This window comes from Pelobates fuscus, chromosome 5 (assembly GCF_036172605.1).
Source record: "Pelobates fuscus isolate aPelFus1 chromosome 5, aPelFus1.pri, whole genome shotgun sequence".
In the NCBI taxonomy this organism is placed as follows: domain Eukaryota; kingdom Metazoa; phylum Chordata; class Amphibia; order Anura; family Pelobatidae; genus Pelobates; species Pelobates fuscus.
The window spans coordinates 287,800,229-288,088,586 of record NC_086321.1 but is presented as its reverse complement, the minus strand read 5'-3'; the positions used below and the strand labels follow the sequence as shown (position 1 = coordinate 288,088,586).

The window sequence follows — 288,358 nt, the reverse complement described above, 5'->3', positions numbered from 1 at the left end:
CCTCTCTCCTCTGGGAGGTCCGGCAGCAGGGGCATAAAGATGGCCATGAGGACCGCCGGTAGCGTACCCTCTCTCTCGCCCTCCGGTAGGCCGCGTAGGCGGAGGTTGTTTCTCCGTGATCTGTTGGCCATGTCCTCTATTGCGAGTTCGGCCTCTGCCACGCGGGCCGCCAGCCTGTTGATGTTAGTGACTGCTGCGTTGTGGGCCTTGGTAGTAATCTCCAGCCGTTCTTCAAGGCGAGCTGTTCGTGTGCCCAGTACGGCAATTTCACTTCGGAGGACCGTCGTGGAGTTTTCTCTCTCTCCCGCTAGGTAAGTTCGCACCTCGGCCAGGCGCTCCAATATTTGTGCCGTCTCCCCTTTGTGGCGCTCTCCCCCTTGGGCCCCGTGTGGTGAGGGTGGATGTGATGAGGGGCTCCATCCGGCGCCATCTTGGGGCTCCGCAGGCCCGATCTTGTGGGCCGTCATCAAGTCCAGGACCGATGTGCCCCCCTCGGTCACCCTCCTGGGTTGCTTCTTGGGGTACCTCTTCTCCATGGTCGGAGTTTAAGTGATGTTTGACTCAGATAATATCAAATTTAGTGCTATAGTAGGCTATTTTTAGCGCGTTGGGGCCGGATCTCTACACAGGCACGTCCAGCTCTGTCTCCGGTCAGGCCACGTCCCAAAACTTGTCCTTTTAGGTTGGTAATTTGGTTGAAATTTGGCTTATTTAAATAATCCCTTCTGATTTTACATTAACATCTCAAAATTTCTTTAGGTGCCATTGTCAGACCAGACTGTGGCATTTATAAAGTTTCTTCCATTTATGGCAGCTTTTGCCAAATTCACTCCTCGTATCTAGAATTTGGGTATATTACTCTATCATTACTCAGGCCCACACATGGTCCCGCGATGCCAACACCCATCCTCATACTCAGAGGTATACGCCCATCGGTCCAAAGTATAGTTATTCGCCTCGCATGGTTGCATAAAGAGAGCCTCACATGTCACTCCCATACTATCTTCTGCTTTAATTATCACCGAGAGGCCAACACCCGGCCACAACGTTTCGGTGGCCTGAAATCCCCTCGGGCCAACGCATAGTCTCTCACGCCGCTTAGTGACTAGCAGAGCCTCATCTGTCAGTTTGTGGTAGTGTAATTTTTTTCGCCGCTTGTCATTAGCTAGCCAGCCAGTACCAGGCTACGCTGTCTCACTTATGGTAATTACATATATATATATTTCAGTTTGTCTTAAGTTCCTGAAGTACCAGAAGAACTGTCCCTTCCTAGCACCCCCGCTAGGTCCTGTACCTCTGCCCACGGAGCTGATGTGACTAGTCCATCTTCTCTCAGATCATGGACTATTCTACGTCTCAAAGGAGAGCTCTGTAAAAGAAGTATTCCTTTCCCAGCTACTGCCAGGAAAGCGGAGTTATGCAGACTGCTCAATACCAACACCAACAACACGGATGCAGGGGAAGGGCCTAGTGGGACCCAGATGCCGGCTCTTCATGCTATGATGACCTCGTTGATGTCTTCTATTGGGCTAATAAGTGATGGACTGGAGAAATTCCTGATTCTGCTATTCCTGATTCTGCAGGCTCAGCTGTCATGCCTGGTAACTCTCTTGCCCCATTTAAGGTCCCCGAAAGTATCAACCTATCGCATATGGTCCCAGCTAATCTCAAAAAGGACATCCTGGAGGGCAAGGATGTTAACCTAGTCTCGCTCCTCATTGCCTCCCAGGATGTCCTTGAGAACAGGACCTTTGCGTATGGGGGCATTTCAGTGGTGCTGAGGGCAAGAGATCCTAGGCTGAATAAAAAACTGTCTATACCTGAATTTGTGTTTTGGGATTTATAGAGATGTGTATTGCTCTGTATGTTGTGAGAAAAGGGAAGAATTGGATTTATACATGCACAAGCTGGTGGATCTGGGGCAAAAATACGGTGGTACAGCCTTCTATGACTACCACAGTTCCTTTTCTGCAAAAGTGACTGCAGCACATGGGTATCATACACTTGCCATCAGGTACTCTGGAATGCAATAATCTACAAACAACGATGACAGATCCAGAGTTAGTGAGTGATCTTATCAAAATTGAATTGGAACAGGGTTTTGTGTTAGGGCCATTTTTTTCCCCACCTTTCACTTCATGGAGAACTAATCCTAGTAAGGTTGTCACGGGTAAAACTTCTCATAAACACAGACTGATCATCGACTTATCAGCACCCCATTCCTCCACTATCCCCAGTCTTAATTCCCTCTTACCCTCTGATGAACTCTCTCTGCAACATGCCACTATTGACAATGCCATCTAGGCCATTTTGGCTGCTGGGACAGGAGCATGGCTCAGTAATAGACATTGTCAATGCTTTCAAGTTACTTCCCATTCACCCCTCACTTTGGCATCCGCACGGCCTTAAGTGGCAAGGTTTATATTATTTCTTCTCTCGGCTCCAAGAGCAACCCCAAAACATTTGATATCTTTGCTGAGACCATGTGTTGGTTGCTACTTAATGTGTGCAGATGTCCAACTGTAATTTACTATTTAGATGACTTTCTCACAATGGAAAACAACTTTCTACTCCCTAGCAGCCTCAAACACATGATGGCTCATTTTGAATCCCTGGGTTTACGGGTCATCCTTAAAAAAAACAGTAGGTCTGGATACTTATGCATTTTCTGGGGATTCAACTAGACTCAGTTCACATGCAGGTAAGTCTTCCCCAGGATAAGATTGAGCGCACCCTATCGAGCATTGAGCTGTACTTACAGCCAGGTTCTTCAATCTCTGCTTGGGTCGCTCAATTTTGCCATGAGGATCATTCCCCAGAGTAGATCTTTCATTTCCCGCCTACTTTCTTTGTTCCCGGACATTACTATAGGGCCATGGACCCCGCAGGTTTAGGACAACAGATGGCCACTCATGAGGCTAGATTTGCAGAACAGGATCACCGTATGGATCAAATGCCTCAAGCCATCCAGACACTTTTATCCAGAACAGCTCCGGTACCTGTACCTGTGCCACCTGTAACCCATGTACCAGACACCGCTAATATGCCTAATGCTTCAGCACATCTAACCCCTCCACCTAGGTATGGAGGGGATGCTAAGACATGCAGGGGATTCCTTAATCAAGTGGAATTCCACTTTGAAATGTATCCACGTTAATTTCCCATTGATAGATCTAAGGTGGGTTTTCTTATGCACCAGCTTACTGATAAAGCACTTGAGTGGGCAAATCCTACTTGGGAGGCTAATGGACCTATGGTACATGATTTCAATAGCTTCCTCACGGCTTTTCGTAGAACATTTGACACGACTAAAAGGTCAAAGAATGCCGCCAGGGCGATTATGCTATTCAGTTCCGTACCCTTGCTTCACAGGTAGATTGGACTAACAATGGGCTTACTACTGCGTTCATGGAAGGCCTATCTGAAACTATATTGGATGAGGTAGCAGCTAAGGATCTTCCTGTACCCTTAGAGGACCTTATCGACTATCTCATCGATATAGATAACAGGATTCGTGACAGGCTATATACCAAGTCTAGAAATAGACGCTTTGTTTCCTTTAATTCACCTAGAGCTGAAACTCCCGAGGGATCTAAAGGGTCAGAGGAGGAACCCATGCAGTTAGGGGTTGCTAAACTTACTGATGCCGAAAAACTTTATAGGAGAAAAGAGGGACTTTGCCTTTATTGTGGTAGGAGGGGCCATATGAGACAAGAATGTCCCGTGCGTCCGGAAAACTATCGCACCTAAGACCGTATAGAGGACAGGCCTTGGGTGTGACATCAGAGTCCTCACATTTGCCTCTTAATAAATTACTTCTCCCTGTTTCCCTGCACCTTGGAAGAAACTGCATAGCAGGGAATATACTAGCCCTGGTTGATTCCGGTGCGGCCGAAAACTTCATAGATTCCGGTTTTGTTAAGGAAAATAAAATACCCACTAGAGAGAAGAAGACACCTTTGTCAGGGCTCCGCGGGCAGCGGTGAGGGGAGGCTGCAATCCGCTCGCACTCACCCTCAGTCCGTCGCTGCCCGCGGTCCCCCCTCCTCTTACCGGGCGGCGAGCGGCGTCCTCTCCTCTTGACACGCCGCTCGCGTCCTCTCCTCCTCCTCCCCCCAGCGGCAGCATGTCTAACGCTGCACGCTGGGAGCCGGCACCCATATCAGTACGCCGGGGACACTCACGTGACCCGGCGTTAAAGCGACAGTACAACAATCACAGTGGGGGTATAGATACCCCCCACGTGTGTTTGTTAATTCTGATTGGAAGTTATCCAATCAGAATTAAGGCAAGGATATTTATACTTACCTTTCCTGTCTCTCAGTGCCCTGTTGTGGTCTTTGCTGTAGAGTATTGATACTGAACGTGTGCTTTCTGGTTACGTACTCCCTGGCTTGTTATACTGACTTTGTGACTTTCTCCTACCCTTTGACCTCGGCTTGTTTCTCGTTATTCGGTTTTCTGGTTCCCCTTACTCGGCTTATCTCCTGACTATTCTGTGTGTGCTTAGCCCGGCCACTCTAAGGTCCGGTACTGCACACTTTCTGTGTGTGTGTGTCTGTGTGTGGGTTAGCGTGTTGGGTTTCCCGAATTGTGACACCCTTGGCCGTTGAGGCTACAGATGGTAGACCATTATGCTCTCCAGTTATCACACATGAAACTGTACCATTGCATATGTCTACAGGGGTGTTACACTCTGAAACCATTCGGTTTCAGATCATTACTTCTCCTTCCTCTCACCTCGTGTTAGGGTACCCTTGATTGCGTACTCATAATCCCACTATTGACTGGGAGTCAGGAAAAATAGTATCTTGGAGTGATGCTTGCCAAGAGTCTTGTATTGTTAAAATCACCTCTTTGAATTCTAATAATATCCCTCCTGTGTCTACTGTTATACCTCCTCAGTACTTGTCTCTTAAATCTCGTTTTGATAAAAAGGGAGGCTGAAAAGTTGCCACCTCACAGACCTTACGACTGTGCTATTAATTTACTACCTGGTGCTATGCCTCCCAAAGGGAGAGTATATCCTTTGTCTCCTCAAGAGAATCTTGTTATGGAGGAATATATTAAAGAATCGTTACAAAAGGGATTTATAAGAAGATCCTCTTCCCCGGCAGGGGCTGGTTTCTTCTTTGTATCCAAGAAAGATGGCGATTTAAGGCCTTGTATCGACTATAGGGGCCTTAATAAAATCATTTGAATGTTCATTTGATCAATCAGAAGTCCAATTCTTGGGTTATATAATCTCTGCAAAGGGTTTTCGTATGGATCCCAAGAAACTTTCTGCTATCATGGAATGGCCTCTACCTCAGGGTTTGAAAGCCATTCAGCGTTTTCTGGGTTTTTCAAATTATTATAGGCGCTTTATTAAAGGATTTTCTGCCATTGTAGCACCTATAACCAGAATGAGCAAAAAGGATGGTAATACTCATGTCTGGAAACCGGAAGCGCTTGAGGCCTTTGAATTCCTGAAAGCTTCATTCACTTCTGCCCCTATTTTACAGCATCCTGTCCCTTCTTTACCCTTTATTCTTGAAGTTGATGCTTCTGATATAGGGGTAGGTGCTGTCTTGTCTCAAAGAGATTCACCTGAAAAGCCATTGCATCCTTGTGGCTTCTTTTCCAGACAGATGTCCAAAGCAGAAAAGAATTATGATGTAGGCAATCGCAAACTCCTTGCTATCATTTTAGCACTCAAGGAATGGAGACATCTACTAGAAGGTACTAAGGATCCCATCCTCATTTTTACGGATCACAAAAACCTTTCCTACCTTAGTGAAGCAAAAAGATTGTCTTCTAGGCAGGCCAGGTGGTCTCTGTTTTTATCTCGTTTCAATTACATAATCACATACAGAGCAGGTGATCGTAACACTAAAGCAGACGCTCTGTCCAGACAATTCGAAACTGCTGACAAACTAGAAATTGATGTTACCCCTGTCATTCCCCCCGACAGAATAATAGCTACTACTGTTCTATCTATTTCTTCTTCCCTCTTACAAGCTATACAGGCTAAACAAAACATGGCACCTGGAGAGAGGCCTGCTGATAAACTGTTCGTTGATGTTCCCGAGAGACCGGACATTATGTCATTGTATCATGACACAAAAACTGCTGGACACCCTGGTATTTCTAAAACATTATCAGCAGTTTCTAGATATTTCTGGTGGGCTTCCTTACGCAAGGACGTCATCGATTACGTACATGCTTGTACTACTTGTGCCAGTATGACGTCCTCCCACAGAGTTCCTTGTGGGTTGTTGCATCCGTTGCCCATACCCGAGAGGTCTTGGTCCAATCTATCCATGGATTTTATTGTTGAATAGCCCCCTTAGAATGGTAAAACTGTCATCCTGATGATAGTGGATCCTTTTTCTAAGATGGCTCATTTTGTGTCTCTTGTCAAGTTGCCCTCATCCAAGGAACTTGCCTCTGTCTTCGCCAGGGAGGTGTTTCGGTTGCATGGTATTCCCACTTCGATCGTGTCCGATAGGGGTAGCCAGTTTATTTCCAGATTCTGGAAAGCCTTTTGTTCAGAGATGGGTATTTCTCTCTCGTTTTCTTCCGCTTACCACCCCCAGTCTAATGGAGCTGCTGAACGGGCCAACCAAACACTAGAGCAGTATCTTCGTTGTTTCGTATCCCACCATCAGAACAATTGGGCTGACCTTCTTCCTTGGGCTGAGTTTGCTCGTAATAACGCTGCTCATGAATCCTCCGGTAAGAGCTTTTTACGTTATTTATGGCCGGCATCCCGTTGTTCTTCCAGCTGCATTCTCCTTACAGGGCATGCCAGTTCTGGATGAACATTTGGCTGGTTTACGTACTACTTGGGAGCAGGTTCAGCATTCTTTGGTGGATTCCACTGCTCGCCAGAAGGTTCAAGCAGACAAGCATCGCAGGGCGGCTCCATCCTATGCCGTGGGGGACCGGGTTTGGCTTTCCACTCGCAATATTCGCCTTCGTGTGCCTTCTATGAAGTTGGCTCCTCGTTTTATTGGTCCTTTTTCGTATTGGTCGTCTTTCATACCTCCTTGTTAAAACCCCTCCTGTGCAACCGCTATACCCGGCATGTTTCTCCTCCCCCTCCAGTTTCTGTGGAGGGTCATGAGGAATTTGAAGTTGCTGCTATACTCGACTCTCGTTTTCTTCGGGGTCGCCTCCAATATCTGGTACATTGGAAGGGCTATGGGCCTGAGGAACGCAGTTGGATTTCCGCTGACGCTGTTCACGCTCCTCGCCTTGTGCGTTCTTTCCATTCTCGCTTTCCTGCCAGGCCTGGTCCTCCCTGCCCAGTGGGCGTGTCTTCACGGGGTGTACTGTAGCAGTACTTACCCTCTCCAGGGGCCGGCCGGGGTCCTCTCTTCTCGCCGCGCGGCTCATCCGACGGCGAAATCAGGAAGGCGGGCAGTGACCGCGAGAAGCGGTCACGTGTCCCGCCTGACTCTAAGAGCGCGCCGCGTGTCTCGGGCAGTGGGAGCCGAAATTTTAAACTGTCTCCAATTGGCCCCTGTCGTGCCACATTCCCCATACACTCACATTTTGGGGGCGTGGATATGACAGGATATGACAGGGGCCAATCAAAGTGAACTCTAGGGTATTTATACTCACCTGTTCCTTAGTACCTTGCCCTATCGTGGTTTCTGTTCAGTTCCCTTTAGTACTTGTATCGTTCAGTTGGTTTTTTTTTTGGTGCTTGACCTTGGCTTTGTTCCTGACTCCGCTTTCTCTTTATCCTTGCCTGTCTAGTCCGCCGGTTTGCTCTCCTGTGTACCAGTCCTTGGCTTGTTCTACTTTAAGCTGTCTCTCTGTTCCCTTGACCCCAGCTTGTTCTGGACTCTGTCTTTTCTTGTACTCGTCTAAGTCCGGCCATTCTAAGGTCCAGTAAGACGTATCTTGTTTTCTTGCCTCTAGACTATCTGAACTATTCTTGCGTGTTGGGGTATATTACCGTGACAACATTAAATAAGTGCTGTAAGTGTCTATGAAATATCATGCAAATTAATAAAAGGCCATACTGCCCTCAATTGAATAAAGTGCCAGTGGCTAAAATAAAAAAAACTGTAAAAGGGATATAAGTGCCAGTGAATCATCTAGTGAGAGGAAAGACTAACTGCCCAAAGGTAGCTAAAGTGCCTGTGCTTTAATTGATATTCAATATCCATAGTAAGACCCATAATGAAACCTTGTGGTTTATACCGTGTGTTACATAATTGGTGCTTGTGGCATAAAATTGTAAAATAGCCAGCCCGAGCCTCCAAACAATTGTGCATATATAGACAATTAAGAAAAGAAAACATAAGTCTTTCAAAAAGAAAAACACATAATATGAACAAAAAAATATTAATCTTCCATATTGATAACCAATCCATTATTATAACCTATGTCTCTAGAGTATAGTCCCTGTCATTGTATGAAGTCTTAGCCTATATGAAAACAATGAATCAGATAAAGGCTATGTAGGCCAACTTTTCATGCAAGTCCATTAGGGGCAAGTGTGCCCAGTTTCTAGATCCACCATGTTTCCCTTTGTAGAAGTAGTTCCTGTCTATCTCATCTCTTCAGGTAAGTGATCAATCGCCACACACTTTAATGACGTAAGGGGATGGCTTTTTTCCAAAAAGTGCCGTGCAACAGGTTTATCCAACTTGTTATCCCTTTATGCCAGCCGGATACTCAACTGATGTCCCATTATTCTTTTGCATAGTGCTGTTTCTGTCTTTACAACATAATTAAGCCCGCGTGGACATGACTATTTGTAAATCACGAAATCCATGCACAACTAATTCTATGTTGGATTTTGAACAATTGCCCTGTATGGGGATGATTAAAACTTTTACAAGGGATCAGATGTCCACATGTGACACAACCCAAGCATCTTACACACCCAAGATTCACTACACTCTTATTTCCCGGCATATCATTTTAAACCGGGTCAGTGTGGACCACTTGGTCTCGCAGATGTTTGTTTCTTTTGAAGCAAATCATGGATCTGTTGTGGAGAATGTCTGGAAGGCTTCTATCACTCTCCATAATGTGCAAATTCTTTTTGATTGTTTTAAACAGTTTGGTACTGGCTGTATTGAATTCCATTGGGAATAGCATCCTTTTTTAGGTTTTTGGTTGTATCGGTCCCTCAGTATTGTATACTTTGTTTCTTGCAATTCGGAGGGATTTGTCCAGTACTTTACGTGTGTATCCCCTTCTCAGGAATTTGTTATGCATTTCTAGCAGTTGTATTTCACATTGCGCCTCTCTCAAATTGTTTCTCCTAAGGAATTGGGAATGGGGTAGTGAGTCCTTCAAGTGTTTGGGATGCGCAGTCTCAAAATGAAGCAACGTGTTGCGGTGTGTGGGTTTTGAATACAGCTGATATTCAATCTTGTTTAAGTATTATTTTCAAGTCCGAGAATTGTATTACTTGTGTATTGACGTGGGTGGTAACCCTGATAGGGTTAAAGGTTGTTTATATAGTCCAATTATATAGTCCACAAAGTGCTGTGCTTCTATGTTTCCTCTCCACATGACCAGGATATCATCGATGTATCTAAAGTATTTTAAGATACACCCAGCAAATCTCAGCAAAATACTTTTTTTTCAAAGTGGTACATATATGCATTGGCGTACATGGGGACCATCAATGTACTCGCTTTCTGTAGGTACCATTTTGTTTCGAAACTAAAATTATTGTTTCGTAGTGCAAGCAAGAGGAGTACCAGGACATTCAATTGGCGGCCATTGGTAATGTATAGTGAAATAGATCCAATCATTTCTGATTCCCTCATTGTAATAATCGCCTCCTCATGTTGGATAACTGTGTATTAGCTGCATACATCCAGTGTCGTTAAAATAACATTCTCCTCCACTCTTTCCAGTTTCTTTAATTCTTCCAGAAGTTGGCCTGTATCTTTGATGCAGGTTGGAATGCTGTTTACTGGTTGTTTGAACAAAATTTTATATATTTTGCTATAGGTTCCAGTACCACCTATAGCTGAAACTATTGGACGCCCAGGTGGTGTGGTTGAACTTTTGTGGATCTTTGGGAGAGTGTAGATCACTTGAGTTTGAGGGTTTTTCTTGCAAAGAAATTGGGATACTTCTATATCACTCTATCCTGCCCTTAATCCAAATTAAAGGATCTCCTCAATCTTATGTGTTATTTCCATGATGTGATCTCCTTTTAACAATTCATACATGTTTTCATCACAAAGTTGTATCTATATTTCTGATGCGTACTATTCATAATCGTGTGTGTGTGTGTATATGTATGTATGTATGTATGTATATATATGTGTGTGTATATATATATATATATATATATATATATATATATATATAGATAGTTGGTTGGTTATATCGTGGTATCGTTAGTTATATAGCGGTAAAAGTTTAACTTAAGGGGACAATGTAGCGGTTATAGTCAGTGGTGGGATTCAGCCGGATCACATCTGTTTGCGCAACCAGTTTCTAACATTTAACTAATTAAGTTTGTTGAACCTTTGGTAAAGCCGGACCCATGTTGCGGGTGCAACAATCAGTTGTAAGACTGACAAGTGATTATTGCTGTCCTCTCAACCTGCAACCCAGGTAGCGTGTGGCTCCATGAGGGAAACGCACACAGACTAAGCTAGCTGGTGAGCATCCCCCTCGCACACTGCATTTCAAAGATAAAATGTCAATAAAACCGGTGTTGGAATTTGTTATTTCAGTTATTTCAGATCTCCTGGCAAAAATAAATAAATAAAAATATCCATTATCACAGAACTTGCAAGAGCTTCGTTTCATCACTTTACATTTATATGTAAACAAATATTAGTACAATGATAGCATTGATTATGAAAAGAAGAGTATCAAGAGTGACCCAAACAGCCACTTGTGGATATTCTTACAATCTGCAGGTGCCAATGAATTTTTTTTTTATATTGTGACAAATGCTCCTTCCCACAAACATTTTCCACAAACTCTTGGAGGAGTGTAGAAGCTGGCTTCCTGCCAACTATGGTCCAGGTCTGAGACACAGTTTGGAAGTTACCCTGCCCAGCCACCATTAGCAGCTTACCCTGGGTACCCCTGGTTTGGCACTTTACCTTCATTTCAATGGAACCCAATGCTAGCTCTGTGGCGGCTGTTCGCATGAACCAAAACCTCAGCGGTACCTAGCTGCGACTCTGGGACTCATTTTGTCATGAGGACTTTGTGGGTTCCCTGGTCACTTCAGCTGTACTTAGCCACGAATGTTGTGGAATGGTTTTCGGCATGAGGTGACATGCGGTTCCCAGACAACTTGGTCCAGGGTTTTGAACCACTTTGCAACCCGCCAGGAGAGCGCTTTTTGAAGGGAAGGGGCCTGAAACTAAGATGAACAAACACTACCTGAGAGCCAGACAGAGCACCCCGAATTTGGGACGTAGGAGCTCCCGAAAGTTGACTGGCAAAAGCACCAAACACCCTGGAACTATTTTGGGCATAGGACCACATGTGCACCCGGTCAGAACTTTAACACAGTGGCATTTACCCTACACTGCTCAGCGCTATTTGGAGAACCTGGACACTCAGGTCAGGGTTATTTTGGGATGTATTATTTCTTGGGTACTGTATATTGTTATGATGTTTTGGGGTATTTTTATATTTTATGTTTTTGTGTTTGCTAGGAGATAATTAGCTTACCGGTCTTTAACGTAATTATCTCCCATGCCTAAAGATTCCTGGGAGGGGCTTTTGTTGAATACAATGCTTTTTACTTTTTCGTATATTCACTGGAGATTAATTTGCATTTGGGCACGATACTCTGTATTGTTTTCACAAGCAGGGGAAGTGACACTAATGCTATATATATTGTGGGCTTGTTTCTTACCTTTTGGACTTTTTAGCTTTGGACTTCCTATTTAAAATTGCACTAATATTGCAGTCTCTTTTGTTTCTACTATATTTATGTGAGGTTTATTAGCTCCTGGTTATTTCCATTTTAGTATTCTTGTGATATTGGTTCATGTGTGGTGAGACACTGCTGGTATTGACTCTGCCTGTAGCCCCTATAACAGGAATAGTGTAGGAACTTCTAAGAGCTGTGTGATAGACTCTTTTTCAGGCAGAAATCCTTGGAAATCCCACTTATACGAAATGGTGTCCTCAAAGTAGTTGAGTAACCCACCAAGATGAATGTCTCCATGGTCTGCATGGATAAATCTCGGTAGACGTTGAGCAGGCATCCTTCAAAGCAAAGGGAAGAAGATCTCCTTGCTGCCCCCATGCTGATCCCTTGTCAGAGTCCTGCACAATATGAAACAGGACGTCTCTGTGTGCCTCTTGTGGAGCTTTAATCGCCCTAGGAAGGCGAAAATAGCCAATCATTATTATTTTAGCCTGTTTAGGTGACAGCAAGGTGAAAATGAGCCTGCAAACATAATGAGGGGGTGTTCTTTATATGTAATGGCCTCAGGGACCTAACTGTCACGTATTCATCCGCTTATAAAAATGTGGTTAATGACATTTACTGTCCATACAGGAAAAGTTGTGCCGAGCAGCAACCTAATCCACAGAAGGGTTAATGCTGAGCAGCAATTATGCAAATGGAAACCTGGTAACTGCCTTTGGGGTCAAAGGCTGGTTGCAGCCTATCAGATCTAGAGGAGGGGTATTTAGGCCCAGTTCTCATCCTGCTCAGTGCCCTGTCGTGGTTTCCCTTGTGGTTGTCTGAGAGCACGTTCCTGTTTATAGTTTTCTACCTGGTTTTTGACTTTGGCTTTGTTTATTGACTTCTCTATATTCTGGTAGCCTGACTCCTGGCTTTCCTCATCGCTGCGTCCCTTTCTGTGTTCCCTGACCTCGGCTAGTATTTTGACTATTCTATGTACGTTAAAACCGACCATTCTAAGGACCGGTAATACGTTACTTATTTGTCATCCGTGCTATACAGTTCTACGTGCTGGATCATACAGTATTCCTGACATTACAACAGGGCTATAGATCCTGTAGAACTGTGTCAGCACATAGCTGCTTGCAAGAGGAAACTAGAGGAGAATGATCACCGCATGGATCAATCTTTCAGTACGCTTCTCGCTAGAACGGCGCATCTGCAGCCTGCAGCGTCTCCTCCTAAAGCACCTCTACCCTGTGTACCTCCACCCACTGTTAATAGGACTCCTAGCATCTCCTTATCACAATACCTACAGTTTGATGGCAATATTCAGGAATGCAGGGGTTTTCTTAATCAGGTGGAGTACCATTTTGAGGCCTCACCAGGGTCGTTCCCCACGGACAGAGCAAAAATTGGTTATCTAATGAATCAATTAAAGGGCAAGGCCCTTGCCTGGGCTAATCCATTGTGGGAGAGTAATCGGAGCATTGCTCATAATTACCAGGAATTCCTTGCCGAATTCAAGCTCACGTTTGAGCCATTGGGTAGAGAGGATGACGCCTCCACTGCCCTAATGCACATCAGACAAGGTAACCGGTCTATCTCGGATTATGCTATTGAATTCCGTACCTTAGCTTCCTAGGTAGACTGGACTAACAATGGGTTAATCTCAGCATTTAAAAAGGGTCTCTCAGAGACTATACTAGATGAGATAGCCGCTAAAGAATTACCAAAGCGTCTTAACGAATTTATTACGTTTGTCATGCATATTGATAATAGGTTAAGACTCAGAGAAGTCACCAGAAGCAAGACCAGACATACGGCTATGTCCCTAGCACCTCGATTCTCTAAACCTGTTTTGTCTAACCTCCCTGTACAGTCCGAACCCGAGCCTATGCAGTTGGGGGTCACTAGACTGTCGGAGGCCGAAAAACTGTATAGGAGAAGGGAGGGGTTATGCCTATATTGCGGTAGAAAGGGACATATGATAACTAATTGCCCAGTGCGTCCGGAAAACTTCCACACCTAAGAACCTTAAGGGGACAGATCTTAGGTGTGATGGAGTTGTCCTCTAACAAAGACAAAAGTAGATTCCTCCTTGAGGTATCTATTTCCCTTGATAACAAGAAGTTTTCTTGCAGTGCCCTAATGGACTCAGGTGCTGCTGGAAATTTTATTGATGTCCAGTTTATGAGGGGTAATGAGATACCGGTCAGGGAGAGACCTACGCCGCTAGCTGTAGAGGCTATTGATGGTAGACCACTCACACAACCGCTTATAACCCACAAAACTGTCCCTATTATGATCTCTATTGGGGCCTCCCATAGGGAGGAGATGACGTTTCAGGTTATTACTTCTCATCATGTCCTATCATATTAGGATTCCCGTGGCTGAGTAAGCACAATCCCTATATTGACTGGGCTAATGGGGAGATATTAGAATGGGGTAAAGAGTGTATGGGGAGATGTATAAAACCAGTACTAAAGAGATTGGGTACTATTGACCTTCCCACTACCACTCCCCAAACTCCTGGAGTTTCCATACAATACCGAGAACTTCAGGAGGTGTTTAACAAGGCTCAATCTGATGTATTGCCTCCCTACAGAGCATATGACTGTGCCATTAACCTTTTTCCAGGCGCTATGCCACCTAAGGGGGCAGTTTATGCCTTATCTCCCCAGGAGAGTAAAAAAATGGAGGAATGCATCAAAGAATCCTTGAGCAAAGGGCACATAAGAAAGTCATCCTCACCAGCTGGTGCAGGATTCTTTTTTGTTGAGAAAAAGGGTGGTGAGTTACGCCCTTGCATAGACTACAGGGCACTTAATAAAATCACTGTAAAAATGCATACCCTATCCCACTCATTTCCGAATTGTTCGATAGACTTCAGGGAGCTAAAGTATTTACTAAGCTTGACCTTAGGAGCGCTTACAATTTGGTTAGAATTAAAGAGAATCATGAGTGGAAGACGGCATTTAATACCCATAATGGACACTATGAATATCTTGTAATGCCAAGGAAAAACAAATTAGCTAATGTGACTTAAAAAAGAAACATGAGCTAAAAAAGTGGGATAGCACATACAATATACAGCAGCGTTTCCCAAACCAGTCCTCAAGACCCACCAACAGTCCAGGTTTTGTCAGTATCTCCATTGGAATAAAACAGGGAAATACATAAATCCTGGACTGTTGGTGGGCCATGAGGTCTGGTTTGGGAACCTCTGATATAGAGGATACAATGTAAAAGATACAACCTGTATAACAGGACGTGATCTCTGACAAATCTTGTTACGATTGCCTCCGGGCTAGCAGGAGGTTGGATCGTTTGGATGTCCTGGTTCCCGAACACAAAGAGTCGAACGGAGCTGCAATTGGTAGAGACCTGTAAGTGTAGAATCTCCCACTAGCTATAGCTCAGCTAGGATACCCTTTCCCCACAAAATGAGTCGAGGCTGCGATTTGAGGGTCAAAATAAGAACTGGCTTTACTGACACAGTACAGCGTTATCTATGCAAACATTCTCGGTCCAGGGACAACCCCCTCTGGACCGAGTGGCATGTCGGGACAAAACATACAATCAGCCAATGACAATATACTGTATCCTTTGAAATAAATCCCTGCCCTTCTTGGGGATAATGAATCCAACGGCTGGAATGCCTCGATTATCCCCAAGGGCCCAAAATCCCACGTGGAATAGCTATAAGAGAAGACAGTATAAAATGTACAATTTTAATATTTTACTAGGCATCCCTCACATTCCACCCATCATTAGGTAGCTCGGTTCAGAGCGCATCATCCATGCGAATAGCGCTCAGACCTCACGAATGGCACGTCCAGTCTCTGGCATACAAAGTCTTTCGTATGTTTTTAGTCCCGAACACGAGGTGGCGGACATGTTTTAAGCGATGACAATAGGCGTGATCTTATGGAACTCTCCACGGCCAGACTGATATACGAACCCCTGCTCTCTGCCTGGAAGTTATTACCGTTCGAGGTACGAATCGGGGACCGCCCGGGAGGGGCACTTAGCCTGCGGTTAACCACAGCATTCCATCTCAATTAGCTTGTGGTTAACCGCAAACTGCAACTCCCTGGGTGATCAAGTGGCGGCACACGTCTCCAGCTGGGTGGTCGGCCGTTCGGTACTTCCAGAGGTGACCGGGGTTAAGTGGCGGCACACGCCGAGAACTGGGGGGTCCGTCGTTCGTTTGCCGAACTTCGGTATAAGTCCTTTCGTGTGTTTTGTAGTTTTCCAGCAAAATGTCAGTAGTAGCAGCGATGAAACAGTAACAATGTAATAGTAATGTAACAAATCTAAATGATAATAAATAATATATAGTGAAGTACGTATAGAAAACTAAATCTACATCCAGGAGGTAGAGAACTTACAAGAGGTATTGATGATCTGCACTTATCTCCCCTTGGGGGTATCTGCATGCAGAAATAGAATTCTCCTCAAATATTTGAAGAACAATCAAATAGAGCTTGAAAGCAGCTTCTAAGAGTCTGCTTTTTAGGGAAAAGGTTTTCTGTTATGTTTGATAATATCTGGCTTAGATTCCCCCAGCACACCGTATACAGATACTCGGCACTCTCCTATAGACCCACAGCTGGAGGAGTATTAAATTAGGGAAGAGACACACACAGTCCAGGTATCTATATTTGGGTTATGCAACGGCCCGGCCGTATTCCAAGACTTTATAAATGATGTACTCAGGGAATTCATTTACTCATTTGTCTTGGTTTATTTGGACAATATTTTGGTGTATTCCCCTGATCTTTAAACTCACCACTCCCATGTGAAACAGGTTCTGCAGATGTTGTTGAAAAACAAACTTTATTGTAAATTAGAAAAGTGCATATTTGACCAGGCTGAAGTCCACTTTTTGGGTTACAACATCTCTGCATCGGGATTTCAAATGGATCGTAAAAAACTAGAGGCTGTACTACACTGGCCATTACCCTCTCGTTTAAAAGCCATTCAAAGGTTTAATGGTTTTGACATCTATTACAGAAGATTCATCAAGGGATTTTCTTCTGTAATAGCCCCCATCACTAATATGACTTGCAAAGGGGTTAGTACCACGGTATGATCCAAAGAGGCTGTGAATGCTTTTGAGACTCTTAAACAAAGATTTGCCTCTGCGGACATACTAAAACATCCTGACACCAGTAAACCTTTTATATTGGAGGTTGATGCATCCGAGACAGGGGTAGGGGCTGTTCTCTCTTAGAGAGAAAGCCAGGGAACACCATTGCATCCTTGTGGCTACTTCTCCAGAAAGATGTCTCCTGCTGAGCGCAACTACGATATTGGCAATAGAGAACTGTTGGCCATTATTCTTGGCCTCAAGGAGTGGCGACATCTTTTGGAGGGTTCCAAGGACCCCCTGTTGATCATAACCGACCACAAAAACCTGGCATATATAGGGGATGCCAAACCTTTGTCTTCCAGACAGGCTAGATGTTCACTGTTCCTTTCACATTTTAACTTCCTCATTACTTATAGACCTGGTTCTAAAAATACCAAGACTGATGCCTTGTCCAGGCAATTTGATAATGAGTCAGCTCCGGAACAGGTGACATCTCCTATTATTCCACCAGAGTGTATTATTGCCACTACTGTCCTCTCACTGTCTTCTCCACTGCTTGGCACCATACTGAAGGCCCAGCGGTAAACCGTGTGATAAACTGTTCGTTCCCCTATGTGAAAGGGTTAATATCATGAAAGTGTTCCATGACAATATAACTGCTGGATACCCGGGCATCAATAAGTCCACTGCCATGATCACTAGATCATTTTAGTGGGATTCATTCAGGAAAGATGTAAAGGAGTATGCGCAGGCATGTTCTGTGTGTGCAGTTTCTTTGTGGCCTGTTGCATCCTCTTCCTGTTCCTGAGATTCCATGGTCCCACTTATCCATGGACTTTATTGTTGAGCTTCCTAGCTCTGCTGGATTCACTACTATTCTCATGGTTGTAGACCGATTTTCTAAGATGGCTCACTTCATTCCTCTCAAGAAGTTGCCATCTTTGCAAGAATTGGTCCTAATTTTCATACGTGAAATTGTCCGTTTGCATGGCATCCCTCACAATATTGTGTCTGATAGGGGCTTTCAGTTTGTGTGCAGGTTCTGGAGGGTGTTCAGTAAACAATTGGGGATTGATCGCTCCTTCTCCTCCTCCTACCATCCACAGACCAATGGTACAGCTGAGAGGGCTAACCAGTCATTAGAAGTTTATTTGCGTTGTTTTATTAATAGCACACAGGACAATTGGTCCGAACTACTCCTGTGGGCCGAGTTCGCTAGAAACAATGCTGTTCATGACTCCTCTGGGCACAGTCCATTTTTTGTCAATAATGGTAGGCATCCTACGGTTCTCCCTGCAGTATTTTCTGATACTGCCATTCCCGGCATCTGTATTCTACAGGAGCTTCTGGTGTTTTGCTGATTGGCAGGATTACTTTTGCAGCATCAAGGTTCTGTCTATTCCCCTGTACGAATACATTCTTGTCTACAGACCCAGCTGCTTACCTTGATTAATTGTAGAGTTCACAGTTAGAGCAGGCTTCACTGCTCTCCTTTTGTGAGTTGTACATTTGGATATTTCACACTTATACTATATATTATTTGTTTCTGTTTTTATTCTTATATATTTCTGAAACTGTTATGAAGATTTTCCATTTTATCCAGTATCACTGTGTGTACTATATATATAGTGATTTTTCTATGTAGCTGGCACCATTTGCATATTTGCACATATCTTCAGCTGGCACTATTTTGCAAGTTTGCACATATTTTAATACAGTTTGGCACTATTAGCAAGTTTGCAGAAGTGCATACAAGTTACATATCTTATGTTTTTTCACTGAAATTGATTTTTGTTTTAAATTGCCGGTCTTAAAGACACATCACACCTTTGATATATGTTCATGTTGTATTAGAAGTGTTTTAGAGCTTGCACTATAAAGGTGCAGCTTTTTGGAATTATTTTAATTCTAATTCTGTATAGTAAATTGACAAAATAATAGATGTACAGTGAGAAAAAAGTGTGTGGTAGCTAAACAGCTACAGACCACCTAAGTGGAAACCCCTTCTACCACTTACATAGAAATACAAATAATACATACAATAGGTGGAGCACACATCTGTAGGTTTCTAAAAGAGAGAACAAAGCATCATAGTGTAAAATTTAAAAACAAGATGCAATAAACAGCAGCAGAGCAATACTACTCACAAGCCTAGAGCCAATATGACATATGGCTCTTATGTGCAGCGCGGTGGGACTCTTAATAGGATGTCCCCATCCTTCTTGGTATTCCTCCTTGAATGGTAGGCAGGCAGCAGTAGGAAATAGCAATACTCCAATATGTTGATCCAATAAGGAGACTTTATTGTAAATAAGTCTCCTTATTGGATCAACATATTGGAGTATTGCTATATTGTAAATAAGTCTCCTTATTGGTCAACATATTGGAGTATTGCTATATTGTAAATAAGTCTCCTTATTGGTCAACATATTGGAGTATTGCTATTTCCTACTGCTGCCTGCCTACCATTCAAGGAGGAATACCAAGAAGGATGGGGACATCCTATTAAGAGTCCCACCGCGCTGCACATAAGAGCCATATGTCATATTGGCTCTAGGCTTGTGAGTAGTATTGCTCTGCTGCTGTTTATTGCATCTTGTTTTTACATTTTACACTATGATGCTTTGTTCCCTGTATAGTAAATTGCCTGAAGCGCTCTCTCTTCACTTGCCTTGAATTTTCATATAAAGATAAGTCAGTGCTAGATAATATTTATACATAATAAATCATATATAAATAACCAAAATTAATAAATCACACTAATTGGCTTGAAATTTAGCTGCAGGAGTGTGGCTTCCCTGTGGTGCAGTGTAGACCCGGGCTGGCCATGAACAGGTGCTTTGGCAGGCCACTCACCTCCCACATACAGGGAGTGCAGAATTATTAGGCAAATTAGTATTTTGACCACATCATCCTCTTTATGCATGTTGTCTTACTCCAAGCTGTATAGGCTCGAAAGCCTACTACCAAATAAGCATATTAGGTGATGTGCATCTCTGTAATGAGAAGGGGTGTGGTCTAATGACATCAACACCCTATATCAGGTGTGCATAATTATTAGGCAACTTCCTTTCCTTTGGCAAAATGGGTCAAAAGAAGGACTTGACAGGCTCAGAAAAGTCAAAAATAGTGAGATATCTTGCAGAGGGATGCAGCACTCTTAAAATTGCAAAGCTTCTGAAGCGTGATCATCGAACAATCAAGCGTTTCATTCAAAATAGTCAACAGGGTCGCAAGAAGCGTGTGGAGAAACCAAGGCGCAAAATAACTGCCCATGAACTGAGAAAAGTCAAGCGTGCAGCTACCAAGATGCCACTTGCCACCAGTTTGGCCATATTTCAGAGCTGCAACATCACTGGAGTGCCCAAAAGCACAAGGTGTGCAATACTCAGAGACATGGCCAAGGTAAGAAAGGCTGAAAGACGACCACCACTGAACAAGACACACAAGCTGAAACGTCAAGACTAGGCCAAGAAATATCTCAAGACTGATTTTTTCTAAGGTTTTATGGACTGATGAAATGAGAGTGAGTCTTGATGGGCCAGATGGATGGATTGGTAAAGGGCAGAGAGCTCCAGTCCGACTCAGACGCCAGCAAGGTGGAGGTGGAGTACTGGTTTGGGCTGGTATCATCAAAGATGAGCTTGTGGGGCCTTTTCGGGTTGAGGATGGAGTCAAGCTCAACTCCCAGTCCTACTACCAGTTTCTGGAAGACACCTTCTTCAAGCAGTGGTACAGAAAGACGTCTGCATCCTTCAAGAAAAACATGATTTTCATGCAGGACAATGCTCCATCACACGCGTCCAAGTACTCCACAGCGTGGCTGGCAAGAAAGGGTATAAAAGAAGAAAATCTAATGACATGGCCTCCTTGTTCACCTGATCTGAACCCCATTGAGAACCTGTGGTCCATCATCAAATGTGAGATTTACAAGGAGGGAAAACAGTACACCTCTCTGAACAGTGTCTGGGAGGCTGTGGTTGCTGCTGCACGCAATGTTGATGGTGAACAGATCAAAACACTGACAGAATCCATGGATGGCAGGCTTTTGAGTGTCCTTGCAAAGAAAGGTGGCTATATTGGTCACTGATTTGTTTTTGTTATGTTTTTGAATGTCAGAAATGTATATTTGTGAATGTTGAGATGTTATATTGGTTTCACTGGTAAAAATAAATAATTGAAATGGGTATATATTTGTTTTTTGTTAAGTTGCCTAATAATTATGCACAGTAATGGTCACCTGCACACACAGATATCCCCCTAAAATAGCTAAAACTAAAAACAAACTAAAAACTACTTCCAAAAATATTCAGCTTTGATATTAATGAGTTTTTTGGGTTCATTGAGAACATGGTTGTTGTTCAATAATAAAATTAATCCTCAAAAATACAACTTGCCTAATAATTCTGCACTCCCTGTAGTATCTCCTTTTCAAGAGTTGGGATGGCATCATCTGAGATCATTTCTAGAGTTGAGCGGACAACTGGATGTTCGGCCAAACTTTGGAAAACAAAAAGTCCGGGTTCGGGTTCGAACTTGACCCCGAACCCCATTGAAGTCAATGGGGACCCGAACATTTGGCCACAAAAATCCCTCTAAAAAAACTCCTTGAAAGAGCTAGAGAGCTGCAAAAGCAAGTAAAATGGGGTAAGAGTAGGACATGTGCCCTGCAAACAAATGTGGATAGGGAAGTCACTTAAAATAACATACAAATAAAAAAATACAGCTGAGCCATAAAACTAGATGGAATCTTTGATTTTAGCTTTGGAAGAACATGAAGCAAAATCTAAAGCATGGCTGTCAGGAGGATCACCAGAATTATCCATTTGAGAGAGGGTTGGAGTGCAGGGTATTCTCTTTCATTGTTCAAACTGAGCTCAACTCCTGATGCATGGAGAAAAGGCCTTCACAAGCCTCTGCTAATGTGTACCTAGTTTATAGTAAGTGACCCATAGGTTGAGGAGGTGGTGGAGGAGGTAGCCAACACTGTTATTTATGTGTTTTTTTTTTGTTTGTTTTTTAATTGTGGTAGCCCACAAAATATTGGGACATACAAATAAAGAAACATTTGCAGCCTGCGGTGCATTTCTTGCAGTCCTAATGCATGGAGAAAAGGCATTCACAAGCATCTGCTAATGTGTAACTTAGTTTATACTAAGTGACCCATAGGTTGAGAAGGAGGTGACCGTGGCGGTGGAGGAGGAAGCAGCGGTGGAGGAGGATAAGGAGGATGAGGTAGCCAACACTGTTTTTATATAATTGGGGTAGCCCCCCAAATATTGGGACATATAAAAAAAAAAAAACTCTGTTCAGCAGAGTAGCTGTTGACATTATAGTTGCGCCTGAACTTTGTTGACTCTAGAGAACCTCGGGCAAATCGCACATCCCCGTGGCGGCGACTTTGCATGCAGATGTCATCCATATCAACTTTCGTTGCCAGTTTCTGCGCCTACCATGGTGACCACAGGTAACGTGGAATCAGGGTTCCATTCCGTACAGGGACCCTGAGAAACGGCTACCACATGCAAGGAAGGCAGCAGGCGCGCAAATGACACACTCCCGACATGGGAAGGTAGTGACGACAAATAACAATACAGGACTCTTTAGAGGCCTGTATTTGTAATGAGTCCACTTGAAATCCTTTAACTCTTATCAATTGGAGGGAAGTCTGGTGCATAGCCACTGACCCGTGCGTGCTGCAGCTGAAACTCCACTATTACCTGCTGCTCGCATAGTCTCATGAGGCGGTGAGCGGAAAGGCCGAAGTTACGCTGCAGCGCGCGCACAGCCGCTATAGTGAATGTCACATCCTGACAGTGTCTGGGTCCTGGTCACCGAACTGCCCACCTCACTGTGAAACTACGAATGGATCGTTAAATCTGGTACGAACCCGAACTTTGCAGTTCGGGTTCGCTCAAGTCTATTATGGATCCTTTGATCGCTGCATGTATTACTTGGATAACTGTTAATTCTCGAGCTAATACATGCCGACGTGCGCTAGGGGACAGCCCTCCGCTTTTGCACCCTGCTCCCTCTTATGCTGTGCTGGTGCCTCTGTGCGACCAGCGCCTCTTCCTCCAAACTGCATACGTCACTCGCATGACCTTGATTCCATGTGGGGTCTAGGACCTCATCATCCTCCACATCATCTTCCACCCACTCCTCAACCCTGCCCTCCTTGCCGGTATGCACACTGCAGAAAGCCACATCAGTTGGCACCTGTGTTTTTCCAGCATGCAAAGTCTGCAAAGGACATATGGAAATTGTTTTAGAATTGTATCCAGGCAACAGTTTTACCTATAAACTGACCTCTCAGTTTGACTTGTGAGGGTATGCCCCAGAATTACAATATTGTTTTAGTACCTCTTAGCAGGGCCGGACTGGCCCACCGGGATACCGGGAAATTTCCCGGTGGGCCGCGGCACCTGGGGGTCTGGAGAGTGAGAGGGAGCCCTGCTGTCTAATAAAATCGCGGCCGCCGGCCGCATGTCAGTGCCGCCGGGTGGCCGGTCCGGCGGCACACTCTGAGGTGATTACTCACCTTGCGGCCGGCAGCCCCATCTCCTGTGCTGACAGCTATGCTGCTGTCAGTATCAGTGAGTGTGCCGGGCGGCCGCCTAAGCGATGCAGCAGCACACTCACTGATACTGACAGCAGCATAGCTGTCAGCACAGGAGGACTGAGGGAGGGGGCGGAGCTAACTACCAAGCTCCCTCGCGGTTCCCATAATTCCCAGCATCTACAGATCATAGAGTAGGGATTACTCTATGATCTGTAGATGCTGGGAATTATGGGAACCGGGAGGGAGCATGGTAGTTAGCTCCGCCCCCTCCCTCAGTCCTCCTGTAGCAGCAGCAGGTACAGAGAAAAATAGGGGAAGGGGAAGGGGACAAAAAGAGGGGAAGGGGGGACAAATAGAGGGGAAGGGGGGACAAATAGAGGGGAAGTGGAGGACAAAAAGAGGGGAAGGGGGACAAATAGAGGGGTAATAGAAACACTGGGGAAGGGGGGACACAGAGACTGAGGGGTTATAGAGAGACAGGGGATGGGGGGGACAAAGAGAGGGGTAATAGAGAGACACCAGGGAAGGGGGGGGGCAAAGAGACAGAAGGGTAATAGAGAGACAGGGGATGGGGGGACAAAGAGAGGGGTAATAGAGAGACACCAGGGAAGGGGGGGGGACAAAGAGACAGAGGGGTAATAGAGAGACAGGGGATGGGGAAATAAAGAGAGGGGTAATAGAGAGACACCAGGGAAGGGGGGGGACAAAGAGACAGAGGGGTAATAGAGAGACGTAGGGGTTGGGGGGACAAAGAGATGGGTAATAGAGAGACACATGAGAAGGGGGGACACAGAGACAGAGGGGTAATAGAGAGACACCAGGGAAGGGGGACAAAGAGGCAGAGGGGTAATAGAGAGACACATGGGATGGGGGTACAAAGAGACAGAGGGGTAAGAGAGAGACACAGGGAGGAGATGGGGAAGAGAGACTCAGGGAGGAGAGGGGGAAGAGAGACAGGGAGGAGAGGGAAGAAAGAGACACAGAAGGTTTGTTGGCTGGGGCTAAGAACAACACAAAAGGGGCTAGGGAAAGAGAAATACAGAGGCTGGAGAAGGGTAAAAAGAAACACAGGGACTGGGATGAAGTAAAAGAAACACAAGGGTCGCTGTAAGAGAAAAAAAGGAGACAATTGGAGACAAGATACACTAAACGAGTTAAAGGTAATAGACGTAAATTGATGTGATCCTGACAGTAATACACACACACACACACACATATATATTTATATATATATATATATATATATGTGTGTGTGTGTGTGTAATGAGCACGTATTGGCCCAGTCTTGTTGCTAGTTGCATACTCATGCACCATAACATATTTAAAGTGAAGAGCGCACCCATAGAACTTCAAAATAAACAAGCTAACATTTTTGTTTAGTTGTGCAATTGCAGACATTCAGCATTTCAGTCCCATTACTAAAATGTCCTTAATAGGCCAAAGTAGTTGTACTGGAACATTGATTACATGCAAATGTACGTCTACTTAAAATATAGGCACTCTTTTGTTTATTTTGAAGCCCTATTTCTTTCGTTGGAGTAAGAGTTTTCAATTTCAAGTTATTTTTTCACCCTCTATATCAGCACACTATGCTGGCGCGACGCATTATTGGGCTGGTATAGAATTTTTTTCCAGGGCTGCTTTTAGTTTCCAGTCCGGCCCTGCCTCTTAGCTATTGATAACTGGTTTAAATATAGCAGCTTGGAAGAAGAAGGTCGCATGGCCGCGAGGCTCCCGACATTAACTGCCCTAAAAGACTACTACCCGCGCTCACACACGAGCCAGCCTCACCTCAGGATAATCTTTACTTACCCAAGGGCACGATGGGCCGAAAATTAAAAAAGCAGAGAGCGGACAAGCCCCGGCTGGGCATGAACATAGGGGAGCTCTGGCGGCAGGCCCACGATGCCACAGACGCCAAGATGGCGTCCCTGCACGGAGGCTGCACGGATTTCTCAGATGAGAACTCCGACGACGCTGGTGAAGTCCTGATACCGGCCCCGGCGCTACCACCGTCGATGCGGGCACAGACCCAGCCGGTAGGATCAAACCCCACCCCAGTGACCATGGAGGCCTTGAGCACGCTCATGGCGGAACACCACGGCAAGATAGCTGCGGATGTGGCCCTGATCCGGGGAGACCTCAAAACCATTGCAACACGGCTGGGAGTAGTGGAGGAGACAACCACCAAACATACTTGCCAAATAACGGAGCTCCAGACAGCCGTGCATAATCTGCAACAACAATACCTGCAGCACGAACATCAACTCTCCACGATGGAAGATAAACGGCGCCAAACTCATCTGAAGGTCAGAGGTGTAGCAGACACAGTACCCGAGGCAGAGCTCCCACACCTCATCAGGAGAATGCTCGCCGCACTGCTAAACCCGAAGACAGCCAAAGCCATCCTTATCGATGGGATCTTTCGGGTGCCTCGACCAGTAAATGCACCACCTAACTCCACCAGAGATGTGGTGATCCGTTTCCAAACCCTCAAAGACAAAGCTGCAGTACTGGAAGCCACCAGGGGCCACATCACTTACTCTTTCGAGGACATGACCCTGTCCTTCTACGCGGATCTCTCCAGTGGGACACTAGCATGGAGAAGGTCCTTGCGTCAATTTACCACTGAACTGCGACAGCACCAAATTAAATACCGGTGGGGACCAGGCCGGACTTTACAAGTCACCGCCGGGCAAACTTCACATGTCATTCGAGACCCACGCGAGGCCGCGGAGGCCTTGCACAAACTCACTCTCCTGGGGAACTCACCTACAGAACAGGGGACAACGTCCGGACAAGGGCATTCCTTTAGCAGAGATGCAGCCGTAGCCCCAGAGTTCGTGCCACTTCGCCCACCAGCGGCATCCTACGCGACAATCACGACCTGAACCCAAACACAGGGACACTACTATCCTGGCACACATCACTGCCCCTTGGTCCCCTGGACACAGCCTGATAGTGGTGACTTCTTTCACTCAATTTTGCCGCAGAATCCAGATTGATGGCCGGACTCTCCACACATATCTTCAGTACCCTGCTCAACACATTAAGGGACTGTCTGTTGACAAATTGGGGGGGTGCCCCGGAGTCCATCGGCCCCATAGCATCACCTACTAACCTGAGTATACCATAGCTTTAATACCCCCTGTAAGGTACCACTGCCCAACACTACCCAGGGCTCACAGTGCCTGGATCACACCTGTTGGAGCAACATAGCTAAGTATCGCTCATTGTACAGGCATTAACCACCAAACATTGCCTCTAGGACACTGTGGTTAGCAGTTATTACCCCGATAGGGGAAATTGTTCATCCTATGTTCTTGGTTTCCATAACTATAATTTCTTCAACCGTATGATGTTCTAATCCGATAGTCTATGGCATGACCCTTTCATGTTACGCTTGCATGTTAACTACTTAAACAAAACAAAGTGCAAAAACTGCATGTAATACTGTGCTCTAACACTCGAATCCACAATACACAGCGTGCCGCATGTCCGACAAGTTAGAATTTTTCTTTTCTGTGGTGTCCTTATATTTTGACTGTCCTGCCTAGCCTGACTTCTTTTGTATTGAAAATGTGCTGACGTTGATTGTCGTAGTATTGATTATACCGTCTCTAGCCTCTCATAGCTGTTTCTGTCGTAGGTATTACTTGGCTAACGCTCTGACAACATTTGTCAAGGGAGACCGCTAAACGCAAAAAGGAAATGTCGGCTCCACTTATCTTCTATGTAAACTATGATATAGGATGTCCACAAAACAACCAGAATATTAAGCGACCTCTAGCCGCCCCATAAGGCATGCCAGGCATAGCAGACACAATACTGGTATGCCAGTATGCAAACACATATTGCCAATGCTTGCTTATAGAGGTTAAGACACTAGACACACAAGGTCAGCCTACTAGAGATCCTTATCACATGCCATATTCAAATGAAGTACGGAAAACCCTAGTAACATCTCATGCCTACTCATAACATCTCATGCCTACTCATCACACAGCTAGTATGATCTCTGACCTTCAGATGTACCATATTTCCTTTCTTCAACTGTTAATGTAATTCTGTTAAGTCTTTACTCATAAAATAGAAAATGCGCAAATGTTTCTGCCACTGTATAACTTGTTACTACCTACGTGTACGCTGTTGTGGCGTTTAATTGATATGTTTGTACTCACCTGCGCAAAAAAATAAAGAATTAAATATAGCAGCTTGTTATATGGTAGTTTCTATCACTTAGCTCTGTGTAACAAGTGTTGTAGGTGTGAAACAATATTACAAGTGATCGATGTAGTAAATTCGAATCAAAGTTACGCTTCGATTTGACTCTCAGATATGAAGTGAACACCAAATATACTATTTAGCGCCACATTTTTTTTTACTTTTTAAAACTCCAATGTAAGCAGCAGATTAGCAGCAAAACAATTAGAATGTTTACAAGTGCGCATTAAGTGCACTATCTGACTCTCAGATATGAAGAACAGGCCCCAAAATGTACTATTTAGCAGATTAGCAGCAAAACAATTAGAATGTTTACAAGTGCGCAGTAAGCGCACTATTAGACGCTTCTATTCGACTCTCAGATATGAAGTGCACCCCACTAATGTACTTAACACCCAAAAAAATTTAAATTTTAAAACTGCAATGTGACAGCGGTATTTGAAGCTTCTATTTGACTCTCAGATATGAGGTGCACCCCACCAGTGTACTAGTTTGCAGAATTCTTTCCTAAGCTGTCCCGATCAGCGGCAGCATCCTCTCCCTACACTAATAAGACCGCATGTGCGTGCGGCGCTACGCTACTCCAGCTTATATATAGATGCTGGGTCACATGCTGCACTGGCCCATCACAGCCATGCCATTAGTAGGCATGGCTGTGATGGCTTCTAAGGGCACACGAGTCAAACGCTTGTTGATTGGCTGCCCTGCAGCCTTTGAAAACGCGCCATTAGATCGCCGAACACCGAACTCAAACCCGAACATACAGTAATATGTCCGTGTTCGGGTCCGGGGTCCAAAAAACCTAATGTTCGGTACGAACCTGAACTTTTCAGTTTGGTTTTCGCTCAACTCTAATCATTTCCTTTCAGCACTACCAGGAGTGAATTAAGCGCGATCTCTCACTGCCCGCTGCAATTGGGCACGAACAGATGACTCAAGAAGTTCTACTGGAACCTCTGTCAGGCCAGCTTCAGGTGAGATCCTCAGATCTCCCCATCTTGTTAGGGTCTGGCAGGCTCAGGTGCAGTTTTAAGTCAACATATGCGCCATAGGTTGCTAACCCCTAGTCAAAATTCGAGAAAGAATGAGCAGGGGAACCCATTCATAAAGGATAGCTGCGAGCCATTTAATACAAACTGCACACTGTCAAGGGTGCCACATAACTATAGTAATCGTCAGAAAGAAGCTTGTAACACCAAATGCATTTAAAAGGATTTACTAAATTGCATTAATGCAAAAATATGCTGCAAGGGTAAAAAAAATTATACTCCAATACCAAGTATTAAATGTTTTTATATAAGCAATTCTGTAACCAAAAATAATTATGACATTTTAATCTTTTCCAACAACAAAATAAGGAATTGCATGGCATACAACACCCCTTCTGGCACTTGCTGGGTTCAGGGATCTGCTGTGAGAAATTGAAGCAAGCCTCGGACACACAGGGGTCGGATTCCAATGCTCTCTGATACTGTTGTTATGGGAAAAGCATCTCAAAGCTGTCAGAATGGGTAATGAAGATGTTTAGTGGAAATTTCCAGGAGTTGTATTAGCCTCTCACCAGACAGTGGAAATTTCCAGTGCTGATTATAGCCAAACAGCATCTTCTCTTATCCTCTGGTATTAGCAGAGTAATGCGTAGGTGGATACAAATTCATAATCCTTTATCAATACCAGGCAACATTCCACACAAGACTCTTAGAATTCTATGAGACAATGTCTGACTAAACCCCAAGCCCAACATTCTGTGCATGTTTAAAAAAAATAAAAAAAATTAAAAATTAATTCTGCACACTCTGTGGGAAAGAATCAATAGTAAAGTGAGCCTATCATCCAAATCGTGCAAATTAACATTTCACAATATCACTAGACCTAATATCTGTAAGATCACCCCATGCATACTTTCACCACTCCAAGCACAGGACTCTGGACTAGATGGAGCAGTGCCCTTAGATGGGGTCTTTACTGCTATGCTGCGAGTGTAGCAATAAAGCTCTAGAACAGGGGTTGGCAATCTTTGGCACTCCAGATGTTGTGGACTACATCCCCGACAATGATCTTACACCCATAATGCTGGTAAAGCATCATGGGAGGTGTAGTCCAAAGCATCTGGAGTGCCGAAGGTTGCCTATGCCTGTTCTAGAGCTTTATTGCTACACTCCGCATAAGAGTAAAGACTCCAGCTAAGGGCACTGTTCCAACTAGTCCAGAGTTCTGTGCTATGTGTGGGGAAAGTCTGCATGGGGCTATCTTACAGATAGTAAGTCTAGTGATATCGCCAGCACAGTGTATAGATTATATCAACCAACCACCAGGCTACGGTCCTAAAATGGTCGCCCCCCCTTCGCCAGCCCCTCCACTAGCCCATCCACATGTCTCATTCCATCCCCGCCAGCCCCCCCCCCCCCTCCATGTCTCATTCTTCCCATAGTCCTTCATGTGTCTCATCTCCCCACACCTAGCCCCTGCATGTGTCTCTCCAACCCCTCCATGGTTCTCTCCCACCTATGTGTGTGACAGACAGACAGACAGACACACACAAATTAATTTTACTTTTATGAGGCCCATCCAGCCTCCCTACTTTTGGGAGAGATGGTCTGGGTCCTCTCCCTGGAGTCCAGTGTAGGTCTGTGCTTTCACTCTCTCCTTCTGTGTGCTATTTAGTATGCCAGGGCTGAAATGATGTCATATTCTGGCTCCCGGCATAACAGTTGGCGCTTTAGGGAGGTTTTGCAGTAGTGGTTATTTAAAATGTTTAAAAAAAAATTATATGAATTTAAGATCATGTCTGACTAAAACCCATGCCCAACTTGCGGTTGATTTTAATTTTAAAGATTTAAAAAAAATTCTATGATTTCTTTTTTTTTTTTATCTTTAAAATTAAAATCAACCGCAAGTTGGGCATGGGTTTTAGTAAGACATGATCTTAAATTCATAGAATGTTGCCTGGTATTGATAAGGGAATAGGAATTTTTAACCTCCTACACATTACTCTGCTAATACCAGAGGATAAGAGAAGATGCTGTTTGACTATTATCAGCACTGGAAATTTCCACTGTCTAGTGAGAGGCTAATACAACTCCTGGAAATTTCCACTAAGCATCTTACATATAGCTTTTTTTTTATTATTAACAGAGCATAATGTTCTCTTTTTTGTCAAATTTCTACAGATCGTAAAGTGATTGTAGTACTAAGGAGCAACTGTGCTTCTTTTTGTATATAATTTTAGCATTTTAATACAGAGGTGTGTTTATATGTTATGCTTGCATTTACGTGCAGTGGTGTGTTTTGATGTAGTGTTGGATTTTAAATGCAGATGTACATTTGTGTGTCGTATTAGTGTTTGAATGAAGGGTGTGTTTTATTGTTGGTATATAATTTTAGAGTTGGAGTTCAGGTGTGTTTTTATGTCATGTTTGTGTTTGCAGGGGTGTTGCGCATACTGTGTTGGTGTTTTGATTGTGTGCACATACACATCAACAAACAGAAACACACATAAAAACTCTGGCACACACAGTCATATACATACTGACATACACACTGGCAGATATGCACACTGGCACACAGATACACTCACAGATACACTGACACACACTTGCCCAAAACTACACATACATAGATACACACACAGACAAACACATTTACACCTATACACAGATACACTGGCACATACAAACACACACTGACAGATACACTGACACATAGATTCACACGAACATACACTCAGATACACGCACTGACACACAGGTCCACACTAGCACAGACATACACACTTATATGCACACACTGGCAGATACACACATTGACATTCAGGCTCACACCCTGTCACATGCACACAGATACACACACAAACACACAGGTCATATATAGTTGCCAACTATCCAGTTTTTCCCGGGACAATCCCGGCAAGTTGTAGACTGTCCCAGGTAATTCACTTACCTGTGACAGTCCCGGCATGTGCGCTTGCCAGTCAGGCCTGTGTATCCATAAGGTGGCGCACCGGCCTGGGGGCGCAAGATTAGAGTGACCGGCAGGAAGGAATCGCACAGCACTCCTGCCAGTCACTCCGTGTAGCGCGGCCGAGCAGAGGGAGCCGCGGTACAGGAGCTTCAGTTTCCTATACCCAACCGGACTGACAGGAAGTGTTCATGGAGAGAGCACTTCCTGTCAGTCTGGCATGGTACAGGAAAAATAATTTTCCGTGCCACGGTCTGCTCCACTCTGCCATGCTACACAGGGAGGTAGGAGGTACACCAGGGCGGGGAGATAGCACTAAGGGGGGAGATGAAAACTAATGAGGGAGGGAGATGAATACTAATGGGGGAGGGAGAGAAACACTAAGGAGGGGGGAAAAGGAACACTAAGGGGGTTGTGGGAGAGAGGACCACTGAGGGGTCCCCCCTTAGTGTTCCTTTTAGTGTCGTCCCCCTTAGTGATCCTTTTCCCTTCCCTCCTTTTTCTCTTTTCGTTCCCCTCCCTCCTTTGCATGCCTCCTACCTATCGTAGTGTAGCCTGGCGGAGCGGGGGGTGGAGAGGAACACTAAGGGGGGTGGAACACTAAGGGGGGGAGAAATACTAATGGGGTGGAGAGGAATAATGGGGGGAGAGGAACACTAATTGGGGGGAAGAGGACAACTAAGAGGTCCCCCCTTAGTGTTCCATTCAGTGCCCCCTCCACTTAGTTTTCCTTTTCCCTTCCCTCCTTTTTCTCCTGGTGTGTGTCCCTCCCAGTCCCTTAGTGTTCCTCTCTCGCCACCACCCCCTTCTCCCCTTAGTGGTCCACTTCCCTTTGCATGCTTTCTACCTATCTTGTAGCATAGCCTGCCAGATCGGGGGGGGGGAGGGGAAGGGTGGAGAGGAACACTAAGGGTGGGGGGGAGAGGAACACTAAGGAGGGGTAGAGGAACACTAAGGGGGGTTAGGGGGAGAACACCCTTAGTGTTCCTTGTAGTGCCCCCCCCCCCCCCCTTCGTTTTCCTTTTCCCTTCCCTCCTTTTTCTCTTAGTGTGTGTCTCCCTCCCTCTCCCCACCCCCCTTCTCTCCTTAGTGGTCGTCTCCCCTCCCTCCTTTGCATGCCTCCTACCTATCTCATAGTGTAACCTGGCTAAGATTCCTTCTAATATAGAAATTGATATGTTCCTCCTTAAAATTAGATTTTTCTAAAATATATTGGACTGCTTCGATTCATTTCTCATGTGGAATAATGCTATATAAAAAGGTAACATCACATGTTAAAATCATATAACCTTCCTTCCATTGAGCCTGTTCTAAAGTTTGTAACATATGAATTGTGTAGATAATACCACAAACTACTCATGAACATGTACAATATAAAATTCACACAAATACAACCTTATTGTCAGGGCTTACCTTTGTTGGGAGTCCGGTAGGCAGAGATTTGTGCTCACCCTTGTAGATTTGCACAGTCCAAGGTGATAAGGTTAGAAACCACCAGGACTCATAGGTGTGCGCAACGGGTGTGCCGGGTATGCCTAGGCACACCCTAATCCCCGCGGCCCACGCTGTGTGCCTCCATGGTCCAGTGAGGGAGATCACAGGCGGGGGGGGATGCAGGAGAGGACCTGGGGAGCTCTAGCCAGCAGCTCCGCCAGGTTCCTCTCGTGAGGTCGGAGCATTGCCATGGCAACGCTCAGATCTCACGAGAGTGAACTCTAGCCCTGCTAGAAGGTAAGAAGCACGGTCCCCTCCCTACAAAAGGTAAGAAGGGAGGGGGGCTATTAACCAGACGGTCCCCCAACCCCCACACAATACACGCCAGCACCCTCACACACATTCACACAAGCACCCTCACACATACTCACACACACACAGTACCCTCACACACACACACACACACTAACACCACTCTCAAAAACACACCACCCTTATTACACAAACACCACCCTCACAGCGCCCAAACACAGCACCCTCACACACATAGTGCCCACACACACACATACACACACCAGTGTGTGTGTGAATGTATGTATATGTATATAAAGCACAAACACAAGCGCCCTAAAGCACAAATATATATATATATATATATATATATGTATATGTAACGGATCACCTGGCACCCCGACTGGGTACCTCCGTTGAAGGATGCTCCTAGCGCTTCCTGAGGACTCCAAGCACTGCAGCAGACACCACAACCACCGAACCGGAGAAGCATACGAATGCTCTCAAGCATATGAATGCTGGAAACAGCTGAACAGGAAAAGCATACAATCAGCTTACACTCCTAGCAATCAACATACAATCCAATTCCCCCAATAAGGGCAAATCCAGAAGAGTAGTCAGACACGGTTCCAAAAGTCAGGGCAGGCAGCGAACAGGCAATAACCAATAATCCGAGAAGAAAGCGTCACAAACCAAGTCAGTGTTAGGAAACAGGATACAGGATACAGGATACAACGAACTGACACTGCCCTCAGGGTATATGTTGGATAATGATCCATCTGCCTCAGGTGGTCTTTGATAGACAGATGCAGCCACAGGTAAAGTCCAGCCCCCTAGTGCTGGAAACAAGGCAAGGTTTAACATCAAGCTGAAACATGAGCTGAAGTGTGGCAAGACCTCTGTGGGTCAGAGGCAGGATACATGAGGGCCACAGTTCAAATCCCAGTACAAATCCCCTGTTGGGCACTTCTGGGGCGACCGCATCTGGATGTCACGGTGAGCACTGTGAAATTTATAAAGCAACTGCAGCACCCATAAATAAGCACTATGGAATCTGTTGGGGCTATATAAATTGCAATAAAAATAATAATCACAAGCACAATACAGCAACTTACACACCTGAATAAAAAAAAAAATGGAACCAACTCTCCAAGGGGCTTCCAAGATCTTGTTTTGGCATAGTCAGGGTGTTGCTATCTTAAGGCGAATAAGGCATTTGCCTGGGAAACCGGCCTGGTGGGGGTGCCAACAGGGAAGTTTCCTAGTGGGTTGCTCGTGTCCCCCGCTTTTGTTGGTCTGCCCCAGGGGGCCTGGACCCGCACGGTACACCAGTGATTGAGCTTGGGTGGGGAGGTGAGCGGGAGGGGTGCCTAATAACCCAAAAAAAAAAAAAAAAACAGCGTACGCCCCGAGCCCTGGGCTATTATGGCCTAACGTCCTGCTCCTCAGTCTGTCCTCACTCTTAACTGAAGAGGACTGAATATTCTGGAACGGAAAGTCCATCTGCTACGGGAATTGAAGAAAAGACGCACTTCGGTTGCGATGCTCCAAGAAACGTATTTCCGAACGGGTGCTGCCCCCAAGCTCCAAAACAAATCCTACCCGACAAACCATTTCTGCAACCATCCATTGGCCAGGAAAGCCAGAGTAGAAATTTTACTAGCGGCGGATCTGGACTTCCAAAAGCTAGATAGCATTGATGACCCCCCTGAAGGGGGTAATTGCGGGCAAGATCTATACTTTTGCCAACGTCTACGTCACCAATAAGCAGCAAGCCCAGTTCCTGGGGGGAACCCTGACCAAACTGAATGACTTCTCTGAGGGCAAACTAATTTTATAGGGGGGACTTCAACGCTCCGCTGGACCCCATTATGGACTCCTCAACAGGACACAGTAGCATTGCCCAACTCAATATACACTCTATTTGGAGAGTGATGGACAACATAGGCCTTGTAGACTGCTGGAGGACACTCAACCCCACTGTAAAGGACTTACTTACCACCTACTATGCACTTCATGACCGATACTCTTGCATCGATTATCTCTTTATTAGGGAAACGGGGCTCTCGCGATTGCGGTCTGCCAAAATCGAGCCTGCTACATGGTCTGACCACGGCCCAGTTATGGTAGAGCTTGAATCCCCACTCTTTCGACCCTCCACCTGGACGTGGAGACTCAATGAAGCTCTCCTCCTAGATGCTAGAGTGCGGGAACAGGTCTCCCGGGCTTTGGATCTCTACTTTCAGGACAATGCTACGCCGGACATATCCCCGGTCTCAGTCTGGGAGGCCCACAAGAGTGTCCTTCGAGGCACGTTAATCCAGATAGCAGCACACAAAAAGAAGGTGGCAATGCGGGAGATGGCGGACCTCTATAAGTTAATATCAGATTTAGAAACTCAACATAAAAGGTCCCAACTCATGGAGACATATAGGGACTTGATACAGGCCAGACGACAGCTGAAGGAACTTCTAACAAAACGTTATATATGCTCGTTACAACATTCTAAGGGCTTCTTCTATACCCATGCTAACAAAGGGGGTAGATTTATTGCTTGCCTTTTTAGGGATCAAACTTCGCGCACCCAGGTTCGCAAGCTGCGCCTCTCATCAGGCGTCACATCCACTCTCCCACATGATATTGCGGAAGAGTTTAAAACATTCTATCAATCCCTATACAACCTAGCTACGACCAATGACCGAGTAACAACGGAAACGGAAAAAGCTCATGCACGAGAATACCTCCACAATACCATCGGGACTACAATATCATTGGTCACGGCAGACACAATAGATGCCCAGATTACTGAGGATGAGCTTGCGGTGGCCCGGGAAAGGTGCCATGCCCCGACTGTTTTTCCACGGGTTATTACAAGGCCTTTTCAACGATACTCTTGCCATGGTTAACAAAAGCCATCAATGCTGTCGCAGAAGGGGGGAATTTTGGGGCGAAATCCCTAGCGGCCACCATAACATAGAAACATAGAATGTGACGGCAAATAAGAACCATTCGGCCCATCTAGTCCGCCCAATTTTCTAAAATACTTTTTAAAAATTAGTCTCTTATATCTAAGATAGCCTTATGTCAATCCCATGCATGCTTAAACTCCTTCCCTGTATTAACCTCTACCACTTCAGCTGGAAGGCTATTCCATGCATCCACTACCCTCTCAGTAAAGTAATACTTCCTGATATCCTCTTGTTGTGGTAGTTTTTCTTCTTTTAAATATAGTCTCCTCCTTTACTGTGTTGATTCCCTTTATGTATTTAAATGTTTCTATCATATCCCCCCTGTCACGTCTTTCCTCCAAGCTATACATGTTAAGATCCTTTAATCTTTCCTGGTAAGTTGTATCCTGCAATCCATGGACCAGTTTAGTATCCCTTCTCTGAACTCTCTCTAAGGTATCAATATCCTTCTGCAGATAGGGTCTCCAGCATTGCGTACAATACTCCAAGTGAGGTCTCACCGTTCTGTACAATGGCATGACAACTTCCCTCTTTCTACTGCTAATACCCCTCCCTATACAACCAAGCATTCTGCTAGCATTTCCTGCTGCTCTATTACATTGTCTGCCTACCTTTAAGTCATCAGAAATAATCACCCCTAAATCCCTTTCCTCAGATGTTGGGGTTAGGACTCTATCAAATATTCTGTACTCTGCCCTTGGGTTTTTACGTCCAAGATGCATTATCTTGCACTTATCCACATTAAATGTCAGTTGCCACAACTCTGACCATTTTTCTAGTTTACCTAAATCATTTGCCATTTGGCTTATCCCTGCTGGAACATCAACCCTGTTACATATCTTAGTATCATCAGCAAAAATACATACTTTACCATCAAGACCTTCTGCAATATCACTAATAAAAATATTAAAGAGAATAGGTCTAAGTACAGATCCCTGAGGTACCCCCACTGGTGACAAGCCCAAGCTTTGAATATACTCCATTGAATACAACCCTCTGTTGCCTGTCACTCAGCCACTGCCTTACCCATTCAACAATATTGGAATCCAAACTTAAAGATTGCAATTTATTGATAAGCCTTCTATGTGCAACAGTGTCAAAAGCCTTACTGAAATCTAGGTAAGCAATGTCTACTGCACCACCCTGATCTATTATTTTAGTTACCCAATCAAAAAAATCAATACAATTTCCGTATATACTCGAGTATAAGCCTACCCGAATATAAGTAGAGGCCCCTTAATTTTACCCCAAAAACTGGGAAAACGTATTGACTCGAGTATAAGACTAGGGTGGGAAATGCAGCAGCTACTGGTAAATTTCTAAATAAAATTAGATCCTAAAAATTTTTTTTTTAATTGAATATTTATTTACAGTGTGTGTATATAATGAATGCAGTGTGTGTGTATGAATGCAGTGTGATGCAGAGCCTTGGTGGGGGGGGGTGAGCTTTTTTAATATTATTTTAATATTATTATTTTAATATTATTTTTTTGTTTTCTTAGTAATATTTTTTATTATTATTAATATTTTTTTTATTGTAATATTTATTTTATTTTTTTATTTGATTTTCGTCCCCCCTCCCTGCTTGATACATGGCAGGGAGGGGGGCTCTCATTCCCTGGCGGTCCAGTGGATGGGCTGTGTAGGAGGGGGCTGGCAGGAAGCGTTTACTTACCTTTCCTGCAGCTCCTGTCAGCTCCCTTCTCCTCCGTGCCGGTCCAGTCAGCTCCCATCTCCTCCAGTGTAAGTCTTACACTGGGAGGTGACAGGGGAGCTGACCGGAACGGCGCGGAGGAGAAGGGAGCTGACAGGAGCTGCAGGAAAGGTAAGTAAACGCTTCCTGACAGCCCTTTGTCTGTATTATGGCAATGTAAGTTGCCATAATACAGACATTGACTCGAGTATAAGTCGAGTTGGGGTTTTTCAGCACAAAAAATGTGCTAAAAAACTCGACTTATACTCGAGTATATACGGTAGTTTGGCATGATCTCCCTGAAGTAAACCCATGTTGTCTCTGATCTTGAAATCCATGTATTTTTAGATGTTCAACAATCCTATCCTTTAACATGGTTTCCATTACTTTCCCCACTACTGAAGTAAGGCTTACTGGCCTATAGTTGCCCGATTCCTCCCTACAACCTTTCTTGTGAATGGGCACAACATTCGCTAACTTCCAATCTTCTGGGACTACTCCTGTTATCAATGATTGGTTAAATAAATCTGTTAATGGTTTTGCTAGTACACCACTAAGCTCTTTTAATAACTTTGGGTGTATTCCATTAGGTTCCATTGACTTATTTGTCTTTACTTTTGACAGTTGAAATAGAACCTCCTCCTCTGTAAACACACATGTAATAAATTACTTATTTGTCCTTTTTCCTAACTGAGGTCCCTTTCCTTCATTTTCCTCTGTAAATACTGAACAAAAATATTTATTGAGGCAGTCAGCTATACTTGTATCCTCATCTACATACCTTCCTTCTTTTGTTTTTAATCTAACTAATCCTTGTTTTACTTTCCTTTTCTCATTTGTGTGTCTAAAAAATGGTTTGTCCCCTTTTTTTTTACTGACTGTGCTATTTTCTCTTCTGTGTGAGATTTGGAAGCTCTTATAACTTGCTTAGACTCCTTCTGCCTAATCTTATAGGTCATTCTGTCTTCCTCACTCTTTTTTTATAATTACTAAATGCTAACTTTTTGTTTTTTACTATTTTGGCCACATCTGCAGAGTACCACAGTGGTTTCTTTAATTTTTTGCTCTTACTAACAAGCCTAATGCAATTTTCAGTTGCCTTCAGCAGTGCAACTTTTAAATAATCCCATTTCTCTTGGACTCCATTTAAATTGCTCCAATCTGATAATGACTCCTTTACACATTCTAATTTTAGAAAAGTGTTTTTTAAAAGTCTAAAACTTTTGTTTTTGTGACTCAGTCACTGTTCTTATATTAAACCACACTGACTGATGATCACTGGAACCTAAACTTTCACCTACAGTAATATCTGAAACCAAATCTCCATTTGTTAACACTAAATCTAGTATGGCCTCTTTACGAGTTGGCTCCTCAACGACTTGTTTTAGAGACAATCCCAGTAGGGAGTTTAGAATATGTGTGCTCCTGGCACAAGCAGCTAATTTTGTTTTCCAATTCACATCAGGAAGATTAAAGTCACCCATAATGATAACTTCCCCCTTCATTGTCATTTTAGATATTTCCTCAACTAGTAGATTATCTAACTATTCTATTTGTCCTGGGGGCCTATAAATCACACCTACACAAGTTACTGTGTGATTACCAAATTCTAACGTAACCCAAACGGACTCTATGTTCGCCTCACTAATAACGGTCCTTCCGAAACCCAGGAAAGACCAGACAATCTGCGGCAGCTATCGCCCGATCTCGCTGCTGAACGTGGACACAAAATTGTTCACAAAGGCGCTCGCGACAAGGCTCCAATCTGTCCTTCCATCTTTGATACACGTGGACCAAACAGGATTCATACCTGGATGGGAGGCACGAGACCGCACCCTACGGCTGTTCGCGATACAACATCGGGCAAGGAAAGCACAGCAACATCTCCTCCTGTTTTCCACAGATGCTGAGAAAGCGTTCAATTGGGTGAAATGGCCTTACATGTTCGCTACCCTGAGTAAACTGGGAGTAGGGCAAAGACTCCTTATGTGGATTCGAGCATTGTATAAAAAAAAACCGGGTGCGGTGCAATGGAGCCCTCACTGACTACTTCGAGATCTCAAACGGAACAAGGCAGGGATGTCCCCATTATTTTTCGCTATATCGTTGGAATCCTTACTCCAGGTGATCCGCCAACACCCGGACATCAAGGGCTTCCCTTGGCAGGGGACAGACCATAAGGTCGCCGCTTATGCAGACGATCTCCTCTTCTTCATAACGAGCCCTCGGATCACAATGCCTTGCCTGTTGTCGGAGTTTGAGCGATTTGGCAAGGTCTCCGGCTTTAAACTAAGCCTATCTAAATGCGAGGTGCTAAACGTTACTACGCCCGAAGAGGAATATATGGCTCTGGACTCACTGTTCCCGTTCCGGTGGTGCTTGCAAAAAATGAAATACCTCAGGATCTGGGTAACCCCGAACCCGAAGGACTTATATCATCATAATTTCGCCCCCCCCTGCTGAAGACGTTATTGGTGGACCTAGAAAAATTGGCATACCCACATGTATCATGGCACTGGTGGATAGCGGTACTAGAAATGAATATTTTACCAAGACTCCTATATTCATTCCAGACGGTACCATTGGCCCTACCGACAACTTTCCTCTCCACGTTAAAATCAGCTGTCATCCAATATGTATGGCGGGGGGAAAGATCGAGGCTTAGACATGACATACTATGTTTACCCAGACACCGCGGAGGCCTAGCATTGCCTGATTTTAAGAAATACCATCAAGCTACGGTCCTACAGCGCATAGCGCAGTGGAATGGCACGCAAGCCCGCAGCAAAAACAAGAGAGCCCGGGATACCCCCGCAACCTGTCATCTGGGGGGGATCGAGGTGTGGCGCTGGGGAGGGACTGGTGCAGCAGACACTATACAGTTGGAGTCTCCTGAGGGAGCAACCTAAGGTCTCGCCCACGCCCACGCCTAGCCCGCTGCTCCCCACAACCACGCAGTGGGGGGAGGACTCACCGACAGAGTGGCCCTTTACAGAAGGACACGAATATGTTCCCATACACACGATCATACAAGATGGGGCGTTACAAACTCTGGATTCCTTACTGGAGGGAAAGCCACGGACCCCCCTGGCTGTATTTTGCTATATGCAATTGAAGCATTACTATGATACCATGCACCTACACAGGAACTGAACTTGGTTTGAGGGTGCTGTGAAAGGGGCTCCCTGATTGAGAAAGCAATTTCAACACTCTACCAATACCTCCTGATAGGACACTTAACATCGAACACCACCTTTCGCAGGCAATGGGAGGAACTCCTAGACACATCTTTCACACCCAAACAATGGGACAATGCACTACTCTGGCAACATAAAAGCTCTATCAGTTCACAATACAAGGAAACGAATTATAAATTGATTATACTCTGGTATAGGACACCAGTCCTTCACTGAATCTTCCCGACGACTCCCCCAACATGTTGGAGATGCCAAGCGGAGAGGGGAACAATAATACATATTTGGTGGGAATACCGCGATATCCTCCCATACTGGAAACTGATTAGACAAAAAATAACAGATTTTGGGAGATGTGACTGTTACCGTTGCCTCCAGGCTGGCTGGAAGTTGGACCGCAGAAAAGGATTCTCCTAGCGCTCACCGAAAGACCATCAGCAACGTTGACACCATAACTACTGCATAGCCACCATAAGTACTGCAGACTCCACGAACCGCCGCTGCTGGGCTAGGATCTCGCCGTCTGCTCTGCGCCCTGGACCTATGACCAGGCTCCAGGTTCCAGTAGGTGAACCTCTTCCTTCTGTAGAGCGAAGCAGGATCAGGAACAAGAGCTCTTACAAGAGCTCAGTAGCTAAGGGAGTATGAAGAGCATAGCAATCCCTGTAGTGATTATAGCTGTCCCTTACAAACATGAGTCAAGGCTGCAAGTTAGAGGGTCAAGTCATTCTGTTTTATTGGCACCAAAATAACCTTATTTTATGCAGGTTTCCCTTAGATAGGACCACCCACAGGGTTTTACAAAACAACCAATCATACACGTACATTACCGAAAACACTCCCAGCAATTACACACAAAATCCTCCCCTCTGCCTGTGATATAATTATATTACACAAGGGGTTAAGATAATTATCACAGACAGTAAAAATACAGTTTTTACACATACACTGTAACTTTAAAACCATACATCCAATCTCCATAAAAATATAAACATAACCAAAAATCACACAAATCCCTCCAGTGTATAAAAAGTTAGACGGAAGTCCTTTATGACCGACCGCAAGCACATTTTCCTGCCCAAAACAGTTCCATAGATTTGGGCTGTGTGGTCGGTCAATTTCATGCAGAAAAACGTGCGTTCGAATCTTCGAACGGGACTTAGTCTCTGCAGCTGAAAGTTCAGTGCAGGAGAAGGTAAGGGTTAGCGGTGTTCACGGAAATGTGTAGCCGATTTTAGTTCCATGAATTTGGCTACACATAACGCTGACCTCATAAGAATGAACAAAGGTGGCCGCCGCCACGTGTTCGTTTGCACCCAGCACTCAGCAATTAACCTGCAATAACCTCACAGCCTGGGAGCCAAATTGCCTGCACACTTCCACTTCTGGGTGGTCCGCCTGTGTAATACTTGGTTCAGTAAGCCCCATTTACTGAACCAAGTGGGAGAAAGCCAGGAACACAGTGTATTAAAGGTTTGGGGACACCGTCTTAAAGGGGCATTGTTCAACAAAGTCACAATATGTCCCCAGACGGTTCTTAAAGGGCCATACACACCCAATAAAAGTCCATAAGTTTTCAAGGGCACAATCTCCCAGGGGCTATAGTCATGAGGAAGGAGGCTGGCAAATAGGCTTCTCCACAACCCAGGGAAGCAGGGCAATTTGTCATTTAAAGGGCCAGTTACAAATGGCAGTTTGTAACAGTGACTGACTGGACGGTGGCATTGGCCCTCCTACATATATCGACAATGTCGGTGTCCTCATACAAAAAATCCATATTACGACACCTGCTAAATGCAGCCAAGGCTTTAATCCCACTATACTGGAAACAGGCGGAGACAACCCGCGAGGAAGAATGGATACGCAGAGTCGATGCAGGCATCCCTGCTGGGAAGGGGGGACAGGCACGCTGAGATATGGCAACCTTGGTTTGTGTTTATATCACGAGTGTACAGAGATGAGAGCGATCATCGCGGGGGTTACTGGCTCCGCGGGGCGAGGACAATGCATACCTCCTAACTACTCCTTTACTTTACCCTTCCTCGCACCTATACACCTTTTTCTTCCCATGACACAGGACTTCTTGTACCTACCACATGTGTACCCAGACAACGGTAGCTACCACCTCCCGTGCGCACACAAGTTGAACCTGACCCGCACGCCACTTTCACACATATGCTGGGTATTGTTATGCCATATGAGACAGAAGGAATAAATGCTCATGAGAGGAAGGTGGTGGAAGGTGAACCCATAAAGGGGCGTAAATAGACACAATGTGTTATGCAGAGATTAATGTTTCACCACGATTGGGATATTCTGGTATTGAGAATTTACATCTAAGAAATACATGTCGATAATTACATGACTGTTACCATGCATGACTGATATTCTATAACTGTGCCTTTAATGCAGAAGGGACCTGCGTGTCCTGACAATTGCTTATTGATGTGTTGGAGTAGTTTGACCTCCGCAGTTCTATAACGACAATAAAAAAAAAAATATTAAAAAAAAAAAAAGGCATACAACTCAGGGACAGGGGGAAGACCCTCTTGTATTAACTACCTTCTCTTTTTCTTTCCATTCCCAAACACACTTAACAACTCCCCTTCAAAAGCCTTCCTAATACAGGAACTATCAACCTCATACTTGGACGAGGGAAACAGCCATATGCTTACATGGTGACATTCACCAAGTAAAGGACGAAAATTATCTATATGTCAGTATGTAGAACAAAGTTTAACTGATTAGACAAAGCCCTCGTGGCATACTTGTATATAAAATGCAATTATACTATTCATGTGAAGTTACAATGTAATTGTCAGGGTACCTGTAGTCTCTACCTCAGAGGAGGTGAGAGACTTAGACGTTTATCCTCCCAGAGGGGTTGTTTCTTCCGTTCCTCGCGGTCCTCTCGGCCATTTACAAGCCGACCGCGAGGGATCCACTTCCTTATATGACGCGACGCTCAGTAGTCGACGTCATGACGCCAACCCGGGTCGACCTGTCAGTCAAGTTCCGAGCACTAATCAGGACTCGTCGGGGGCGTGATTACCCTCTAGAATCTAGGTATAAAGTAAGGCTTTCGGCATCTGCTCATTGCCCTGTCGTGGTTCTAGCCTGTCTAGTCACTCAGCGCTCTTGTATTCTAGTTGTCTCTTTGGTTTTGACCCGGCTTGTTTGTACTACCCTGTTTATCTCTGTTACCCTTTGACTCGGCTTGCCTCTCTCTTACCTGTCCTCTCGTTCCCTCGACCTCGGCTTGTCCCTGACTATTCTCTGCTTACTCCTTACGTTAAGTCCGGCCATTCTAAGGTCCGGTATACGTACCTACCACCTGTTTGTACTCTGCGTGTTGGATCCCTGTCCCGATCCTGACATTACGACAGGGCCAATGGATCCTGCAGGTACAAACACTCAGGTTGGTCCTTCTGACTCTAGGTTCGACGCCATGGATCACAGAATGGACCAGATGGCTCTAGCACTACAGGCGTTACTATCTTGTGCTAGTAATCAACCAGAGGAGATGCATAATACTTCTCTCTCTCCTGGGAGCTCGGGTCTAGAGATTGCCACTGTAGGTGCTTCTTCCCGTATCACCCCACCTGTACGTTATGGTGGTTCTCCAGAGAAGTGTCGTGGTTTCTTAAACCAAATAGGTATCCATTTCGAATTACAACCCCGCTCCTATCCTACAGATAGGGCGAAGGTTGGATTTATTATCACATTACTTGTCGAGAAAGCTTTGAGATGGGCTAATCCATTGTGGGAAAATGATAATCCGTTAGTATACAATTATAATGCCTTTGTAGCTGCTTTCAGAAGAACTTTTGACCCTCCAGGTAGAAAGGTCAATGCAGCTAGATTACTGTTGCGCCTTAGACAAGAAAACCGAACACTTGTGGATTATGCACTAGAGTTCAGGTCCTTGGCGGCAGAAGTTAAGTGGAATGAACAGGCTTATATAGATGTATTTTTAAACGGGTTATCAGACATAATCCTTGACGAGGTTGCTACTAGAGAGCTTCCTGAAAATTTGGAGGATTTAATTTCTTTTATTTCTCGCATTGATGAACGTTTAAGAGAGAGGCAGAACACTCGAGAGAGAGACCGTAGACCTTCCTTTAAACTAGCTTCTTCATTTCAAAGTGCTGAATCCACAACCTCACTTCTTCCAGAACCTATGCAGATAGGCAATACTCGCCTCTCAGAAGAGGAGAGACAGTACAGGAGAAGGGAGGGGTTGTGTATGTACTGTGGAGTCAGAGGTAATTTACGCCTAAATTGTCCTAGTCGCTCGGGAAACGCTCGCACCTAAGTTTCTCTAGAGGACAGGTCTTGGGTGTTTCTATTTTGTCCTCTAATCATAATTATAAAGATCACAGGCTTCTGCTACCCGTTTCTTTAACTTGGGAGAGGGGAGTACTAGAAACTATGGCATTGATAGACTCCGGAGCTGCTGAGAACTTTATCGACCAAGTTTTTGTTACTAAACACACTATCCCATCCCAGTTAAGGGAGACACCCTTGGCCGTTGAGGCCATAGATGGTAGACCTTTAGTTGAGCCTGTGATTTTTCGTGAAACCATACCCGTTAAATTAACTGTTGGTATCTTACACGAGGAAGACATATCTTTATTGCTTATTTCGTCTCCATCTGTTCCCATAGTCCTGGGGTATCCTTGGTTAAAGAGACATAACCCTATTATTGATTGGGAATTAGGGGAGATAGTCTCATGGGGTCAGGGTTGTCAGGACAGGTGCTTACGGACAGTGTCACCGCTTTGCGCAGTTAACACACAGAGTAATTCTACCTACTCTACAGAGGTACAAATACCGCCTCTGTACCTGGATTTAAAGGCAGTATTTGACAAAAAGAATGCTGATACTTTACCTCCACACAGGTCTTTTGATTGTAAAATTAATCTACTACCTGGTACTATGCCCCCCAGGGGTAATGTATATCCTTTGTCTACTAAAGAGAACTTAGTCTTAGAGGAGTATATTCGTGAGAACCTTGAAAAAGGATTCATTAGGAGATCCTCCTCCCCTGCCGGGGCTGGGTTTTTTTTTGTTAAGAAGAAGGATGGTACACTAAGACCTTGCATTGATTATCGAGGTTTGAACAAAATAACCATTAGAAATGCCTACCCAATTCCTTTGATTACCGAGCTCTTTGATCGTCTAAAAGGCTCCAAGATTTTCACCAAGTTAGATCTCAGAGGGGCGTATAACTTGGTGAGAATTCAGCAGGGACACGAGTGGATGACAGCGTTCAATACCCGTTATGGGCACTATGAATACACAGTAATGCCTTTTGGTCTCTGTAATGCACCGGCAGTATTTCAGGACCTGATCAATGAAGTTCTTATGGAATTTCAACATGACTGCGTTATTGTATATCTGGATGATATACTTATACACTCTAGAGAGATTGAGACTCACCACAGACAAGTCAGAAGGGTATTGCGCAAGCTTCTCCAACATGGCTTGTACTGCAAATTGGAGAAATGCAGCTTTGACCAATCCCAGATAAACTTTCTTGGGTATGTGATTTCTGGGGAAGGGTTTAAGATGGACCCGGATAAGCTCCAGTCCATTTTGGATTGGCCTTTACCTAGGGGCCTCAAGGCCATTCAGAGGTTTATTGGATTCTCCAACTATTATAGGCGCTTCATTAAGGGATACTCTTCAATTATAGCTCCTATTACCAATATGACCAGACAGGGGGCTGACACTAAGAACTGGTCTACTGAAGCCCTTCTTGCCTTCAAAACACTCAAGGAACTGTTTGCTTCTGCACCAATTTTGGTTCACCCTGATACGACTCTGCCTTTCCTACTCGAGGTAGACGCCTCAGAGACAGGTGTAGGTGCTATCCTGTCCCAAAGGTTAGGTGTGGATAAGCCCTTACATCCATGTGGTTTTTTTCCCAAGAAACTATCAGGCCCTGAGAGCAGATATGACATTGGTGACAGGGAACTACTAGCAGTTATCATGGCTTTAAAGGAGTGGAGACATTTATTGGAGGGTACTTTACATCCTGTTACTATTTTAACAGACCACAAGAACTTGTCTTATATTGGGGAGGCCAAGCTCGTTGGTCTTTATTCCTCACTCATTTCAATTACGTGCTCACTTATAGACCTGGTTCTAAGAACTCTAAGGCCGATGCTTTGTCTCACCAGCATGAGCCTTCTACTATATCTGAGACGGTTTTGTCTTCTATAGTTCCCAAGTGTAATATTATCGCCAACACGAGTCTCAGGATTCATTCTCCGTTGCTTGCCGAGATCATGAAGTTACAACATCTGGCCCCTAGACAGGGACCCTGGGCACGGTACTTTGTTCCTCCTGAGCTGCAACGGGAACTATTAGAATGCTTTCACAACAGTAAGGTGGCTGGGCATCCTGGCATTCGCAAGACGTGTTCCCTAATATCTAAAGATTTCTGGTGGCCTTCATTACGTAAAGATATTGGGGATTTTGTTGAAGCATGTGAGGTCTGTATGAAGACTAAACGACCTCAGACACTTCCATGTGGGTTTTTGCATCCCTTGGAGATCCCCGAGAAACCATGGACCTGTTTGGCCATGGACTTCATTGTCGATTTACCTGCTTCTAAAAAACAGACTGTGATTCTCACGGTAGTTGACAGGTTTACTAAGATGGCACATTTCGTGCCCTTACCTAAACTTCCATCTTCTCCTGAATTGGCTGAGATATTCGCAAACGAGATTTTTCGTTTACATGGGATACCTTCCGAAATTGTTTCCGATAGAGGTTCCCAATTTGTTTCCCGTTTTTGGAAATCATTCTGTTCCCAAATGGGTATCAAATTGAATTTCTCTTCTGCCTATCATCCTCAGTCTAACGGAGCTGCTGAACGCACCAACCAAAAGATTGAACAATATTTGCGTTGTTTTGTTTCCGAACACCAGGACGATTGGGTTGGCCTGATTCCTTGGGCAGAGTTTGCACACAACAATCTCGTTTGTGATTCTACTCGTTCTAGCCCCTTTTTCATGAATTATGGCTTTCATCCTTCCATTCTTCCCTCGGTTTCTCCTTCCCAAGGGGTACCGTCGGTTGATGTTCATGTTGCCAATTTGAGGAAGTTGTGGGATCAGACTCGACAAATTCTCCTTCATAATTCCATGTTGTTCAAGAAACACGCTGATAAGCACAGAAGGGCGGCTCCGGTTTTTGTTCCAGGTGATAGGGTATGGCTGAGTACAAGAAACATTTGTTTAAAGGTTCCTTCTATGAAATTCGCTCCTCGTTACATTGGTCCTTACAGGGTTCTGACTCGAATTAACCCAGTTGCGTATCGCCTAGCTCTTCCAGCTGCCTTACGCATTCCTAACTCCTTTCACGTTTCTTTACTGAAACCGTTAGTCTGTAACAGATTTTCCTCCACTATATCCTCTCCTCGCTCTGTTCAGGTTGAGGGTCAGGAGGAGTATGAAATAAACTCCATCATCGATTCTCGAATCTCCCGGGGGAAGTTACAATATCTTATTGACTGGAAGGGATATGGTCCTGAGGAGAGGACTTGGGTACCTCAGGAGGATGTACATGCTCCTCGCCTCCGCAGGGCTTTTCACTCCCGTTTTCCATCTTGTCCCGGTTCCTTCCGCCCGGTGGGCGTTTCTGAGAGGGGGGGTACTGTCAGGGTACCTGTAGTCTCTACCTCAGAGGAGGTGAGAGACTTAGACGTTTATCCTCCCAGAGGGGTTGTTTCTTCCGTTCCTCGCGGTCCTCTCGGCCATTTACAAGCCGACCGCGAGGGATCCACTTCCTTATATGACGCGACGCTCAGTAGTCGACATCATGACGCCAACCCGGGTCGACCTGTCAGTCAAGTTCCGAGCACTAATCAGGACTCGTCGGGGGCGTGATTACCCTCTAGAATCTAGGTATAAAGTAAGGCTTTCGGCATCTGCTCATTGCCCTGTCGTGGTTCTAGCCTGTCTAGTCACTCAGCGCTCTTGTATTCTAGTTGTCTCTTTGGTTTTGACCCGGCTTGTTTGTACTACCCTGTTTATCTCTGTTACCCTTTGACTCGGCTTGCCTCTCGCTTACCTGTCCTCTCGTTCCCTCGACCTCGGCTTGTCCCTGACTATTCTCTACTTACTCCTTACGTTAAGTCCGGCCATTCTAAGGTCCGGTATACGTCCGGTATACGTTTGTATTCTGCGTGTTGGATCCCTGTCCCGATCCTGACAGTAATCAAGCACGATTCCAAAGAATGTTATTTTGCATTTAAAAAGATTGACATTGGATCTGTATTATGTCTTCACAAATGTTTCTCATGTAGGCCTGCGAGCCTAGCTTTCTTGTTAACACCTCTTCTCAATAAAAAAGATTCACAAAAAAAGTCTTCCGATTGGCTGGAATTGGTCTTTGACCCCAAAACGTGCGCGCGTCAATCACATAAGCGGGCGTGGGGGTATATTTGGCTGTGGATCCGCAGCGCTCGGAGTCCATTAACATGCCGCAAGTGTCATTCATGCAAACGCACAGCCGCTGGGTGCAGAGACCGCAAGGTGAGGAAGAATATGTTACACGTACTCCTTCGGGCCCCATTCTCATTTCTTATGTTGGACCGCACAAACTGGTCTCCTCTCCCACAATTGCACGTTGGATCAGATGGTTACTTTTTCAAACTGGGATTGACCCGTCCTTTGGTGCTCACTCAGTCAGCGGATTGGTCTAGGTCAGCGTTTCCCAATTGGTGTTCCGCAGAGCCCTATGGTTCCACGAGAACAAAATTGGGGTTCAGCTGCAATTTTTCCCATCAGGTGGCCCATGCACTTAGGGCCACCCAATCGGTATCGCTGAACAAAAGCCCGGTCAGGCGCCACGGCAGTTGAAGATCGCGACTGGGTCCCTTGCAGTGTTGGATGCTGAGAGGAACTGACAGAGTGTCATTTCCTCCTAAACACAGAGCCCACCGAGCGAGATGGGAGATAAGGCAGGAGAAGGGAGAGAGCAGTAGCATGCTCCAGCAGCAGCACTTCAAGCAAGTCACCCTCCTGCAGATAAAAGGTAACCTTACAGGATGGTGACTGCAAATATAAACATTATGGTCTGTGTGTGTGTGTATGTTTATGTTTCTGTGTATCAGGGTGTGAGCCTGAGTGTGTGTATCTGTATGTGCCAGTGTGTGTATCGGAGTGTGTATGTATGTGTCAGTGTGTGTACCTGTGTGTCAGTGTGTATGTGCCAATGTGTGTATAGCTGTGTGTCAGTGTATGTATATATATATATATATATATATATATATATATATACAAATATATATATACAAACAAATACCGGCACTCCAGGAATTTTTCAATCTCAGTTTTCTTTATTCAATACAGGACGTCAACGTTTCAGCTCCTCATGGAGCTTTCATCAGGACCGATGACGTTGACGTCCTGTATTGAATAAAGAAAACTATTGAGATTGAAAAATTCCTGGAGTGCCGGTATTTGTTTGGATATATAACTTTTGCTGCCAGAGCACCAGGTACCAATTACTTATTTTGGTTGGAGTGCAAGAATCTTTTCTTATTTTTGTGTGTATATATATATATATATATATATATATGTGTGTGTGTGTGTGTGTCAGTGTGTGTATCTGAGTGTGTATGTGTCATTGTGTACATGTCAGTGTGTGCATCTGTGTCTCAGTGTGTATGTGCCAGTCTGTGTACCTGTGTGTGTATAGCGGTGTCAATGTGTGAATCTGTGCGTACGTGCCAGTGTGTATCTGTATGTCAGTGTATCTGTCAGTGTGTGTATGTATGTGCCAGTGTGTGTACCTGTGTGTGTATAGCTGTGTGTCAATATGTATATCTGAGTGTCACTGTGTGTATATGTGTGTCAGTATCCGAGTGTGTATGTTCACACATATACACACAGTGACACACCGATATCGGTGTATGTGCCAGAGTGTGTAACTGTTTGTCAAGATGTGTATCTGAGTGTCAATGTGTGAATCTGTGCATATGTGCCAGTGTGTATCTGTATGTCAGTGCATCTGTCAGTGTGTGTATTTGAGTGTGTATGTATGAGCCAGTGTGCATCTGTGTGTGTATTTGGCAGTGTGTTTATCTGTGTGTGTGGATATGACTGTGTGAATGCATCAGTGTGTTTCTATGTGTATTTCTTTTCATTAATGTGTATGTATATATGTGTAAGTGTCTATGGGCAGACATCCCAGCAATCAAACACCAACACAACATGCAATCACAACCCTGCAAACACAAAACTCCAACTCTAAAATGATATACTAACACTCAAACACCAATACTACACACAAATGTGTATCCGGATTTAAAATTCAACATTACATCATAACACGCCACTGCACATATATGCAAGCATAACATACAAGCACACCCCTGTATCAAAATACTAAAATAATATACAAACACCAACTCTACACACAAAAGCACACCTGCTACTAAGCACTGCAATCTGTTTACTATCTGTAGAAAATTGCCAAAAATGAAAACATTACGCTCAGTTAATTAAAATGTTTGTGCTGTGACGCTAATTTTTTTTCGAGGGTTCCACAATGTTTGTACACTCTGTCAAAGGGCTATGCCACAAACTGCTTTCTCTATCATAGAGGGCGTTAAAATAGGAAATATGAAGCTTTCGGTCATAAAATTGGGGATTATTCGAGCGTAAGTGAAATAATCATCTAAATTTTATTAAAGACAGGAGGCAAATATTTTCCATCCCTTATACCACTCTTTAACCCCTTAAGGACCAAACTTCTGGAATAAAAGGGAATCATGACGTGTCACACACGTCATGTGTCCTTAAGGGGTTAAGGTAATTTTCTAAGGGATTTTTTGACACATTATTTATTGTTAAACATATTCTGTAGTGGAAGATTTTTAATATAATGCGCAGTAGCTCAGAGTTCTCTCTCTAACATTTTACATATGTTATCATACTAATTGCTTGTAAGAATGCCTATTCTCTGGTCCTAGAGACGATACTTTCACGGAATTCTCTCTGTTTTCTCCCAGTGTGAATAATTTTCAATGTTGCTACAAGGAGCTTTCCATTGTTCAGTAACCGTTTGTTTACCTGGTTGATCCCATTATGACCTTCATGTTGGTCTACTGTTCTTCGCATCCTATCGTTGACATGGTTGACTATACGACTGTTCGACTACAGCAAGAAAGAGAAATTGGGAAGAGTCGGATGACACTATATGATATTGTTATGCACTCTGATTGGTTAAAAAAAATTACGCTCATTGTTAGCTGTTTATTTGCTGCTTGGAGCTTCAGTAAAGAAAGATAAAGCAATTATTTGCCTCCTGTCTTTAATAACATTTAGATTATTTGTTCACTTATGCTAGATTAATCCCCAATTGTTCTGGAATTTTGCTTTGTGTTGTGTTGTCTTTGTATGTGACAGTCTGCAACAGTGTTTGTACAACTAACTGTATGTGTACGAGTGTCTGCCTGTGACTGTCTTTACATGTATTTGTATAACTGACTGCCTATAACTTTGTGTGTGTGTCTGTGTGGCAACTGTAACTGTGTGTGGCTGCCTGCATCTGTGTCTGCCTGTACATGTGTGTGACTATATGCCTATATCCCAACAGTCCCGGCAAGTTGGAGACTGTCCTGGGGAAATTACCCTCCTGGGACAGTCCTGGCATGTGCAGGGAGAAGGAAACACTAAGTAGGAGAGGTGGGGTGAGAGGACCACTAAGGAAGGGAAGGTGGGGGAGGGTGGGGGGAAAGGACCACTAAGGAGGGAAGTGGGGTGGAAAGGACCACTAAGGAGGGGGGTGGGGGGGGAAGGCCGCTGTGGCGAACAGAACCTCTCCACGGGCTCCTGGATAAAGGGAAAGGGGAGGGCAGAGGCCAACCGCTCTCTGCCCTGGTGCTAGCTCTTTCACTGGGATGGGGCTAGTGCAGACTGCCGTCCCATCCACTATCTCCAGAGCTGGGTTGGGCATCTGTCGTGGGGAAAAGGGGCCGGTTGTCTCCATCATCAGGGGCTCTCCCTGTAGTGGGGTAAAGGGACCATCTGTCTCCTCTTCCGGTACCTCAGGCTGCCGCTGGTGAGGGGGACCAATTATCCTCTCTCCCTGTACGGTATGCTGCCGCTGAGGAGTAAGACCGACTGTTCTCCCTCCTGGTACTTCGAGCTGGGGGTGACGAGGGGGACCAGATGTCCTCCCCTCCGGTAATGTCAGCTGTAGTTGGGGATCTGGGCCGGCTGCCCAGCATCCCTGTATGGCCGGTGGAGAGACCTCGGTCCGACCTCCACCTGCCTGTTGGGGTCTTACTAGGCCCAGTCTATAAGGTCTCTTATTTCTGGGGCTGATTGGGAAGTAGGTAGTACAGTGCCCGGGTCTCCTGACGACAGAGCACCAAGAGGGACGAAACTGAACTCTCCCGATGTGATACAGTTCATAAGCCCCATCATGTCGGAGACAGGTGATGTTACACTTTGGAGCAAACGGGCATAGTCCTGTTTGAGCTTGCACTCCAGGTTAACCAGGCAAGACAAATCCTGCTGCAATTCTGCTACCTCGGTAAGCCCGAAGCTGTCTTCCCGCTTGTCACGGATGCACCCGTAGTGGGTACTGTCAAAGTTTCCAAACCCCAGGGGATTCTCAAAAGCCTCCCACAACAGCCCAGGCCCAACGTAGTCCTTTCCCTCATGGAGTTGGTAGGGGAGTAACTCTGGGTAGAGCTGGGCTGCATGCCACTACAAGGCCCGGTAGAATTTGTCCAACCATACCTCAATTTCGACCAGCCACTCTAGTTCTTACTTATCCACTCATCCAGAAATGGCATTCGCAGGTCGAATTGGTCCCATCGGCATTGGTTGGAGTTTGGGAAGATCTCGCCGAGGTCTGGAGCGTCACTCTCCATTCTGTCTCTCTTTCCGCTGAGATAGGGTAATCCAAATTGCGCAGAACCTCCTGTAACTGCTGCTGAGGCTTGGTTTCGATGCAGGATACTGCCCGACAGAACTTGCCTTCCATCTCTGGAAGTAGTACTGGTTTACCCATGGCTAGGAAGCCATCCCACTGCTGGCACCCCGACTAGGTGCCTCTGCCAATCGCTGCTTCCTAGTAATTACGAGCACCATAAGCACCGCACCGGAACACCAAAACCACCGCAGAGACTGGAGTACAAAAGTGCACTGGGCAAGGTATATTGCAGAGTCCATAGTCCTGGGGCAGGAGGCTGGCAAGCAGGCTCCTGCAGGAGCCCGTGGCGAGGTTCTGTTCACCAAGCCACTAAGGAGGGGGGTGGGGTGGAAAGGACCACTAAAGAGGGAGGTGGGGGGGGATGACCATTAAGGAGGGTGGGGGGAGAGAAGAACACTAAGTAGGGGGTGGGGTGGTGTAACGGATCGACGGGCACCCCGACTGGGTACCTCCGTTGAAGGATGCTCCTAGCGCTTCCAAAAGTGCGTAAGAATCTGAGCCATCCTCCTGGAAGGCCTATTGTGTCTGGGATAGGTTCGATTTCATGTAATCTGTCTAAATATGTAGATTTATGGCTACAGAATATAGTAAAAAAATATGCCGTCATATCTAAAAGATACTACAGATATGATAAAGGCTCTTAAAAAAAATGTACATTGGACAGATGGGTATTTTTTGGTTACCTCGAATGTATCTGCTCTTTATACATCTATCCCTCATAGATTAGGTTGCAATACAGTACGAAAATGTTTACTAAAATCTAAAACATTGACAAGTGAACCTATTGATTTCATTATAGATAGTATTAAATGGATTTTAGAGAATAATTATTTTATGTTTAATTCCAAATTTTATCTACAACAAGGTAACGCTATGGGGACCAGTTTTGCCCCCAGCTATGCAAATTTATTCATGTCAGGTTGGGAAGAAGAAACAATTTATTGTCATAGAGCGTGGGGGACGAACCTGGTCTCCTATAGAAGGTACATCGATGATTTGTTCTTCATATGGAGAGGCTCCCAAAAAGATTTGGAAACCTTTTTAAAAGATATAAATAATAATACCTGGGGAATACAGTTAACTAGTAATTTTAGTGTGTCTAATATTAATTTTTTAGACCTGGAAATTTATATTGAGGATGGCTTTTTAAAAACAAAAAACTTTTTAAAAAAGGTAGATGCAAATAGCTACGTACTGTATAATAGCGGGCATTACACCCCGTGGCTTAATAATATTCCCAAAGGACAACTACAACGGATAAGAAGGAATTGTACAGATAGGGATAAATTTGAGGAACAAGCAAAAATTGTAATGGAGAAGTTCTCTCAAAAAGAATGCCCTAATGAATTGCTGCTAAAAGCAGGGGAGGGAGTAAACAAATTAGACCAAGAAGCTTTATTTTTAAAAATAGCAACGCAAAAGGCAAAGATAATACACTTCAACCTTTGGTCTTAGATTTTAATAGGGACTCACAAAAAATTAAATCTATTATAAATAAGCATTGGCACCTATTAAAAAAAGATATAGAACTGAAGAATATTATTACACAAAAAACGTATATTACTTTCAGAGGTGCCACTAACTTAAAACAAATCCTTACGTTCAATCATCCTAAAAGGGAAATACCAGATACATTTTTAAATATTAATAAAAAAGGTTTTTATTCATGTGGGACATGTGTAGGATGTAAGTGCAGTACAAATAGGACCCTCAAAGGTATTAATAAATTCAAAAGTAAACATTCTGACTATGAATTCAGAGTTAAGGATTTTATCACCTGTTTTAGCAAGAACATTATCTACTTATTAATATGTCCATGCGGACTTCAATATGTAGGAAGAACGATATGTCCACTACATAAGAGGATCCATGAGCATGTCAACAATATACGCAAAGGATTTGAATTACACAGTGTTTTTGCTAATTTTAAAAAGTATCACAATAAAGATCCGAGTGGACTAACCTTTGTAGGGATACAAGAGGTTAAAAAATCCTGGCGAGGTGGAGACCATATACAGCATATAGGTAGGGAGGAGATGAAATGGGTCCATAAGCTGGGAACTTTGGAACCAAAGTGTCTTCACATTGAATTTGACCTTTTTAATTTTCTATAGAAGTCTGTATAAATATGTTTTATGTTTTTTATTACGGTACTATTGCACTAACTGTTTTGTTTTGGTAGGTAGGATGTGGGTTTTTCATATTGCTGTTATTTCAGCTGGTAAGAGGATGTCTAGTAAATTTTTATTTAAAATTATTAATATTTTTATAATTATATATTTGAGTATTTTTTATGATAAAGGTTTATATGAGATGTTTTTAATGTAAATAGTGCTTATACTTAAAGTATGTCATGTATAGCATGTCATATTGTTTCCCTCTATTTGATAATGATGTTTAGGTGATATACCCTTATACAATGATCGGACTCTGAACTAATTGATTCATTAGAATGTTTAAAATGATGTCCAATAAACGTCGACTTTTAATGGAACACGCCCAGAGAGGCTGTCATAAAAACGATAGGGCAGCAGGATCCAGTACGTGATCTGAGGAAGCCGATTGGGCGAAACGCGTCATCACGCACGACGTTACCACGTGATCGCTCCGAAACCCGGAAGTGTCTGCCTGCGGTGGCTCAGTTTGAAAACCGGCAAGTTTCAGCTGTATTCCTTGTGACCGCTTTGTTTTGGGGATATCTCCTGCACGGGCAACAAGAGCTGTATCACTCTGAATTACTTTTTATATGTATATTTACTAATAAACTACTTTTGAAGGATTAAGCTGCTGTCCTGGATCTAAAAGGTCTCTAAGTCCTGAGAAAAGAGGACTTATGTCAACACAGTTAGAGCAGACTTTCACTGCTCTACCATTGTGAGTGTTACTCTTCCTTATTTTATTTTATACACTGTGTGCAGAATTATTAGGCAAATGAGTATTTTGACCACATCATCCTCTTTATGCATGTTGTCTTACTCCAAGCTGTATAGGCTCGAAAGCCTACTACCAATTAAGCATATTAGGTGATGTGCATCTCTGTAATGAGAAGGGGTGTGGTCTAATGACATCAACACCCTATATCAGGTGTGCATAATTATTAGGCAACTTCCTTTCCTTTGGCAAAATGGGTCAAAAGAAGGACTTGACAGGCTCAGAAAAGTCAAAAATAGTGAGATATCTTGCAGAGGGATGCAGCACTCTTAAAATTGCAAAGCTTCTGAAGCGTGATCATCGAACAATCAAGCGTTTCATTCAAAATAGTCAACAGGGTCGCAAGAAGCGTGTGGAGAAACCAAGGCGCAAAATAACTGCCCATGAACTGAGAAAAGTCAAGCGTGCAGCTACCAAGATGCCACTTGCCACCAGTTTGGCCATATTTCAGAGCTGCAACATCACTGGAGTGCCCAAAAGCACAAGGTGTGCAATACTCAGAGACATGGCCAAGGTAAGAAAGGCTGAAAGACGACCACCACTGAACAAGACACACAAGCTGAAACGTCAAGACTAGGCCAAGAAATATCTCAAGACTGATTTTTTCTAAGGTTTTATGGACTGATGAAATGAGAGTGAGTCTTGATGGGCCAGATGGATGGATTGGTAAAGGGCAGAGAGCTCCAGTCCGACTCAGACGCCAGCAAGGTGGAGGTGGAGTACTGGTTTGGGCTGGTATCATCAAAGATGAGCTTGTGGGGCCTTTTCGGGTTGAGGATGGAGTCAAGCTCAACTCCCAGTTTCTGGAAGACACCTTCTTCAAGCAGTGGTACAGGAAGAAGTCTGCATCCTTCAAGAAAAACATGATTTTCATGCAGGACAATGCTCCATCACACGCATCCAAGTACTCCACAGCGTGGCTGGCAAGAAAGGGTATAAAAGAAGAAAATCTAATGACATGGCCTCCTTGTTCACCTGATCTGAACCCCATTGAGAACCTGTGGTCCATCATCAAATGTGAGATTTACAAGGAGGGAAAACAGTACACCTCTCTGAACAGTGTCTGGGAGGCTGTGGTTGCTGCTGCACACAATGTTGATGGTGAACAGATCAAAACACTGACAGAATCCATGGATGGCAGGCTTTTGAGTGTCCTTGCAAAGAAAGGTGGCTATATTGGTCACTGATTTGTTTTTTTTTATGTTTTTGAATGTCAGAAATGTATATTTGTGAATGTTGAGATGTTATATTGGTTTCACTGGTAAAAATAAATAATTGAAATGGGTATATATTTGTTTTTTGTTAAGTTGCCTAATAATTATGCACAGTAATAGTCACCTGCACACACAGATATCCCCCTAAAATAGCTATAACTAAAAACAAACTAAAAACTACTTCCAAAAATATTCAGCTTTGATATTAATGAGTTTTTTGGGTTCATTGAGAACATGGTTGTTGTTCAATAATAAAATTAATCCTCAAAAATACAACTTGCCTAATAATTCTGCACTCCCTGTATATTTCATTACATACTACCCTATGATTTTTTTTCTTGTGTTTGCTTTATATATCACCCCGAGGGTTAAACAGCGCCACTCATTGAGTATTCCAGCCACTATTTGTAAGTGTGCATCTCCTCTTTTGGACTGATATTCTCACGTGTTGCACATTGCACATGCACTTTATGATATTGATATATTATATAAAGTAATATTTTATATTTTACACATATTAAGTGTTTTAAATGTATAGCGCACCTTATTTTTTGTATTGTAATTTTAGTGGTGTATTGAGCTATTTCTCACTCTAAGGTGCAGCTTTATAGCTATTAATATTGCTTCACTTGTTAAAGGAAAATATTTGTTTTATTATCACTATAATCACATAGCGCCTTTTTTTGCTTGTATATATTTTTCGTGTGGTATGGAAGAATACCAAGGGACAGGGTGGTATGGAAGAGCACCAAGGGACGGGGGGATGGGAGAGCACCAAAGGACGTGGGGGATGGGAGAGCACCAAGGGACGTGGGGTATGGGAGAGCACCAAGGGACGGGGGGTATGGGAGAGCACCAAGGGACGGGGGGGATGGGAGAGCACCAAGGGACGGGGGGGATGGGAGAGCACCAAGGGACGGGGGGAGCGGAGAGCACCAAGGGACGGGGGGGAGCGGAGAGCACCAAGGGACGGGGGGGAGCGGAGAGCACCAAGGGACGGGGGGGAGCGGAGAGCACCAAGGGACGGGGGGGAGCGGAGAGCACCAAGGGACAGGGGGGTAGCGGAGAGCACCAAGGGACAGGGGGTAGCGGAGAGCACCAAGGGACAGGGGGTAGCGGAGAGCACCAAGGGACAGGGGGGGAGTGGAGAGCACCAAGGGACGGGGGGAGGGGCAGAGAGCACCAAGGGACGGGGGGAGGGGGCGGAGAGCACCAAGGGACGAGGAGATGCTGGGGGAGAGGAGGAGGCGATGCTGTGGGGAGAGAAGAGGAGGGGATGCTGTGGGGAGAGAAGAGGAGGAGATGCTAGGGGAGAGAAGAGGAGGAGATGCTAGGGGAGAGAAGAGGAGGAGATGCTGGGGGAGAGAAGAGGAGGAGATGCTGGGGGAGAGAAGAGGAGGAGATGCTGGGGGAGAGAAGAGGAGGAGGAGATGCTGGGGAGAGAGGAGGAGGAGGAGATGCTGGGGAGAGGAGGAGGAGGAGATGCTGGGGAGAGGAGGAGGAGGAGATGCTGGGGAGAGGAGGAGGAGGAGGAGGAGATGCTGGGGAGAGGAGGAGGAGGAGGAGGAGATGCTGGGGAGAGGAGGAGGAGGAGGAGGAGATGCTGGGGAGAGGAGGAGGAGGAGATGCTGGGGGAGAGGAGGAGGAGGAGGAGATGCTGGGGGAGAGGAAGAGGAGGAGGAGATGCTGGGGGAGAGGAGGAGGAGATGCTGGGGGGAGGAGGAGGAGGAGGAGGAGATGCCGGGGGAGAGGAGGAGGAGGAGGAGGAGATGCCGGGGGAGAGGAGGAGGAGATGCCGGGGGAGAGGAGGAGGAGATGCCGGGGGAGAGGAGGAGGAGATGCCGGGGGAGAGGAGGAGGAGATGCCGGGGGAGAGGAGGAGGAGGAGGAGATGCCGGGGGAGAGGAGGAGGAGGAGGAGATGCCGGGGGAGAGGAGGAGGAGGAGGAGGAGGAGGAGATGCCGGGGGAGAGGAGAGGAGGAGGAGGAGATGCTGGGGGAGATGAGGAGGAGGAGGAGATGCTGGGGGAGAGGAAGAGGAGGAGGAGGAGGAGATGCTGGGGGAGAGGAAGAGGAGGAGGAGATGCTGGGGGAGAGGAAGAGGAGGAGGAGATGCTGGGGGAGAGGAAGAGGAGGAGGAGATGCCGGGGGAGAGGAGGAGGAGGAGGAGGAGATGCCGGGGGAGAGGAGGAGGAGATGCCGGGGGAGAGGAGGAGGAGGAGATGCCGGGGGAGAGGAGGAGGAGGAGATGCCGGGGGAGAGAAGAGGAGGAGATGCTGGGGGAGAGGAGGAGGAGGAGATGCTGGGGGAGAGAAGAGGAGGAGATGCTGGGGGAGAGAAGAGGAGGAGATGCCGGGGGAGAGGAGGAGGAGGAGATGCTGGGGGAGAGAAGAGGAGGAGATGCTGGGGGAGAGGAGGAGGAGGAGGAGGAGGAGATGCTGGGGGAGAGGAGGAGGAGGAGGAGGAGGAGATGCTGGGGGAGAGGAGGAGGAGATGCTGGGGGGGAGGAGGAGGAGATGCTGGGGGGGAGGAAGAGATGCCGGGGGAGAGGAGGAGGAGGAGGAAGAGGAGATGCCGGGGGAGAGGAGGAGGAGGAGGAGGAGGAGGAGATGCCGGGGGAGAGGAGGAGGAGGAGGAGGAGGAGGAGATGCCGGGGGAGAGGAGGAGGAGGAGGAGGAGGAGGAGATGCCGGGGGAGAGGAGGAGGAGATGCCGGGGGAGAGGAGGAGGAGGAGGAGGAGGAGGAGGAGATGCCGGGGGAGAGGAGGAGGAGGAGGAGGAGAGGAGATGCCGGGGGAGAGGAGGAGGAGGAGGAGGAGGAGATGCCGGGGGAGAGGAGGAGGAGGAGGAGGAGGAGATGCCGGGGGAGAGGAGGAGGGGGGAGAGGAGGAGATGCCGGGGGAGAGGAGGAGGAGATGCCGGGGGAGAGGAGGAGGAGATGCCGGGGGAGAGGAGGAGGAGGAGGAGGAGGAGGAGGAGGAGGAGATGCCGGGGGAGAGGAGGAGGAGGAGGAGGAGGAGGAGGAGGAGGAGATGCCGGGGGAGAGGAGGAGGAGGAGATGCCGGGGGAGAGGAGGAGGAGATGCCGGGGGAGAGGAGGAGGAGGAGGAGGAGGAGGAGGAGGAGGAGGAGGAGATGCCGGGGGAGAGGAGGAGGAGGAGGAGATGCCGGGGGAGAGGAGGAGGAGGAGGAGATGCCGGGGGAGAGGAGGAGGAGGAGATGCCGGGGGAGAGGAGGAGGAGGAGGAGGAGGAGGAGATGCCGGGGGAGAGGAGGAGGAGGAGGAGATGCCGGGGGAGAGGAGGAGGAGGAGGAGATGCCGGGGGAGAGGAGGAGGAGGAGGAGATGCCGGGGGAGAGGAGGAGGAGGAGATGCCGGGGGAGAGGAGGAGGAGATGCTGGGGGAGAGGAAGAGGAGGAGGAGATGCTGGGGGAGAGGAAGAGGAGGAGGAGATGCTGGGGGAGAGGAGGAGGAGGAGGAGGAGATGCCGGGGGAGAGGAGGAGGAGGAGGAGATGCCGGGGGAGAGGAGGAGGAGGAGATGCCGGGGGAGAGGAGGAGGAGGAGATGCCGGGGGAGAGAAGAGGAGGAGATGCTGGGGGAGAGGAGGAGGAGGAGATGCTGGGGGAGAGAAGAGGAGGAGATGCTGGGGGAGAGAAGAGGAGGAGATGCCGGGGGAGAGGAGGAGGAGGAGATGCTGGGGGAGAGAAGAGGAGGAGATGCCGGGGGAGAGGAGGAGGAGGAGATGCTGGGGGAGAGAAGAGGAGGAGATGCTGGGGGAGAGGAGGAGGAGGAGGAGGAGGAGATGCTGGGGGAGAGGAGGAGGAGGAGGAGGAGGAGATGCTGGGGGAGAGGAGGAGGAGATGCTGGGGGGGAGGAGGAGGAGATGCTGGGGGGGAGGAGGAGATGCCGGGGGAGAGGAGGAGGAGGAGGAAGAGGAGATGCCGGGGGAGAGGAGGAGGAGGAGGAGGAGGAGGAGATGCCGGGGGAGAGGAGGAGGAGGAGGAGGAGGAGGAGATGCCGGGGGAGAGGAGGAGGAGGAGGAGGAGATGCCGGGGGAGAGGAGGAGGAGGAGGAGGAGGAGGAGGAGATGCCGGGGGAGAGGAGGAGGAGGAGGAGGAGGAGATGCCGGGGGAGAGGAGGAGATGCCGGGGGAGAGGAGGAGATGCCGGGGGAGAGGAGGAGGAGATGCCGGGGGAGAGGAGGAGGAGATGCCGGGGGAGAGGAGGAGGAGATGCCGGGGGAGAGGAGGAGGAGGAGGAGGAGGAGGAGGAGGAGGAGATGCCGGGGGAGAGGAGGAGGAGGAGGAGGAGGAGGAGGAGGAGGAGATGCCGGGGGAGAGGAGGAGGAGGAGATGCCGGGGGAGAGGAGGAGGAGATGCCGGGGGAGAGGAGGAGGAGGAGATGCCGGGGGAGAGGAGGAGGAGGAGGAGGAGGAGGAGGAGGAGGAGGAGGAGATGCCGGGGGAGAGGAGGAGGAGGAGGAGATGCCGGGGGAGAGGAGGAGGAGGAGGAGATGCCGGGGGAGAGGAGGAGGAGGAGGAGATGCCGGGGGAGAGGAGGAGGAGGAGGAGGAGATGCCGGGGGAGAGGAGGAGGAGGAGGAGATGCCGGGGGAGAGGAGGAGGAGGAGGAGATGCCGGGGGAGAGGAGGAGGAGGAGGAGGAGATGCCGGGGGAGAGGAGGAGGAGGAGGAGGAGATGCCGGGGGAGAGGAGGAGGAGGAGGAGGAGATGCCGGGGGAGAGGAGGAGGAGGAGGAGGAGATGCCGGGGGAGAGGAGGAGGAGGAGGAGGAGATGCCGGGGGAGAGGAGGAGGAGGAGGAGGAGATGCCGGGGGAGAGGAGGAGGAGGAGGAGATGCCGGGGGAGAGGAGGAGGAGGAGGAGATGCCGGGGGAGAGGAGGAGGAGGAGGAGATGCCGGGGGAGAGGAGGAGGAGGAGGAGGAGATGCCGGGGGAGAGGAGGAGGAGGAGGAGGAGATGCCGGGGGAGAGGAGGAGGAGGAGGAGGAGATGCCGGGGGAGAGGAGGAGGAGGAGGAGGAGATGCCGGGGGAGAGGAGGAGGAGGAGGAGGAGATGCCGGGGGAGAGGAGGAGGAGGAGGAGGAGGAGATGCCGGGGGAGAGGAGGAGGAGGAGGAGGAGATGCCGGGGGAGAGGAGGAGGAGGAGGAGGAGATGCCGGGGGAGAGGAGGAGGAGGAGGAGGAGATGCCGGGGGAGAGGAGGAGGAGATGCCGGGGGAGAGGAGGAGGAGATGCCGGGGGAGAGGAGGAGGAGGAGGAGGAGATGCCGGGGGAGAGGAGGAGGAGGAGGAGGAGATGCCGGGGGAGAGGAGGAGGAGGAGATGCCGGGGGAGAGGAGGAGGAGGAGGAGATGCCGGGGGAGAGGAGGAGGAGGAGGAGATGCCGGGGGAGAGGAGGAGGTGTATACACCACTGTATACAAGGATTAAAAAGGGGGAAAGGTGTTTGGAAAACTCACAATCTGTAGAGCCTATAATCAACAATCTGCGTACAAAAATAGGGAAATATAAACACTTAACACTCTTGTGAGAATTCCCCTTAAACCTCACTTAAAACAGAAATACACAAAAACACACAGTGAGTGGAACTTTATATATACCTGAAATGTGGTAACATATATTGAGTGGGAATCTATAAGAAGACCGTAGAAATACACTAACAGTGCAGATGATTTCTTATTATAAATAGAATAGTGCCCAGAATAGGTCATTTACACTCACAAGGATGAAGCCATAGAATTCCACTTGGCTCTAGTGAGTGACTTTTTTGGATCTTTAGGGAGATCCACAACCCTCTTCTGTATCTTTAAATGGGTAGCGAAGGCTGGAAAAATCAGAAAATCTTCTATAGTGTAATACTGTATTGTAAAAACAATATAGTAATATAGATTGCACTGTACGTTAAGCAAAGTCTTGTGAAATGCCTGCAAGCAGAAACGAGACAGGTGATCAGCAGACAATTTAGTGACCCCCTGGATATGAATACAAGTGAGCAAAAACTAGTTAGTAGTTGCTACCCAAGTAAGTCTTAAGAACCGCCGATGACGATGGCCGGCCTTTATTTATAATGTGGCAGGTAGCTTGGTTATCAGAAAAGCATCTAACCGAGTGAGCTGCCCAGCAAGGACCACACGCAATTGCTGCTGCCACTATTGGAACTATTGGAACCCTAGAGCCACTAATTGCCACAGATGGCTGCGAAACCAGAATTAGCAGCAGTATATGTCCAGAGGGTCAGAACTGTCAGAAATTGGAGGGATAAACATGAATTTCCCATTCCATGTAGTAAGAAAAGTGCGTCACATCAGCAAGTCAGTAGTCACATTTGGGCCTAGGGTTATGCGGCTATTGTCTGAAGGAAGGTCAGGGAAGTGGGGAAATGAAAGTTCTACCCTGTGGGATGATCTTCATGGCAAAACTGAGCTAACCAAGCAGAGACTAATTAATTTGCGGTTTTGAGAACCCAATCATAAGTATAAGTAAATACTCGACAGGATGAGCTTAAATCTTGTCATGAGGAAGACAGGACTGCATAGCTACAGAGTCTTATTGAATATCCAGAAAATATTTGAACATGTGTGGTCCTTCTGTCTTTTTTGGGGAGACCGGTATACCCAGGGATTCAAAAAGACGGATTGTCTTTGTGAGACTGTGAGGGGAGTGAGAGTTGTCTTCAATGGTGAGAAAATAATCTAGATAATGATTAACATTCGGGCATCTGCACTCATTAAGTAGTAACCAACATAGGGTTTCCGCAAATATATCAAATATCTTGGGACTACTTTTTGGAACATAACGTGAGAAACGTGGAACAGAACGGGAGAAAAAAATATAAACCTCGCCACTTAATGCTGTGCAGATGCCAAACTATCTGTTTTACTGAGCCAAGCTCCTACCCCAGCCATAAGAATGGCCCAGATTGCATGGTCAATGGTAGAGTATTGCAGGGAGAATTCTTCTGAGGGTATAAGAGCATTAAGACCGTGGATGAATGTGGCGCTGATAGGTCAATGATTAATCTGTGCTTATGAGAAGATTTACCAGTGACTATCCCAATAGGATTCATCCTCCAAGAAGTAAATGGAGGGGACCTATGTTGCATTCCAAAATACAGATGGCAAGTGGATAATACTGGTGTGAAATCCCTGTGATAACCAATGAGAAAATTTACCAAGTGCTGTGACGGGTGATACTGTAACAGTTCAGCCAAACACATAACATTAATACATGTGAGGTAGGGTTTAGGGAACATTTTATTTGGGCACATGGACTTGACATGAGCCCTGAAACAATAAGAGCAAACATGCAATAACCTATAAGAGCTAAAACCACATATGCCAGCATGGAAATTATTACATATTTGGGACTTGCCAAGAAAAGCTATGTCCCGTCCTAGTGGGTCCTTAAAGGAACACTATAGTCACCTAAATTACTTTAGCTAAATAAAGCAGTTTTAGTGTATAGATCATTCCCCTGCAATTTCACTGCTCAATTCACTGTCATTTAGGAGTTAAATCACTTTGTTTCTGTTTATGCAGCCCTAGCCACACCTCCCCTGGCTATGATTGACAGAGCCTGCATATAAAAAAACAACTGGTTTCACTTTCAAACAGATGTAATTTACATTAAATAATTGTATCTCAATCTAAATTGAACTTTAATCCCATACAGGATGCTCTTGCAGGGTCTAGCAAGCTATTAAGATAGACATAAGAAAATCTTAATTAAACAGAACTTGCAATAAGGAAAGCCTAAATAGGGCTCTCTTTACAGGAAGTGTTTATGGAAGGCTGTGCAAGTCACATGCAGGGAGGTGTGACTAGGGTTCATAAACAAAGGGATTTAACTCCTAAATGGCAGAGGATTGAGCAGTGAGGCTGCAGGGGCATGTTCTATACACCAAAACTGCTTCATTAAGCTAAAGTTGTTCAGGTGACTAGAGTGTCCCTTTAATGACCTTATCCAATCTAGTAGTAGGGTAAGGAACAGAATCACCCTGAGAAACTTCAACTGTGCTAGGGCATAAGTTAGTTGAGTGCAAAGTGGACGATTATGTATATATATACACACATACATACATACATACATAAACACACACACACATACATACTCGTCCACTTTGCGCTCAACTAACTTTTCCCCTAGCCATTTGTGCCATTTCTCCATGTACTAACATTTAAATCCTAAAACACTCTAAAATGAACATGAGTTTGGAAACCACTGTCATGTTTAGAAAGACCCCTGTGTGGGGTATTGCAGTGTGCTGTAACTATGAAACTCTGGTCACGTTTTTAAGACATTGATTACTTCAATATTATTTTTATTTATAAACTTAAATCAAAATATATAATGTTAAAAGGAAATTAAGATTAGCCTCATGTTCTTAAAGTGGGTGTTTGAGTATACCTTTTTAAATGAAAGGAATACTGATACATTCTAAATCTTTAATAGATATCATGGTAAAACCATGCTGTTAACTGGCTTGTGTAAAGATATACAGACTATGGATTGTAATGAGGACTTTGTTCTACAGCAAAAGTGTCACATTTCCCTATGGGATTTTGGAGATTTGACTTCACTTTATTGATTTAGTTTACTGATCTAACTGTGTACCCTATTTTTCCCTCCTGCTCCCTCCCCTGCATTGCCCCCCTTAGACTACCTTGATGTAATATTTTCTTCAGTTTCCTGGCTGCCCAGAGCCTACTGGGCCCTGGCCCTTCTTGCCTTTCACTCCCCATCCCACTCACTCGCGCGTTGTGGCTTTTTGACACAATCACAATGTTTTTTTGCAATTGCAACACTTTCCTGATCTTCTATACTGGTTCTGGGGCTAGACTGGGGGTACTGCAGACAGCGGGAGTGTGAGGCGAACTTTTTGCTCGCCAGCGAACTGCGAAATCTGGGCGTGCAGGCGAATTTCCACACGAAAGTCGCCCATCTTAAAATCTCGCGAGACCGAGAGATTCACGTCGGCCATCTTACTTTACCCAGAACGGGATTCACACAATCTGGGCTGTTACAGGGCTAAATATTTAGACAAATATATTATTGATTTTAGATATGTTTAAATTCATGCCTTTTATTATCCTGTTAATCTGATAGTTGTACTGTATAACCAGTGCCATACATCTAATCAGCAAGTTTTGCTTTTCCTGCATAATAGCAGTGTTCTCAGGCTGTGGAACCCCCACGTGTGTGTGTGTGTGTGAGATATATATATATATACACACACACACACACATCCCAAATAACAGGGCATATGGTATGTTGCCTGGGGTGAACCCCCAGACGGACTGCACATCGACTGAGGCATTACTAAGTGGGGTGACCCCCCACTAACTTATGTGCATTTACCAACTAATTGCTACACACTCCATTAAAGGGGTGGCCCTCTACCTCTGGGATGAACCCCAAGCGATACATTTATCTGCCCAGTAGTGGCAAACAGATCTCTAGGTGTGACCCCCCCTTTAAGCTGGGGTGTGTTCTGAACCAGCGGAGGCACTGTAATAGTGGTGACCCCCCTTATTGGTACCATATATAGACTACATGTCGGAAAACAATACAGTGCTGACAGCACCTCCATGATTCAACACATACTTTAGAGGGTAACCCCCTCTTCTGGCTGCCTGCCAACACTGCCTCACTGAACAGTGGGCTTTGATTGCCTAATACCCTGGGTGGACCCCAGTTGTGCGCGGAGGCTTGCGGTGTGTTATTGTACTTCTGTGCCTCAACCGAGTCTATCTTCCGAATACTGGAAGGTTCGAATAACACACATCATGAGTGTCTCGCCTCCGCCTCGGTAGTAAAAGCCATCTCTGAGATGCTAGTATAGAGTCCGCCAGAAATTACTGGCCTTGACGTCCCACTCGCCACTGAATTTATGGATTCTGAGACCTCTAAAGACCAAACACCCGTGTCCAAACAACAATAGTAGGGACCCTTGGAAAAACTAAGGCTAGTTTGGATCCAGGCTAAGGCTAGAATGGATCCAGCAAGTGGAAACTCGTGAACTGGTTCCCCCTCCACTACTGTCTTCAGATGAGGAAGACTCCGTCCCTCCTTCCTCCCTAGCGATAGTTGACGAATGCAGAGCAGAGGATTTACTCTCAGAGGAGGAAGAGTGGCAGAATATACTACATGTGGTTCCCCTGTATCTTTGAGAAATTATTTGAGGTGACCCCTTTCACAAGGGAGACTACCACAAATCCTCGGTCAAGGAGGAGGACGGCACATTTCACAACACCCACAGTGTACCTATATTTGACCCCCCGCACGATCAGATGCCCGAGATAATCTGGCAGTCCCCATTCAGACTACTTGGCACACTTCATACATTCCTAGTTACAAAAACCTATAGAAAAAGAGGTGCATACTTGTCTCCAGACCAAATGCCCTCGTCCACTTCTTCCCAACAGGATAACACACATCCCAGAATTCAACATCACTGGGGTGATCTTTATATCCAGCTCAGGTCGGGAACCCTGGAAGGACATTGGAAAAGGGCTTAAAGCAGCCCAGGATAAACTACTCAACATACTCAACTCGCGGGCTAAGATCCTGTTTTATACATACTTGACACTCTCCCAAGGTACTCCACTGTTTGCCAAGGATAAATGAGTAGGCGCAACAAGCTAGATGCATGATGGGTAATACAAATGTGGCCGTATGTGCCGAATGCCACAAGGCGAACCTACTCAAGATGGACAACAAGCTCTTGAAGCTGGGGAGAAAGGAACTGGGTCCATTGGCTAATGGTCTCCCGTTCGGGGAACCAACCATTCATAGCGGAACTGAAAAACACGTTAACTTATACATCACCCTTAACAAGGTGCAATCATCAGTGTAACAAGTCTGCTGCAATCCTACACCATAAGGCAGAGGTGTTTTTGGCAGGGCTGGTCGGCTGAGGGGCTAAGCCACCGGCCGTTTATGGTCCACAGGTCCCAGAACACAGACCACACAGTGGTATCATCACTTAAAGATGGAGGATATCCGTATGGCGCGGAATCTCCTCCTCACAAATGATTGGTCCACTCCTCTGGACTTGAAGAACGCATACCTGTTGGTTCCAATCGGAGAGTCGTCCATTCATTCGTTTCATTTGGCGGGACCGGCCAATGCAATTCACTTGTTTACCATTCGGACTCAGCTCAGCCTCATGGTGCTTCACCTTCGATCCAAGGGAGTCCGTTACCCTATCTATCTAGACGACACGCAATCGGACTACGCTTTTTAAAACGAGAATTATAGTTCTGTTTCTAGAATCATTAGGTTTTATAGTGCACTGAGAGAAAATTGGCTCAGTCTTCAACCCAATTCCTTGGGTTCGATATAGCTTCAAAGAAATGTGTCTTCCCACTGCGAAAATGCCCTCAATTCACAAGGAGATTCATCGTACACTCTACAAGACTCGATTCCCCCTTGGCTCCTCGCCCGAGTAGTGGGACTCCTTTCCTCTCCTATACAGGGGATTTTCCTGTGGAAAGGACACACCTACGACCAGACGTAACTAGAAACCACGGGGCCCCCCCCATACGTTCCCCCTCCCCCCCACACATGCAAACAGATACACACGCAGACACACACACAAACACATACACACACACCCACAGACATACACACATACCTTTCCCTGGTGTCCAGTGGCTCAGCCTTATGGGAGTCGGAGTTACCACTCTGACTCCCTCTCCTTCCTCCCGCGCGGCTCCCTGTGGTTGCTGGGAGGAAGTTACCGGGGCAGTCGCTGACTGGGCCCCCTGGAAATACACAGCATCGGGTGGCCCTAACAGCATGGGCTACCCGTTGGGCCCCTTCAATGCAGCCCCACTTGCTAAACCGCGTGGACCGGAGCCGAATTACTTAGTTGGCAGGACCAGCGGTAGCAGGGGTTCCGCAGGGCGGACGTGCCCACTGGAGTGACGGGCCCGGTTGCACCTGCAACCCCTGCGACCGCGGTGGTTCCGCCACTGCCTACGACCACTGGGTGCCGATATAACAGGAGGTACGACCAGGACTTCATTAGTGACTCCTACATATGCAAGACTGGAACGGCAGAGAGATCTTCGACCCCACACCGGATTTCATAATGGTGTCAGATGACAACCTCTGGGCTGGGGGACTCAATGCACACACGTTTTCACACGGGGCCTATGGTCAGGGGAAGAGTCTACTTTTCTCATAAATTGCTTGGAACGGATAGCTGAATCTTTTGCGATCCGCAGCCTAACCTAGGACATGTCCGTTTGATTTATCCTCCAAATCCGCATGGACAATATCTCAGTGGTTCAATACATTAACCACCTGGACGGAACCCGATCTTGTGCATTGACTGAGGCAGTGAGGTACATTTACATATTTTGCCTTCTCCGCAACATCACTCTCTGAGTGGAGTTTCTTCCAGGGATCACCAATCTTACAGCAAACTGTTTTTCTCGCCACTGACAGGACAGCAGAAATTGGCGACTGGATACCTCGGTATTTGCCAAGCTGAGAATGGTCAGGACTGTTCCATGTAGATCTCTTCGCCTCACAGACGAACACACAAACTATGAGGTACTAGAGCTGACTTCTGGACCCACAATGCAAAGCAGTGGATACATTTCTCCAACCTTGCCTTCCCACTTTCTAGAGGTTGGCTAGAATCTTTCATCGTCTTCACATCACAGGGATTGCCATGATACTCATCACGCTACTTGGAAGAGTCAGCATGGTTTTAGGACTTACTGGCTCTCTCTCAAGACCATCCACTGTTCCTTTCATGGTCTCCCCTCCTCCTAATTGTCACGGCTTACCTTAGTGGGAGTCCAGTATGCAGAGATATGCTCACCCTTGCAATTAAACACAGGCAAAGGAGTCTGTGCAGGTTAATGCTCCAAGTCGCAGTACAGATGCGGACATAAACAGGAGAATCATTGTGGGTAAGCCAAAGGTCAGAGGATGCCAGAAATCAAGATAAACGAGTACAAAGCCGAGGTCAGAGGATGCCAGAAATCAGGATACACTAAATAACAAGCCAAGGTCAGGAGTAAACTGGAGAACACTGGAACACAAAACAGCAATACAGGAACCAGAGTCAATGAACTGACACTGCCCGCTGGGAGAGGAGGTGTCTTATACCTGGCTAATCAGTGATCATACCGTTCCATCAATGTGATACTATCAGCTATCTCGGCGGCTCACTCTCCACTTCACTAACCAATCAGAGAGTTATGAGTCAAATTACACAGCGTGGGAAAATTCCAAAGAACTTTCCCACGCTGTGTAAAATGACACAAAGCACCAATCAGAGTGCTCTGAGCCTAATTGCAGGGCGGGGCAAGGCTTTAAAAGCCTTCCCCCGCCCTGCAGAGCTCAGTCTGCGCGGAGCCCTCCATGGGTGAAGAAGGATTATTTTTTTTGTGCTTTTTTATAATTGCGTCGTTTATTATGGTTTTTTATTTGCCCTTTTTTGGGGCTGAAAAAAAGATTTTAGAAGAAAGAAAACATCGAATGGTAAGTTTTATTTTATTTTTTACAGGTACTTAGTCAAAGCCCCCCCCCCCCTCATTAGTTTTTAGGGTGAGGGAGGTAGGTAGGGGGATACTTTTTATTGAGGGGAGGGGGTGACTAGGGGTTGGGGACCCCTAGTCACCTGGGGGGGGGACACATTTTTTAGGGCCCCCACCCGCCACTCAGGGGTGGGGGCCAGGGGGGAGGACACTAGGGCCCCCCTTATTAGTATTTAGGGCCCCCACCCGCCGCTCAGGTGTGGGGGTCAGGGGGGAGGACATTAGGCCCCTTCCCTTATTAGTATTTAGGGCCCCCACCTGCTGCTCATGGGTGGGGGTGGACATTAGGTCCCCCCCTTATTAGTATTTAGGGCCCCCTCCCGCCGCTCAGGGGTGGGGGCCAGGGGGGAGGACAATAGGTCCCCCCCCCCATCAATTTACTTTAGGGACCCCACCCGCCGCTCAGGGGTGGGGGCACAATTTTTTTTTATTTTTTAAACAGTGAGCAGTCACAGGCTGCTCACTGTTTACTAGACATGCCCCTACTCGCGGTAGAGCGAGTAGAGGCAAAATGTACTAATACCAAGTAATTTTTACTTAGTATTCGTAAATTTGGCTGAGAGACCAATTTAGGTATTTCAGCCTTTTGGTAGATAACTCCCTAATACCGTGGGAATTAGGGAGTTATCTACCAAGCAGGTGTAAGAGAAGTCCCGAGGTGCCGAAGTCCCGAAATTCCGAAACTCTGAAGTTGCCGAAGTTCCCGAATTGAGAAAATCCCGAATTTCGGAATGCCGAACCGAACCGAAAATTTTCCCCATGCACATGCCTACTTGACGCGGTGGATATATATTGATGTACCGTATTTGTAGACTGATAAACATAATCCTTGTGCTTCTTCATCTAAGAATTTATTCATTGATTCAATGTATCTCTATGAAGAGATGCTGACTAATAAGGGCGGTGTTTGGCTTGTGCTGGCTCTGCCCCTGATCTGCCTTCTTGACAAGCTCAGCCAATCCAATGCTTTCCTATGGGAAAATATTGTGATTGGCTCAGATCATCACTTCTGATTAGGTCAGCCAAGGAGGCAGATTAAGAGCAGAGCCAGCAACATCAGACTGGAAAAGAAAAAGGTACGATTTTACTATATTTCAGACTTACACAGACCAGAGGGTACCTGGGACTAGATTATCAAAATCTTATTCCATACTTAACAGTAAAAAAAATTTCCTGCCATCCGCCATCCGCCATCCGACTCCCACGGCACTCTCGGCGGGCTTCACTCCCTCCACCCCCTTACGTAGCGCTCGCGCATCGCGCATGGAGGAGCTTTAACTGGCATATGAGACCTATGGGAGAGGGAAGGAAAAGAAAGGTTGTCGTAGAGGATAAGCACGGTTGGGGCGTGGCCTGGGCTCGGAACGAGATGGCAGCACAGTGAGTGAGCTCCGACCCGCCGACGTAAAACACAGCCTTTAATCCGACCCCATCAGCATACATGGGGCGCAACCGACGAACCGACACCCCCCAGACCCCGAGGGGCTCCCAATCCGGGCAAACTCACGGCCCGATGGATGGATTTCTCCAAAACTCGGCCGACATGTGCGAGGAGGCGAGCGGATCCAAGATGGCGCCGACGGAGCCGTCCTCCAGGGAACCTCGTGGCACTACTACACTGGAGCAGATCGGTGAGGAAATCAGATCCATGGCTGCTGCTATGGTCACGAAGGCTGACCTCCTAGTGCACACCACGTCCATCCAGGATGCACTACGGGCTGAAATAGCAGGTGTCCGGGCAGAGGTAAACGCACACGCAGGCCAAATACAAAGCCTAGAGCAATCCCGAGACACACAGGCCACGAGACTGCAGGCGACTGATATGGCCCTAGCACGCCAAGGGGAGCTGTTATTACACATGAGGCGGACAATGGAGGACCTAGACAATAGGGGAAGGAGATGTAATATTAGGGTCCGCGGGGTCCCTGAACCGGAAGGTGAGGAAAACCCTGAAACTACCCTTAACGACCTCTTTCACATGATCCTGGGAGAGGGCGCTCCGCTCACATTCAGATACGAACGAGCGCACAGAGCAATACGTCCCAAGTTAGCGGACGGCACCCCAAGAGACATTATCTGCTGCCTCAGCTCCTTTCGGGACAAAGACGCCATCATGCAGGCGGCCAGATCCCACCGTGCCTGGGACTTCAAGGGCGCGCAAGTTTCCCTTTTTAATGACCTCTCGCCCATCACCTTAGAGGCCAGGCGAGCACTGAGGCCTATCACAGCAGCCCTACAGGAACGCAACATCCAATACAAATGGGGCTACCCCTTTGCCCTACTGGCCCGACACCGGAATGGCTGGGCCTCAATCCGTTGGCCCGAAGAGATCCCGAGATTCCTGGAGGAAATGAACTTGCCGCATATCCCCACCCCTGACTGGGTCCTGGGCCCGCTAGGAGGGAGGCCTCAACAACTCAGAGCTCATAGGAGACGAGACAGAGAACCACCGCAAGGCCCAGCACAACGCAGGCGCAACAACCCGGAGGCGCCGGAGTAAGAGGTATACACACTACCCCCTGGATCTACCCCCCTGACTCTCGCCCCTACCTGGGGACCCTTCACGTGCCTTAACCTTCACGACACCTACCTAGACCGCTTGCACCTTTCTACTGCTGAACCTGGGGACTTATCTGACCTGGCAACGAGGAGGTACCAATTGGGGTTTTTTCTTCTCTTTGTGATCCGGGCCCTGAACACCCGCTTGCCTAACGTTAAGTATCAGTCAAGAACTTGGGAGGGGGGATAATGGGGGGCACACACTCTACGACACGGACAACGTCCAGCGGGTTCATTTGTCCACTACGATACAACGAGACACTTGAACTGGCCTCATGGGGAACACAATTACCCTAGGGTATGTCAATGCCTGCACACTGCGACCCACCCTTTTTGTTTGGGACACATACGATCTCCCTGACTGCAGCCCTGGTCTCTCCACTCCACAACATCACCTATTCAGATGCTCAACGTGGACATACGGTACGGGGCAATGCCCCTACATACAGGACGCTGGATATAATTGGTCCCGTTTACGTACTTATTTGATACCCCACCTATATGGCCACAGGGCCCGTATGACACTCAGGGACCAGACTACACCCGTAGCCCTACACATTGCCCCTCCATACGTTACAACAGACATTCACAATACTCCACCACACGTTATTCTCATTTTACCACATAGGGGTAGGGGGGGGGATGGTACACGTCATGCCCCACGCTGGCTAGTGGACAACCAATCTACCACACACAGGGATGGGAGGGTCACGCTCTGCCACCTCCACTGGCATAGTTATGAGTACATGTCGTGGATAACCATACAGGTAACTGAGGCTGAGACGTAGAATGAACACACTCGAGCCATGATTCGGGGACACATGCTGCCCCCCAGCAACTTAGAAAGGGTTAGTCGAGTAGCATATTGATGTTATTATATCGGTTAACGCTAAGTCTGAACGCACACCATTGCAATACTCACATCACCCCTTGCATATATGTCTACTAAATGTGGTGCAAATGCTTAACCATTGTTTTCCTTTGTTCAGTTGCCGTGGGAACTACCCCCGAGTTGGGAGGGGCGGGGGGATGGGCCCCACCTGGGGCAGGTTGGGTGGGCTCTGGCCATGGTCCCCTGGGCTTTCAGGTTACCCTATTTATGCGCAGCTATGCTGCCATGTGTGACGTCTCATGTATAGTTCCCGAACCACGCTCTATCATTTCCACTGAAGTAGACAGGAATGCATGTACTAGATAGCTGTATAGAATGATGTAGCCGGGAGGTGGATGAGACGCACCCTACCCATGCCTTAGAGGCTCATGCCACCCCCCAGTCACCTAGAGTGGACTAGCTGGGAATTATGTTGATATTGATCTACGTGTCCCCACCATAGATATGTGTATATAATTGTACCGATCGCATTATTCCCTGCATATATATATGTTAAATGTGCCGTAAATGCCTAACCATTATTCCCTTCTGTTTAGCTGCCGTGAGGGCTCACCCCGGGTTGGGGGAGGCGGGGGGACGGGACCCCTTCCTTTCATGGGTTATTCGGTTACCCTATTTATATGTATTTATGTTTCCATGTTTAGTATTCCATGTATAGATTAAAGCACCAGGCTGTGTGGCCGGCGGAGAGGAGTTGTTTGAAATAACACAGTTACCACACACTTTTGATTCTGGTCCATTACGGGCCGAGGTAAGACCACTGACCCCCACTACGAGCCGTGCATAGCTCTGGACGAGGGAGCCTCCCGCTGACTCACCCCCTGGTCTGGTACCTGGGTGATCCCGGGCATCCCCTCTCGTCGCACGGTTACTCCCTCCTACTCTCGGAGGAGGACTGAGGTGAACACCTCTCTTACCCCACCTCTCGGGGTCACCTCTACTTGGGGACCTACTTAACTCCCCCCATTTTTTTAACTTACTCACACTCTACTTTCTATACTCTGTATTTTCACTTTGGCGTCTCTGTGTCGCCTTCTCCTTGGCTCTAGGGGCGCATCCCCCGCACTGGGCGGCTCGCTTTACTCGTTGTCTTACCCACCCTGACCTCATCAGACGCAGACGACGTATATCGCCCCACATCCCTACTCGCATACCGACCCAGAACACCATTTCCCACGGTCCGAGTTCCCTACATAACCGAGACTTACACGCCGTTTAACCTACTACCCCCACAATAGCCTGGCCGCCAGGGACCAGCTAGATAGTGTACAGAGAACTCCGGTTAGCTGGTATGGGAGCTAGGGCGGAAGCCTCCACGTGCCTTGGCCCAAACAACGACAGGACAAGGGCGTACCTTGGTGCTCCGCTTCGTGTGGTGACCCTCAACTGTCGAGGCCTTAACGTACCTGAACGCCGCACTCACCTACTTCGGGAATTGAGGAAACAACGGATCTCCATAGCAATGCTCCAGGAAACTCACTTCCTTGAAGGATCTGCACCTAAACTTCGAAATCGGCAATACCCCGACAATTTCTTCAACAACCACCCCACAGCCCGTAAAGCGGGAGTTGCCATTATTCTTGCAGCCGACCTAGACTTTCAAGAACTAGACAATGTAACCGACAAACTGGGGAGGTTTATCTTCCTAAAAGGCACGATAGCAGACAGAATTTACACTCTGGCCTCTATATACGTGCCCAACAGGAATCAAGCGCGTTTTCTACGCAGAACACTGAGCAAACTGAGCGCATTCTCGGAAGGCACGCTGGTTGTGGGGGGCGATCTTAACACCCCACTGGACCCTCAACTGGACACGTCGACGGGACATAGTTCCTTACCGACATCTAGCATTCGTGCGATCCATAAGTCAATGAGTGACTTGGGACTGGTAGACTGTTGGAGGGCACTCAACCCAGATGTCAAGGACTACACCCACTACTCTGCGCTCCACAGTCGCTATGCGCGGATAGATTACATCCTGCTTCAGCAGGAAGGGCTACCACGACTGAGGTCGGCCGAGATAGGCCCCGCCACATGGTCAGACCACGGCCCGGTTACGGTGGAGCTGGACTCCCCGCTATTCAAGCCGGCACGGTGGACCTGGCGTCTGAATGACACCTTACTTCAGGACCCAGCGGTGGAAAATGAGATCAAACAAGCCCTCGACCTTTATTTCCAGGAAAATGACGTGACAGATACCTCTCCGATCACACTTTGGGAGGCACATAAGAGTACCATACGTGGCATCCTTATAAAAATAGCTTCCCGTCGACGCAAGGCGACCATGCAGGAAATGACAAATGTATATAAAACCATCTCGAAGCTGGAACTTCAACATAAGCAAACCCCGCTAGCCTCGATCCAACAGGACCTGACGGATGCCCGACGCCACCTGAAAGAACTCCTTACAAAAAGATACCACCGCTCGCTACAACATTCCAAGAATTTCTTCTATATTCACGCAAACAAAGGCGGCAAATACCTCGCCCGCATCCTGAAAGGAGACACCCCCCGCACACGGATACATAAAATCCGCTTACAATCCGGAAAACTGTCCCAATTCCCCGAAGACATAGCCAACGAATTCCGACGTTACTATGGCGCCCTCTACAACATCCCGGGCCCTGACAACACAATACTGGGACACCAATCCTCCACGCTCATTCAAGACTACCTACTCGATAACGTAGACAAACGAGTGTCCCCAGAAGCGGCGGATATACTAGACGTGCCAATTAGCGCCGAAGAAATGGCCGCAGCCCTGAAGTCCACCAAAACAGGCAAAGCACCAGGCCCCGACGGATTCTCTGTGGGGTATTACAAGCTCTTCTCCTCAATCCTCCTACCCCGGCTGACTGCTGCTGTTAACACCGTTACGGATGGGAGACGCTTTGGAGCGGAATCTCTGGCTGCCACTATCACGGTCCTCCTCAAACCGGGAAAAGACCCAGAGCAATGTGGCAGCTATCGACCCATTTCCCTGCTGAATGTGGACACAAAACTGCTTACAAAGATCCTGGCCACTAGACTGCAACGGGTACTACCGAGCCTGGTCCACGCAGACCAGACGGGATTTATACCGGGGAGGGAGGCACGAGATAGTACGCTGCGCCTATTCTCCATCCAGCACAGGGCTCGGGAGACGCGGGATAAAATCCTACTTCTTTCCACGGACGCCGAAAAGGCGTTCGACCGTGTCAACTGGTCATACATGATGGAAACCCTGCGGGCCTTGGGACTGGGACACAATATGCTGGCGTGGATCACAGCCATATACGATAAACCACATGCTGCCGTCCGAGTAAACGGGGCCCTAACTCCCAGCTTCGAAATTCGGAACGGGACTAGACAGGGATGCCCTTTGTCACCACTTTTATTTGCACTGACCCTGGAACCACTGCTACATGCGATCCGACACCACCCGGACATCTCGGGATACACCTGGATGGGGACAGAACATAAGGTGGCCGCATATGCGGATGACCTCCTTTTTTTCATCTCCCACCCACGAGTCACGCTGCCCTGCCTACTCCTGGAGTTCGAAAAATTTGGAAAGATTTCGGGTTTCAAACTTAACCTCTCCAAATGTGAAGTGCTCAACCTCACTTTTCAACCGGAAGAATACGAGGAACTGGGAACTACCTTCCCATTTCGTTGGTGCACGGAGAGGATGAAATATCTTGGTATATGGATCACCACGAACCCCCAGGAGCTTTATCGCCACAATCTTGCCACTATCCTGCGAAGAGTTATCTCAGATTTAGATAAATGGACGTACCCGCACATCACCTGGCACGGAAGAGTCGCAGTGCTAAAAATGAATGTTCTCCCGCGACTTCTCTACTTGTTCCAGACAATACCCCTGACGCCACCGAATAATTTCTTTTCCACCTTAAAATCCGCAATTATCCGGTACGTCTGGAGGGGGGAGAGATCTAGAATACGGTACGACACTCTCTGCCTACCTAGACTTAGAGGTGGCCTGGCACTCCCGGATTTCAAACGCTATCATCAAGCCGCCACCCTACAACGAATTCTGGAGTGGCATGTAGCTGACTCCCCGAAGCAATGGGTTACCCTGAACAATGGGGACTCATCTGCCGCACTTAAAGCAGCAGTATGGCAAGGGGGAACAAGCTGTCGCACGGGAGAAGGACTAGAGAACCCGACGACACAAACCTTGAAGGCGTGGGACTCGATGCGCAAAACTACGCACGTATCCCCGATTCCTAGCCCCCTTCTCCCAATTGTTCCCAACCCAAACCTTGCTGGTGGCATCCCAGCCAAGGCCTGGATATTCCTGGAAGAACAAGACTACATCCCAATTAGAACGGTCCTCCATGGGGGCACCGTTCGGCCCCTCCGCTCATTACTGGCCGATAGACCTAATTCACCAATGGTATCTCTCCGCTATTTACAACTGACACACTATTATAGGTCTCTCCCGCACAAGGAACGCCTTCACAGAGATCTTACGTGGTTTGAAGAACTATGCCACCGGGGAGACACGCTTAACAAGGCGGTATCACTACTCTACCAACACCTGCTGGCAGGAAGCACCACGACGAACACCACGTTCAGGAGACTATGGGAACAACAACTGGAGAACCCGATCTCGCAACCACAGTGGGACACGGCACTCCTCTGGCAGTACAAGAGCTCCTCCAGCTCCCGTTATCAGGAAGTCAACTATAAGTTAATATCCATGTGGTATAGGACACCAGTAGCATTACACAGGATATTTCCGACGACATCCCCCACATGTTGGAGATGTCAAGAGGAGAGGGGCACGATCGTGCACATCTGGTGGGACTGCCAACTCATCACTCCATATTGGAACAGTATCAAATCTGAAATCAAAACAATGCTGGGAGACGACACGGAATGGTCCAGGGAACTGGCCCTCCTACATATCACCACTCGGTCTATTTCTGGCTACAAGAAGTCCATCCTACGTCACCTACTGAACGCAGCCAAAGCCCTCATACCTGCGTACTGGAAGCGGACCGAGGTCCCCACGGTTGAGGATTGGTTAAACAGGGTCGGAGACATACAATTGGCGGAAGCACTACAGGCATCCCTTACAGGTAGGGGAACCAGGCACGTGGAACGGTGGCAGCCGTGGTTCGCATACCAAGCTACTAGTCGATAGTCCTCCAGTAATAGGGGGAAGACTGCGACCCAAACGACAATTACTACTCCACGCCACTGACTTACTGGATGGCAGGACACTCACAGCAATAAGGGCAACGCACTGGACTGACAGAACCGACACTGTCCCGACGACCTGATAGACACGCACACACCTCACAGGGCTTGAAACACGACACCCACTTAAAAAGTCCCTCACTTCTACCGAGTCTGCGACGCCGGCGGGGGCGCGGGCTGCGCTCCATGGAGCTGGGGGGGGGCCCACTACGATGGCCACCCTATTTCACCCTATCTCTGCCTTTCTACTTTCCTATCGTATGATACACAACCGTACTGAAATAATTGACAACAAAGTACTGTAACAGGAACACTGGATAGCAACATCACTTTAGACACCTTGAGCCGAGAGACACGGGTACTCGCTCAAAGGCTGACCGGCTATAATAACTCGACCAAGAATGTAGACGTGCACACCCATCTACCCATTTAATACTCCCTCTGACACACTTACAACGTCACATCATTATCTCCGACCTGCCGCCCAGCCTGGTTTTGACATGGCGCACAGTGTTGCTTTGTACCTGATAAAATATATGTAGGTCCAGGTGCTTGACACCCCCTGATTAGTATACTCAGTAACCTAATTAAACCTTACCAGACTTTTGCCTACAGTTATATGTAAACCTGAACAGTTATATTGTACGTCAACTCATATAAATGCAATGTTACTTCTGATATAAACAATCTTGAACTACACTTACTCGGCCACACCGAAGTGTAATTATGTTTTTTATGGGCCTGCGAGCCGATCCTTTATGTACTCTTTCTCTTTTCCTATCATAAATAAACAGATTTACAAAAAAAAAAAAAAAAGCACGGTTGTGCCCCCCGACCCGAGTGGATTTTCGAGCCGCGGGTGAACTGGAGGTGCTCCGTTGTCATTTTTTGCGGTGGTGGAGGCAGGGGAATTGAGAGCACTAAACTTCCTACTTTTACTTACAAGTTTAAGGAGTTTAAGGTGGCGGCTGCAACTCAACTCAAGGTTGACTGCTGTGTGCAGTTCAAGGAAGACGGGTGAGAATTATCCATTATTGGCACTCTGCACTTTATAAATGAAAACAATACGCTGAAAATTTGGACGGTGTATTGGAAGGGAAGGAGGGTGATAACCCCTGATCTCTCATGATCTGTGTTAATTACATCTGTGTTAAACCTGAACAGTGTTAAACATCATAGTTGGGAAAAAAAAATAAAAAATCATTGTATATGTATATAAAGCACCTCCTTCTATGAAGGCATACTCTTTACAAAGAGATTACTTATGAAGTAAGGGGAAAGAAGAAAAAACTAAATCTAATGAGTTAATTATCTAAGGGTGGAACGTGACACACAAACCAAACCTCATTGAAGCTGCAGAAACACGTTTATACTGACTAATGGACTCAGACAAGGAGACAAGCTGACACATTTTTGGTGATTCTTTTTCCTTTTTTTTTTTTTTCTCTCCTTGTTTTTTCTTGTTTATGTTGCACGATACTATCAAAATTATGTCAACCAGAAGAAATCAAGAAAACAAAGCGATCCTTGGCAAAGACAAAGAAAAGGAACATAAAGAGAAGGTTGAAAGAAAAGATATAAAACGGAGAAAAGACTCTCTAATTTCTTCACCCCCCAAATAGATAGATCATTGCCAGAGAGCTCTTTAAAAGAAACTAACCTGACAACAGGTGAGAAAAAAATATTACAATTGGAAACATCACAAATGGAAAATCCGATGGTTACGCCAGAATTCTTAAAAAACTGTCTAGACCAGCAACTTCTAGCAATAAAACAAGAAATTCTCAGTAATAATGAGGAGTTAAAAAAGGAAATTAAAGAGATAGGCCTGAGGATTAACCAAGTCGAAAGAAAAACGGATCTAATTGACTCACTAATTAAAGATCAACAGCAGCAACAGGGAGAAATAAACCAGAAAATCCAACAGCTACAATTAAAGATAAATTATCTTGAAGACAGATCAAGACAAAATAACTTGAGATTAAGGAACATCCCGGAAAGTATCACACAAGAAAAAATAAAAGCATTCTTGGATTCATATTTTTTGGAGTTAGGTATCCAGAAGGATGATAATTATAAATTTCTAGAGAGATACCACAGAATTCCAAAACCTAAAAATCTCAAAATGGAAGCTCCCAGAGATATTATGGTCTGCTGTAACTCATTCCTATTTAGAGAAGAAATAAGAAAAGCCTCAAAGCAAGGCAGTAAAAAAGAAGAATATGCGAGTATAAAAGTTCTTCCAGATTTATCATACGAAACGAGGAAGAAAAGGCGATTATTCGCTTCGGTTCTGGAGACATTAAGGAAAAATAATGTTAAACACTTTTGGGCTTTTCCAGCAAAACTAATCATCATATATGAAGCAAAATCTCTGGTGTTTGCCAACTCAGATCTAGCCAGGAAATGGCTACAGGAGGTCCATATGTAAATTTAACTGATAAGACTGGCCATTCCAGCGGGCCGATTAAGGGTTGAATATATTTTTTTTTTTTCTTCTTTTTTTTTTTTTTTTTTGTGTTTGTTTCTCCTGATGTAACTAGAATAATTAAATATACTATACTGTAAATGGCTGGCACGGCATTGGCCGGCTTAACTCACAGCTTATAAAGATGCTCTTATAATAGGTGGTACATAGGAAATTGCAATATCTATACTATAAACTTCTCATGTTATAGGGGAACAGGTTAATGCATATATAAATGACACTTTTTTTTTTTTTTTATGTTAATGGTAAAGCCAGGTGTATGGATTTTGTGATGCTGTTTGGGGGGAAGGGGAGAAACTTTGGATCATCCCGGCTGACTTTGTTGGCATGGGGATGGCACGTGTGAGATTGAGGTGATTACACTTGGTGGTGTCTCCTCCCAGAGGAGAATGAGATCACGTATAGATAATGACACTTTTTGGTGTAATATGAATGGTTAAACTGATAAGAATGGTTCGCATGATAGAACACTGGTTTAAAATAATCTATAAAGTATAAGTAAAAACAGTATAAGTATTGAAATCACTAATATAAAGTTATTATGAGAGCAATGGAATTAATTACACTATAAATTGTCTTCATTAGTGGAGATTAGGAGAATGTATATATAAGTGTGTTTTTTTTTGTTTTTTTTATTGTTCTTAGTGTATTTTTTGGGTGTAAATCTAATGGTTAAATTAGCTATATGGTTCACACGATATGGTATAGACAACATTTTGGATTGCAAAGATAGATTCTAGTAATATAAAACTGTTATATAAGAAATTGAAATAACCACATTTAAAGGTACCTTTGGCTAGAGGGGATTAGGATAATACATATATAATGACACTTCTTGGTGTAATTTGAATAGCAAAATGGATTATAATGGTTTACATGATATGTTATTGGTATAGAATAATTTTTAGATTATAAGGATTGGTAGAAGTAACACAAGGTGTAACATAAGAAATTGAAATAGTTATATTGGAAGTAGCTTTCACAGTGGGGACTATGATATGTATATAAAAAAGTGATTTTTTTTTCTTTCTTATACTGGGGATATTTAATAGCTAAATTGTTTATAATGATTCGCACGTTAAGATATGGCCTATTGATTATAGGGATTGACTTTATTAATGTAAAGCTGATATACAAGAAATTGAAATAATTACATAAGTTAGTGAGATTCAAGAAAATGTAAATATGAAATTTTCTTTTTTTTTCCCCTTTTTGTATTTTTTTATTTTTTTCCCCTTTCTTCCCTTCTTCTTCCTGTTGGGTTTATATGGACTCCCGCAGCACTCTCGGGGAGGGCTTTCCTCATGCTCCCCCAATTAACTCCATATTTTTGTGGAGTTTTGGATGTATTCCCAGGGTTTTGGGACGCATTTTCTATCTTCCACTAAGTGGGAGTGGAGACGGAACTTTTTACCAAGAATGTGGGTATGTTTGGACTCATGTTTGATTTACATGAGGTCATATGAATGTAATTGTTATGTGTTTTCTTCCCCTTCCTTTTTTTTTTCTTTTCTTGCCCCGCCGGGGGGTATGGTCCCGAGTCTTAAATGCTTAGACTATGGTTAAGTTTTTGACGGTGAATGTACAGGGTCTGAATAACCCAACTAAAAGAGCCATGGTGTTCCAATATATTAAAAAGTAAGGTGCAAAAGTTATATTACTCCAAGAAACTCACTGGTTAAAGAAAGATATAAAACGTTTTATCCCAAAAAAAAATAAAATCCAACTCTGCTCTTCATTGGAGGATAAAAAGAAATGTGGAGTAGCTCTATTAGCAACAGATGATTTAGATATTCAAGTTATATACCAGGATATAGATAAAAATGGCAGATTCATCTTAGCTATATGTAAAATACAAGATGAAGAATTCACTATTGTAAACATCTATGCTCCTAATACTAACCCAGTTCAGTTTATACAAATGGTTTTGAGTAAATTAGAAAAAATTAAAAAGGGTAAGATTATTATAGGAGGAGATTTTAATTGCATTTTGGACGGAACGTTGGATAGGAACTCATTGATAGGGGTAATGCAAGATAAAAGGGGAAAGAAATTCTCAATGCAATTCTCAACTTTGATAAATAAGTATGAATTATTAGATCTTTGGAGGATAAATCACCCATCAGAAAAAGATTATACATGCTTTTCGAGAGCACATTGCACCTACTCTAGATTGGATTTATTTCTGGGTTCTTTAGAGGTTTCATATAAGATTAAAAAGGTTTTGATTCAAGAAGTAACCTGGTCAGATCATAACCCAGTAATACTTGATTTCACTATTTCACCAGATATTAAGACTAGGAATAGTTGGAGACTTAATGAATCCCTCCTGAGGGAGGCCCAAGATATAGATACCATAAAAGAATTAACAAACCGTTTTTTCGAGGAGAATAAAAATAAAGGAACTTCAGACGCCATAGTTTGGTGTACATATAAGGCTGTGTTGAGGGGACATTTTATTAAATTAGGTACAATTAAGAAAAAACAAAAAGAAGCTTCCCTGACAGAATTATATGTGTCTCTTTATAAATTAACAAATCTTAACAAAAATAATCCAAATACAGAGATAAGTGAAAAAATAGGAATAATAAAAAATAAAATCAATAAAATTCTACTTTTACAAACCTCAAAAAAACTCGAATATTTAAAAATAAAATGGTACTATAAAGGAAACCGAGCAAATAAAATGCTCACAAACCGAGTTAAAGGTGCGAAATTAAATAAGTTAATACAAAAAATTATTACAGATGATGGCATCCAATTAACTCCTGAAAATATAGGTAAAGCATTTAATTCATTTTACCAAAAATTGTATAACTTACCTGATTACCCCTATAATCCAGAAACATATTTTCAAAATAAAACCCTAAAAAAATTATCAAGGGAACAATTGAATTCTATTAATGAACCCTTTTCAAAAATTGAAATAACAAATGCAATTGAGTCTTTAAAAAAAAAAAAAAACTCCGGGGCCGGATGGCTTTCCAAATATATTTTACCAACAGTTTAAGGACGTACTGGTAATACACCTTGAAGATCTTTTTAATAGTATAGTTCTAGAAAAAGATTTGCCTAACGAATTATTATATGCTAATATAATTCCCATACAAAAGCCAGATAAATCGACGGAATTGGTAGGGAATTACCGTCCTATATCCTTATTAAATTCTGATATAAAAATATATGCAAGTATTTTGGCAAAGAGACTACAAAGAGTCCTCCCGTCCATAATTCATGGAGACCAGGTTGGATTTATGAAGGATAGACAATCAAAAAATAGTGTAAGGACAGTGATTGACATTTTGGAACACGTTCATGAATCAGGCACTCCATTGCTGGCCCTGTCATTGGACGCGGAGAAGGCCTTTGACAGGGTCAGATGGGACTTCCTTTGGGAGGCATTGAAGGCTTTTGGTTTTGAAGGCTGGATTCTGAGCGCTATTATGGCCTTGTATAGCTCCCCAATGGCAAGAACAATTGGCAGGGGTATAACTTCTGAGTGGTTTAACATAAGAAATGGGACAAGACAGGGGTGTCCCCTGTCCCCATTGCTATATTTGATATATATAGAACCCTTGATTTGTGACATCAGGTCTAATGAGAAAATAAAGGGAATTATAATAGGCCAAGAGGAACTTAAAACTTTACTTTATGCAGACGATGTGCTAATCACTGTATCAGACCCTATAACATCAACAGATGAACTGTTAAGGGTGATTTATGAATTTGGGCACTATTCCAACTTTAAGTTAAACGTAGATAAGACAACTATTCTTGCCAAAAATATAAAGAAGGAAGATAAAATACATATTAAAGCGAAATATGGTTTTGAATGGGCAAAAAATGTATTATCTATCTAGGCATTAAGATTTCCAGTAATCCTTTTAGGATTTTGGAATACAATGTTTTACCTCTAATGATGCAAATTAATAAACAACTGAAGGACTTGAGAATAGCAGAGATATCATGGTCAGGTAGAATTAACATTGTAAAGTCTTATTTGATCCCCAGATGGAGTTATATATTCCGTATGTTACCATTGAAAATGCCTAAACCATGGCTTATGATGATTCAATCTGCTTTAGATAAATATATATGGCTGGGGAAAAAACCCAGGGTTAATAAAAAAAATTTGAATTTAAAGCCTAAGTTGGGAGGGATGGGAGTCTCTGATATTACGGACATATATGAAGCTTGCTCATTGGCGCATGTTATTTCCTCTATGAAAGAGAGCTCTAGGGGTGAATCATGGGAAAAAATTGAGGCTAGGAAAGCGGCAGTTCCGGATTTGACGACTTTATTTTGGAGGATAGTTAAGTATGAGAGAGATGATATGGGTTTAATTTTAGCTAATTTACTGGGTCAATGGAAAATTTGGAAAAAAAGACTCAAAATTGAAGATAAAATTATTATGGATTTACCCCTGCATGTATTGTCCAATAATATTGAGGATTTAAATCTAGATCCATGGTTAAGTAAAGGTATTAATAGAATAGACCAGCTATTCCAACAGCAACAAATTAGACCCTTTGAGGAGATTAAACAAGTTTTTTCGCTTTCCTATAGAGAAAGTTTTGCGTATTTTAAGGAAAAAACATTTTCTAATGAGACATAGAATAACTGAGATTCCTGAGGAATTACAAACTTTCCTAAATTTGATCAACACCAGACATAACAAAAATTTAGTTTCCAAAAGCTTAAAAATTTCTAGTAAATATAAGTCAATCCCTGAATTCCCAGCCCGAAAAACATGGGAAAGAGACTTACAAATTACAATTACGAGAGAAGAATGGCTTAAGGCCAATAAAGCAGTAATGAAAGCCTCGCACTGCCTAAATTTAACGGAAAGTCATTATAAAGTTATCAATAGATGGCATTACGTCCCAGCTAAATTAACAAAAATATATCCAGGATCTCAATATTCCTGCTGGCGATGTGCCTCATTGAGAGCAGATTATGTTCATATATGGTGGTCATGCCCGATTATATCTCCATTATGGCTAAAGGTAGCGAAATTCTGCAGGGAAGCAATAGAGGTAGACCTTGATTATACCTGTAGTTCTATGATATTACATCTGGGCTGGCCTACAATTCCAAAGGATAAAAAAGAATTAATAATCCATATTCTCATAGAAACTAAAGCTACTCTTGCAAGATTCTGGAAAACTCCAGACTCCCCGATTTGGGAGCCGATAAAACAGCAGGTCTTGAATAATTGTAAAATGGAAATAGGGATATTAAGGCAGGAACACTACTTTAATCCGTGCATTGAACAATGGCAGAAATTGATTATAAAACTAGATAGAAGAAATGAGTCTTAAATTACATTAGGATGTTTATGCTATGGAACTGTGGTCGAGGGGTGAACCCTGGACATTCACTTTCAGGATATCCGTGGTTATATGGAACCTGATTAGTAGATAGAATGACTGATGAGTGTTGCCTTTCGGGTTCTTAAGATTGACTCGGGACCAACCCTCGGCGAATGTGTGTCCTTTTTTTTTTTTTTTTTTCTCTGTCTAGGTTTCGTCAATATAAGACTAGGGTAGATGGGAGTTTCAGGGCAATGCAGAAATATATAAGGAAGGGATTTAAAACTAAGAGGAATGAGTAAAGGGGAACTGAGGGAAAAAGGGAGAAGAGGAAGTAGGAAGGAAAGAGAAAAGAAAAGGAAAGGGCCCTTAGAATTTATTACATATATTTAACTTCATCCTCTTCGGAATGAAAATTGCCAAACTATGACTGAACTGTAACAATATTTATACATACCCTATGTCATTTTATTCTTAATGTGTAAATGTTGAATGTTTAATTTATGTTTTCGTATCTGTTTGTAATAATGCATGTAAAAAAAAAAAAAGAAAATTCCTGGCTACTTATCATGGCATCATCATCATCATCATCATCAGTTAGCTCCAACCGCTTTCGGATCAGGACAGGAAACAATTGTAGGCATAAAAGGTCCCTCCTCATTCCATATCTCAGTCCAATTGAAAAGCTTGGATAACACCCAGGGCTGGAACCTAATGCTGCCAGGAAATTTTTATACCTGGCAAGTATGAAATACAATTTCAGTATTCCTGGCTAATCATGGCAACATTACTTAAGGGTAATAAAGCTACATAAAATAAAAAGGGGGGGGGAGGGGGGAAATCACAAGAACTCAAGAATACTGCAAATAACCACATTTATTACAATGAGAACAAAACGCTTCTTAAAAATTTAGTGGTAGAGGAGGCCGCATCCAATTTGTTATGCTTAACAAAGGTCATAGGAGAAGACCGAGTGCCTGCCCTACAGATATCCTCTGAAGAAACCTCTGCCCAGTTAGCCCAAGAAACCACCAATGATCTAGTAGAATGAGAAAATCTTCTCCAGACGAGTTTTATACATTAAAGCAGTAAAATCCAAGTTTTCAAGTGGAGAGAAGGAAGTTTCAGACAACACATCCAGGACCAGTATAAGCGTATAATTGCGTGTAGGAGGTCTGATATGCAAAGTAGCTTTAAAGAATCTCACAATCAAGAGATTAGATGCCGAAGAAACATTACAAAGGGCAGAATGTGCAGAACACTGAACTTTCAGAGTATTCAGACTCAACCCGTTATCCAAACCTACATTTAGAAATTCCAGGATATGGTTCTGTGATGGATACAAAAAATCCACTTCATGATGTTGCCCAAGATTTGAATTTCACCAAATAGGATGATAGCAATTCGAAGTAGAATTTTTGTGTGACTTTAGAAGAGTATTAATAACCGCCTCTGATAATCCTAATTGTAAGAGCCAGGCCCCCAATCTTAGCTGGTCGGGATTGGGATGAAGTACAGGTCCCTGGTTTAACAGGTCTATCCTGTTCGGTAACAGCCATTGTGTTTCTAAACACATCTTGCACAGGAGGGAACCATGGTCATCTTGGCCACACATGGATGACCTTTTCACCAATTTCCCTTCCTTCCAAATGTTCTTCAATACGTGGTGGATTATTGGATAGGGGAGGGGAAACATATCCCAGCGCATACTGTCCCACTGACCGATAGTCTGGGTGAAGACCGAACTTGTGCACTCTAGGGTACGCCCCACCGAAGAGTTTGATCCTTGAATACTTCTGGATGATGTTTCCACTCTCCTGGCAGAACTACCGATCTTCTTAGATAATCTGCCAGAAGATTTTGAGGCCCAGGTAGATAAACTGCCTTCAGACCCTAGAGTTATTTCTGAGCAAACATTAGTGGAGCCAATTCGCTTAGGTACCTCGTTGATGGTTGACATAGGAAACCACAGACCTGTTGTCTGTTTGAGCCATAATTAATGAATTCCTCACATAAGGAATAAACCCTAGAAGGGCCATGGAATCACGATCTCACTACTCTAAGGTTGGAATGTGTTTTTATTTCCCTATTGGACCAGATTCCTTGCTTCCATCTTCACCTCATCCTTGTAAACTTGCATTTGTTGTGACGATGAACCAGTTGGGATCCTCTAAAGGGAAACCATGACAAAGGTTCTTCTGCTTGGTCCTCCACATCAGATGATTCTTTGTACTTTCAGAAGGAGAATAGATTAATCCCAGTTGGATTCGACCTTGTCGAACTGCCTCAGGAATTCCATCTGAATAGGCCATATCTTCCAATTTGCCCATCTTACTAGGCCTATTGTATATGTAAGGGAACTCAGAAGACTCTTGCAGAAAGGAACTTCTATACCTGATATTTTCAGATTTGTTCCTGAATCTTGACAATTTTCTCTGGAGAGAGAGTGACTGTCGCAAAGGTATCAGAACTCAAGATTAAAAAAAAATCATGCTCCTGAAGAGCATGAGGATGTCATCCAGATAATGGAATATCTCGATCTTTTTTATTGTTAGTAAAGCCACCAGAGTGATAAGGACTTTTGGTAAGGTTCTTGGAGTGAGACAATCCAAATTTAAGACCTCTGAATTGAAAGTGTTTTCCCCAAATCCAAAAGCGCAGAAACTTTACGTGGTGTTCATGTATGGAAATCTGATAATAGGCATCTTTCAGATCTATGGAAGTCATCCATTCTTCTCTCTTTATGTTTGATTCCAGGACGACATGCTCTCCTGTCCCGAAATGAACGATCGCTAACCTTCTTGTCACACCATTGGTTAGATATGGGTCTTTTGTCTTGGGGAAGAAATGCGCTCTTACCATCTGTCACGTTTTGCATTGTTTCATCCAGAACTTTACCAAAATAGCAAGTCTCCTTGAAATGGAAGATAACAAAGAAAATACTTTGATGCATAGTCAGCACCCCAAGACTATATTTGGGAGTCTAGCCAACTCCTTGGTTCTGCACCCCTCCCTGTCACAGGTGCCTCATCCCAGGGCCATATTTAGCCTTGTACTGCAGAGAGCCCCAGATGGATTTTTTTCAGAAAGTAAGTGGGTTAATCTCATAAGAGCAGACATTAGGCTGTTACAGTAGGACCTGCCAAAGACGGGGTACATTGATGTTGTGGCAGGCTTATGCAATGTATGATCATATAATGTAACTGAACCCCCATTATTTTTGTCTAGATTAGGTGTTTTTTTTTTCCTTTAAACTAATAAAATCTTGCAACGTTGAAGTTGCTGTGTAGTGGATAGGTGAGTGCGCTGGATATTGTGTATTTTATATAAATGTATATATATATATATTATATATATATGTGGTCGGAACTTAATTCGTAAATGAAAATTGAGAAGAGGGGGAAAGTTGGTACTGGTGCGCCGAAACCAACATACAGGTAGGCCTGTAATAAAGAGGGCCCACCAGAGGTAATGTAATGAAGATAGTAAATTATTAGAGGGAGTGGTGGGAGGGGTCGCTCTAACAGGAACCACCATAGGTAAGCAGGGGTGTAGAGCTTTTATAGGGAAAACTCCTCCCACAAACTCAGGCCTATGGCCTTTTACTTGTGGTCAGAACTTAATTCATATATGAAAATAGAGAAGAGGGGGAAAGTTGCTAGTGGTGTGCTAAAACCAACGTACGGGTAGACCTGTAATTAAGAGATCAAAAGATATTGCAGAACACACACTTTATTTCAGAATTTTTACAATGCTAGACATTTAAAGGCTTTCCTGAGTTCTCTCTCAGGATGTGGAATATAAGTGCTGTAAACAGAGGATTTCCAAGTGCCCAGTCTTTTGATGATATGGACTGGTGTGTCCATACTGGATGCTGAGGTGGCTGCCCCAATTCTGAAGGAATGACCGGAAAATGTGGCGGGGTTATGTCCCAATCTTAGCAGTAGTGTTCCAACGTGGAACATGAATTTTGAAGTGGTAAGTGGGTGTCCGTAAAGAAGTAGTAGGTGGGAGACTGAAGCTTGTGGATAGAAATAAGTTGAGTAATTTAACCAGACACCGGAGGTTCTCTGTAGGAAACAGAGGGATTGTAGTTGGTTAGTTTGTGTGGTTGGTTTTAGATGAGTGAAAGACAATGTAATGATCACAGTGTTTGGTTATGTCCGATAGTTTTAAACAGGAGCTGACATCAGTTTGACGGACCACAGTGAACTCTCTGGGTCTGAGGAAGCCGTAGAAGGCGATATAAATGGCTACTTTGATGACAGTTAGTCTGGGTATTAAAGGGATTTGTGCCCAATACGTCCGACATGTTCCTGAATATGATTCAGTCTATGGGTAATCTATTGGTAGTTGGAGGTTGATCTATTTTGTTAATGCCTTTTAAAATAGATTTGATGGGATACGTGGAAAGAAAAGGTGGATGATTGGGAAAGATCATGAGGATATGGTGCTGTATACCTGTAAGATATAATTTTATAGTGTTGTGTGCTAATTTTAGGTGTAGGTGGCAAAAAAACACGATGGTCTCGATAGAATAATTATCTGAAACGTGAAACTCCACACCAAATTTGTGGAACACAGTCAAAGTCCTGTCGTAGGCTGATCCACATGATTAAATTGGCTACGGCTGGTGGGTTGAGGACTAGTGTGCCATCGTCAGGCATGCCGGGTAGGAGGCAGAGTAGCCTGGAGATGAAGGATCTCCCTTGTGGAATGATACGCATCGCAAAATTGAGGTATCCCAGTAGAGACTGGAGATCCCTCCGAGTACCAGTACTTTTTGGGAGGAATTGGTCCAGTTCTTGTCTGATGCGTACCAATTTCACATCGGCGAGTCTTGCCTGCATAGACACTGAGTCGAGTGAGATACCCAGGAATACCAACTGTGTTGTGGGGCCTATTGTTTTGTCAAGGACAATGGGAGACCTAGTGCCAAAAACAATAGGGTTTATGCGCCATGTAGAAAAAGGAGGATGCGGAAAAGGACCGATCATAAAGCCTACGGCAGATGGGTCTTTTGTAGCTGAGAGTAAATTAGGACTTTCCAGTGTGCCTGTTGGAGTGCTACTAACCCTGTGTGGAAAAACTGGTAAGCTAAGGTGTCGATGTTTACCTCCATCAGTCATTTTCTAGGTGCCCTGAAGCAGATGGAGCAAATATGCAACAACCTGCAGGCATTGTAGTTACATGCTCCAGCATTAAAGTTGTTGCATATCTGCGCCTTGCCCAGGAATACGACTGTTCTGCCCAGCTTATCTCTCTGTCCCCTATCCTGACTGACGGAAGGGTTGGGGGATGGGTAGGAAGTGGAGGGCTCAGATGTAGAGTGTTCTGTTCAGCAGGCACAAAAGTTGGAGGAATGTCAAGTAGAGAAGCAAACCGCACAAGATGGGGATCTCAAGCTGGCAAAATGCCTGCAGAACAGCTCTGTGTCCAACTGACTCAAATCGATGCAAGTGTTGGACTGGGCCAGAGCCGCTGCTGCTTTAGATTAAACCAACCTGTTATAATCATAGAAGGCGAAACCCGTACACGTACACGTACTTGTGCCCCAGATCCACCACCTTGTGTAGATAGAGGCTGAATTCCTCTTGCCTCTGAGGGTATACAGAGCAGATGACGTCTCTGTAGTCCGAAGCAGAGAACGAATTCGGGGATGGAGAGCTTTTTATTAAAATGTGGGTCCTTTGTTTTGCGGATCACTGACATGTCTCCAAAACTAAAAGCTCTATTCTATAGAATATCCTGCAAAGCTATAAGGAGAGAGACTAGACTGACATCCTTGCCATCCAGAATGTCTTTCCTAATGGAAGTTGGAACAGAATTTACAGGGTTGATGCCGTGTAAAGTGGAGGGAGTGATAGTAATTTCCCTACCTTGCATGTTTGAGGGTGCAGGTGCTGGGCCTGGAGTGTGAGGTGCGCTGGTAACCATAGGGATTATCGTTTCTATCTTGGTCATTCTCTCATTAAGTGACTGAAGGGTGGACAAGATGGATGATAAAGAGCCTTGAAATTGATCTCAGAGACCAGGGGTAGCAGTTATGAGAGATACAGCTGGTGAAATAGGTTTAATGGGTGTACTGGGCCCGGGTGGGGGGAGAGCCCTGGAGAGAAAAGGTGTCTTTATGGAGTGACTCTTGCTACATCCTATGAAGAGATTAGTAAATACAAAACTTTGAGTCAATGGTGAAATACTGTATATAGAACTGGCTTAACTACCCTTCATAGGTGAATCCCTGCTAATTGCCAAGTGGCGCAGAGAGGCTCTACCTATGATTTGAACAATGGGGAAATGTGGCCACCGAATTATGTGGCGGGATGTTGGCCTCTCGGTGACAGTATAGAGATAAACGTTTGGCCGTGGCATGTGACATTCTAAAACATTCCCTGTAGAAGGGGATATGAGGCAAATAATCTAACGTGGGGCCGTGTGGGCGATACCTCCATGTGAGGTGGGGGGGGGAAGAGGGAGGAGTGGGGAGGCCTCGTGGGAACTAGAACTTAACAGTATTAGGGGCAGCTCCTGTCCCTTGCAGCCAGTTCTCTATTCCTGGCTGGTGCTTGTCTTATGGAAAAGCAGCGTAAAAGTAACCGTATGTACCCAATAACAGGATGAGAGAACTTGAGTAGAAAGCTGGAGGGATGATGCAGGTTTAGAGATGCCTATTTGAAAAAGGATATTGTTAACTAATAATATGTAGAGTAATAGTTATATCCTAGTGCAGGGGTAGGCAACCTTTTAGCAGCACTGTGCCAAAATATGATTGTGATGTCCCGTAGCGTGTCGGTCCTATTTCTTTAAAATTGAGGTGTGCATGTTGCCATATTCTACTTGTGTTATTTATACTGCATTTGCTTTGTATCGTTGTATTTGTGCGTATATGAGCTATTATATTGCATATTTTCATTAATAGTTTGTGGTATCGTGTATAATACCTATGAATGTGGGCTGTGTATGGGGGCTGCTTGTGGAATTGTGTGTGGATGGATATGTCACATTGTGTATTTGGTAGTGTGTGTATGTGTGGGGCTGTTTGGGGTATTGCATGTGAGAGGCTGCATGTGGGGTTGTGTGCATGTATGTGGATTGTTGGTGGTGTTGTGTTTGTGCGGACTGAGTGTGTGTTTGTATTATTTGTATGAGGGGAGGGTTATTCTGCAGCTCTTAGGCTTCCCTGGGTTCCAGTGAGGATCAGGCTGGCCAGGTACAGCTCAAGGACAGAAGCTGCAACAGGAGGCTGTGGGCTGCTCTACTCCAGTGTGGATTGCCATTTACAAGTGCTGGGAGGAAGTGATCTGAGATCACTTCCTCTACGTGCTGCAATGTATAAATTGAGGATTGTCCTTTACCACCTTTTCGTATTAGCAGATATCTGAAGTTTCACTGGGACTCCTGATAGGCCAGAGCCTGTTTGGCTCTTGTAGCCTTGAGTGCCGTGCAAAGGCACCTCGAGTGCCGTGCATGGCACCAGTGCCGTAGGTTGCCTACCCCTGTCCTAGTGTATATATGTATATATAAATGTACCCTTAATTGAGCCTAAGAGAGAGAACTCTTACGGGATAGGAGTCTCTTATGTGCACCTGAAAGAAAAATTGGGGATATGTGTAATAAGTAGTAATGTATAAATGTAATAACGGAGCGAAAAAATATTTTTTATTTTTTTATTACCTGATAGGTGTTGTAGTAACTATGTGTCTTAAGTTTGTCAAAGGTATTACTTGCCAAAGCTGGAAACAGATAGCACAACAGAAGATTTGTAAGATATTGTATAAAGGTTCCCGAATGTGGGATGTAATAAGACAAGCCCCTTAACTGAGCGTAACGTGTAAACGTAAAAGGCATTATGAGGCCTTGATGTACCAGTTATGATTGAAAATGAGCGTAAGAAAATGGAAATACCTGAAACAAGAGTGCCGGAAGAACAAAGCTGTCCCAGGGTTTACCAGGAACTTGCTAAGCATTGATATGGGCACCTAAGATACACGTGTGATATAAGGACAATATAAGTAGATTGGTGCGCATAAAAACAATAAATATTATAAAACCCACTGATGATACTTATGTGAAATACTCAGACCCCACACACGTGTGACACTGGGTGTTGAATATTACATACAGCGATACTAAAGAAGTAGTGAGACAAACTTATGTGCCAAATTAAAACAATTTGTGGCAAAATAGTGCTGGGAAATTCACAACAAATATACATGCACAAACAGCTTCACAGTCATCGAATCTACAAATGGACAAAAAAAAAAAATTGTGTAATTTGTAAAGTAAAATCACAATTGATAAAAAAAAAAAAAAATTAAAAAAAAAAAGGAATGCTCAAAACTGAAGACTCACAAGACTGGAGTGGTTAAAGTACCACACTCTCCACTACAGGGCTCTGGGGGGAATCAGATTCTGATGAGCGTGGGATCCGATGGATACACTTGCAGCCAGACACAAGGTAACAAAATTTATTATGTATTCTTTAAAAACAATGTAGCACAAATTTGTTGGGTAGCCAAATAGCTCACCAGCATGCAGTCATTAAACAGTCCGACCGCGGTAACAGCTTTATATGAAGAATCCTCAGTCTGCTTGACTGCTTGCTTCGGTATACACGGACACACCACTTCCTTGTTCTGACCACTTGACTAGTTTCGCCCCTCCCCTTGGGGCTTTCTCAAACACGGAATGTATCCTCCAATACTCTGTTCACATTATATAGCATGGTTCATCCCCCCCGAACCAACTCCATTATGCACAGCTGTCCTAATTAGTCCAACCTAGTTCCACTTTACAGAGAAAACAAAAAAAAGAAAGATAGAAGATAGAAATAACCCCCAAAATAACTTTGTGTATATATATTACACATATAAAAGACAGGATTCTTTTAAAAAGCAAGCCACAGATGGTAACATTTATCCAACTTTAAAAGACATTTGCATTCAGCAAAAAACAAGTAATATATTGAATTCAATGAACCAGCAACCCACAAAAAAAAAAAACCTCTAAACACAAATAGCCGTAAAAAAAGGTAAAACACAATAAGGAATGAGGAGGTATTAAACATATACAACTCAAAAACATTGAAAAAAAAACTCCTTTAAAAAAAAAAGAAAAAAAAAAGAAAACTCTGGTAAAATAGAAAAAAAAACAGAAGAAAATTACAAAAGATAAAATGTTCTCAAAAACATTAAAAAACAATTTTTTAAAAAGGGAGGGTAATTTCTTAAAGTACATAGAGGGATGGAATATATCTGAATACCTAAAAATACCTCTAAATCCCAAATAATATAAAGACATCTATATTAAATAAATAGTTAAAAAATATTTCATAAAAAATTTAATAAATCAAAATCAATATTCAGACCGGGTGGAGCTAACGTTTCTAGGTGGAAAATCCACTTCATCTCCTCCTTTCCAATCTTTCTAATACAATCCCCTCCTCTCCATTACCTGAATACTTTCTTCATGCCTAAAAACTCCAGACCACTTGGATCGTGATAATGTACTTTTTTAAAAATGATCTGCAACCCTATGACTTTCCACCCCTCTACGGATGTTATAAATATGCTCCCTTCTTTTAAATTGCAGGGACACTTCAATAACTCGATCACATTATTACTGTGGCAGGTGATTTGTCCCCTAATTTCAAACTCCTTAGTTCTCCCCCCGATTTAAAATGTATTTCTAAATTTTTCCTGATAGACATATACTTGCAACCCAGGCACGTCCTGCATCTATAGAAACCCTTAGACATCCCTACTTGTAAATTTGTTTTCCCTTTGAGATGGCTATGGACCAAGGCTGATTTTACACTTGGGTCCCCTCTAAACGTCATCCTTGGTTTGGAGGGTAAACTATTTCCAAAATCCCTATCTGCCTTAAGAATTGGCCAATACTTGTTAATAGTTCTTTGTCGGTGTCGGTTGTTATAATTAAATACTAGCACATCTTTAGAAATTTCTTGATTAGTCTCCCTTTTATTTTTTCCATTGACTAATCCACGCTTTGTAATGTCACTCACTTCCTTTAGTCCTTTCTCCAAAATATCCTCAGGGTATTCTCTCTCTCTAAACTTAGTGAACAACTCCTGGGTTTGATGCTGAAATGCAGTCTCCTAAGTACAGTACGCTTCAACCTCATGAGTTGTCCCTTAGGTATATTGTTGAGCCATGGGGAGTAATGGCTGCTACTATATGAAACATAGCCATTAACATCTACTTTCTTGAAATGGGTCTGTGTGTTTAACTGGTTATCCTCCACATAAATTATCAGATCCAAGAATTCATTGATTAAAGTGCTCATACTGCTCGTTAACTGTATACCCCAGTTATTATTAAGGAAAGACACAAAGTTCTTAAAACTGGTCTAAGGCCCCTCCCAAATGAAGAATATGTCATCTATATAACAGCGATAGACACGCACCTGTGCACTCCAGTTATGCTGACCGAATATAAAGGTATTTTCCCAATATTACATAAAAATATTAGTATAGCTGGGTGCATAAGTGCTGCCCATCGCCGTACCAGTCTTCTGAAGAAAAAAAGTTGAATCAAACCAAAAATAATTATTGTGCAAAGTTCACTCAATGCACTCTATTAAAATCTCAGTTTGGATAGAAGAAAGTGTCTGATCCTGTTCCAAAAAGTACCTGACAGCTGCACACCCCTGTTCGTGTGGGATACAGGTATAGAGAGGTCACATCACAGGTTGCTAACAAGTATTCTTCCTTCCAAGCAAAGTCTCCCAACATCCTCAGGGCATTCCCATTGTCCTTCAAAAAGGATCTGGTTTTCGTTACTATAGGTTGAAGAAAAGAGTCAATATATTTATATAAATGTGAGATTGATTCAATCCCAGAGTCGATCGGTCTCCCCTGTGGGTTCTGGAAGTCCTTGTGGATCATTGGGAGAACATAAAACACTGGGGTCCTGGGAAACTTAACACTTAAAAAAAACTGAAAAAAATAATCATATTCCTTACCGGTCAGGATTCCTGTCATTGTACCTTTATCTAAAAGATGACTGATTTTTTCACACTACTAACAGGGTCTCCCATAAGCTTTGTGTAAACCTCAGCGTCTCCCAATTGCCATGTGCACTCTCCCAAATACCTACTTGTGTCCATAATCACCAAACTACCACCTTTATCTGCGGGTTTGATGACTATCTGATCATTTTCTCTTAGACCCTTTAGTGCTATTCTTTCTCCAAATTCCAAGTTACACCTTCTGGAGTTTCCACCAAATATCTTAAAATCGTTAAAAACCGCCCTCTCAAAAAGCATCTACAGTGCCTTGCAAAAGTATTCACCCCTCTTGGCATTTTTCGTGTTTTGTTGCCTCACAACCTGGAATTAACATGGATTGTTTGAGTATTTGCATCATTGCATTTATAGAATATGCCCACAACGTTGAAGATTGTATTTATTTATTTTTTACTGTGAAGCAAACAACAAAGAGGACAAAATAACAGAAAAGGTCAATGCGCATAACTATTCACCCTCCTAAAATCAATACTTTGTAGAGCCACCTTTTGTGGCAATCACACCTCCAAGTAGCTTTGGATATGTCTTTATGAGCTTGCCACATCTTACCACTGTTTCCCATTCCTCTTTGCAAGCTGCAGAGTCCCACAGCAGAGACTGGAGTATCTGTACACAGGACGACAATAAGCCATACGCTCCATAGAGTTAGGCTTTATGGCAGAGTGGCCAGAAGAAAGCCATTACTTTCAGCAAAAAAACAAAATGGTACGTTTTGAGTTTGCGAAAAGACGTGTGGGGAAACGCCCAAAATGTATGGAGGAAGGTGCTCTGGTCTGATAAGACTAAAATTGAACTTTTCAGCCATCAGCGTGATTTGAGGCTAGGACGGAGGTTCACCTTCCAGCAGGACAATGACCCCAAACACACTGCTAAAGCAACACTTGAGTGGTTTAACCCCTTAAGGACCAAACTTCTGGAATAAAAGGGAATCATGACAGGTCACGTGTCCTTAAGGGGTTAAGGGGAAACGTGTAAATATGTTGGAATTTCCTAGTCAAAGCCCAGACCTCAATCCAATAGAAAATCTCTGGTCAGACGTAAAGATTGCTGTTCACAAGCGCAAACCATCCAACTTGAAGGAGTTGGGGCAGTTTTGCAAAGAGGAATGGGAAACAGTGGTAAGATGTGGCAAGCTCATAAAGACATATCCAAAGCTACTTGGAGCTGTGATTGCCACAAAAGGTGGCGCTACAAAGTATTGATTTTAGGAGGGTGAATAGCACATTGACCTTTTCTGTTATTTTGTCCTATTTGTTGTTTGCTTCACAATAAAAAAATAAATAAATACAATCTTCAAAGTTGTAGGCATGTTCTGTAAATGCAATGATGCAAATACTCAAACCTTAGGTCTCTCTGCTGCCTCTCTGATTAATGCCCTCCTTGCCCGGTCTGTAAGTTTTGGTGGGCAGCCGTCTCTTGGCAGGTTTGTTGTTGTGCCATGTTCTTTCCATTTGGTTATGATAGATTTGATGGTGCTCCTGGGGATCATCAAAGATTTGGATATTTTTTTTATAACCTAACCCTGACTTGTACTTCTCAAGAACATTGTCCCTTACTTGTTTGGAGAGGTCCTTGGTCTTCATGGCAGTGTTTGGTTAGAGGTGCCTCTTGCTTAGGTTTTGCATCCTCTGGGGCCTTTCAAAAAAAGGCAGGGCCGGACTGGGGATACAAAGCAGCCCTGGGAAAAAAAATCTATGCCAGCCCCATAAGTCATTGCGCCATATATTGTCGCATGTAATATGTAAGGCTATGTCTTGCCACCCCAGATGATTGAGTAATTATATATATATATACATATATATGTGTGTGTATATATCTATATATATATATATATATATATATATATATATATATATTGCTTTTTCTAATATAATATATTGGTCCTTTCAGAGTAAAACATTTAATTATACAGTAAGCATACTCACATGCAGACACAGACAATCTCACTGACACACACAAGCTCATTGATACACAGCCTCATAGACAAACAATTTCACTAATATACATAAGCTCGTTGACATAAAAACACAAGCTCACTCACTAGCAGACACACACACACATGCAAGCAAGCAAACTCACTAGCAGGCGCACACACACACACAGTTTAATGTAGTGGTTCTGGTGTCTATAGCCTGTCCCTGCAGGCTTTTGAATGTAAACACTGACTTTTCTGAGAAAAGGCAGTGTTTACATTGCTTCCTAGTGACACCTCTAGTGACAGACACTCAGACGGTCACTAGAGGCGCTTCCTGTGTCAGTGCGGATTGGCTGAGATCATCAAGCTTGATGATCTCAGTCATAGAGGCAGAGACCAGCATGACGTTGGAAAAAAAAAAGTGAGTAAAACACTATTTTTACAAACACACACAGACACTACGACTGACACACACACACCATGACAGACATACACACACCATGACACAGACAGACACACACACACCATGATACAGACACACAGTGACACAGAGACACACACACGACACAGACACACACACACACCATGACACAGACAGACACACACACACACAGCATGACACACACACCATGACACAGAAACACACACACAGCATGACACAGACAGACACACTCCCACTGACATACATACTTGTTGCTACCTGTGTGGGTGGGTGGGCAGACTGATAGGTGCCCCTCCCCTTCTGTGCCCTCTTTTGCCCCCTGTCCTCCTGTGTGCTTTTTAGCCCCTTCCCCTCCTGTGCCCTTATGTAGCACCCTCCCTTCCTGTGCCCTCTTTAGCCCCCTCCCGTGCCCTCTTTAGCCACCTCCCTTCCTGTGCCCTCTTTAGCCCCATCCCGTGCCCTCTTTAGTCCCCCTTCCGACTTGTACCCTCTTCAGCCCCTTTTGTGCTCATATTTTGGCCCCTCTCCCCTTCCTGTGACCTCTTAGCCCCCTCCCCTCCTGTGCCCTTTGTTACCCCCCCTTCCTGTGACCTCTTAGCCCCCTCCCCTCCTGTGCCATTTGTTACCCCCCCTCCCCTTCCTGTGACCTCTTAGCCCCCTCCCCTCCTGTGCCCTTTGTTACCCCCCAGCCTCCCCTTCCTGTGACCTTTGTTACCCCCCACCCTCCCCTTCCTGTGACCTTTGTTACTCCCCCCACCCCACCCCCTCCCCTCCTGTGCTCACCTTCCAGCCCAGCCAGCCTTCCTGAAGCTCTTCTTGCGGTCGCAGGGGAAGCTCTTCTGGCGGCCGCTGGGGGAGCAGGCTGTTCTGTCTCTGCTCCCCCTCCCTCCCTCTCTTTCTAGCGCGCGAGGGAGGGGGAGCAGAGACAGAACAGCCTGCTCCCCCAGCGGCCGCCAGAAGAGCTTCCCCTGCGGCCGCAAGGAGAGCTTCCCCTGCGGCCGCAAGGAGAGCTTCCCCTGCGGCCGCAAGGAGAGCTTCCCCTGCGGCCGCAAGGAGAGCTTCCCCTGCGGCCGCAAGGAGAGCTTCCCCTGCGGCCGCAAGGAGAGCTTCCCCTGCGGCCGCAAGGAGAGCTTCCCCTGCGGCCGCAAGGAGAGCTTCCCCTGCGGCCGCAAGGAGAGCTTCCCCTGCGGCCGCAAGGAGAGCTTCCCCTGCGGCCGCAAGGAGAGCTTCCCCTGTGGCCGCCATCCAAGCTCTCCATGCGGCCGCAGGACATCCACATGTCTCCCCGGCCCCAGGTGCCGACGGCCCACCGGGAAATTTCCCGGTATCCCGGTGGGCCAGTCCGGCCCTGAAAAAAGGTGTGTATATGTAATGACAGATCATGTGACACTTAGTGAAATGATGTCCACCTGTGTGCAATCTAATTATGTGACTTATGAAGGTTATTGGTTGCACCAGAGTTTTACAGGCTTCATAACAAAGGGAGTGAATACATACACACATGCCAATTTTCTGTTTTCTATTTCTAAAAAATAGTTTTATGTATATATTTTTCTCATTTCACTTCACCAATTTAGACTATTGTGTTCTGATCCATCACATAAGATTTAACAAAATAGGTAAAAAGTCAAGGAGGTGAATACTTTTGCAAGGCACTGTATGTGCAAATTGTGGGCCACAAGGGCTTTTCAATAAATATATTATATGCACCGAGTGACAGGTTATTAATTATTTTATATGGAATTCGTCATTTGTGGAGTTTCTACATTTAGTAATATGTCTCTTTTTATTATTTGTGCCCCTGCACACCAAGCATGTATCGCATCCATAAAAACCTCAACCTTTATCCAGGAAAGTTGGGGTTCCTTCTTTTTTTCATGTGGTTCTTCACTAATAGGCTACTTGAATTGGGGACACCTCTAAAGATTACAGAGAGGGGTCCTGCTTCAGAATGGGCCAATGTTTGTTAAACATTATTGTGAGTGCCACATTATTATAGCTATAATTGGGACTTGGGTATGCTATTTAACCATGGTGAAAAGTGGCAGCATGAAGTGTGAATAAAACTATTGACGTCTACATCTTTAAAATGAGTAAGTTTTTACTTATTTAAACAACAATCCAGATAAAGAAAAAATATATGCAAGACAAAAATGACTATAGACACATTTGGCAGAAATAAAAACAATAGATACACTGAGCAAAAAAAAATCATGAATTCAGAAACGCTCGCCCACCATATGCAAACCACAGGCATATGGAGACCCCCCCCAGAAACATCTACAAGAGGAAAGAAAGTGAAAGAATGGAAAATAAAAATATTTCCAGACCTCTTACCCACAACACAATGACTTCAAGCCAAATGAACAAAAGGGCAAAATCAGATGCCTTGGTCCTCACGGACCAAAGAAGATTTAGACAGAACACAAGAAGAATATCCTAGGACTCCACAACAAATAGATATGGGCAGGGCTGCCATCAGAAATTGTGGGGCCCCTAACACAGCTCAAGGTCTGGGCCCCCGTGTGCCCGCCTCCAAGCCCCGCCTCCAAATCCCGCCCACAGGAATACACACACAGACACAAAAGGACACAGACACAGAAAGATACACACATACTAACAGACACATACACAGATACACACTGATATACAGACACACACACTGACAGACACACATACATACATACTGACAGACACACATACATGCATACTGACAAACAGACATACATACATAATGGCATACATACACATACATACTGATATACATATATACATACAGACATACACACACACACAGATACCGACAGACATACTACCGACAGACATACTACCGACAGACATACTACCGACATATTTATACGTACATACACACAGACATACACATACACACACACAGAGACACAGACAGACAGACACACAGACACAGACAGACACACAGACAGACACACAGACAGACAGACACACACACACACCCAGACAGACACAGACACACACACACACAGACACACAGACAGACACAGACACACAGACACAGACAGACAGACACACAGACACACACACACAGACAGACACACAGACAGTCACACACACAGACAGACACACATACACAGACAGACACACAGACACAGACAGACACACAGACACACACACAGACAGGCAGACACAGACAGAGACAGACAGACAGACAGACACACAGACACACACAGACAGACAGACACACACACACACACACACAGACACACACAGACAGACACACAGACAGACACACACACACAGACAGACACAGACAGAGACAGACACACACACAGACAGACACACACACACAGACAGACACACACAGACACATACACAGACACACAGACAGACACACACACAGACAGACACACACACACAGACAGACACACACAGACACACAGACAGACACACACAGACAGACACACACACACACACACAGACACACATACAGACAGACACACATACACACACACAGACAGACACACATACAGACAGACACACACACAGACACACACACACAGGCATACATACACACACACTGACATATATACACAGACATACATACACACATACAGACAGACAGACAGACACACATACACACACACATACATACACACACACACACAGACATACATACATACACAGACATACATACATACACACACAGACACACACACAGACACACATACACACAGGCATACATACACACACATACTGACATACACACACAGACATACACACAGAGATACATACTGACATACACACAGAGATACATACTGACATACACACAGAGATACATATTGACACACACAGAGATACATACTGACATACACACAGACATACAAACTGACACACATACAGACATACATACACACGCATACTGACATACATACACAGAGATACAGACATACACACAGACATACATACACACATATTGACATACACACACAGACATACATACTGACATACACACAGACATACACCTCATTTATCAGCCACCCTCCTCTTACCTTTAAGTTGCAGGAGGGTGGCTGGGGATGATGGGAGTGAGCAGATGCCTCTCCTCTCTCTCCTGTCCTTTTTCCTCTCCCTCCGGTCTCCTCCCGCGCGCAGTAAGCTGGGAGGAAGTGACCGGCCGTCACTTCCTCCCAGCAGCCCTTGCGGTGTAGCCGCATTTTTTATTTATTTTTTTTAAAGGGGCCCCGGCCGCGCAATTACCCGGCCGCAGCGCTGACCGGGCCCCTGAAGATATGGGGCCCATCGGGTGGCCCTAAATGCTTGGGCCACCTGATGGGCCCAGTTTTGCTGCTCCACGTGGGGCCCGGACGGTGTGTGGATAGGGTGGATAGGTAGTATTTTTTTTTTGATAATTGAGATTTATTGAGTTTTATATAGGTCAAGATTAGGGTACAGAATAAAAAGAAGGGGAGGGGGTTATACGAGATAACATGCATACATGAGTATAGTCTTGCGTCTTCCAACATTACATTTACAGGTTCAGTTACATTGTCAAAACATTTCGGTGTACGCCCGTTCTGTGTCTAGGCATGGCTATGACTTTACGTAAGGTCTTAACCCTAGTTAACTAGTCTGTCCATCGTTTAATAGGTCTATTGCTCCCACCCTTTACTCCTAGCCTTCTCCCAGTTCGGGCTATAGTAAAAAAGAATCCCAATGGTATCTAATGAAGAACCCTGCACTTAAGTACAGGTCATCTGTCCTATTTCCCTAACATGGCCATAAATGTTATTGAGGTGGGCTGCTAGGTCTCAAAAGTCTTGAGGCCTGTAAACTTGCATTCCAGCCTTGCTGCCGTATCCATTCGCCTCTTTCTAGACCATATGAGCTACTGGGGGCAAGCCGTATTTATGTAAACGAGTCATACTTATTTTATACATTCGAATATCCCTGCCTGCATGTCAAGCCGTGGTTCAATTACGTCTACATTGTATTACATCTCGTAGCGGAAAGGAAAACAAACTATATCCTCAAGGAAAGAAAAGGAATAAAAAGAAAAAAGTAAAGAACATGGAAAAATGGCAGTCACATACTAACTTTTTCTAGTGTATACTTGGCAACTCAGTCTGTCGAAGGAGTTCTAAGCCCTGCATCTTTTTACCTCTAGAGCATAATGAAATTCCGCCATTAGTTGTCCCTATATCTCCTTTTTTGAGGCCCTTGCCCCTTTCCCTCGTTCACGGTGGGAATTTGACTTGCCAACTTTCCCATATCTGTGCAACTTTTTGTTCCTGTGTCGGGGAAGTTATAGATAGTCGCTCATATGTAAAGCTAAGCCTTATTTTGTCAATCAGCATCTGTCTAGTCGGGCATATTCCCGTCTTCCAATTTAAAGTTATTAAGGCTCTGGCTGCCATTGCTATCTGGGACAGCAGTGCCCTATTATGAAAGGAAAGTTGTGTGGGGAATTCCAACCATAGGAAAGCCCTGTGTGTCAAGGGTGTTTCAAGCCCTAATTCCTTAATCAATGCATGTACCGTTTCCCACATCGGTTTAATATGACCGCACTGCCACCATATGTGAAACATGGTGCCCTTGCCTACTCCGCACCTCCAACACGTTTCAGGCGCAGTTTTGAAGATGTGTCTAAGCCTGTCTGGGGTAAGGTACCACCTGTAAATTAATTTTCTATGGGCCTCGAAATGAGAGTAGCAATTGGACATCCCCTTAAGAGCATTTAATCTCTTGATCCATTCGTCTAGCGGGGTTATTTCTCCTGTCTCCCTCTCCCATTGTAGGACAAACAAGGATTGATGTCTGTCAGTGTTGGCAAAGTATGTTTTGTAGCATGCTGAGAGGAGTTTGGGTTTCAAGGGTCTGTTCCAACTAGTCGCAATTAAAAGATTTGCCCCTAAGTCTGTCTGAATGTCCTCTTGTCTTTTAAAGTCTACATGGTCTATAATGGCACTTTTAATTTGCAAGTATAGGAATGTGAAATTAGGGGGTAAGCCATATAACTTCTGCATTTCTGGGAATGGCACTATCGTACTCCCGGATAGGAATTGAGATGTCTTAGTGATTTTGTGGGTCTCCCATCTCTTCAAGGATAGCAGGGAGAGACCGCAGCCAACGCCTCCAAAGGGCATAATCTGTGGAACTTGGAGGCACCATTTTGGGACCTTAGCAAATCATCCCATGCTGCCATCGAAGCTGTTGTTGTCTTGAATAGTGTTGGTTTGTTACACCTCAGCGATGGAGGAGTCCACATGTATGACAGCAATCTTTCTCCTGCTAGCTGCTGTCTTTCCATGTCAACCCACCCTATTGTTCCCCTTGGAGCATGTAAATTAATAGCTTGAGTTAGCAATGCTGCTTTGTGGTAGGCCCATACTTGCGGTACGCCCATCCCCCCCTTCTCGACTGGTTTCTGTATACATCTCCCCGCTATTCGGGCTCTTTTTTTTGCCCAAATAAATTCCGTAAAAACTCGCTGCATTTTGTGGCAATAGTTTTTTGGGACTGGGATAGGAAGCATCCTAAACACATAGAGTAGCTTCGCTGACGATATCATCTTGATGACATTTATTCGCCCTGCCCAAGACAGCTTCACATCTCTCCATGTATCTAGTTCTTGTTTTATCGAGTTAAATATTCTTGTGTAATTTTGGTTAAACAGTGTTTGGGCAGATTTAGTGATCCTAACCCCTAAATATGTCACATAATCCTCCCTCCAATCTAATTTAAAACGCTGCTGAAGGCACTCCGTCCTCTGTGTGGGAACATTAATAGGGAGCGCTTGAGATTTACTGGTGTTGAGCTTGTAATATGAAATAGTTCAAAATTTCTCCAAGAGATCCAGCAGGGCTGGCAGTGAGCTTTCGGGTTCCGTAAGTGTCAATATGACATCGTCGGCGAATAAGGAGAGTTTATGTTGGTGGTCGCCTATCACTACTCCATTAATGTTAGCATCCTCCCTTATGCGTTGAGCTAAAGGTTCGAGGCATAGGATGAAGATCAAGGGAGACAGAGGGCAGCCCTGTCGGGTGCCATTGGTTATGGCAAAGGGTGTTGAAATAAATCCCGCGTTCGAGACACAGGCCGTGGGCCGGGCATAAAGTGCCATAATAGCACCAATTAGGGCCTCCGGGAACCCGAATCTTTTTAGTACTTCCCTCATATATGTCCAATTTAATCTATCGAAGGCCTTCTCCGCATCTAATGCAAGCAGAAGGCCTTCCGTGTGTGCCTCATCCATATGTTGAAGAGTATTTAATAGAAGTCTAGAATTATCTGATCCCTGACGGCCTCTAATGAACCCCGATTGATTGTGATGTATCAGAGAAGGTAGAAGAGGGGCCATCCTGTCCGCTAAAATCTTTGCATATAATTTTGTGTCTATGTCTAGGAGGGATATAGGCCTGAAATTGGCACACATAATAGTTTTTTTGCCCGGTTTGGGCAGAGTAACAATATGAGCACGTAGCATTTCAGGTGGAAGGGAACCTTGTAACAAAGCATCATTGAAGAGCGTAGCGAGGTAGGGTACTAGTTGAGTTCGATATGTCTTGTAATATACGGCTGATAAGCCATCTGGGCTTGGGCTCTTAGCTGCCGGCAAAGCCTGAATATGTTTAAAAACTTCCTCGTCCGTGATTGGCTCCAAGAGGCCTATGCTGTCGGTTTCTGATATAAAGGGGAGTTGGACCTGATCTAAGAAGGCGGTAATCTGTTGTTTGGTTGGGGCCTTCAAGAGGTTATTTTGATCTAAGTTATACAACGAGCCATAATATGTCGCAAATTCCGCTACAATGCTTTCGGGGGTTCATAACTTTATGTCCCTGTGCTGAGTGTATGAATGCTATTTTTGCGGCTGCTGCTCTTTTCCGCAGTTGGGAGGCCAATACCGCCCCAGCCCTATTACCGCGTGCGAAATACCTCTGTTTTAATCTACGTAACATAAAATTAGTCTTTGCTAGTTCCATCTCCATTAGTTGAGCATTAATGTCTTTAATGTCTTGTAAATGTTCCAAAGAAGGGGAAGATTTATTCTTCAAAGAAGCTTCGGTAAGCCTTTTGGTAAGTTCCAAGTATGTGTTTAATCTACGGGCCTTAGCCCTGCTCGCATGTTTGATGAACACCCCTCTAATATAGGCCTTGTGTGCTAACCACACTGACGCTATGCCTGATTCTTGTACCTTATTATTGTAGAAGTAATTCTGCAGTTCCTGCTCAATGTCACTGCGTATCTGAGGGTCAGTTAGGAGGTGTTCATTCAATCTCCACGAGCCCTTGCCCTTAGTTGGGTATTGGTCGCCCAACGTCAAGGTGATCGGGGCGTGGTCTGACCACGTGATCAGCCCAATAGTGCTATTCACCACTTTAGCGATGAGAGACCCATGTATCAGAAAACGATCTATCCGGGAGTACGAGTTGTGTGCCCCTGAGTGAAAGGAATAATCTCGCTCCAGAGGATGGGTAACCCTCCAAGGATCAACGTATCCATATGCCAGTAAAGTTTGGTTCAATTGCTTAGTAATGTGGTGTCGGTGCTGGAGAGTGGAGTTCGCTACTGTCTGGTTAGTAGACGTGTCTAAGTTGTGGTCTAGAATAAGGTTAGTGTCTCCCCCGATGATTACCTCTCCCAGCCCCCACTTATCCAGCTTTTGAAAGATCCGATCTAGAAAACCAGGTTGGTCCGAGTGTGGGCCATATAGGTTCACCAGGGTATAAGGGGAATTATTAATATGACATTGCAGTACTAAAAACCTACCATTGCTGTCAACATGTTTGGATATTAGCGAGAAGGCAACATCCCTGCCTATAAGAATAGAGACACCTCTCTTTTTTTTTGAGAAACAGGAGTGAAACTTACTGGAAATGCGGGAGAGTGGAATGCCGGTCTGCCTATTTTTGCAAAATGAGTTTCTTGCAGAAACACTATCTGGGCTTGGGCCTGTTCAGCCTCTTTAAAGGCCAATCTCCGTTTATTTGGAGAGTTGAGGCCCTTAACATTTAAAGACAAAATTTTTAGGACCATCCTCTGGGATATAATGGGCTTGCGTTAGATAAAGCGTATGTTGCTTTGTTACTGTAGAACCTCCCCGTATTTCTGCTCTGACTTTTCGAACCTGGATGAGGGCCAGGTCCAGTCCAGCTCTGAGCGTTGGCAATCTCACTTCGTTCTACCTGTAGTATGTTAGTATTGTGTTGTCGTGTTACGTGCCAATAATTCCCCAAAAACAAAACATGCCAGATAAAACATAACAAAACAGTAACTATATACAATTGCCGTAAAACCCGGACATCTAAAAACTGTCTGGGTATGGCCAATAAATGGACATATGGTGTAACAGAATACACCATATCGGCTCTAAAGGAGCCATTGGGGACGGGTACCATAATACTGTTAATACTAATGCCTCCGTGAGGCACTCGGCGAGCCCGCCGGCAGCTTCCCGCTTAGTACGGGTTCAAGATACACCTTTTAAGGCTGATCAGAGTGAAAATAAGTGTTTCGTGTGGAGTTTTTTTTTTTTGGTTTGTTTTTTATTTATTATTTTTTTTTTATTTTTTTTTAGTATTTGTTTGTTGCATTATTAAAAAAAAATTTTTTTATTTATTTTTTCTTTCATATTAATTGGTCTATGTAGGGAGCCGTCTACTTGGTTACCAAAGGCTATACCAGGCGCCCCTGGGAGCCTGACCCAGTGGCACCCCCATGACTAAAAAATAAACAGAAAATACAGGTTTTATCCATGCATTAGTGTCCATACGATACCTCTCCGGAAACAACCCTGGTATGTATAGGGCCGCCGAACAGGGGTGTCAGTCCTCTGCCCTCTCGCGGCAGTATGTAGTAATTAAGGCAAGTTCAAAGCTATTATTTCCCGGCCTTAGCTTTTTGCCAGTCCCCAGCTAGGCGTTGTGGTGATCCCTCTGGAACTCCTGGAGTAAATTCTGCTGGGTCTAGGTGCATGTTCCATTGCTCAAGCATCTTGTAGCCATCCTCCGGCGTAAGCGCTATCCTATCTGCGCCATTTTTATGAACCACCAGGCGGGTTGGGAATCCCCACTTGTAGGGAATTTGAGCTTCCCGCAGGGCACGTGTTATCTTGCCGAAGGCTCTCCTTTTCGCCAATGTAGCTGGTGACAGATCAGTAAATAGTTGTATTCCTGCGAACTTGCCCGTCAGACGATTAGGGTCTCGGGCCACCTGCATGATCCTTTCCTTTATACCGTAGAAATGTACTCTCACTATGGCATCTCGTGGTACATCAGCCGGTAAATTCTTCGGCTTCGCCATTCTATGAGCTCTGTCCAGTATAATCTCTTGTTCTGGCAGTAGAGACTGAAACAGCTGGATAATGAATGCCCCCAGATCTTGATTTTTAACCTCCTCCGAGATGCCCCTTAGCCGGATATTGTTCCTGCGGGCTCTGTCCTCTAGATCTATAACTTTAGTGTCTAGGTGCTGCAGCTTTGTTTTTATCTCTGTATAGGCATCTGCCAAAGTATTGTGGGCCTCAATAATTTCCTCTGCCTTTTCCTCCAGGTGCGCAGTACGCTCTCCTATAGCCTGTACGTCTCTCTTAATTTCACTGGCTAATTTTTGGAAGTCACCTCTGAGTGTTGTTTTAAGATCTTCCATTAGCCATTTAATATTCACCTCTGATGCTGTAGCCCCTGCGTGCACTGAGATAGAGGTGATGTCGCTCTGTTCCGAGCTTGACGCTGGGGAGAGGGCTGCCACGTCGCCATCTTGCTTCCTCTTGGTCGGTGTAGACAGGGCTGAGACCTGAATATTGGTCGCTTTTTGCCGCATTTTTCGCGGCGTTTTGCTTGCCATAGCCTTGTTGCTTGTGGTCTGAGGTCGGGTAAGTGTGTCCCGTACAATTCCGCTGTGGATTCACGCTGTTTGTTGCTGCCGTCGACGGAGCTCTCCTAGCTTGCGACCGGCGCCATTCACCTCGTAGCCACGCCCCGGATAGGTAGTATTTTAAAGGCATTTGTAATGTCTGTCTTACTTAGCCACGCTCCGATCCCTGCTTGCATGATGGCTGTGATGGCATGATCTATAGTGGCATATTGTAGGGAAAACTCTTCGGAGGGAATAAGGGAGTTAAGACTCGGGGTAGACGAGGTATGAGGGGCTGACGGATCTATGATGAGTCTCTGCTTGAGGGAAGATTTCCTTGTGACTATCCCAATGGGATTTGAGCACCATGCCGTAAAAGGTGGGGTTTTAAAAGGCCCAAACAAAAACCCCTCTGTCAGTTCTTGGGCTAAGAGTGTATCTACGGCTGTTGGGTTTTGTTGTGCTGATTGTAAATTTGGACATTCAAGATGGCCTGTGAGCATATGTATAATGCCTGTATGGAACCCCTCTGAGAAACCAGAGATGAGAAAATCTACCCTATGTCTGGAGGGGTGATTGGTGAGTAGGGCTGAGAAGACATGAATGTTAACAGACGTTAGGTATGGTTTAGGGTACATTTTATTTGGACACATGGTTTTCGCATGTGCCCTGAAACAATGAGAACAAATATGCAATAACATGCATGCACTAAAGCTACATGTGCCCACATTGAAATTATTGCACACCTGTGATTTACCAAAGAAAATGATGGGACGACCCAGTTTGTCTCTGGTGGTTCTCTCAGTTCTACCAGCGTAGCTGGTGCTAAGTGACTGATTACAGTCGTCTGCCATGTGAGAACAAAAATTGGTAGTGTGAGTAGTAGAAGAGCAGGATGCACAAGCCGGTGTTTTGAGACCTGCGAAGTGTCTACAGAATAGTTCCGTATCTAGTCTGCTCCAGTTGATACGGGTACCATACTGAGAGAGCGCCAGACACCTTGGTGGAAAAAGACCTATGGTAGTCGTAAAAAGCCGACCCACCATATTTGTTGCCCAGGTCCACCAGCTTGTGCATGTAGCGATCAAACTCTTCCCTTCTATTAGGGTACACTTCACAAATTACATCTCTAAATATACCAAAAGCTAACACAAATTCAGGAATGGTCAGTTTCCGGTTTAACCTGGCGTCTTTGGATCGGACCACCGCAGATACTTCATCATACATGTAAGTCTTATTTTCAACCACATCCTGGGAGGCAATTAGTAGGTTGACATCTTCCTTCCAGGATGTCTCTATTAATGTGGGCTGTGATTGTGTGTGCTGGATCAACGTCCTGATAATCTGAAGAGGTAATAATACCCGTAGCCCGTGGTTCGGTTGGTGCCTGTTGAGCGGTATCAGGAAGGCCAGCCTTGGTGAGGGCTGGTGACCGCCTCGAGGTTAGCCAGTCTGTCGTTAACCTTGACCAGAGAGTTCATGAGCGAGGCCAGCATAGCCTGGATGTCACCTGAGTTGGTGTTGCTGGAGCCTTCCCATGCTTCTGTATTGTCGGTTGTAGTGCTTAGGAGTTTAAATAGCTCTGCTTTCCTTGCTGTGGCAGGGTAGTGGATTTGTTGCCTCCTTAGCTCGGTGGTGATGCGTGGGATTGTCCAGGATCTGATCGATGCTGAAATGGCAACTTCTCCCCTACGAGAAGGTGTCTCGACCCTAGCTGGGGTGCCATGAAGAGATAGCTCTTTGTCACCTTCATGAGGCATCCTTAAATAAATAAAAGATAAAATGTATTATTTGAACTGAGTAGTTTAGTACTGGCTTGCTAGCTATGCCGTGAGGCGAAACCATTATGCTTATTGTTTTGGGGACAGGTGAGGCCCTGCTAGTTGCCAAGTGGCTTGAGAGGCTCTATCTATGCTTGGCGCGTGGGGATTTTTATGGCCACCGAACATTGTGGCAGGATGTTGGCATCTCGGTGACTGTAAACAGAAAATAGTAAGGGGAGTGACAGGTGAGGCCCTCTCTATGCTACGTGCGAGGTGGCTAGCTCACGTGTGGCCCGAGGGGTGTATGCCTCCGTGTGTGAGGCGGGGTGTTGGCCTCGCGGGACCACTAATCCTAAGCATAGTGCAGAGAAGGAGGAAAAATTCCTATTGACCCCTATGGCCCTAATTGCCAGTACTTAGGTCTATTCTGTGGCAGATCTAGCATGGGTATACTGAAAACAGGTGTACGTACCTGGTAGTATAAGTTATTGAAACCTGGTAATCTGTATAGGTAACAGTGGTACCTGTAACTAAATAGCTGAAACCGTATAAAATATATAAACAATTGGCACAACCATGTTAACTTTAATTATGATTGTTTTGACCTGTAGAGGTTAGGAGATGGTGTTTGTAAGATCTCCGTAAGTACGTATTTGCCAACCTGTAGTTGGCAGTGTCTAAATTGTAGCATGGTGAATGTAGTATGTATGATACCCAATTTTTTTATATGGTATTCATGTGTAATAACTGCTACTTATTATATATGTATCCGTATATTTCGTATATAGGGTTCTGTATTTTTAAAAACCCCTGGTGAAAATATATGAAGTGGTCTGTAAGTGGTAGTGTAGGTAGAGATTATGTATAGAGATTAGTGGAGAGTAATGTGATATCTCAGTAATAGCAATAGCCTTGCTGACCTGTAGGTGGCAGTGTGGAACCTGTTAACATGTGTATAGAAATATGTATAATTTAGAACATATAATTAACCATGCCATGCTCGTACAGAGTGCTTTTAGGCTAAAGATTGTTGCCTGATGTATGTAATATGGTATGATCCTGAGTTTGGGATTAGTGTGTGACAGCCCAAATATGTAAATGCAGAAAATAAGGCACCCGTTGTACCCTGAAAGTATTTGAAAATTAAAATTAATTTTAACCCAAAACTGTCCGTTTGTGCGTATAACCGCACGAACTGGACAAAAGTATGTATGTGACAAGTGTATCATGTGTGACCATACGGCAGTATACCCGGTCGGCTGTAGAGAAATTAAATTAGTTATGATGTAACCAGTTCGTGCAATATGAACCGTACGACCCGGCAATGACTGGGATACTAATTAGAAAGGAACATGTGCATATTGTCTGTTTGTGCGTTGAAGTGCACAAACAGAGATCTATGCGAATGCTCTGTTGGTAAGGTGCACGAGCGGGAAAATACACAGAAATACAATCGTAAAATCCGAACGGGAAAATACAAAAGTACTCCAAAATGGCAACTGGATGTACCGGAAGTGCATTCAGACGCTGACCTTGATCGGTGTGGAGTCAGGCAAGGGGTGTACCTTATATAGGGGAGTGATTTAATTTAAGCCCCTCCCACAAATACAGGCCAAACTGCCTTAATACATATATATATATATATATATATATATATATATATATATATATAATATTAAAAAAACTTCAAGGACCACTATAGGCACCCAGACCACTTCAGCTTAATGAAGTGGTCTGGGTGCCAGGTCCATCTAGGATTAACCCTTTCTGCTGTAAACAAAGCAGTTTCAGAGAAAACAAATGGGTTAATCCAGCCTCTAGTGGCCGTCTCATTGACAGCCGCTAGAGGTGCTTCTGCGCTTCTCACTGATTTTCACAGTGAGAAGACACCAGCGTCCATTGAGAATGCTTTCCTATGGACTGGCTGAATGCGCGCGCAGCTCTTGCCGCGCATGACGGCGATATGGAGGAGGAGAGATCTCCGCCCGGCGCTGGAAAAAGAGGTAAATTTAACCCCTTTCACCCCCTAGAGCCCGGCGGGAGGGGGGCCCTGAGGGTGGGGGGGGACCTAGAGACCCTATATTGCCAGGAAAAAGAGTATGTTTTCCTGGCACTATAGTGGTCCTTTAATGTGTTATTTTGCCTTGACTATTGCTAGTGTTTATAAAAGAGAGAGATAGGGAGTGAATTCGTTTTATTAAAAATGGAAAATTTTATTTAAAGCAATAGTCAAGTGTACAATAAAAGGGGAAATAAAGGGGAAAAACATTGGTTAAAAAGAAATCTCTTCCCGCCGGAGGAAGTGGTAGATGCAGACCATGATGCTGCGCGATAGGTGATGAGTGAAGCTTGCGGTCATTCATTACGTCACTTCTCCCAACCACGACGGGCAGGTCACGCATTTTCGCCATCCTACACTGACCACCGATGACAACAAGAGGTAAAAAGGGCACTAAAGATTTGGCGTATTACATACTAAATTGCCCCATTTGTACCCAATAAGAAAATTAGAGAGATCTCTAAAGGCTTTAACATTGGACAAATACCCACCCATGTGACCCAAGGGAAAGGACTACAAGGCATTTAAAATGAAGGATTCACAGGACTACACACACAGTTGACTGGAGAAGCTCTACAAGAGTGAACGCGTTTTGGCCATATTCAGGACTTTTACATTGCTATATAGTTTATAACTTTTTTTTTTTTGCATGTTATATGTGTCACGTCCTGCTCCTGCTGCGGATCATTTCTGGCGATGGCTTTTGGTATCCAGTACTCTTTTTACAATTCTTGTTTAGTTTTTCTTGGTTTTTCTATTCTATGTCTGGTTTTCTTTATGCTGGGTTAATTTCTGTATTCCGTTACTGGAATTCCCAGTCTCTTGGATTCCTTAAAATGTTTGTTTTTTGTTTGCCACACCCATTCCTTTGCCATTAATTATTTTTGTTTCAGTCTGGCCCTGCAGGCAGTGGTTTCATTTCCTCTGCTCATTCCTTTGCAGGTAAGTGCTGTGTGTGTTTTATTATACAGGGAGTGAAGAATTATTAAGCAAGTTGTATTTCTGAGGATTAATTTTATTATTGAACAACAACCATGTTCTCAATGAACCCAAAAAACTCATTAATATCAAAGCTGAATATTTTTGGAAGTAGTTTTTAGTTTGTTTTTAGTTATAGCTATTTTAGGGGGATATCCGTGTGTGCAGGTGACTATTACTGTGCAAAATTATTAGGCAACTTAACAAAAAACAAATATATACCCATTTCAATTATTTATTTTTACCAGTGAAACCAATATAACATCTCAACATTCACAAATATACATTTCTGACATTCAAAAACATAACAAAAACAAATCAGTGACCAATATAGCCACCTTCCTTTGCAAGGACACTCAAAAGCCTGCCATCCATGGATTCTGTCAGTGTTTTGATCTGTTCACCATCAACATTGCGTGCAGAAGCAACCACAGCCTCCCAGACACTGTTCAGAGAGGTGTACTGTTTTCCCTCCTTGTAAATCTCACATTTGATGATGGACCACAGGTTCTCAACGGGGTTCAGATCAGGTGAACAAGGATGCCATGTCATTAGTTTTCTTCTTTTATACCCTTTCTTGCCAGCCACGCTGTGGAGTACTTGGACGCGTGTGATGGAGCATTGTCCTGCATGAAAATCATGTTTTTCTTGAAGGATGCAGACTTCTTCCTGTACCACTGCTTGAAGAAGGTGTCTTCCAGAAACTGGCAGTAGGACTGGGAGTTGAGCTTGACTCCATCCTCAACCACCCGAAAAGGCCCCACAAGCTCATCTTTGATGATACCAGCCCAAACCAGTACTCCACATTGCTGGCGTCTGAGTCGGACTGGAGCTCTCTGCCCTTTACCAATCCAGCCATGGGCCCATCCATCTGGCCCATCAAGACTCACTCTCATTTCATCAGTCCATAAAACCTTAGAAAAATCAGTCTTGAGATATTTCTTGGCCCAGTCTTGACGTTTCAGCTTGTGTGTCTTGTTCAGTGGTGGTCGTCTTTCAGCCTTTCTTACCTTGGCCATGTCTCTGAGTATTGCACACCTTGTGCTTTTGGGCACTCCAGTGATGTTGCAGCTCTGAAATATGGCCAAACTGGTGGCAAGTGGCATCTTGGCAGCTGCACGCTTGACTTTTCTCAGTTCATGGGCAGTTATTTTGCGCCTTGGTTTCTCCACACGCTTCTTGCGACCCTGTTGACTATTTTGAATGAAACGCTTGATTGTTCGATGATCACGCGTCAGAAGCTTTGCAATTTTAAGAGTGCTGCATCCCTCTGCAAGATATCTCACTATTTTTGACTTTTCTGAGCCTGTCAAGTCCTTCTTTTGACCCATTTTGCCAAAGGAAAGGAAGTTGCCTAATAATTATGCACACCTGATATAGGGTGTTGAGGTCATTAGACCACACCCCTTCTCATTACAGAGATGCACATCACCTAATATGCTTAATTGGTAGTAGGATTTCGAGCCTATACAGCTTGGAGTAAGACAACATGCATAAAGAGGATGATGTGGTCAAAATACTAATTTGCCTAATAATTCTGCACTCCCTGTAGTTTACTAATTTGCCTAATAATTCTGCACTCCCTGTAGTTTATTTAGTGGCAGTTAGGACCCACCGTACTTTGGCGCAGTGGTGGGCTGCATACATCTTGGCCATTTATGTATGTCTAAATCTCCAATGTTTATTACACATATTAGTACTTATTTAAGTCTCCTCTTGTTTTGCCTTGTATCTTGTCTTGTTTTATTTTGTCTTCCCAGTTCATGTACAGTCCTGTCCCGTCCATGCTGGTTTCCCCCATGTCTTGTGTACATGTTCTGGACTCTGCTTTCTGTCCTTCTCCGGTTCTGGGTTCGTCTAGTCTTGTTTGGTGCCTGTTCTAGTCTTGCCTTGTTTCTAGTACTGGATACATATCTGTTGCAGAGCCTCCCTATCCTGATCCTGGGAGGTCTGCATATTTTCTCCTAGCTCCTGGGATCCGCAGAAGCTGCATCAGGGCCCTGCTATGTGGCTGCACAAACCATGGTTACTCTGCACCAGGCCCTAATTGTTCATTTCCACAAGGAAACCATGAGGTTGACTCCTATCATCATCAGGCACACAAGGGTCCCAGTCTCCGTACCGCCACCCGTGGCAATATGTTTATATTGTACAAATTTTATTATTTTAACAAGTCCTCTGGAGCCTACCGAATCTTCATAGGGGTAATGCCATCCACACAAAATTGGCACAATGCTATCACACCTCATAGCCAGGATTGCAAAGCTCTGAATAAGGTGAGCATTATAATTATTCCACCTTTTAACCAGTGGCGGATCCAGGGGGGGGGGGGGCAAAAGGGCAATTGCTCCCCCGAGATCCGATGCCCTCTCCTGCAGGGCCGGTGCTATCCAAGCGCCGGCCCTGCTAAGTGCCTTCACGGACCGGAGGGGAGATCAAAGATCTCCCTCCCCGGTCCGCAGGCACATTACTGGCGACAGGGAGGGAGGAGGGAGAGGAGACCCGGGAGCTCTTTCCTGCAGCTGAGCTCCGCTGGGTCTCCTCTCGCGAGCACGGAGTGTTGCCGCGGTTACCACGGCAACGCTCCGTTCTCGCGAGAGTGAACTCTAGCCTGAGCTGCAGGTTAGAGTTCACTCCCACTAGAACCGCCAGGGATTCACCACGAGGACCACCAGGGATTAGAAATAATACCCCCCCCTCCCTAGGCAAAGGTAAGAAGGGAGTGGGGGGATATAAAAAATATAAAATAATGTTAATTTAAAAAAAAAAAAAAATACATTTGTTTTGCTCTGCCCCCTCCAACTACACACACAATTCCCCCACAGCCCCCCATACACACAGACTTAAACTCCACAAACACTGCCCCCCACACACACACTGCACCCCCATACACACAGTGTTCCCCCACACACAAACTGCACCCCCATACACACTGCACCCCCCACACACACAGTGCTCCCCATACAAACACTTCACCCCCACACACACACTGTATGGGGGAGCAGCGTGTGTGTGGGTGCAAACACTGCACCCCCACACACATCTCCCACACACACACACAGTGCTCCCCATACAAATACTGCACCCCCCACACTTCTCCATACACACTGCACCCCACACACACACACACACACACACTGCTCCCCCATACACACAGTGCTCCCCAAACAAACACTGCACCTCCACACACTTATCCCCCCACACAAACGCTGCATCCCCCCTACACACACACACTGCACCCCATACACACAGTGCTCCCCCACACACACTTCCTCAACTGCACTCCCATACACACACTGCCCCCACTACACCCTCAACCAAACACTGGGCCCATACACACACAGTCCTCCCACAGCACCCCACATATACACACTGCCTCCTACACACACTGCTCCCACTGCACTCCCATACACACACTGCCTCCCATCCACACACACACTCTGCACCCCTCACACACTGCCTCCCATACCCACCCTGCATACCTCACACACTCAGTGCCTCCCATACACACACACACACACTACTAGAGGCCCTATCCCCTACTACAGCCCCTATCCTAGCAGACCCCAGGTAAATTGTCAAACTGTTCTTAAACAGTTTGTCTATTTACTCTGGGAGGGCGACACGGCACTCCTGGCACCAAAACCACTACAGAGAGCTGGTGGTTATTGTGCCTGGATTGTTTCTTTAAATAATCTATGAGTGCCCCTCCCGAGATAAGACTCTGGATTCGCCAGTGCTTTTAACCCGATTTTAACAGACTGCATATTGGTTCCTTTCTCTCCTTTGTTTTCTCTTTGAGATATACCTTACAACAAATTGGAAGTGTAATGCAGTCTTAAAAGCATAAAAGCTCGATTATCATTCCAGTATTTATACCCAGGCTCCTCCAAATTTAGGTTTGTCACCAAGTTACGTGGGGTAAGTTTACCTCACTTGTGCACATAATTCTCTACGCTCCACTTAAAAGGTGTAAGTTTCTATTTATACCACCTTACAGATTCTAGCTTTTTTCTCAGGTCTACTCCACTCTTGGGAAATGACCTCTTTGATAGCTGCATGGACAGGAAGAGTAGGTCTATTAGACTTAACGTCTTCAAAATACCCATTAGAATCTGGAACGTCTGATTCTCTTCAGGTATCGTTAGTGAATCCAATGATCTAGATGAATGATCTTCATCCTCTTCTTTAGACACAAGAAAACATCTGAATTTTCTTCAGATCGAGAAGCCAGATATTCGCCCCTGGAACGTTTAGCTGGATTACATTTCTCAGTGGTGGATTTAAACCCGTCCGCAATAGCTTGAGAGATCCATATTTTTAAATCATCATGAAGGGAATCTCTTCTACTGCTTTCTCCTGCAGTATCCGCTAAACAGGGTCTTATCCAATCTTTTACCTTCCATAGCAGGTAAATTCCTATTCAGACATCCATTATATTTCTCTTTATATTTTCTTGGAGAGATTTCCAGATTTTTGCTGGGGCTGCACAATAGCAAGGCCATGTATAAATATACCGTATTTACTTGAATCTAATGCGCACCTTTTTTATTTCTTTTTTTAAATAAAGTTTCCAAACTTTGAATGAGCATTAGGTTCGAAGGCACATTATAGTCAGGGCAAAATTCAACATTTTCCAGCCAATTCATAAAGGCGAATTAAAACTGGCAAATTTCGTCCCTGAAAGAGGGCTTAAGAAAGAAGACTTAACATGTTACACTGAAATACCATCTGTAACATAATATTCCTCACCTTGCGGTCAGCGGCCATGCATCTGCATGACAGCAGCATGTTAAGGGACGCCGGCCGCTGCGGATCCGAGGCTAATTGTACCCCCACGTCCGCTCACGTGATTGACTACGTTGGCGTGCACATGGCGTCACGCACACACGTTTTGGGGTCAAGGAGCGATCTCAGCCAATCGGAAAGGTGAGGCAGGTATTTAAACCTAAAATTACCTTTCCTCATTGCCCTGTCGTGGTTTCCCTAGTGGTTGTCCGAGAGCACGTCCCTTATTCAAGTTTCTTCTGGTTTTTGACTTTGGCTTTGATTTTGACTTCCCTGTATTTCTGGTATCCCTGACCTCCGGCTTTCCTTTATCGTTGTGTCCCTATCTGTATCCCCTGACCGTTCTTTGGTACGCGAGTCTGGCCATTCGTTACACATTAGTCATCTGTATAACACAATTCTACTTGCTGGATCATATAGTAATACAGACACCATCAATGTTACTATGGTATAAGGCAGTGATGGCGATCCTGTGGCACGCGTGTACATTCGTCTTTCTAAGTGCACATGCTCCGCTTACTTTCCTTAAATGTTTATGCCTAGCACTGTTAACTTTCATGTAAAAAAAAATAATAAATAAAAAATGTGCTGTTTAAGATATACATTGCTTGCAAGCTGTGACACTATGGTTTACCATGTATTGGTTGACATTATTGTACCTTCTCAGCATAATAAATAAAGAATTTATATAAAAAAAACAAAACATTATTCTAGTCTCAATGGGTGACCTCTGTACAGTGTTAACAAATAGGTCACTAGAGAGCCATTTCTACCATTTCGGTTTATATTTCTATGCTACCTTATCCTTTCTTAGATGCTTATTTCTGAAGTAATAAATAATTAACTCCTGTCACTTTCAAGTTAAAGGCATCCATTATAGATTACACGAGAAGATGTATGTTGCCACCAACCATCGCAAGCCATGATTGATGGAAATTGGCATGATGTTGTGACAAAGCTCTATCTATTGGCACATTTTGCCCAAAAATTGGACCCACGTGAGAAAAGAGAAAGTCACAAAGATTCAACCAAGGGTTAAAGGGATTCTGTAAGCACCCAGACCATCACAATGAAGTGGTCTGGATGACATACCCCTCTTGTCCTAACCCTGCAACTGAATACATTGCCATTCTGTAGGAATGCCATATTTTCATTGCAGGGTTAAGCAGCCTCTAGTGGCTGGCATACTGACAACTAGTTGAGATTCGGGGTTTCAGAACTTTTGTGTCATATAGGATACACATATAATTGCAGAAATGGCACAAACAAATGCCAGCCCTCCCAGGATGTATCATTAAAAACTATGCTAATAATTGTGTGTATTTTCCAAGTACATTCTGCCTTTAGTTGTAGCAAGCAAGCTACTTCTATATTATAACTGACAATATCTAAAGAAATTAGAATGTAAAAGTAAAGCAGACTATCCAATGCAGGAATGCTTACATCCTTATAGACACTCTGGGCACCAATACTACTGTATGTTAAATTATTAAATACTACTTTAATGGATTTGATGTATATGCTCAAAACTTTAGTTTTTGCAAAATACTGCACCATAAACCCGCCTCTTTATCAATCATCACCCCCGTCTTCAGAAAGACTTCCTTCTGAAAGGTGTGCACACAGCTCAGCAACTGCTAGTACTGAATGATATGAACAAGACAATCTGCATTAGGAGAGGACACCCAGGCAGACAGAGCAAGGCTACTGCTTCAACAATGTAGTTTCTCTGATTGCAGCAAGGTAGTGAATTAAAACCGCCTTACCAAGTACTCTTGGGGCTGAGTGCATACCTTTGATGAGGAAGTCTTTCAGGCATGACGGCCGTGGCTAAGTAGGCAGGTTTATGTATAATAAAAAAAAAAACAACAGCATATTAACGAGGCCAAAATTAATCAAATGCATTGGTGCCTAGAGTGTCCCTTTATGGATGGACAAAGAAAACAGGATAGTCTAGGTCCTAAGGGTTAAATAGTAGGAATATTTATTTGGTTTCAACCTCAACTGAGGTCTTTATCAAACCTGGGATTGAGGGAGAGTGTGGTTTATTTACTTTGGTTTCAACTATTAAGGATGGAGGCAAAAGTCCAATTTCTGAAACAAAACCTAGAATCTACATTGTGTTTAATTTGAGGGAACATTATAGCGTTGGGAATACAAACCTATATTCCTAACGCTATTGGTGGTATCTAGAGTAGCCACCCACCCCCTTTTGTGCTATCAAAAAATGAAATAAATATATATATATATATATATATATATATATATATTTATTTTTATTTATTTTTACTCACCTCCCTGTTCCCCCTTAAAGAACCACTATAGTGCCAGGAAAACATACTTGTTTTCCTGGCACTATAGTGCCCTGAGGGTGCCCCCACCATTACCTCTTTTTCCAGTGCCGGGCGGGGAGCTCTCCTCCTCCTCGGCTGAATATGCATGCGCGGCAGGAGCCGCGCACGCATTTAGCCAGTCTCATAGGAAAGCATTTACAATGCTTTCCTATAGATGCTGGAGTCTTCTCACTGTGATTTTCACAGTGAGAAGCACGCAAGCGCCTCTAGCGGCTGTCAATGAGACAGCCACTAGAGGCTGGCTTAACCCTAATATAAACATAGCAGTTTCTCTGTAAAAAAAAAAAGGGTTAAACCTAGCTGGACCAGGCACCCAGACCACTTCATTAAGCTGAATTGGATTGGCCATCAGTGTTGGAAGCCCTTAACCCCTTAAGGACCAAACTTCTAGAATAAAAGGGAATCATGACATGTCACACATGTCATGTGTCCTTAAGGGGTTAAGGGCTTCCAACACTGATGGCCAATCCAATTCATTGAAGACCTGATGTGCATGCACAGCGAGTACATCACATGCTTCTCAAGAGAAATCCTGGAACCAAGCATCACGTGACAGAGTTTTACTCTGAGTGCAATAATTTGACAGCCACTACAGGCATGTTTAACCCTTCAAGGTATGCATTGCTCTTTCTGGAAATGGCAATGTTTTACCTTGAAGTGTTAAACATACAGGATCACTGCAACCGAAACACTTCATTGATATGTGACTTTAATGGTGCTTTAAGGATTTCTCTTTAAGTGTCCCTGTCCATATAGGTCTTCTAAAAGGATATTAAGGGCTTTCTTTTCATATTCTATAAGTATACGTAACATTGAGTGCAAATAAAATGTTAAATATGGGCAGAGAGGGAAAAAAAAAAGAAATCACAATAGTTCACATATCAGTCCTAATTATTAAATGCCTCATGCTAATCCAAACCATACCCCCTTTGTTCAACACTAAACCAACCCAACATCTATACTTAAACTTATTCAGGCTATATACCTACTCCAAAACACACTATACGACTAACCCTAAATCAGCATTAACCAACCATACCAAAGCATGAACCTTACACTAAGGAAACCCTATGCTAATATACATACATATATCAGCAGACTGGTTTCCTAGTTAAAACAATAGTCTGTGACTGCCATCTACTGTCTGTTTTCCGCATTACTAATGTTGGGACTTTTAGCATGCTGCACCTACAGACTACTGCTGGGAACCTGGCAAAGTCCAGCACTGACCAGTCAGTAGAAGGGAGACCAGACCATGCCAGGAAGGTCCCTTGAGCAGATGCAGACTGAGAATTCCCATGGCTGATCATGACACAGATAATCTGAGAGTCTTGGGTCAATAAATGTGGCCCCAGCTTGCATAGGTATTATAGATACCTGGTCTCCCATATGTGAGAAGAGACTTAACCCTGCTAACACCACATTGCAGCAGGGTTCAAATCCCCATTCAAAGGGAGTGCTGAATACAAGGCATCTGTCAGTCTGAGGGCGCTAAAAATGGCCCCAGTTTGTAGAGGTGAGCTCATTGTATTGACTGATAACTGGGACTCCCTTGTGTTACTTTACTCCATGGAGCAACTCCAAAGCCCTACTAACTCATGTATTATTTTCTCAGTTATCCTGCTGATAAATAAACTGTAAACATGCAATACATGAGCTCCACATAATGGGGAATTCAAGGGGGGGGGGGGGTCCCTTTTTCACAGTGTCATGAAGGGGAGGAGCATAGTCATTAGCACATAAAGCCCAGATAAATAGTGTTTTCACAACTATTGTGTCAGGAATACATGTTTGTATTCCTGACACTAGTGTTCCTTTAACCCCTTAAGACCGGAGGGCGTACAATTACGCCGTATTTTAAGCGGCTCTAAACGCCGGCGGGCATAATTGTACGCCCTCTTTTTTTTTTCTTACTTACCCGGTCGCCGGCGATCCCACGCCGGCGATTGCGATTGGGGGGACTCCCAGGGAGCACCCCGCGGCACGTCCGTCCTCCAGCAGCCCCCGGCCATGTGAGAGTGAGGTCCTTGCGAGGACTTCACAATCACATGGCCGGGTTAGCTGCCTGGTGCATTGCCAGCAGGGGGACTGCCTGTAATGACAGGTAGTCCCCCTGCTGGCTAGAAATGAAATAAAATTAAGTTAAATAAGTGTAAAAAAATATATATACTTAGATCATATATAAAAATATCAAAAAATGAAGGCTTGCACTCACGGTCTGTTGTTTGAATTAAAACACTTCTTTATTCAAAATTGCTTAAAACATAGTTGCTGTCATCTTATCGACGTTTCAGCCACATCAGTGGCTTTCATCAGGATCAACTCAGCTTACTACATATACATACAGACATACACTGTCTAGGTGTATTTTACTATTTTTTTATATATATATATATATATATATATATATATATATATATTTTTTTTTTTTAATATCAAATTACACATAGACTGATACTGATTAAATATATATATATATATAATTGTTAGATATATTTATATACAATATAAAAAAATATGTAAATACGTAAAAAAATAAAAAAAATAATTAAAAATAAAATATAAAAAAATATATAGATGTGTTTTATTTCGTTCTAACTGTATTGTGATATTAATATATATATATTTATATCAAAATACACGTAGAACGAAATAATATATATATCTATATACATAAATATATACGTATATATCACTATATATACCTATATATAAATAAAAATATTTAAAAAAAATTATATATATATATATATATATATATATATATATATATATATATATACACACACACACACACACACACACATATATGTATATATATATACACATATATTAATTCTACACATATATTTATGTAATAATTTTACATAATTAGGTATCCTAATTAATTACAATTAGCGGGACCTGCCTGACAACCCATGCCGAAAGTATAGGGAATTTAATTTGCTAGCACTATATTTAACCCTATAACTTTCCAAGACATCATAAAACCTGTACATGGGGGGTACTGTTTTACTCGGGAGACTTTGCTGAACACAAATATTAGTGTTTCAAAACAGTAAAATGTATTACAACGATGATATCGCCAGTAAAAGTGAAGTTTTTTGCATTTTTCACGCACAAACAGCACTTTCACGGACGATATTATTGCTGTGATACTTTTTACTGTTTTGAAACACAAATATTTGTTTTCAGCGAAGTCTCCCGAGTACAACAGTACCCCTCATGTACAGGTTTTATGGTGTTTTCAAAAATTACAGCGTCAAATATAAGGCTTGTGTTTCATTTTTTTCCACATTAAAATTAGCCAGATTGCTTACGTTGCCTTTATGACCATATGGTAGCCCAAGAATGAAAATTACCCCTATGATGGCATACTATTTGCAATAGTAGACAACCCAAGGTATTGCAAATGGGGTATGTCCAGTCTTTTTTAGTAGCCACTTAGTCACAAACACTGGCCAAAATTTGCGTTTTTTGCATTTTTCACACACAAACAAATACTAACGCTAACTTTGGCCAGTGTTTGTGACCAAATGGCTACTAAAAAAGACTGGACATACTCCATTTACAATACCTTGGGTCGTCTACTATTGCAAATGGTATGCCATTATGGATGTAAATTTATTTCCTGGGCTACTATACAGTCTCAAAGGCAACGTAACAAATCTGGCGAATTTCAATTTCAAATGTAACACGCTATATTTGACCCTGTAACTTCCCAAAACACCATAAAACCTGTACATAGGGGGTACAGTTTTACACGTGAGACTTTGCTGAATACAAATATGTGTATTTTATTGCAGTAAAAGCAAACAGTATTATGACATTGACAGTTAAAATGTCATGTAGAACTAAAAAAATAAAAAATAAATCTTATTTTCTCCCATTTTTTTCATATTAAATTATGTTTCATAGCTAAATATTTGATATTAAATGAAAGCCCTGTTTCCCCTGAATAAAATGATATATAATAAGGGGGGGTGCATTTAATATGAAAGAGGTGAATTACGGTTGGACAGACATATAGCGCAAATGCCAGGTTTTGTTTACATTTTGTTTCGTTCACAACTTGTACATTTGGCTGCGGTCTTAAGGGGTTAAGGGGTTCAGCAAATTAAAGGAACATTCTGGTCACCATAACAACTTCATCTAAATGAAAATCATATGATGCCAGGAAGCCCCTGGGTGCTCTCTTTCCTTTAAACCGCTCTCAAATAGTTTAAAACCAAAGGCTTCCTCCAGCTCCAGATTTCCAGGTTGCTCAGTGGTATTCGACTTCTGAAACGAAGTGTCAGGAAGTGCAGATTGACGTCAGGCAAGGGTGCTACAGATAGGCTAGAGTGGTCAGTTGACGCTCTAAGCCAATCGCTAGTTCCCGGTTCATAAAAATGTTTTACTTTTTTTATGAATGGGGAGCTACTGATTGGCTTAGAGTGCCAGCTGACCGCTCTAGCCAATCAGCGACACCCCTCCCCAGCGGCCCTCTGTGCTTCCTGACACTCAGTAAATAAAAGTGAACGCTTTAACACTGATATTTAGTGATGTCGCGAACATAACATTTTCCATTCGCGAACGGCGAACTTCCGCAAATGTTCGCGAACGGGCGAACCGGGCGAACCGCCATAGACTTCAATAGGCAGGCAAATTTTAAAACCCACAGGGACTCTTTCTGGCCACAATAGTGATGGAAAAGTTGTTTCAAGGGGACTAACACCTGGACGGTGGCATGCCGGAGGGGGATCCATGGCAAAACTCCCATGGAAAATTAAATAGTTGATGCAGAGTCTGGTTTTAATCCATAAAGGGCATAAATCACCTAACATTCCTAAATTGTTTGGAATAACGTGCTTTAAAACATCAGGTATGATGTTGTATCGATCAGGTAGAGTAATGGTTACGCCCGCTTCACAGTGACAGACCAAACTCCCCATTAAACGCACCGCAAACAGTCCATTTGCACAACCGCAAACTCCCAATTTGCACAAGGTTGGATACCAAGCTAGCCATGTCCCGTTCCTTGTCCTCACTGATGTCATTGAAGGTCTCATCCTCCACCCAGCCACGTACAACACCAAGGGTCCCCGAAAAGTGACAACAAGCCCCCTTTTGTTTTTTTTTTGTTTTTTTAAATGTACACTACTGTTACACCAGATATGAGTTGCACTGGTGTGACACTGTGCCCTGGCAGGCCCTGAAACGCACACGTGTGAAGGAAACTGACTGCTATTATATTACAGTCAAAAAAGTGTTTTTAAATGCAAGCTATTGTGACACCAGATATGAGTGGTGGCACTGGGCAAGTGGTCACAGTATACGCTGTGAGTCTGACACATACGCTGGCAGGCAGGCAACTGCAATTAGATTACACGGGGGGAAAAAAAGCAGACTGATGTTCTAGCGCTAAAAAGGGCTTTTTGGGGTGCTGTCCTTACAGCAGAGATCAGATGAGTCCTTCAGGACTGTAGTGGACACTGAATACACTAGCCTAGCTATCGATTTCCCTATTAAATCAGCAGCACACTGTCCCTCCTCTCACTAACAATGCAGCTTGCGGGGGGCGGGGCCTAGCTGTCATGGAGGAAAGACGCACTTCGTGTGAGCTCCCTCAATATCTCACTTTAAGCAGCTATCAACAAGCGAATTTCACCCCAGAAGGGGATGACCCAGCAATGTTGCTCCTACCTGACCGACCCGACATGCTTAATAGCGGTCAACAACTAGACAGTCTTACTTACCCCCGCGAGGCAAGTGTGGCCTGGTGCTCACCGGGCGGGAGAGGCGGCCGATCTCCCTATCCTGGGATGCCCAGGAGCAGCTACTTCCCGGCAGGAGCTCCATTACCCCCCTCCCCCCCCCCCCCTCGGACCGGTGGGGGTTATCCCAGGCCACCCCTGAGAGGCTGCCTGGAGCTAATGGACGCACAGAGCACAGCCGCCCAGGCTGACATACTCATCTGCGACTCTCCCAATATGGCGGTAGCCGCGTGTACCAGCAAAGCATGGCAGGATATTGAGTCTAAGCTGGACAGACTTTAATCAATTTTGGAAGCAAATAACAAGCAGGAAGCCCCAACAAGCTCCACCACAGCCCAGCGAAGCAGTCCCCATTAAAATCCACCAACGCAAAAGGCATCGAAGACGGGACCGGAGGCACAAACAGAAATGCAAAGCCTGCCCCACTTCAAGCACTCGCCTCCACCTTAAGCCACCACAATCCCGCATCGGACGTGAAGCACCACCGGGACAGATCCGACCACCCGACAAAACAAGCTTCCACCACCTCAAGCCGCGAACCCGGCACTCAGACAGAAACTTGCCTTTGTTGTTCCAGGTATCAGGGACTCCCAGGGTCGTATGAGCACAAGCAGTAAACAGCAGCCTGCTAAGCATGTCCCACTATAGCCGATCCTCCACACCATGCCTTTGGTCACATGAACAGCTCTCTGCACATTAACTAATCGTAAAGTAGCAAGCGTTTAACCCCTTAAGGACACGACATGTGTGACATGTCATGATTCCATTTTATTCCAGAAGTTTGGTCCTTAAGGGGTTAAACATGTCATTATTTCACCTCCTAAAGAGTTTATTGTCGTAGTTCCTTACATGCCTTTACCTTAACCGTTCATGTATTATGTTATTCACTAGTCTCATCTCATGGGGCGACTCACACTTGATTTATAACTAGTGGTGGAGCTGCTGATATAAATACACAGTTGATAACGTGCAGGCTACACCCTAAACATGACAGCCATCTTTCACAACAATGTACTGCTATATACTCATACCCTCAGTGCAACTAGCCATGATATACGCACGTTCAGCCTAGCATGCTCAAATATATCACACTTCTGTCTGTCTAAAAAAAAAATTAAAAAATTAATGGATGCTGTCCAGGAGGTGGGAGGGTCTGGAAGAGAGGGTCTGCTGCTGATTGGCTGGAATGTGTCTGCTGACTGAGGTACAGGGTCAAAGTTTACTCAATGATGTCGAATAGGGGGCGGACCGAACATCGTATATGGTCGCCGTCCGTAGTGTGCTATGTGGGTGAGGGTGTTTGTGTGTGTGTGTTTGTTAGGGTCCTGTTAGTGTGCTGTGTGAGTGAGGGTGCTGTTTGTGTGATGTGTGTGTGATGGTGCTGTTTGTGTGATGTGTGTGTGATTGTGCTGTTTGTGTGATGTGTGTGTGATGGTGCTGTTTGTGTGATGTGTGTGGGTGTCGTGTATTTGTGAGGGTGCTGTTAGTGTGCTGTGTGTGAGGGTGTTGTGTGTTTGTGAGAGTGCTGTATGTGTACTGTATGTGTGTGGGTGCTGTGTGTGAGGGTGCTGTATTTCTGTAGGTGCTGTTTGTGTGTGTGTTCTGTATGTTTGGAGGGATTGTGGAGGTGGGGGCAGATTAGTAAATATCCCCCCTCCCTTCGTACCTTATGTAGGGAGGGGGGATCCTTGCTGCCATGTGCCATCCCTGGTGGTCCAGTGGAGAGTTAACTCTAGCCTGCGGGGCTAGAGTTAACTCTTGCGAGATTTGAGCGTTGCCACGGCAACGCTACGATATCGCGAGAGGAACCTGGTGGAGCTGCTGTCTGGAGTTCCCTGGGTCCTCTCCTGCCTCCCTCCATGCTGCTGTGGGCCGGTGAGGTAGATCTTTGATCTCAGATAGCGCCGGTTCTGTGTGAGCCGACAGGGGAGAATAAAGTCCTGGGGAATAAAGTGTGGGAACTCTCCCAAGATTCCCCCCCCCCCCCCAAATAAATAATATACACTCCAATGTGTGTGTGTGTGTGTGTGTGTGTGTGTGTGTGTGTATATGTATATATATATATATATATATATATATATATATATATATATATATATGTATATACACACACACACACACACACACACTCACAAACATACACACACATTCACATACACTGACACACTCATACATTCACAGATACACATACACATACACACATTCACAGACACATACACTGACACACACTCATACATTCACAGACACCCATATATACACACATTCAGACACATATACACACACACACACAACTACCTGTAGAGCTGGCGTGGACTTGTCCCTGGGGTCCAGTGGGTCGGGCGCCTGTCTTCATCTCAGCCGCGGCGAGGGAGCTGTGTGCTCTCTGCTCTCTCACCGCGCGGGCTGTCTGCTGTAGCTGGGAGCCGGAATATGACGTCATATTCCGGCTCCGGCATCAGCAAACGGCGCGCGGCGAGAGGAAGCAGAGAGCACACAGCTCCCTCGCCGCGGCTGAGATGAAGACAGGCGCCTGACCGGGGCGGGGGGGTTTGGGGTCCATCACCTCTTGCCTCCCCATGACAGGGGGAGGAAAGGGGGCATTTGGGGGCGCTGAGTGCCTGCAGGAACAGTGTTCCTGCTCATAAAAAGTGCAGGAACTCCGATCCTGCAGGACATAATCCATAGGCGTGCCGCGGGGATTAGGGTGTGCCGGCACACCCCGTGCGCACGCCTATGGGGATAATGTATAATAAACACAGGTTACTGGCTATGGGGGGGATAATGTATAATAAGCACAGGTTACTGGCTATGGGGGGATAATGTATAATAAACACAGGTTACTGGCTATGGGAGGGATAATGTATAATAAACACAGGTTACTGGCTATAGGAGGGATAATGTATAATAAACACAGGTTACTGGCTATGGGGGGATAATGTATAATAAGCACAGGTTACTGGCTATGGGAGGATAATGTATAATAAACACAAATTACTGGCTATGGGAGGGATAATGTACAATAAGCACAGGTTACTGGCTATGGGGGGGAATAATGTATAATAAACACAGGTTACTGGCTATGGGAGGATAATGTATAATAAACACAGGTTACTGGATATGGGGGGATAATGTATAAAACACAGGCTACTGGTTGTGGGGGGATAATGTATAATAAACACAGGTTACTGGCTATGGGGGAGATAATGTATAATAAGCACAGGTTACTGGCTATGGGGGGGGATAATGTATAATAAACACAGGTTACTGGCTATGGGAGGATAATGTATAATAAGCACAGGTTACTGGCTATGGGGGGAATAATGTATAATAAACACAGGTTACTGGCTATGGGAGGATAATGTATAATAAACACATTTTACTGGCTATGGGAGGATAATGTATAATAAACACAGGTTACTGGCTATGGGGGATAATGTATAATAAACACACAAAAAAAAATTATACCAAAAAAAATAAATGAATGCAGCTTCAGAATTAATCTAAATTGTATGCTGTCTAGGAGGTGGGAGGGTCTGCTGCTGATTGGCTGGAATGTGTCTGCTGACTGTGAGGTACAGGGTCAAAGTTTACTCAATGATGACGAATAGGGGGCGGACCGAACATCGCATATGTTCGCCATCCGCAGCGAACGCGAACACGCTATGTTCGCCAGGAACTATTCGCCAGCGAACCGTTCGGGACATCACTAATGATATTTCTTTTTACTTGGGGAGATGAGAAGGTCCAAAGTTTCCCTGCCAGGCCCAGGTACCAAAGCCTTATGATGTGGTGTCCAGAATAAAGTGGAGGGTTCACTTCACTTGTACTTCCTGCTCCAATCTCATTTTCCTCTCCTTCATTTGACACTGTCTTCTCTCCTCCTTGGCTCCTTCACCTTTCTGCTTATTGTGATCCCCTTCTGATGCCTTTCTGCTCCTTCTCCTACTTTATTTGTGCTCCTTCTGATTCTTTCTGCACCTTGCAGACCCCTCCTGCTAATTTCTGTTCCTTCTTCACCTTTGTGCTCCTTTTGTACCTTCCTGCTCCTTGCTGCCATTTTCAGCTTCTTGCTGACCCTTTCTGCTCCTTCTACTTTACATTTGTGCTGCTGTACCTTCCTGCTCCTTGCAGACCCTTCCTGCTCCTTGCTGTCCCTTTCTGCTCATTTCTATTCCTTCTCCTTTTCTTATTTTACCTTCCTGGTCCTTGCAGACCCTTCCTGTAGGCTCTCTGCCCCCCCATGCGCCTCACTTCCCTGATCTGTAGGCTCTCTGCCCCCCCATGCGCCTCACTTCCCTGATCTGTAGGCTCTCTGCCCCCCCATGCGCCTCACTTCCATGATCTGTAGGCTCTCTGCCTCCCCCATGCGCCTCACTTCCCCTGATCTGTAGGCTCTCTGCCCCCCATGCACCTCACATCCCTGATCTGTAGGCCCTCTCTGCTTCCCATGCGCCTCACTTCCCTCATCTGTAGGCTCTCTATGCCCCCCATGCGCCTCACTTACCTGATCTGTAGGCCCTCTATGCCCCCCATGCGCCTCACTTCCCTGATCTGTAGGCTCTCTATGCCCCCCATGCGCCTCACTTCCCTGATCTGTAGGCTCTCTGCCCCACCATGCGCCTCACTTCCCTGATCTGTAGGCTCTCTGCCCCCCATGCGCCTCACTTACCTGATCTGTAGGCTCTCTATGCCCCCCATGCGCCTCACTTACCTGATCTGTAGGCTCTCTATGCCCCCCATGCGCCTCACTTACCTGATCTGTAGGCTCTCTATGCCCCCCATGCGCCTCACTTCCCTGATCTGTAGGCTCTCTGCCCCCCCCCCCATGCGCCTCACTTCCCTGATCTGTAGGCTCTCTGCCCCCCATGCGCCTCACTTTCCTGATCTGTAGGCTCTCTGCCCCCCATGCGCCTCACTTCCCTGATCTGTAGGCTCTATGCCACCCATGCGCCTCACGTCCCTGATCTGTAGGCTCTCTGCCCCCCATGCGCCTCACTTACCTGATCTGTAGGCTCTCTCTGAATACCAATCACAGGTTACCTCTTTTTACGGAGGAATGTGTGTAACAAAGTGCTTAGAAAGTGAGAAATGATTTACAGGCAGCTCTATACACTTATGTGGAGATATCCTCAATTCCACTAAACAGATATGTAAAGTATAGTGCGGTGTAAGTGACAAAGACCTACACCTATAAGTGGAGCGCTCAAACACATATATGGCTTACCAAACGTTATTCCGTTCAATAATGCAGTATACAGTACATGTCAAAAAATACAAGATAGTGCAGATGGTATATAAAGTGGCAGTGCAATAATAGCAGTGATGTCGTAGTGAACTTGTACACTCACATTTTAAGGAGCCTGTATATAGAAACACTGGCTTCCGTATTGAGGCTTGTGTGCTTATTATGGTAGCACCACCCTTCTACTTCGGCTTGGGATGATTCTCAAAGACATAAAAGAGACTAGGCCAATGTGTAGATTTGGCAGTGGAAGAACACAGGTATGAGTTAATAAATGTGGTGCTCACCTGGTCCTGAGCCCATGGATCCCGGCTCTAGGTATGTAAATTTTGTACCAATTCAAATGGGGATGGCACTACCCCTATGAAGATTCCTTGAAGGCTCCAAAAAAGGACTTGAGTAGGATTTTAAAAAGTAACAAATTTATTGAAAATAAAAACAAAATGAATATGTCTTAAAAGTCCTCAATAAAAGTCCTTCGTCACTCGACGAAGGTGCAATACCTAAGCATCGAAACGCGCGTCGGGCATTTTTGTTTCTATTTTGTTGTTCTCACATGGGCACTGGACACTATGGGTGTGGAGCACTTTGAAGATACTCTAATTTTATACTATTGATTTTTCCTTTCTCATACTTTTTCTGTCTAGTTAGTTTTACAGGGAGAGAGGCTTTATAAATTTATTGTCAGTGCACTTGCAACTGACCCTTTATCTTATTGATTTATCTCTGTCCCTGTTTACTAACTACCTCTCTACCTGTATTATTAGGACCCCTGAGGGGAGGGGGGCGTGTGTGCATATATATATATATATATATATATATATATATATATATATATATATATATATATATATATATATATATATATATCCCAGGTCTCTAGCCCCTATTTGGAGTCTCTATATTAGGACTCCATAGGGGTTTAGGTTTGGGACCTGTACACTTTGCCTGGAGTTTTGTTAGATACTCCTAAGGTTCCAACCCTTCATCTAGTAGAGGGTTGTGTGGTTATAGGGACACTGGGGAGAAGGATTCTTTTGATGTAGACATTTCTAATAAAACTTTATTATTTTATTTATTTAATATTTGTATCCTGGACCCCTCTAAGCTTATTTAGCAGTGCAGTTGTTCCCTATATCAATTATTGTTGTATAGAAGATTTTGTATATACTTTGTTTCTTTTTTAGCCTCACCTTCTATGGGGTTATTGAGTCATCCACTATTCAGACTAGTTCTATATGTGGCTATATTTATATCCAGGTGATGCACGGCGTCTCAGGTTCTGTTCTATATTGAGACCCCTTAGCATCTCTTGCTCTTGTTTGTTTTGACTTATTTAGGGGTTAAGCCCCTGGAGTCTCCTTGCGGTACACAGGATAGCGAGTCCAGACTAACACTCTCCCGTTTGGGTACAGTGACCTAGTCTGTTTTTGCAACCTGTTTTCGTTTTTTTCTATGTCCTAGTTGCACTTCTCTGTAACCGGTTTATTGATCTAGCAAAAGGCAATAAAATTGGCAAAAGACTTGCCCAAGAGGTTTTGCCTTGATGGGACAGGTGAGCTTACACTTTAAAGGCCACTGGTATTAAACACGGTGTTATTTAAATATGCATAGAAATTTGGAATAGAATGCAGGTACATTTTTTGGTTTTGTTCTATGTATATGGACCAATGAATACTGTAGCCATTGTTTCTGCCCAAGAGCAATGGGAGATTAAGAGAATGATATGCCTCCCTGCCTACTCTATAGCAATCTGCAATATAAAGAAAAAACAAACTGCAATGTAAACCCCAACCAACCAACCAGCCACCACCAGCGCAATGTAAACCCAACCAACCAGCCACCACCAGCGCAATGTAAACCCAGCCAAGCAAGTACCACCAGTGCAATGTAAACCCAGCCAAGCAGGTACCACCAGCGCAATGTAAACCCAGCCAAGCAGCCACCACCAGCGCAATGTAAACCCAGCCAAGCAGCCACCACCAGCGCAACGTAAACCCAGCCAAGCAGCCACCACCAGCGCAACGTAAACCCAACCAAGCAGCCACCACCAGCGCAATGTAAACCCAACCAAGCAGCCACCACCAGCGCAATGTAAACCCAACCAAGCAGCCACCACCAGCGCAATGTAAACCCAACCAAGCAGCCACCACCAGCGCAATGTAAACCCAACCAAGCAGCCACCACCAGCGCAATGTAAACCCAACAAAGCAGCCACCACCAGCGCAATGTAAACCCAACCAAGCAGCCACCACCAGCGCAATGTAAACCCAACCAAGCAGCCACCACCAGCGCAATGTAAACCCCACCATCCAGCACCAGCGCAATGTAAACTCAACCAGCCACCACCAGCGCAATGTAAACCCAACCAGCAACCACCAGCGCAATATAAACCCAACCAGCCACCACCAGCGCAATATAAACCCAACCAGCCACCACCAGCGCAATATAAACCCAACCAGCCATGTAAACCCAACCAGCCACCACCAGCAATGTAAACCCAACCAGCCACTGATGGGTACTTAATAAATCTGTTCATCCCACAATACAACTATGCACAGATATTTAAATGCATAAACATTTTATTAGTTTCCAGCAATAATCCATAAAATAAAAAGAAAATTATCCGCTTTTGGCATTTTCAAAGGTTCCGTTTTTTTCTTCCTTTTAAAAGTTCACGGGGGGGGAGGAGAGGTCAAATATTTTTTTTATTTTTTTTATTAATTCAACTGCGCTGTAAAAAAAAAAAAAAATTAAAAAATATGGTGCTGGGGAAAATGTTTTGTGAGTGAAAGTAACAATGGGAAAGGCTCTCCCCTCTTCCTCTTAACGGTAAGTACTTTAAACAGTGCTTGTATTTTTTCTTTAGGAAAATATAATAGAAGGTTTTATTATCGGTAGAAGAAGAAAGTGGCAAAATACAGTTATCCACCCAGGTGCAAGGATTGTGCTACCTGGCCAACACATTAATGCCACAACTGAAACTGCTGCTGGTCATATTGTGAGATCAGTTTTTTTATGTGTGCCAGTTTGTGGTGGAGATATTCACATTTATTTTTCTCTTCACTGTAGTTTGGATTTGTCTGTAAAGAAAGAAAAATAAATAAATACACACATAAGTGAAAAAAGCTTTATACAAATCTGTTTTCTTGATTGGACAGCTCCACCTAATATACTGCAGTGTTAAGTATCTTAATATTGTTTAATATTTTCAGGCTATCATGCCAGATCTGTTACAGAAAGGGATGACCAGATGATCACTCCTCCCTCCCTTAATTCACTGTAAGCAGAGCACCATAAAGGCTAGCAAAACTGGCATGGCTGTTGCTATAGCAACAGTTGACATTTAAAACAGCACTGCCTGGTGCAACTTTTGTTGCACAATCTGAATGCTTTAGAAAAGTTAACTATGGGTTGCGATTTATTTCTTAAATATAAATTTTGTACTTGCTTTTATAATGTACATGTCTGAATGGACTGGTACAATGTGCCATGGAAATTATTTCAACTCGCACAGAAAAATTACGCTTACAAAACCTTTCCCACACGGTGACTGGTGCTCTGTGTAATGCAGACTTATTTAGAATTTTAAAATAAAGTCAAATATATCTGCTGTAAAGTAAATTACACTGACTGTTCTGCATAGGAGATAAATACAAAAACTATGGAGAGTGTCACACCGCACACTAAATTCTGATATACATATCTACAACTATCATCATTCTAAATCAAAATCATGAACAAAAGTAGTGGAGGTGAAGAGACACCGTGAAATTCCAGCATCAAAGGTCTATTTATTTTAAGACTGGTGGGAGCTGCAATCTACAGTAGCAAGGAATAGCAAACAATGGGAATAACTCTTTTCACATTAGTCTCCCTGTGCTGAATTACCAGAGGTTGTTATCCCTACTCCCCAAATAAAGAAACATCCCTTAGGCACCATCATTCGCACACCTGATTTAAAAGCAATAGAAGTACAAGATGCAGGGAGGGGGGTACACTTGCCTCCTGATAAGTGAAACCAGAGTACCCTTCTATAGCATGGATGTATCTCCTGTGTTTAATACAGGTAAGAAACATTATAGGCGTTTGAAGCAAAGTCTTAGAGGAGGAGCAATTAGCAGTAAAACTTCACTGGTTCCCATGACACATTGCTCTAATTTAGAGGTTGGTTCAAAATATTTGTTTGGTCAAGTCAGAATTAATTCTGTTTGATCCTTTTCAAATGTCCCCCAGTGTTTTGGTGCAGCAAGGCATGCAGAAAGACACATTTCTCCCAAGGCAAACAGATAGTTATGAGACAAAGCATTAAATGCCGATAAAGCTAGATTGGAGTATGAGGTTACTTACTTTTTTAATGTTGTGGTATTCTTGTAAGATCTCATCATGGATAGTCTGTAAAATAAAAGGAGAGTTGATAAACTGCAACTCAAAATGCAGCAGGCAGCACAGGAATTTTTTTCCCAGCAATGTCACACAAAGCTGACTTGCCCAGTATAATACTGCCCTCTAGGGGTCCAAGCTTTGTATATAAAACAAATGCTATTTGTAATAATTTAATTTTTTTGTATTTTGAGAACACGACCAATTAAATTAAACAAACCTTTAGCATGAATACCCAATACAATGTTATTCCAAAGCCTCCATTTAAAAATAATGTGGCATGATGGATCAATAACAGTGTTTGCTCCCAAACCACACTTATATGTTTCTAAGGCAGTATTATATACAAGTATACACTGTTTTCAAACAAATAATTGCATTTATATACAAGGCATGGGTATCCGGCTGTAGGATTATAAACTAATTCTAAACCGCTAAGCATATAAGCCTTCTTGAACCAGAACGCAAAAAGCAAAATATCACTGCAACCATTTGCAGGAGATGTAATATTTCATTTATTTAGAAAGTACATTTATCTTAATTTCAGGTATGTGCCGGGACATTCAAACAATACAATGTTGTATATATATTCCTTACAGAAATATATTTCATGGTTCTCTTTAGCTAGAATGCCACAATTTTAGGCATTCGGAAATGCATGCATGCAATCACCTATGCACTGACTAAATTAGAGCAGTTAGAAGACTAGTCCTTGCCATTTGTCACATTAGAACAAAAGAAAAGGCATAGGAGGTGGAAAAAATCCACCACCAATGACCAAGGGGGGTTACAGGAGGTATTAAAGGGGCCTAACCCCAGATACAATAATCAAAAGAAAAGAGAGTGGAAAGGGAAGATCCCCTAGCATATAGCAAATGGGAACTCAATTTCCACTGGGCAAATACCTCCTAGGTACAATGTCACATCAGTTCGGGTAGATAAACCTTTATTCAAAAAATATATATATAAATAAATAATAAGAAAATAACACCAGAATATTGTGTAGGATAGGTGAAAACTAGCACCTAATAAAACGCTTGGGCATAGCCTATAGGTCGCCTTAGATATACTATATATAGTGGGAGCAACTAAAATAGTGGAGTATTGAATACAATTAAAGGTAAACACTAGATGGCATCCCTTGGAGAATATAGTATAAATAAATAAATAGGTGACCAAAAAAATAAGGTCTCAAAATAATAAAAGGAAGGAAAAATATATATTAAAGTGGCAGTGGTGATGGTATCAAAGGTGAATGAGGCAGCGAATCACAGGGCTAGGTCCTGGTGAGCCTAAAAAAGACAGCATATAGGTTAACCTAAAATATACCACTCCCCCCCCCCCCCCCAAAAAAAAGGCATCTGTAAATAATAAGGGAACTAGTCCTCTTGTAATTAATGAAATAGAGCCAATTGGGGAGTGAGAAGAGGTAGCAGAACGTAGGAAAAAAGCCAGGACCTGAATCACCCTAAACTGACTGTCTACAAAGAGACCACTGCTAACTGCTGCTTCGAGGCAGCCTGTCCAAATCCCTCCATACTAAAGAGAAAAGACGCACAAATCGCGTCCAGGCAGCCCAAGTGAACAAGTAACAAAATAATAAATGGAGTAAAGTTAAGTGAAAAATCATAGCGTCGGCTATAGGCAGCTCGACACGCGTTTCGGCGTATTAAGAACGCCTTTGTCAAGCTCTTGACAAAGGCGTTCTTAATACGCCGAAACGCGCGTCTAGCTGCCTATAGCCGACGCTATGATTTTTCACTTAACTTTACTCCGTTTATTATTTTGTTACTTGTTCACTTGGGCTGCCTGGACGCGATTTGTGCGTCCTTTCTCTTTAGTATGGAGGGATTTGGACAGGCTGCCTCGAAGCAGCAGTTAGCAGTGGTCTCTTTGTAGACAGTCAGTTTAGGGTGATTCAGGTCCTGGCTTTTTTCCTACGTTCTGCTACCTCTTTTCACTCCCCAATTGGCTCTATTTCATTAATTACAAGAGGACTAGTTCCCTTATTATTTACAGATGCCTTTTTTGGGGGGGGAGTGGTATATTTTAGGTTAACCTATATGCTGTCTTTTTTAGGCTCACCAGGACCTAGCCCTGTGATTCGCTGCCTCATTCACCTTTGATACCATCACCACTGCCACTTTAATATATATTTTTCCTTCCTTTTATTATTTTGAGACCTTATTTTTTTGGTCACCTATTTATTTATTTATACTATATTCTCCAAGGGATGCCATCTAGTGTTTACCTTTAATTGTATTCAATACTCCACTATTTTAGTTGCTCCCACTATATATAGTATATCTAAGGCGACCTATAGGCTATGCCCAAGCGTTTTATTAGGTGCTAGTTTTCACCTATCCTACACAATATTCTGGTGTTATTTTCTTATTATTTATTTATATATATATTTTTTGAATAAAGGTTTATCTACCCGAACTGATGTGACATTGTACCTAGGAGGTATTTGCCCAGTGGAAATTGAGTTCCCATTTGCTATATGCTAGGGGATCTTCCCTTTCCACTCTCTTTTCTTTTGACATTTGTCACATATTTATTATAATTTTTTTTATTTTTTTAACATTGTGGCAATCCGTCTGGACAGCATAAATCTTCTGAATATGCCAACCATTCCCTTCACAAAGGGTATAATACTAGCACTCCGAGCATTCACCTTACTATACCACTATAGGCACCCAGATCACTTCAGCTTAATGAAGTGGTCTGGGTGCCAGGTCCATCTAGGAGTAACCTTTTTTTCTATAAACATAGCAGTTTCAGAGAAACTGCTATGTTTACAAATGGGTTAATCCAGCCTTTAGTGGCTGTCTCATTGACAGCTGCTAGAGTCGCTTCCGCGCTTCTCACTGTGATTTTCACAGTGAGAAGACGCCAGCATCCATAGGAAAGCATTGAGAATGTTTTCCTGTGGACTGGCCATATGCGCGCGCGGATCTTGCCGTGCATGCGCATTCAGCCGATGACTGGGAAAGGAGGAGGAGAGTCCCGGTGCTGGAAAAAAGGTAAGGGATTAACCCCTTCCTCACCCTAGAGCCCGGTGGGAGGGGGGCCCAGTGGGTATGGGGGACCCAAGGACCCAATAGAGCCAGGGAAATGAGTATATTTTCCTGGCACTATAGTGGTCCTTTAACTCTACTAAACATAAAACCATACATTATAAAACAGGCTGCCATTACAACAGTGACGTAGTGGTGAGCTTATCACACTAAGGCCATATCGTGCAAGTGAATTGTATGTAAATGTATAATTTTATTTTGATCTGTGTGCTGCTCTTTAATCTGTATATTGTATACATTTTGGTCTCTACGGCAGCACCATTCCTGTGAGATGCATGTCCAGTGTGTGCCCCAATTTCCTTTTTCTCTTTATTATGCGCCCTTTCAGCATAGCATCAGTTTACCTTGTATTCCTCTGTGCCCTGACAGAGCTGTTTAATCTTTGCATCAAGCTGTGTAAACCTGCGAGTTATCCGTTCTATCCTAGAATGCAAGTCTCTGTATACATTGTACTCTGCATTGAAGTCATTCTTGTAAATTTGACGCTGCTCCTGAGATGAGATTGCAGAGTATTTCCTGGAGATGGACAAACAGCATGTGTTAGGGGCATTCACACAGATAAAACGGGAAGGCAAATAAAAAAATAAGCAAAAAAAAATTAAAAGAAAAACTTACAATACATAGTCTGGCATTTCCGACGTGGATGTTGGGACACTGGAATTACCACACGCACCATTTAAATCTAGACAAAAATGGAACAGACTGAGAATCAAATGCTTCCAATACTATTGCAAAAGATGTAACAGTGAAAAAACACCTTACTATTATGAATGTGTGTAGCTCCAATATATTGCACAACACTTCACAATAATAAAACTCATTAGTGGAATATTTATTTTTCCAGACATGGGTGCATAGTACCCTCCTTAGTATTTGGTTACCATCCTAACCAGTAATGTCATGAAAGGAGAATGGGCACAGTGCATGAGTGTGGCATTGATACCCTAAATTTCTTAAAGGGATACTATAGTCACCAGAACAACTACAGCTTATTGAATTTGTTCTGGTGAGTAGAATCATTACCTTCAGGCTTTTTGCTGTAAAGACTGCTTGTTTCAGAGAAAATGCAGTGTTTACATTACAGCCTAGTGATAACTTCACTGGCCACTCTGCAGATAGCTGTTCGAGATCCTTCCTGGGTCATGGCTGCCTAAAATGATCCAAGGGGGGGGGGGGGGGGGGGTAGGGTGGATATGGCACTATAATATGATAAAGCTCTGGCTATATATTGGCACTATCTTATAAATGACAATAAAGCCCTTGGTAGTCAGTGAGGAGCGAGGGGGCTGGTGGTGGTGGATATGGTACTATATGATGATAACGCTCTGGGTGTATATTGGCAGTATATTATAAATAAGCCCTTGGTAGTATATTGGCACTATAAAATGATAATAAAGAACTGGGAGTGGATAGTATACTATACAAACGATCATAAAGCCCTGGGTATTGTATTTGGTAATATATTGGCACTATACAATTGAAAATAACAAAGCACCCCCATGGTACTGGATATATGCTGCTGCTGGGTGAAATATGAATTCAAATGTGCTGAGGAGTGGTCAATAATACAGAGAAGAGGAGAGGGAGGACACATTTTTTTCTGCATTATAGCCAATGGGTTAACTTGGCACTGGCAGCACATAGGCCAAATTAAAGGAAAACTATCGTGCCAACCCAGGAAAGCAAACTCTTTTTCCTGGCTGTCCCCTCCGTCAAGGCTTCCCTCCCCTCCCTGCCCCCCGCGGTGCAGAAGTGGTTAATAACACCTTCTGTCACTTACCTGTTCTGGGCCCTCCCCCGCGGAGGAGACCTAATGTGCGTGTGCGGAAAAGGACGCGCTCGCATTAGGATTTCCCAATAGGAAACGCATTATTTAATGCTTTCCTATGGGAATATCGGTATCGGCTAACTGCCTGAAAGTTCACAGATCATCAGTACCAGCTCTAAAAAATCAATATTGGTCAATCACTAATTAGTTCAATCAAGAACATAGAGGATAGTGCCCGACAAATCCTGGGCTTCAAGTTACAATGTTAACACAAATATTGGAAATTAAGCCTAGAATGTTTTCCTAAATGTCAGGAGCACTCAAAATATCTGCCCCCTATTGGTCTCTCTGCCTCTATGTCCTTGTGAACAAAAGCAGTGCTTAAAGGAGGAGATCTGCTGCATTATAAGAGTACCTGGTGGCAGCGGGAAACCGACAGTCTCTTCATGATGAGATAAATACAGTAGTCAATTATAAGTCATCCAGACTGGTGGCATCGAAAGGAATGTCATATTACTGCCTTAAAGGGAAACTATAGGCACACGGACCACTTAAGCTCATTGAAGTGGTGTGGGTGCAGTGTCCCAGGTCCCTTACCCTGCAGTGGTAATTATTGCAACTTTGTTGCCTGAAGCTGGACGTCCTTATACTATGCACATTTGGCGCACATGGGCTCTACTGGAAACCTGTGATCCTTTTGCTCCATCTACTGTATCTTGATTAAAATTCCACATTCAGACATCAATTTGGCTCAATGGACCACTGGGAACAGAAATGTGCACCAGCTATACCAGGACAAACAGCTCAGTTTATCCCCTATTCAGCACATCAAGCACCATAAAAACTGACTTATGTTTTTTCACAATAAACATACTCTAGGTTTCTTGAATGCACATCCCTAAGATGAGCTAGTCTGATATTGTTTTTTTTTTTCCAAAACTCTTTGAGTGTATACAAATTTTTCATTGTGTCAACTAGCACAAAATTCTTTTGTAGACAAACTGGCTTATTGTCAATTGAAAAACAAAATGGGGAAAAAAAATTCCACCTGAGATCTGGCAACAGGCAGCTATTCAAATACTAAATGTTTGACTGCACTAGTCACTGAGAAAAAAGTAAAAAGCTGTGCTTGGTACCACACAAATTATGCCACATATACCCAGGTTCCTTTTCAACATGCTGAAGGCCACGACATCAAAAACCATCTCATCACCTTCAGCCGGAGCAGACTCCATCTTGCAACGCTCCGATCGCAAAGCTGAATAACAGCCTGTTTCCAGGGGATTCAATCCCTCCACCGCCTGCATAAGCACAGGCATACCCTGAGTTGCACACCAAGAGGCGTTCTATGCCGTTCCTACACACCGCCAAGGCGAAACAACAAAAGCTGAGGTCTGGGGCCTACAGACCCCCCCCCCCCCCCCTCACAGGCCTAGAACGCACTGCACTACTTGACAGCCTAGAGCCCTTTGAGGACTCAGACATGGAGGCTTCCCCGTTCGCTCCTCTGCCTGATCGGAAACTGACCATGGGGCGACTGACACAGAAGCTGAACCAGGTGTCACCCTCTGGGACCAGAGACATCGGTTCCATACATCAGCAGCAGCCACAAACCAAAATGGCAGCAACTGTGGGACCATGCCGGCAGGTGTGTCGCAGCCTGACCAGGCCTTTGAACAGGTACCTCACCCTACAGGAGACATGAAGGGATCAGCACCGGTCAGACAACATGACTTTCGCAATCTGGACACAGAGATTAAGGGCCTATTAATAGCTGATGTGGCAGTAATAGCCGATTTACAATCTGTAACAGCATCAGATGGCGACATCACAGATCTCAAGATGGGCCTGTCATCCCTAATGGACACTATTTTAACCCTACAAGCTAATCAAGAAGCCCTTTCACTTCATTACACAGCTCAACCACTTAAAAATAAGGGGTATACCTGACCCAATCATGCCTGATGAGCCCCCTCACTATCTACGGAAGCTGGTGGCTTCAGTGCTTCCACCAAGCCAGGCAAAGAAGTTCTCCCTGGATGGAATCTATCGACTGCTGATCTCAGGCAGAACTCAGGCAACAGTGACAAGAGACATCATAGCCCGCTGTTCCACCTCGCAGGACAAACTATCCTTGCTGACAGCACTACGGGGCAAGACGCCATTAACATTTGAAGGTTCTACACTCTACTACCAATATATTACAAGGTCCTCTCTGCAGTGGAGAAGATAACAATCCTGTTACCAGCCAGCTTAGATCAGCAGGAGTGGAATATCATTGGAGATCACAGGTTCCTGGTGGTGTCACACGAAGGGACTGTACACAAAATATCTACGCCTGCCGAAGCACAACATTCTTTTACGTCATCTGGGCTTGACTGGCCCAAAGAATGACCCTGCACAATGAACCAGCTCACAGGTACGAGACCCAAAGAGAGTTGTCCCCTCCACTTCTGTGGTACTCCCGACCTCCTCACCAGGGACTTGAATACACAGAGGATGCGGTTGCGAAACTGCAGTTCGAACTTTTATGTTTAGTTTAACTATTTTCCCTATTAAGTTTTATTATCTACAAGTTTGACTACTGTTTGGCCAGATACAGTACATGTGTACAGCCTAGTTAATCTACTGGAGCCTAATCGCCCGTAGATCGATGCTCTGGCTCTCATGACAGGGTACACACCCATAAACTACGGGGAGCTCTCCATCACCAATAACCCCCAGCCCCCCTCCCGCTGTCCCCTTGGTTAGGGGTATACTTAGAAGACAGCCAGACCGTGCACTTCCCACTTGGTCACACTTTTGTGCTCTTAAACTGTGTCATCAATCTCCCTAAGCTATTGTACCATCGTGTCACAATGTCAATGTTTGGTTGTTTCACTCTTGACCCATTTGTCATCTTAGGACATAATTGTCTCCTGTAACAAAATGTTATATGCACCGTGTCCCTTCTTTATTTCTGTACCCAACCATGCACTGGTAACAAAAAAGAAAATGTCAATAAAAAAAAAAAAAAAAAATTTAATTTACAAAAAGTGACTTCACTCTCTACCCCAACTCTACAGATGCCCAGCTTTTAGTTATTGTTTACTCAGGTTTTCCGAGACCCAAAAAAGTCCTTTCAATGTATAGCAGATTTTAATTTTTTTAAGTAATGTTGCATCAGCTCTTTAAAACACTGTCAAAGTTTGAGTAAATAATGTCCTCTTGGAATAGCTTATGCACTGCAGTCTCTTCTTCCCTCCTCTACCTTTGCTTACCCTACATGTCTTGGACATCTTCTGTAAACTGTGTTTAAATCCATATTAAATGTCATATTGGATTGTCTGTTGTAAGCATATGACATATTACTTAACCACTGTTCTTCATAGTCTGGTTTTCTCGCCATTTGTACTCTAAATATTCATATAAAACCCGAGCCTAAAAATGAAGGTGTTTGAACTGTGTCTTTGTGAAGTGATCAGCAAAGATAAATTTAGGAAGAGGATCAGTTTCCCTCTAGACCACAAGGAAAGAGCTGCTGACCTCTTATCTCTGATAAATATGAGTAGCAAGGGTAGGAGAGGGCAAATTATTAAAGCAGAGTGCATGTATGATTGTAGGTATCAGTATTATTGATATAGCCACAAACATATATATATATATATATATATATATATATATATATATATGTGTGTGTGTGTGTGTGTGTGTGTATATGTGTGTGTATATGTATATGTACATATATATATATATATATATATACACACACACACATATATATATATATATATATATATACATACACACACATAAGCATACATAAATTCCAAGAAAGAGGACATTTTTCAAGACAAAGTGTAGGACTGAAAATGTTACCTTGTGCTGTGACTGCTGTAATTTTTAATAAAGGCAACTTTTGACATACACAAAAGTTCAGTGAGTGTGCGCTTAATTGGAACGTGGCACTCTGGTACTTTCATGATTTTTTAGAGACAGAGTGCAAGGCGTGTGTGTGTGTGTGTGTGTGTGTGTGTACACCTAGGCATACAAATTAATACCCATTGAGTGCTATTGATGCTTACACAAATCTATTCAATGGTACTATCCTTCCTTACTTAGATCTGTTTAAATCTTAAAACAAAGTTTTTTTTGTAAAGAGCAGTGGACCACTAGCTATTATCCTAATAGATGTTCAGCAAATCACACTGCCACAAACCTTTTTCTTTGTCCTTTCCAAATGGTGGAAAGAAAAAGTTATGCGGTTGCTCGGGGTGACTAGTGAAAGTCTACATTTAGAGATATTGAGAGAAAAAAGTAGAACAGAGGTTAAAAAAAAAAGTGGAGGCAGAGTTAGGGAGGCTGTGTAAAGAACAAAGAAAAATAACTTGGCCCTGGTGAGACATATAGAGACATATTTAACAATGCATGTATAAAGTGAAGTTTTCTCACCTATAACATCCTGTGGAGTACTGCCAATTAAGACAGATTTGTTTTGCTTCTCCTCTGTAATCTTGTCCTTAACGCGCTCTCTCTCTTTTTGCCTTTTAGATTTCTTTTTGGGTTTCCCATGAGGGGAGTTACAGTTTTGTCTGACCTCAGCAGCACAGTCTGTCTGAGGTGAGTGGCCAAGCCTCTCAGAGGCCTCTTGGCTCACACAGTCTCTATGCTGGGTTTCAGTGCTGGAATCAGAAAGGGGGTCGAGAGATGCTGGTAGGTGGGAGCTGGAACTGACTGGGTCAGATGAAAACGGCTGTGTAGAGAGTGAATCCTTCCCATTGGAGGAATTTAGCTTTCCATTAATAGCAGGCTGGGGTCGATGGGTAAAATGGGATATCCGAGGTTTCTTGTTATTTAATGGATCAATAAATTCTGGATTCTGTGTGGGTCGTTTCTATGTGGGAGAAGGAAAGAGGGGGAAATGTTATGGGTTAAAACCACTTTTAAAACAGAATGGTTAGCAAAAATTACATTTATTTCCATATAAATAACTGAATGTGCCCGAGTTTGACTTTTTCCAAGGTCCTACTTGAGATCTGTAGATGATGCACAATAGTATTTATGTTTTTATATCTGCATGAATTTGTATGTTTTATTGCTATTTGACCTCACCACAGCAGTACTTCACTATATGCCAACTATGCAGTTAAACAGGACCTCCTAGACCAAACACTACATGGACAAAACTAAAAAAGGTTTCCCAGAAGAGTGGAAACAACATAAGGTCTATATATTTAGAATGCAATTCTAATTCAAAAGCCCCTGTTGGTGTAATGGTCAGGTGCCCCAAAGCTTTTGTCCACATAGTGTGTATACACACACACACACACACACGAGGACACGAGAACAGCAAATGTGCAGTGCAACATTACACTGCTAGTGGGTTGAGTGCCGTTTACATAGTACAAGCCTGTTTAATGATGGTTCACAAGACAAAAAGCAACAAATTAATTATTAATGAAAATAAGTGTGATCATGAGATTGGCTACTAAAAGACAATTATCCCAGAATTTTGAGTCTAATGCACATGCTGCTATAGATCTATTTTAGTCTATAACAAGAGACACTAAGGTTTGGTTAATGCATGTGTGTATGTATAATATAAATTTATATAATAGAAAATCATTTACAAGTCTTCACAACTTCAGTTAGAATAACCATCACTAGATGGCAGTGTTATACAAGTACAAATCACTCAATATTTGTAGACCTCTATGATAGAATTAATTTATTTAAAAGGGACCAAACAAACATTGAAAAGGCTTATTTAGTACAAATACAACAGGAGAAGATTAACGGGTAGAAACAAAATTATTGCTCTTACCCTTCTAAAATACATTAAGTTATGTAAAGAGAGCTACTAACATTAAAATAAAAATCGACATTGATAATTTGCAGCAGAGCCTCAAGTAAGCCGATTTTGGACCAGTGTGCTAAATTCAACAATGTTTTCCCTGTACCGGAGACATATGCAATACTACTATTTATATAATGCTAAAATGTGCTGTGCAAAGGAATGCCAAGCAAACTTTAATACTATAGCGTTTTGCTGTGTTCTACTTGTCGCTGTTGTGGAGATTAAGGTTTGCTTGGATTTTCAGGTACAACAAAAAAGAAAAGAAAAAAAATTACAAAAACATTAAAGGGACACTATAGTCACCTGAACAACTTTAGCTTAATGAAGCAGTTTTGGTGTATAAAACATGCTCCTGCAGCCTCACTGCTCAATCCTCATTTAGGAGTTAAATCCCTTTGTTTATGAACCCTAGTCACACCTCCCTGCATGTAACTTGCACAGCCTTCCATAAACACTTCCTGTAAAGAGAGCCCTATTTAGGCTTTCTTTATTGCAAGTTCTGTTTAATTAAGATTTTCTTATCCCCTGCTATGTTAATAGCTTGCTAGACCCTGCAAGAGCCTCCTGTATGTGATTAAAGTTCAATTTAGAGATTGAGATACAATTATTTAAGGTAAATTACATCTGTTTGAAAGTGAAACCAATTTTTTTTTTCATGCAGGCTCTGTCAATCATAGCCAGGGGAGGTGTGGCTAGGGCTGCATAAACAGAAACAAAGTGATTTAACTCCTAAATGACAGTGAATTGAGCAGTGAAATTGCAGGGGAATGATCTATACACTAAAACTGCTTTATTTAGCTAAAGTAATTTAGGTGACTATAGTGTTCCTTTAATGAAAAAAAACTAAAAACAAAAAAAAACAAAAAAACTAATGAAGTGGAATAATTCAGCCCTAAAGATTCAGCGTGAATGCACGTGTGCCTATGTGTGTATACTGTCACTATTAATACATGTGTATTTACCTATATAATGCCAGTATGGATGCACTGAAAATGGGATGTAACAAAGTTACAAAGGAGTAGGATAGACTTGTATTTTAGTGGACCCTTTCCAAGTGGTTTTAGTGCACAAATTAGTTTTGTGAGAACATTTCTTATACTTCTCAGCAGAAAATCTGTTTACTCAAATCAATTTGTCAAACTGAACAAACATAAGAAAATAAATATTGTGATTTAGATTATAACAAATGTAAATGTGATTACGAAAAAAAAAAAAAAAGAAAAAAAAGTTTTCTAAAATTCCTTGGTCATAAACTCCCATTTCAAAGGTGAGCAATTCAAATAGTCTGCCTTTTCAAGCAGGAGGCTTGACACAAACTGACCACATATTATAAACTGCTCAACTGTAAATGTGTGTGGGTAGTTAAACATTCAGATCCAGAAAAGGTGAAGACAGACATTCAAGCTTCTTACAGGGATGGGCCAAATCGCTGTATCACCTATATAATCAGGAAGTGATTCATTTCCTGTATGATTTAGTCATCAGCATATTGAGCAATCTCAGGCTTTCTAGTGGACAGATTAAAATTGCATCAAAACAAGTATCTACAAAGAAAAATACATTTTGGTGTAGGATAAAGCCAAATAATGATACTTTTACATGGCTTTAACTGGTTTTAAATATTAGTGTTTAAAAAAAAAAAAAAAAAAAAAAAAAAAAAAAAACAAGCTTTCCAGACTGAACAAAAAATAAATAAAAAAGAAAAAATAAGAAATACACTTAAAGCTATAGTGCCAGGAAAACAAAGACGCTTTCCTGGCACTATAGGTTCCTGCAGTGCCCTCCCCCTCTCCCACCTATTTTACAAATATAATCTACACTAAAATAAAGTCTAGAGAAGCACCATTTAGACTCAACAACCAGCAACAAAGCAGTCTTCATTTTACTAAGAAAAACAGCAGGGGGCGGAGCCTGACCATGAGCCAGAGCGGTCGCAACACAGCACAGCTCCCGACCGAAACCCGCAACAAAGCATGACAAGAGGGGAACAAAACCCCCAATTAACTCACTCCTGAAAAGGGGCACCATCTGTGCACAGCCCTGCAGCCTCTCATGCCGTTTGTGTGTCCGTCACGGGTAAACCGACGGAAGTGCAGACCCGCGGCCTACAAACCTGTAGCAGCCCTCGACGGACTTGAACAGCCTGAGGATCCGGCAGTGGAAGACCCCCACACGGCACCCTTACCTAACCAGGCAGAAATGGGCCATCGGTCCCACAAACCCCTACCAGAGACGCCATCAGGGTCCAGGGACATAGGTACCATGCTGCAGCAACAACGGCTGCCAGCCAAAATGGCGGGAGCAGCGGAACATGACACCATGCAGGTACCAACGGATCCCATACCGCCTGACCAACCCCCAGAACAGTCCCAAACGCCCAAGGGAACCTCAGATGGGTCTGCCCCAGTCACCCAGCGGGACTTCCAACATTTACTTGGGGAAATAAAAAAACCTCCTGGTGACCAGCATAGCAGCCATTAAGACTGACGTGCAGGCTATCGCCGACAGGGTGCAGTCCACGGAGAACGATGTCACTAACATAAAACAGGGACTAACAACCCTACAAGATACCGTAATGGCCCTCCAGACCCAACAACAAGCACTCTCTCTCCATTAGGTCGCCCTCGACGACAGAACAAGGCGAAACCACATAAAGAAAAGGGGAGTGCCAGACGCCATCTCATCCGAAGAACTGCCTCACTATCTGAGGCGTCTTGTGGCTGCCATCCTGCCACCTACACATGCCAAGAAATTTAACACAGACAGGATGTACCACCTGCCACCCTCAGGCAGAACAGCTCCAAACTTGGTCCGAGATGTGATTGTTCGTTGTGCTACATCCCAAGACAAGAGAATCCTGATGACTGCTCTCCGGGGCAAGACGCCACTAACATTTGAAGGCGCACAGCTCACCATCTACCAAGACCTCATCAGATCCACGCTACAATGGCGTAGATCGCTGAACCAAGTCACCAGCACCCTCAGAGAAGCGGGAATAGAATACCATTGGAGGTCTCCCAGATTCTTGGTGGTCACACGTCACGGAACTGTCCATAAACTCTCCACGCTTGCAGAGTTCCCGACATTCTGTCATGCTTTGGGTATCCCCGCACCCACCCAGGACTCCGTCCAGCGATCCACTCCAGAGGCCTGACCTCCCTAGGAGCAACAGAGACTATACCAAACATGATCTATGTTGCACAGTTACAGCTACACATAACCAGTTGGCCTAGAGCCATACCTAGCCCACTCGTTCCCCCCATTAAAAAGAGGGAGCGACCGCTCCACATCTACTTACCTCCCCCCAGGCCCCCCATGGCTCTGGGTACACCTAGAAGAAGGCCATATCTCAAAAACCCGATAGGGTTACCCTAAGCCCATTGTTGCCACTCACCCATTCTCCCGAAGCAGTTCACACACTCCTGATAACGTACCACTGCTGGTCCATATCTCCTAGTGCATAATTGTGTAATAGTGCTATTGTTTATGCTGTAATACGTTTAATAACTATGTGTACTATACATTTACTGTGTTTCATGACCCGCATGGGTACGATAAAAAACATAAAATTTCAATAAAAAGAGATTGACAAAAAAGAAAAACAGCACTAAAGTAAATGCCTACTCAACAATCAGCTGGTTCGATTAGTTGCGTATTGCCACATGTACAAATTTCAAAAGAATAAAAAAAAAAAGGACACTCTGCAACCCGAAAGCAATTTAGCTTGCTTAAGTGCTTTATGTATGAAGAGTGTCTTCATTTTTATTTTACAAAAGTGCAAATTTCAAAAGAAATTGGCACTTTTATAAATTACGCTGTCAGCCTGGCTGTCAGACAACTGATCCTGTTACTTCCTGGCTTGTTCAGTTCAGTGAAGCTAAACTTAAGAATCAGGCAACTGCCCAGAGCTTGCCAAGACTTCTCATTGAGCTGCATTGGAAAGTCTGAATGTAAAGTCACAGAAATCTGGGTGGGGTTAGAAGTGCTTCAGACAAGAGATCTGCCGTGTTTGCATGTTGTTTTTATATTTAATCAAAAAAAAAAATAATTAAATGCATGGTTTTACAGGGAGTATTTTCTTGTATTTATGGGATTGAGTGTCCCTTTAATACTCATATCCCTGGAAATCGGCTTTTGCATATACAGTATAAATGACACATGAGCGCCTTGGAGAGAGAGCAAGAGAAAAAAATAATAATAATATGCCACGGTGGATTAAATAAAACCTACTAAGAAAATACTCTCTCTCTCTTTTTGCAGTTTTGTTACAGGCCCAAATATATGTTGCCATGAACCATAAAAGTGACTAGGATAGTTGGTCAATCTAGTTGCGCTATTAATTTAGAATTATGCATATGCATGTATGGTCAGTAATCAGACCATAAAAATGAAGATTAGCATGTGTAAAGCCCATTTGAAGAGGTATTCGTGAATGAAACCAATAAAAATTTATATATTTGCATATGCAGTTAGCTATGACTTAGAATGGTCAGGACTGCCAGGTCCTGAGTAAACAGTGGTCATCGTACCATGGGTCATTGGAAATGTATATGTATTTCAGTAGGAAGTTATAGGATCGGATATTTAGTATTACATACCGGAGCGACGGGGGAGGAGGAATTCACATTGTCTTTGGAAGGGCTCAGAGGAGCAGTGGTCCCAGGTGGTACCCCCATATTCTGTGGCTGGCAGAGCTTCCTATAGGACAAACATCAAAAGTACACAGTCATTAACAATAGACATACATATTCTATAAATTAAAAAAAAGAGCAGACTGCAGTACAAAGTCTTATACCCCATCAATACCTTCTCACAAACGGGAATAAACGAAGAGGGCTATCATACATATCTGGTCATATATACTGTGCTTCAAGTATGAGTGAATAGACATGACAGGGGAAAATGGAAATAAATTGCTCTCAACAACAAATGTCATAACTTGGTCATCAGAAGATGAGAAGTCAGTTTAGTGTACCCATCAAAACATTATGAAAGGAATACTCCAAGCACCATAACCACTACAGTGCACTGTATGGTGCCATGTGTGCTTTGGTGTCACCCCTTCAAAGTAAGCAGTTAAACCATTTGTCAATGGTCTGACTTCCTGCCTGGTGTTCACTGGCATTCCTCCCTGCCTCTATGAGAGCCAAAAGCTCAGTTTTGAGCTGAGCCCAGTGGGACAAGACTTGGCAAATTGGAGGAAAGTGATCTGACAAACCCTGCACCACTGTGCTTAGCACAGGAAAGCTACCGGGAGCTCTTGGCAAAAAGCTTGCTTACATCGGAGAGGTCACCAGGCCACTCTTCCCACCATAAACATGTGCTATACTGGTTATGATGGTCTGACTTTATTTAAGTAGTGCAAGGAAAACAGAAAGTTGGCACAATGGTGGAGATGTATTCATTTATCTCTAAACTAGAAGCAATTATTTTTAAATAATTTGTACAATACTGTTGACAAGAGCTCTGTATACAAGTGCAGAAAAACAGAAATATACTATATTTGTATCACCAACTAATGTAAGCTTGTTAGTGCAGGACTTTCACCACCTCTTTGTCCTGTCTTAACCACACCACCGTACAGTGCTGCAGAAAATGTTGGAGTTTTAAAAAAAATAAATAAAAAATTGTATCCTAGAAGAATGAAGTAACAAGAATTTATTCTCCTGACTTCCTAGCGGGCATGTTTTTATTTCCTTGAAACCACATTATCAACTAATTTGGGACACAGGGATAATAGAGTAACAGGCTTTTGGGGAAAAACTGCTTGTTTTCTTGATGGGACTGCAATGCTCCGCTCTCACATCCACATCATCAAATCTATATGTGTCAGAAAAGCTTTTCAGAATGTGGGTTTATGTACTTAGCTAAGCTACATTAACTTCGTTTTTTTTTTTTTTTGCATCACTTCCAGCTCATACTACCTTAGTAAGTCAGTGATGGCTAGTCTTTAACAACTATTGTGTGCGCTACATTTTCCTTAATAATCAGCCAATTGTGCATCTTGATTATAGTTTGGGGTAAATTCTAGAATACCTACTTCCAAGCATGCAGCCATGTGTTTACACAAATTTGGGCCCTTTCAGAGCAAAATATTTCATGTTTAAAGCAATAATACAACATAAATATTGCCATGTAAAAGTGGCAGATAGTTACCGGACAAGTATTCTTTTTAGCAGCTGCTGGTCTCCCTCAGAGTAGCCAGGCCAATCCTTCTGCACTTCCTTGTATATACAGTCTTTCAAGGTATATGTGCAGTCTTTGGCACCCAGATTTGCCACCTGAAACAAGCAAAGCACTGTACACATTAAGGACTGAACAAAGTATCATATGCCAATAAGAGGAATATGGAGGTGCCGAGAAAGGAACAGCTTTAGATTACCTAACCTCTTATTTGATCTGCTTCACCAATATCATACTATAGAAAAGCAGTCCATAATATGCATAGATATTTATCATATGTGATGATTGTAACTATAGACAAATGTTCTACTACATGTTGCATAAAACCATACTGTAACATGCCTGAGCCATTTCCTGATTTGGTGAGAACACACCTGCAAATTTGAAAGACTCAGTGTGTTAACGGAACACAATAACGCTCCTTTGTAGGTTTTTATTTTTTATGTAAAGTTAAAAAAAAAAAACTAAAAAAAACACATTTTCTCTCTCCTGCACAGAGGAACGCAACTTCTCCGGACATCACGGAGGATGCAGTGCCTCCTCCGACGATGGTCCAATCAAATGCTCATCATAAAAGGGGACTTAATACCACTTGAAACCTTTCCTAAAGGAATGTATTGATTCAATGCTTTCCTATAAGACTTCTGCGTCACATAACATACCGACAGCCACAGAGGTGGGCTTAATCCTGCAATGTAAACAATGCAGGGTTAAAGGGTTTCTCAAACATTTGTTGGTAAGAGAGAATAATGCCCTATTGCCATTATTCTCTATGTCCTTCCGCTAAAATAACCACTCAAGGAGCGTTGTGAAAGTAATTTACACTTGCCTCAGTTCAGCGCCGGGTGAAGCTCCCCAGTGATGCTTTGTGCACAACGTGTGAAGTCACAGGAGCCGCATCAAGGTCCAATCAAAGGCTTTTCAGAGAATCCTTTGATTGGAGGATTTAAAAGGGCTCAGCGCGAATGCATGAGTACTTTGAGCTTGCAAGTGGTTTGGTAGTGTGAGGGAAAACATGAAACAAGAGTGAGGGCGGGGATTAAAAATAATAGTAGGGTAGAGAAGAGCTTCTCCCTTGTAGGGAGAAGCCCCTGTGTCTGTCAGCAGCATGCAGGGAGTGCTGACAGTAGAAGTAAATTATAGACAAAAGTAGCAAATGTGTTAAAATATTACAGGTTTAAACTTTAAAATATTTTTTTCCTTTAGAAATTGCAATTTTAACAAAGTATGTAGAGATTACACCAATTACTGGAGGTGCACATTTCAAAATTAGTTTAAATAGGAAACGTTCCTCAAAACGGGAAGCAGACTCCCCCTCCCCAAAATAAAAATTAAAAATGGAAAAATGTTTAAAGTTGGACCAAATCACCTTTGTAGTGTGTTCCCACTACCACATTATTATTATTTTTACACTAAAGTGAGAATTCAAAGTGAATTTAAAATTTAAGACAAACAGCTAAACTTGAAAATGTTTTAAGTCAGCTACGCATCCAGTTCGGCTACTTTGGTTTTAAAAATTGAAATTCACTTGGAATACACTTTTAATTGCCGACACAAAGCAAAATGTCTTGCATTGAAAGCCATGTGACCAGCATCTAAAATGGATAAATAAGATATCTCCCAACTGTGTTTAACACTCATACTGAATATTAATGGAACATGATTTCAGTCAAAATATACAATTTTTGGTGACACTAAAAATATATTTTCTAAACCATGTATTATGGAGAAATGATAAATAGATCCAGCTAAAAATATTTGACTTCGAGATTCCCTCTTCTCCAACCCCCACATGTTTCATTCTGGCATTAAATGTGCAATTCCCACAGCCACTCTCTAATTCCACATTTAGTAAATAACCCGGTAACAGAGTCTGATGAGGCTCTCCCTGCTCTCTATCGTCCTCCCCTCTATCCCTCTCTCCCGCACGACTCGTTGGTAAGCTGGGAGGAAGTAACCCGTACTCACTTCCTCCCGGCCCCGCTGCTTCACATGGACCGGGCCCCGATCGTAGTTGTCGGGAGGCTTCCGGTGCAAGGGCCCCGCTGTTACTGCATGCCCGGCTATGATAATAAACAGCACTGGTTTGTGTGTACCTGTTGCAGGAGGCCGTCCAGTGAGTCCTTGTCTTGTACAGTCACTCCGTCCTTCTGGAGGCGCAGGATGAGCTCTGGTTTCTTGTACGGTTTGAGGGCCAGTAAGTGTATCACCCGGTCTCTGAACGGTCTCTGAGCTATGGCCGAGGAGCTCTTCTTTATTGCCCCAGCAATGTTTACCGGAGTAGGCCGCTTCCGCGAGGGAACAGCGTCTGGGACTCCAGGAGCCGGTCTCCGGACCTGGACTTTCTTACCTGTTACAGGAAACGTAGATAAATAGGTTAAAATCCTGCTGATATACGACCAGTATGGACAATAGCCTAAATAAAGTTAATAGGCAGTCATGTAAATTATTACAGAGAGTCCATCCTCCAAACACTATGCAAAAATAAACATAAACCATAGTAAAACTAGGAAACATGTTATGCTATATGTATATAAAGAAAAACACTTTTATAAAGCCAGTGTGAAAATTCCCTGCTAAAATCAATAGTTACAAGAGCACAGCAAAACAGAACTACAGTACTAGTTACTGGGACTCCGAATACCATAACTATGTTTCTTACACAGGTTAAGGTACAAGGAAGACCTGTGACCCTGTCGGTACAATGGTGTCTGTCAGCTCATTAGTTCACCAGAGGGTTTAATGCAAAAATTATTTTGAATGAAGATATTTTGGATTCCTGAACTACACATGCAATGTAACCACCAGTCAAAACCAGGCTCATGTGTTTCATTAAATATCTTACAAGTCTAGGCAGGAATGCAGTCAGGTGAGCATTAAATTGTCTTCTCTATCAATATACATAAGACAAAGCATACCTAGCTAACAGTTTGAATAGGGCCATTTGTAAAGTATAAATTAAGACAAACCATTACCATTTAATTTTAGCATAAATGGAAAACAGTGACTTTAGCTCAAACAGCATAGCAAAGAAAAAGCAAAATTACCAGCAATACAGGGGTGGAAGAACAGAAATCTCTAGCTTTTTCAATTGCCTTATAACAAAATAATCATCTGTGTTATAAGGAAGTGTTAAATGGATTGAGCTTGTAGACGTCCTCTGGCATCCATAATAGTGAACAAACCTACTAGTGAACTGCAATGTCCCTACTTACCCTTACAATGCAGAAATGAAAAATAAATAGCACAGGTAAGGAGCAACTCTACTGCAGCAGTGTTCGCAGCTCACAGATGACTTACGGCTTAGCCCAAAACAAGTCTGATAGCTGATCATACACCTTTGCAAACATAGGCGTACACCTTCATATACATATGCGTACACCTTCATATACATATGCGTACACATTAACATACATTCAGGGAAAACAAAAGTACACCCTCTTTGAATTCTATGGTTTTAAATATGACATAATTACAACCATCTGTTTCTTAGTAGGTCTTACGATTAGGTAAATACAACCTCAGATGTACGACAACACATTACATTACATCATGATTTAACAAAAATTAAAGGGACACTCCAGGCACCCAGACCACTTCTGCCCATTGGAGTGGTCTGGGTGCCAACTCCCACTACCCTTAACCCTGCAACTGTAAATATTGCAGTTTTCATAAACTGCAATATTTACATTGCAGGGTTAACTCCTCCTCTACTAGACAGCCACTAGAGAGCACTTCCTGGTTTATAGCGCGGATTTGTGCTATAGTGTCGCTGGGCGTCCTCACGCTATGTGAGGACCTCCAGCGTAGCTGAAATCCCCATAGGAAAGCATTGAAATCATCTTTCAATGCTTTCCTATGGGGAGGTCTCCCGCCGCCCGCGCATGTGCAATAGGTCCCCCCTGCCGGATGACGTCGGCAGGGGGAGGAGCGTTGGCGGACCCTGAACCAGTGCCGAGGGACATCGGCGCTGGATGCAGGCAAGTCACTGAAGGAGTTTTAACCCCTTCAGCAACATGGGATGGGGGGTGGGAGGGAGAGGACACCTGCAGTGCCAGGAAAACGCATTGTTTTCCTGGCACTGGAGTGTCCCTTTAAGCCAAAATGGAGAAGCTATGTGTGAAACACTAAGTGCACCCTTATTGCTTCCACAGTACCGTATTTATCGGCGTATAACACGCACCGGCGTATAACACGCACCTCATTTTTAGAAAGAAATTCCAGGAAATTCCCCCCCCCCCCCATCCCATAGTGTTCCCCCCCTCCCCTCCCATAGTATTCTCCCCCCCTCCCCTCCCATAGTATTCTCCCCCCCTCCCCTCCCATAGTATTCTCCCCCCCTCCCCTCCCATAGTATTCTCCCCCCCTCCCCTCCCATAGTATTCTCCCCCTCCCCTCCCATAGTATTCTCCCCCTCCCCTCCCATAGTATTCTCCCCCTCCCCTCCCATAGTATTCTCCCCCTCCCCTCCCATAGTGTACTTCCCTCCCCTCCCATCCCATAGTGTACTTCCCTCCCCTCCCATCCCATAGTGTACTTCCCTCCCCTCCCATAATTACTTACCTGTCCTGAAGCGTGGGCCGGCTTCACAGCTTGCACCGCGGTACAGGAACTTTAATTTCATGTTCCGGTTTCCGGCGGGACTGAAAGGAAGTGTGCACACTATTGTGTGCACACTTCCTTTCAGTCCCGCCGGAAACCGGAACATGAAATTAAAGTTCCTGTACCGCGGTGCAAGCTGTGAAGCCGGCCCACGCTTCAGGACAGGTAAGTAATTATGGGATATCGGCGTATAACACGCACTCACGATTTTTCCCCTATTTTCAGGGGAAAAAAGTGCGTGTTATACGCCGATAAATACGTAAGAAACTAAGCAGCATTTAAGTGTGTGTTAACACAATGCCAAGGAGGAAAGACATCAGCAATGATCTTAGAGAAGCAATTGTTGCTACTTATCCAACTGGGAAGGGTTTAAGACGATTTCAAAACAATTTAAAGTCAAATATTCTACCTACAGGGTGTACTTTCTCTTCCCCATAACTGTACATATACATACAAAAATGCATAATATGATCTAATGTCAGGTGAATTTTTGGCACTCTACTGTAAAACATTAAAAATATAGGAGTCATGGAAAATTACTATTTTTACTTTTATTATCTGAAATATTAGCAGTAAAATAAAATGCTCTCCAGCTCCATAGTGGTTTACTGAGCCATCAAAAACGACGACCCAGCAACATTTCAACCCTGTGGCATTTTTGTCAAAGCTGCCTTGGCAAAGACTACATGGGACTGAAACACTGCCAGGTTATCACATATGGTGGCTTAAGAAACCACATGAGTCACATTTTTGAGCTGCAGGAAATTATTTTAATTTTACTATTGAGAGGACTAATAGTTTGTGTTCTTGGCTCTTTTATCCATTATTACATGAGATTATAACCATCTCTATAGAACAACATGTAGATATTAGAATTCAAGGTTACAAAAAAAACCTATAGCTATAAAATATGTATTAAAAAAAAGAAAGAAAGAAAGAAAGAAAAATTAGATAGATAGATATCTCGATATCAGGGGTGACCAAAAGGTAGATCCCCAGATGTTTTAAAATTACAGCTTCCATGACGCTTTGGCATTCTAAAAGGTATGCAAAGCATCATGGGAGTTGTACTTCTGCAGCATCTGGGGATCTACCTTCTGGGCACCCCTAATATTTTGTGTGTGGATGAATTAAATTGTGCACACATTTTACAGTCAGCTGCCATTAGATTATCCTGTTTGTAGATTTTCTGGTCAGACCTGGATTTGAATTCCATCTGTATTCTGATTGTGTGAAGAGAGGAAGCAACCATCTAAATACCACATGGATTTCAAGTAGGTCAGATAATTCTCCTTTTTAACCTGTATAATATCACTAAAAAGGAAAGCTTCTTGCAGCACTAAAAACACATTACGGATAAAGTTTTACATATATATTTGGCTTCTTTATGAAATGGCACACTAAAACAAGATTAATTTATATTCTGCCATTACTGACCCTTAAAGCTCTCTAATGGAGCTGTCAAACACCACCAGTCAAGTTGCATCATGGGAGAAAGGTCACTACAGTTCACCCTATTATTGGAATGAATGAATTAATGAAGCAAGACGACGAATTTAAAACAATGCAAGCCACAGATTATCTAAAAGGATAGTATGCCCTTTAATAGAAAGAATAAAGTATCACAGAGGAACCAGCAGTCCAGCACACTTGAAGGTATCTAAACACTAATTGTTATAGCCTTTTGTAGTGAGATCGTAGGGTGCAAGCAAGTTACACTTCCTCATTTGCAGAATCCATTTTGTTTGTACTTTGGATGGCAGTATTTGACCGCCCCATAGCAAAACATTGGAGGTCAACTAATGGACAACAGTTCATTTGCACCTTTACACGATTGATATTTGAACTTCTCTTAAATAAAAAAAATGACATGGAACAAGTTTATATTGCATTGCACATAGACAAAGTCACATGAACAATGTGAAAACACATTATCTGTAGTATGTTAAGACACTGTAGGTACTGTTTTTCTGTTGTTGAATAGTACAGAAAGCAAGAGTAAATTAACAGTGCTTTGCCCCACTCCTACAGCAGGAACAGTGCTATATTCTGCCTGTGAGGCTCACAATATGAATGAGCCCAGGGTTCGGACATTAGAACGCTCCATACACCTAATAAATAATGAGAATTAAATGACTACTATTCCCCACAGACTGTGAATACTCCTACTGGTACTGCTAACTATCTCACTTGTCACTGAATATGGGGTTACCAAGCCTAGAAATTATCCAATCCCCAGGGCACTCTAGACTTACTACAGCTCTATTGTACGCACTGCACAAACACAGGCAGAGAGCCAAATAGTGCTGTAAAATGATGTCACCTGGCATGTCCAGAAAGCCTGGAGATTCAGTACACTCCTCAGGATGGCTGTGTGATGAGGTAATGTTACTAAAATACCAGCCAGCTGAACTGCTTGAATTTAAGTTCTATAAAAACTGCTTGACTTAAAGGGTGACCTCATCACGCAATTGGACAAGTGGCTGTGCTTGCTTTACAGAGGCCAAAAAGGCAATGGTAATTTAACCGCTTGAAACCGATAATAGTGCCCTAGTGTAGTTGTGGCTAACACCAGCTGCTGTGGACTACATTACTCTATATCCAGGTTTTCTGCCTGTCTGAGCATCATGGGAAGCTTAGTCCAAAACAGCTGGAGCACCAAACCATGATTAAAGACAGACATTAATGTTTAAGGATTGTGATCTGAGAAGTATTTGGACAGTCATGGCTAAAAGCCAACTAAGGCAGACACTTGATAATTTTTGGATTTCTACCCAAGCGCTCCTTTTCAATGCATGTAAACTGCACTCTTCTGAAAGAGACACTGAAGGCACTTTAACAAACTTTATCTTATTGAAGTTGTTCTAGTGCCTGTAGTCCTACTACCCAACCCTGAACCTCTGCTGGAATGGCATCCTACCCAACCTGTCATTGCCTGGAGAGCCGGCACCGGGACTCCACCACTCCGACACGCACTGGTCTGAGGCACGTGCAGTTATGGGACGGCGATCCCAATGACCAAAGGCAGAAGCTCAGTCAGGAACTAGGGATATAGGTGAGCTGCTTCAAAGGCAGAACCTTCTCAAAGTGGCGGCGCCAGAAGGCCAATAGACCCTTACTGCACCCCAAGGCCACACACATACAGAAATCCCCTCGCAGTCGGAACCGCTACATGCTGAGCAGACCCCCACGGAGATTCCTGATGGCAAAGCCCACCAAGGAAGATATTCAAAACCTGCTGGTGGATATCAAGAAATTGCTGGCAGTAGACATGACACTTATCAAGGATGATGTGCTGGTGGTCAATGACAGAGTCAGGGCTTCCGAGGGAGACATTGCAGCACCAAGACAAGAAGTGTCTTCCCTCAAGACTTCACTGGACCAACAGGCCCTTCTCCACATACTCTGCAGCTCTTGATGACCGGTCTTGCCAAAACCACATAAAAATCAGAGGCATATCCGCTGACATCACACAAGACGAACTCCCTTACTGTGAGACGCCTGGTAGCCTCCATCTTATCAGGCCAAAAAGTTCTCCCACAATGGGATTTTTCGCCAACAAATATGAAGCATTAAAAATTTCTTTTAGAGATCAAGTTAAATTGCTCCGTTGAACAGGGGCCGTGGTCATGACGATATCTGTAGAGGACAGTTCAACTTTAGCTTTTCTAAAATTATACTAACTTGGGAGCTTCACTGTGCAGTCACAGATCTAGGGACCCATTCTGGGTCAATTAAAATGTACTGAAATAGTCAGACATGACAAACCAACTCTAAGTATCCAAGTGATAGACTGTAAACATTGTACTTTAAATAGTCCTTAAAAAGCAAATGCTCTATCGCACCTTCAAAAGGTCAAACAATCCTGCGCACACACATACATAGAGCTATTACAATCTTTATGGTAGCGTATCAAAGTTTGTGTGTATATGGACAGCTACAGGCAGAACAGGGATTTATGGGATAAGCAGTTTACCCTCCTAGCCTCTGTTCAACTGATCGCATTATGTGAGTGTGAGGGCAATAAATCAGCTTCTATCAGTTTACACACTCAGCAGACATTTTCCCAGGTAATGACCATGCATGTACACAGCTGCTGCTATCTCTGGAGAGGACATAGAGATGTGTGCAGCATGTGAATGCTGCATACATAATTTAAACAAAATTGATCTTCCTAAGCAGGAAGACATAGTATGTGGATGTCTGCTTAATTTTCCAAATCAAAGTACATTATATTGTAAGACACCAAGCTTTGAGAGAAGAGAATGCACAGACAACCCACAAATACAAGAGAACTGGGAGGTTATATCTGCCACGCGACGACCAGAGCAAGGAGACTCCCTAATCGCAACACCAAATACAGAATACAGCAACATTACAAATTCATACAGGACACAGCCATATTTCATCGCCATTCTATAAACACATGAGATTTGAGGACTTTTACAAGGAGAGGAAACAACTAATGCCAAGAATCACGGTGTGCTTGAGTTTATTCATACCTCCGTATCTGCCACCCATTTTAATAACTATGGCACTTCTGCTTTTGTTCTCCTCTTCAGCCTGCGCCATGCTTTGCCGCGCCTTCTGATAGGAATCGTCTGTAGCACATATAGTGATTTTATCTTGGATGCTGCCCAGACAGTCCAGCTTGACGTTTCCATTGCTTCAGGAAAGAAGAAAACATCCAGATAGATTTTAATACCTAGAACCAGTTGCGACAACATATTAACTGATCATCTTAAAGGGGCTATGTCATCACAAATCATTTATGACCCATCATGGTATTTTCAAAATGGTCTATACCATGTATTATTCATTCGTAAATCTGCTCAGCAGTTTCGTTTTTTGTTGCTGTCTGCAGTGGAAGATTAGGATCTATTTTATCACAAAGTATTTTATAAATATAGTCTGCAAGAAATCCAGTATTATATATTTTTTAATCTTAACTGCTTTATTCAAGTACAAAACAACCTTTTATAGAAGTTTTTATTTTTTTGTTTTGTTTTTAACCCCTTAAGGACACATGACGTGTGTGACATGTCATGATTCCCTTTTATTCCAGAAGTTTGGTCCTTAAGGGGTTAAATAGACTTTAAATTGTGATGTACTACCAAGATGACCACTTCCACGAAACACTAGCAGAGCAGATTAACTTACTATAGCTTAAATTAAAAAAAAAAAAAATAACCAAAATATATCTAAAAAAAAATATATATGATCATGTGAGAGTTCCACTTTAACCCCTTAAGGACCAAACTTCTGGAATAAAAGTGACTCATGACATGTCACACATGTCATGTGTCCTTAAGGGGTTAAAATAAAGTCAACCATATCTATGAGCAAACTGTATCCTAATGCACTGCTCAAAGCAGGTTTCCCAGCTGACTATTCTTTGAGCTCTATACATTTACATGGGTGGAGCCTGGATTGCAGCACATAAAATACATTAAGCTGCATTATGAACCAACAAAGATGATTCAGGCTCTCAAGGTAGGAGAAAAAAAACGAAAAAAAAAAAAAAACAAGAACATTTATTGAAGATCTAAATATCACAGCAACTTTTTGACCTCATATTGCTGTGACACTTTGATCTTCAATAAATCTGCCAGTTTTCTACCTTGAGTACCTTGAGGATTATCGTTGGCTATTTTTTTCCATGTTGACGCCAACCTCAGGTCCAGTCTTAGCACCTTGGATTATATTTTATGAAGCAGTGCAGTTATCCTCGAATTTCTTCAACCATTAAGTGATATTATGACGCACTCAACATTACCCGTAAAAAGAGAAATGAGGATGATTAAGTGACAACGGTGTCTGATTTATATTACCAATTAGAGCAACATAAAAATAAGGATGAAGACTTGTATGTAGTATGATAATTTTTAGTACTGCATATTGCACCTCTCACTCCACTCCTGTGACAACTATGTAAACACAAACTTATTTTATACATAAATTTTGAAATACAAAAATTCTAGGGCCTTGCACTCAACAGCTTAATACCATAAACTTGCCCAGTGTTTCTTTCAGTCCAAATATGAAATCAAAATAAACATTAGACATGGGTGCTATAAGGCCAACAGATAAGTCCACTGCTTTAGTACATTGTTGTTGCTTAGTGGTGTAAATACAAACTGTTTTTATTATATTTACGCACGTATGATAGGTCATAGAAATACCGAATGCCTAAACATGCACAACAAAATTAAAGAATAAAAAAAAAAAAAAAATTATTTAGAGATCAAGTTATATTGCTCAGCTGAACAGAGGCCATGGTCATGGTCATGGTCATGGCGATATCTGTAGATGACCGCTCAACTTTAGCTTTTCTAAAAATTATACTAATTTGGGAGCTTTACTGTGCAGTCACAGATCTAGGGACCCATTCTGGGTCAATTAAAATGTACTGAAATAGTCTGACACAACAAACCAAACTCAAAGTAAACATTTTTCGTTGATACATTTTCAGAAGTGAAACTTTATCTGCGGTTTGTACAAAGACTGAAATGGAATAAAGCAGCAGACTAATCTGTTGGCATTAAAACTGCCATGAGTGCCATTTATTTGGATGTTACGCAAGTACATATACTTACATCAAGCATGTCAAACTGAAAGGCTAACTTGGGCCAAATAAACCAGGCTTAAGTTTATGTGGGCCGCAAAAACTAGACCTAGACCAACACAAACTAAAATTACTTATTTAAATCTAGTTCCTTACTATCTCAGCAGTAATGCCACTGTCTGAAGTGTCCGCTCTGCTCACTCCCTAGTCCCTCAGCAATCTCCATGCAGAGTAAGGTCTGGCTGCACACTGTACTCCGCTCACTTCTTCCCAGCCCCTTTCACTTCATATCTCCCCTTCCCCCAGCCCCTTTCACTTCATATCTCCCCTTCCCCCAGCCCCTTTCACTTCATATCTCCCCTTCCCCCAGCCCCTTTCACTTCATATCTCCCCTTCCCCCAGCCCCTTTCACTTCATATCTCCCCTTCCCCCAGCCCCTTTCACTTCATATCTCCCCTTCCCCCAGCCCCTTTCACTTCATATCTCCCTCCACCACCTCTTCCATTCATATCCTACCTCTTCCACCTCCTGCTCTGGCAGGCAGCCGTTTCTCCGGCTCTGCCCTATAGATATGTGGCCCCCTGTCATTTTACCTTTCATAGCAGGGGAGGGGGGCCTCTCATTCTCTGGCGGCGCGGTGTCAGATTAAGTGCCGGGTAGTCACGTGACACCCAGCGCTGTTACGCAAAGCGGGATAGGCTCCCTCTCCCAGTATACAGTGCATGCGGTTCCCTTATGGACGCACGCTGCCTGGGGGAACAGTGAGCGCAGGCTGCAACGGGCGCAAACATCCCTTGTCAATCTGAAAAGTGATTTTTGCTCTCCTAGAACGGCCCAAATTGGCTGAGCCGCAAAGAAATTCATTGTGGGCCGCATGCGGCCGGCGGGCTAGGAGTTTGATGTGTTGACCTACATTAAACTGGAAGATTGTCACGTATTCATTCTCGCATAAAAATGTGGTTAATGGCATTTACTGCCCTGACAGGAAAAGTTGTGCCGCGCAACATTACTGCCCTGACAGGAAAAGTTGTGCCGCGCAACATTACTGCCCTGACAGGAAAAGTTGTGCCGCGCAACATTACTGCCCTGACAGGAAAAGTTGTGCCGCGCAACATTACTGCCCTGACAGGAAAAGTTGTGCCGCGCAACATTACTGCCCTGACAGGAAAAGTTGTGCCGCGCAACATTACTGCCCTGACAGGAAAAGTTGTGCCGCGCAACATTACTGCCCTGACAGGAAAAGTTGTGCCACGCAACATTACTGCCCTGACAGGAAAAGTTGTGCCGCGCAACATTACTGCCCTGACAGGAAAAGTTGTGCCGCGCAACATTACTGCCCTGACAGGAAAAGTTGTGCCGCGCAACATTACTGCCCTGACAGGAAAAGTTGTGCCGCGCAACATTACTGCCCTGACAGGAAAAGTTGTGCCGCGCAACATTACTGCCCTGACAGGAAAAGTTGTGCCGAGCAACATTACTGCCCTGACAGGAAAAGTTGTGCCGAGCAACATTACTGCCCTGACAGGAAAAGTTGTGCCGAGCAACATTACTGCCCTGACAAGAAAAGTTGTGCCGAGCAGCAATCAAATCCACAGGAGGGATTGTGCTGAGCAGCAACCATGCAAATGGAAACCTGGTAATTGCCTTTGGCAGAGGCCGGTTACAGCCAATCGGATCCACAGGAGGGGGTATTTAGGCCCAGTTCTCCTCTTGCTCAGTGCCCTGTCGTGGTTTCATGCCTATGGTTATCTGAGATTGCGTTCCTGATCTTGATTTTCTGGTATTTGACTTTGTTTTGACTTCCCTGATATCTGGTATCCTTGACTTTTGGCTTTCCCTCATCTTTGTGTGATTCTGTGTCCCTGACCTCGGCAAGTATTTTGACTATTCTTGAAGACGTTAAGGGCGGCCATTCTAAGGTCTGGTTATACGTTCTCTTTAGTTCTAGGTGTGACACAGTACTGCGTGCTGGATCAACTTGTTATACTGACAAAGATTGAAAATAGTGACTAAGTTTGTCTGCTTAAAATAAGGTTAAAAAAAAAGATAACCCACAATATAATGCATAATACTTTCAACAAAATTAAAACAAACCCCAAATAAATCTAACAATACACAAAAAAAGCAGTGTATTAAAAAGGTAATGGAAAAGCCAGCTCTTAAACCACAGTTTTTTTTGTTTTTTTTTAACTGATGTTTACTGATGGATAGTGACCTAGAGCCAGTTATTTATAAAATGCACGGGGGTTTAGAAACTCCCAGGTGCTGATCCAAGTAAACAAGTTGTTAGCAACACCATTTAAGATAACTCCATGGGGCTGTACATCCCAGGAGGGTCACATCACCAGTACTCAGGCCCACCTGCCCTCAAACTATTAAATGTGTCTGACTTTGATAAAACAATGAGAATGTATTTGCTAGAGAGTTCAGCTATCCATCTGTCGAACATGTCAAACTACTATGAATAAAAATTAAAAAGGTAAATTTCGAGCATCACAAATTAGCCTTGTTTCTGCTAAACAAAAAAGCGTAGGAAAGATCTAGTTACTCATGAAAAAGCCAGTGAAATATGCGTTACTAACACTGGTATAGCAGATACCCTGTTCGCCTATTCCTCCCGAACTGCTGAGCCTGAGTGATTACAGCTGCAGTTCGGGTGTAGATACGAATAGTTTCAGACAAATGCAGCTTCCAAGTAGTTTCTCCCCAGCAAGTAGACAGTTTCCCCAAACATGAGCCCAGACTTCATGACGGGTACAACAGGAATTAATGTCACGTATTCATTCTCGCATAAAAATTTGGTTAATGGCATTTGCTGTCCTGACAGGAAAAGTTGTGCCGTTTTCTCTCGCACGTGGTGTTCGGCTATACGAATGGCGGCCACACAAGGAGAGTACTTAATCAACAGTTTTCTTTGAAGATAATGAGCTAGGGGGTGGTCAGTGTTCGATAGTTACAGCTATCGAACCAATAAAACAAAGTCCCAAATGGCAATAAAAGTCTTGAATAACATGCTATTTTCACTGGCAACAGAACAAACATATTATAGTTTAACAAAGAGTACAATATTAAAGGGAAACTATAGTCACCAGAACAACTACAGCTTATTGAATTTGTTCTGGTGAGTAGAATCATTACCTTAAGGCTTTTTGGTGTAAGAGCCGTCTTTTCAGAGAAAATGCAGTGTTTACATTACAGCCTACTAATAGGCCTTCCTGGGTCATGGCTGCCTAAAGTGCATCTAAACATTCAGTGTCTCCTCCCTCTGCATGCAGACACGGAACTTTCCTCAGAGATTCATAGATTCAATTCAGCTTTATGAGGAGATGCTGATTGGCCAGGGCTGCGTTTGAATTGTGCTGGCTCTGCCCCTCATATGCCTCTTTGTCATTCTCAACCAATCCTATACGGAAGCATTGTGACTGAATCAGGCTACCACTTCTGCTGATGTCAGCGGGCAGGTCTAAAGGAAACAGGAACAAAGCAAGCAGCCCCCGACTTAAATACAAGTAAGATTTACTATATTTAGGGAGGCATGAGGGGGGCAGGGTGGCTATATGGTGGTTTTAACACTATAAGGTCAGGAATACATGTGTGTTCCTGACCCTATAGTGCTCCTGTAAGGACAAAGCTTCAGAAGCTTGTCTTGCACTTAGGGACACAAGCAATTTTTGCAATTTTGTGTTAAACCGCAATTTGCATTTTTGTCATTTATTGCACCAACACACATATTGCATTTTTAAAAGACAAAAAGGATTTCACATATTTGTGGCATATACATTATCATTTATAATAAAAGGGTGGGTGTGGGATCAGTTTTGACAATAATAATGTGTGCATAATTAGTGCAGTTAAAAGGGACACTATAGCTCATTAAAGTGGTCTGGGTGCAATGCCCTGTCCTTGTCCCATTTAGTCCTGCAATGTAAATCACCGCAGATGCTGGACTAAAATTGCCTCGAGTGGGTGTTCATAAAATAGGCACTAGAAGCACTTCCTGAATACTAACGGACTCTGGGACCCCTAAGTGACACTGGACGTCCTCACTTGTATTCAAGTCGGGAGCCGCTTGCTTTGTCCCGGTTTCCTTTAGACCTGCCCACTGCCTGCTGACATCAGCAGAAGTGGTAGCCTGATCCAATCACAATGCTTCCCCATAGGATTGGCTAAGACTGACAAAAAAGCAGATCAGGGGCAGAGACAGCACAATTCAAACGCAGCCCTGCCAATCAGCATTTCCTCAAGTTCAGTGTCTGCATGCAGAGGGTGGAGATACTGAATGTTTGGATGCATTTTAGGCAGCCATGACCCAGGAAGGATCTCTTACAGCCATCTGAGGAGTGGCCAGTGAACTTATCACCAGGCTGTAATGTCAAGACAGTGTTTACAGCAAAAAGCCTGAAGGTAATGATTCTTCTACTCACCAGAACAAATTCAATAAGCTGTAGTTGTTCTGGTGACTATAGTGTCCCTTTAAGTGGTTAATCACTTACCTGATTGCCCTCTCCCCCTTGTATGTTTTCCAATGATTTTATTACTTGAGTTGCAGTTGTAATTCTAGTGCCACCTCAAGAAAGTATTGTATATGTGCTTTATAAGTAAATTTAGTGGCATGCTGTGGAACCTTCTCATATGCAATATATATTTTATAAAAACCCTTTGCCCACCTCTATACTTTAGTGTAATGCCAGTATTTCTTCCCCATTGTTGATTATATCACAGTACCTGTATTTCTGCCGGGTAATTGTACTTCTGTATGTGGACAGAGTATAAAGACACCGATATACATACACATATACAAACAAGCCACACATGAAAACTGAGAAGAGCAAACAATAGATGACAGATTAAAAAAAAATAAAAAATAAACGCTTTTAAACCAGTCAATTGCCTAGAGTTATTTGCTATAAACAGGGACACTCCAGAAGCAACAGAGATAAGGGATAAACTTATCTATTCCGGTTTTCTATAATGATACACAACACGTCAACTGCAGTGAATGAAGGACAGAACTCACCTTTGAACGTATTGTTGAATGCAGTCAAAGCTCCCTTGGGGACTGTCCCTGCCTACATTGGAAAGGTAGAATGTGAACGTTCGTACTTCTGTCGGGCAGTCCGGCCGAGGAATCGTGATTTGCTGGAAAAGAAAGAAAATCAACATTTATTAAGTGGGGAAATATTGAACTCTAGCTTTGTGTGCATGTCTAGAATGAGAAACTAGAAATATGTATAAATCACGTGTGTTGAAAGCTGGGATGTTACCATTAACCTGCTCACTTTAATGCATACCAGCTTGATGTTTTTCTTCAACTTGCAATGTAATTTAATGTCCTAAATTATAGAGAGAACAAGTGAGGGTATACAATCCAATCCCACATCCACACCAGCAGAAACCTCAGTGATTTAGTAGTGAGTGATATTTTGGATTTGTACACCATGTTGCATGAGGACAACATCAAAAAAAATGGTAGGATTGCCATAAGGAACAACAAAATATGTCAACGGCTTCTTAGAGCAACTTTTGTTCTGAGAATCACAAAAAAAAAAAACCCCAACAACTTTATTTACAGTTGTCTACAGTATTTTCTTTGTAATCACACAGATTACTTTGTGTATAACTAAATCCAGCTATTGATACAAAGTGGGCCATCAATTTTTTTTTAATTTTTTTTTTAGATAGGGTCTTATAATACTTAGAACCCCCCCTTGATGGGAGTTGACTACACAAACGTGATCTGATTGGATTCAAAGTTCCATGTACTAAATAGCAGATAAACATGACCAGGTTTAAAGACCAAACCAGTATTCCAGACACAGCCCTCTATGTTTAGCAAGGGAGTGAATAACCTGCATGTACTTTTTTTCTTAGCCCGGGAGATCATGCGTCCTGTCAAACTACTTCTAAATATATCTCTCTCTATCTATATATCATTTCTAGAGTTCTTTCTCTAAATAGATACCTGAAAATTATTAGAAATTAACATTGCCATGTTCAATTTCTTGTCCAGTACGATTGATTTATGATGAGCAGAGAATTGAATTAGGTTTACCACAATATTCTACGTACAAAATTACATCATTAGTTGGCTTTTATTTTCTATTAATTTTCTGTAATTTACACCCTAGTTTCTCAATCCATGGTATGCACACTCCAGGCAGCCGGTTGGGGGAGAATTGATGCAGAAAGGGAGCTGTGCTCTTGATCTTCCAGCACTGCTCCTTGCGCACCTTTAGGTGATGCCAGTTATGACTTTGCCCTGGCATCCGTAAACAGTGTGCGAGGGAACTGTGCTGGTAAAGCACAAAGATGATGATGTGGAATTATTAAAAATCCTTATTGTACTTGTATTGAATTATTGTACTAACTCCATTTTAACTTTATATTGTGACTTCGTCCTCCATTTTGTCCTCCTAACCTGACTTCTTCAATCCCCCATTTTGTCCTCATGACTTAACTTGTTCATTTTAAAACTACATTACGTGACTGAACTTCTCAACCCAATTAATACAGTAGACAAAGACCGTGTTTCCTTCAAGGACAAGTACCAGGAGGTGCTGGCTACTCCTTAAGACTTGCTGGCTACTCCTTAGAGCTTGTAAGATAGTACAGTTTGAAGGCCACAGAATACAGTAGTAATGAAATGTTCTATTCATAAGAGACCTTGCACCTGGACATAAAGCCTGATATCATTGACCGTGTAAAATGACGCTTAGGACCCCCTTGTCCCCCACCCGTGTCCAGAATAATCCCACCTCTGATGGGTGGGCACGGGACTAACCTCTTAATTTTACGAACCAATAGGTAAGACACTAACCCCGTCACTTAACAATTAATCCAATTGATGATGTTTATTTGCTGATATTCTAATAATCAATGATGACGCAAAATGCCTCTTAAAAGGGCCTGCGCGCCCGCTTTTACTTCACTTGCCAATAAACTTTCTCGAAGTTATTTTAACCTGAACCTCGTGTGTCAGACTTAATTACTTCAGCGTATATACGCAATTTAATTTATTGATTTGGACAGGAACAGATAGACTTTGAACATTTTGGTTTACTTTCAAAAAGTACCATAACAACTTGGCGCCCAACGTGGGGCATCGGGCTATGTCCGGCCGGTGAGCCGTCCTAAGGAAGACAAGGGTGGACGGAGGAATCCAGGGGGAAGGAAGGGAGATTGATCACCTCCAGATACACGGTAGAGACTTCTGCAGAGCCACCGGTACGTTCCGGCCCCTTTGATTGACCCGTCCACGTGTCTGTGACTGCTTCCCGGGAGGACATCAAAGACAGGTAATATCTTGCCCGGTGTCTCGTTACTCACTTGCTTACCTGCATTTTAGTCTATCTGTTGCCTGGGTGTGTTTGAATCGTTTGCCTGTTTCCCCATTTTGAGATAAAGGGGGGGTGGACCTACAGGGGATTTGCCTGGGGTTCTGTCTTGCTTGTTTTCCCCTTTTTGGGATAAAGGGGGGTGGACCTGAGGGGACTTGCCTGGGTCTTCAGTGTGTGTGTCTATTTGTTTGTATTTTACCTCTTTTGGGATAAAGGGGGGTGGACCTGCGGATTCGTTCCTGGGGGTCTTCTGTTGCCTGTTTTACCTCTTTTAGGAACCACGGTGTTGTGGTTGTAAGGAAAAAGGGGGGTTGACCTGCGGATGCGTTCCTGGGGGTCTTCTTTGCCTGTTTACCTCTTTTAGGAGCCTCGTGGCTGTGGCTGTAAGGAAAAAGGGGGGTGACCTGCGGATGCGTTCCTGGGGGTCTCTGTTACCTGTTTACCTCTTTTAGGAACCACGGTATTGTGGTTGTAAGGAAAAAGAGGGGTTGACCTGCGGATGCGTTCCTGGGGGTCTTCTTTACCTGTTTACCTCTTTTAGGAGCCTCGTGGCTGTGGCTGTAAGGAAAAAGAGGGGTGTTGGAACTGTGGATTTTGTGTAGACTCATAATTTCCTGTGATCCTTCTTGTGTCACTTTGAGAGCCTAGCTAGCTTCTTTGTGCACATGGTATTTCTGTTTATTTGTGAGGGGGGCTTAGTCTTGTGGCAGAGGACTTTGTTTCCTGGGGGGATTCAAGTAGGCATTGCTTGTTTTCCGCATCACGTGGTAGTGAGACTTATAAGTGGGTTTTATAGGGGCACTACGGGAGTGAGGATAGACGTGGCCACATTCTTGTGGACTGCAGAGTAGAGAGAGGCTGACGGAACTCGGACCGGTGTCAGTTGTTTTCCGTGGCCGCTGGTAGTGAGACTTACGAAAGTCGTTCTCCGAGCGGAGACACTACGGGGTTGAGGGAGGTGACTTTGGAGTAAGCACACGAGTAAAGGAAAGGGATTATTGTTGATTTCATTTGAACTGTGATGCATGCACTGTATTTCAATTGTATTGTTGTCTTGTTTGTCTAATTAGGAGTCTCATGAACTCCTGTGTCTGTCTCTAAGGATTTTTCCTTGCCTTTCATCTTTCCTACACTTCCTATATTATTATACTATCCACTCCCATTTCTCTTAAAAGAGAAGTGATTGGTCACACACTTCTCACTTCGCTCCAATCCGTGTCTACCACCCCGGGTAGGCGGATTCAGTGACTAGTCTACGTTTTGGGAAGACGCACCTGAGAAAGTCCCACGATTCTCGGGTGGCAGTCGAGCATTGTAGACGTTCTTGTTCAGTTTTCCCTCTCTCTCCCTATATCTAGGACGCTGGTATAGGGGTAAAGGGATTATGGGACAGGATTTAAGCAAGCCCAGTAAGGGCTGGTTAGCATGTGATTTAGTCGAAGATAGAGAGGGTGAGGAAATGGTTAAAGGTGTTGAAAAGATTGCAAAAGTATGTAGAATTGCTGTACCGACATGTGGAAGATTGCAACCAGAAAGTTGGCGTAGGTTACTGACAGAAAAGAAAGGCAAACTTACAGACAATGGTTTATTAAAGACTGCTGAAGCATGGTATAGAGTAGCGAAGGCTATTCAGCTAGAAGGTTGGGTTGAGGAAGAGATAAATCACAAAGGTGTGAAATTGTTTGTGTATCATAATAATTGTGTTGCTGGGGTCTACCCCCAGCCAGCGCCCAAAACCGGCGCCCAGGGAATGTCTATCCCCAAGGTTCAGTCAGCAATAAGTGATAGCCAGCTGACTATGTTCCCCACTCCCAATACCCATCCCATCACCTCCCCTGTCTGCCCGGTCCTGAATTCTGATGGATCTTTCTTTTCCCCTGCCCCATCTTTAACATTCCCATCACCCTCATCCATCCCTACGCTACCTGCTATACCTTCCCCTAACATTTCATCTGCCATTCCTGCCCTACACTCTCTCTCTGTTCATGACCCCCTCCCCTCTTCTTCCACCCAACTAACCACCTCCTCCGCCCTTGCCCCGGCTCCTCCCTCTACACCCACTCCTACCAATCCCTCTCCGTTCCCTCCCATCTCCACCCCAGCTCAATACCCCACCTCCTTCCCCTCCCCAGCCTGGCCCTACCCCTTCCCATATCCCATGGCCCTGCCCTATCCCGGATATCCACTCCCCACTCCCCAAGCCACGCCCCAGGTTCCGGTCATGCCCAGTCCGGCACAGTCTGCCCCGGATGTGCCCTCTTCCAACATGGCCGCCACTTCTTCCCTTAACCCTAATGTAGTACCTTCTCCGGCCACCAATATGGCGGCCCCCAGTTCGGCCCTGATGCCGGTAATTCCCGGTGACTACCTATCCCCAGGTTATGACTCGCTAGCCACCCCTGCATCTGGGGCTCGTTCCCAACCACCGATCCTTTCACCTCATTCAGGCCCTGCACCACGCAAAAGAGCCAATATCATAGAATTCGATGATGACGAGATGGACAGGGTGTCCCATGTCTCATCGGAGCTTGCCGCGGGAGCCCCAACTCATCGTTCTATCGATGACCCCTTTGGCCACAAGGGTCGGGGAGAACAGGCCCCTCCTAAATATGTTGCTTTCAATCCCACTCAAGCTAGTGCTCTAATGAAATCACTCCCTGACCCAGAAAAACAGCCTATGCCCTTCTACCGAGGGATAGTTCAAATTCAAAAGACTTATTCCGCAGCATGGCGTGATCTACTGAGCATTTGTGCTATAAAAGCAGGGGATGCATATTGGCCAAGCATGGCCCGACACCTCAGTACGGATCTGCTCGGCAGTGACGTTGATTACCCCTCCGGAGTAACTTTTTGCACCCAATTAAGAGAATGGGCTAAGGACAAACTTGCGGATCAGGCTGCTGGCCTTACTGATGTTATTCAAGATAAAGGAGAATCAGTGGAAAGGTTTCATGCAAGGCTGTATCAAATGTTCACAGATTTGGGGTTTGATCTTACTGACAAGATTCATTCACAAATGCTGTCAGGTGCGTTTGTCCAAGGCGTTAAAGACTCTATACGCAAGGGAATCATTGCCGCACGCCCTGAATATAAGGTTGTTCCCCTGGATACCCTGCTTTTAGTTGCTAGAGGTTTGGAATCCGTTCAGACCCCAAGGAGACCTACTTCAGCTCCTCTCATGGTATCCCGCTCCGCTCCAGCCCCAAGAGGTCCCAGACCGGAGGAGGGGGGACATTGCTTTAATTGTGGAGCAAAGGGTCACTTTAGGAATGACTGTCCAGAACCTAAAAGGGAGCAAAGGGAACCCAGAAAACTACCCAAGCCTGCCCCGGCTCCCAAAGCCACCAAACAGGTTCCAATAGTTGAGGAACCCGATGAATAGGAAATTGGCAAGCCTGTGTCTGTGACTCCTGTCATGGCAGTGTCTACAGGGGACAAAGGGGGGCCACTTGCCACAGTGACTTTACCCATTGAAGGCCACCCCACCACATTTCTAGTTGACACAGGTGCAGCCCGTAGTGTTCTGCGCGAACAAGACCTGCCAGACCCATCCTTCCTGTCAAATATCGACGTCTCTTGTGTTGGAGTGGATGGCCAGCCGAGACATAGCCCCCTAACAACTCCGCTGCGAGTTGGTTCTAGCCTGCTCGCTCGCTTTGTAGTATCCTCCACATGCCCCATTAACCTGTTAGGTGCTGATGTCCTCTCACGCCTGCAAGCATCCATCACTTTTACCCCGGATGGGCAGGTAGAAATGTTTACACCTCTGTCTGTATCAGACACTTCAGCCCTATGCTCTTTGCCTCTGATGCTGCATTTAGAAAAGCCCCGTGAGGGGGCAGCAGAATTAAGGTCCAATTTCCCAGAGGAATTAAAAACACAGGTGCCCGCTAAGTTATGGTCCTCAGGCCCAGAGGACATAGGTCACCTAAATGTTCCCCCTGTGGTGGTAAAGCTTATTCCAGGGGCTAAGTTACCAAGAAAACCACAATATCCGTTAAAACCAGCACAGTCCGCTGCAATTTCTGTCCACATCAAGGCACTCTTGGAGAAGGGTGCCCTGGTAAAATGTAAATCTGAATGCAATACCCCGTTATTTCCTGTGAAAAAGAAAACTCCAAAGGGTGAGCCAGAGAAGTACAGGATGGTTCAGGATCTCCGTGCTGTTAATGAAGCTACTGTCCTGGACACCCCTCTTGTACCAAATCCCCATACTCTGCTCTCTGGAGTCCCACCATCTGCAAAATTCTTCACAGTTATTGACCTGGCCAATGCCTTTTTCAGTGTCCCACTGGACCCATCCTGTCAATACCTGTTTGCTTTCACTCATGAGATGCAACAGTATACCTGGACTGTCATGCCCCAAGGGGCACAAAATTCTCCAAGTCAATTTGCTAAGGCCATGGGCACCATCCTTGACCCATGGCAAGCTGAGCACCCAGAAGTTGTCCTGCTTCAGTATGTGGATGATCTATTGCTATGTGGAGATGATGTACCCACTACTGAAAGGTGTTCACTTAGTCTCCTTTGCTATTTGGCAGAACAAGGATGCAAAGCTTCACTCATCAAGCTACAATTCTGTCAATCTTCAGTGATCTTCCTTGGACATTGCCTATCTCAAGGTACCAGACATCTTACTCGGGACCGGGTAAGAGCTGTTTTGGACATTCCACCTCCAAGGACTTCAAAGTCTCTTCATGCCTTCCTAGGCCTCATTTCCTACTGCAGAGCATGGATCCCAGAAGCCTCTCTGCTTATGCAACCTCTCTATGATGCTCTTAAGTCTGACCCGTTCTGTCTGACCAATGAAGCCCTGGCCAATTTCGATGCTTTAAAACGGGCCATTGCTTCTGCGCCTGCCTTGGGCCTACCTGACTACTCCAAACCCTTCAAATTGTTTGTCTCTGAAAGACAAGGCCACGCAACAGGGGTGCTCACCCAAACTAATGACTTAAGAGGCCGCCAGAGGCCTATTGGATATTTCTCATGTCAACTGGACATTGTGGCCAGAGGGACTCCTTCCTGTCTCAGGGCTGTTTTTGCTGCAAGAGAACTCATAGAGAGGACCTCAGACCTGGTCCTTGGCCACCCTCTGGTTGTTTTGGCCCCTCATGACATCTCTGCCATCGTCAACCAAGTCCAGCTCAAGCACGTGTCTCCAGCCAGACACCTGCGCCTACAGTGTCATCTTCTTTTGCCTGACAACATTTCCATCCAAAGATGTCAAGTGCTTAATCCGTCCACTCTTCTTCCACTCCCTGAGGGGGGTATCTATTATGGATTTATCACAGATGAAACCTACATCTACCTGCTCTGTGGATGTATCAAGAAAGTCATGCATCCACATTTGTCATTTCATGAAGATGAGACACCTCTTTGTGAAGGCCCGGATTACGCCTTCTGTACCATGTGGTACAAGCCAAACATTACTCCCGAACCTTGCTATGAAGATGAGCTTTACCACTGGACCGATGTAAAGCTCACTGCACAAGACTTCTATTGTGACTCTGAAGGTAATAGCATGGTCTTGGTCCAGCTACCTCAACAACTCAACTACCTCTACCGCCATTGGGATACCGCTATCCCACATATTCCTGTTACCAAGTTGAAGACAAGGTCATGGAATGATCTTGGGCCCATGGCAAAACTATGGGCCACCATGAATGAAGAACAGCTACAGGAAAATGGTATTGCCAAATATCCAACAACTGACCTTCTAGAAGCATGGCCACGCCATTTCCTGGAAAAGGAATTTCAAGACCTGGTCATAAAGAATGATTATGACCCAGAAACACCTCATGACTGTTTTGAACAGATGAAAATGGAAACAGTGCATTTACCAACTGTGCATGAGAACCCATTACCAGATCCGGATTTTACCCTGTTTGTGGACGGATCGAGATATGCCGATGAAGGAGGAACATATCACACAGGATATGCCGTAACCACAACAGATGAAGTCATTAAATCATCATCCTTACCGCCAGCAATGTCTGCGCAAGAAGCTGAATTACAGGCTCTGACTTCAGCATGCAAAATTTCCGAAGGAAAACGTGCCAACATCTATACAGATTCAAGATATGCTCTGGGTGTGGCACATGACTTCGGCCTAATTTGGAAGACTAGAGGATTTCTTACCACCGCCGGTACACCAGTCAAACACAGCACTGCAATCAAGGAGCTAATGGATGCCCTCCTACTCCCCAAAGAAGTGGCCGTTTTGAAAGTCAAGGCCCATGGGAAATTGGATACAGATGAAGCAAAGGGCAACCATTTGGCTGATCAAGCTGCTAAGTTAGCGGCCAGGGATCTGCAGGAAGTGGATGAAGAAGTGTCCGGACAAGAAGAAGAAGAAGAAGAAGAAGTCCCTATTTTTGCTTTGCAAACTCTTCCTACTGATTTGCGAATCTTACAAGAACAACAAGCTGCAGTCACTCCTGAGGAAATCCAGAAATGGAAAAAGAAAGGAGCTATCCAAAAGGACGGAATATATTACAACAACTTCAAATTTTGTCTTCCCAGAAATTTATACCCAGCAGTGGTCCAATGGGCACATGGGCCTGCACACCTGTCAAAAGAATTGATGGCCGCCCTCATACAGAAGTATTATGAAGCACCTGGAATCACAACATTGATCAATAGCTTTTGCAAGGCCTGTGTCATCTGTGCAAAATGCAATCCAGGAAGACCAATTAAGGTGCCTGCGAAACACCTGGCAAAGCCCATGTACCCCTTCCAGCGAATTCAAATTGACCACATCCAAATGCCCAAGAGTGGGCCCCATGAATATGCACTAGTAATAGTGGACATGTTCTCAGGCTGGCCAGAAGCCTACCCAGTGGCCAATATCACTGCAAAGACAACCGCAAAGCGCCTAATTACAGATATTGTATGCAGATTCGGACTCCCAGAAGTCATTGAGAGTGATCAAGGCCCAGCCTTTACAGCAACTGTGACTAAAGAAATTTGGACTGCTCTAGGGGTGACTCTAGCCTTCCATACCCCTTACCACCCACAAAGTAGTGGTAAAGTGGAGCGCATGAATGGCACTCTAAAAACCAGAATGCTAAAAATGTCACAAGAAACAAAGATGCCCTGGCCAGAAAGCCTACCAATAGCTCTATTCAGTGTTAGGCACACACCTAGAGGGAAGCATTCATTATCCCCATATGAGGTTCTATTTGGGACAGCACCCAGACTAGGTTGTTATTATCCGCAGCAGTTGCAACTCCAATCAGATGTTTTAGTAGACTATGTAACTGAACTTGCAAATGTCCTAAACAAAATACATGCCCAAGTTTTTTCTTCAATTCCAGATCCCGAATTGGATACAGGTTCCCATAACCTACTTCCCGGAGATTGGGTCCTGGTTAAGAAGTTTGTGCGGAAAAATACCCTAGAACCAAGATTTGACGGTCCATTCCAAGTTCTCCTGATTACCGCAACCTCCGTCAAATTGGCCGGTAGGCCAAATTGGGTCCACGCTTCCCACTGCAAGAAATCTCCTGCCCCAGAGGAAGCGAATATCGCACAAACATGTATCTCTGGTACATCTTCTCCTTAATTAGCCTTATGAAGGCCCAGCAAGTAGCCATTACCAAAGACATTAGTGGGTATACCTTCTGGTATAATTCATCGTGCACCCAGGTGGCTACTTATACCTTTGACTATTGTGATATTGTAGAATGCCCATTTCCCACACCACAAATCCAGAGCATCTATAGAGATATCCCTCATTCGAAAGACCCATATGTTTGTGTAGTTGACAAACAATGGGGGCACAATTGTGATCATTGGGGGGCAGCGGGATGGAATGCCGGGCCTGCCTGGGGTTACAAACCAAAAAGTGCCGTATCTAAAGTAGATGATCAGGGTAGATCCCTCCTCCAGAGGATGACTTTGAGGAAGCCTGGGGGGAGTACACCAATGAAATTAATTCTTAATATCGAGCATCCAAGCCCAACAGATGCAGACCAGTATGTGATGGGAATGTATTGGAAAAAGGGTTCCTATAAGAAGTTAGGGCATTTCTACCTTAAAGATATGTGCAACTCTTCTGAGTGGCAAGGGGCCACCCATATGGTCCCTAACCCATTAAAACCTCATATCCAGACCTTTCAGGACATGATGGCCATTGCTAACCCCACTTTTGAAGATACCATGGCCGCTGAAACAGGTTTTAATGATGTAAATTTATGGTTAGAATGGATGAAATATAATGCTAATAAGCATAATAGAACCGCATGTTATGTGTGTGGCGGTGCCCGGCCTCACCTGGGTACCGTACCTTTAATCCTACCTGTAGATATAGAAGAATGTATTTTAAGCCTTTTTGCCTATCACTATAATTTTAACAGGTCCATATGTATTGCATGGACAAAGGAGTATCCTCTTCTAGCCAAAGACGTCAAACCCCCTGATGGTATTACCGTATATAAAGGTAATTACACTTGCTATGCCATGTACGATGGTATTGGTAGATTTGTGGGTAACTTTTCCAAAGGTTATTGTGCTACATACAGAACTGTTCCTGTACGCTTGCTGCAACACCATACTAGGTCACTAGGAGACATTTACTGGTTGTGTGGGGATTTACAGCTGAGATCCAGAATGGACACAGCGTGGTGGGGGGAGTGTACGTTGACTAAGGCCATTATGCCTATCCACATTATCTCTGACACACACCTCAACACCCATGGGCCCAGCCACACTAAGGTTAAACGTGAAGCCCCAGTAAAAGGAAGTTTTGACCCTCACATTTACATTGATGCCATCGGGGTGCCTAGGGGGGTACCCAATGAGTTTAAAGCAAGAGATGAGGTTGCTGCAGGATTTGAATCAATTTTTACCATAGTTACCGCAAACAAGAATCTAAATTGGATAAATTACATTTATTATAATCAACAGCGTTTTGTCAATTACACCAGAGACGCCCTCCAGGGGTTGGCCGAACAGTTGCAGGCCACATCCCAAATGACTTTCCAGAATAGAATGGCCCTAGATATGATCTTAGCCGAAAAAGGAGGGGTTTGTAAGATTTTGCCCGACACTATGACATGTTGTACCTACATCCCAGAAAACACAGGCCCTAATGGTAAAGTCACACTAGCTATAGAAAAATTAAATGACCTGTCTGAAGAGTTAAAAAGGAATTCTGGGATAAAAGATCCCTGGGAAAGATGGTTTGGTTGGATGACAGGATGGCAAAAGGCTTTAATGCAGATTGGTATGGCTATACTAATTTTTCTTTTCATTTTTGCTCTTCTCTTTTGTTGTGTCCTCCCATGTCTGAGAAAATCCCTCATGAAGACTGTTGACCAAGCAGCACCCACTTTGACCCATCTCGAAGTTGATGACCAAGAATTCCAAGACATCAACTCACCCTGTCTGCCGCTGCAAACATTCCCTTTTGTTGATGAAGTGCAGGAATTCTAGGAAGGGACTAGCTCAGGGACAGCATCTGTCAGTGAATGGTAAAGGCCCCATGTGGAGAAGTGGTGGGTTAGCTGCCATGGGATACCCTTGGGTGTGAAGCGTTCGAGAGCCATACTGACGGATGGTTAGCCTATTAGGGTCAGATCTAGGGACAGCCTTGCACTTTGCATTAACGCCTAGCTAGCGGCCACGGGGTTTCTGTGCCTTTGGGTTAACACGTCTTCTGATACTAATATAATAAAGTTTTATCTCTTAGAATCTAACATTTCATAGGGGGGACTGATGTGGAATTATTAAAAATCCTTATTGTACTTGTATTGAATTATTGTACTAACTCCATTTTAACTTTATATTGTGACTTCGTCCTCCATTTTGTCCTCCTAACCTGACTTCTTCAATCCCCCATTTTGTCCTCATGACTTAACTTGTTCATTTTAAAACTACATTACGTGACTGAACTTCTCAACCCAATTAATACAGTAGACAAAGACCGTGTTTCCTTCAAGGACAAGTACCAGGAGGTGCTGGCTACTCCTTAAGACTTGCTGGCTACTCCTTAGAGCTTGTAAGATAGTACAGTTTGAAGGCCACAGAATACAGTAGTAATGAAATGTTCTATTCATAAGAGACCTTGCACCTGGACATAAAGCCTGATATCATTGACCGTGTAAAATGACGCTTAGGACCCCCTTGTCCCCCACCCGTGTCCAGAATAATCCCACCTCTGATGGGTGGGCACGGGACTAACCTCTTAATTTTACGAACCAATAGGTAAGACACTAACCCCGTCACTTAACAATTAATCCAATTGATGATGTTTATTTGCTGATATTCTAATAATCAATGATGACGCAAAATGCCTCTTAAAAGGGCCTGCGCGCCCGCTTTTACTTCACTTGCCAATAAACTTTCTCGAAGTTATTTTAACCTGAACCTCGTGTGTCAGACTTAATTACTTCAGCGTATATACGCAATTTAATTTATTGATTTGGACAGGAACAGATAGACTTTGAACATTTTGGTTTACTTTCAAAAAGTACCATAACAATGATAGCAGAACCACTACATTAAGCACACTAATTTCGCATCACATTCAATAGAAACACAACCTTTTTTCCTTCGGGTTTATATTAAAGACTTCGCAATTGGCATCAAAATTCAGTTCAGTACAGGTAGATACTGCACGAGATAAAAAAAAATAAAAAATAAAATAAAGTGGATTTCTACCTTTAACTACCCCCTCTTCCCCCATATCTAATATAGATTTGTTGGATTGAAGGGATATCATACTTTCCAAGATTTTTAATAGTATGTAACAGTTCCCCTTTAAGTCTACCTTAAAATTTACTGGCTGATGCTGCCATTATCTCTGATCATCACATCCTGTGTCAATTCCAAATGTCCTACCTACTTTATCAATAAAGACTATTTAAGAGGGTTTTTTTGTTTTGTTTTTTGTAATGGGATTTTATTTCTTTTTTACATAACTTTTTTTGGAACCTCATTTTTGTATCCTAATTTGGTCACTTTGGAAATCTCTTTCGCGGAATTCAAGTGACAAGACAGAAGGTGAAACTATAACTTACAGGGAGTGATTAAGACCGAGATGTAATTTGTTTGTTTCAGTAATGAGACCTCACTGGGTCATGCAAATATTGCAAGTCCTTTCAAGGGATATTTTTAGTTCTGCTAGGTTGGCTCGGGGTCACTGGAGTGCGAAAAGCTTTCTGTGAACAGATATTAAGGGTTTGTCCGGAAGCGGAGTACACACCACAAATGTTAATGATGTGTCTGATCTGAGAGTTACTTGAAATGTGCTGTATAGGACACATATGAAAACTGTTGTTTTTGTTTGTTTTGTTTGTTTTAATTCGTACAAATCTGACCTGGTCAGCAATTCTTTTCCCATTCTCTCCACTACTTACTCATATAGCCATTTACTAATATGGTATGGGAATCAACATATTATACTGAACATTTTTTAACCTGGCCTGGAAGAGAATAATTAGCTAGCCACTGTTCTCCCCCCCGAGTGTAGCACTAATTCTTAGAACGCACACAGTAAAGTCTACCTTTTATTTCATGACATATTAAAGAATGTGTGGTGAAAATGGTAATTTATGATTTGTAGATGTCACAGCTCTTTTATTCTGCCTTGGCAAGCCAAGGGTTAACACGTGCTAATCAGCAAGTCTTTGTCTTCACAAGTAAAAATAGCACATAAGAATGAGCCCCAATCCATCATTGCGTTGGTTTTAATACAGTTGCTATGGCAGCTGCCCCATTTCTCAAACACACTCCATGGAAAAATAAAATTGTCGGGCTCCTGAAAACCATGTGACAAAACTGCAATTCTTGTTTACCAGCATTGCTCAAAGAATGTTAATGGACACCTCAAAAACAAATTATTTGCTCACTGGTAAAGCATTTAGGCCTCACATCTGATTTCCATGCAGTTTTCAAGCTAGTCTAAAGTCAGCAAGTATAGCTGCAATGGAAGCGTCTACAGACTGCTAAATCTGGAAGCAGTCATTTGAGAAAAGGGGGTGGGGAGAAATAAATAACTAAAGCTTATGGACATTATAGGGAGTCTACATAAGTAAAATAGGATAAACGGTGAGAGCACACACAAATAGTCAATTTCTTTACCCTTGTATTCAATTAAAATCCTGTAAACATAAAATCAGGAAAAAACATAGGGTAATAACGTCAAAATAAATTATAAATTGTGAATAATTTAACAAACTCACATATTACTGAGCCACTTAAAAGCTGACTCAGACTATGAGCGTTGAATGGATAAGTAGTAGTGATGGCTGGAATCAAATGCCAACTGTTTGTTTATTCCTTCTTTAAAATGCCCAGGATAAGATAAAATTGTGTCCAATATTTCTCTATAGGACTGAATTTGTATATATTGATCCTATGCACAAGATAAATATAAATCATTTTCCTTTTGTTTCAGTCTGGACCTGCAGCAGTGTTTCAAGTCTCTGCCCTTTCTTGCAGGAAAAGAAAATTCTTCATATGTATCTTGTGTATGTATATTGATTCCAGCCATCACTGCTTCTTATCCATTCAACACTCTGAGTCAGCTTTTAAGTGGCTCAGTAATATGTGCGTTTGTTAAATTATTCACAATTTATAATTTATTTTGACGTTATTACCCTATGTTTTTTCCTGATTTTAATTGAATACTAGGGTAAAGAAATTTACTATTTGTGTGTGCTCTCACCGTTTATACTATTTTACTTTCACTGATTTTATGTGTGGTGGAGTGACCCCACAGGTGATTGCAGCACTCAAATGTATTGTATTTTAACCTAATATGCGCACTTTTTCTTTTTAATTGAGTCTACACAAGGATGTACTTTTACTGCTGCTTTGCCATCAGTTTATTGATAAAGCAGTGTGTGGCTTACAGGTGGTGGCATCTGCAGTTAAATATTTTTTTAAAGGCTTGCCTTGCATCTAAGCGGTTTTTCACTTTTTTCCCCACAATATTCTTTTTTGTTTTACATAAGCTTTCAATCTTTTACTGGTAGATTGTTTAAAAAAAAAAAAAAAAAAAATTCTGCACATGCAAATAATAAAAAAGTCAACTTAAAAGGTCACTTTGATTACCAAAACAAGTATCTTAATAAAGCAGTTTGGTGTATAGATCGTGTACCTGCAGTATCGCTTATCATGCTCTGTCATTTAGGAGTTAAGTCACTTTATTTATGCCGCCCTAGTCACACCCCCTTACATGTGACATACACAGCCTTTTAACAGTTCCTGTAAAGAGTCATTTAATGTTTAAACTTCTTTTATTGCAAATTCTGTTTTATCCAAAACTTCCTATCTCCTGCTCTGTTAAGAGTTTGATAGACCCTACAGGAGCCTTCTGTGTGTTATTAATGTTCAATTCACTTTCACAAGCAGGAGATACTTTAAAAGTTTGTAGGGCATCATCTGATTGAAAATGAAACCATTTTGTTTTTATGCAGGCTGTGTCGGTCACAGCCAGGGTAAGTGTGGCTAAGGATCCATAAACAAACCAAAAGTAATTTAAATCCTAAATGGCAGAGAATTGTGCAGTGAACAGTCAAAGGCATGATCTATACACCAAAACTGCTTCATTAAGCTAGAGCTATTTAGGTGACTATAGTGTCCCTTTAAAGAAACTTGATGTTTCACACTTTTAAGTTGCATTTTAAGCTAGAAATGTTTTCGATAACAAGTGTCTTTTCTCCCTCACTACACAAACGTCATTACCAGCAAAACCGAGCATGCAAGATTTTCTTTAGTATGGTAAACACACTCTCAGTCCCTAAAAATGCCCTGGTACATCCTAAAAATATAATCGTGTAATCCATAGTTTAATCTGTGCTCACTAGTGACATTGTAGATGCAGCTTGAAACCAAAAGTCGTGGTATGAAAAACTGTATAAACCAAGTCTTGTTTATAGAGACTAACACTGGGGGAGAAAAAAAAAAGAAAATTGTTCTAAACAATCTGTGCAGAAAACATACTGATGAAAGAAACAATGTTTGCAGCTATTTTACATTGTTTTTAAACTGGATACTATTTCTTGATGCCCATTCAGGGGTGCTTACGCAACCTGATAAAATGCACTGTTTTACTTACCCCTTGGCTACCTTGAAAACGGACGGCTGGCTTAAGACTTATGGTGGCCTGGAATAAAAGAAACAGGAGTGCGCATTTTATAATAGAGTATTAAAAATACATAGCGTGCAATCATTACAATGCAGTGAACAAGGATGGGTGGTGTTAAAAAGAGAGACTTTTTTTTGATAGGTATTACCTTTAAACCCCTTTGCTCCCAAGCAATTTGTGACCAGTATCTTATGTGGTACAAAACACCACAGTATAGTCTCAAATTTATAGAGCGTCATCGGATAGTTATACAAGGAGCCATTGTATACATTTATTGCAATGATGAAAATCTACTGACTGTGTTTTCTCTGTAGATGCCATTTCCAAACAGTCAATTTACCATTGTACTGAAATAAATAGTTTTCTAACAATTTGAGTATATTCCACTTAAAAATGCAATACATTTTAAGGACCAATCTAGAATTGAAAGAATCACAAAAATCAACAAATTGGCTGACTAGGCCAAATACATTTTCTGTTCAAGGCACAACTAACTATACGGTTTACTAGTAAATCAACAGCAGAAAATCATTTAGATGCATACATATTGAGGAAATGGATGCTTAGCTCGAAGGCTAAAAAGGAGACATAAGAATGATCTAACCATGTATTTCATCCTGATTAGTGTTACAGCTTGCAACAATTAAATTATGCATTTATTGCATTGCAGACACATTGCCCCAGACGCAGTATAAGCTTATTGGGGGCATTTTGTCACATTATGTGGACATTCACACATGGAAGATAATGCATGATAAAACCATTCCAGTTATGAGCAATTTCCTGCTGGTATACATTATATGGGGCCTCCTAAGATAATAACCAAGATATTGACAAATAACAGAAACCAGGAGCTATTGCTTCTAATAATGGCATACAGCACTGTCTACATCAACTATATCCCAAAGGCAACAGACTTTTTAACCCCTGCAACTGACTTCTGCAAATTACATTTTACTTCATATGAGATGGAAGAAATATTAAAGAGGCTGGTATAGCAGAACAACCCTTATATTAACCCTTTTCATGAGAACTTGCACCCGAAAGTAAAAAATGCGATGTTAACTGAACAAATATGCCTGTTAATCTAAAGTACGCATATTAAAAATAAAAAGATAAATAAAATGAGGTGTCCCTATTAAGTAAAAACATACAATATTAGGGTTAGAGTTACCATTACATTGGTTCTTTAAAATTAAAGCGACACTCCAATGGGCAGAAGTGGTCTGGGTGCAAAATCCCATCACCCTTAACACTGCTAGAGTAATTATATTGCAGTTTTTATAAAATGCAATAATTACCTTGCAGGGTTAAGTCCTGCTCTAGTGGCTATCAGACAGCCACTAGAAGGACTTACGGCTTCTTAGAACACAAGAAGTGTTTTAAATGACACTGGACGTCCTCACGCTATGCATGAGGACCTCCAGTGTCGCTGGAATCCCGATAGGAATGCATTGAATAATGCTTTCCTATGGGGAGGTCTAATGCGCGCGCAATTACCGCGTGTGCGCATTAGGTCTTCCCCGCCGGCTGTTGGCTGAAGAGCGTGGGCGGAGCCTGACCCAGCACCAGGGAACCTCAGCGCTGTATTCAGCTAAGTAGCTGAAGGGGTTTTAACCCCTTCAGTGACATGGGATGGGGTCACTGCAGGATCCTACAGTGCCAGGAAGACTGGTTTTCCTGGCACTGGAGAGTCCATCTAAAGGGACACTATAGTCATCACAACAACTACAGCTTAATGAAGTTGTTCTAGTACCTACAGCCTGTCCCTACAGGCCTTTTAATGTAAACACTGCCTTTTCAGAGAAAAGGCAGTGTCTACATTAATGCCTAGGAAAACCTCTAGTGGCACTCATATAGCCACTAAATGTGCTTCCTGAGTCAGTGCATATTCAGGGACTCCACATTCTGAATGAAAGCCTGGAATGTTCCTCATAGAGATGCACTGGTTCAATTAATCTCTGTAAGTAGATGTGAATTGGCGCAGTGTGGAGTTTTTCTGTGCATGTGCAACAGGCTCACAATGCTTTCCTATAGGAAAACATTGTATTGGCGGAGATGATCAAGTTTGACCGGCACGGTTCTGGGAACAAGATATGTTCTCTAACTTTTTAAAATGGTGCAATGGGGACTGGGGACCTAAAATTAGCTTTTACAGCCATAGTTTCAGGAATACATGTTTTTAGCAGAACTTACCCAAAGCATAAGACTTCCCTCCACCAGTCTGCCTTCATCCCATAGTGCATCTGGCTGCCATTTCCTCTACAGGTAAAATTTGGCAAATGCACCCTCCATATGAAAAAATAAATAAATAAAAAAATACGTGATTCCTCAGACTAGGCAACCTTCCCCCATTGCTCAATCGTAGGAGCTTTCAGGGGTCATCTTGGAGACGTTTACCAGTCTGCAGTTACGCAGCAGACTGTGATGCACGGTGTGTTCTGACACCTTTCTATCATGGCCAGCATCAAGTTTCAAGCAATTGTGTGATTGGACCAAAGAGATTAGCCTTCGCTCCCCAAATGCATCAATGAGTCATGGGCACCCATGATTGACCCTAGTTTACCACTGCATACCAGGATTTGTTTGTTTTTTATTATTTTTTTTTTTATATGCTCTGACCCAATCGTCTAACCATCACTATTTGGTCCTCGTCAGAGTCACTTGCTTGCCCATTTTTTCCTGCTTCCAACACATGAAAATAAAGAAGTGACTGTTGCTTGCTACTTAATATATCCCATCCCTTGACGGGTACCATTGAAACCATATAATCAATGTTCGTCCCTTAGTCTGTCAGTGGTTTTAATGTTTTGGAGAGCTCCGCAATTTACAACTAGTCACAAACTGTACTGAAGCTCTGTAAACCATATTCATTGTATAATCTCTGCAACCAATGTATAATCAAATGCAGTGCATAACTGAGCAACACACAGATCACTGTCTTGTAAACAATGTGCTGCTTTCTTTGACATTTGGACTTCCCTTTATAAAATAATGGGTAGAAACTCTTATTTCTAAAATCTGCAATTAAACGTTTACTATGATATGCAGATAAAATCTGTGCAATACAACAGCAGTGGAAACAATTCAAACTGAAAAGGTAGAAATGAGGATGCAAAAAAAGGGATGTGCATTCTGACAGTCTTTCGGATTAAAGGGGAGATTTGTTTTTGGGGGGGGGGGGGGACAGATAGCAACAGAAACATTTGCAACCAACAAGTCAGATGTTCACATAATGTTTTGTAAAGAACATACACAAAGAGGCCCCAGCTGCAGCAAGAGCCACCTGCTGAGAAATCCCCTGGAATGTAAACGCTCTAGAACTGAAAAACGGTACTTTATTGTAATGGGGTAAAAAAAAAAGTCCTCAGGACCAAATGTGCTAACCAAGTGTGCATCTTCCAGGAGAAAAACATGGTAAGGACTTGCACTGAGAGGATACTCTTTCCTGATGGCCTTTCGCAACACAATACAATATGTTGTCAGATTCTTACAATAATAAACCCTTCATTTCCAGTTATATTTGCATGTATAACTTACATCATTCGTGCTGCTTTTCATAAACAAGAGGTATTGTATGAACAATATTCAAATCTGTGCAAACACTGAGGAGATGGCTAACAAAATAAACCTGGACAATTCTAAATAAAAAAATAAAAAAAAATAAAGTACAGATGACCGATATTTAAGCCATTTTTTTTTTTAAGCTGTACATTTCATTTAAACGGTTTTGACAGGTCTTATAGTTAACTTACCTAAATAGATTTGATAGCCCATACACAACATTACCAAAAGTATGTGCATAGGTTTTGGCTTTATTAGTCAGGACCGATGCCAACAAGAGCATAATGTCATGCAGACTACATACACAGACCTTGTCAGTAGGTTGAATTATATGGCAGAGCTCAGTGATTCCTCCAGGGGCCCCTGCTCAGATGGATACTATACGTGCTTCCTGGGGCAGTGCTGTACTGCCATTCAGTGTCTCCACCCTCTGCATGGAGACACTGAACTTTCCTCAGAGACGCACTGATTTAATCTATATGAGGATATGCCTATTGGCCAAGGAGTTTGGCTTCACCACCCACATACCTGCTTGTCCGAGATCACAAAATTGACAATCTCAGCCAATCCAATGCTTTCCTATGGGAAAGCATTGTGATTGGCTGAGGTCATCACTTCTGATGTCAGCCAAGGAGGCAGAGGCAGCATCAGCGGACTACCATAACGGTAAGATTTTACTTTATTTAGGAGGGCTAGAAAGTGTTTTTAACACTATGGGGCCAGGAATATAGGTTTGTGTTCCCGACCCTACAGTGTCATTTTAAGGCCTGCTAGAATTGATAAGGCAAGATTAAGTGTGGTTACCATGAAAATGCCAAGCATCACCTTTACACATTGCAGCCTGTGGACTCTAATTTATTGGAAAAACATTTCTGCAGTGATTAACCACGGTTCACCATTTGCTAGTCTTCATGACCAGGGTTTGGCTTATGCCAAGAAGATATCTGTCTTGACTGCATTTTGCCTATTTTTATTTTGTTGAGGGCAGAAGATCCACGTCTAAAAAAAAAAAAAAAAAAAAAAAAAACACAAAACACAAAACAAAAACCAAACACATAGACTCCGTATAGAGAATTCAATACAAACAATAGAATTTGAGCCAATACTGCATATTAACTACAGCATCTTGGGAGTTAAAATAATGTACATGGTATTTTACAGCTGTGCCACAACTTTTTTTTTTTCTCTCCTTAACCCCTTAAGGACCAAACTTCTGGAATAAAAGGGAATCATGACATGTCACACATGTCATGTGTCCTTAAGGGGTTAAAGGGACACTCCAGGCACCCAGACCACTTCTGTCCATTGGAGTGGTCTGGGTGCCAACTCCCACTACCCTTAACCCTGCAACTGTAATTATTGCAGTTTTCATAAACTGCAATATTTACATTGCAGGGTTAATTCCTCCTCTAATGGCGGTCTACTAGAACGCCACCAGAGTGCACTTCTGTGTTTATAGCACACATTCCGTGTGCTATAGCGTCGCTGGACGTCCTTGCGCTATGTGAGGACCTCCAGCGCCGCTGAAATCCCCATAGGAAAGCATAAAAAAGCATTTTTTAATGCTTTCCTATGGGGAGGTCTAATGCGCAAGCGCATTAGGTCTCTTCCGCCGCCGGCCGCGCATGCGCGATAGGTCTCCCCGCCGGATGACGTCGGCGAAACAGCAGCGTGGGTGGACCCTGACCCAGCGCCGAGGGACATCGGCGCTGGATACAGGTAAGTCACTGAAGGGGTTTTAACAGCAACATGCGAACGGGGGTGGGAGGGAGAGGGGACCTGCAGTGCCAGGAAAACGGATTGTTTTCCTGGCATTGGAGAGTCCCTTTAAGTTGAAAGGGCAATCCAGACGTGGACCACTTGCTCACGGTGCCTAGAGAGATAATGACTATACCTCACAAGATTGAAACTATCTATCGTGCAGAGGGAACTTGCTGGCATTTCGGATCTGGACTGACCGTACGGGTGGGACCAGTCTGACATGCTTTAGATAGGTTCTCTCTGTAATGGCACAAGATGAGCTAAAACCAGCTTTAGATCTGAGCGGGGACCCACCGAAAGGGCAGGCTAATTGAGCTGTTGTCCGTTCTCGCCCCTCTTACTACTTGTTTTTCTCTCTCTCTATATCTATATATCTATATATATATATATATCACAAACCATGGTTTAATTTTTCAGTGCGTTTTAAAAGCCACTTGTCTAAAGGGAAGATTTATTCACCAGAAAATACTAACCATTACAGGTACAGACAGTATTTTCAAATAGTGCATGACATTACAAGTTCACTCCTAATGTAATAGAAGAGGACTGACTGTGGAAAGTCAAGGAAGCAAGATAATCTTTACTCAAAAGATTAAGGTTGGTCAGTCACACGAGCCTACTTAATAGAGGGGATAAACTGCAGTGACAGAATGCTTGTATACAATAAGTTATGAATGAATAACCGATAAAGATGGCGTTAAAATACAGAAATAATAAAACAGAACAAGCAGTAGACCTCGGTGGGTATAAAGGTCTTGTAAATTCTTCCCCCATTTAAAAAAAAAAAAAAGTGATAAAGATGGGGAAAAGATAAGAAAGTTTGCAAACAGATATTGAGGTTAACAAAGCGTAGGTTATAATTTACTGCTGCAGGATTAAATCAAGATTTTTCAACTGTATGTTCTGTACTAGATTCATCACATCCGTCCATGCGTCTAATCTTTGAGGTAAATGGTCTGAACGAAGCAGTTGTAAGACACAGACAAAAAGGAGATAAATACATAAAAACACAGAACAAGAGCAGTCCAATGAAGACTTTACAGCCACATTCACAGACTGCAGAGCTCTGCTTAGAAGGATCGTTGACCCATCATTCCTGGAATCCGCAGAAACCTTGTGAACACAGAGGCAAGAGTGTCCTGATGAAAAGCAAACTCTTTCACAGGCTTTTTCTAACTTTCTTGTGTATAAACATTCAGTCCGGTAACTAGATTAGAAAGTTCTGATAGGTGATGACAATTTTAAAACCATGACCCAAACAGTACAGGTCAGCACACTTAGCCAATGTTGGGCATCGACCCTTACTTGTGCAATAGACTAAAGTGCTAGCCCAATCTAATTGTCCTGGCAAACAAAATAATTGCAGATTTTAGTGTGTGAGTACTCCGCTTTGCCATCCTGCTTAGATTTCTGCATTGAGGGGGCTATGATCCACGGTGGTCTAGGAAGGGTTAAATTCCCTGATGGGCCATTGGGGGTTTAATTCCCTGCTGATCCAGAACTACATGTCCCAGGCATTAGGGAAAAGGAATTTCAGGTTGTAGTCCAGGTTATATGGAATGCACATTAATAATATTGAAATATTAGAGAGCAGTCTGCGTGCTGAATAGAGGCCTAATTTACGCAAAAACAAATAAAAAATAAAACCTTTTGTGATATATACAAACACACATGTACCTCTTATTATTACAAGTTGCCTTGCTATGACAGCAGAGACCAGTTGCGTTTTAATGACCAAGCAACATCCCAAAAGAGAACACAGATTCACTACAAACAAGCAAAGAGAACAGTTTAAAATTTTATTTATCTTTAAAGGAACTTGAAAATAGATTGAAATTTTACCAGGGGTCCACTGGGCACCACTCCACGCTTCCACTTAAGAGCAGGAATTTTCAAGGCTCTCCTGAGCTAAGCAGTGCAGGGCTTAGCTCATTGGCGGAGAGTGACAAGCTATAGTGGTTATGGTGTCTGGAGTGTTCCTTTGAGTCCATGATCCTCAGGAGTTGAAGCTAGCTTGGAGGCAGGTGAGATTACAATAAAGAAACCAACTAAAAGCCTCTGTTATAAGAGTCTGCTATTAATCTAAATCTAAAGGAAAGGACTTCATCCATCAGCTTCAAGCCACCTTTTGATGCATTCATCAGTAACAAAAACAGGTTTAAAAGCACATTCATCTGATTAAAGAAGAGAAAGTGTTCAAAGGATTTGTAGACAATAAGTAATGTTTACAGATTTTCTACAAAAGAGAACATTTTAGTTAATCACTAAAATGTGAACTGTTTTGTTGAGATGGAAATTACAAAGTTTAAGCCAAAATGTATAAAGCTGAAAATATTTCTCAGCAATGCCATGTCTTGTTTCCCTGTCAACTTATCTCAGCTCTTTCTCTTCCCAGGATAGAGAACTGATTAAAGGACCAACCAGGTGCAGAACACTCTTGCTGACTGGTGCCTGTAGCCTGGTGTACTAAACAGTGAACCAGGCTATGGGCAAACTTTTGAACACTGATACACAATGCAGCTGTGATCAGTGCCGAATGGAACCAGTTATTGGCGGTACACTACGTATCCCATACACCGGAGAGACCAGTATATACAGTCCAACAATGAAAACTTGAATGCATGCATTTATTTTTTCATAGGTTTATAATGCTTTAAATGCTTATTTTTTATTTTTTTTACAATAAAGGACGATTTGTACCCCTCAGCTTCTTAAATTTAAGGATACTCATACACCCATCCATAAACTCACTAAACCTACACATAAGAAAAAAAACATAACACAAACAGAGCCTTTCTTCAGAGGGAAGTTCTGAAAAACAGGTCAGGAAGACAGCACAAATAGCCCAGGATTCTGACATTGGCAAGGATAACTGTACATGTCAGCGGTCTATTAGGAAGCATTCTGTTAGTTATTGCCCAGGATACATATGAAGAGACATTGTGACTACAGAGAAGATCACATTAAAGAGGAACTGCTACTTTTTGCACCATCTACTGCAAAATATAGATGTCTTCATGACTGCCATGTACTTACAAGCTCAGCATTATGGGAACATGATACAAGGTATTTGAAGAAACTGTGCTTGTCCATATTTATCAAAGTAAAAAAGGAAAATACTTTTCAAGACAAGGAAAATCAAAGGCATCCTATGACTACTGGGTCCCCAAAAACTTCACACTTTCTGGTGTATATTTATTGATCACATATTTTACGAAGATGGACACATTGAGATTTCTCTTGTTTTCAAATATGTCAAGTATGCTACAGAGCGAATTATTTCCAGTTGAACATGAAGCAAAGAGACGTCCATGAAGTTCCTGGAGCGCTCATTAAAAGACAATATTTTGCAGCAGTTTTGCTAATTTGGCTTTTGTAATCTATTTAAAATAAATAAATCTCTCTCTATAGTTTTGTGCTAATTATACAACTATACATAGTTTTGTGCAAATTATGAGGCAATGTTTTGCGCAGCTGGATAAATTGGTTACTCTGTATCCTCAGATAAATAGTTAAAAGTTAGTCAAAATGCCCTGTAGCCATTACTGCCTTTGTTGCCAAATTCCATACAGATATAAGCTGGCAGATAGCTTGTACCCAGTAATGCATTTGTGTCTAAATAGCTTACACCAGAGACAAATAAAACACAGATTTCCAGCTTTATCAGATTACAGCTCCCATAAACCCAAGCAGCCATTGTGTATTTGGGGACATGTTTAATAACCGCTACCGAGCTGCATTTGATTAGCCAGGCTTAAAGAGTCTGACTTCACAGAAAATAAAATCTTTCAGCTTGCTTCACAGAACGGAATCTTTTATGTCAAAAGAAAAGACTTTCAAGGCATGACTCAGATGATTCCTGGCAGGTTCCCTCACATAGATTTGTACGCGGAAGACTTTTAAACATTCCTCACCTTCCTCTCGTGAGGCAAACATTTAACAGCCAGAACACATATTTTCATGCATCTCTCATAGAGGAGAGATATTGTGTCAAACTTCTGGATTGCCTCCTGTAGGATTAACACGAGCAACAAGATCTTTCCACGAGACCTTACAAAAATGATCATTGTGTCTGCTTGTTAGAACATTTTCTTCTGTCATACCTCACTTTCTGTAGCAGTTTGCAGACAAAAATGTCTCACAGGACAATATGCAATCTTCTGCTCAACTTTGTCGTAGCTTTAAACCTCAGAGTGAAGCGGCACCATGAAGTTTTAACATCAATAAATATTTTACTTTATTGCGTATTACAAGTACAGTTTTTCATGAAGAAAAAAAATCCATTGGGATTAGCAGCTCCACAGCACATTTTGCTTACACATATATTAAACACTATTTGATTTCAGAAAAGTATACTTTAAAAGAAAGCTAGAACCATTATTTAAAATACAAAAAAACTATGTATATTATAGCATCAGAGTATAGCACAAGACCCCATAAATGAACAATGTGATCATTAAGCACCTTTAAAATCTCTTAGTTGGTCTTAGTTGATAAGAGGGGATTACAACCAAGGGGGTTATAAATGGTCACCCCCAGACTCAGGTGTATTACAAAATAAATAAACAAGGCTATGTAACATGCAAGGTGTTTTTTTTTTGTTTTTTTTAATAAACAGAGGCAGTCAGTGAGCAAGTGAGTGCTTTCTTCAACTATCAAAATCAGCACCTTGGGGGTAAAAGGGCAATTGTTCAGGTCTCCTTTGTCATGTAAAATAAAGGGTCTCACAGGAAGCACTGACTGGGGCAAAGTTCACAATGAAGTACTAGGCCTCCTAGCAGAAGATAACATAGCATGTAATTGTTCTCCATATTTAACGCATCAAGTCTTCTGGTTGGGGGAGGGAGGAGCTACTGAAACTTTACAGCAATCCAACACTGCATTCTGGCCCAATGCCATGCAGAGACTAGATTGATAATCCCAAACAAATAATGGCCTCAGAGTAAGACATCTCTTTGGATAAATGAGCATAATAGGGTTACAATAACTAACTTAAAACTCTACCGCAGACTCACCAGATGTGAAGTTATACTAATCAAGGTTAAAGAGACATTGTAGGCATCCAGACAATCTTGTTCAGGAGCCCCAGACCCCTTGCAGGTTTTACATTGCAGTGCTAAGACTGCCTCTAGTGCCTGTTTATCAGACAGCTACCAGAGGCAATTCCTGCAGTGTCATTAAGTTTAACTCCTTGAAACGGCACTGGACATCCTCAACCTTTGCATGAGGACATCCAGGGTCTTCAAAATCCCAGTAGGAGAAAGCATTAATTCAATACTTTCTTATGGTGAAGGCATCATGTGTGAGTGCATTATGTTCCCTCTTGTGATGAAGTCAGGTAAGTGGGGGTGTTTTTTTGTTTTTAACCCTTTCATTGCTGTGCAGGGACAGGTGGACACTATAGTGTTAGGAATAGAGAATTGTATTTGTAACATATAGTGTTCCTCTAAATTTGCATTCACTAAAGGCCAGTGTAGAGTGGAAGGTATGAGCCCTGATGTAAGGATTTGCAGAAGCTCTCTGTATTGTGGCACAACCAAATGCAGAGTGAGAAATGAGGGTGGGATGTGGGAGTGTTTCAAAGGAAGGGGAAGGGTAGCCAGGGAGGGGGTGGGGGGAGAAAAAAAATACTACATGATTGTGTCCCTTTAATGTATTGGCAATTGTTGAATGTCAGTGAACCTACAATTAGAAATGCAATCTAGAGACTTCTAATACACAAAAGTTAACGCACATCCCCCCCCCCCCCCCCCCCCCAAAAAAAAAATTACCAGAAAAGGAACCACAACTGCCTAGTTACATGTCTGCTTTGAGTACATAATTCCCATGAAGTTTAAGGTATATGAAATGTTCTCCAACTTGGGCACAGTGCAACTGTAAGTTATGTGAAGTGTTAAAAGAGCGGTTTGAGTTCCAGTCCCTGTTAAAGGAGTATGTGTATAAGAGTTGTTTTTTTTTTTATTAATTTTTTTTTTTTAATTTATATGGAACAAGTTCAAATGTAGCAGTGGTCCATCACAGAATTTTAAATACAGCAATGTTAACCTTTGCTGGTGCAGATTAATACTAGCCTGCAGCTATGTGACACATTGAGATGGTAGTAAAAAAAAAAAAAAAAACCCAACTTTCAGCAACAGTAGCAAACAATTAACCAGGTTATGTCAGCCAGTGACCATGGTATGGTCACCATTAGTGTGCAGAGCCGTTCTATTAATCCTATAATAAATGGAAGCACTATTGGGATACTACTTATCCCATAAACACATGCTAATTAATGATATATGGGATAAGACTATTTAAGAGTTTCATCCATGTAAGGGAGGGTTCTGCCACTAAATGTGGGCAGACTCACCAAACAGTACATTGTTAGCATTGATTTTAATAAAATAACATAAATATGTATATTATTTCTAATGCATTATCTATATATAGCATTAAACAAAATAGCCTGACAGAATGTCCTATACAGCTTCCTTACGAAAATAAATAAATTCACAAAGAAGAAAAGCTTCACAGGTTATATCAGTCAGTAACCTCATTTTCCCCATATTATGAATACTTCATATGAAGCCAAGTTCTAAGCTTGCATTCAGACCATCTGCTCATCTCCAGTGTTTAGAGCTTCTCATCAGCATTTACAGTAGACACACTTTAATGGCTGAAAAATATGCTTTTGGCAGGATTGTTGCATACATGGCATAAATTTCAAAGCGCATATTAAAAAAAAATAAGCAATGGATAATCTAACATCCACAATTTTCTGTAGATTGGACCCAAATAGGTAAATGCCAAAAGCAAACAGACTCACCCTCAATAATTGGTGGGGGTCACATGTGGTTTCCAGCATATATTCTAATTATTAAAAAAAGTGAATGCCTTTATTTCTTCATATGAAGGTGAGGCGGTTTTCCCTTGGCATTCCCAACTTGTGCCATTAACACAAATGTGATGCATCGAGGCAAGTACTCCACAAGAACAATGAACGTGCTCTGTGGTATCTGGCATCAAGACTTTAGCAAGAGATCATTTAAATAACGCAAGTTGTGAGGTGCGGCCTCCATGAATCAGATTGGTTGTTCCAGCACATCCAACAGATACTCAATCGGATTGGGATATGGGGAAATTAAAGGCCAAGGAAACACCATGAACGCTTTTTATCATGTTCCGGATACTATTCCTTCATTTTTGCAGGGTGCGTTACCCTGCTGAAAGAGGACATTGCCACCAGGAAACACTATTGCCATGAATGGGTGTACGTGGTCTCTAGATAGGTGGTACATGTCAAAGTAAAATCTACTTTAATGCCACGACCCAAGGTTTCCCAGTATTTCATTGCCAGAGCAAAAAACTGCTTTGAACTTCTTCCCATGCATCCTGCCACCATCTCTTCCCCAGGTAAACAACGCACACCCGACAACCTGATCCAAAAGAAAATTCATCAGACCAGGGAGCCTTCTTTCATTGTTCTATGGTCCAGTTCTGATGTCCCCATAGAAGGTACTGACAGGGGTCATCATTGGAACTCTGACTGGTTTGTGGCTACCCAGCAAACTGTGATGCACTGTGTGTTCTGACACCCATCATGGCCAGCATTAAGTTTTTCCAACAATTTGAGCTAAAGTAGCTCTTAGGACAAGACAGGTTAGCCTTTCCTCCCCAAGTGCATCAATGAGCCTTCGGCACCCATGACCATGATATGCTGGATCACTGGCTGCCCTTGCACCACTTTTGATAGGTACTAACCACTACATACCAGCAACATTCCTCAAGACTATCCTTTTGGATATACTCTGACCCAGTTGTCTAGCTATTACTATTTGCCCCCTGTCGAAGTCACTTGCTTGCCCATTTTTCCTGCTTCCAACACATGAAATTCAAGAACTGACTGCTCAATTGAAGCCTGATATATCCCACCACTATATCCCAATAATGTTATTCACTTCACCTGTCTTAATGAGATAGATATTTACTGTTGGAGAAATAGAGCGATTTGATAATTAGATAGATACCGATAGATGTTAGTTGCATAATGTGTTCATAAATTGCATAAGTAGGCAGCATTTACTCATGTACGTTTTGAAGCACTACTTAAAACGCAGCCAGTTCCCTCAAAACAACAATCAGAGGAAAAAGTTGTACAGGTTATTTTTGTATTCAACCATGTCTAGTTTGGGAAACCTTATCAAAAAAATCCAGGGCACTGTGTAGTCCCATTGAGTGCAGCACAGCGGAGATAAGCTACAATATCTGCAAATGAAAATAAGTAAATGATTCAGACTTGGCAGATAACGACATTTTCCTCTTACAACATGCTGCAATGTTGGCAAATTCTTCAATATGGTACTTTTCCAGATAAACGCGTACTGGGCCACAAATGTACTAGCTACTCCCAAACAATCTCAAAACAATCCAAACCTATTCTGTGCATCAATGAACATGGTTTTTTGGATGGTTATTTTAATAGCGCAGATGACCAATTGGGAGCGAAAACAACAGGAAAGTGCATAGAGAAAGCCAAGTCTACCACTTTTGTCAGAGTGGTTTATAGTGGCAGCAATCTGTAATAATCACTGCCAGGTTAAGATTGCCCAGCAAGGCTGTCAATCAGGTAGCTGGGAACAGCTTAGATTGTAAGCTTGTTTGGGCCGGTGCCCTTTAACTACAGTTCAAGTATGTCAATCATGTTTTGTTAAAATAAAATGTTTGTTTTGTTTAATTATTGTACAGATCGGTGGAATGTGTTGGCCCTATAAAAAGAATTTAAATCATATAGCCCTAGCCGACCATTCATTATTTTTATGCATTATCTCTAAAATGCATTAAACTAGTATATTTGCACATAGACCGATCATTTAAAAGATTTATCCAACCTATTTTTGTGGTTATAAGAATAAGGCATTATATTTCTTGCGGTTTCCTTCAATATAAAAGGTTTACTTATCTTAACCCAGCGCCGGTTGAAGCTCTCCAGCATACCCCCCGTTTGAAGTCCCGTTAAGATGCGCCAAAGTCCAATCAATCGTGAAGCTCACAGAGAAACTAATGACAATGTGTGTGTGTTTTTTGTTTTTTTTTTATGGACAGAATTGACATTAGGCAGCCTGGAGCAGAGTTCTGCGCTGCCTAGATCACGTGTGCCGAAGGTGCAACTTGCCCTGACACAAATATCATCTCTGGATGTGCTGAAACACTGCACATTCGTACAGACTACTACCACCACACCATTACTTCAAAAAGCACAAGTATTCATGGTGGTTGGAGTAACCCTTTAAGAAATAACTATTGTGCAAGGATGCAGGCACTCTTGTATTCAAAAAATATTCGAGCAGTTTGAAAAATGCTTGAGGATTCCTCTGGCACTCCAAGCAAAATCCATCCAAGTGATTCTGTACCAAGAAACAATAAGCCATATGCACTATAATAGACAATTTGATTGTGACATTGCAGCACTTTGAGTAGTTTGACAAAATATGAAAGATAAAGTGTTTGTAACCTCCTAGCACATAACTAAGCACTGCTGCATAGCAGCACACAAGAAAATCTAAACATGAGATATTACACATACATATGTATATATTCATACAGCAATACCAAAGTAATGCACTAGAGCAAACCATTATCTCAGAATACAAAACTGCACTTCCTAACACCATAGTATGCACTGTCCCTAACTTAATAGGTCACATCCACCTGCAGGTATGCAGGTGTTAATGTCCCCTTCCCACACCAAACTGTTTACTGTGCAACATAGAACTTTGTCATAGGAAAGCATTGATTTAGTGCTTTCCTATAAGGAATTTGAAAACTTTGAATGTCCTCATTGCATGAATACGTCCAACATCGTTTCACAGAGTTAAACGCCGTTTGTGACCAGCATGTGCCTCTAGGTGGCTATTTTGGAGTCAGCACTAGAGGTTATCTAAATTCTGCAAACTAAACATCAGTTTTTTTTTTCTGGAACTGCAATATTTTGCATTGCAGGGTTAAAGGAACAGGGGGACTGCACCCACACCACTTCAATGAGATGAAATGGTCTGGTTGCATATAGTGTCCTCTTAAGGCTGCTCTGTCACTTGTGCAATTCATTATAACCTATATAGGAGTTTCAGTGAAATATTTCAGTAGAGTAAGTAGAGGGTACTTTGTCTTATAAGCCAAATAGACAAAAGGGCAGATCTTCTAGTATTATCTTTTATCGATTCCCAGCAGCTGACACTAGCTAGTTCTATAAAGGAGCCTGTTCAGGTGTTGGATTATCCATTGATCATTAGACTCTACTCACTTGCACAGGAAAGATAGCAGGGCCTGCAGAGGAGAGCTTCGGGTAAGTAACTAGCGATTGTTTCTTCGTCTTTCAGGAGTAGACATTTCATTTTTGAGTGTTTTTGCAATGTATAACAGACTCTTTAAAGCTGCAATAAAGTCAGAGTTTCTCAAAGAAATATTGCCAGAACTTTCATTGAGATGCTCCAGAGAGCCAGTGTTCATTGAATAAACCTAGGGAAGATTCAGTGTATATTTAAAAGGAGCTATACTTCAGCAATCAAAAAGCAAGATGTAGGTGGTCTGTGAAACTATTTGCAACGGCAGGCAAAGTTACAGCTGTAAGGGACCTTATCGCACCATAGCATAACCAAGTCACAGTATTGGATGTGATTATTTAAGGTTATTTTGTAATGAAACTTTTATAAGAAATTACTCTTATTGAAAGAGGGCCTAGGATGTTCGTGGCAGAAAAACTGTTAAACGTAACACTTCTTTTGATCCCAAAAGAGTAAAGTCTCTACAGTTTTAAATATTACCTTAAAGGCCTGTTTATTATTGCATGCACTTGGCAGGTTTAATAGAAAAAGAAAAAAAAAAAACAGTAAAAAAAAAACCTTAAACTAAAAAAGTGGTCTAAATATGGTCTAAAGACTGTTTTGGTTGTGTGCTAAACGCTGTCATTACTGGAGACATGGTATTAGAGGGAATGTCTACACCACAAGTTGGGATTGTAAACAGCATCACCTAACTCCTCATGAAATGAGACAGGAAAACTGAACAGGATAAAATAAAGGGCTCAGGATGGGGGGGGACAGAAGCTGAGCAGAGTGCCACCATAACAAGTGCTCAGACATTAAACTAAAACTAGTGCTTTGCATAAATTGTAAACGAAAGACACCTAAACTGACAAGCTTTACAACATTGTTAAATCAGATTGTCAATTGCCCATTTTATTTAACATAAAAACTGTTTAAAACAAAGATCCCAATACATTATAATAATCAATTCAAACCAAGGCAACAACCACTTGAAGACGTGAAAATTGTTCAGTGTGTGGATTCCATCATAACATTTTGAGAATTTTAGATACAATTCAACCTTATTATGAATACACACAGGATTTGTTATTTCAACAGACCATGTTTGAAGGGGCGCTACAGGCACCTGAAGTGGTCTGGTGCATTGCTTCAGTAGTGTAAAATATTGGCAGTTTTAAACGTTTCTAGTGACTGTCACAAAAAGAGGGGAAAAAAACAAACCGCACTCCAATCACGTGAAGATCCGCGTGCTAAACTGGACCAATGATCCAGGCACTCCCAGTATCTTCAATCTATTATTTATTTGGAAAAGTGACACAGCAACGTTTCGACCCCTGAAAGGGTCTTTGTCAAGGGACAGAAGCTGAACAGAGTGCCACCATAACAAGTGCTCCCACATTAACCTAAAACTAGTGCTTTGCATAAATTGTAAATTAAGTATACCTAAATTGACACGGTCTACTAGACAGCCACTTGAGGGACTTCCGGTTGTTTTAATCGATCGCATAAATGACGCTGATGTCCTCAAGCTGTGCATGAGGACATCCAGCGTCAATACAATCCCCATAGGAAGCATTGAAAGAATGCTTTCCTATAGGGAATCCTCATGCGACCACGGCCCTTCCGCGCATGCGCATTAGGTTTCCCCCATCGGCAGGGGAAAGTGTGGGCGGAGCCTGACCCAGCAGCAAGTGACATATGCGCTGGATTCAGGTAAGTGTCTGAAGGGGTTTTAACCCCATCAGCGTCGCAGGAGGGGGCACTGTAAGAACCTATAGGGACAGAAAAATTGCTTAGTTTTCCTGGCACTAGTCTCTTTAATGCACACATCAGGTCTCTGCCATTCAGAAGTTAAGTCATTTTTCTGCATCTTTAGCCATACCTACCCTGCATGTGACTCACAACATCCTTAAACACTTTCTGAAAAATTGTGTACTTTTTGTAACTTTAAAGTAAACATTCCACTTAGTCTGAACTTTGTGTGAGATCTGAGCAGGAAGCAAGTTAAAGGACCACTCTAGTGCCAGGAAAACACTAGTTTTCCTGGCACTAGAGTGCCCTGAGGGTGCCCCCACCCTCAGGGTCCCACTCCCGCCCGGCTCTGGAAAGGGGAAAGGGGTAAAAACTTACCTTTTTCCAGCGGTGGGCGGAGAGCTCTCCTCCTCCGATCCTCCTCTTCTCCTCCCCGTTGGCTGAATGCGCACGTGCGGCAAGAGCTGCGCGCGCATTCAGCCGGTCACATAGGAAAGCATTCATAATGCTTTCCTATGGACGCTTGCGTGCTCTCACTGTGATTTTCACAGTGAGAATCACGCAAGCGCCTCTAGCGGCTGTCAGTGAGACAGCCACTAGAGGAAATAGGGGAAGGCTTAACCCATTCACAAACATAGCAGTTTCTCTGAAACTGCTATGTTTATGAAAAAATGGGTTAACCCTAGAAGGACCTGGCACCCAGACCACTTCATTAACCCCTTAAGGACACATGACATGTGTGACATGTCATGATTCCCTTTTATTCCAGAAGTTTGGTCCTTAAGGGGTTAAGCTGAAGTGGTCTGGGTGCCTAGAGTGGTCCTTTAAAGTGATTTCCGCCATATCATTTGTAAAATGGCTTGTATATTTTATTTAATAATAAATACACACACCTTTTTTCATGTAGATTAGAGCTTCAAAAGTTTTTGGGGTAACCAAGTTCATAATGAGTTATATTCTCCCTGTGTCCACAAGCATCTGATCAGTCACTGTCCAGTACAAACAAGGACTTTTGTGCCAAACAAAACTGGGGTAGATCAACTTAACTGCACAACGCAATTATCGCAGCCAACCAAAGGAAGGATCTTGTCAGACTTTTTCTTAAAACTAGTAAATGCATATTTCAACTGCATAAAAAAAATCTCATTCTACACACACACACACACACACACACACACACTTTATAACTTGGGACATTCCCGTTAAAATAAAATAGTGAGGACTCGTGGATCCACAAGGGACAAGTGGAGTTTTAGGGCTTTCAGTGAAAATATAAATTTTCAGAAAGAATCCTTTGTGTAATGTCAGTCTGCCATATTCTCAACCTCCAGAACATGTGTATATGTATTGTACGGCTGAAGGAAAACCTGCCTACCAACTTGTGGGTAAAATGAGGAGAGAAGAGGGAATGTTCCTTTCTAAAACCTTTTCCCATCTAAACTTACATTTTCTGGGAGGATAAATATACCAACTCTTCTAACCATTTCTCCCAGAAACTCTTACAAAATATTCCAGGAAACATGGTGCTTACTTATGGCACCTTCCAATAAAAGAGAGGGGGGGGGGGGGGGGGGGGTTGGTGGTATGCAGTACATACATCTAAACCTACTCCCAGACCCGCCACCCCTTCCCAACATCCCTGCAGTTTCCAGCTATTGGTTTTACAATAACATGTCTGAGTCATGCCATAATACAACAGTGCAATTTCTGGCTCAGATATCTGGCAGACAGCCTAGACTGACAGAATGAGAAATGTGTTAAAACAAGTGATTTTCTCTCAGGCCTCTGCTAGAACTATACAAGAGCAATGTTCCCAATATTTAAATATCCTCAACACACAAGGTAATATGTAGTATGTGATGGGAGGTAAACAACAAAAGAATTTTAAATGGCAGCATTTTACTCCCTGGTACAGACTACAAACAAGAATCCGAGAGTGGAAAACCCCTAGACAACATACTAAAGCAAGAAAAGTATTATGTGATTGCACATCATCATATGACAACATATTGCAACTTTTCCTGTACTCAACTCTGCTTTTACGAATATTTTTATATTTTACATTTGACTTTATATTTTACATTGAACACTGGAGGCACCAACAAAACCTGAATGCATTTTTATAGCCTTCGTACTGAATACTTTAATACTTAAAGGGACACTATAGTCACCAAAACAACTAGCTTAACCCATTAAGGTCCAAACTTCTGGAATTAAAGGGAATCATGACAGGTCACGTGTTCTTAAGGGGTTAATGAAGTAGTTTTGGTGTATAGCTCATGCCCCTGCTGTCTCGCTGCTCAATTCTCTGCAAATTAGGAGTTAAATCCCTTTGTTTATGCAGTTCTAGTCACACCTCCGTGCATGTGACTTGCACAGCCTCCCGAAACACCAACTGTAAAGTGAGATCTAATGTTTAAACTTCCTTTATTGCAAATTCTGTTTAATTGATAAATTAATATATCCTGCTCTGTTAGTAGCTTTCTAGACCTGGCATGACCGATGTGTGATAAAAATTCAATATACAGAGCAGGAGAAAATCTTCTACAGTAAGTTAACATGTTGGAAAATGAAACCAATTTTTTTCATGCAGGCTGTGTCAGCCATAGCCTGGGAAGGTGTGGTTAGGGCTGCATAAACATAAATAAAAGTGGATTAACTCCTAAGTGGCAGGCAACTGCACAGTGATACTTCAGGGGTATGATCTATACATCAAAACTGCTTCATTAAAGGACCACTATAGTGCCCTGAGGGTGCCCCCACCCTCAGGGTCCCCCTCCCGCCGGGCTCTGGGGAGAGGAAAGGGGTTAAAACTTACCTTTCTCCAGCACCGGGCAGGGAGCTCTCCTCCTCCGATCCTCCCATTAGGCTGGCTGCGCGCGCATTCAGCCGGTCTCATAGGAAAACATTATCAATGCTTTCCTATGGACGCTTGCGTGCTCTCACTGTGATTTTCACAGTGAGAATCACGCAAGCGCCTCTAGCGGCCGTCAATGAGACAGCCACTAGAGGATTTGAGGGCTGGATTAACCCATTTATAAACATACGTTCTCTGAAACTGCTATGTTTATAAAAAAAAAAAATGGGTTGACCCTAGCTCGACCTGGCACCCAGACCACTTCATTAAGCTGAAGTGGTCTGGGTGCCTATAGTGGTCCTTTAAGCGTTGTTTTGATGACTATAGTACCCCTTTTATAGTTTGCATACTCCATTCTACTGTAGCTGGGGATTAAGGCAACACTCCAGATTAGGAGGGAGCTACAGAGTCTTGTGAAGTGCTTTTCCAAACCAATATACATGCCACCGATAAGAACAGAAAACAGCTTTTATTAACTGTACATAGTCTTGTTCACTAATTGATGGCAGAAAGGGGCAGTAGAGCTGTTAGCAAATACTCTGCCCTCAGCACAGCTCCCTCAACTGGGAGGACAGTGTTCAGCCTATAATGTGGCAGTTTTTTGTGTTTTTTCCCCTACAGATTTCCACCCCCCTTTCCTTTGTGATGGTGCTTTAAGAAGGATTGTTTTATTGCAAGACATTTTAGTGCAAGCTTTGCGAATAATGCAGTTCCGTGACAATTGCAATCTCATAGATACAACCAAGACACACACGGTCGTGTAAAAACAGTATTCAAATGTGTGCATTTAACAAACTCTGGCCTAAAACAATCAAGAAATGTTTTCAAGCAGATCATGATTTCAACCATTCAAATTCAGATTTCTTTTTTTCTATTATCACTGTATAGTCTATAGTGGAATAAGAGACAGGCTCAATTGTGCAAATCAGATTCTGATTCCACAGGCACTTTGCATCTAGTTATTAACATAAAGCCACATGTAGTAGTTCTGGTTTGTATAGCCTGTCCCTGCAGGCTTTTTAATGTAAACACTGTCTCTATGCGGAGACGCATGTGTGAGCCTCCCAATGCTTTTCTGTGGAAAAGCTTTGGATTGGCTGAGAATCAAAATTAAGGCAGGGACAGCCACAAGGAGACATTTAAAATCACCTTTTTATTGGGGATAAGTGAGGGTCAGTAACCTAAATGGCTAATTAGACCTATAAAGTGTCAGGAATACAGGTTTATATTCCTGACACTATAGAGTTTCTTTATGTGCACATGTAACTAAAAAAAAAATATGAGATGGCAACAATTGCAAAAAATAAAAAGTCCGTCTTCACTTGTGCTATCCAAACAACCATGTATTCAATGTACAGTATGGTGATAACAAGTCCACTTCAAATTATATCCATAACCAATTGTTTCCACAGAAGCACTGTAAGTCTCATTACATCTGGTTAATTACCACTAGATTAATACAACTCCGATCAGAAAAATTAAGGATTTAAAGGGACACTACAGTCACCAGAATAACTACAGCTTATTGTATTTGTTCTGGTGAGTATAATCATTCCCTTCAAGCTTTTTGCTGTAAACTTTATTTATTATTGTTTTGGTTTGTTTTTTTTAAGAGAAAATGCAGTGTTTACATTACAGCATAGGGATAACTGGTCACTCAAAGTTCTTCCTGAGGGAAGGGGGAAGGAGGGTTTGCTGTGCAGCATTGCCATTCAGAGTCTACACCCCCAAATGGAGACACTGAACTTTCCTCATAGAGATGCATTAATTCAAGCGGTATTTGGCTTGTGCTGGCTCTGAGCTTGTCAAGGAGGTAGAACAGGGGTAGTCAATCCATTCTTATAGGAAAGCATTGTGATTAGCTTTGATCAACACTTCTGATGTCAGCCAATGAGGCAGATCAGGGGCAGAACCATCAGCAGACTGGAATAAAAGGTATGATTTTATTATATTTAGGGAGACAAGATGTTTTTTTGTGGGTTTTTTTTTGTTTGTGTTTTTTCTTAACACTCTAGGGTCAGGAATACATTTGTGTTTCTGACCCTACAGTGTTCCTTTCAGAATATTTATTGACAGAAACCTCTAGCTAGTTTAACACTATGTTTGTTTTCCCGATAATATTATAAGGAGTACTGCTATTTAGAAAAAAACAAAACAGTAATTGTATAGAAGTGGGTTACTCTTGTTTAACATAAAAAAAGAGTAAGGGCTGCCGAAAGAAAAACACAATTAAATGCAACTACAAATAACACATTTATTATTAGGGAGGGTATCTTACAAGGGTATGCATGATGCTTTCTAGCAGATTACAACAATGATACAATCTATACAAAAAATGTTTTTACAGCAACACACCACTTAAGCTACTTCCTAATATAAAGGAAACCAAACTGGTAAAACTAGAAGCTGATTTGAAGTGCCTGGAATACAGCTTTGAATTCCTGGCACTTATAGTATCCCTTTAAAGCAGCTCTGTCACCAAAAATAAACTTTACCTAATCTGTTTCAACAGTTTCCTATGTCCGAATCTGTTTACGTTCCCCCCCCCCTCCGAGTGCTCAGTTTTTGTGATATACACAAAGAAACGCAAGGTTCTCATAAAGTTATCATTCAAAATTACCCACAATCCAACAGTAAAATCCATCACTATGAAGGGTAAGATCAGAGGAAAACAAAATGGCAACATACAGATATTGCAATACAGCATAAGGAAGAAGAGATAATAAATATAAATTAAAACAAGGAGCCGAGTACAAATCGTTAAAATAAAGTATAAAAAAAAAAAGGGAAACCAAAAAAAAAAGAAGAAAAAAAAACCCACCAACAACAACATGCCAGCCCTGATGATGCGTCTCTGGATTGTTCATATCGCCTATACATAAGAATATATTTAACAAATAGGGTTGTGAGGTCTGAAAAATGCAAGTACCATAACCACTGTAGCTCTCTCTAGTGTACTGGTAGTGACCAGTGCACCAGAAGTAATTAACGAAAACATTATCAGTCTGACCAACTATAATGATGGAGAAAGACCACAAGTATAGGCAATCATCACAGATTACTTTAGACCTAATATTTGTAAAACATTTGGCTAATCGTCTCAAGCCCCATCTGCCTGGGCTGGTCCACTCTGGTCAATCAGGGTTTGTCTCTGGGAGGTAAGTGAAGGACAAGACCACCAAAGTTATCATTGTTATTCACAGAGCGAAGATTTTTTTTTTTTAATCAACCGACTCTGCTCTTATCCATCGACACTGAAAACGTTTTTGGCAGACTGGACTGTTCCTATCTTTCTTTTGTTGGAGGCATTAGGCCTTGGGACGATATTTTAAAGTTGGATCTAAGCACTCTATAGAGGCGCATCTGCCTGCGTGAGAGCCAACAGTCTGTTAGCTCTATCATTTGCGATAGGCACAAGAGGAAACCGTGGTTTGGAGTATAACAGGGCTTTGTGTCTGTCCCCTTGCATACTCTCCCATGGCAGACTTGTAACATTGGAAGACTAGTGGCCCATCCACACCCCTGCGCAATAATATATTGAACAGATGGCGAAAATATAAAAATGCTTGGCAACCATCTATAGGTTTGTTTCCTTTATGGCCTTTAGAAGACAACTCAGACTTCCAGGGGGGCATGGAGCACATACATTTAAATGTTTATTGAGGGATACAAATCCTAGTATCTCCTCCATTATGATAGGGGTTACTGTACCAACTATTACAGGCCTATTGAAAGCCATACAGCGCCACTCACTACTAGATGCCATAAGATGTGCACAGTTATTTGTTTCCTAAAGAAAACGGTGGTAACACAGTGGAAGAAGAGAGATCTAACTCGATTTGAAATGTTGTGTGTTGCAAATAAGTTTACGAAAGTTACGTTCTCCAGGATGTATCATATGATTCCGTTTGGGGCGACTGGAGAGGAAATGTAAAATTTTCAGAGAAAGTGGATGAGTACCTTGCATAACTGAAGGTAATTAGACGTTTACTTTTTTGGAAAGCATTTAAGGCCTCAGTAAGCCTAGTGAAGAGAACGGTGGTAGAGATCCCCTGTAAATATCCATGCCTTTCAACCGTCCATTAGTTATCGATGTTGGAGGTGTGGTGAGGGAGTGGACAACATTGAACATATATGGTGGTTTTGCAAAAATATACAGAGCAACAGAGTAAATTACAAGAGTGATCAGTGACATACTTTCTTTTATTACCTCACTCACACTTTCGCATGTGCTCATGCACTTTTTTGGACACCAATTAACAAAAACTATTGTAGTTATTAGTGGGGGTTGCAAATCCACTGATCCCAGTCTATTGGGGGCAAACTCGGGTGCCTACAATGGATCAGTGGATAGTCAGAGTTGAAATGAGTCATGAATTGGAAGACATCTACCAGGCTTCTAGAGGTAGGAAACAATTATTTCAATATACAGTTCCCTTGGGTCAGATATTGGATGATATGACCAACCTATTCTTGGAGGTATTCAATACCTTTCATTGCTGTACATATATTTTTTTCTCTTTAACTTTATCTATTTTATTTATTCCCCAAGACTGAGATGTAGACTTCCTAAATGTCACCCTACGCACGAATCCATCTCCCAAATGATGTTGCCCTTTTGGACTCCTATTGTGAAATATTTAGTTTCATATAAAGTACTTTATGATCGTTTAAGGAAAAAAAACACACACACACACACCAAAATGTAGTCTGTTTCTGATGGAAAGTGTAATAAGTCAAAAATCTCCTTGACAACAGACGCACCTTAAAGTAAAGGCTATTACCATGAAGAAGAAAAAAAAAAAAAGCCAAAACAATTGTCCGGGGTTTATCTCTTGTGCAGAGAACTTGCTGGCATTTCGGTTCTCGTCTGCCCTCATGGCTGGGATTAGTCTGATATGCTTTGTAACTGGTTTCCTCTGTAATGGCACAAGTGAGCAAAAACTAATTTTAGACCGAAGGGCAAGATACGGAGTTCCTCTAAACTTTTGTCCATTTTCAGTTCTCATATTCTTTGTTTATATTTACTAAAAAGTGATTTTTCTGTATTTTATACCTGTGATATTTTGGAACTATGGTTCCAATGATACTCAGCCAAACTAGGGTAAATGTCTTTTTTTATTTTATTTTATTTTTTTAAACCCTATACAGTTCAGACCAAAAGGAAAGACAATTAGAAGGCAGCATGAATGGGATTTCAGAAGACAGTATTTTACATTTCAACACCTGCCACCACAAACTCCATGCCACAAGACAGCCTGGACAGAAATCAATGTACAAACTGTGCCTGTAACAAGATCCTGTGCACTGCAGGGAAATAAGTCAGATTAATAATAAATCTAATGGCTGGACATTGGCCTTCCGATGACTGCCAGATGTTCCGGTCTTCACAAGAACGAGGAAGTTTACAGTTTGGTCGCCAATGGTTGGCTAACAAAAAACTACCACATCGCTTGCATAAATACAAACTTTTTTTACAGCACAAAACTAATCCTAAAATAGAAGCAATTCTCTCTGCAATCCTCACGTCCCGCAGTGCCTTGCAAAAATATTAGCAAAAAAAAAAAAAAAGAATAAATTTTTCCCTAAACAAAAACCTTTATAGATGATACAATGATAAACCACTTCAATAAATTCTCAAAAATGTACACAGTTGGGTGTTACAGATTGACTTGCTGGTGAAACAGCACATTATGTATTAATCGCAAACCATAACGCAGGCCATCTGGAAATAGATCACTAGATAATTGATGATCTGTTCTATAGTATAATAGTGTTTATAGCATGCAAAAAATAAAAATTACTAAAACACATTAATCCAAAGGACAAGTAGTAATTAAATTTACTTGCCCCTCATGACAAGATAGTTGTCCTGACACACAAAATAATTCAATTAGAAAGATTGAGAAACTGTGCCCATATCTGTTCAATCTCTGTCCCTCTATCTCTCTCCCCCTCATGTAGTTAAATGCATGCGTTGGCTGTATACATTATGCAAATGTGTACATGCACTGTCCGCATGTGCTGGCGGGTGTAGTACGCGTGCGTGCAGTATGTTGGCTGTGATTAGTCGGGTGTGTGATGTATCCTGGCTATGTGTAGTGTGCATAATGGTGATCTAGGTTTTGTCCCCATGTGGATTACATTTCTCCATTGAGGGGGTGGGGCTATGATCCCTAGTGGTCCAGTAGAGGTTAAAAATTCTTGCCCAGTAATACAAATTTCACATCCATGGAATACTGAAGAATCACTTTAAAACATATGGATAGGAACTAAATCAAAACACAGCTACCCCAGATTACCATACACTGCACATCTCATAGACCTTTATTTCAGATTTTCTTCATTTTTATTGTATAAAACCACAAGCTACTGACCTCAAAGAAGGGGATATTAACATTATTACCCAACACATAGAAAGAATTGAATAAGTCAGCTTACAATGTTATTGCTCCTGTGGAAGACAATGTTATAATGCAGAATATTGAAAATATTTATTTAGCAAGATCAGACACAATCAAACTAAACACAGCTAGTGATTTATGCCAAAAGGCTATAAAATGCATAAAAACTGTAGTGGATATTGGGCGAGGACTACTTAAAGGAGCACTTTAGGGTGAGGAACACAAACATGTATTCCTGACCAAATAGGGTTAAAACCACCATCTAGCCTCCCTGGTCCCCTCATGCCTCCCTAAAAATAGTAAAATCTTACTTGTATTCAAGTCTGCAGCTGCATGCTTTGTCAATGTTTCCTTTAGACCTGCCCACTGCCTGCTGACATCAGCAGAAGTGGTAGCCTGATCCAATCACAGTGCTTCCCCATTAGGATTGGCTGAGACTGACAGATCAGGGCAGAGCCAGCACAATTCAAACACAGCCCTGGCCAATCAGCATCTCCTCATAGAGATGAATTGAATCAATGAATACATACATTTAAAAGCCAACACTACAGCCAAACAAACCCCTAAACACAAATGCAAACATTACATACAAAACATACCCCTGTATTAAAGTGCTAAAACTAGGGATCGACCGATTATCGGTTTTACCGATATAATCGGCCGATATTCGGTATTTTCGGCAATATCGGTATCGGCCAATATAGATACCGATATTGCCGATAATACCTCCCAGGACCGCCGGGCTCATTACAAGCCCAGCGGTCCTGGGGGGGCGGGCAGCAAGCATTTACTCACCTCCCAGCAACTCCTCCAGCTCCCCAGTGTAAATCTCGCGAGACCCGCGGCCAGCTCTGACGGCCGTGGGTCTCGCGAGATTTACACTGGGGAGCTGGAGTTGCTGCTGGGAGGCGAGTAAACGCTTGCTACACACACACACACACACACTACACAAACATACACAGCTCCCCTGTCTAAACACACTGCATCCACTACACGTGGCATGTATATTGTGTGCATTTACCTTTAGAAATAGTTTTTATTTTCCAAAATGGTAAATGTACAGAATATCGGCAAATTATATCGGCTATCGGCCTGAAAGTTCACAGAATATCGGTATCGGCTCTAAAAAAACAATATTGGTCGATCCCTAGCTAAAACTATGTACAAATACCAACGCTACACACAAAAGCACACATGCTCCTAAGTACTACAATCGGTTTACTATCTGATCATCTGAATATCCCAGGAAAATGGCAAAGTTTACATCTGCAGATTTAAAACGTGGAGGCACATGGCACCCAGACCATTTCAATGAGTTCCTTTAAGTAGTTTGAGCTAGGAACAGGCCATAATAAGGATACTGTGAGAGAAACAATGGACCACCAAACATTAAACAAATATTAGCAGTGTGATGAGGGTGATGAGAGCTGCAAAGTCTGGTTTTAAGGCAAACTACAAGCAGACTGCTCACGTTTTACACCAACAAATAGCTTTCATTGGTATATTAACCCTTTAAGACCGAAGGGCGTACGATTACGTCCTTTTTTAAGTGGCTCTAAACGCCGCCGGGCGTAATTGTACGCCCTCCGTTGTTGTTGTTTTTTTTTTTCTTACCCGGTCGCCGGTACTGTTTTACACGTGAGACTTTGCTGAATACAAATATGTGTATTTTATTGCAGTTAAAATGTCATGTAGAACTAAAAAAATAAAAAATAAATCTTATTTTCTCCCATTTTTTTCATATTAAATTATGTTTCATAGCTAAATATTTGATATTAAATGAAAGCCGTGTTTCCCCTGAATAAAATGATATATAATAAGGGGGTGCATTTAATATGAAAGAGGTGAATTATGGTTGGACAGACATAACGCAAATGCCAGGTTTTGTTTACGTTTTGATCATAACTTGTACATCTGGCTGCGGTCTTAAGGGGTTAATTTCAGCGTATCACATTAACAAGCCATGATATAACAAAAAAAAAAAAACACCTTTAAAGGTGCAGTAATGTAATCTAGTAAATGGAATACATCTAACAGCAAAAATAAAAAAAATCCCTATGCTTTAAAAATTAAACTTATTTGTAATCTAGCACTAGGACAGCCTCCTCATTGTCCATATACCCTATGAGATAATTAAGCTCATCGAAAAGCATGGAAGTATTGCAACACTGGCTGCACACTCAAAGTCCACTGTCCACATACTTTTCATGCCGGCACCAGGACATGAATGATATAATCTATTTTAAAATCGTCAGCCCCTAGCACAGGCATCTCAAATTCTGAGATAACCGTGTTAAAAAACAAAGTGGAATAAAAAAAAAAAATATGTCCATTTAAAAAACAAAATTTAACCAAATTAAATTAAGATTTATAACTTATCTTGTATGTTACAGAGAAACCATTCCTTTTCACCCAACCAAGTAACAAACGTGAGGCAATAAAGAGTACATCACAGCCAAGTTTAAACAACACTGCAGCACTTTTACAGACATCATCTTCCCACAATGCCTCTAGCACTGCTTATGGAATCACATCATGCCAGGCATCCTTCCAGTGATGCTTTATGTGGATACATATACATAGAATGGATTCCTTTACCTTACATTGCATGCCAGACTGTCTTGGCAGCCGTGCAAAATAAAAAAACAGAAACCTGTAGCTCTTCTACAAAACCTCAAAAGTAAGCTCTCCCCTTAGAGCTTTTAATAAAAACACAAATTGATGTTGGATGTAGAGGGTCTGTGTATTTGGTTTCTAAAAATACATATAGAGACACTGACAATCCCCTTCCAATAAAACATTAGAACCAAGGAGAAGGCTGAATATATACTGTAATGGACCGTTTCACTCACAAGAGGATAAAAACCGTTTAGGCGATAATCCCCTTCCAGATAGACCAGCAGCTACTGCAATCACCAACCTCCCGAACTTCAAACTGCACGTATTCGCCAACTCTCGAACAGCCGACACACGAACCCTGGAAGCAGCCGAACAGGAAAAGCAATACGAACAGCTTACACTCCTGGCAATCGGCATACAGTCAAATTCCCCCCCAAGAATGAGACGACACTTCACTTTCAGGGTTAAACAGCAACAACACTGATTTATTCACACAGCAGGCTTATATAGGTTTCTCCCATGCAAGGGAGGGATTTACAGTACACCAATACAGTTTAAGGTACAATCCACACATCTCCTCCCTCTAACTTATCTGTTAACACAATTAAACAGTACACCATTTCCTCTAAGTTTCAGATGTACCCCAAATATATATATATATATATATATATATATATATATATATATATATATATATATAATACACCCTGATCTGGGTGAGCAACATACTTAAAAATCACCCAGATCGGACATGGGGTTCGGGAGTTATGGGCAGGCAAAGATTTGACCGACCGCATGGGTAAAGTATCCGAAAATAGTTCCATGTATTTTGGCCCTGCGGTCGGTCACACAAAAGGGAATAAAACACACGAATTGCCTGGGTTATGGAGCCTGGGGAGGATTCAAATGAATCCCCTAGTTCGTGGGATTCTTTCTACCGAACGGCAGGTTAACCGCAGCTTCTGGGCGGTCAATTGACGGCACACTCCATCTCCTAGGTGGTCCCTCGTACGGTAGTTTGTTTGGTAGATAAAATCTACCAAACACCTTGGCAGAAAGGCACAAATAAGCCTTTCTAAAGGGAGAATAAAACCTTTTTCAAGTCCGGTCCATAGTCCAAAGGGAGCAGGCGGGCAAATCAGGCTTCTCCAGTTCACAGTGGCGAGGTTGGTTTCGCCACATATACGTTTAACAGAACCACACACTGTGCAATAAGATCTACAGCAATAAGATCTACAGCAATAAGATCTACAGCAATAAGATCTACAGCAATAAGATCTACAGCAATAAGATCTACAGCAATAAGATCTACAGCAATAAGATCTACAGCAATAAGATCTACAGCAATAAGATCTACAGCAATAAGATCTACAGCAATAAGATCTACAGCAATAAGATCTACAGCAATAAGATCTACAGCAATAAGATCTACAGCAATAAGATCTACAGCAATAAGATCTACAGCAATAAGATCTACAGCAATAAGATCTACAGCAATAAGATCTACAGCAATAAGATCTACAGCAATAAGATCTACAGCAATAAGATCTACAGCAATAAGATCTACAGCAATAAGATCAATACCTAAATGGCACCAATTGACTAATGAGAGAATCATAGTAAACACAATGCTAGCAGCAACTCGTGTATTGACCAGTCATAGAGGTTGGCATTTGAAAAATCATAATTTATGATATAGAACACATCATATGCAAGATTGTTCACAAAGAGGCTTATCGTATATGCTCCCCTATTTAACGCTCCATATAATAACCAAACCCCACCACCTGTTCTCCTTGGGTTCGGTACGACCAACCCCCCCGCCTCGTTAACTCCACAGAAACACTTAACTCAAGTGCTCTCTCTTGGTGGCCAACATTTGTACAACAAAAAACCATGTGCTCTAGTGAATGGCGGCCATTTTGCCTCCCGAACACAGGCAGGGGCACTTGGTCGGGCACTTGGTCGTCGAGTGCGTGGAAATATATTTCAGCTGCTTTGCCTTGCGAACCCCAGGAAAAATCGGACCACTTGCCTGCTCCGTCCCAAGACAAGTCAGGAGAGCAATTTGTAGACCACTCACTCCCGACAAGCCAAGGGGATCCTTAAATTTCCCCCCCATCAGTTAAAGGACCATTATAGTGCCAGGAAAACATACTAGTTTTCCTGGCACTATAGTGCCCTGAGGGTGCCCCCACCCTCAGGGTCCCACTCCCGCCGGGCTGGATGGAATGGAAGGGGTTAAACTTACCTCTTTCTCCAGCGCCTGGCGGGGAGCTCTCCTCCTCCTCTCCGGCTGAATGCGCATGCGAGGCAAGAGCCGCACGCGCAGCCAGCCAGTCTCATAGGAAAGCATTTTCGCAGTGAGAAGCACGCAAGCGCCTCTAGCGGCTGTCAATGAGAGAGCCACTAGAGGCTGGATTAACCCAAATATAAACATAGTTTCTCTGAAACTGCTATGTTTATAGAAAAAAAGGGTTAATCCTAGCTGGACCAGGCACCCAGACCACTTCATTAAGCTGAAGTGGTCTGGGTGCCCATAGTGGTCCTTTAACCCCTTAAGGACCAAACTTCTTGAATAAAAGGGAATCATGACATGTCACACATGTCATGTGTCCTTAAGGGGTTAACCAGTTAAAGGGACACTGCAGGCACCCAGACAACTTCAGCTAATTGAAGTAGTCTGGGTGAGGTGACCCTTTTGCACCTAGTGCTGCAATATTAAAACATTGCTGTTCCAGAGTACTGCAATGTTTACATTGCAGCTCTAAGTCTGCCCTCTACAGCCACTAAAGGGCTTCCGGAATCCAAGCAGACTTTTGGTGCGTTATCGGATGCTGGACGTCCTCACGGACCTCCAGCATCAGATTTTCCTCATAGGAAAGTATTGAATAATGCTTTCCTATGGGGAGGTCTAATTCCCGCGCTTCCGCGCATGCGGTCTCACTTGCCAACATCAGCCAGGAGGAGCGTGGGCAGAGCCTGACCCAGCACTGAGGGACATCAGTGCTGGATTCAGGTAAGTGGCTGAACTGGTTTTAACCCCTTCAGCCCAAAGGGAAGAGTGCACTCCAGGAGCCTATAGTGCCAGGAAAATCGGTTTGTTTTCCTGACACTATAGGATTCCTTTAAGTTTACACGCATGCGCGTGCACACTGCACTCGTGTGCGCGCGCGCGCGCGCACACTGCACTCATACGCGCGCGCACTGATTATATACACACACTGTAAATAAACAATTAATATAATTTTTTTAGGATCTAATTTTATTTAGACATTTACCAGTAGCTGCTGCATTTCACACCCTAGTCTTCTACTCGAGTCAATAAGTTTTCCCAGTTTTGGGGGGTAAAATTAGGGGCCTCTGCTTATATTTCGGGTCGGCTTATACTCGAGTATATACGGTATATAAATTTAACACATAATAGATAAGCATGTCTCCATTTTTCAGTGTGCGCATGCGTGCAGTGAGATGAAATTGGTATGGTTCCCATAGTGGTCCTTTGAACAAAATAAGTGGTTTATATTTATTTCTTAGAGCAAAAGGTCGTTGAAGGAATATGCAATGAAAATACTCAAAAACACAAAAGTGGATCAAATCAATTTTGTAAATAAAATCAGATCACAATTTTCTGATGATAGGCTGATAATTAATCACCCAGAGAATAAATTAGCTATTTATGCGCATAAAAGGACAGCAGTATAAAAATATTACGCAAAGTTAAAGGGACATTCTAAGAGATACTGTTACTGAATCCCCTAGGGACTACACCTCCCATGATGCTTTGCCAGCATTATGTGTGTAAGAGCATTATGGGGGATGTAGTCCACAACATCTGGAGAGCCGAAGGTTGCCTATCCCTGCCCTAGCACCATGGAAGATTTAGTGTTCCGCATTAAAACATTAAAAAAGGTCTTAACAAGGGTTCCCAGCAGCTCTTTCCTCCATGCTGCTTGGGCTAATGAGGAAGCATTAGCCTGAGCAGCAATAGGTTCTATGACTGGCTGATGATGATGTCACCTGATCACTTTTGGCTTTCCCAACACCTGGTATGAATTGGTTTGGCTTAGAAGGAAGTATGCAGTTTCTGTCTTAATGGAATTCTACAGTGTAAGGAATACCAGTTTGCAGGCTGCCCTCCCCCAGCACTGCAAGTGTTAAAAAAAACAAAAAAAAAAAACAACATACCTTTTGTCACGAACGCTGCCCCCCCCTCCTCTCCATATAGGCAGACTAGTTATTCGCTGACTGATCTCAAGCTGAGACAGTCTTATTCGAATAGCTGATATATTGTTTTATACTTTCTATGCAAGGCTGTCGAATTACAGCAAGTTACTGTATGCATATTTTTTAAAAATAATTTTAATTTAAAAAAAAAAAAGTGGCATTTCCTTTATGGTACCTGCCATGTTCAGAAAATGACAGTTATGCCGCTATCATGCTTGTACTGTAATTAAGCACCGCAAAAATAAAGATTGCATTGAAAAAAACAAAACAAAACAAAAAAAAAACTTTTGTCACTTACCCAAATCCAGTGTCGATCTGGATGTGAAGCGAGCCCTGTGTGCTTAGTAGGGCCTTCCCATAGGAAAGCATTGCTTCAATGCTTTCCTATGGGGCTTTAACCAATGCAAGAACATCCAGTTTCAGACGACCAAAGGTTTCTCAAAAACTAATGATCTACACTGCAGGTCTAAAGGAGGCAGGGACACTGCACCCATACCACTTCAATGAGCGGAAGTAGCCTGTGTGCCTATAGTGTCTCTTTAACCATACCTCAATTAGGAGTTGGGCTATGGGTGGCCAGGGACCATTATTTTGTGTTAAACTGCTAGAAAATGCTTTAACACAGAATGACATGCACTATAACCAATCTAATGAGATTAAATTGTTATGCCTACAGTGTCGCTGTAAGTTCCAGAGATATATTTTAATCAGAGATAGCAAACCTTGGCTCCATAATCATACAAATCACCAGGCTCAGATATTCACCAATATTGATCAAGGGCTAAGACACAAGCAAAACCCATGATACAGCACAGACAACCAAACAAACAAAACATTCATACGTACATAGTGACATAGTTTGCAATGCAACATTAAATCACATTCTAAATGCTTGGAAAATAGTTTGGCCAAAGAGTTTTCAAGCCACACTTTAAACCTTTAAATATCTTTATAATTTTAGCATATTTAAAAGAATATATTTAGGATAGTCACTTGTGCGAACAAATTCGTGGCTCTGTTTATATCAGTAAAGCTTGTAGCCGTCAATGAGCAGTTCAAATGTTATTAAAAAAAAAAAAAAAATACATCTTTGTCCAGTACAAAAATATACATATGAAGTCAAAATGCTATTTAGTGCCAGTCCAGTCCCCCACTCTGCAGCCAGACCTTCCCACAATAAGAAATTATGTTTTGTAAGAAGCATTGGACTGAAAACATACCTAGGAAAAACATTACATGTGTTTGGCATCATGCTGTGCATCATTTTAGTCCTTCACAAAAAAATTGAATATTTATAGATTTAAAAAAAAAAAAGGGGGCGGGGGGGGGGTTTAAAGGGTTACTCCAAGCATATAACCACAGCCCACTCTGTTGGCGCTTTTAGCTTCAGACACCATGGAGCCATGTACTCCAAGTTCTAGCATAGAAGTGGCTGTTAACATTCAATGCATTATATCCCGCTCCAGACCAGGTTTTACCACTTTTGCAGTTTATGCAAAGAAACTGAGCTAAAGTCGGATTGAAAGTAACACTGCATTACCTTATGCATTTCCCAGCGGTTATAGAACACAGGCAACCATGATACTTTTCCAGGATTAAGGGGAAAATCTACTTTTCACGTCGCACTCCAGCATTAGAGTCTGTGCAGTTGGCCATGTTTTCCATTTTCCATGGAGCTCAGCTTTTATACCAAGTTGGTGACACATTTCAATGCCTCTAGTGTATAACTCAGCAAGCTCTGAAGTTCAGTAGAATATAGGCATAGCTGAATATTTATCTTGAAAAAAAAAGGTTAGGGTGCATTGGAGGGGGCAGATTTTCCAAATTTCACTACATTTCATTGCCTAGCACAGAGATTAGTGTATAAAGAGCAATTCTGGGGACACGCTATGAAAGAAAAACAGTGGAAAGACTAGATATTCCAAAAGAGCTACGTAAGCAGATTCTAAGCACCCAAGTACATCTGGACAGTACTGACTGGTGGTAAAGTAAATGGTAGAATTAGAATATATTATCTGAGCAGAGCAATTGCAGTTTTCTCCAAGAGAAGGCTGCATCGACATGTTTTTCTATTCTACCTCTCAAAGCATTTTATGATCATGAAAAGTTGAGTGTTCTAGGAAATACAAGAAATGGTTTTGCTCTTTAGTAGCCCCTGCTTGCAGTGAGATACAGCTCATCCATAAAGACAGGTGTTCCTCCCCCACACTACAGAAATGAGCTGGGGGTACAAAACATACAGCTGTGATTTCAGTCTCATTATTAAAAAGGATGTTTTGTGAGGTCACGGTTTCCATATGTGTATTAGTAATAGTTTAAGCAAGCATTTACAATTTCACTGCAGGGGTAAAAAAAAAAAAATTATCTTTTTTTTCCCCACTAGTACGACACTCGTAAACTATGCACACAGAAACAAGGAAAGCAGCATGTAATAAACAAATTTTTTTTACACATCTTAAGATATTCCATTTCACTGAAAGGATCTCAGTGAAGTGGTCTTGGTGCAGTGGTCCTGTCCTTTTAACTTTTCAATGAAAAACATTGTGGTTTTGTAGAAACAGCAATGTTTATATTGAAGGTTTAAATGCACCTCTAGTGGCTGTATTCCTGACGACAACTAAAGACGCTCCCGCTGCCATAGCAAAGTTAAAGGGACCCTCCACTGCCCAAACAAGATAAAATTAAAATCAATCTTTAGTAGATATACCCAAAATTAAAACATACATGCATCTAAAATTATGCTTTTTCTTTGAAAGTATATGTAAGAACAGCTTGCAATCCCTGTAGACCTCCCTCTGCAGCCTTTACAAGCCCTGCTGTTTTTACCTAGGCCACACTTTAAGTGGCTGTCGTCTTCCCAATGCAGCCCAACGAGACACCCTTGCAAGGCATGCACTTTGGGCAATTGCCTGGCTCATAGAGATCATTGGATTGGCACATATGTACCATGGGGCCCTCCCATGGGCAAAGGCATCTATAGGGAGGGGAACACCCTACCCTAGTGTTCTGAATATTAACATGTATTCCGATTACCTTTGTATCCCTTTAACAAATACTGCATAATAAACAAGTTACTTTATTCAAAAGTCATAAAAATGGCCCACATAAACTATTAAAGTCCACGCTATACACATTGTTTAAACTTTTAAAACAGGATCTGTAATGCCACAAAACTCTTGAGAGAGCATGAAATTTGGGGGGGGAAACTCTTAGAGAAGAGAATTAAAAAAAAAAAAAAAAAATACATCTCCCACTTCTAAGTCAAATCTTCGGCACAGACTATGCCAACGACTTGACTAACAAGGGAGAGCGATCACCACAGGCAGTTCGTCTTTCCCAAACATAGGAACTGCAGAGTGTGTTGCAGCTGGTATGGAAACTCCTCAGCCAACACGGACTATGGAGTGTAGAAACAGAGTGACTGACGTCACTTTATGTTTGACACAAGAATGCTGGCAATGAAGACAGCAAGTCGGCACCACACAGGAGAGAGATGTACCCTGTTTGGGGAGGTGGTTTTAAGCAGAGCAAATCTAAAAAAAAAAAAAAAAAAAAAAAAAAAAAGACAGCAGGAGCAGTAGAGCGTAATCATTCAGATGACGTAGTCATGGTGCGCGGGCGGGTGTCTCTTAAACGGACACTAAGCACCAAATCCATGTCATCCCTCACAACACGAAAAGTATTAAATTCAATACTAATTATAATAAGCATTTGATTGGTGAAGCAAGCAGATTGCTGCACTCTATATCACCAAAGATTCTTACGGAGAACCAACGGATTGGAGAAATTGGCCCAATGATGGAATAAAGGTAAAGTTTATTTTTTATTTTTTTTATTGTAAGTAAACAACCAGTAATTAACACACAAATAAATGGCATTAAAAACACCTAATAATCACAAGTGGCCTGTAGAAGAGATTGTAGGGAATGTCACTAAATAGAAAGAGGACTGTTCCAAAGTTTTCCCGTTGATGAAGATAGCAAAACAAAAATATATTTAATATACACACACGAGAACAGAACTTACAGGGAAAGGAATGACCTACATTTTATTTAACGGACTCTGGGGAAAAACAGGGAAAAAAAAATTAATAAAAATTTTATAAAGTGATATGTACACTGCTCATATGGCTGGCCTAAGGATAAGTCCTCGTTTGACTTTCAAAAAGGATACATTAAGAGATGCCGCAGGTAGGAGTTGCAGGCAAGTTTCTAATTACCTCTGTTGCAGGTTTAATTGAAATTAAATTCCCCAATGTAGTCTCAGACTACAGTAGAAAAAAAAAGTTAAAAAAATTATATAAAATAAAGCCACCACAGATTACTTTTAAATGGGTGAGCAGAACAGATTGCTGCACACATTAAACCAAAAATAGAAGCCACAACCTTAGGTGCCTACATTCCACAGAGACGCTGAATAGAAGTCAGTCACTCTTTATAAATGGTATGAATGCACATGACACTTCACAACAAGTAATCATCCTGGAAAAGGTTTATAAAGTGCTAGAAAAGCTAGCTGGGTTTGGTTTTTGAAAAGTTAGTGCATTACTCAATCAACACATAAAAGCGAATGACTAGTCACTGTCCAAAGCCTGAATGCTTATTTTAGATTCCATTTCATAATACAGAGGACCTTAACCTATTTTGACAGGTTCCCATTCTTCTGACAGCTCTGCTTATAGGAATATTGCTCATCTATAAAACAAATATGTATGTGTGTGTATAATTATTATCACCATTTATATAGCGCCAACAGATACCGTAGCGCTTTACAATATTATTAGAGGGGGGCTTTAACTATAAAAAGGACAATTACAAGAAAACTAACAGGAACAGTAGGTTGAAGAGGGCCCTGGTCAAACGAGCTTACAGTCTAGAGGAGGTAGGGACAGGAAATAGCAATCAAATAAGGTGGGAGTGAAGCAGAGCTGGAGGAGAGAGTAGAGTGCTGTCTTTTAGGAGAAATCAAGAGACAGGTATGTGAGATAAAGGTTACTCTGGGAGACCATAGGCTTTCCTAAAGAGATGGGTTTTAAGGCACTGCTTAAATGATTAAAGACTAGAGGAGAGTCTGATGGGGTAGGCAGGCTATTCCATAGGAAGGGAGCCGCCCCCGAGAGAAGTCCTGCAAGCGAGAGTTGGCCGTACGGATGCGAGCAGCGGACAGGAGGTGGTCACGGGCAGAGCGGAGAGACAGAGATGGGGCATACCTGTGGATCTGTGAAGAGATATAAGAGGGGCTAGAATTGTTCAGTGCTTTATAGGTATGGGTTAGCACTTTGAATTGACGTCTATAGGATACAGGAAGCCAATGTAAGGACTGAGAGGGATGAGGTGTGAGGACTGACGAGAGGAAAATCAGTCTGGCGGCAGCATTCATTACAGACTGTAGAGGGGCAATACGTTTTTTGGGAAGACCAATTAGGAGAGGGTTACAATAATCCATGAAGGAAATTACTAAAGCATGGACAAGCTCCTTGGTAGCATCTTGTGTAAGAAAGGACCGGGTGCGGGCTATGTTTTTAAGATGGAATCTACAGGATTCGGCAACTTACTTGATGTGAGGCTGAAAGGTGAAAATTAGGTTGTTAGTAACTTTGATAAGAGCAGTCTCAGAGTGGAGAGGGTGGAAGCCATATTGAAGAGGGTTCAAGCAGAGAGTTGGACTTGAGGAAGTGAGACACACGGGCAAAGATAAGTCTTTCCAGAAGCTATGAGGAAAAAGGGAGCAGGGATATGGGACGATAGTAGGGATCGACCGATTATCGGTTTTACCGAGATAATCGTCCGATATTCGGTATTTTCGGCAATATCGGTATCGGCTAATAGGGATACCGATATTGCCGATAATACCTCCCAGGACCGCCAAGCTCATTACAAGCCCGGCGGTCCTGGGGAGAGCGGGCAGCAAGGATTTACTCACCTCCCAGCAACTCCTCCAGCTCCCCAGTGTAAATCTTGCGAGACCCGCGGCCGGCTCTGACGTGTAAATCTCGCGCCCCTCCACCTGGTCCAGACGGACTACCACTAACCTACTTGCGCAAATTCTGGAACATATTGCTACCGAAGCTCCTATCAGGGCTTAATGCCATATGCCACGGCGAGCACTTCGAGAAAGATACCTTACGCGCAGTGGTTACAATACTACCAAAAGAAGGTACGGACCCCTCCGCCTGCTCCAGCTACCGTCCAATCTCCCTGACGACCTGAAGCTCTTCGCCAAGGCACTCAGACTATCTCCAACACTGCCGGACCTGATACACCCAGACCAGGTTGGGTTTATACCCAGACGGGAAGCAAGAGACAATACCATCCGTGCCCTGAATGTCACCCACAAAAAGAAAAACGGAAACGGTACTCCTGTCCACCGATGCCGAAAAGGCTTTTGACCAGGTAGATTGGACGTACATGTCGGAGACACTGCGGCACATGGGCTACGGCCAAAATATCCGTGCGTGGGTAGCCGCACTATACACAACACCAACGGCACGAATACGCATCAATGGCGCTCTAACGGAGTCTTTCACCATCCACAATGGCACCCGTCAGGGCTGCCCCCCCCCCCTCCTGTTTGCCCTCTCCCTAGAGCCCTTCCTGGAGGCGGTCAGACGGGACGGGGGAATAACGGGGTCCCGCAACGGCAGGAGCGAGCACCGGGTATCAGCATATGCCGATGACATGCTCTTCTTCCTGGAACAACCCAGAATCTCACTCCCTAACCTACTAGAAGCATTCAAGCCATACGGGGCAGTATCGAATCTAAAGCTCAATCTGGACAAATCCAAAGCCATGCCAATCTCCACGAAGGCAGACACGGCATCTCACCTCCGTGCACACGTCCCGTTCAGATTGTGCGCTACTAAACTCCGATACCTGGGGGTATGGCTCCCAGCGGACCTAGCACAAATGTACCAAATGAACTTTGCACCCCTCCTTACAGCTATACAGGGAGATCTGAGACGGTGGACACCCAGCTACACCACCTGGTTTGGCCGCATTAATGCGGTCAAGATGAACATCTTACCGAGGCTGCTGTATCTCTTTCAGACAATACCCACTACCATCCCGCAAGCTTTTTTCCGCACCCTAACAACAGCGATACGCCAATTTGTCTGGAACAATCGGCCGGCCCGGAACCGCAGGTCAATACTGGAGAGGCCAAAGATTGAGGGAGGAGCTGGCCTACCCTCCCATACTCGCGTACTACCACGCAACCCACCTATTACGCCTGGTTGACTGGCACACTGAACCAACCTCCAAGCACTGGGTACACATGGAAAAACTCCAAGCCCGGGGTAACATACCAGCCGTGCTCTGGCTTGGGGACGCAATGCCCGAGGAAGCCCGGACAGACAACCCCATGATCGACGCGACCCTCAGAGTATGGTATGGAATACGGTTCACCAAAAAGCTCACCACGTCACCAAGCCCACTAACTCCCATAACGCGCAACCCGAGAATCGCAGTGTCTACACCCGGCCACGCTTGCAAACTTCCAGGCCTCCGACTGGGTGCACTTGCGCCATTGGAGCACAGACAACGGACTCAAATCACTGACAGACCTGATGCCAGACCGCAGACCCACCACACTGGACATATTTCATTATCACATGATCAAAACATATTATACCAAACTGTCAGGCAAGGACCACCTCTGCAGACCCCTAGGGTACCTAGAACAACAATGCAACTCAAGACAGCAACTCGCACATGGAATTTAAGCCCTATACTCGGTCCTACAGGCGGAAACTAACAATACCCCCCTGGGTTTCACAGCAAGATGGGAAAGGGAAACGGTTGTTAACCTGACGGAACAGGAATGGACCAAAATTTTAACGCTGACGCATAAAGGATCCATCAGTACGAAATACCAGGAGAGCAACTACAAAATCCTAACATACTGATACAGGACGCCAGACGTCCTCAGACATGTACATGAATCACTACCAGGCGATTGTGTTGGAGATGCAGGGTCGATGTAGGCACGGGGTTACACATCTGGTGGACATGTCCCCGGATAGCGCCGTGACATCACGGCATCCGACATTCCACTTCAGCCACTAGCCATGCTCTTAAACCACACACATACACCGATAAAGGCATACAAAAGAGGCCTTACCATACACTTACTTACAGCGGCAAAAACACTAATCCCCACACACTGGAAGAGCACGGAAGCTCCCACCTTCCAACAATGGGTAGAGAGAGTAGAGGACATACACGACAAGGAAATGATGACAGCATCCATGCAGGGACGGTCGGATAAATGCGCTTTGACATGGTACCCATGGAAAGTATTTCTGTCTCAGAGGGCCGCACAGACGGGAGAATGAGGGGAGGACAGGGGGCACCCCCATGGAGCTTCCTTAGATGCACGCAGGGGCCCTGCATCATAGGTCTGCTCACGCTACTACCCTTCCTCCCCCCACACACACACACCCTTTTTTATTTATTTTTTTCTCTCTCTTCTCCCTCCCTCTCTCTCTCTCTCCTGTTTCGGTCCTATACACGAAATCAATGCACAAACAACCGGCAAATATACCATCCAGCGAGTGTTGCCAACACCAGAACCGTCAACATACACAAACAAAAACAGCTACCCCACAACGTACCATATCACCCACGACAGCAAACACAGACACCCACAGGTAACCGATAACAGGACGCAGACGGATGATAGATCAAACACAAGCATAGCCACATAACCGAGAAGCGGCAAAACCCATGCCTGAGCAGACGATCTCGACCGTCTCACAAACCCAGGGCACAGCACGCTCAGGCGAGTGACTCTGGGACTTTATTTGACAGCCCCTGCTCAACATGCCCACCTGGGCATACGATCAACTACTACAAAAGACGACTAAGAAAAAGATTATAGAAACCTGTAGTGTCAAGCCTAACATAAGCCGCGATAGGCACGCAACGGGTCCCTTAAGACACCCATGCCAACTCAGCATAGTTCCATGCGCTAGCAAACCCAACCACTTGCAGACCGGTAACACGCCTCGACGAAACGCCATAATATCACACAAAGACGCATAGAACCCCCTGCCCAGAGTCAAAAGCTATTGAGGCAACAAGACTGCGGCAGACAACGATATCAAGGGCGTTACGCCCCGACAACCACCCTATTTGCAATACAGTGTCTTTTCTCTAGCCAGCAAGCAGCCCACATACTCCACTGACTCTGCCGATTTGGATGGCACACTCGGACAGCACGAGCACATGCCCCAAGACACTGCTATGCATATCGTTCTATATTCCCAAGTTAACTTGTAATGAACGAGTATTAATAAGTTGTTAATGTTGTATTGTTATTACGTGATTGTATCGCGACTACTGCCGCACAAACCTTTGAAAAAAGGGCGCACTTAAACCTCTATGTTTATAATTTGCATAGCCAATGTCTCCATATCTTATAACTGTGAGAAAACTAAATAAAGAATGTAAAAAAAAAAAAATGATAAGGATTCATAATGCTACGACGTCGTATAGTTTTCCATGGTTACTATTAAAGCAGGCTGCTGTTCTCTGTACACAATGTGGTACAGTCCATATAACCCTCTGTGTAGAAAGGGGCTCACTGTGCAGTGTGCAATGTGAAGCAGTCTCATTGATTTCCATGGAGATTGCTCTGAATGTAGATTTGATTTAGTCTGATTTCAGTAGAAATTGTGAGTGCTTATAAAAATAAATACAGGAAGAGAAAATATAGACTAACACTCATGTCACATTTTCCCTAAACATAATCCTTAAGCATGGTTTTTATTACTTATTTTATTAAATACAATTTACCAGATTAAAGTGTAACTGTGGCAAACCAATAAAGCACTTTGCCCCAGAATCGCTTTACAAACGAGAAACATTGTCTGCATGTGCGCGATTAAGCATGTGATTAGAATTACAGGTCTGGCCAGTTTTACCATGATCTCTAAACCTTCATGCACAAACAACGTAACCTTATATTTTGTATGACATTTGTGAATAAATTCAGTAATTAGAGTTGGGTCCTAAACACAGTAACATTCATGGAAACAATTTGAAAAATACTGGCAGAGAAGTGGAAATAACCCTTTTAGATTATGCAGTGTAGCACTGGTTTAGAAGCAAATACCAAAAGATTGCTGATCAATTACACAAGTGGCCAAAAATAGGTTGGTTCGCCACTGTGCTGCAAGATGTATTTAACTCCTAGGTGCATTTGAAAAGCGCTTATTTAGAAGCAATACAACTTAATTGCACTAATGGAATGCCCCAATTACCATAACCACCACAAAATGCTGAGCATAGATAGAACCCAAAATGCTAACCCACGGTAAGCTGCCATTTACAATTAATGGTTTGACACCTAGCTCTGTCAGTTGCCAGAGTTCCAGTCAGCACCAAAAAAAACTTTATTGACATTATTCATTATCTGAGAGTAACTGGACAATTCAATGCAATCCAATTCTATGTTCAATGTTAAACTGTACCTAATGGTCTGATGCTGAACAAGAGTACCAAAACACTAACTACTATAAACACTAAATCCTATAGAAACCCTTTGCCAATATCCGTACTGATGAAAGGGGATGGGATTCCTAGTTAAAGGAGTGTTCTACTGTCGGTATTCAGCATTACAAGGGTATTTTCCTGTAATGCAAAAACTAAAACAAGCAGCCTATGCCAATGGCAGTGTGATCAATCCTGGAAATGTGGCAAAGTGCAGCACCAGTCACAATCATATGGGTGGCATTGCAGGGAGAGACCCAGCTCACACACCAAACCTTAGAATGTGTCAATATATCCTAAATGGCATTATTGCCCATTACAGTTAGGATGAATTTACACATACCATCATCGTGAAATGGTAGCTCAATTTAGTGGTCTGGGTGCCAGGTCCCTCTAGTGTTAACCCTGCAGCTAGAAAACATAGCAGTTTCAGAGAAACTTATATGTTTCACTGAGGGTTAATCCAGCCTCTAATGGCCGTCTCACTGACAGCCGCTAGAGGCGCTTCTCACTGTGAAAATGACAGTGAGAAGACGCTGACGTCCATATGAAAGCATTGAGTATATGCTTTCCTATGGGCGGTTTGAATGCGCGCACGGCTCTTGGCGCTCATGGGCATTCGGATCGGACGTCGGCAGGAGGAGGAGAGTAAGCAGGCGCCGAGGGAGCCCGGCGCTGGAGAAAGGTAAGTGGCTGAAGGGGTTTTAACTAATTTGTTTTCCTGTCACTATAGTGGTCCTTTAAGTATGTATACTACTGACTTGTTAGTTATACTGGTAATTGTATACAAGTGGCTAGTTACGAATGTATGTGGGCAAATTAAGTAAGGTATGTGTACAGGTAAGGGCAGTTAGTTTGCAATGTTCCTGTGGGAGTAGGTGAGCAGTAAGATTATGAATGCAATGAATTTGAAGTGTGTCTAAAGTTGTTGTGTAATTTATTCATTAAAGGAAAAAATAGAAATTAAAGTTGTACCTTTAATTTAAAAACATGCAAAAGCAACATCTACAAATCACTGAAAATAACCTAAATGTGGTATTATCAGATAGGGATACAAAAAGATCAGCAAGAAGGATAATGTTTAGGACCCATTTCCACATGTCACCATGTACCAGGAAGATAGCCTTTACTTATATGATCGCTCTACACACAGGGAACTGGGTAATTAACTTCTGATCCGAAGAGGTTCTGCACTGCACCGGTTCCAGACTTCACACCCTGAATAGCAGCATCAGTGTTAAACAATGCATTCTTGGCAGCATGCAAGTACCTACTGGAGTAATTTTGAATACAAATAACCACATGGAAGGGGTTTTCATGTAATGGGTAAGGAATGAAAAAAAACACACGTATGTATTAACTATCCACAGACTTCAGTTGGAAGGGGTTTTCAATCACAATTTTTTCCCCCACCATAACGTTTTTCGTTTTTGCTTCCCAAGCACTACCAGGCCTCAATAAGAAAACCAGTAACCAACCTCATGCTGATGATTTGCATTAACAATAAAACAGCTGTCCATGAGTGGTTCACTGGCGTTGCACCTTTTCCTAAGTTGTGTTTCAAAGCTGCTGTATACAGCAAACACAGTCTCAAAGGAATCCATGTTTAAAATGAAATCAGCCAAAAAATGTGATTCTTTGTATGGATGCACCAAAATTCCGGCTGTCAAATTTGCAGAAATATTTTTTTTGTAGTGCCTAGTTTAACAGACTTGCTTGCATTAACAATTCAGATGATTATAGATCACAATGAAAGATAGTAATGATAACATGAAGAGTCAAGAATACTGCACTTGGGACAGGGGGAGTGGGAGAAGAGAACACCATGGGACAGGGGGAGTGGGCGAAGAGAACACCATGGGACAGGGGGAGTGGGCGAAGAGAACACCATGGGACAGGGGGAGTGGGCGAAGAGAACACCATGGGACAGGGGGAGTGGGAGAAGAGAACACCATGGGACAGGGGGAGTGGGAGAAGAGAACACCATGGGACAGGGGGAGTGGGAGAAGAGAACACCATGGGACAGGGGGAGTGGGAGAAGAGAACACCATGAGACAGGGGGAGTGGGAGAAGAGAACACCATGGGACAGGGGGAGTGGGAGAAGAGAACACCATGGGACAGGGGGAGTGGGAGAAGAGAACACCATGGGACAGGGGGAGTGGGAGAAGAGAACACCATGGGACAGGGAGAGTGGGAGAAGAGAACACCATGGGACAGGGAGAGTGGGAGAAGAGAACACCATGGGACAGGGAGAGTGGGAGAAGAGAACACCATGGGACAGGGGGAGTGGGAGAAGAGAACACCATGGGACAGGGGGAGTGGGGGAGGGAGGGAAAAACACTATGGGACTGGAGAGTAGGGGAAAAAAAACAACACTAAAAAAAGAAGGAGGGGAGAGGAACACTAGAGGGGGGAACCACTAAAAGAGAAGGGAAGTTTTTCATATTAGATTAAATTCATTAAAAAGTCTAATATTAATTTTCGTTTCGGCCCATAATTTTCATTTCAGTGCATCCCTAATCGTTAAACTAATTTGCATATGCCCACCCAAAATCCTTTGCGGTAGTAACATCACTACACATTTTAGATTTCTGTGGGAAAAGCAAAGCTTGACTGGTTTGCATATTTGTTTAACATTGTAGTTAAAAAATATATATATATATATATATAAATATATATAATAAAAAGTGTGGTAAGGGATACAAATATATATAATAATAACATTTTTTTTTCCCCAATACACACACCCCCCTTTACATCCTCCACCCTATGCACTCAATCATAACCTTGTTTCCCAAACCATTCAACAATAATGTCGTTAAAAGTTGCTTTTCAGTTACAGCTGATACTTAAGACCTAGAGAAAGTAGTCAGTTCGTCAGTTCTAAGAATTGCAAAACAAAAAAATCTTGCCACACTGAGGGAAGATGAAGATGACTTTCTCCTTGCCACGTCTATTTCTAATCCCATTCAATCCAAATAAATTACCCATATCAATCAGTAGGTAAGAAATTAAATTCTTACATGGTTGCTGGTTCCCTTGTGTCAGCAGAAAGCATGGATAAATATGTGACGCAGACCCAGACAAGATCTGTGTACTCCAAAGACGACGGCACAATGTATATCAACATACATACTTTATTTACTCTAAATTACATCTCAACACATTTCCACTGAGAGCAGGCTGTGTATATCACCATATGGATGCAGTGTCTCGAGCTTTCACATATTTTCTTTAAAACCAGCCTATCTTCTCTTTGTAGCATTTTCTCAATTCAACTCTCCAAGAAAAGCATTAATTTGAGCCGAACTGTTAACCCATTTAATCCCATTCTCCAAAGGACCTGAAGGCAAAGAGGTTCACAACAGATTACAATTCAGAGAGCAGATTTATTGTAGCCACTTGTAATACAAGCAGCTGGCTCTAGTGAGGGGTTTGTCTGCAATGAGGCAGAAAATGTGTCAACAACAGTTTTCAGGATTTCTCAAAGAGCACTACCACAGAAAGTAAATGTGCACTAGAAAGGCATACCAAGCGCCAAACGTTTACGCACAGGGTAGATTTAGCACAAATCTGAACAAGGACACAGACCAGAGCGCAGTATGCACATAGAGGAAAAAGATGTCTGTTACACTGCATAAATGAGGCAGCAGCCACAGTTACAGGTTTTAATAGGCCGAAAGGTATCAGCAGACTCCGCTGACCAGGCAAGAAAAGCTACACTTCAAACCAGAGACTGACATGCATCAAGTTTCTCTGGTGGATAGGAATTTCAGTCTTGGCATGTGCATGCATCACCCTGTGCCATTTTAAAAGGGGCAATAAGGTCCTCTATCACAGAGTCTCAGTAAATAGCTGGTTAGAAGTGTGTCAGTCTGAGAAGAGAGACACACACATTATATATATACCCAAAAATATTAAAATGGAATGCTAGGACTGACTAATACACTATTGGATTTGTTTTGCAGTATATTGCTAAGGCTTACCTATATTCAGAAACAATCTAGTGACTAGGGCCTCTCAGATGTGTGTTTATTCCTCTTGGTATGTTTTGCTAAGCACTCATGCCACTCATCTAAGGATTTATTTAATTTTATGTGTACTCAACATACGTCACCGTTTTACCTATATAAATTTCTACACAATTCGTTTAACTAAAGAAAAAAAAGAACCACATTTTAAAATGGAAAATAGCCAATCTGGATACGTTTTCTAAGTCCAGTCTCGTTTCAGCCATTCAGATTTAACTTGTTAAAGGGATGCTCTAGTGCCAGGAAAACAAACCAGTTTTCCTGGAACTGTAGAATCCTGGAATGCCCTGCTTCCTCTGAATTCCTGAACTACATGACAACATTGAACAGCATGGGTTAAGGAAGGTATTTTTTTGTGTGTATATACATACATACAAAAATCCCTCCACTATTATACACTGTATGTACAATACAAAACAAATGTCCTGAACTGTACCTTTAACTAAAAGTTGGATAATCACTGTTGGCAGTACACAGGTAGTACTATGGTCTGACCTGAACATGGTTATATTTTGCTAAGAGGTGAAATTAACATGAGATACATGGCACAAAGGCAATGGAGCCAAGGAACCACAGCCCAAAACATTTTAATTCCATCACCAAAGTATTCCACATTAAGACCTGTTGATGTATATATAGGTTTAATAAAAATAAATAAAATAAATAAATGACACCATGCATCTGTGAGGATTGATTTTACTCGCTGGTGCCTCAATTAATTTCACAGGTCAATATAGGGAAAAAGCCAGAGAAACCGAAATTGCTCAAGATCAAAATGTCACATTCTTTTTTTAGCCGCAAACAAGGATGGACGTCAGAGCAGGTATGACAAACTACAGTGTGTCATTCACAGAGCACGCACAAGAAATCTGCATTTCTGTTTCCAGGGAAATAACGAAATCTATCAGACAAAGCAAAACTGGAAGCCAGCGCTTGTCTGGTTAACCCCTTAAGTATTGGAATAGTACACAATCTGTGAAGGATGATTTCCAAATTAGAGAGAGAGAGAGAGAGAAAAAAAAAAAAAACACGACATTTTCATCTACTACAAAATATTCACATCTGCACCACAGACAGGGGAATTAAATTCAACACATTTACTAACTGTATGAGCTTGAAAACCATTGCCTTGAACTCTCATGAACTGACCTGAACCTATACTGAGCATTTTTGTTTACTTTAAAATGGGTCCTATCATATTCTATAGATGTGTTAACATGAACACAACTTGTATTAATGCAAATAGGGATTCTACCACCTCAACAAAGACACAGGTCAAATATAAAGGTGATTTTTTACACTTTCCTAGTAGCGTTGCAAGTACATTGCACTGTCAAAAGTAACACAAATATGTGGCGTATGTCAATGAACACCTGCAATTGAGAAATATTTACATACTTATATTCATAAGTGAGTGTTAAAAGCCATTAGCTTTTCGTAATGCCTGTGTTATGCTAACACAGTTGCAAGCAGATTGTGTTTATGCAATCTTTACATTCATTATGTATTGTAGACACTATTTGAGAAACATTGCATTAAAAGAGGCTTTGCTGGTTTCCAAGTTCAAAGAAAGCTTTGGGGTTGAACTTTGCCTGCTTTTCTGACTGACTCCAGGGTTTTCCTATGGCAGTTACAAGTACAGTCCATGCACTCAGCCTTGAGCTCGCTAGAGATGTCAAGCCCACTCAGTTTCACAGTGAACATAAATTCTGAAAGCTGTATTGTGTAGTTACAAAGCACAAGTAGTGTGGATGCATCAATGCAGCTTTTAAAAAGGAACTTTCTTTACACCACTTTGAGCTAAGCCACAGAGTTTCTGTGTAGACAGTTTTCCTAATTATCCATTCAAAATATCTGTACAAGATGAGCATGCACTCCATCACACCATGCGATCATAGGCTACAGGTGGTGGGGTATAAGAAGATGCCACTGAACACAACTTTTAACCCTTTAGGCAGTAACATTGACAGAGGCACCAGGTATAAATTTAGCAGCGCAGGAATGGTTAGAGGGACACTATAGGCAATGTAACCAATTTCTCATTGGGGTGGTTATATAGTGTCTGAAGCCCCCTTGCTGCTGTCCTTCCATTTATGTTTTAATGCCAAATGATAGCCCCCTGGCAACCACCCCTCTGTAGTGCTTGTGCTAATGAGAGAATAGCATGAGTAAAAGTGATTGGCTCAGTGTCAGCTGCTCACTTTCAGCCTATTACAGCATCTATTCAGGTAGGACTACAAAGTAGTGTGCAATTTCTACCTTAGGTATGCACCCAGTGGGGAGGACCTACAGGAAGTCACAGACCCACATTCAGTGTTTAACTGTTTGAAAATGGGTTGGCACTAATAGAAGAACAGTGCCAGGGAACTACAGGTGCTATAACAAATTCAATTAGATAACATACCAGTGGTTATAGTGTCTACAGTGTCCCTTTAAGCTTAGTTGCATACTGCTAACCCAAGGATACAGATATTTCTTAATCTATGCAAGGATTAAAGGAGCACTATAGGGTCAGAAACACAATCATGTATTCCTGACCCTATAGGGTTAAAACCACCATCCGGCCTCCCTAAATATAGTAAAATCTTACTTGTTTGCAAGTCTGCAGATGCTTACTTGTCCCTGTTTCCTTTAGACCTGCCCACTGCCTGCTGACATCAGCAGAAGTGGTATCCTGATCCAATCACAATGCTTCCCCATAGGTTTGGCTGAGACTGACAAAGAAGCAGATCAGGGGCAGAGCCAGCACGATTCAAACACAGCCCTGGCCAATCAGCATCTCCTCATAGAGATGAATTGAATCAATGCATCTCTATGAGGAAAGGTCAGTGCCAGCATGCAGAGGGTGGAGACACTGAATGTATGGATGCATTTTAGGGAGCCATGACCCATGAAGGATCTCTAACAGCCATCTAAGGGGTGGCCAGTGAAGTTATCACTAGGCTTTAATGTAAACACTGCCTTTTCTCTGAAAAGACAGTGTTTACAGCAAAAGGCCTGAAGGTAATTATTCTACTCTCCAGAACAAATTCAATAAGCTATAATTGTTCTGGTGACTATAGTGTCCCTTTAAGCAAACTTTAAAAGGAATCCTTTAGTGCCACAAAAACTAGCAATTTTCCAGGCACTATATGGTTAATAGGTCGTCCCCCCCTCAGCTGGTGGAGACCTAATGCGCATGCGCAGCAATGGCCGCACACGCATTTAAACTACCCATAGGAAAGTATTACTCAATGCTTTCATATAAGGAAATTCTGACGCTGGAGGTTCATGAAGACCAAAAGTCCATTTGGATTCCGAAAGCCCTCTAGTTACTGCCTTGTAGACAGCCACGGAGGGCAGACTTAGAGCTGCAATGTGAACATTGCAACACTAAGTGCAAAAGGGTCACAGCACGCAGACCACTTCAATTAGCTGAAGTCATCTGGGTGCCTACAGTGTTTTTTTAAGGCAAATTTCATGCAAGCAGATGTTAAGGAGATAAAAGGGGTTTTCCCCAATTCATGGCCTTTAGCAGGAATTAAACATTTGCTGAGGAACGGTTAATATGTAGGGGAAGAAACTATACATGTTAATGTACAAGCTGGCAGAAATTTTGTGAAATATTTTGTGGGGACTTGGGGGGGGAGGGGGGGGGGAAACACCAAAGGGATGTTATATGTAGAAATGTACATTTAAAGAACCAAAACCACTATTGCAAAGTAGTGGTTACAGTGCCAAGTATGCCTTGGCGGCATCTTAGTGTAATCTGTAAAACTGTTTTTGTACAATTTGACACTTTCCTAGTTCCCACAGATCATTGCTACACTGGAAAGTATAAAAACACAGGAACACTCCAAGGCTATTGATGGTGAATTTATTAGAGCGTAAGCCTCCTTACAAAAGGTGCTATGCAATATTTGGGCATATTGCGTTGTCTGCCGTTTGCTCGGAACAACTCTCAGGTGCGTGGCCAGAGCCTATTGCAGAACCTGAGTGCAGGATGATTTTCTTTCCTGTGGTGCGTGGCTACAATGGCATCTGGCTTTTAGTGCTCAAGAAGACCGGTAGCAGGACTGTCACCTAGCAAGACCCAGTTTAGTGTCAAGCTTTGCTAAAACGGTCTGATAGGTACTAACACAATGTAATCAATTTATTCCAAGCACCGTACCCATTTCAGCAGGCTGTCATGCTTATGGTGTTTGGAGGGTTCTGATAAAACAGCTCTGTCACCTCCCTCTCCCCTCCCCCCTGTTAAAACAGAGCATTTCATAAAGAACAAACAAATAAATAAATAAATAAATCAGAATTACATAAAATACTCACAATGACCATGTTGGAATCCTAATGCAGTCAAAAGATATAAGACAAATTAGGGATTACTTTGTCTTATGTTTTTTTTTTTTTATCTGTGTGACAAATCTGACAAAAGGAGAAGGCTCCTCTGACAAGTTTTGTCATTTCACCTAGCCATCACAACTAATGGTTGTGGGAAAAAGTCCTTGTCTCAATGGCAAGACAGTATTTACAGAGACTCCTGTGGGATCCACTGTAGATAGCATTCTTGTACTCTTGTCCATGCGCAAGAATGGAAGAACAGAAAATGAAGTGTATTGCCATTGGCTGTGAGGGACAGCTTCAGGCAAGTAGTTCACCTGCAATGCACTTTGGGTCCACCGCACATACATCAAATGGCAATGTCACCTTCAGGGGTCTTTGTTATATATGCAATGACCCCAGAAGGTAACAATACTGTTTTAAAAGAACACTCCAAACACAGAGCACTTTAGCTTGTTGAAGTGCGTCTCCTCAATCAATTTACAAAAAGTTCAGATTTTAATATAAATTAACCTTGTTACAACCCCCTGGCTGTCACACATTGTGTGTGAATACTTCCTGGTTGGTTGACTCAAGAGGCAGGAATTGACCAGAGCACCTGCCTTGCGCAGACTTCTCAATAAGCTGCATTGGAAAGTCTTTGATTGGACAGCCACAGAAAGTCTGGGCTGGAGGAGAAGGGGAGGTCTTGCAAAAGCTGCAAGCGAGAGATCTGTAGTTTTTGCAAGCCGACTTTAGATTTACCCCAATTTAATGCAGAATGAAATGTTCATTGGAGGAATATCTACTAAATAATGGTTATGTTTGCATTCTAAGTGTTTCATAGGCAGAAGCAAGCCTTCATACATTAAAAAAGAGGAGATTGGAAGTGGCACAAGGTCCTTCTAATGGCTTGAGGCCTAAGAATAAGGATATATTTAGACATGTCACTTGCATATTGTTCTTCAATATATATTACTCATTTTACAAAGCTTTTTGCTTTGAGAATGCCAATTAGTACTTTCTTCATATTGATCGTGTACCTTTCTGCATAACAGTCCATAGAATGCTTTGTACATTTTCTGTACAGGAACAAAATAGAACACTTAACAGAAAGAACGTGTTAATTACAAGACAATAGTGAGAATGGGTAAACAAAACAAAAATAAAATCCTTCACCCACATTCTGTACCTTTATTTTGAGCTCTAGTTTATCATTTATTAAAAATGCCCACTTGCAGCCATTTCCAGTACTACCTAACCATGAGGGAAATACCCAACATAAATACTGTAAACCAATATCAGTTTCTACGTAGGGAGTAAATATTCCATATACATATGTTGAGAAAATACAAATTATAGCAAAATAGAATTAAAGAAATACAGGAATATCCAGTGGTTGCATATTTGGGTTACTAGCTAGTATCGGAACAGATTTGGATATTCATTAAATAAAATTTAAAGTGAATTTCCAATGAAATGGTAAAAATGGTCAAACTGGAAACATTCTGTAAGTCAACTATGCTTCCAGTTCGATGACTTTGGCCTTAAATCTGAATTTCATTTTAAATTCTCACTTTAGTGAATAACCTTGAGAGATAAAACACAGGACCTTGTAAAGCAATTAACTTATTCACAGTGGGGCGAAAAGAAAAACTTTACTACTGCTCAACTCAAAGTGTGACTAATGTATTACTCTATTTAGCCACAAAAGGGAGATGAGATTCATCAAAGTGTTCTGTTCTGAACAGTGATGCGAAGATGTAAAAATGGGAGGAGTCGCCAATGGAATGTACTTGCTGGTTCCACTGTGACTGTCCCACTTTAGTACTTTTTAACACTTTGATACCCATTCCTCTAACTTGATTTTCTAAAAGGCCGTTTAAAGTTCTAAAGGTGGGGCAGTCACCAGGGAATTCAGTAGACAGGTTCTATTGGTGATAATTCCCCACTTATATTAGTGAATCACATTTTAGAATACTTTGACGAAGGAATTACAAGACAGGGAAACAATATTGCATACCAAAGGCATGCTTTCATTTTCTCCAAATGTAAACCTATCTGAAAGATGACAACAGCACAAAAATTATATAGTTTTTTACTCTGTTGTAATGTGTTCAGATTAGGAGCTCCTGAAAACGTTTATGCACCTTTGGCCCTGGATACAAGTACTCTCCGAACGACAGCTCTGCTATAATTTCCATCTTTGCAAATGCATGACAGTTTTCACCTTAAATCTGGACTGTATGCATATTCAATGCTGTGTGGATTTTTGATACATTTAGTATCTACAATGTGAAGTGCCTGGCTAGGTTGGTGATCTTCATGCAAGTAGTAGAAAGCTTGCACCTTTAAAAGAGATTCACTGTTTTACAGGTCTCAGAGGAAAGAAAGCCTTCAAATCTTTCCCCACAGCCACAGGAAGTAAGAAGGCATTGTTTATAGGAAGTCAGAAGGGAGAGAGAGAGAGAGAGAGAGAGAGAGGTTGGCGAAGACATCCCTCCCCCAGCTCTCCTCCTGTGGGCCCTGTCCCTGGAAAGGGGAAATTATGAAGTGACCAGCAATATCCTGGGTAGTGAGAGGAGGTAGAGTGATTTATGGCCAAAGCAAAATACAAGTATCAGGAGGAACAGTAAGGCAGAGTTCTTGCCTTATAAAATTCAGACAAAAATAAATAAAATTTAAGGAGGCTTCTGTTTTGTCAGACTATTTGCACTAGATGAACTATTAATACCACTTTGCAAGTATCATAGTTCTGAAGAAGGAGAAAATTAAACCAAATGCATTTTATAACAGCAGCAGGAGTAAAAATATCCATTATGAGATGCATGCATACACCAGGGTTTGACAAATTTGCCTGGAATCTAGGAGTTTTTATTATGCATTTTTAAAAACAAAGCCCCTCCCACATGAAAAAGATACAATTATTAAAAAGGACACTATATTCACCAAACCACTACAGCTTAAATGACCACTCTAGGCACCCAGACCACTTCAGCTTAATGAAATGCTCTGGGTGCCAGGTCCCTCTAGTATTAACCCTTTTTATTATAAACATAGCAGTTTCAGAGAAACTGCTATGTTTATAAATGGGTTAATCCAGCCTCCAAATCCTCTAGTGGCTGTCTCACTGACAGCCGCTAGAGGCGCTTGCGTGATTCTCACTGTGAAAATCACAGTGAGAGCACGCAAGCGTCCATAGGAAAGCATTGTAAATGCTTTCCTATGAGACCGGCTGAATGCGCGCGCAGCTCTTGCCGCGCATGCTCATTCAACCTAAAGGGAGGATCGGAGGCGGAGAGGAGGAGGAGGAGGAGAGCTCCCCGCCCGGCGCTGGAGAAATAAGTAAGTTTAACCCCTTCCTTACACCAGAGCCCAGCGGGAGGGGGACCCTGAGGGTGGGGGCACCCTCAGGGCACTATAGTGCCAGGAAAACGAATACGTTTTCCTGGCACTATAGTGGTCCTTTAATGTAGTTGTTCGGTTTTCTATTAGCTTGTCCCTGCAGGCATTTTCAATGTAAACCCTATGTTTTCAGAGAATACGCAGGGTTTACATTGCTGCCTAGTAACACCTCTAGCGGCAGTCACTCAGACGGCCAATAGAGGTGCTTCTTAGTCACGTGCTGCAGTGTACAGCACTGACATTCAGCGTTTCCAGCCTCTACATGGAGGCATTGAATGTTCCCCATAGGGATGCATTGAATCAATGTATCTCTATGAGAAGTTACCGATTGACGCAGTGCTGCGTTTGGCTGCGCAATAGCTTCCAAATGCTTTCCTAAGGAAAGCTTGAATTGGCTAACTCATGGGTGGGGGCCTGCGAAAGAGTGAGGCAGTAGGTCCCCCACCTGCCGCTAATGGGTGGGGACCATAGGCCCCTCCCGTTGTAACTTAGTCCATTAGGGGCAGGTGGGGAAAGTGACAATAGACCCCCTCCCCATTTGTCACTAGGGTCCATACCAACCGCTCACGAGTGGGGGCCAGGGAAGGATAAAATACGTCCTCCCCCTATTGTCACTAAGGCCCCAACCCATTCCTCATGGGTTGAAGATGGGACAATAAGTCCCCCACCATTGTAACTTTGTACCGCTCATAGGCAAGGAGAGGGGGGAGGCAGGCAGTAGGCCCCCTCCCAGCCCTCAATTGTATCTTAGCCCCACATGTTATTTTTATAAGTGCCACACCAAGGGGAACTTTATTAGAATAGTGGGGGGTCTTTTTTACAACAGTGAGCAACCACTGGTAGTATAGAAAGTAGGGGCAGAAGGGAGATTTTAACCCCTTCAGGACGGAGTCAATCGTGCACGTTCTGTTCAAAACAAAACGTAAACAAAAACTGGAATTTGCGCTATATGTCTGTTCAACCGTAATTCACCGCTGTCACATTAAGTGCACCCACACTTATTATATATAATTTTGTTGAGGAGAAACAGGGCTTTAATTTATCATTAACTATTCATATATGGAACATAATTTATTATTAACAAAATTTAAAAAAAAGTGAGAAAATAAGATTTTTTTTTTACATTTGTATTTCCGCCTGACATTTTAGCTGTGAATGTCATAATACTGTTTTACTGCAAACAAATGCACATATTTGTAATCAGCGATGTCTCACGAGTACAACAGTACCCCCCATTAACTGGTTTTATGGTGTTTTGGAAAGTTACAGGGTCAAATATAGAACATTCAATTTTCAAATTGAAATTTGCCAGATTAGTAATGTTACCTTTGAGACGGTGTGGTAGCCCAGGAATGAGAATTACCCCCATAATGGCATACCATTTGAAAAAGTAGACAACCCAAGGTATTGAAAGTGGGGTATGTTTAGTCTTTCTTAGTAGCTACTTAGTCACAAACACTTCACAGTGAGAAGACGCCAGCGTCCATAGGAAAGCATTGAGAAATGCTTTCCTATGGATTGACTGAATGCGCGCATGACGGAAGAGGGAGGAGAGTCCCCAGCACCGAGGGAGCCCGGCGCTGTTGAAAGGTAAGAATTTAACCCGGGAGTGTGACCCAGAGGGTGGGTGGGGAGACCCAAAGACCCTATAGTGGTCCTTTAAGCAAGTGCTACCTCTGCAGCAGTGTAAACACATTTCTCAGAAATGGCATTTTCATTTGTGTTTTGAAATTTCCACATTACTTTGGCTGTCATTCAGACTAGCGACTTCAATAAAAAACAAAAAAAAAAAAACTTAATTGTCTTTTCCTGATCATTATACATGGCAGCATTTACTTATGGGTTAGCTCCTCCCCTCATAGCAGAAAGGATAGGCAATAGAACTCTGAAATTGGTATAAGCAGATCCACCTCGTTGTGTATCTGCACCTTACACTGTAAATCAGTGCTCGACCACGCACCAGGTTACCATAGCGACTAGGATTTTTGTCCTGGCGTCTGGGATTTGTTGGCCAGTTCCATCCAGAGGTGGTTGGCGGGCGGCCAGTCTACTCATGAAGAGTACTGGTGTGCGGTCGGTCGGCTGAGGGAGAGCATTAGCTTGCGCACGGCGGGGGTCTCCTGGAGGATTGAGGCAGACGGGCAGCTACGCAGTGTCGGTCAGTGAGTGTGACTGGAGGGGGAATGGTCACCTAAGCAATCACATGGGAAAGGGCTGTGCTGCTCTTGCCGCAGCTGGCCCTGCCTCTACTCTATGACTGATCATAAATCTTTATGATCTGAGCCAACCCAATGCTTTCCTATGGGAAAGCATTGGGAGGCTATTTTGCATGTGTAGCTTGCACCAATCAGAATCTCCTCAGAGATGGGGAACATTCAGCAATTCCATGTAAAGCGTGGAGACACTGAATGCATGTTCTGCACTATGTGCAGCACTGACCCAGATAGCACCTCTTTTCTACATTGAAATGTGTGCAGGGACAGGCTATAGACACAAGGACAACTACATTAAAGGGACACTAGTCACCAGAACAACTACAGCTTATTGGATTTGTTCTGGAGAGTAGAATCATTACCTTCAGGCTTTTTGCTGTAAACACTGTCTTTTCAGAGAAAATGCAGTGTTTACATCACAGCCTAGTGATAACTCCAGTAGCTTCTCCTCAGATGGCTGCTACAGGTTCTTCCTGGGGCATTACTGCAGTGTAAGCAGCACTGCCAATTCAGTGTCTCCACCCTCTGCATGCAGACACTGAATTTTCCTCATAGAGATGCATTAATTCAATATCTATTAGGAGATAATGATTGGCAAGGGCTGTGTTTGACTTGTGCTGGCTCTGACCCTGATCTGCTCCTTGACAGTCTCAGCCAAACCTACACAGCACTGTGATTGGCTCAGATCACCACTTCTGATGAGGTCAGCAGACAGTGGGCAGAGACAGGAACTGCAGACTTGCATACAAATAAGATTTTACTATATTTAGGGAGACAAGAGGGGATCAGGGGGTTTAGATGGTGGTTTTAACACTATAGGGTTAGGAATACATGTTTGTATTTTTTTTTTTTTTTTTAACACAGTAATCAAAATTTTGAGAGGTAGAAACCAATATTACCTGCCTCTCCCAGAACGAAGTTGATTATGTGCTAAAAACGCACATGTAACAGCAACTAATGCCACATGCTTTGATAGTAACAAGTGTTTGCATGGAATTAGAGGCAGGATTTTAAACAGGTTAAATACAATTATGTGCCTTTTGTCTTTAAGGCTCGGTATTCAGTCGGACTTTACACAGCCAGGCTATCCATTACCAGCACTCTTTTGCAAAATTATTGGATGTAACTTGCCTAAATGCGCACCAAAAACCTCCTAAATGTGATTTCTTAGAAGGAAGCCCAAAAGTTAGAAACTGAGAGGAACTTAAAGAACAGAAACCCAGGTACTTCTACTAGTCTTGAATCTGAATTACAAACATTCTTACCTGAGGTGGGAAAACATACTAAAAAGCCACGGAGACAGATAAACCATGCAAGACTGTGTTTCAGCGGCAAATGGGGATTTGAACAACCAACAGCCTAAACCGTTTAAACTACAGGCTTCCATATGTTATTTGGCATCACCAGTGGGGGGTGAAGGTTTAAAACAGAATCTGGACATTGTCGTGTACTTAAGAGCGTCATACCCAGGTAGACACCTTATGGAAGTGCGGTTTACTCGTTATTCAGGGAAAGAGGCTTAGCCTCATGTATCCAGTGGACCGTTGTCATCCTCTCAGGGGACAGAGCAGGTCAGACACCCAGTTACTAGAGTGGGTACAAAGACAGGCAACTCTTACACATGTGCGACCTGATGGATTTTCAGGGATCAACTGAACGCTGGCTGGGCCTACAAAAAAAGTTGGCCTGGTGAGCATAAAATAAATCTAGACGTGCTGAAAGACCAAAAAAAAAAAAAAAAAAGAAAACTGCCTAATTGAGAAGGGGTGGACCTATTTATCTTTCATGTCCTTTAACTACTGTTCAGTTCCAGCATTGGTATCTTCACAAGTGATAAACTAACACACTTAAACTGCTCCATCTACTTCTAATTTTCTGCTACCCAACTGGTCCTGCATGGGAACACATTGCTAACCAGGGAACACCTTCCTCATGATGTAGACAACAGTACTACATTCCTATAGCAATGGGCAGGACGCAAGAATTGCAAAGCTGAAGTTGAGATTGGAAACACTTACCACTGTCAGGTTTTTGGGGTGGGAGTTTTAGGGGGGGTGGAGTTTCCCCTGGGTTTTCCCACTTTGACATAGTGTGTCAGCCAAGTTCCGATGTCACTGATGTGTCATTTTACTGCCCACGTATTCACGTTTATTTCAATAAAACATCACATTTCATGGTGTTTCCACATGGAACTGTAAGAGTCAACAGAGTATGGTCTTAAAGCAGGGCTCAAGTAATCACAGGATCCAGGTCGCCATGACGACTAGGAAACTTGTGAGCCTGGGATTTATGAGCCTGTTGAGCAACCATCCTGGCAGCCTGGGATGGGAGGCAGCCAGCTCATGGAACATGAAGAGCTGAGGGACGGAGGGGTGCCGCTAACAGACTGAGGAGACAGGCGGCTGACTGCGGACACGGCAAGGGAGACGTATGCTTCCAGACCTGCTCCCTAGCGCAAGCGCCTCGCCGTGATGTCTGGAGCCAAAATATGACATAATGCTGGCCCACTAAACACATTGTGGGAACGTTTATATTAAATACATTATAATTTGTGAGTGTGTGTGAAAATTTGTGCTTGTGTTGCAGTGTGTGTGCGCGCGCCTGTTTAGGTGATCTGCCCTCTCCAATCACATGGGAAAGGTTTTAACTCACTTTTTCTCCCCACGCCGTACTAGACTCCCCGCTGCTGGCTCCACCTACATGGCAGAGTTTATGAATATTGACTATCTCAGCCAATACAATGCTTCCCACTTTGCGCAGCAAACATCTCAGAGATGGACTGAATCAATGTATCCCTATAGAACAAGCATGGAGACACTGAATGTAGGTGCTGCACATTGTGCAGCACTTACCCAGAAAGAGCCTCTAGAGGCTGACTGCCACTAGAGGTGCTACTAGGCAGCAATGTAAACATTGTCTTTTGACGGGAAAAAAAAGTGTTTACATTGACAAGCATGCATGGACAAGCTATAGACTTAAGAACAAATAAATTAAGCTGTTGTGGTCCTGGTGACTATAGCGTCCCTTTAAGAACTTTATTTTTGACGTTGAAAAAACCTGGCTCCTTACTTCCAAGCAAATTTGTCAAGCCCTGTCTTAATGTATTTTGTTTTGTTGCTCCTAGTCAACTGGCCTTGCTTAGAAACACATCCCCCATGATGCCAACACACCAGTACTATATTGCTTCTGCAACATTTAAGTCACAGGAAATGCAGAACATTTAAAAAATGTTGAAGCACAATAAAACTGAATATAACAACTACTTATGAGGTCTTAAATCACTTTCACGATAATTTCACCTACATTTGTAGAAATTCCCAGTGAGAGCTTTAACCTTTTCCCGATGTTAGAGCATGCTATGCTTTCCTATAAAATGAGGCTTAACTCTGGTATGGTGGCATAGCATGCCAGAACGATCAGGTACTCCTTGCAGCAGAAATACTTATTGCTTCAGACCTGAGAAAGAGAGGAAAACTCTTGAAAGTTTGTCTTTGAAATATTGTTAGTCCAATAAAAAAGGAATTTTGATTTCTGATATATTGGGGGACTTGACAAGCCAGGAAGGGAGTGCAGAGAATTTAAACCCTACATTTGACCCTGTAACTTTTCAAAACCCCATAAAACATGTACATGGGTGGTACTGTTGTACTCATAAGACATAACTGAACACAATTATGAGTGTCTTAGAGCAGTAAAACATAATTGCAATGATATCATCAGTAAAAGGCCTATGTTTGTTTGATAAATGGAATAAACAAATATGAACATTAATTTTGTCCAGGGTTTGTGACTAAGTGTCCACCAAAAAAAACAAGAACATTGGTCCAGCAAACCAATCTGCCAAATTTCAATGTGTAAAAAAAACCATAAAACCTGTACATTTTGAATACTGCTGAACACATATGTGTATTTTATTGCAGTAAAGGTCAACAGTATTAAGACACACAGGTAAAATGCCATGCAGAACTAGAAAAATAAAAAATGTTTCACTTTTTTAGATTTACTTTTAAATTATAAATATGTTATCTGAAATGAAAGCCCCATTTCTCCTGAACAAAATGCTATTATTACGTGTGGGTGCACTTAAAATGAAATAAGCAAATTATGGTTGGACATATAGCTCAAATTCCAGGTTTTGTTTTGATTCAGAACTTGTACAATTGCCTCTGTCCTTAAAAGGGGCACTATCAACATCGGGGGACTTTGCCAAATTCGCAAAGTCCTGACAGGGATATCGCCACTGATGGTCTGGAGGCCAAGGGTGGTCGGGTAAGTATGAGATTATGTACCCGAACCTGTCCCTCGGGGCGCCACCATCTTGGTCTTGCTGCTCTTCATCATCTGCCAGGTTCCGATGTCATTGATGTATTCTCATGCATGCGCATGAATACAGTATTGAGGCCTATGTGGAATCCCGCAGGACCACGGAATCTTCAAACCCAGCCAATACCCTGCGGCAGTTACTAATGAGGGCTGCATGCCTTGACATGTAGGCTTCGCCTTGTGTCAGGAAAGGTCAGGCAGAAGGTGAAATACAGAGTAGTCCCTACTTTGTCTTTCTGTTGACTAGGTTGAAATTTCAGTGAATTAAAAAAGTCATAATGAGAGTCTTATAAAAGATATGATCTTTATGAAATACTAATTTTTAATAAGGGTGTGACAGTGCCGCTTTAATGTGTTAAAGCAGCAGGGTCATTACACGGGTCTCACCATTATACCACACGCTTCCAATGTTAGTCAGGATTAGGATAGGAGTGTTTCTAGAAACAAGACACCAGGTACAAATGAAAGCAATGGTTGAAGAAAGTTAAATGAATAAGCTAAAAATAACTCTTGGCTAGTAAATCATATATGCTCTGCTTAAAAAAAAAAAAAAAAGAAGTCCGTACAGTGTACAAACCAGGCTGCAGCCATTTTTGTTCTGTGGCACATAGCTTGAGGAGCTTTTTTTATTTATTTATTTTTAAACTGGCCTCTGTTAGGTAGCATTTACTCCAGAATCACAAATTCCCACATCTTAAGCCAGTCTCTACACAGAGGTATTTTAAACAGACTTGCAAAACGAATTCAAAAGTAAGAAGTTAGGGGGAGAAAGGAGAAAACACTAATAGCTATGAGTTTTGTAACCCAAATTTTCATTTCACAATTTTAGTAAACAGACCAAAAATTAAATGCCAAACCATAACATCTCTAGGTGAATTTCAAAAAGCAAATCTGGGACAAAGTGCTAAATTTGGAGCGAATAGCTGAAGCAGAACATTCCACTGGTTTCTATGGAGACTAACTAGGCCACAAAATAGCTCACGTTTTGCGTTAATAACTAGCACTCCTGTTTAGCACATTAAAACAGTTTTCAATAACATTTGAAAACCCATTGTGCACTTTAACTTTATTATAACTTCTAAGTTGAGGAGATGCAGACAAACCTATATTTAATTGTGGATGCAAGAATATACTAAGGCAATGTGCAGGTAGATTATAAAAAGTTTAAGTAAATGTGACAAAAGCCCGGGTTTGCTCAAGCTGTCAAGCTAAAGGAACAGACTCACAGAAGTCAAGAATGGAAGACACAATAACCAACGTATAGGTCACATGGGGTATTAATACATATCGTTTGAGCAGGGTCCTCTTCAACTTATCGTTCCTGTACGTTTTCTTGTAATTGTCCTATTTATAGTTAAATCCCCCTCTCATAATATTGTAAAGCGCTACGGAATCTGTTGGCGCTATATAAATGGCAATAATAATAATAATAATAATAATAAATAATAATAATAGGGGGCCAGTTAGAGTAATGGGAGGACAAGTTAAGAGGTGAAACTAGAGTTCTATTGAAAAATGAATTATTCAGTAAGGTACACTTCTATAAAGATTTCAAAGAATAAATTTGCCCAGTAATACATAACAGGGTATTCTTCAAAGGACTGCCACGCACATACAGAAGTCCAATAAAATAAAACTTGGAGGTACTAAGAGTTGTGGCGGACTGAGAAGACAGATGGATTGTACAGCGCTACGGAATCTGATGGCGCTATATAAATAAAATAATAATAGATTAAACTTGCTTATATGTGTTTATGCTCATGGTTCTTACAAAAGGTAGCAAATTATCACCATTAACATGTGCAGGGAATTCCAAGCAGCACGGAGTGGTATCCACAGGAGTTTCGAGTTGAGCCTAGCCAACAATTGAAAGCATATTTATGGGTTCCCAAGCACATGTATACACACAGAGTTGTGTGCTCATGCGTATTCAGCAGAACTGATGGCTGGTTCATTCTGGGTAAGCTAAAGACCTCAGAGGAAGAGGTGGGGGATGAGTAAACAAGCAGTGTGTTGGAGAAACTGCTCATCACACAATATCCCTAAGCAGTGAAGCATATGATTTGCTTCACTGATGCCAGGCGATAAAGCTTTTGTCTGTAAGGTACCCTTAATGGTAGCGTTCAAGAACATATCTAAAATATACAGGTAGTTTTTTTGCTTGTTTGTTCTGTGAGTAACATAAATCACAATAAGTGGCTTAAAGGCAATTCTTAACTATGACAATGGCTCCTCTATGGCATTTAAAAAACAGAACACATACACCAATGTAATTTCACGCGAACCGTATACAAATTTCAAGCCTGTATATTTCAACAGGATATGTCCTACATATGATAAACATTGCAAACCAGTTCCTACAGACTTCCAAATTCTTCAGAAAATTTAAAGCATTCCATCATCACAAGAACAGGCACCCCAACTAACTTTTAAAGAGGAAAAAAAAAAAAATGTTGGAGAATATATCAAGGTTGAATCCAAGGCTTTATCACAAGCACTACCAGAAAAAAAATGGTTAAAAAAAATAAATAAATCAGGCACTGCCCTTGCTCTTCAAAATGTCCAGCAGTCGCATTTGTTCTATCCATAAAGATCATTATCAACTTACTCCACAGGCTTTCCAATTATAAATCGGGATATTTAAAAAAAGTTATTTACATATTGAAAAGAAAAAAAAAAAACACAGAGACAAGAGGTGAGGAAGAACTTGCTCAAAAACCAAAGTTACATTCTTGCTAAGCATACTTGAATTCGCCCAAGAAATATGTTATGTGGGATCATTGGCTTGTCCAGACTGAGGTACCAAATGTTATAAAAATAAGATATAAATACTGGCCCTGTAGCATTGTAAAGAGAAGGAGAAATAAGTTAGTCCTAGGTTTTTTTTGTGTCCCGCACCAGACATCGGAGTCTATGTTTTGTAATGTAAGTTTCTGTCTTTGTGTATTTTGATTTGACGAATTTCATGATGAACCTAGATTAAATCTTCTTATTGGACATATAGAAATTCAATGTTAATATTTTATATGTATTATCTGTGAAAACAATAAAAAATTATATTTAAAAAAAAAAGAAAAAATTGAAAGAATGAGTAAATACTTAAAAATAAAATAGAATTGAAAATATGGTGCTACTCATAGGATTGTGCCAAACAGTAGATTTTAATTGACCAAGCTACAAAAAAAAAAAAAAAACATTTTAAAGAGTGTGACATCAACTGTAAGATCTATGTATTCCAGATTAGAAAATCCAGAATTTGATATCTAGATCCTGATAAAACACAAAAAAGTAGAAAAACTGTTCATTTAAAGGAATACAGCACCCTTCCCCCATAAATCTCCAGCAGATCTGCTCATGAAACAATGAACAGCAGAGAGGTTGAACTACCAGTAAAGGATTAATATTGGCACAATCTTGGCAATTATAAGTACCGATGAAGGCTGACGTACCCAGTGGTATAGGTTTACAGTAACAGAACTAAAATATGAAAAAGTATTCACACAGCCTATAAAGCTAGTAGCTCTATTCCCAAAAACTAAACTGCAGCAGTGTCTAAAAATAGTCTTAAATACCATTTACCCATATGTACAAAAACTCTGGTGAATTTCCCATATAAACAAATACTGAACTGTGGAAGGAGAAAGAACAAGCAAGCTACTTGAGGAAAAATGAATTCAGATCTGCAGCAATAATGAGGGAGGCATTACAGAATTCTAGCCATTCAGGGAGATTTTTCTAAATAAAAACTAAACTTTAATTCAAAAAACAATAAAAGAGGTGTAATGCAGATGTCAAACTGATTTGGGACACAAGCTTAAAGCAGCACCCTGAAAGTTATCTTTAAACTAAACTGGTTAGGAGGAAAAGCAAGAGAAAGGCATTTTATGATCCAATGCTGCCTGTCTTCTGGGGTTTGGCAATCATTGCTTTATATTGCAGTAACCCCTGCAGTGCAAAAAAAAATAATTTTTTTTTTTTTTTTTTTAGGGAATTCTTGTGACCACACCAGCAAACTAAAACGTTTCAGTGGAATTTAAAGGGACTGATGTTAATCTCTTGGCAGAGAAGACAACTAGAGTATTTATTGATTTTTGGGGTTTTGTTTTTTTTTCCCCTTCTATTACAGTGTAAGAGTTAAAGTCCACAGGGCACTGCAAAAGCCATATAAGGCTGAGGAAGCAGGCAATACATTGAGAGGCTATAGCCAGTGTCAGCACACAAACCCATATTAGGGGACAGGTAACCCATTAAGTGCTGGGAGTGGTTGGGGGCGTATTAATTCACCATTTAGCAGACACCCCACACCTACAGGCTAACAATCAGGAGCAGGCAACGAGTGTGGCCCTAAGTGCACTCAGTCAGATTGGCTGAGAATGATGAGAGTTCCAGTCCAATATACTGATCTCCAACCCTTTTGCTCATCATAATGGAGATTTTGAGGCTGTTTTTTTTTTTTTTTTTTTTGGTTTTTGGTATGGCTGTAAAGACTGACATTATAAGGCTTCCCCAACTTCCCCCCAGATAAGATAAGAATACAAAGTGTTAATGATGCGGTCACAGTTACCCATACATGGTGTGCCTGCCAGTGACAGGAATGGTGATCTGGCAGCAGGGACAATGTGGAGGGTAACACTACTTCTTTAGTGAATTGCTAAGGACTACAATGCGGCCAGGCCCAGGGATTGTGAGACTCAGAGTGTGACTGTGGACAACTATCCATAACAGGTATAACCCACATGGCACAAATCAGCCCCAGCCTGCTGGCCCCCGGCATGGAAGGGGTTAATGACCTGGGGTTCCCATCAGACACCCAGTAAGAAGGTCCCCCAGCTCCCTGCCCGCCTCACCTGGCTGCTCTGGTAGCTCTCAAAGGCTCGCATGGCGCTGTCAGTGAGCTTGACATGGTAGACAGACACCCGTCCGCCGACCCTTCCGCAGGACAGTCCGTAACTCCGCTCCTCCTGCAGCGCCGCCATCTTAACAACACCATTCCCACCGCCACCGCCGCTGGCCCAGCTCCCCTCCGCCGCCAGGCCACGCCCACTCATTCCAAGTAGCGCTGCCTGCCGTAGCCATTGGCTGTTGGAGTTGCCGTCTTCCCGGCTCGGCCAATGGCGTACCGTCTAGAGCTGGAAAGGGGGCGTGACCCAAGAGGCTTGTGGGCAGCATTCCAAATGACGCCTTGCTACAATATTCATGAGAGGAAAAGGGGCGTGTCGGCGAGAGAAAGCTGGCTATACACAGCGCAAAAAAAGGGAGGTACTGGTGTTTAAGGGCGGGCCGTGAAATGATTGACAGCTTGAGGAATCCTAACTGTCGGCCCCGCCCCCCTTGGTGATACATACTTAAAGGGCAGTGCCAATACGTCACTCTGACCGAGTTTGGTGTATGTGAGAGTGGGCGGGGCTATGGAAATGAGCGCATGGGAAAGCTGACAGAGCAGATCAGCTGGGATTTAAAGGCGCAGTGACACTGGCTGAGCTTTAAACTTTCTATGGAGCCATGTATTAAAAGCCTCTGTCATGCTTTGCACGGCCACAGCTATAGATATAATATAGCACCATCTGCAGGGCCTGAGTGGTGACAACTGGCTACTAGCACCATTCAAGGGCTGAGTGTAGGCCCCAGAGAAACAAATAATGGCCTCATTGTAAATACTTGGCGCCCCCATGGCCCTTGACACATCTTCAGATTCACAATGGAAATCCCTCTCAGATGGGGGCAGGGAAGTGGAGAATACCCAATAAACCCAACATGAATAAATGTTTTTTTTTTGTTTGTTTTTTATTAGCAGTATAATAATTGTATTTAGAAATCACTACCACATAGGCTGTAGTGCAGTACAGGAGGTAAAATAATACAGGGACTTTAAAAGACAAAAAGGCTGAAGGAAACAATGAAAAGCAGAGGGGAACGTACAATTAACTGATGTAGATATAGAAATTAATAACAAGGACTACAAAACATATACAGATCCTCTCTCACTCCTGCAGGTTTATTTCTGGTATTCCTCATTCTTGGGTCCTCTGTTAATATAGGTACAACCGACAAAATGGAGAATATAGCAGTAAATCTACAACAAAAAAACCTAAAAACAAATGATAGTGTAACACTGTAATAAAATATATTATAATGCGCTACTGGGTTACACTCACAGGATGAAGAATGGTATAATCGCCTCAGGGTGCCCCCCCTAATGTAGATGGGGGCTGGTCCAAGTCACCTCCTCTCCTTTCAACAGCACTGCAGTATGAAGGACTCAAGTTGAGGAGAATATACAGGGAGTGCAGAATTATTAGGCAAATGAGTATTTTGACCACATCATCCTCTTTATGCATGTTGTCTTACTCCAAGCTGTATAGGCTCGAAAGCCTACTACCAATTAAGCATATTAGGTGATGTGCATCTCTGTAATGAGAAGGGGTGTGGTCTAATGACATCAACACCCTGTATCAGGTGTGCATAATTATTAGGCAACTTCCTTTCCTTTGGCAAAATGGGTCAAAAGAAGGACTTGACAGGCTCAGAAAAGTCAAAAATAGTGAGATATCTTGCAGAGGGATGCAGCACTCTTAAAATTGCAAAGCTTCTGAAGCGTGATCATCGAACAATCAAGCGTTTCATTCAAAATAGTCAACAGGGTCGCAAGAAGCGTGTGGAGAAACCAAGGCGCAAAATAACTGCCCATGAACTGAGAAAAGTCAAGCGTGCAGCTGCCAAGATGCCACTTGCCAACAGTTTGGCCATATTTCAGAGCTGCAACATCACTGGAGTGCCCAAAAGCACAAGGTGTGCAATACTCAGAGACATGGCCAAGGTAAGAAAGGCTGATAGACGACCACCACTGAACAAGACACACAAGCTGAAACGTCAAGACTGGGCCAAGAAATATCTCAAGACTGATTTTTCTAAGGTTTTATGGACTGATGAAATGAGAGTGAGTCTTGATGGGCCAGATGGATGGGCCCGTGGCTGGATTGGTAAAGGGCAGAGAGCTCCAGTCCAGACGCCAGCAAGGTGGAGGTGGAGTACTGGTTTGGGCTGGTATCATCAAAGATGAGCTTGTGGGGACTTTTCGGGTTGAGGATGGAGTCAAGCTCAACTCCCAGTCCTACTGACAGTTTCTGGAAGACACCTTCTTCAAGCAGTGGTACAGGAAGAAGTCTGCATCCTTCAAGAAAAACATGATTTTCATGCAGGACAATGCTCCATCACACGCGTCCAAGTACTCCACAGCGTGGCTGGCAAGAAAGGGTATAAAAGAAGAAAATCTAATGACATGGCCTCCTTGTTCACCTGATCTGAACCCCATTGAGAACCTGTGGTCCATCATCAAATGTGAGATTTACAAGGAGGGAAAACAGTACACCTCTCTGAACAGTGTCTGGGAGGCTGTGGTTGCTGCTGCATGCAATGTTGATGGTGAACAGATCAAAACACTGACAGAATCCATGGATGGCAGGTTTTTGACTGTCCTTGCAAAGAAAGATATTGGTCACTGATTTGTTTGTTATGTTTTTGAATGTCAGAAATGTATATTTGTGAATGTTGAGATGTTATATTGGTTTCACTGGTAAAAATAAATAATTGAAATGGGTATATATTTGTTTTTTGTTAAGTTGCCTAATAATTATGCACAGTAATAGTCACCTGCACACACAGATATCCCCCTAAAATAGCTATAACTAAAAACAAACTAAAAACTACTTCCAAAAATATTCAGCTTTGATATTAATGAGTTTTTTGGGTTCATTGAGAACATGGTTGTTGTTCAATAATAAAATTAATCCTCAAAAATACAACTTGCCTAATAATTCTGCACTCCCTGTATAACTTCTGCTTTATTGTTAAGATAAGTATAAAAACAAAGAATATACAATTATATTTATATATATATATATATATATATATATATATATATATATATATATATATATATATATATAAAATGTTGCTATGTCTGGTCCTACATGTTTTGTCCCAAAGGACTTCCTCATGGACCTTCAAAAATATAAAGCAACCAAATGGGTAAAATCCAAACAAAGTGGAAATCACAATGTAAAAAACAGTAGGTACTGCTAGATACTGCTTTTTATATTGTGATTCTATACTTATTTTAATAATAAAGCAGAAGTTATATATTCTCTTCAACTTGAGTCTGGTCCTTCATACTGCAGTGCTGTTGAAAGGAGAGGAGGTGGCTTGGACCAGCCCCCCATCTACATCGGGGGGGCACCCTAAGGTTATTACAGTGTTACACTATCATTTGTTTTTAAGTTTTTTTTTGTAAATTTACAGCTGTATTCTCCATTTTGTCGGTTGAACCTTGACTTGTACGCACTTCCCAGCACCACAGCTTCAGGTTGAGCAGGGGGCCCATTCACGCTATTAAAGGGCAGCAGCTCCTGACTGGGCCCCTGATCAAAGTTGACCATTGGGTGGCCATTTGTCCCCTTGAGCTTGCCAGCGCCGCACCCTCTTTATTTTTGCACCCAGGGCAGCCACACCCTCTGTATTTATGCTACTGCAGAAAGCTCTAATATGTTGCCTGGAATCTGCTGAATATATTCTCCCAGCTTGGGGGTTACAGCCCAACATTTGAAATGGACTTAGAGGGACACCTTAGAGTTGTGAGTGGGCGTTGTGGCCAGGGCCGACTTTCCGCATGGGCACGCTGGGCACTTACCCGGGGGCCCCACAACCAGGACATGGCAATGATCTCCAGAAAGAGGGAAGTTTAAATAGGGAGAACAAAATTCTTATTGGACAGCACCAAATCACACAAAGGGGTGTGACCTGTGAAGGGCAGATGATGTGTCCCAATAATATGACTGATCACTTTAATGCTATAAAAGGCCTGTAATTTCCAAAGACCTGTAGGTGGTGCATGGCTGCCAAAAAGATCAGGAAGCCTTGCCAGAAGACTGATCATGAAGGGGCTGCTCTGCATGTGGAGTAACGAAACACCGCATGGTGTTTACTGTGGCCGGGTCGGCATGGGACCGAAGACTTAATGGCTACTGCACGGCACCCCCTGTAAGCCACATGTGCCGCACGGCTTACTGAGGTATGACAGTACCAGTCCTCTAACTCCGCCCAAAGGGAGGGAACCACCAGGCCGATCAGAATGGGCAGAATGGAAACAATGAACCAAACGAGGAGCATGAAGATCAGAAACACCCACCCAGGAACGTTCCTCAGGACCATAACCCTTCCAATGGACTACGTACTGTAAACGACACCTAGAAAAGCGGGAATCAAGAACACGTTGCACCTCATACTCCTCTTGCCTCTGGACAGATAGAGGAGGAGGAGAATGAGGCAGAGAGGAAAACTTAGACCAGAGGCTTTAAAAGGGAGGTGTGAAAGACATTAGGGATAGAAGATTGGAAGGCAAAGCAAGAGCATAGGAGACAGGATTAATCTTGCGAAGAACATTAAAGGGACCAATGAAATGAGGAGCCAATTTCATGGAGGGGACACGGAGGCGAATATTCCTAGTGGATAACCAGACCCGGTCTCCAACGTGATAAGTAGGAGCAGCCCTCCGACGCTCGTCCACATGGTAATTCTGGGAGGCGGAAGTCTTGGACAGGATGGATTTCTCCCACATAGAAGACAGATTAGAAAGATGATGGTCAAGAACAGGCATACCCACAGCAGAGAACACAGCAGGAAGGATGGTACAATGATAACTGTAAGTGACAAAAAAATGGAGAATGACCAGAGGACTCGTGATCAGTATTGTTCCTAGCAAACTCGGCCCATGGGAGCAATTCCAACCAATTGTCCTAACCTTGAGACACGAAGCAACGCAAGAACTGTTCCATAGATTGATTTGTACGTTCGGCAGCACCGTTAGATTGTGGATTTTAGGCAGAGGAGAACGCAAGTTGAATGCAAGTTTGAACAGAAGCTACGCCAAAATCTGGACACAAACTGACTCCCTCGATCAGACACAATTTGAGTAGGAATCGCATGCAACCGAATCACCTCTCTAGCAAAACTAATTCTGAGGAGGTAGGCAACTTAGAAAGTGGTATAAAATGACCCATCTTGGTAAATCTATCAAAAATGGTTAGAATAGTGGTGTGCCCTTTGGATGGAGGTAAATCAACCACGAAATCCATAGAGATATGGGACCATGGCCTCTCCGGGACAGTAAGTGGGTGAAGGAGACCATTAGGTAATTGACGAGCTACTTTGTTTTGGGAACATATCGTACACGCTAGAATGTAGTCTTTTATGTCACATCTCATGGAAGGCCACCAGAAGTGCCGCAAAATAGCGGAGGTGGTCTTTTTAACACCTGGATGACCAGCCATTTTGGTGTCATGAAAGAGATGCAACAATTCCTTTCGATGAGCAGTAGAAACAAAGAGCCTGCCCAATGGTGTATTAGGAGGGGCACCTGTTTGATCAGCTTGGATAAACTCCAATAATGTGGAAGAAAGAGTTGTGAAAGTAGCAGCAATGATAGTATCAGAGGGAATAGGAGAGACCATGGAATCTGAATTGTCAATCTCATCATACATACAAGATAGAGCGTCTGCCTTGGCATTATGAGAACCTGACCTGTAAGTAATAAGGTAATTAAACCTGGACAGAAGCAAAGACCATCTAGCTTGTCTGGGATTCAGTCTTTTAGCATATCCAAGATAGAAGAGGTTCTTATGATCAGTGAGAATCCTAACTGGAGTTTGGGACCCTTCCAAGAGATGTCTCCATTTTCTGTGGGCTAGTATAATAGCTTGCAACTCCCTATTACGTATGTCATAGTTTCTCGGCTGAAGATAACTTTCTAGAGAGAAAAATCACAAGGATGAAGGGTTTTCTCTGGACTCTCTTTGGGACAGGATAGCACCTACACCTAATTCAGACGCATCAACTTCCATGACAAAGGGACAAGAAGGATCAGGATGCGTCAGAACAGGAGCTGTAGAGAAGGACTGCTTCAGGACCTCAGATGCCCTTATGGCTTCTTGTGACCACACCTTGGAGGATCCCTTTTTAGTTAAAGTAGGGATAGGTGCTATGATAGAAGAAAAATTGTGTATGAACCTTCTATATTAATTGGCAAAACCAATTAATCTTTGGATGGCTATGAGGCCACGAGGTAAGGGCCATTCAAGAACTTGCTGAAACTTTCTTAGGAATCATTTGTAAAGCTTTTGATGCAATGATGTAGCCCCGAAATTCCGAAATTCACTTCTCAAGCTTACAAAATAAACTGTTGTCAAGGAGTTTTCATAACACCTTGCAAACATGTATATGATGTGTCTTATCAGGTAAATGTATTAGTATGTCATCCAGGTACACAAGGACAAAACTGTTTTAAAAGTCTGAGTACATCATTAATAAGGTCTTGGAAAATGGCAGGAGCATTGCATAAGCCAAAAGGCATGACAGCGTACTCACAATGCCCGCTTCTAGTGTGAAAAGCTGTCTGCCACTCATCATCTTGGCAAATTCTGACTAGGTTACACGCCCCTCTTAAATCCAGTTTGGTAAATACAGTAGAGCCTTGTAGTTTATCAAACAATTCTGTAACCAAAGGTATAGGATAAGCATTTTTTTACTTTGATACGATTTAAGCCTCTGTAATCGATCCCACTCCTTTTTAGAAACAAAGAAAATACCCACCCCAGAACTTTTAATAAAGCCTTAAGCCAAAGATTATTAAATATATTCTTACATAATTTGGTTTTCATGAGGAGACAGAGGATACATCCTACCCCTAGGAGGCATTAAACCAGGTAACAAATCAATAGCACAGTCATAAGACCGATCTGCCTCTTTTTTTTTATAAATTCTTTTATTCAATTTATGACAAAAATACATAAACCGACAAAACAACACAAGTCTAATTACACAATTACATAGTCAAAACATTCACAAATCACAATAGACAGACATATTACATATTACACCCTTATCTGCGTGGTCAGGCTAGGAGAGGGATCTGTCTTAGCTCAGGACTCTTACTATTCAGGTAATTGCAGATCTAATGTATACCGGTTTCATTTATAAGCTAGTTTCTAGTTTATTAACCCAGCTTTGCCATAGGTCCATTCTTTTTGGGGAGTTCAAATACGGTATGCTCAGATCTCTTTCCATCTTTGCCTGAAGATTGATTTGATCTTTAATAGAATCCCAAAGCAATACTTGATTAGATTTCCAATTCCGTGCCAGAACAATTTTAAATGCAATAAAACAATGAATTATAAAACATCTAATTGTGTGTGGCATATTTGGCCAATGCATATGCAACAAAACTACCTCTGGTTTCTTATCTAGTTCTATTCCAGTTATATCTTTAATGAATCTTAACATTCTCTTAATTGAGATCTGAATGTTTGAACAACTCCACCAAATGTGGAGAAATGATCCATCCTCCTTATCACATCTCCAACATCTAGAGGTAACTCCTGGATACATCTGAGATAGCTTACTAGGAACTAAGTACCATCTATAGATGACCTTATAGTAGGTCTCTAATAGGTTTAAACATTGGACCTGTCGGCGAGTATTGTTTATAGCTTTGCACCAATCTTGATGATCCAAAGAGCACTTTAAGTCTTTTTCCCATTTAATCTTCTGGGGAAAACTAGATACCTCCTTGATATTTCTGATTACCTCTATTGCTTTAGCTAAAACTTTAGGTATAATCTGATTTGAGAATATGAGTTTTATCAATATAGACGATTTTCCAGGCTCTCTAATAAGGTGTTTCTGCAGGAAGTGTTTAAGCCTCAAGTAGTTAAACGACTCTCGTTGGGGGAGTTGGTACTTTTGTACAATGGTGCCGAAAGGCATTATTTTATCTGAATATAATATCTGTGACACTTTATTTATTCCTTGTGTTCTCCAGATATCTAAGGACAGATCTGTCATATTGGCTTCTAGTATCCTCAAGTTTGCCGTATCCATAATCACGTACTTAAGGTCAATTTTCTTTTTAATTTCCTCCCAGACGGGCAGCATTTGGGCCCATATCGTATTATTTTTAATGTCAATCCCCATTTTATCTAGAGTTTTCATATTCCATAACAAACCCTCTGGGTTTTTTAATCCCAGATCTTCCATTTCGTTATTGAACCAGCTTTCTTCTTTAGCTGTCACCGTCTGGGACCTATACATATGAGTGATCGCATTTGCCCAATACATAACTCTTATATTGGGGAAATGTAATCCTCCATCCTTAGTTTTTAATGAAAGAATATTTCTGTTAATTCTATTTTTCTTACCCTTATTAATAAAATTTTCTAAATTGTTTTGTAATAACGTCAACCAGGTATCTGGGATCTTTAGTGGAATCATTTGAAATAGATAATTCCATTTAGGGATGATATAAGAATTAATAACATTAATGCGGCCCCACCAAGTAATCTGCATATTTCTCCAGTCTTTAAGTAATACGTTTGTGCTTTTTAGTAGCTTTAAAAAGTTTTCTTCCATCATTCTCTCTATATTCTTAGTGATAGATATACCTAGGCAATCAAATTTTTGAGATGCCCATGTGAATGCGTATTTATTACTAATTTCCTCTCTTGATTTCTTATCTAGTTCAATACTCATCACAACTGTTTTTTCATTATTTAACTTATAATTAGCTAATTGACTATACGTTCTAACTTCCTCCATCAGATAATTCAGGGAACTGATTGGGTCAGTGATTGATAAAAGGATAGCGTCCGCATAAAGACTGATTTTAAATTCTTTATCTCTTGTTCTATAGCCTTTTATATCTGCATTTTTCCTGATATTTTCAGCTAAGGGTTCTATTGAAAGAATATATAATAATGGCGAGAGTGGGCAGCCTTGTCGCACCCCATTATTTACTGATACCCAGTCTGAACAGACATTTGGACCTACTATTCTAGTTGAAGGATTTTTATATAGGGCCATAATTCCTCTTAACATCCATCCACCTATTCCATATGCTTCTAAAGTTAATTCTAAAAACTTCCAATTCAGCCTGTCGAAAGCTTTTTCTGCGTCGACTGCTAAAGTCATGAGGGGGATATGTTTCTTATTAGCGTTGTCTATAATATCTATAATTCTTCTTGAGTTAGAGCCTACCTATCTGGTATGAAACCAATTTGATCGTTGTGGATTAACGTTTTGATAATACTCTTAAGGCGGTCTGCCAAAATGGATGAGAATATTTTTACATCAGAATTAATTAATGATATGGGACGGTAGCTAGCAACGGCAGTTGGATCTTTTCCTTGTTTCAAGATGGGGAGCATATTCGCTCTTGTCATCTCTTCAGGGAAACTTCCTATTTGAACCGCGTTATTGAACGCTAATGCTAATTGTTTACTCAGAATAGATTTATATGTACGAAAAAACAGATTAGAAAATCCATCTGGACCGGGTGTTTTCAGTTTCTGGGTTTTAGATATAGCCATATTAACCTTGGCCTCTGTGATCGGCTTGTTGAGACTATCTTTCTGAGTTTGATCTATTTTTATTAGATTTGTACTAGTCAGATACTGTTTAATCTTATTTGTAGAAACTTCATCAGTAGGATTATATAATATCCCATAATAATCTCTGAAGCAATTACCAATATATTTTGGATTTATATAAGTTGTTTGCAGGGCTGCCATCAGAAATTTTGGGGCCCCTGACAAAGCACAAGGTCTGGGCCCCCCCCCCCCCTCCCTCCCGGGCCCGCCCACGCCCTACCTAGTCCGCTGACAATGATGCGGGACTGAATGTGGTGTGTATAGCGAAAGTGAATTAGAATGTGTGTAATGGATGTAGTGTTGGTGTGTATTAGATACTGTTTGTGCAGTGAATGCAGAGTGTGTGTTTGTGTAGCGGATGCAGTGTGTATAGTGAACGCAGAGTGTGTTTGAGTAGTGGATGTAGTGTGTGTACAGTGATGTAGTGTGTGTTTGTGTAGTGGATGTAGTGTTTGTATGTACTAGATGAAATGTGTTTAGTGGATGCAGTGTCTGTAGTGGATGCAGTGTGTGTTTATTAGACACAGTGTCTGTGTATAGTGAATGCAGAGTGTTTCAATTTGTGGTGGATGTAGTGTGTGTACTGTGAATTCAGGATGTTTGTGTATTGGATGCTGTGTGTACAGTTAATGCAGAGTGTGTGTCAGTATAGTGAATCCAGAGTGTGTGCATAGTTTAGTGAATGCAGAGTGTGTGTTAGTGTGTAGTGAATGCAGAGTGTGTCAGTGTAATGAATGTAGTGTGTGTGTGTTAGTGCAGTGAATGCAGAGTGTGTGTAAATGTGTAGTGAATGCAGAGAGTGTGCTAGTGTGTAGCGGATGCAGAGTGTGTGTTAGTGTAGTGAATGCAGAGTGTTAATGTGTAGTGAATGCAGAGAGTGTTTGAGTAGTGGATGTAGTGTGTGTACAGTGATGTAGTGTGTGTTTGTGTAGTGGATGTAGTGTTTGTATGTACTAGATGAAATGTGTTTAGTGGATGCAGTGTCTGTAGTGGATGTAGTGTGTGTATTAGACACAGTGTCTGTGTATAGTGAATGCAGAGTGTTAATGTGTAGTGAATGCAGAGAGTGTTTGAGTAGTGGATGTAGTGTGTGTACAGTGATGTAGTGTGTGTTTGTATGTACTAGATGAAATGTGTTTAGTGGATGCAGTGTCTGTAGTGGATGTAGTGTGTGTATTAGACGCAGTGTCTGTGTATAGTGAATGCAGAGTGTTTCAATTTGTGGTGGATGTAGTGTGTGTACTGTGAATACAGGATGTTTGTGTAGTGGATGCTGTGTGTACAGTTGATGCAGAGTGTATGTTAGTGTAATAAATGCAGAGTGTGTGTTAGGGTGTAGTGAATGCAGAGTGTGTCAGTGTAATGAATGTAGTGTGTGTGTAAATTTGTAGTGAATGCAGAGAGTGTGTTAATGTGTAGTGAATGCAGAGAGTGTGTTAGTGTAGTGAATGCACAAAGTGTGTTAGTGTAGTGAATGCAGAGAGTGTGTTAATGTGTAGTGAATGCAGAGTGTGTTAGTGTGTAGTGGATGCAGAGTGTGTGTTGGTGTAGTGAATGCAGAGTGTTAATGTGTAGTGAATGCAGAGAGTGTGTTAGTGTGTAGCGGATGCAGAGTGTGTGTTAGTGTAGTGAATGCAGAGTGTGTTAATGTGTAGCGAATGCAGAGTGTGTGTCATTATAGTGGATGCAGTGAGTGGGTTAGTGTGTAGTGTATGCAGAGTGCATGTTGTATTAGTGAATGCAGTGTGTGTATTGCATTAGTGTATTAGTGTATGCACTGTGTGTGTTAGTGTATGCAGTGTGTGTGTGTTGTATTAGTGTATGCAGTGTGTGTGTTGTGTTAGTGTATGCAGTATGTATGTTGTGTTAGTGTATGCAGTGTGTGTGTTAGTGTATACAGTGTGTGTTGTATTAGTGTATGCAGTGTGTTTTGTGTCAGTGTATGCAGAGTGTGTGTTGTGTTAGTGTATGCAGTGTGTGTTGTGTTAGTGTATGCAGAGTGTGTGTTGTGTTAGTGTATGCAGTGTGTGTTGTGTCAGTGTATGCAGAGTGTGTGTGTTGTGTTAGTGTATGCAGTATATATGTTGTGTTAGTGTATGCAGTGTGTGTTGTATTAGTGTATGCAGTGTGTGTTGTGTCAGTGTAGGCAGAGTGTGTGTTGTATTAGTGTATGTAGAGTGTGTGTTGTGTTAGTGTATGCAGAGTGTGTGTTGTGTTAGTGTATGCAGTGTGTGTTGTGTCAGTGTATGCAGTGTGTGTTGTGTCAGTGTATGCAGAGTGTGTGTGTTGTGTCAGTGTATGCAGAGTGTGTGTTGTGTCAGTGTATGCAGAGTGTGTGTGTTGTGTCAGTGTATGCAGAGTGTGTTGTTAGTGTATGCAGTGTGTGTTGTGTTAGTGTATGCAGTGTGTGTTGTGTTAGTGTATGCAGAGTGTGTGTGTTGTGTCAGTGTATGCAGAGTGTGTGTTGTGTCAGTGTATGTAGAGTGTGTGTTGTGTCAGTGTATGCAGCGTGTTGTGTTAGCGTATGCAGTGTGTGTTGTGTTAGTGTATGCAGTGTGTGTTGTGTTAGTGTATGCAGAGTGTGTGTTGTGTTGGTGTATGCAGAGTGTATTGTGTCAGTGTATGTAGTGTGTGTGTGTGTGTTGTGTCAGTGTATGTAGTGTGTGTGTGTGTGTGTGTGTTGTGTCAGTGTATGTGTGTAAATGTGCAATCTGGGGTGAGGGGGAGGGGGGGCATTTTAACATAATTAAAAAAATTTTTTTTTATTAAATTGTTTCTCCCCCCTCCCTGCTTACCTGTGTCTAGGGAGGGGGGAGATTCCATCCCGGGTGGTCCGGTGGCATGGTGGGGCCCCCCGGGTTCCCTGTTACCGCAGAGGGGTCCCAGGCAGCACACAGCTTCTCCTCTTCTCTTCTCTCCTCCAATAACTCTTGCGAGACCCGCGGAGCGTTGCCATGGCAACCGGGTCTCGTGAGAGTTATTAGCAAAGAGGAGAAGAGGAGAAGCAGTGTGCTGCCTGGGCCGCCTCTGCGGTAACAGGGAGCAGGGGGCCCGCGGCTGCACACATAGATAGCGATATTCACTATCTATGTGTGCAGGGAGGGAAAGTGGGGCCCAGGACTGCCAGAGCAGTCCGGGCCCCCCAGGGCCGCCGGGCCCGTGACAACCGTCATGGTTGTCACCGCCTGATGGCGGCCCTGGTTGTTTGGTTATATACAATCTTAGATATCCGAGCATTAGCATGCTGTTTCCTCAACTTATTAGTTAGCATCTTGTCTGTTTTATTCCCTCTACAATAAAATCTCAGTTTTAATTTTTTAATATTATTTGCTGTTTTAATATTCAAGCATTGTACGATATTTTTTTGAACTTCTGTTATTCGTCTTCCTTTCTCTATTGTAGGATCTTCTTTATTATCCTCTGTAAGCTTATAGAGTTCAATATATAGCTCTCTTAATTTTTTTTCTTTAGTTTTAACTTCATGATTTAACTTTATAAGATAGCCTCTCATAACTGCTTTAAAAGAACACCACATATTTAAATTTGAGGTATCTAAAGGATCATTCTCCTTAAAAAAGCAGACTATGAATCTCTCCAATTTAGTCTTACAGTTTTTGTTATACAGCAAATAATTACCGTATTTAATTTTCACGTTGTATTATTTCTAGCTGTCAGATTATCTTTTATTACAAATATATACATACTATGATCTGACCCAGGGCAGGTGCAAGGATTTTTGCCGCCCTAGGCAAAAGTAAAGTTTGCCGCCCCCCCCCATGTAACATCACAATGCCCCACCCATATGACCTGCCATGTTAACTAACGCCAGTGCTGCAGTGCGCCGTGTTTACATTAAAAGGCCTGCAGGGACAGGCTATAGACACCAGAACCACTACATTAAGCTGCAGTGGTTCTAGGGACTATAGTGTTTATTTAATGTGAGGTAAATTAGAGATTAGTGCCACAAATAATATACTAGATTGCCTACCTACAACCAGATGAGGATGATGATGGGCTATAGCTGCAGTCTGGCTCCACTGGTCTGGTGTAGAACAGGCTCGCTGGAGGCTGTTTGTAACTGGTCACAAAAATCAATGTTCTGGGAGAATGGGAAGCAGCTCCATTTTTTGGGGGCCCTTTACACAGCTCAAGGTCTGGGTCCCAGGGTCCACCTTCATGTTCCACCAATGAGTTTGTTCACAGGGGTTGGAGTGTGTAGGGGATGTCCTGATATGTGTGTAAGGGATGCATTGTGTGAATCTGTGTTTGTATGTGTAAGGGCTGCAAGGTGAGTTTTTGTCTATGTACGGGATGCAGTGTGTGCGTCTGTAAGGGCTGCATTGAGTGTGTGTAAGGGGTGCATTGTGTTTCTGTGTGTGTAAGGGATGCATTGCTTGTGTGTGTGTGTGTGTGATGCATTGTGTATTTTTCTGTGTGCAAGGGGTGCATTGTCTTTGTGTGTAAGGGGTGCATTGTGTGTGATTGTGTGTGTGTGTGTGTGATGGATGGATGTCAATCTCTCCCCCCTTTGTCACTCTCTTCTCCCCCATCCTCCCCCCTTGTCCCTCTCTTCTCCCCCCTCCCTTGTCACTCTCTTCTCCCCTCCACCTCCCCACTGTAATTCCCCCTCCCTACCCTGTCACTCTCATCCCCCTGTCAATTTTTTCTCTCCCCTGTCAATTTCTCTCTCCCCCTCCCTTGTCACTCTCTTCTCCCCTCTACCTCCCCACTCTCACTCACCCTCCCTACCCTGTCACTCTCACCCCCCTGTCAATTTCTTTCTCTCCCCCCTCTCCCTGTCAATTTCTTTCTCTCCCCCCTCACTGTCAATTCCTCCCCCCCTCGCTGTCAATTCCTCCCCCCCTCGCTGTCAATTCCTCCCCCATCGCTGTCAATTCCTCCCCCCCTCGCTGTAATGTCCTCCCCCCTCGCTGTCAATTCCTCCCCCCCTCACTGTCAAATCATCCCCCCCTCACTGTCAAATCATCCCCCCCTCACTGTCAATTCCTCCCCCCCTCACTGTCAATTCCTCCCCCCCCACTGTCAATTCCTCTCCCCCCCACTGTCAATTCCTCCCCCCCTCACTGTCAATTCCTCCCCCCCCCTCACTGTCAATTCCTCCCCCCTACCTCTATTGTAGCGTGGCCAAGCTCTGTATGATCTGCGGGTACAGGGAGCTTTTGTTTCCTGTACCCGGCCGGAATAAAAGGAAGTGAACACTCAGTGTTCACTTCCTGTTAGTCCGGCCGGGTACAGGAGACAGATGCTCCCTGTACCCGCGGACCATACAGGGCTCGGCCACGCTACAGTGAGGGAGTGACAGGAGGGAGCGCTGAGCGCTTACCTCCTGTCAGCCCCTCTCCTCATGCTGCGCCCGGGCGGTGCGCCCTCATGGACGCACCAGCCTGGGCAAAGCTGCAGCCGCCTGAGGCTCTCTGCAGAGCGCTCGGGCAGCTGCAGCATGGGGGGGGCTGGCGCTCCTGGCGGCGCCTAGTCCGCCTAACAGGTAGCGCCGGCCCTGATCTGACCATACATTTTCTACTATATTTATTTTTACCAAATTATCTACTAAGTTTAAATTGCCCCAAATCATATCAATTCTTGAGTATGTAAAATGGACTCTAGATAGATGGGTATAGCTCTTTTTTTTTTTTTTTTTTTTTTAATCAAACACTTCCCTAAGATCAGAATACTGCTCAGGTACACAGGTAGACAAAGGATCGGCTGTGGGTACATTAAGGGAATGAAGAGGAACTTTTTTTGTAGACAAGACTTTCTGCAATTAGTACCCCATGAAGTTCTCTCTCTTTTTTGCCAATCGATAGTAGGGTTATGTTTCTCTAACCAAGGAAACCCTAGTACAATTCAAGCAAACAGACAGGAAATAACTTGTAACACTATGCAATAATCCCACTAGCACCTGTAAAGCATCTGTCTCATGTGTAATTCTTGGATTGAGAAGTGGTCTACCATCTATGGCCTCAATAGCCAAGGGTGCATCTCTTTCCTTGAGGGGTATGTTTAGCTAAGTAGTAAAAGCTAAATTTATTAAACTCTCGGCAGCACCTGAGTCAAGCAATGCCTGAGTATGAGTGACAAAAGAGAAAAAAAGGGGGGGGGGATGGAAGCTAAAGGGAAACACTCTTAGTGGGTGTGACAAACTGCCCTTTGCCACTGGGCATTGGAGAGGACTGATCGCTAGCCTCCTGCCCTGCGACTATGGCCCTGGAATGTATTGCCTTTAGGAATTACATTTGGGCATAATGGATTTTTGTATGCTGTTCCTGGCCCTTTAAATACTTTGGAGCAGTGTTACAACTTTTAAACTGGCACTTCGATATCTGATTGGTTAATGCCTAATTGCCTGTGGGCGTCTCCCTTGCAGGGGAGCACTGCATAAAAGCAGAGTACCTGCCATTAAACATCAGAGATCTTCTTGACCCTCAATACGTAGCCTTGTCTCGTTATTGGAGGGAACTGCTATATCACACTGGGGATTGCTATGCATACTCCCTTGAGCAGAAGAGTAGTCAGACACAGATCCAAAAGGTCAGGGCAGGCAACGAATAGGCAATAACGAAGATCCAGAAGCAGGGATCACAAGCCAAGTCAGTCTAAAGGAACAGGAAACAACGAACTGACAATGTTCTCAGGGAGGGGCAGTGTTTTATGCCCAGCTAATGAGTGATCTGCCACAGATGAACTTAGATGGACAGATAGGAGCCACTGGTGCTGCAGGAAATGCCAGGAAAAAATGGTTCCAAAGGTACCAAAGTTCAGAAGTGGCTACGAGGCAGGAACTCAGGCTGAGGATGCAGAAGGCCCTATGTTCAAATCCCCTTTTGGGCCCTTCTGGGGCGACCACGTCTGGCTTTCTGGATGTCACGGTGAGAACCCACACACAGAGTATAGGGAAACAGTAACTAGAATGAATAAAAAGAGAGAAGGTACGTATACAGGAATATGTATATGGGTTAACGTGTGCACTAGATAGGCAAAAAATACAGAGTCAAAATAGGAAGCCAAGGTCAAGAACATAAAAGATACTTAAATACGAACTAATAAGCTGAAGTCAGGGAACTAGAAAATCAGAAAAGTCAAATACAAAGCCAAAAACAAGAAAACCAAATAACTACTTCACAGTAAGCACTCCACAACAGGGTAATGATCTCTAGAAAAAGTTTAAAGTTGGAGAGATTCAACAATGTGTGTGTGAATGTGTTCACGCTGTGTATTTAGCAGTCTCTGTGCATATATTCAGCAGTCTCTGTGTGTGAATGTATTTAGAGAGTGTGTGAATGTGTGTATTTGTTGGAGGTACAATATTATAAAGAGGCGTACCTAGGGTCACACTTGGCGAGGAACCATATTGGCATCCCCCCATATCGTGAAAAAAACAAAAACTTTTTTTAGATCAAAGTTTCCCACAATGTAAAGGGAAGCTAAAGAAATAAATCTAGCATTATATTTTGTTTCCTCATCCTCCATGTCCCATAAAAAGTGAATAAAGAGGAATTGAAAGTCCTGCCAGAAGCCCCTCCTCTCTATATGAAACCACTACAAGGAGAACTCCATCAGCTAGTGCGCATGAAATCACAAATCTTCTTATACAATGCTTTCCCAATAATGCCAATGGTAGGGTTTGCTCTAATGCAGAGTTTCCCAAATCAGTCCTCAAGACCCACCAACAGTCCAGGTTTTGTTAGTATCTCCATTGGAATAAAACAGGGAAATACATAAATCCTGAACTGTTGGTGGGCCATGAGGACTAGTTTGAGAACCACTGCTCTAATTAATATGTTATCAGCTTTAAATCATAAATATATATTTACACTTTGGTGATGACGGTGATGTCACTATATTGCAAGCCTAGCACAGGCATATCACACCTTTTTACAAGCCTAACACAGGCACATCACACCTTTATACAAGCATAACACAGGGGACATCACACCATATTAGTGCCGAAACCAGAGGGCTGGCTGCACTCACCTGAACATGCATAAATAGGGTGCTGCTCGGAGCCAATTTATACAATAAAAAAGAGAAAATCCAGAGCACTCCCTTAGGGCCGCCACCAGAACTTTTGGGGCCCCTAACTCAGCTCAGGGTCTGGGCCCACCTCCAAATACCGCCCACAGAGTCCGCCTCCAAATACCGCCCACAGGAATACACACACAGACACACAAACACACACACTGATACAAAAGGACACAGATACATACTAACAGACACACATACTGAAACAGACATACACACATACAGGCATACATACTGACACACACATACTGAGACATACACACATATACAGACACACAGGCATACATAGTGACATACAGACATACTAACATAAATACAGACACACATGCATGAGGACATAAAGACACATACATACACACTGACATACATACAGACACCGACATACATACACACATACATACATTCATTCAGACTGACATACATGCATATATACAGACATACTGACGGACAGACATCAATACACACATACACACAGACATACGTTCAGAATGATATGCAGACATACATTCATACTGACATACAGACATACATATATACATATCTGAACATTGTAAGTACGTTTTATTTTACCTTTTACTGCTATTTATTATACGGTAAACACTATGGGCCCTCTCTTGTGATTTTATTTTCATAAGACCGGCACTGCAAGCATCGCTAGAAGGATATCCTACATGTGGGGAGTTTAAATACCACTGTATGTTGTTTTACTCAGAGCTGGTTATAGCTCTCTCAATTGTAAGTTGGCACTCTTAGGACCTCAGTGTTGTCTGTAGTTGCAGTAAACCTACGTTATTGCACCATTGGATTTTTCCCCCTTTTATGTATTTTATCCTGACGCTTATCTGGAATGCTGTAAGAAGTCTTGAGGATACACCTCCAAGTGTCCAGTTATATCCTACATGTGGGGAGTATTAAATACCACTGTATGCTGTTTTTACCTAGAGCTGGGCATAGCTCTTTAAATTGTGAGTTGGCACTTCTCTACTTTTATGTTGTTCGTGATCCAGCTTCCCTAAAACGGTTTTGCACTATTGGTCTCTATTTTTGCTTTTGTATTTCATATTTACCACTGAGGATTCAAAGCAAGAACTGAAGAATATACACTCCAGGTCTTCGCTGTACTTTAAGAGACTCTTTATATTATTTTTGTTTATTATTTCTCATTGTCCTACTTAGCGCACCCTGTATTTGTTGTATCTTGTTCTATACATACATGCATACATACTGACAGACATACAGACATACATACATTCATACATACAGACACTGACATCAGTACACACATACATTTATAATGGCATACAGACATACACAGACATACATTTATAATGGGATACAGACATACATACGCACATACATTCAGACTGACATACATGCATATATAAAGACATACTGACAGACACACATACATACTGACATAAATGCATACAGACATCCATACACACATATACACAGACATACGTTCATAATGATATGCAGACATACATTCATACTAACATACATGCATACATATATACAAACATACATACTGACAGACATACAGACATACATAATGACATACAGACATACATAATGACATACATAAATACATACATAGACATACATACAGACTGTCTCTTACCTTTTCTTTGCAGGAGGGTGACTGGGGCTGATGGGAGTAGTCGGCACGGCTCTCCCTCACTGCTGGGCGCGCGCTCCTCCCGCGCGGAGTGAGCTGGGAGGAAGTGACCACTTCCTCCCAGCAGCACTTGCTGCAGCTGCTTTTTTCTTTTTTTTTTAAAGGGGCCCGGTCGCGCTATACCACGGCCACAGCGCTGACCGGGCCCCTGAAGATATAGAGCCAATCAGGTGGCCCTAAGTCTGTGGGCCACCCAATAGGCCCCAGGGCCGCCGGGCCCATGACAACCGTTATGGTTGTCACCCCCTGATGGCGGCCCTGCACTCCCTTATCCACTAAAGAGCAACTTCAGTGCTGACAGATTTTGTTTAGTTTTTTAAAAACACTGAATCTAGGAAAAAAATACTGCCTAGATTAGGCGTTTAAAAAAAAAAAAAACTAAACCCATAATTTTTTTCCTAGGTTAGGTGATTTTAAAAAACGAAAAAAAAAATCTGTAAGCACCAAAATTGCTGTTTAGTGGATAAGGGAGTGCGCTGGATATTTGGCCCATAGCATATATTGGCCCATAGCATTGCGCCAATATACCAGCCTCATAACACTATATTCTTGTTCACAAAAGGGTAACCATGCATTTTAAGAGTACATTCGAAGAGTGTATTATTATTTATAGATACGACTGATACATACACCTTCCCAGGGCAATATATATCACCAGTATTTATACAAGGTGATACCGCACACATTGCCCTGATATATACCCCATTCACAGGGCAATATATAGGCCCCAGTATGTACACAAGGTTATTTGAATCGCCCTGTTCATGGGTATATATCAGGGCAGTGTGTGAAATATAACCCTTTGTATATAGTGGGGGCATATAAACCCGAGTACACAGATTACACTCCCAGGACTTACCCAAGCACTGAGATTGCACTCACAGGACTTGCCCTAGCACTGAGATTGCACTCACAGGACTTGCCCCAGTACCCACCCCAGCACCCAGGACTTACCCCAACACTGAGATTGCACTCATGGTACTTGCTCCAGTACCCACCCCAGCACCCAGGACTTACCCCAACACAGAGATTGCACTCATGGTACTTGCTCCAGCACCCAGGACTTACCCCAACACTGAGATTGCACTCATGGTACTTGCTCCAGTACCCACCCCAGCACCCAGGACTTACCCCAACACAGAGATTGCACTCATGGTACTTGCTCCAGCACCCAGGACTTACTCTGGCATTTATATTGCCCAGGACTTCAAAGGAAAAGATGCCCGACGAGATTTCCAGTGGCAACAAAGACATTACATTGGATGCGAGAGTGCTCTCTCACACTCTTGGTGACCCATCTGCATCCCGCCACGGCTAAATTCTTAAAGGACGCATCACACAGCTGCCCCAGGGTACTCAGCCCTTGCACAATATTACAAGCTGGAGTCTTTACTGGTATAATTGTTTTAATAAATACCTTGGTTGTGACAGTTGAACTCAGGCTGTCTGAGTATAGTGGGAACTGCATGTGATGTACCGGGGTGTCTGGATGCAATGGGGACTGCATATTGGGCTGTCTGAGTGAAATGGTTACAGTTGGTGTGTGATATATTTGGCTGTATGAGTGCAATGGGGACTGCAAGTGATGTATTGGGTTGTCTATATGTTATAGGAATAGTTTGTGTGTGATATTGGGCTGTGTACATGTGATGGAAACTGTGTTAGCACTTAGCTGGCTCTGTTTGATGAAAATGTGTGTGATCATTTTGTGCTGAATGTGTGATGGTTTTGTGCTGGCTGTGTACGGTGCTACTGTGTTTATCTTAGCAATAACCTGACTAGTAGATAGAATAATGCAGTGATGGCGAACCTTTTTGAGCCCGAGTGCCCAAACCGCAATACATGCCAATTTTTTTTCCCTTCAAAGTGCCAACACGGCAATTAAACCTGAATACTGAGATTTAAGTTTAGAAAAAACAACTTGTACAGTTGTCCGAACTAATTAACATCTTTTGTTTTAAAAGAAGAACACAACAGAGAGTTCAATTATACAAATTTTAAATAATGATATAAATAGATAAAATTAAGCTTATATTTATTAGTATCTCCAACAAATGCAATACATACACACAGACTGCTGAACACAGTCACACACCGACTGCTTAATACACACACACACCGACACACAGACTGACTGCTAAATACATACAAACAGTCAGCTAAATACACACACACACAAACAGTCCGCTGAATACACACACACACTGCTGAACACACACACACACAGACTGCTGAGTACACAAAGACTGCTGAATACATAAACACAGCCTGCTGAATATGCACACACATTAAGACTGCTGAATACACACACACACATACTGCATTGAGGGGTGCAGTGTATGTGTTTTTGTGTAAGGGTGTGGAGTGCTGTGTGTGAGGGGTGCTGTGCTGTGTGAGGGGTGCTGTGTGTGGGGGGGGGGGGTAGGGGTGCTGTGTGTGGGAGGGTACTCCCGCACGATGCTGTTTGGAGCATTGCCATGGTAACGTGCGGCAACGCTCCACACAGATTTCTCGCGGCAGGACAGGAGAGCTGCTTCTCAGATCCTTCCCCCTGTCCTCCCGTCACGGAAGCAGAGTAGGCGCCTGCCGTCTCTGACCAGAGACTTACCACGTGGTCTGCAGCTCTGCACCCGGCGGAGCTGCAGACCGGAGAACCAGCCCACCAGACCACAGAAAACTAAAGGTATTATTTACCTTTTCACAGCCCCTACCCACGTTTCAGCCCCCTCCCACCCACCTTACAGCCCCCCTACTGCCTATACAGTCCCCTACCACCTTACAACCCCCTACCCACCATTTAGGACCCCTACTCACCTCACAGTCCCCCCAACCCACCTAACAACCCACTTACTGCTCCCTGACCCACCATACAGCCCCCTACCCAGCCTGTCTCCTCACACACCCTGTTACAGCCCCCTCACACACCCTGTCACCTCTCCACACACACCCCCTGTCACTCCCCCATACATGCACCCTGTCACCTCCCCACATCCACACATTGTCACCTTCACACACCCTATCATCCCCATACACCAACTGACACCCCCTCCATACAATATCACCATTCCCAATCACTTTCAGCCCCCACACAGTGTCACCCCTTCACCCAGCTATATATTTGCATACAAGCTTATAATTTTTTATTTTTTTTCAGGAGGGAGGGGGGGCACTTAGTATCTTATATAAACATATACTGAAGGAAAGAATAGTGTTACCGAGCAGTAGTTTTAAGCAGCTTAATTTCTTCTCAGCACTTTTCCGAAACCTGTCACTGGGTCTCATTTGAATCATATTGGGCAAATTGGTATCATCTATTCTACACCTTGCTGACAAGGTCCACAAAAGGTTGAAACGATCGTCCAGGATTGCTGTGCAGAGATAACTTGACAGCATTTTGGTTCTGAAACCTGAGTGAAGATTTACTGAAGGACAAGCTATATGTTGCTGTTTAAATTTAGCCAACTTATTATGGTTACCTATAGGGCGACATCCACATACTCAAGATTGGCTTCTGCTCTTAGCCCATATGCAGGGCCGGCACGTCCCGTAGGAAACTTACAGAGAGTCCACTAAGGGACACTGGGGGGAGGGAGAGGAGGAGAGACCACTAAGGGACACTGGAGGGGGAGGAGAGACCACTAAGGGAAATATGGGGGAGGGGAGGAGTGACCACTAAGGGAAAGATAGGGGGGAGAGGGTAAGAGAGACCACTAAGGCAGAGGAGAGCACTAAGGGACAGGAGGGGAGGGGAGATCACTAAGGGACAGGAGAGCAGTGGAGAGCACTAAGGGACAGGGGAGCAGGGAAGAGCACTAAGGGACAGGGAGGCAGGGGAGATAACTAAGTGACAAGTCGGGAGGGGAGAGCACTAAGGGACAGGAGGGAAGGAGACAACACTAAGAGACAGGAGGGGAGGAGAGTACTAAGGGACAGGAGGGAAGGGGACAACACTAAGGGACAGGAGGGGAGGGGAGAGCACTAAAGGACAGGAGGGAAGGGGACAACACTAAGGGACAGGAGGGTAAGGGGAAACAATAAAGGACGTGAGGGGAGGGAAGAGTTCTAAGGGACAGGGGGAGAAGTAGAGTTGAGACCATTAAGGGATGGGGGAGTGTAAGAAACACAGAAAGGCTGAGGAAAGGGTGAAAGAGAAGCACAGAAGGGCTGGTAGGGGAGACAGAGACACACCGAGGGGCTCAGGACAGAGACACACAGAGTCGCTTGTGACGGAGACACACAGAGGGGCCTGGGTGGAAAAGAGACACATACTTGCAAAAACAGAATATTCAAGGATATAATCTTTCAATGTAGGGTAATAACTGCTTGATCCAAGGATAAATCTGACTGCCAATCTGGGGTCAAGAAGGAATTTTTTTCCTAGCTTGTTGCAAAATTGTGCTTCAAACTGGGTTTTTTTGCCTTCTTTTGGATCAACAGCAAAAAAACAAATGTGAGGAAGGCTGAACTTGATGTACGCAAGTCTCTTTTCAGCTATGTAACTATATAACCAAGGAGCTGGGAAGAGTAAGACACAAAGGGGCTTGGGGGAGTAAGACACGTAAAGGAATTCGGAGGATGTACGATACATACAAAGAGGGGGGATAAGAGACACACAATGGGTTTGTAAGACATACACTAAAGGGGAGTGTAAGACACAAAACTTAAAGAAAACAATATACAAAAAAATTATATTAACAAAATAAATATAACAATAAAGAGCTACTCCCCTCTCAGTCCCTATCCTACCCCACAAACCCTCCCTTTCACACTACACACATACACAATGCATCCTTACACATATACAGAAACACACACGCACATAATGCATCCCTAATTTCACACACACACTGAAACATACAATGCATCCTACACTCACACAGAAACACACCATTCTTCCCTTACACACAATGCATACCTCATAAACACACACACACAATGCAGCCCTACACACATACCTAGAAGCACACAATGCATCCCTTACACACACAGCTTCTCTTTGTCACAGTTCTCGCCACAACATCCAGTCTGCCAGACGAGGTCACCCCAGGAGTGCCCAGCAGGGGATTTAAACCCTGGACTTTGGCTTTGTGAATCTTGCTCTATTGCCACTGTGCTATCCAGCCATTCATAGTATTCCCGTAATAGGTGTCCTTGCCTTGTTCCAGCACTGGGAGCTGAACTTACCCGTGGCTACTCTAGCACACCTGTATGCCATATTAATTGGCTGGATATAAAAGCCTGTCACACCCTGGGAGGGGTGTCAGTTAATTGACTCTGGTTCCCTTGTTTGGTTCCTGTTTCTCAGTACCTGCGTTCCAGTGTTTCCTGTCTAAGTCCGGCTTCTGACCTTGGCTTTCCTCCTGGACTACTCTGATCACTGGCTTCCCTGATTTTGGCTTCCCTTGACTACGCTTCTGCTAATCCCTACTGTACAGCGTCTTGGAGCACTTTTCCAGGAAAGCCCCGTGCACAGACTCACAGGCCAGGTCTTACCTGGTCACCGTGGTCTGTGTCTACTTTGCAAGGGTGAGCGTATAACTCTGCGAGCTGGACTCCCGATCAGGTAAGACTCATTACAGATGAACTGACCAATGGAGTCTGCAGAGTTATACAAATTACTCACCTCCCTGGCCGAGCAAGTCTCCAACCTGTCCCAGAATGTTATGGATTTGCAGAGACGTTCATTGGCATTTAAAGGAGCAACACTTCCATTCCCGGAACATGTATACCCAGAACCGTATGTCATTATGCCTGACAGGTTCGACGGTTCCCGTTCTGCTTTTCCGATGTTCAAGACGGATTGTGAGCTACTATTTGCCCTGAAATCTAGAACCTACGCCACCGACTTTATCAAAGTTCGCTCCGCTATTAACCTATGTACCGGGCGGATTAAGGCGTGGGCACACAAGATGCTGCAGGAGAGAAGTACTGTCTTGGACCCCTGGGATTTGTTTATGTCCGCAATGGATTCTCAGTGTTTTACAGCAAGAAAAGCAACTTCCAAGCCTACTTCAGGTTCTCGCAGAACCCGGTTGCCTAGAGAAGAGGAATTATTTAGTGAATACAAAAATCCCATCATGTTGCAGCATGAACCCACTTTCAGGGACCCGCCTTGTAACCCTGTTTATATTCGAGCTAGCCATGAAACTCCAGTCGACATGGAGGAACCCATGGAGATTGGTTTCACCAGAACTAGATTGCCCCCTAAGGAAAAAGACCGCGGGAGAGCCCATGGTCTATGTCTATACTGTGGGAAAAGAGGGCATTTCATATCTCTTTGCCCGACTCGTCCACCTAGGCCAAGATCCCTTCTGTCTGGTGCCATATGAACTTACCCTGTCATCCCGGCAAGACAGCCTGGACACTGCCAGCCCTGTCCCCGTTCTGTGACACAAAAAGGTACTCAGACTATGGCAAATGTCACAATCAGTAATCCTGGTGAGTCTGCACCACCCCCATAAGACTCTCCTGTACAAACTGGCACCATCACCACTTCCTGCCTGCCCAAAGGAGAACTACCTGGTGATGCATCTAAGGAAAAAAGTACAGAGAGAATGACTCCTGGGATCAAGGTACTTACCGCCTGCTCCAAGTCCATGAATGACCTTGAACTCTCCCCTTTAGTACCCGAAACTGGTACCATAAAATCCCAGGACGTAAAGGGATACCTTAATTATAAAGACTATCTTAGTGATACTGAGACCGAAGATGAGGAGTACCATTTCCAAGAAGAGCCTGTTCACGCCCGGAGGGCGTTCTTGACGGGAGGGTACTGTCACGGTTCTCGCCGCGACATCCAGTCTGCCAGACGAGGTCACCACAGGAGTGCCCAGCAGGGGATTTGAACCCTGGACTTTGGCTTCGTGAATCTTGCTCTTTTGCCACTGTGCTATCCAGCCATTCATAGTATTGCCGTAATAGGTGTCCTTGCCTTGTTCCAGCACTGGGAGCTGAACTTACCTGTGGCTACTCTAGCACACCTGTATGCCATATTAATTGGCTGGATATAAAAGTCTGTCACACCCTGGGAGGGGTGTCAGTTCATTGACTCTGGTTCCCTTGTTTGGTTCCTGTTTCTCCGTACCTGCGTTCCAGTGTTTCCTGTCTAAGTCCGGCTTCTGACCTTGGTTTTCCTCCTGGACTACTCTGATCTCTGGCTTCCCTGATTTTGGCTTCCCTAGACTACGCTTCTGCTAATCCCTACTGTACAGCGTCTTGGAGCACTTTTCCAGGAAAGCCCCCGTGCACAGACTCACAGGCCAGGTGGCGTCTTACCTGGTCACCCTGGTCTGTGTCTACTTTGCAAGGGTGAGCGTATAACTCTGCGAGCTGGACTCACGATCAGGTAAGACTCATTACACTCTTATTGCATCTCTTACACACACTCAATGTACCCCTTACAGACACACACACACTGCATTACATTACATACACAGAATCACACCTTGCATCCCTTTTTTTTTTAATTCTTTATTTTAGTTGTGCATATAGGAAAGAATACAGGCAAGCTTACTATATGCCACATCAGTGTGAGCAAGCGTCAATACACCTTGCATCCCTTACACATACAAACACAGATTCACACAATGCATCCCTTAACACCAGACCAGTGGAGCCAGACTGCAGCCCGAGCCCAACATCATCCTCTTGTCCTCATCTGGTGGCAAGTAGGCAATCCAGTATATTATAAGTGGCACTAATTCCTAATTTACCTCAGATTAACGCGCCACTATAGTCACCAGAACCATCTACAGCTTAATGTAGTGGTTCTGGTGTCTATAGCCTGTCCCTGCAGGTTTTTTTGTTTTTTTTTATATTTCTTTTTTTTTATTGTTTTACAACATAAATAAACAATAACAAATATAACGTTACAGTTGCATAAAAAATAATAATAATACATTTTGTCAAAGTCACAATTTATACAGTTCTACCAAAGGTAGATTTTGCCCAGTATTATGATGTACAGCAGAACATCTCGATATTTCGTATTTATACACTTCTTTGCTTATAACAGAGAGAAACAGATATGAAAATAGGTATATATATATATATATATATATATATATATATAAAAATCATAGCTTATGTATAGAGTTTGTATTCCAAACGTTAATATTCAGTCGAGTTTCTGTATATAACTTCCTCGTTAATATATCTTAAATTCCTTAAGATAGAGCCTGTTCTATTAATTGTGACAAGCACGGTTGTTTTGCTCCTAATTTCTAAAATGCATTTATTGTAATATTTAATAAAAAAAATTAAATAATAAATATTATATATATAAAGAACCCCAACAGCTGAAATAAAAATAAGAAGGGGGGAGGATGTTGGAAGGTTGTGCAAAATTTAGTTTTAAATCTATTATATTTTATAGAATAAGATGGGCTGATGTGCTATTTGACTACTATTAGTATTCAGTAAGTCTCATTTTAGGCTGTGTTTTGATATGGGTTTCAGGTGGGCCAGTCACGCCATTGTTTGCTATGAAGGTCTATTGTTCCTAGAATCCAAGATGTCGTTAGTTCATACATCTGTATAGAGTCCACTCTCTGGAGTATTTCTTCTACTGAAGGAGCGAATATGCTTTTCCAGTGATGAGTTATGCTTAATTTTGTTGCTATCAATATATTAATTATCAGCGTGAAAACTTGGGAAATATATGTCATAAATAGGCATGTGCATGGGAAAAAATTTCGGTTCGGTTCGGCATTCCGAAATTCGGGATTTTCGCAATTCGGGACTTCGGCAATTCGGAACTTCAGCACTTCAGAACTTCAGCACTTCGGAACTTCAGCACTTCGGAACTTCAGCACTTCGGAACTTCAGCACTTCGGAACTTCAGCACTTCGGCAACGTCAGCACTTTGGCAACGTCAGCACTTTGGCAACGTCAGCACTTTGGCAACGTCAGCACTTTGGCAACGTCAGCACTTTGGCAACGTCAGCACTTTGGCAACGTCAGCACTTTGGCAACTTCAGCACTTTGGCACTTCGGAATTTCGGGACTTCGCTTGGTAGATAACTCCCTAATTCCCACGGTATTAAGGAGTTATCGACCAAAAGGCTGAAAGACCTAAATTGGTCTTTCAGCCAAATTTACTAATACTAAGTAAAAATGATGTAGTATTAGTAAATTTTGCCCCTACTCGCTATACCGCGAGTAGGGGCATGTCTATTAAAGAGTGAGCAGCCTGTGACTGCTCACTGTTTAAAAAAAAAAAAAAGGACCCCCCCGGCCCACACCCCTGAGCGGCGGGTGGGGGCCCTAACGTAAAAAGATGGGGGGGGACCTATTGTCCTCCCCCTGGCCCCCACCCGTGTACGGTTGGTGGGGGCCCTAAATTATTATAAGGGGGGGACCTTATGTCCTCCCCCTGGCCCCCACCCCTGAGCGGTGGGTGGGGGCCCTAAATACTAGTAGGGGGGACCTAATGTCCTCCCCCCGGCCCCCACCCCTGAGCGGTGGGTGGGGGCCCTACAGTAAAATAAGGGGGGACCTAAGGTCCTCCCCCCTGGCCCCCACCCCTGAGCGGCGGGTGGGGGCCCTAAATACTAATAAGGGGGGGGACCTAATGTCCTCCCCCCTGGCCCCACTCCTGAGCGGCGGGTGGGGGCCCTAAATACTAATAAGGGGGGGGACCTAATGTCCTCCTCCCTGGCCCCCACCCCTGAGCGGCGGGTGGGGGCCTTAAAAATAATGTCCCCCCCAAGGGGACGAGGGGTCCCCAAACCCCTAGTCACCCCCTCCCCCCAATAAAAATGATCCCCCTACCCACCCCCTCACCTTAAAAACTAATAAGGGGGGGACCTTTAACTAAGTACCTGTAAAACAAATTTAAATAAAACTTACCATTCAATGTTTTCTTTCTTCTAAAATCTTCTTTTTTCAGCCCCCAAAAAGGCGAAATAAAAAACCATAATAACCGACGCAATTTAAAAAAATAAAAAATAAAATAAATAATCCATCTTCACCCATGGAGGGCTCCGCACAGACTGAGCTCTGCAGGGTGGGGGAAGGCTTATAAAGCCTTCCCCCGCCCTGCAATTAGGCTCAGAGCACTCTGATTGGTGGGTTTAAGCCATCCAATCAGAGTGCTCTGACAGGTAAATGAAGAGACTGACAGGTAAGTCTCTACATTTACCTGTCACAGCACTCTGATTGGTTGGTTTGAAATCCACCAATCAGAGTGCTCTGTGTCATTTTACACAGCGTGGGAAAGTTCTTTGTAATTTTCCCACGCTGTGTAATTTGACTCATAACTCTCTGATTGGTTACTTAATCCACCAATCAGAGTGTTATGAGTCAATTTTTTTTTATAATTGCGTCGGTTATTATGTTTTTTTATTTGGCCTTTTTTGGGGTTGAAAAAAGAAGATTTTAGAAGAAAGAAAACATTGAATGGTAATTTTTTTTTTGTTTTTTTTTTACAGGTACTTAGTTAAAGGTCCCCCCTCGTTAGTTTTTAGGGTGAGGGGGGGTAGGTAGGGGGATCATTTTTATTGGGGGGAGGGGGTGACTAGGGGTTTGGGGACCCCTAGTCACCTGGGGGGGATTTTTTTTAGGGCCCCAACCTGCCGCTCAGGGGTGGGGGCCATGGGTGGGGGACATTAGGTCCCCCCTTATTAGTATTTAGGGCCCCCACCCACCGCTCAGGGGTGGGGACCAGGGGGGGACATTAGGTCCCCCCTTATTAGTATTTAGGGCCCCCACCCACCGCTCAGGGGTGGGGGCCACGGGGGAGGACATTAGGTCCCCCCCCTTATTTTACTGTAGGGCCCCCACCCACCGCTCAGGGGTGGGGGCCAGGGGGGAGGACATTAGGGCCCCCACCCACCGCTCAGGGGTGGGGGCCAGAGGGGAGGACATTAGGTGTCCCCCCCCTTATTCTGATTTAGAGCCCCCACCCACCGCTCAGGGGTGGGGGCCGAGGGGAGGACAATAGGTGCCCCCCCATTATTTTACATTAGAGCCCCCACCCACCGCTCAGGGGTGGGGGCCAGGAGCTCGGGAGGGGGGAACTTTATTTATTTATTTTTACAGTGAGCAGCCACAGACTGCTCACTGTTTACTAGACATGCCCCTACTCGCGGTATAGCGAGTAGGGGCAAAATGTACTAATACTAATTAATCTTTACTTAGTATTAGTAAATTTGTCTGAAAGACCAATTTAGGTCTTTCAGCCTTTTAGTAGATAACTCCCTAATACCATGGGAATTAGGGAGTTATCTACTTATTCATTCCGGTCATTACATTGACAGGCTAAGTAACTTACATTTTATATGAATGTGTGTTACTTGATTGTTGTAAGTGTTGCAAATGCTTACAGCTGAATCCTGGCTATGTTTGTATACTTTTTATTTAAAATTATTTACAATGTAACCTTCTTCTTTCACTGGGTAAGTCTATTAGTACTTAGGCAATACTGTGCTTCGGAACTTCGGAACTTTGGAACTTCGACACCTCGTCAATTCGGACATTCGGAAGTACCCGAATGTCCGAAATTCGTCCGAATACATTCGGACCGAAACGAATTGCACATGTCTAGTCATAAATAATAATCTGGTAGCCTAGGAGTGGTTGTTGTAAGTCCACTAATTTTGTCTACAATATCAGCAATATTTGCTCGGCGTCTCCAGCAAATTGGGTCAGCCTCTTTATACATTTGAGGAACCATGTACTAGCACATTAGAAATTTAGTATGTGCTTCCCAAAGAAATAAGCTATGAGAGGAGGCTTTAGTAAAGCGAATGGCTGATAACCATTGCTGTAAAATAAATACTTTATTCAAATCTTTTTCCCATTGTTGCATATAAGGGAGTTTAAGCTCCTCTTGAGGTTTACATAAGTTTGCATAGCACTCTGGTTATTCCAAGCATATAAGATCTGCCCATGGCAGAAAGATGTGTAAAATTTGAGAGCCGTATATGTTTTGTTGTCAGAATGCTCTTTATGCGGAGGTGAATAAATGTCTTTTTGATCTAGGAAAAATTCTTCCTGTAATGCTGGGAATTGTTATAGTCCCTTGTGAACATAAAGAGCATAAATTTTTACAATGCCTTGGGAAAGCCATGAAGTCAAGGGTAGATCAGGGAATACAGCCTTTAGGGCCTGAAGGGGTGCTATCATCAATAGGGAATCTTAATCAATCAGCATATTACTCCAAGCCTTCCATATTAATACCAGCCCTTCAGTACACATCATACCTTTGCTAAATTGCATGGTTGTTGGTTGTGTTAGTCCACAGTAATGCAGAGAGAGACATAGGGGATATGCATGCATTTTCTAGAGAGAACCATATAGGTGTTATTTTTTTAAAGAGAATATCGGTGCCTTGTGCTAAAAGGGAAGCTCTGTAGTAATTCCGAATACAGGGGATGCCTAATCCCCCTGCCAATGTAGGGGGCCACGACATCTGCTTTGCAACTAGTGGGGGCTTTTTTTTTTCATGATATGGGCATTAAGCATTCTCTGTAAGAGGTTTAACAGATGGTTCG

General features: G+C 43.2%; 1 protein-coding gene across 1 annotated transcript; it reads right to left on the bottom strand.

Annotated features, from left to right (window-relative positions):
- Nucleotides 1-138,174: 138,174 nt before the first annotated feature.
- Nucleotides 138,175-256,720, bottom strand: ELL (elongation factor for RNA polymerase II). Its single transcript, XM_063455406.1, has 12 exons — nucleotides 256,520-256,720; nucleotides 189,396-189,443; nucleotides 173,011-173,132; nucleotides 165,931-166,094; nucleotides 158,923-159,176; nucleotides 156,800-156,924; nucleotides 155,242-155,341; nucleotides 149,239-149,680; nucleotides 143,655-143,721; nucleotides 143,384-143,555; nucleotides 139,927-139,971; nucleotides 138,175-138,659 (listed from the first exon to the last, which is right to left on the bottom strand). The coding sequence occupies exons 1-12, from the start codon at nucleotides 256,718-256,720 to the stop codon at nucleotides 138,543-138,545; spliced, it is 1,857 nt and encodes a 618-aa protein (XP_063311476.1). The 3' UTR covers nucleotides 138,175-138,542.
- Between the last annotated feature and the right edge of the window lie 31,638 nt (nucleotides 256,721-288,358).

Coding starts and splice junctions, on each gene's coding strand:
- ELL (XM_063455406.1), bottom strand. CDS start 256,720: ATGAGTGGGCGTGGCCTGGCGGCGGAGGGGAGCTGGGCCAGCGGCGGT. Junction 189,444..256,519: donor AGAGCTACCAGAGCAGCCAG/GTGAGGCGGGCA, acceptor CTTTTATTCCAG/GCCACCATAAGTCTTAAGCC. Junction 149,681..155,241: donor CCTCCTCCCCCGTCGCTCCG/GTATGTAATACT, acceptor TCTCCCACATAG/AAACGACCCACACAGAATCC.